Consider the following 266,692-nt stretch of genomic DNA (forward strand, 5'->3'; position numbering starts at 1 on the left):
TTTGTACGGTTTGCTTACGTAACTATTCCCATATCGTATTCGCTTCGGGTACGTAACTCTTCGCGCAGCCCTACACTCTTAAGAATGAACTTCACCGCATAGCACGCTCCTAGCCAACCATCATCTCGCCTTTTTGTGACACTTATGCTGCTCATAATTGTCACAAAAAAGGCGTACGCCTCCCGTTTTCGACAAATCAGGGCAGATAACGATATCATTCGAGATGATGGTTGGCTTGGAGCGTGCTATGCGGTGAAGTTCATTTTTAAGAGTGTAGACGCACAAGCATTCCGCGTCGTTCTTCACATGGACGCAATTACAATTATTCGTGCGATTATACGCGCAATATACAAGAACTTACGCACACAATAAAACGCGTCTCTTTGCAAGACGCGTGGCTGCAATGAACGACTAGACATGCGGGGGGCATAACGTTTGTGCAGATGAACACGCATCTCGCCGTCAAGCCCCAGCAGTATAGCACTTGTTGGAATCGTGATAGAATTGTAGGCTTAACGTCGTAACGACCGGCGAGATCGGCGTAACTCATGCTCCTATCTCGCGCAAGCCTTCAAGTATAGGCTGCCCAACGGAGCGTATATCTCGAGAGCACACGCTCAGTGCCCGCAAATCCTCGCCTGCCATCCGCCATTAGGGCAGCTTAGCCCGTTGCTCCTCATATGCGGGATTTGCCTGCCCAGTGTTGCCACCATGCATCAAGGATCTGGCGTTTATGTGACGCAAGGTTATTATGCTCTTCCTGGTGGAACCAGGGCTCAATGTATGCGCCGTTGGCAGATGGGCCGCCGCACATAAATCTCAACTCTGTTATCTCGGCTGACCACGAGGTAGCGCTCTTCGAAGAGGACGGGGAATCGGCCAATGAAACTGTTTCTTTTTTTTTCTTTCTTTTTTTTTCTTTTTCATCTTATTGCAACGCGGGGTGTTTTAACAAAAATGACAAGAAATCTATTACATAGAATAAGGAATACTGTATCGTAGCGTGCTATTAGAACACTATCGGGAAAATGTGGAATCTTGAAGTCGAGTACGGTTAACACAATCCATAAAAATTTACAACTCTGAAACTTTTATTGATTACCGTCCAAGCTTTTATGCAGTGGACTGCATTGCATCAAGTATGTGTGAAATGCAGTCCGCTGCATGAAAGCTTGTGCGCAAATAAAGAGAATGTTTCAGTGTTTTTACCAACAAGAGTCGTTCAAGGGTGACCGACGCTTTCATTTCTTTAAATACAATGGAAAACTCTGCAAGTACCGAACTACGTTAAGTTTTCCCAACAATTCTCCAACAATAAATAGATTCCCCCCCCCCCGCCCCGTTTCAATCCGAATCCACCATTTTTCTCCAAAATGGTGGCACCCAGTCGATAAGGGTGAGGTATAAGTACTGGATGGATGTCATAATAGACAACTGTATTTCGACCTGTGATTGGCTAGATACCTCAAAAAGTGGGTGGAGCCTCAAGTATATGCAGGTCCCGTTAATGGCCAGACTGCCTTTTAATATACGAAGACTGAGCGGTACATTCTTAAAAACAAAGCTTCACCACACAGCACGCTGAAGGGCAACCATGCATTGTACGGAGTGAGACCTCTATCGCTCTTGATTTTTGGAATGCACAGGGCGTACGCCTTTTTGTGACAATGAACATCTCTGCATAATTGTCACAAAAAGGCGTACACCTCCAGTTTTCAACAAATTAGGAGAGAGAACGGTGACATTCTGGATAATGGTTGGCTAGCTGCGTGCTATGTGGTGAAATTTTATTTTTAAGAGTGTAGCTAAAAATCCGCTCTCTAATGATGATTGACACAAAGAGGCGTACGCCCCCCTCTACCTTCAAATCAGAAACATCATTCCTGGAAATGATTGGCGCACAACGTGCTATACATGCATTCTTAGAAACGAACTTCGCCGTATAGCACGCTCCTAGCCAACCATGATCTCGAATGATATCGTTATCTGCCCTGATTTGTTGAAAACGGGAGGCGTACGCCTTTTTGTGACAATTATGAACAGCGTAAGTGTCACAAAAAGGCGTACGCCTCCCGTTTTCAACAGATCGGGGCAGATAACGATATCATTCGAGACGATGGTTAGCTAGGAGCGTGCTACGCGGTGAAGTTTATTTTTAAGAGTGTGCGGTAAAGTTCCGTTTTTAGAGTCGGTTAACTATCATTCTGAAGCACATCGTATATCTATCCCAATTTCTTAAAAACGTTGGGCTTACTTTGCATCTCTGTTAATGGTCACAGAAACGCGTTCGCAACGCCTTCCACTAACAAGAGACCCCCATTTTGTGCACAGATCGGCCTTCAAAGTGCTATGCGGTGAAGTTCTGCTTCTTACAGTGCGTACAATTCCACTACGCTAAAAAACGTCGCTCCCAGTCTCCACTGAAATCAATGCACATCTCTTCAAAGGAACGAGGAGTAAATATAGTTCTCGTGCCAGCAGCAGAGGCGAGCGCAATAGAGAAACCTGTCGTCTGCAAAGCACCTCACCGTGAAGGAAACTCTCAACAGACCAAACAGACGAATAGGTCTCTTTGTACCGAACTCACCTCACTCTCAATTCGAAGCTTCCTTATCGAACCCTTCTCTATGCTTGGAAAAAGGACGCGGCGGTCCCTTTGTTGCTGCGCATTCGTTGCGGAACAGATTTGTGCGCGTGTATGTATTATGCTTCAGTGAACGCTCGAGTCGAGAAAGAGAGAGTGCTTTTGGAATAATAACGAGACACCCATGTTTGACGTCTGCCCAGAATAAAGATGACGGAGTCGCGCGATCGTGCGCTTTTCCTCGTCTGCCGACAAATTGGAATTTTATTACATCAGCCCCACGTTTTACACATGAGTGCCCGCGAAGTGGATGAGAAGGAACCTTCGTCTTGAAAGGTTGAATAACTCAGCCTTTTTCTTTATTTTTTTTTCCCGCGTACTCCGCGCATATTTTGCTCTTTTTCTTCCTGTATCGCTTCCGGACGCCGCTCCTTTTCGCGCTGTCGTCTGCTTCCCATTTGTACTTGTTTTTCTTGTCGTCTGCTTTGCTATTCATCACTTTTTTCTGTGTGGTGGCAGCTCGGCCGGTTCCCACTTTGCATCCGACGATGGTTCTTTTTCTGTTAGGAGAGAGTGGTTCATTTGGTAAACATGAAATTCACGATCGATGTCCCTTTTAGTGCTAGGAAAGTGGGAGGCCAAGAAGTTGTCTCGTTTCGAGAATGAAGCCTCATCTGCGATCGCTCACCACCAGAGGGAGCTCGGACAGCTGTTTTCTTTTGAGACTCGTGGTCGAGCAAGACGGTCCGTTCCATCCTGTCGCCGGACAGCAGGCTCTACTCCTTCACGGACTTTGCGATGAAAGAAGCAATGATGGTCGCCGATAGAACGCTGCTACGCGCATTAGACGATAGGCTCTAGATGTCTAGGTAACGCTTATTTGAAGTACGCGTGCTTTGTATTACTTGCGCCGACTGTACTCGAGTTTATAAACCTTTATTTCTGTCTCGTAAACACGGCGTTTCATCTGAGACTTTCGAGCTTTTCTTTTCACTTAAAGTATGTATTCTCGTGTTGTGCTTCATCTGCCACATGATTCATGAAGTTCCTTTCACACCCTCGCTTACAGATTGATAAGGAAAACCACGTATCATGGTCTATATTGTGTCGACTTCCTTAAAAGGCGCATTAAAGTGCAACGATTTATGCTCGCCGAAAGAGAGGTGCCGTTACTTTGAGAGAGACACAAAAGGAACGAGGGACATCCGCTGAATGGCGCGTGCTTTATGACAACAACAAGGACAATAAATGAAGGAGAAGTGATGATGACATGGTGCTTTATGAGCGGAAAAGACAGAAGACGTAATTTAAGCTTTCCCGCTCCCTCTCCAGAAGCGTGACAATGCGGAGATACCCCTGATTGGTTGCCTCAAACGATGTCGCACGATGATTGGAAAAAAGGTCGTTTGAGGAGACAATGAGATCGCCAGACTTCTTGAACGTTGTCGCGGAGGGGACAGGCAAAGCCTTTCTTTCCCTCGAACGAAAACTATAGATCACGAACGAAGAAACCGATGAACCCCGTTGCTTTTGCGTTGGTGTCAAGGTAACGCCATCTTTCATTGCGCGAGCGGAAATTTTTGCACTTGATTGCCCATTTAGGAATGATCCTTGACACCACTGGCCGCAACCTGACCCTTGCTTTATTCTAGTTGATTGAGTTAGTTTCGATTAGCTTGACCGTACCTTATATTTCAGAAACTCAAAACATGACTCCGCCGCGAAGGCGTTACCACTGAGCCCGGAGCACAAAACATTTGACACGATGTCTTTCGTAGCGCTGGTAGGTTTTCCACTCTGAAGGTCTGTTCTTAGGTACAACGTTCTGCTCCATAGCGCTGTAAAAGAGTGCCTAAAACACAGCGCTGTTTCCTGCCTTCGCGTTCGCACTTGGACAGTTGAAAGTTCAGCGCTCTCCCCATCTCCCTTTCAAGTCACGAGTGGCAAAGAGATGCACCGGATTTCCGTGGTGGCCATAACCCAGCAAAACCATCACACAGCTTCCGCAACGGCATAGCAAAAGTAGCCACTTTATTCGCCACTGGCGCCAAAAATAGCGTTGAAGAAAAGTTGGCAGGAGCTGAACATCGGCAAGCGCTGTCTTCCATGGCTTCTTAGCGGTGCTAGGAACAAAAAAACAGCGCTGTTTCCCAGCGCTACATAGAACAAAGCGCTCTATCTGAGCGCTAACCGCTACACTCTAAAAACAGAGCTTCACCGCATAGCACGCTCCTAAACACCCATCAGAGTGGACTGACAACGCTCTTGTCTTCCTTGTTTTGCTGAAAAAGGGGAGGGGGGCGTACGTCATTTTGTGGGAATTATTAACTGCATAGTGCCACAAAGATGGCGTACGCCCTTCCTGTTTCAGCAAATCAGGGGGAAAGAATGGTGTTTTTTCTAGGAGCGTCCTATGTGGTGAAGTTCATTTTTAACAGTGTAGATCAGGGCATCGCCACATAGCACGCTGAAGACAAACCATTGCAGATGTTGGACTCAGGCAAGAGACAACCGGTTGGTTTGGTGGCAGGAGCCCAACTGATTTTATTCTACGCGGGTTATGCCCGCAGGTGAAACTGGATGACGATGGTGGCAGCGCTGGGGCTGCTACACAGAGAATGACGCCGTATTTTACCCCTATGTATTTTAACTCTACCTATCCCCCCCGTTATTCGTTCCAGCGGCGGCATGGCCCCACACAATATAGTCAGGTGACAAAGGCACTTACTCAATTTCTGCGGACCTGTGGCCTTCTGGATGAACTGTGACCAGTTTCGTGTTTGTTTCCCTCTTTGTTTGTTTTCTTTTCCTTTTTCTTTGTTTGTTGTTCTTTTTATTTGTCTTTATTTTCCCCTTTCCTTTCTGGGAATAGCCAGCCGCCATAGCGGTGGCTAACCTTTCCCTCCTATTTTTTATATAATAAACATATCCTCCCCCCCCTCTCCATAGCGGCATGGCCAAGCGGGTTAAGGCGCCCCGCTCGTCGGTGGTAGCCAAGGTCGTGCTGAACACTGGGAGGTGGTGGGTTCGAATCCTGCTACCGGCTGAACTGTCCGGAGGTTTTCCCCTGGGTTTTCCGAAGACTTTCCAGAATAATGTCGGCACAGTTCCCCCTGAAGCCGGCCCAGGATACACACTAACCCCCTTTCCCCCTCTCCTTCCTGCTGTCATCTCTCCATCTGTCCACATATGTACGCCCCTCATAGCCACAGTTGCTTCGCGGCGCTAACACGGAACAAAGAAAAGTTATCCGTCCTAATGTGCGGAAAGCGTGGGGGCGTACGCCTTTTTGTTTGTGTTACAAAAAGGCGTGTACACCTTCTGCCTTCAACAACTCTGGCGAGAGAACGATGTCATTCGGGACGAATGGTTGGCTACACCCTTCAAAGCACAACTTCACCGCATAACACGCTCTTATCAGGGATTATGGTTGGCTAGGAACATGCTATCAGTGAAGCTCTGCTTTTAGAGTTCTCTTAGAAGTCGGCCCAGGACGCACATTCCCCCATGAAGTCAGTCGTGACGTTGCCCACCTCTGTGAGGCCGACAACGGCAAGCCCTCTCGCCATCACCACCCCCACCCCCACCACCACCTGCTTTTAGAGTAGCCCGTGAGATTAAAGGGGAGTTGAGATATCGGCATAGTTCCCAGTGAAGGTAAATATAATAATAAATAAAAAATAAAAGCCGAGTGACCAGAACTCTCCTAATCCTCGCACGCGCCATTTGTGTTCGTACTCTGACCAAGGTAAAAAAAAAAAAAAAAGAGGGGGGAAGGGGTGTCACTTTGCCGATATCCGTGAAGATCTATACTTCACGGAATAAACCCTCCCGGATATATATACACGGAATTGCGTTAGAAACGTGGCCGATTTGAAGATCCCCTTTAAAAAGGGCACGTCACAATCGTTTCACTCGTCGCCCTTTCCCTTCTGCACGTTCACCTCTTCCCCATCAACGAAGGGCAACTACCCAATCGAAAAAGGGCAACTTCCCTTTCTCTCTCTCTCTCTCTAGAGCGCCCTCTAGGCACCAAATGAAATGACCAAAAAGAAAGAGAAATGAAGAAGAGTTGGTGGTTGTCCGCGTAATTGGCAGATTTACAATAAGCGGTCGGGTGCCGCAGTGATTGATTGGTCCCTGAAAATTGGACAGGGTTTCTTCTCTCTTCTGCCGCGCAGCTCAGGTCCGAGGAAAGCCCGGGATTTCTCGCGAGGGTTCGATTGTTCTTCAGTTGCGGCTCCAAGACGCTCCGTATAGTGAGGAACGCTTTCCCTCTATTGTGACCGTATTCCGTTTGTATCAAAACAAGCTGGGTGCCGGGCTCCGTGCTGCCATCGCGCGTGGCAGGATTACCGTGTCAGTTGAGAGTTTACATTCTAAGGGGGAAAAAAAAAGGTGCAGAAAGGGAGAGAAATTGGAGCTTCTACACTCTAACAACACAACGTCACCGCGTAGCACGCTGTGCGCCAACCACTGCCACGAATGATAGGGTTATCGCTACTGATTCGAGGGGAGACGCTTTTTTTTTGGGGGGGGGGGGCAATTATCATATATCCAAATTGCTACAAAAAAACGTGCGCCACCTCTCGCCTCGAATCAGAAGTGACGCAAACGGCCTAGGGAACGATGTCTGGAAAGTAGAGGCAAGCTCCGAGTCAACACGGTGTAGCAGCGAGGCGCGAGCCCCACCAGAAAGCCACTGTGCCTCAGTCAGTTGGCGACACAAAACAGTCAACGTGGCCCTAGCGTCGGACTTGGTGAAATAGATGAGTCGTGACGCACGCTTCTGATGCGATCTGCGTGCCGCAGCATCAGCCGCATCATGCCCAGGTATGCCGCAGTGTCCTGGAATCCATTGAAATAACATGTGTCCAGCAGCCACCGCCTCTGCGTGTAGTTTTACAACATCAGCAACTACAGGGTTGACAGCACTGGTAGTTCCTGCAGAAACAAGGGCCTGGGAATCCGTGATAATAACCCATCTGGTGCGTGCATGAACCTTTTTTTTTTACTTTGTATTAAACATATCCCTCCCCCCCTCGCCGACGCATTATATTCCATAGCATGAGCAGAGCGTACAGTTCAGCTGCTGTCGACGATGTCGCATGGGATAGTCGCACTCCACTTTCAACACCACAGGCAGGTATGACGAAGGCACTCGTCGATCTAGTCGTTGTAGTGGAGCCATCTGTGTATACTACCACTCGGTCTTGGATGTTATGTACTAAGTCGCCAGTCATCTGCCGCTGGACACAGATAGGCACATATTTCTTCACAGAGAGATTCGGAACCGTCAGCTTCACTCTCGGGATCGCCATACTCCAGACAGGAAGCGGTGACTTGAGCGCCTATGTCGGGGTATATAGTACCACGGTATGGTTGGAGAGCTTCTGAGTAAGAGGAGCACGACCTCTGACGCATTTCCTGAATTAGGTAGTGGCGATTATGCCGCGTAGACCAACGGGCGAAATGCCGAAGCGACTCTTGCATCCGAGGGGCTGCCAGCAATTGTTCCCTGGCCTCAGCAATCGCCAGCTTGTTTAATGTGGATGTGGGGACACCTAAGCATACTTTGACGCTTTTGGCCAGTACACTCTCGAGGACAGACTCTGTAGTGCTACACAAGCCATGTAAAACCGGGACATGATACGCCAATAGTCGGCTGGCTCAGAGTTGCCATCCTTGGACCCCGGGCGAACCGCCCTGTCAAGTGCACGCAGAGGAAGGCTTGTACATGAAGAACGTTGCGCTTGCACCTGAGCATCAGGCGGACGACTGCCATATTGGTCATTGATTGGTCTGGACCTTCCAGCAAACACTGAAGCATAAGGCCTCTGATTCCTAGAGCAAGACTCTTGCGTGTGGCACTTCCGAGAGGCGGACCCCTGCTGCGACCCGGGCCCAACAGGCTTCGCATAGTCAGGGTACGCAAACTTTAGGGAACGGGTCGTTCCAGTGGATTGTTTCTTTAACCGGGCGTGACAGTTGCCTCCCTGGCGACCTTGCAAGCTCCATAGAAGGCAGTGTGAGAGCCACCTCGGTTCCCTACGAGATGTACACGCCTTATAAGTATGCGTCTCGGAGCATACCTTGCATCGTTGACTTCCACGACAGCCGCGAGCGTAGTGGCCGAAACGCTGGCAATTGAAACATTCCACGGCGTCGAGACTGGGAGGTACCCGGGTTCGAATCCCGGTGCCGGCTGTGCTGTCTGGGGTTTTTCCTGGGTTTTCCTCAGACGCTTTCAGACATATGTCGGCACAGTTCCCTTAGAAGTCGGCCCAGGACGCACATTCCCCCAGGGCGCGAGTCGTGACGTTGCCCACATATGTGAGGCCGACAACGGCAAGCCCTATCACCACCACCACCACGGCAGGTGCATGGCAGGATGACAAGTAAAGCCCAGGGGCACACCCCTGTGGTGGGGGACGACCCGGTGCGGAGCACAGCGTAATTCTAACTTTCGCAAGTGGCCCTAAACCCTAACCGCGCGCTTGTGGAGCGCATGGCCTTCGCCGTCGGAACTTTGACGTCTATACGCCGAGACAACATAAGAGCTACAGTCACAAAGGTATATCTGCGCTAGTGAAGAATGATGTAGCCCGTTCATTGCGAGCGGGGTATGCACAAAATCAGATGGCGGACGTTAGAGAGACTGGGAAGTCGGTTCACACGCTTTTTTTTGAGGCGAATGTTTTACGCGTTATGCTCCAAGCACGTTGTCTCCGACTAGTGCTTTCGCAACGCGAACCGTTCAGAATCAACAGCTTGAAGTATGCGAGCACACAAAACGTTGCGACACACAAGCGTGACCGTGCCCGTCTAATCCAATCACGGACGTCTTTAGATATGTGGGCGGAGCTGACCTGTCGGAGTTAACGTGTTCCGAAGTGTAGACTTTGCTGAAAAGCGGTTGGTCTGGCCAGCAGAATATCACCTATACCCCATCGATCCAAAGCACGTAGATCCATCAGACGTGGAATGAGCGCTGTACCCCCTGGCGCTCCTGATCTGCGCGGTCCTGGTTTCGACTCATTCGCACAGTAAAATTTAGCGGTGGATATTTCAGCGTATACGTGCTCTTTTATGATTTCTAAAAAAGCAGAATGGCTTTCAATGAGGAATGCATTCCGTTCTGCTATTTCACCTTTGCCCGAAAGCCCCTAATTAGAGAAGTAATAAATGAATTGTAGGTAATTATTCATCTAACACGTTACATACTCTCTTCGGGAGAATGTCCCACGAGAGAATGTCGAACCGCATAGCCCGCTGAAGACCAACCATATTGCACATAATTAGGGCCTGACTTTTTAGGGTTAAACCCGTATCCGCCCGATATTTACCCCCCGAACGCAATCTGTAAAATTCGGGTTTAACCCGAATCTACCCGAAAACATCCGGGTCGCGTGGCACACTCATAAGCGTGCATTAAAATAAAGTTTGATAACATTGCTAAACATTAGTTCCATGTTAAGACAAATTTTTATTAAACAAAAAAAAATCACCCGAATACACCCGAATTCCTGACGACAGAATATGTCGTAACGGGATTTAACCCGAATACACCTGAATTTTCAAATGAAAAATATCGCTCGATATTTACCCCCCGAATTTGGCCAAAAATAAAACCCGAAAAAGTCAGGCCCTACACATAATGATACCTTTATCACTGTTGAGTTGTGGAAAACGCTGGGTGTACGCCCTTTCGTGACATAAGTTTCACAAAGAGGCGTCCGCCTTTCGTTTTCAACAAATGAACAGTGATAGAGTGTTATAGGCCTGTGGTAGGTCTTCGCTGTGCTATGCGGTGAAGTTCTGTTTTGAGAGTGTGGCCGTATAACCCACCTGCGACAAACTGTAATACGCTGTTTTCGACGCCTTTTTAAAAAAAATCAATCGAATAAAAAAAAAACACCCTATATACATCCTCAATGCCTAACAAATTCCACGAGGCAACAAACTCTGTCTCGCATTGCGGGTTACCGCGTACACTAACTGACGAAAGACAGCAACGTTTCCAATAAGCGGCTGAGCCAGTAAAGGATGCGTGGACTGGGTCTTTCTTTCCAAGATAGAAGGGGGCAAATCCTGGGCGTACTTGAGCCCCAGATGAAGCAGGTGTCTGAGCATCTTCGAGACACATTCCCTCTCTTCGGTGATTAGGACTCGCCTTTTGTTCCTCCTATTTCTTTTTCCGCTCTCCACGCGGTCCCCATGTTTTTCTTTCTTTCTGTCTTTCTTTCTTTCTTTCTGCGCTTCTCTCTGCCTGTGCACTATCCCTCAGCATCCCCGGAAAGTTGGAGCGAAAAAGATGCGGACCGCTTTCGTGGATTTCCTTCTTTTTTTCTTTTTCTGTCTGGCAGCGCCATTCGATAACGATCTTTCTTTGCTTTGGGGAGGTGAGAGGTTCGCGTTCCTTTTTACTCCTTTTCTCTTTTGTCACCGTGAACCTGTCAGTCAATAAAATATGATACATTTTGCACGCACTCTAAAAGCGGAACTTTACCGCATGACACGCTCGATGAGAATCGCTGGGCAGGGGCGCATACCGATAGGAGTTCCGTAGGACCAATGGTTTGAGAAGCAATACTGCCTCGCGTCCATTTTCGCCGTATTCCAAGACACGTGGCAGTGGCACAGTCGCAGACCGCGTTAACAAAAAGGTGCTCTCACCCCCGCAAGAAGAAGACGAGCAGGCTCCCATTTGACCCCCGTCCACCGCGTTTATGGGGAAGGAATCTTCCCGGGAACTGCACCGGACTGAGACTAACGAGAACTGAGTATTATTCGCCTCTCCAGCTGGCTGCTCGCCACCTAGCGGACCCCAGCAGAAGCACTGAATGAGTGATAGTAACAGCAGACGACAGGTGCATTTCGCGTTGACCCGAAACTACCGCAATTTCCCTTCGTGTGGGACGGAGTTTCCCGGCTTACAGAACTCAAACAGCAACAGCACTGCTCTGTTCCGCAAATCTACTACTGAGATGAATATTCAATGTTGAGAAGGGCAAGAGGAAAAATGTACTATCACAGGAGCGGCGTCAACGAAAACAACGAAGACAGCAGGAAACCACGGGCGATTTATGTTATTTGGACAGTTTTTTAAGCGTGTCTCGTGGAAGAAGGCATGAAGCAGGACGATTTATTCATAGGCAATCATTCTTTTCTACGCCATCTTGAGGACGACGCGAGCGCCTCTATAGGTAGTTGGAGAGGCGATCTCCGCAGTTCGCACTTCGAGAGCTTATAGAATAAAGCGCACGATAAAACGATTCATGCTTGTCCGTTTGTGTGAAGGCCTTAGCAGGTTTGACTCCTATCGCTCGATACTCATTGAGGATGCTCAGATGTACCTCTTCACTTGCCTTCATTTTAAACTCTTATTGTATTTCTCGACAGGACGTAACGTTTTACGTTCACAGACCTTCCGATCCTATTGAATGGAGAACCACGTCCATTATTTCAGTTCCGGTTACGCAGGAAGTAGTACCGATTTGATTCCTAATTTTGAATCGGTCGAAGATTCGAAAGCCGGGAAAGAAAATGTCGGTCCTGTGGTACAAGGCAAACGGTAAAACTTTCTGCTACGCAAGCAACCACAATTGCAAACGTTCCTCGATATCTTATAGTGCTTGGTTGCTTCCAAAGAATATTGAGTAATATATGCACGGGGAGACCCCCAATGCTTTCCGTATACAGCCTATTCAAACGCATGCACCATGACGTTGTCAGCTTCAGCTGTATCAATAATATTTTGCATCCTCAGCCTGCTCGTATGAAGAGTGGAGTGCATAAATTAAACAACATATCCTATGGAGGAGCAATCCCACAACGTAAAAGAACAAAGAAAGAGAGACAGAGAGCATTGTGTTGGGCAAGGAGGAACGATCTTGCTCTTTCCACAAAGCTTACGACACTTGATTTGATTCAAATGAAAGTAAGATGAAAGAAGGTGAACGTTTTAAGTTTGTACCACGGAAACTCCTCACCTCAGCCTCCAAGCATAAAATTATAGGTTGCTCCATTTTGATTTAAAAAATCCAACTTTTTTTTTAAATTACTGTTTCGACTGATGACGAAAGGCAATGCGAATAATGATTGTACATCCAGATGAATACGTAACATTTTTTCTGGTTGAGATAGACCACGTGACAGGCATAGCGCGGAACTCCAACATTCCAACAGAAAAATATAACTATTTGTTTTTCCTAAAAATTGGAATTCACTGAGTGGCAACATGGTGTGTTCAAAAAAGTTTGAAACAGTCCTATAGGACCAGGTTGCGTCTTTGTTTAAACAGTTTTGTCTTTGAAGTATCTTTTCTATTTAGAACACACGCATCCTATTCGTAATACCGCGCTGTGTGCTAGGAATATATCCTGCATCCAGCTCCTGTTGCACGCTTGTTTTCTGTAAGGATGTTCTCTTGTTTTCCCACTCCCGTAACCACCCTATAGTGCAAACGGTATATAAATAAATCGATGAAAGCTTGAGCGCCGGGAATTTTTTTTTTTTCCTGAAAAGCTTTTATTCATCTGTGACACCTAAGTAAACGTTGGTTTATTTAGGTGTCACAGATGACAAACAATCGCTGCCTATCCACACGCGAGTGGCATACCTCTGGCGTCGGAACGAACTTTTCCCTCTTATTTGCTTTTTTCTTTTCTTTTTTTTACGTTTTAGGCTTGCAAGCAAGTGCTAAACTTTAGCCGTTCTTGTTAGAAACCTGTGGATATTTTAACATTCACAGTTAGCAACCTCGACTATCAACGCTTTTAAACCACGACTATGTTGACACATGCGCGCGCAGATGAAAATGCTGTTTCACCCATCATCAGCAACTGTTTCTCGATATACTGTTTCACCTCACTCCCAACACGTTCCACCAACGTGACCACGGAGCACCACTGCACGGACCGTATACGGTGACTCTGCACAGCGCCTTCCAAAGAGTTTATTCTGCTATTGCTGTAAACAAGATTTCCAACAGCTGGAGCGCAGTGCTTTTCCTTGTTTTCTTCTAAATGTTCCAACGTTACTCGCCACCATCGAACACATAACGCCTTAGTGTTTTGGCGAAAATGGTTCGAAATGTCTTGCCTTGCATTGCCGTTCGAGACAAGCAACACAACGTAATTGCTCAATGTTTCTTCTGGAAGAGCTCTCTCATTCCTCTGAAGACAACTTCGTTCCACACACACTGTTAGGGCAGCAAAGCACGCTTTACAGGCACCGGTTTGCCTTGCCTTACGCATCGTAGAACGTGAAGAAAAAAACAATGTGCAAGTTTCCGGCGATGCAGAATCACGTACAACTCCGACTCGTCTGTATGTCTGTCTGACCTTGTCGAGCCACCTCCTACTGATTGCGTTTTGTTTTTCATTTTTGTTGATATTTGTATCGCGTTTGTAGTTCTCTTCACCCTTACCCTTTTCTCTTGTACCATGTGACTTGGTTTTTTGATATATGCTTCACCACTTGTAACAGGTCCTCAAACCTGAAGAAGTGCAGCCTACTGCACGAAAGTCTTGTTTTTAATGTATATAGTAAACAGCTGATGCTCTTAACCGTCTTTGTTATTTTTGCCTTACGCACTAAGAAAATTGGGTGTGAAAAGGTGGTAACTTCTATAGTTAGCACCTAGATCAACAGAGCGTCTGGTAAAGCGTGTAAAAGGGTGGTAAAAGCAATTATCATATGTCCAAATTGCTACAAAAAGGCGTACGCCCCCCCCCCCCCCTCGCTCTCACCGAATTAGAAGTGGTAACCCTATCATTCATGGCGGCAGAGGGCGTGGTAGCAGGTAGAACTTTGCGACCTTTTACGCACAACATATGCGACAAATATTACCTCCTAAAAGGTATAACTGCACCACCCTTTTTTCTGACAGTGTAGAGATCGATCAGATTTTCCATACCGATCAGCAAGCCACGTCGCATGGGGACGGTTTCGCTGCTGTCAAATTTTTGTGTAAATCTTCCGAAAAAAACTGTGATTTCGGTTGGAATAGTGTGCGATGGCCATTGGCTTCCAAATTCATCGAGAAAAACGTTACCTCTGCTTGGCTAATTTTCGAGTTCTATTAGCAAAATTAGCTTAATTAATGTGTGACGCGAATGTGTGTGTTTGTATTCCAAGTAGTTTCATAATTTTCTGAAGTTAAACCTTTTTTTTTTAGAAATTTAATGACACTTTCTCACCGGACACCCTGTATATATATATTTGCTCAATATTGGCCCCGGAAGAGGTCCCTCTTCTTCCTTGGAAGGCAGCTTCCTTCCACATACACTTTAAGAGCAAGAAAGCACGCTTTACAGGCACCTATACTGGCCTTACACTCTAAGCAAATGATGGTGGTGGTGGTGATGATGATGAAAGGGCTCGCCGTTGTCGCCGCGCTGGGGAATGTGCGTCCTGGGCCGACTTCTAAGGGAACTGTGCTAAGCAAATGAACTTCGCCGCATAGCTCGCTCCTAGCCAATCATCACCTCGAATGATATCCTTATCTGCCCTGATTTAATGAAAACGGGAGGGGTACGCCTTTTTTTTGTGACGCTTACGCTGTTCATAATTGTCACAAAAGAGACGCCTCGTGTTTTCAACCACCACCACCACCACCGCATTTCTAAGAGTGTACACTCTTAAAACTGAACTTCACCGCATTGCACGCTCTGCGCCAACCATTGCCACGAATGATAGGGTTATCGCTTCTGATTCGAGGAGAGAGGGAGGCGTACGCCTTTTTGTGTCAATTATCATTTATCCAAATTGACACAAAAAGGCGTACGCCTCCCTCTCTCCTCGAATCAGAAGCGATAACCCTATCATTCGGGGCAATGGTTGGCGCAGAGCGTGCTATGCGGTGAAGTTCATTTTTAAGAGTGTAGGAGGCCTGTCCGCGTTGTTGCGCTCCTTGAGAAGGAAAGGGAATGCGGATGAATACCGTTACTTTTCTGTTGGTTTCAAGGAAACGACATGTTTCATTTGGATAGGAGCAACTTTTTGCGCGTTAGCGTCCCGTTTAATTTTCGCAATGAATCGGAGGAAAGTGGAACCGAGAAGCGTTTTCAATTCACATTTAAGCGTCCAATACGTACTGCGGCACATTTCGCCATGGAAAATATACCGCTTGAGTAAGTGAGACAAAAAAAGAGTGGAGGGAGAAAGAGAGAACAATGGGGGAGAGAGAATATGGGGAAGGTGAAAGGGAAGAGCACCAGGAGTAAAAACACTCATTCAGCGAAGTAGCAAGCTGTTTGTTCCGTCTGGACTGTTCGTGTTACAGTGTACACATGGGAAACGGGACATGGGGCCAAGGAAAGTACTACTGCTACCACAATGGAGTTGGACCCGCTTCGAATTCCTTCGACAGTATGAGCGAATTTGCCGCGACTGCTCCGTGTGATGCCTCCCGCGGTAAAACGCCAGCAAAACGCTGCCGGTATCACCTCGCATCCGCGAGTTAGAGATGACCAGCCGAGCCGGTTAAGTACTGGTAAGATATTTATAAAAAACGAGGAATAGCCGAGCCAAGCTATATACAAAGAGGGACAACACGAACACACAAGCCGCTCGAGGGCCGGGAGCCCAGGAAACAATATAATTCAAATACCCCACACTGTGAAAAGCTTCACCGCATAGCACGATGACGGCCAACCATTGTACACTCTTCGGAATGAACTTCACCGCATAGCACGCTCCTAGCCAACCATTATCTCGAATGATATCGTTATGTGCTCTGATTTGTTGAAAACGGGAGGCGTACGCCTTTTTTGTGACAATTATGAACAGCATAAGTGTCACAAAAAAGGCGTACGCCTCCCGTTTTCAACAAATCGGGGCAGATAACGATATCATTCGTGATGATGGTTGGCTAGGAGCGTGCTACGCGGTGAAGTTCATTTTTAAGAGTGTACTTAGTGTTACCTCTATCACTCTTGAGTTGTGGAAAGCGCGGAGCGCACGCCTTTTTCTGACAATTAACAATCCTGCATAAGTGTCACAAAAAGGCGTACGCCTCCCATTTTAGACAAATCAGGGAAGACAGCGATGTTACTCTGGATGATGGTTGGCTAGGAGTGTGCTATGTGGTATTTTTAACCACCACCACAACCATCATTTGTAAGAGCGCTGGGAAAAAGAAAGGAGCTGACGTCAGGATTTCGAACCCGGGCCCTCCTGGTCAGGGACGATATCGTTACACCACGCCGGCATGGGTTTCTCCGAGTTCCAGCACAAGCGGAGTCGTACCAGCATGGTCTCGAGGACAAGCGGGAAGGGGAATCAACCACGCTCTTTCCATTCTCTCTTAAACCTTTCACACTCACTCTCAGTCGCTTACATTCACCTTACACTCTTAAAAATGAGGGGGGGGGGGTCGAGGTAGCTTGCCGTTGTTGGCCGCACTCAAGTGGGCATCGTCACGACTATAGACAAAAAAAGGAAAGTGGGAGAGGGGAGTTGAGGACTTCAAAGTGATGCAGAGGGCAGGATGACCGATACTGATGGGGCGGAAGCACAATGTAGGTGAGAGGTGCACTAGAGTGGTCTTTCCGCTAGGCCCGTTCCTTGAAGAAAGTGCACGAGGCCGCGGGTTTTTGAAAGTTGTTCCGCACAAGAACCTTCGGGGAAGAGGACGTCCGTCAGTATGCCAGGCTTGGCGTGGGGAAGATGAGTTTCTCGCATAGTATGGTATGCACGGCATTCTGTCACGATATGCGCGATAGTCTCCGGATGATTACAGTGTCCACAACTGGAGTCCTCCCTGGAGCCGATATTGAACAATTTCGAGTTCGTGAACGATCGATGGAGCATTGTCTGCATAACACGGGGAAGATCTTTTGTGGGAAGAGAGCGTCGGTGATTCTGCATGATGTCCTGTATGCCAGGATGACGCACCTCAACTAGCTGTTTGACGACCATGTGCCTGTCAGTGTTGGCCGGGACTGGTAAGGATGGGCTGCAGCTGTGGTGTGGTGAGGAAGGTAGCTGGTCCGCCCGTTCGTTGCCTCTGATGCCGACATGAGACGGGATCCATTGGAACGTAAGCTCACCTCCGGTTACCCTATGCTGGGCACACGACCTCCTTATACATCGGGCTAGGATGCTGCCACACATGGGGTTCATCACGTTGTTGAAGGCACTTCTGGAGTCCGTAAGCAAAACGGCCTTAGCTATTGCGGTGACTCGAACCGCAGCAGCTGCGTGTAACAAGGCCAGGAGTTCGGCCGTCGTAGATGAGATTGGGTAACGAACTGATTTCCCTTGCCAGGCCTTGTTGATTGACGGGATGTAGTACGCGCTGGTAGCGCTCTCGGAACGGTGGTCAATGGAGCCATCCGTGAACACCAGAGTATGTGTGTGATAGACGTCGCTTATCAGGTTCTCAGCCGCCATCCTGGCCACCAGGGGGCTACGCTCTTAAAAATGAACTTCACCGCATAGCACGCTACTAGCCAACCATCATCTCGAATGATATCGTTATCTGCCCTGATTGGTTGAAAACAGGAGGCGTACGCCTTTTTTGTGACACTTACGCTGTTCATAATTGTCACAGAAAAGGCGTACGCCTCCCGTTTTCAACAAGTCAGAGTAGACAACGATATCATTCGTGACAATGGTTGGCGCAGAGCGTGCTATGCACTGAAGTTCATTTTTAAGAGTGTAGCTTCATTACGATACGGCGTAATTTATCGTGCGTAGACACTACTTTCGCTTTCGCGCTATCGTGTTCTGCATAAGTCCTCCAATGACAGCTCCTGTTTCGCCCTGCAGATCGCATCTTGATGGAACCACCACGAACCACACACTACACACGACGCACGCGAACGTAGCAATACTGTAACGTGACCCCCCCACCCCCCACCAGGCACTCTGACTCCCTCAGGGGTGCTTAACTTTCTTGAGCAGCGCGGGGATTTGAATGCCACCAGATTGGCTCACAAACCCCGCATTGTCATCATCATGAGGCTGAGCAAAGTGGTGGAGGGAAGCATTGTTCCTTTTTTGTTCTTTTTGTTTTCTGTGGGGGGTTCCTCGCCGCGCTGCCATATGTGGATAGTGACTCAACCACTCCATAACTCAGGGGAGGGTGGAAGCTGCCTCGTTTCTGCAAGGGGACGAAGGGAGAAAAAAAAAAGTGTTCATGACGGCCAAGGACGGTGTCACGCCACACAATAGCTGAGACTTTCCGTAAGGGAATTTACGTACATTGGTATTTTAATGCGTTCTACATCCTCAGGTGTCAGAAGTACGTCGATGCTCGAAGGGCATTAGAGACAAGCCTCTCTCGTTTGGACTCCCGAGCCTTCGACATCACGAAACTATTAGGTCCTCCGTCGTCCGACAAGGCGCTAAGGGCACTTGAAGACTTTTTGCATGCAACCGGGCTTATGGACATCCTATGACACGGTGAATGTGTGATGTGTCCTGTGTGTGCCCCCGGTGATTCCGCCACTTTACTCTAACTTGGGCGCAGCTCTTGAACTTTTGACCTACATGTTGAACTCCATTATCATCTCTGTTCGTCTCTGGACATCATCCTTTTGCGTTTTCATCATCTCATCATCGGATTGAACTTTCTGTATTAAGTGTACTGGGGTAGCCAGTTTGACTTCGTCGAAACTCACATCCCCATTTTTTTCTTTATTCACATCACATCACATCACATCACATCAATGCCGCGCACTCCGATGTTGATCCAATAAACCGGAATGTATTATTTCTGCGGAGTTATCAATACGGAAATTTGGTCAAGTTGGCTCGAATATGTGAAAAGAACGAGGAAGAGGGAGAGTGAAAAAGATGACAATTGGGCATGATCGCCAAAGTCGTGCTTTCTGGGGTTCTCCCTCGGTTTTCCGAAGACTTTTCCAGGCGAATGTCGGTACAGTTCCCTCTGAAGTCGGCCCAGGACGCATACCCCCCCCCCCCCCCACGTTTTCCTCTCTTTCGTGCCGTCCTCGTTCCACCTGTTCGTAACGGTATGTCGCTCATAGCCACAGTCGGTCCGCGGCGCTTACCCGAAAGAAACAACAACAACAAAAAAAAAAAAACGATACGTCCAACATACCGTTCCGAACGGCATCGTTGTCCCCTCCGATTTGTTGGTTGAAAAACTGGTGGCGTACGCCCGTTCGTGACACCAAATTATGTGAATACACGAACTGAAAGTATCCTTCAGTGCAATGACTAAGCTTTTGCGTGTCGTGGCGTGCTCTTCCTGGGTTTTCCTCGGATCATTTAAGACAAATGTCGGCACAGTTCCCTGTGAAGTCGGCCCAAGACGCAAGATCCAATACCGCAACATGCCGCCAGGGAGGGTTTGGCTTCCTGAACTGCGGCGCGTGAAACGTGCGAAAGAACGCACTACACATGCGCAGATTCGGCACGGTGACGTATGGACCTGCGCAACCTCCTTTTCATTGTTATTATTATTATTTTTTTTTTTTTTTTCAGTAGACAGAACACAGAGACACTTCGTCAGTGGTGAAGATGGTGATAGAAAGAGAAGCTTCGATGCAAACAAGAAAAATATTGCGGAAAACCGTCAGCATATTCCGTCTCATTGAACAGTAAAGTGCTATACGTTCATGAATAGCGAAGCTCTTTACAAAGCCAAAGCTCCCTCCCCTCATGCAATATTTCAAGCAAGTAATCGCATCAACTCTGATTACAAGCGACGCTAGTTACATTACACTGTGAGAGAAAGAGACCACAACACATCCTCGTCGAAAACGATTAAAAAAAAAAGAGCGTGTGTGTGTGTCTGTGTGCGATGCAAAAAGTAATCTGGGCGAGGGTGGACATCTGATCGAAGCTGGCACGTTAGCAGAAGGGAGAGCCCATTGTCGCATGAGCCCCGAATATTGCTATAATTGAAGGAAGGTAAAAGCGTGCAGGCTCAGGCCGGGATTAGGCTTGGATTGAGTACGGATTAAGCCTAATCCCCAGATGACTGAGCGAGTGGGAGAGCGCCCTTAATGGTATTACTCTGTAGTTCGGATTCTCCGGATCGGAAAATTAAAAGCAGTTGTGGTTCCCGCTTTGGCGAAATACGATTAGGGGCATACACGGTACGTTGAGTGGATCCTTCGTTATTTGTTCCGGGAGAAAAACTCAACGGGTCGGACGGGTTTTTACGAGTGGCGGTGTTGCTTCGCGACACGCAGAGAAAGGAGACGGAGCGCAAATTCTGTTCACGGTGCTGGAAGTCTTTCTGGTGCTCCTAACTGCTGCAAGGAAACCTCCGAAAGAGGAACACAGACTGTATTTTGCGGTGTATAGGAACAATATGAAATCGGTGTCGCTTTCGAAGGGTGCTCGGCGGATCACCAGCTTCTGCTAGGCTCTTTATGTATTTTTTATTTTTTATTTAGGATGTACTGTTGGTCCACAAGTAGACCGTTACAGGTGGCTGGACTGCAAAACAGGTTCTAAAGTTGCAAGAAAATGATACATATCAACTCGGTTCACAAAGGCGACCGGAAGGTCGTTCCATTCACGTATTGTACGTGGATAAAACGAGTACTTAAAGTCATCCGTACGAGGTAATACGATGTCCTTTAAATATCGATTATGCTCGTGTCTAGAAATGTGACAATCCGGAATCAAACGCGAAGAAAGCGGGGTTCTTGTCACCAACTGGAACAAATATTTAAGGCTTACTTTACTTACTACATTAAAAGTGGTAATAGTTAGTGGTAATAATATAACGTACGTTCCGCGAAATGAAAGTGGCACGAAATATACCTGGCGATGGCAGCCAAAAAACACCAGCACACTGAAATTTGCGACGCATACGATTCGTGGATTCCAAGTGTCTCGATGTACGCAGTTTATTGCAGCTCTCTCACTTTGTACTTTATTTCCTTTCGTCTTCTCGCGTTTTCATCTGTATAGTTACCAATGTGGCTGTACATATAAGCGTCTACACATACCCACATGCCTTATGCATTCTAATCTTGAAGCTATACTTACATAAGTTTACGAGTATAGTTAGTGTATAACATTGTGTAGCTATTGCAATGTTGTTGTATAGCGTGTATTGCATTGGTGGTGGTGGTGGTGGTGAAAGAAGTGCACTGAAGTAGATGCACAGCAGCGCAGCCAGATAATCGGTGATGTTCCTAAATTTTCTTTTAACAAAATTTACTTAACACACCTTGGCAACATTGCTACACTTGGAAAAGCATCGACGGCGATTTGGAGGGAAAAAAATCTACATGGCAGAACTTTTATGTCCATACCCCAGTATGGAGATGGACATCTCAGCCAACACCACCACGATACAGGAAGCCTGCGGGGTCGTCGACGTGACGTAACAATTGAGAGTCAGCCAATCAGGATCGTGTTTTCAACGGTCGTATCCAATCACGAACGTGCTTTCAGCGTTCGTGGCCATGGAGAAGAACCACTGTCGTCTGCGAGTTGTGATTGAACGTCCCCGCGTACTAAATGGGAAAATCTGGAAATAAAGCGCAAAACGGCCTCGAGCCCTTCTCAAAACTGATTTTCTGGAAAGCGTTTTGCACTTTTTGTCTAAATATTTAGGTCTGCAGGTTCCAGGTGAGCTGCAATCATTTGCGAGTTCTCTGAATTCGCAGAACGGTGAATCGCAGTAGCAGACGAATTCTGACTTTATTGAATCGCAGTAGCAGACGAATTTCGATTCTATATATGCCCACGTAGCGAAGGAGGGAGAGGAGGTAATCAATGAGCAGGCTTTCTGTATCTAGGTGGTGTTGTCTCAGCGCAGCCAGAGTGACGTCAGGCAACTCCCACAGCGCTGCCCGCGGGAAGCCCTCTGTTCATAACACGGCAGGCTACGGTTGGACAGAACGAGTCTCTACAATAAAGTTTCTGAGAAACACATTTATCCGGTTTCATTCCTTAAAAGGTAACTGTAGAGGAACTTAATGACCTTAAAGAGGTTGCGACAGGTCATCCCAGGTTATCCCAGATAAACGTAAAAAACGGTGCTTGGCACCGATGTGAACCTGCATTGGAGTTTTCACAGCGAAGAGGGTAATAGAAACGGAGGAAATGGGCACCACGATATTGAAACTCATGCGGCTCTGACATCACAGACCTCACCGCCGTCAGTGAGGCAGCGCACGAGAGGTCACGTGCTTACGGCTTTCTCGCTTGCCTTTAAATGCGAGAGAGAAGAGCTGCTTCCTCACATTGAAGAGCAAGGGATAAAGCCTCTTTCTTCTATTTTTCTTGATGTCACTTCGCCGCTATACGGCTCGATCCGTCTTTTTTGTTTTTTCGGGATCAGCAACGGCATCAACGCGGCAAAAGGAATATACCTCGACATTGCGTCGAACATATATCCTTCCTAATTAAAAAATTAATTCGTTGAAATTAATGAGAACAATGAACCAGAGAGGCGTTAGTGTGGCCATTCGGCCTAGAATGCATCACTATGGTCACCTTCAACTTCACAAGGAAACGCGAATTTGCGTGCTTAAATAATTAAAAAATTGCGTGATGTCGTGTTCTGAAAACACGGATATCATCTTACGAAGCAATCGGGGATTCCCCTTGATTTTCCTTGTTTCCAGAAAGTAAATTTCGACATTGGGGATTTCGCGACTGGGAATATCGAGGTCCTTCCATTCTAGAAGGTTCAACGTACCGGCGGGTAAAGCCACGAATTATCATAATAACCACGTGCAATAACTCTCGTGGAGCATATAGTAGCCTTCGAAGGAAACACATACACTCTTAAAAATGAACTTCACCGCATAGCAAGCTCCTATAGCCAACCATCATCGCGAATGATATCGTTATCTGCCCTGATTTGTTGAAAATGGGAGGCGTACGCCTTTTCTGTGACAATTATGAACAGCATAAGTGTCACAAAAAAGGCGTACGCCTCCCGTTTTCAACAAATCAGGGCAGATAACGATATCATTCGAGATGATGGTTGGCTAGGAGCGTGCTATGCGGTGAAGTTCATTTTTAAGAGTGTAGGAACAGCTTTCGCGGGCACATCGTGACCCAACCTGCAAACCCTCCTCCACACATGGTCACGTGACAAGCCATGCATGGCGAATCAAATGGCCGACGTCATACGCCCGACGGATTGGCGCGATGACGATGAGTACGTGCTTTCGCACGCCATTTACGGATTCCGATACCTCCCATCCGGTGGGAATCACGTGTCCCTCCTTTGTGGAGCATCGGTGAAGCATGTACGTGCGCCGTACTGTGGGAACATCCGTGACTTGGACCAGAGCTTGACGGTACCACGAAACGAGATTATGGCCGCCTCCAAACTCAATTTCGTTGACACGCAACGCTTGAAACGCCCATCTATAATCGCGAATCTAATAGTATTATGCTGACGTGGAATCGTTCTGCGGACAGATGCCCGCAGCCCTAGGGGCAAATATATCGGGGCATTCGATCGCTAGCGACCTACGCTGATTGGCTGGACCAGTTGAAAGCAGAAACGCTGCAAACCACCTGCAAACCAAATAAAATAAGCCGTGCTAGCCATGTCACGTCGAGACTGGGAGGTACCCGAGTTCGAATCCCGGTGCCGGCTGTGCTGTCTGGGGTTTTTCCTGGGTTTTCCTCAGACGCTTTCAGACATATGTCGGCACAGTTCCCCTAGAAGTCGGCCCAGGACGCACATTTCCCCAGGGCGTCAGTCGTGACGTTGCCCACATACGTGAGGCCGACAACGGCAAGCCCTTTCACCATCACCACCACCACCAAATAAAATACCCTATGCTGATAGCAGCTTTTTAGCCGCTTTTCGGCCAACTCCCCCTTGTAATTTTTCTTTCTGTGGTGCAACTGACAATAAATGATTGATGCATTGTTGAAAAAAAAAAAGGTAAAACATTTCTTGCTCAATATAAAGAAGACATTATTAGTTACCTCGTGAATCATTACACAATCAAAAACGGCGGCTTCGCTGGATTTTCTGCTGTTCTATAACATAACACTATAGGCTTTCTAAACCAGAAAAAGAAGAAGAAAAAAAAAAGAAACTGTTCTGCAGTCCCCTTTAAGCTGCATGTGCATAATATTGGAGTTTTGTAACCAAAACAAAAAGTGGGAAATGTATGAGTGAACCGGCTGAATTCCAGTCGGAGTCGTGAACCTCGATATTCCCGGTTGCGAAATCCCCGAACTGGAAATAGCCGTTCTCGAAGTAAGGAAAATCAAAGAAAATGCTCGGCTGCTTCGTAAGGATAGTATATGCCGTGTTTAAAAATACGGTATCACTATACACTACCATCCAAATTCACGGGTTTTCTATGTCCGTCCGAGTCGTTTTAACGAACGGAAGCCAAATTTTAGCGGCCGTTAGGCTTAGCGGGGCAGACACGACGGAACGGTGAGTTTATTATTAGGCTAGTCCAAGTTTGGTGGTTGCATTTTTCTGTCCAGGTTAGTCACAGTTCGCCGTTGGCAATTTCCCGCGCGCGACTGTACATTTTATAGTCAAATAACGTATATTTCCACTAGTTTGTTTCGCAGCGGGGATTTCGATCACTTTATTTCGAGGTACACCCCTTACTTGTCGGGGTTCTTACACAGCACCTGTCACGACACGGGTAACACTTTGTATCATCGTTGTGATCTGGAAGCACATATCACGCTAGCGAAAAGATTCATAAAATTTTACAAAGCGGAAATCGCGGTTCCTTTCTCTCACAAATTACGGACGACGCAGCCGGTGAATCCCGTTACTTTTGTATTGGTGTAAAGGTAACGGCACTTTCTTTCATTCCACCGAGAGAAGGGGATTGTGAACCTCGGTACAAAGTTATGACCGATAAATATTAAAGGCGGTTGTTTGCATTTATGTGATTCGAAGTTTTATAGCAGAAAAAAGAAAAGAAAGAAGATATAATAAGCACCGCGCGAATACCGAAACTGACTACTTTATTTGAATGATCATGAGAGGGGAGTTTCATCGCCAGGTGTCACTACTCTACCCCATTGTTGTAGGCAATTCACGGAGAGAACCAAACCCCAACAGTGTCCAAAAACTGTGGAAGTGCTCCTATAGGGAAGAATGCTGGCCATGGACGAATCAATTTCGACATAGTGACATAGTAAGACGTTGAGAGTCCAGCTGATTTATAGACACGAAGCTATATCTGCTGCACCTTGAGGCGGACATCAGTGGGCTCATCAACGACCCTACACTCTAAAAACAGAACTTCACCGCATAGCATCGCTAGACGGCAAACCACTGCTACAGTGCCCTAGAAGAGTATAGTGGAAAGAGCGGAACCGGTTTCAGCCCGATAGGGTTGTTGGGCTGGGCCAGAGGGCGCTCCTGATTACGGCAATCAGCGCCACTTGTGGCGATAGTGCTAAGTTTTCCAAAGTAGCGTGTTCTCTGATCACGCACACGGTATGTGCTGTGTCAAAATGACCAAGCTGTGTTTCGATTTTTATAAGGCAAAAGAGACCGGGGATTGTTTCTCCATCAAGTCCGAAGAAGGAAAACCGTCAATAGCGGCGCGTTTTTGGCGCATGGCAGAATATTATCGGACAGGCTCGAAACACGAGTAAAATGCCGGTGCTCCCCAGATGCCGTAGATATACTAGCTCTGAGCGAAACCTAACTGAAGAATAAAGCATGAATGCATACAGTTGGATATCTCTGGTTTCAAATGTTTTACTCTGGTTTACGAAGAAGGTGTGAGAGCCGGTGGAGTAATGATTTATAAAATTAACGGAGCGAGCACTATGCATACTTGTCAGTAGCCAGTAGTTGGGTCTTTTTATGAGCGTTACACTCCCTCCTCGCTTACTCGAAACTATGCTACGACTTATCACATATATATCCGTGACTGTTTCGAAAGAGAAGAATATGGGAGTCAGACCAGAACAGTCATCAGAACAAAAATTTGAATGTCTTTGTGGCTGAGATTATTGACTTTGAGGCACTAACTTAACGAGAGACATGTCTCGAGTGCAATACAACTTTCATAATCCAATGACGAATTGCAATGATTCCCGGTGCATCCTGCACAGGTCTGATCATTTTGGGATTTACATGCGCTCGTGACATCTCATACTTCTCGTATGCTTCCCACACACTCGCTGCCTAGGAATTTGTTCCACCTATATCTGTAGAATATGTAACTAAGAATTTAAAAAAAAATGAATGCGTAATCCACATTACTCATGATTTTCACATAGTACTATGCGTCCCCAGATATAGGTCTACGCATGGGTCTACGTCTACGACAGAATGGCGTAAACGCAGACGAGCTGATGGACGAAATTCATTATATATAAAAAAAAAAAAAAAAAACTGAGCGTGGAGCAGGAAGCAGATACAAAAGACCGAACAGCTCAAGTTTATAAGCTTGCAGAATCACACAGATCTCAGCTTGAGTTTGAATGCAAACAATAACAGAAAAACAGATATGATACAGGTACGCCCGGTGTTCTTTCTGCAGTTCCGTACGTTTTATAAATGTAACGTGGTCCAGGCTTTTATTTTTCCCGTTCCACGGGCTGTACATTCTCAGATATTGCACAGAAGCAGGTGGAGGGTCGTGCACAGCGCATGTAATCACATTCGTCGCCCGACGAGTCTACTTTGAAACTTTGCCTCCCCGTACCACCAGGGGAGAAACGCGGCGCTAGTGTCGCGTTGCCAAACTCCAGGCGAACGTCCCTATAGTTGAGGAAGGACGAGCGGACGGCCGCTGCTGGATCTCCTGGCGCTGCTGTCGAATTCCCGAGGAGAAACTGTGAAGCGCCTATGTCCGCTGCAGCGTTTTTGCTGTTTTTGCGTGATGCTTTGGTGACTCCGAAAGAAGGCGATGTGTGACGCATCAAAATAGTGAAGCTTCCTGTAAATTTTGCCGGTATTTGAGCGTGCTAGTCCTCGATGGAGAACAAGAAAAAGAAGTTAGAGACACATTGCTTCGCGCCCCGTTGCAAGACTGGCTACCCGGGCAGCTTTCTGTCTAGCTTAAAACAGCTGTGGGCTTAAGGGTCACCATTGCCAGCACGCTATCCTTGATGGACTACTTAACAAGGCACGTCGGGTATAAGTTCATCGTGACATCACGAAGTCAAGATCCGCTTGACAACATTTTTGGCATCGTGAGGCAATCTTCAGGCTGTCACATCCAACTCCACAACAGTTTTTGATAACTGTTTCTTGCCTTAGCTTTTATAGTATGGCAAAATCTGTTGCAAATGGAAATGCGGAGCCTGGTGTGTTAGATGCTCTGCTCAGTACAAACGGCATAGAGGAATACAAATGCGTAAAGCAGACTCTGATAGACAAGTTCATTGGAGATGGTGACCTCAGCAGCGCCGAACTTGTAATTGAAAAGTCAACAGACCATGTCGCATATCCTCAAGAAGCGACCAGAGACTAATTTTTTATATAGCTGGCTATGTTGCCACAAAATTCCTGTCTAAATCAAGGTGTGACATGTGTAGAAAGTTGTTGCTTAGCGACAAGAATGATGTACAGAACCTGCAGGCAGCTCAGCTGACTCAGCTGAAAGATAAGGGGGGCCTGTTGTATCCATCAGGCTTTTATGCTTAGGTTCGTGGAAAATTTGGAAAACGTGTTTACCAGCTGCTTCAGTACACAGGAACTTCACCATGAACGCATTATGGACGTCATTGCATTTCTTCATAGAACTCGACAGGATGCCATTGGTTGCACTGAACATAGCAAGCAACTGAGTGCTGAAGTTATGGCATTTTATGTCACCACTAGGCTTCATTTTTTTTGTTAAGTCGCTGAATCGAGCCAAAGCACAGAAACGCGACTGTGCAAAATATCTGAAGCTCAGTCGCTGCACATAACTTGTCATTTTTACCTGCCAGTAATTAATTTTGTACTTCACATTATGTGCATCCAATGTTGCATTTAATTGCAGTTTCATTGTTTTTTTATATATTCATACTCTGTGGTCGTTATAATCTTGTGTCTTGTACTTATCAGCCAACTTTACATCGTCATAGCCTGCGATCGTTCCATACCTGAAAGCATAAACCTGTCTCCCTCATTGCGTGTGCTTCCTGTTTTATGTGGCAGATGCCGGTAGACTGTGTCGTTTAGTAAAAGTTTTTGAAAGACATAACAAGGAATAATTCACAGAGAGACACGCACACACAAATAACAATCCTAGGAAGTGCGATAACCCAATACGCCGGCGCCAGTTTCTGCTCGGGGTAACTACGCCAGCGCCCCACAGCGGCATCCGCCTCAAGAGCCTCACAGAGGGAGCGTCGCATTTTCCACTACAATCTTCTAGGGCACTGTACCACTGCGCAGAATATGTTACCTTTACCACCCTTGACTCGTGGAAAGCGCTGGGCGTACCCCTTAATTCTTGGGACACCTAACATAACATCACAAGTGTCGCGAAGAGGCGTACGCTCCAGTTTTCAACAGATACCGAAGTGATAAATGCATCATTCTGTGCAACGGTTGGCCTTCAGTGTGCGCTGCGGTGAAGGTATGGTGTTAGTGCGTAGAGCAGGAATACCGAACTCATTCGTGTCCGCGGGCCGCATTGAGCCATGGAGGAACTACGCGCGGGCCACAGACTTTGGGGGTAGCCTGTTTCCGATATGCACTCTAAGAAAAAAAAAAAAAAAGGAGTAAAACGGGGAGTAATTGCAGCTTCTACTCCCCTGGTCTGCAATTACTCCCCATTTTAGTCCCCTAACCCGACATTTACTCCCCAGGACTGCAAATCGTCATCAAACTTCGCGCATGGTCTCCTGAATGCAAGAGTCTACGTAAGTATGTGCCCTTGGTCAATTTGAGCGGCATAAGGCTGCGTAACTCAGACGACGTGGCAATATTCCAACCACACAGAGTAAGAAACAGTGAGCGCATCTTTCTCCGCAAATAGGCGATTTCAGATATTGCCCTTGTGCTCCGCACGGGGGCCCTCCGTCGCCCAAGTCACGCGCATCGCGCAATGCGTTGTGGGAAATAGTTTGCATTCGTGCTTGCCTGCCTGTTGCTCGAAGGAAGGAGGGAAAACCGAAACCGTTTGCGCTCTTCTTCTTCTGTCTGAGTCATGAAAACTAAATCCCAAGGTGCAGTGGGGCATCCGCAACACGGCGCTCTCTGGCGGGCCATCCATGCAATTTCTGAAAATACGTACAGGTCTGGCTTTTTGCTTTCGTGCAAGCCACTGGCCTCCTCGAAGAGCTCGAAGCAGAACTCCGACCTGTCTTAACCTTCGCGCTCTCCATTAGTTCATCCTCTCATATTAACCTCTTTCAGACTTGTACGTATTTGGAGTATTGTATTTAAAATACTGTATTTTAAATACAATTTGAGGTATTTTGGTACTCTACTCAATACTTTTTGTTTTGTGTATTTGTACTCTATTTAAAATACATTTTATGGTATTTTCTACTCAATACTCTAATTACATATTTTGGATCTCCCTCTCAAACTCTGTGTGTCTGGTCTTCCCATTATCTTGTTCGTGCAGTGGAAATTTCCTGAGTCCTCGGACTTGACCCGGATAGTGACTTTAGACCCGGACATTCGCCCTTCTTGGAAGTCTCCATTTAGAGATCTTGCCCACTGTGTGCTAATCTTTGGCCAGTGAGGGTTCTATTATGTCATGTATTATGTGTGCCCTGACGTGGTGACGCCGAATTCTGACCTCGCCGAGCAGGGACCTGCTAGTTTGCTTTGTTCTGGGTCACATATACTTAGTGGAGTTATGTGGTATCTCTTTGTAATCATTTTGAGACTTGTGATTAGGTGACTCCTATCACACAGCGGCGGCTAGCGTAGTGCGCGGGGTTTAGGTGATTCATGTGACATAGGGGCGACTTGCCGCATTGACCAGTGACCGGTGACTTTTTGCATTCAATGATAAATAGTATCTTAATTGTATTTCAAATACTTTTTGAAGTATTTTGTACTCTATCTTAATTACTTTAATTTCCATGTATTTATACTCTATCTTAATTACTTTAATTTTCATGTATTTATACTCTATCTTAATTACATTCTAACGTTAGTATTTATTATCTTATCTTAAATACATTTTTGAGTATCTTGTACATGTCTGACCTCTGTGAAGTGGGATAGGGTCCTGTGGCTACCACGGGCAAACATCCCATGTCATCATCACTTCTCCGTCATTTATTCTTGTTCCGAAATTTTGGCAGGGTTCTAGTACTAGGGTACCAGTAATATTAATCATGTAAATATCAGACGCGGGGACAGGTTTAGAGAGTCATCAGCGAAGACGACGAAAGAAACAGAGCCAGACAGGGAACGTCAAACATTTAACCTTTTATCGCATGATTAAAGGTAGAAGGTTTGAGGTTCCCTGGCTGTCTTTGTGTTACTTCTGTCGTCTCCACTGTCGTCATGTGCCAACCGGCTCCGCTCGACTGTTACAGGTCACTGGCAACAGTTTTCTATCTCTATAATGGCGAATTCGTGTGGTCATTTCGTTGCAACTTTTTTTGGCCACATCTTGAGCAGTCACGGTCGCTTTGCCAAGGCGAAACAATCTCGCATGTTCGCGTGGCGCTTTCGGAGCGCCCGGAATTTGCCAGCTAGCACTTTTGTGGCACGGACGACAGAGCAGTGGGTTGGCAAACTATATCCGGTGTTGTCACATTCGCCGCACTGCATGGGCCGGCGAGGCCCCGCGTTGGCCGGCACGTCGAAGTTCACATGGGTTCGCTGACCACGAAATCCGAAGACGAGCGACTGCGGTGCCCCTACCGGGATCCAAGCGGCTAAAATTACAGTCACTATATAAGCTGTAGCTAAAACCATTACAATCCCCGGAACTCATGTTCGGTTGACAACGGTCATGTGATCCAGCGCGGTCAATAGATCTCTACCCGAGAAACGTCACCATGACGTTGGTAGACACACTAAAACCGAAACAAATCGGAAGGTGAGGGCTGGGTTCCACGAATGGGCACTTGTTCGCTGCCTCCTATTGAAAGAAAAGCAGGACCGAAGGTTGCGTCCCTTTCAGAGACCACCGTAATCGCCTCAAGACCGTGGCTTGCGGGCGCGACCTTCTTCGCCTCCCTAGCCTCGAGCGTAGTTCAACTCTACCAAATTGGTGGCGCTGTCGAGCACTATGACATCATTCGTCTACAAACAGGGAGAGGTCTATTTTCGAGCGCCTGGTCGTGTTGCCGTGAAACGACCACCCGAATTCGCCATAAGTACCGCAAGAGTGCAAGAGTACAGCGACCCAATGATATAACGCCACGGCCGTTCATGAAGCTTGGGCCGAATATTTTTCAATTCGTTGCTCCGGGGCCACGCGGGCCGCGTGGCAACCCCACAGGCGGGCCACGTGCGGTCCGCTACTTTGGCTGCTTCTACGCTGTAGAGGATGTGGAAAAAGGGAGGCCGACATGAAACAAAGTGTAATCGTGATGTACGAGCAGAACAGAATATCTTTCAACGGGTATCGAGAGAGCGGTCAGTCACTGAGTATTTTCTTACCTCTTGGAAGTTGCGATGCCGAATCTATAATCCGGATCCGCCCCGACAACATCGAATATCCTCTGGACGTACGTAAAGTGTCCTAACAAATTCGTACGTCCGATAGATATCCCTCAGATATCCATCGGACGTACGAAGCCGTTTAGACATTATTGGTACATCCTGGGGATATTCGATGTTGTTGGGGCGATATTACATAGATGCGCAGCCGTGACGTACACCTGCAACGGCAACACTTTTTTCATTTGAGGCTGCTTTAGGCTGCGTTCCAATACCTCGCGCCCGCGAAGCCACCTGAGTAGACCCCTTTGCTTGTCACTATTGGAACAGGCTTGCCCAGCCGAGGCGCCTGTGGCGCCATCTCGTTGTTCACGCAAGAAATGCGTACGGCGCAAGCGCAGCAGGTACTAGCGTTTCCCGCTGTCAGCCATTCCGGTATAACTAGACTGCATCGATGCGCACTAGGCGGTAGCCGACTGAATAGCGGACTTAGCGAGATTTGGAACGAGACTTAACATGGCGGCACTTCCGGTTAGACCGCTAGGCTAGGCTAGGCAGTAATGACCGCACCATGCGCATCGCGAGCCACCGCCAGTTCGTCGACGACACTCGGCGGAGCGCGGTGCGGCGGCAAGCGGCAATGCGAGACTACGTAAGCCGCTGTCGGAGGAATAGAGCAATGCAAGCGAGGTCTGCACGGCGTGGGCTCCGGTGGACTCTCATTTCCCAACATGGCGTCGCCCATTCAGCTTTTGATCGAAACTAGAAAGGAACATCCGTGCCTATAAGTAATAAACGACGGGTGGACTCTAGAGACAAGCAAAATAATTATATATTCGATTGATCTGTCCAGGTTTTGTTTTTTATTGTCTTGTTGTATTGTATACCTTGTGGCCTTACCTAACTCCTGACCTATGCTTTGCTGACATTTAGACACTTTTCACGAAGGAACCTTTAACCGGGATTTTCCCTCTTGTTCCTTCAGCTCTATGATAATTGTGTGTATTGTTTGAATGAATGAAATAAATGATTGAAAAAGAAGGGGAACAGCTGGGAAGACTTTCTGATTACATTCACTGTACATGTTTGGGGGTATCAATAGCACTACAGCACTACAAACATAAGAGTGCTAACGATGGGAACACGGTTAGCCTTTAGTCGGGTACAGATGCGATTTCTTTCCCACTACGAAATGTGAAAATCTGCGGTGGTGCTTTCGTTGCGCTGCGCCGAATCGCGTCGGGCTATGATCCCGGTAGGTTGAGGAAGCGTGGTGTAGCGAACACTGGCTGTCGGCGCGCAACGCGGGCGGAGATGGGCGAAGACTACGTCGGACTCTAGGCCAGCCTTTAGGCAGTCTACCAGGAACCACCGCGCACAACTATTTTCTCTCTGTGGCGTCCGGTTCGACTTCCTTGCGTGACGTCAGCAGACGTGGGGGAGCAGCCGTAAGCTCTCATTGGCCACTGCAAATTCGTCTGCTATAGTGCTACGGCGCTTCGGCCGCGCGTCACCAGGGGGCTTAATCGCTTCATCGTCGTTACGGTCGCTACAAGCTAACGAGTGGCGGGAAATTCAAAAAGGTGGGCACGTGACACATTGCGCGTGACGTGTACCACGGCCTTCACGTATCGCGTGAAGAGCGCCGTGCACGTGTTTTATCACGTGCTCACCTTTTTAAATTTCCCTCCCACCTTTTTGAATTTCCCGCCACTCGTTAGCTTGTAACGACCGTAACGACGATGAAGCGATTAAGCCCCCAGGCCGGTTCTACTATCGACTGGCACAGCATACGACACGAGGTGAAGCCGACTTTGTTCGCAGGCTCCAGTGGACAGCAGGACAGAGGCCTCACGAGCGCGCTCCATGCAGGCTGCTTCGTCACGAGCACCCCTTACTTGTTATAACAAAACGCAACAAAAAAAAAAAAGAAGGAAAGAAAGAAGAAAAAGAAGAGGAGAAAAAAAGAATTTCACTACTCCTTTAAAACACTCGACCTCAGCAACGCCACACATATAATGCCTAATCTCTAAATGACGTGGCATAGGTGTTACTCCATCATTTCAGTGTGCGTAGCCATGGATACGAGTTGCCATCAGCTTCAGCCATCAGCAGCCAATAGTAGCCACAAGCTTTCTTTGAAATCGACTGCGACGATCTGCTAAAGCAGACGTTTCCTAAACTCTTCAAGGACAAGCGCCCATATGTCTCACTGTGCATCTTCTACAGTCGTACTGCCTTTCGGCATCACCTTGGCATAGCAGCTCATTGAGACATTCACAATTGCAAAATTTCGGGCCGTTTATATAGCATTTCCACGCCTCAATTGAACATCCTACAAGCAATAAATAAAGCTGGCACTCCTGCATTTCTAAACAAATGCCGTATTCATTCTGTCACACAATATACCTCCTTGCAACTGCAATGTTGTATAAACCCCACGAAACACAGTATAATAGGTATAAAATGGCACAAACATTTTGAGACAAAGCAAAAAAGAAGAAAAGAAATGTACATTCGTCTGAGATTCAACCATAAAATATATAAGCAGTGTAAACGGGAATAGCTAGCTGCCAAAAACACATTTATGCATTTTACAGGTAATCTCATGTTCCCGTCATATTGTGAAATACAGGGGGAAGCATTCACAGTGAGAAAGACTACTTATGTGAAACATGCGTGCTGTAAATAAGTGAACGTACAACTAGGGCAGCTCTTTGGGTGAATTGTTTGGGAAAAATTTTTGGTATCATAGTGCCCAAAACCTTGAGGCCGACTAGCATCGGTGAGAATTACCCTTGGCTCACCAGCATCATATGCTTATAATTAGAGCCTGAAGTTTTAGGGTTTTACCCGATTCTTCCACGAATTTGCACCCCGAATTGAAGGCTGCCTCTTTAGGGTGAAACCCGATTTTTACCCGGCAAATTGCCCTCACTGAGATGTCTGTAGGAATGCACTTACTTACTTGTTTTTGCAGAAAAATGCAGTTACATCACTGTTTGTACCAAACCGCTACAGTTAGTTTGAATAACTGAGCCCGATTTCTCCCCGAATTTAGCGTACTGGAAGTTTGTTCACCCGAATTTGCATGAATTTAGTGCACACGTTTATTTACCCGATTTTTACCCCCCGAATGTAGGAAAAAATATTTCCCGAAAACTTCAGGCTCTACTTATAATTGACTAGCTTTTGCAAAGAGGAAAACAGATTATGCGATAAAAGTGAAATGTCATTTAGGAAATGGCACTTGACAGCAGCATTCACCTGAACAAAAGCATTGCACATGCTTACCAAACTGACAACAGTAATAACAAAATTGCACTTCTGGCATATAACCCTGCCATGACAAAACTCTTTCTCGCAGTGTACTCCCTCTACGTTTGAGTCACTACAAAAGGCTCGTAACAACTTAAAATACACAGAAATAGTACAGCCAAAAATTGGTCCAGAACAGTACGGCACTTCTGAAAGCAGAGACAAGACAGAGGGTTAACTTTCCTAGTTATTCAATGCTTCAAGTTTTCAATGTTACTCAATTTCTCAAGAAAGGCGCTCCACCAAAGTGTCAACAGTACCATTTAAGCACGCAAGCTCGAAGATCCTTGCCAGGCTAAAAGCTTTTCCCAGTCCGCTAATAATTACAGAGATGGCATCTCAACCAACGGCTTTTAACAGGGGCACATAATGCACTTTTGCTGCGAGATGCTGAAAAAAATTGTTGCATGACTTCCGAGACAAACACACAAATATTGCCAATGTCATTTCAGCAGGAAACACATCTAAGTAGCAATTCGACAACGTACATAGCCTCGGATGGAAGTGTCCCTCTTAGGATTCAAGGAAAAAGTAAGATGCATTGCTGGCACGCTAACATTTTGTCCGTTGTTCCTGTTTTTTTTTTGCAGGCCCACTACCTTTAGATAAATGCCAAGGATGCAGTCACGAAGCATTATGTTACGCTATGATAACACTACCATGGAATTTCACAGTGTGAACTACTTCCTGTGTTCTATGTCTACACTTGTCATTGCTTTCAAACAGAAAAATATGCCCGGTATGTCAGCAGGGAATGTGCCTCTTCTAGCAGAGATCATGCCTGGCAGAGATCATGCCTGGTCATTTTGCTCCCCGAAATATATGTATATACTTCCAGGCAAATGTCCTCACATTCATAACAGGAAACACACTCAAAACTTTCACCTCAGTTCTAAAAAAAAAAGACACAGGGAAATGCGTAATCTTTGAACTATCATGCATCAGTATGCACATACATGCATGAATATATGTGAATTTAACTTAAATCATCTGACAAATGCACATTCACACAAAATGGCGTACAGAAGCATCCTGAGCTAGAAGCAGACAGTCTGCCACTGAAAGAAAAACATGCCTCTTCTTATGTATCACACAGGATACAAACCCAGTTAGTTGCTCGCTCTGAGCATAGATTGCATCAGCTGATTGCGTCAGCTGCTTCGAGTCATCATGTTCGCCTAGCTATTGCGCATGAAGTCTACACGTATAAATAGATTCGAGTTACATACATTCCATACACACATTAGCACGCATTCTCCATGGTAACATAACATGATGAGCATTCCTCATATGCTAAACATGGTAAACAGGATGGTGTGCATGAAGCTGCCTTGTATTGCGCACGAAAAATTGAAGTTTGTGAATTTGTGCGAATATACCATTTTCACGTGATGCAATACGCTTCAGGTCGCATAAATGGATTATGGTATGTACAAACATAAAATGCATAGCATATGCCAAAATGTCAGCCGAGGCTGATGACGAAAGGCCCTCTGAAATGTATTGCTACAGGTAACAGAGCATACCATTAGCCTTCCACTGCAATGTCTAACGTTCCTCATCTGTGAACAGCAGCACATCTATACAAGCTGTCAATGAAAACTTACGCATCATAAGTAGAGCCTGATGTTTTAGGGTTTAACACTATTTGAGTTTAACCCCAAATTTGCACACTGAATCGAAGGTTACCTCTCTAGGGCGAAACCCCATTTTTACCCGGCAAATTGCCCTCGATGAGACCTCTCTAGCAATGCACACTAACTTGTTTGGCAGGAAATGCAGTTCGTTGCACTGCAAATACACTGTTTGTACCAAACCAGTACGGCTGGTTTGAGAAACTGAGCCCAATTTCTCCCCGAATTTAAAATACTGAACGTTTTTCCCAACAAAATTTGCATGAATTTAGAGCGCATGTTTATTTACCAGATTTTTACACCCCGAATTTAGAAAAACATATTTCCCGAAAACTTCAGGCTCTAATCATAAGCGTGTAGACCCGTGTGATTGTAAGCCTGTAAGCCTGCCGAGTACCTACACAAGCCAGACTACACAACATCAAACTTGTTAAGTGCTGGATAAACATGTAGTACTTATTTGTGTGATTGCACGAAAAGTCTTTCCCAAAATATTGGGGCACTCAGGAAGGGGACAGGGGGGATTGCACTGTAATAGTTCGTGTCCAATTCACGTCCGTACGGTGCGCAAAATAATGTGTCTAATGTCATGATTTTCATTTGTTAGTGCGAGTATCGTTGTTCGTTGATAGAACTCATTCGATAATTGCAATCTCTCGCGGTCGGCAGGGTTTCTAAGCATTACAGGAAGGCCACACTTTAAACGCTAAGCCAGCAAAATGGCACGCACTTCAACTACACCGCTACGTGACTTTCAGGAACAAGTATAATGACTTCATTACTTTTTTTTTTTTTTTCGGGCATTAGGCAAAGCGTTGCAGCACAAAATATTGATGCGAACTATGGAGGACAATTTTTAGAAGTATTTCCACCCTAAAGGAACCGCAGAACTTCCCAAACACCCCATATACACTTTCTGCCGAAAACGTCTCGAGACGTCAGCGAAAAAAATTGTTTTTCATAGTCCCTTTAAGGTCTCATCAAAGATTACCATCTAACTGACGAACCCTGAAATTTTCAAACAAACATATCAGTTTCTAACAAAAGTACTTTTACCTACGTACGGCGGAGGCTACCTTGCCGCCTGAAATCGCAATACCCGAGCCCCTGCGTGCCCGTATCTCGGACACCGACCTCCCGTTCACGACGGCTCTTTCGCTCGCCCTCGACACCACCGACGTCCCCCGGACGACTCTCGTGGACGCCCTCTCGTGGGACGTCCCGTCCGCCCTGACCGACGAGCTACGGCTGACCGCCGCGCCCCGGCTCCTCAGCTGTTCCGGCAAAGCAGACGACGCGGACGTGGCTCTCCTCCTCCCGCCTCCGACGCGTTCCACGCCGGCCGGACGAGTGTACAGCGGCGTGGAGTCCTGCTCGTACTGCTTGCGGATCTTGCGCGCGAGTTCTCGCTCGAGCAGCTCGGCTTCGTGGAGGCAGTGGCTCACCAGATTGGACTCGGCGTCGATCTCCGCGACAAAGTCTATCACGGTTCCGGCCCTCTCTTCCTCGGGCGACCCTCCGGTGCTGGAAGAGTCTTCGAGGTTTGCGGCGTTGTTGTTCGTCTCTTGCGGAGGCCGTGCCTGCGGAGGGCGGGGGTCGGCTTTTATCGTGAACGGGGGAACGCGCACCACTTGGCCACTGCGAGGGCGAGGGGGGAGGTTCGAGGAACGGCCCGTGTCGATCTTGGGCTGGATGCGACGCAAGCTTTGCTGGTATGGAGAACTGGTAGCAGGAGGGTCTGCTTGCGCAGAAGAGCATGGGGTAGAACAGCTGGCAGACGACTTGGGACGTGCACCTTCGTGTTGAACAGGAATATTATCGATCAGTGAGACATGTCTTATGATGAACGTGCAGTAATGCAGCTTGCTCTGTTAAACTAAAATGAACAGGTATACAATCAAACTCCTTTATAAAGAACACTTTTTTAGCGAAAATACCATTACAGCAAATTTTTTTTGCGGTCCCGCTGGAGCCCTATAGGTCCAATAATGGACATCTTTTTTAACGAAAATACCTTTACTTCAATTTTTTTTGCTGTCCCCTGAGTTTCGTTGTAAATGTGTTTGACTGTATTCTTTGAGCCTTTTCAGCATCTGAGGTTGCTTTACAGAATGTATGTCATGATTGGCAAACTTCACGGATAAAGCAAACCTGGAAGCTTGAAATTAAAAAAAAAAAGAAGAATTGGAAGAGCTCCACAAACAGTCGATGAAAGTGTCTACCGTTCCTGCGCTGTTTTTGTGTGCGGTAAAGAAATACCTTTAGTAACCACAGAAACGTAGAAAATACAGCAAACCAGCGAAGAGAAGTGCCTCAGGACAAGAACCGCAGATATTTTGACTAGAAACTGTTCTTTTCTCCTTTCTTTTCTCGCAGTCCTCATCATTGGCATGTTATTTAAATAGTTAGAGATGATGAGTTAGGGAGCATTGTACGTCAACAACTTGGTGGATAGGAAAAATCCATCCAGACCTCTTAGACAGGGGTGAACAAACTATCCATAAGGTGTGGGATGCTGAAGGAGATTACAGTAATCCCTCGTTACAACGAAGTCGCTTTATTTGAATTATCGCTTTATTCGAAGTTCCCGTGTGTCCAGACTCTGCATTTTACGAAGCGCAAGCCGGCCCGTATGCCCTCAGCTCCCGCATGAACTTAAGGTCTGTTCGATTAGACTTGCACTCCCTGAACCAGTTCTGGGTGGTGCAGGGCCAGTTCTGAACTAGCGCAGCACTAGGCCAGCTCCAGTTCAACGGTGCAACACTAGTGCCACCACGAAACGAATATCGAAGTGCAGCGCTAGTGCAGGCCTTCTGCTGTCAGCGAGTCTTAACACCGCTACGGAATGTGTGTGACATTTCACTCATATGTGCATTGCTGCTTTTTAATTTCGAACACAATGAACTGTTCAACAATTGTGCAAACAGCCATGGAACCTGTGGATTGTGACAGTGAGGACGAAGAATTCGACAACCTGGTAACCATGATAGTGTTGAATCTTCTGCGAACTGCCAGGAACCGTATACCAATGAACTGTAGTGAATCGTTATTTTGACTTCTAATTCAAACGTCTCTTCCGGCTCTCTCGGGATACGTTCGAGAGTTTACACGAACTATTATCTGCCTTGTGTCGTCTGCTGCCATTGCCGCCATTACTCTGCACTACCGTTGAACTGACCCCTGCAGGAGTGCAGAGTTTCTTCGCACTAGGGCTACACTCGGCGTGCACTGGTTTGAAACGAACGAAACAGTGCAGCGGGCGCTCGGCTGCACCGCCGGAACTGGTTCAGGCAGTGCAGGCCTAATCGAACGTATCTTTAGTCGCGGACTCGCGGAGCGGTGGAGACGCTGGGCAGCGTTCTCTGCAAGCGTCCTTTCCCTCGTAGAAAAGAGATGAAAGGCGAAAGTTTCGCACCTTCTTCTCTTTTCTGCACAGAAAGGGTAGCACGCGCATTCCACTTCGCTCGATCGGCGTCTTGCTCTCCGCGCAGTTTCCGCGTTTTCCAATGACTCCACCGAAGATCCTACGGAAGTGTATTACGCTCAGGCAAAAAGTCGCGCTAATTAGAGACGTTGAAAAAGCTACTATGGCTTTCGTGGTAGAAGCTAGCAGCAGCTAAGATCGCAAATTGCGTCGTGCACGCCGGATTTTCCAGGGGTCGTGTGCACGACGAACAAGAACGCGCCCCAGACAGAGGACTGCGACGATCTCTACAGGCGAGTGCATGAGCTCGTCAGACAGGAGGTGGACGACTCTCCACCATTGCTGCATGGCTGCCTCGGCATCAACCGAAGGTAACAGACTTTCTTATGGAAAAGTGAATAAATGGCGACGTCTATCTTCATTTTGAGGAACACGCTCTGTTTTTCTTCCATCAAGCAGGTAGGTGGATTTGTATTTCGAGTTTTCGGTTAAGCTGTGCTTCCTCTCAGTGCGTAGTTTTTCTGCGTCCCCGACGGGTACGCATCAACGAGGTTACGCTGTATTCTATTTTACGTGAAGCTTACAAATAAATCGAATCCTTCGCATATCCCTTGTTCAGTTGCAGAAAAATCCCGTAGATGTCATGTTTTTCGCACCTGCAAAGTTAGAAATTCTGGTTTGCTGAGAAACAAATTTTTCCACCGCAGATACCTAGGGGCTTCAACGATGCCAGTGATGAGGACCGTGCACAGAAGTACAGGCCCTGTTCGATATTATGGGCGGCCCTCATTGTGAAGCACTACCCTTAACTTCAGCCATGTACTATAACTAGAGCCTGAAGTTTTCGGGAATTTTTTTTCCTCTAAATTCGGGGAGTAAAAATCGGGTAAATAAACATGTTCTCTAAATCCACGCAAATTTGAATGGAAAAACTTCCAGTACGCTAAATTCGGGGGGGAAATAGGGTTCAGTCACTCAAACTAACTGAACTGGTTCGGTACAAACGGTGATGTAACTGCGTTTGCCACCAAACAAGTTAGTGCGCAGCCCTACAGACTGAGGGCAATTTGCTGGGTAAAAATTGCGTTTCACCCTAAAGAGGCAGCCTTCAACTTGGGGTGCAAATTAGGGAAAGAATCGTGTTAAACCCTAAGACTTCAGGCTCTAGCCGTAACACGCGTTGCAGTACGATAAATACAGAAACCTCACCAAGATCGCCTCCTGCAGATGCCGACACGGAACGTATTCTTGCCTGCGCTCCCATCCTTATTCCTCTCCCACTCTCGAATATTTTCTTCTTTTCCCTTTGACCGGCAGCTGACTGCTCACGCCCAGAGTCCGACGATGACTCCTTGTAGCTCTCCAAACTTTCAGACATGATTCCACTCTGCTGCATCTTATTCTCTTTGATGCGTTTCACATCTTGGCCACCAGGTGCCTTGTCAGTCCCGTTGCCCGCCACTGGGGGTCTTGCGCTGCCGTCTACGCACGCCTCCGTTGCTTGCTGCTTGTCTGTCGTTTCACCCTCTGACGTGCGGGGTGATGAGCCCTTCTTGGATGAACGAAGTTTCCGCGTCGGCGTGGGGCTCTCTGGTGGGTCTGCATCGGACTTCCTTCTCGATTTCTAAAGGGGAGGGACAGAACTCTTACTGTACCTACAGTGAAACCCGCGTATAACGATACTGACGGTAATCGCGAATTCCATCGTTATACGGGGTACATCGTTAAACGAGGGCTGACCTAAATAGCGCATCCCTCGAAAGAAAGAAAAAAAAGAACAGACGCAAAGAAAAAACGCGAAGCTGTGTGACATCGCACTGGCTTGGGAAAACAGCGACCAGAACTCGTGGAGAGAATCAGGGAACATATCGGACATCTTCTGGCAACACTACACGTCACCATTCCGCAAGTCTGCTTCACCTAGCGCCTGCGTGCTTTAGGAGAAGCTTGCTTTAGAACGCTCGCGCGACTCGCGGGTTTAATTATTTTGATACGAATTTCGGATGATACTAATTCTTTCCGCTACCCCGTGAGATTTGTATAATCGAGATTGTACTGTATCTTAACGCGGTGAAAATCGCCGCGAGGTTACGTGCACAAGACAGCGTCCCACATCATTATACGAGTACTCGGAACCGCGACCTCCATCGCTGTACGCGGGCGTTTCCCCATAGAAACAACGTATATTTTGACGGTAAAATCATGAACCATCGTTTTACGAGGGATATCGTTATACGCGATATCGCTATCCACGGGTTTTACTGTATTAGGCGTGTAATAATTTCTAGGAAATTTTTGTGAAAAAGACAATAAAGATGCTATATAAATGCTGCACATGGTTAGGGCCCTGTGTCCCAGAGTTTAACCCGGTGAAACCCGTTTCTACCCCAACTCCCACCCAATTTGTACCGGCTCGGGTGACCGTCACTCTGGGTAAGACTGGGTAAGACCAGAAATCACTGAAGCGCAATCTCTGCCACATATATGTGGGACCTTGTGTTTTCGGCTTTTATGTTTTTTGAAAACTGGGGGGTAAAAATTGAATTGGGTTTCCGGATAGCAGGGTAAAGTCAGCTAATATAGAATAGAATCAGGCGATAGTGGAAGCTTGAGAACAAATTATTGCCCTTGAATCTGTAATTTAATCTCTGATCTCTGTCCCTACAGATCTCTACAGAGATCATAGATTAACACACATGGATTAACACACATGGAACACAACAGAGATTAACACTGATGGCCACACTATTCACAACATTAAAGGACATCTGCCATTACTCACACCAACCTGCTGTATTTGCTAGACAACTAGCTTATTTCGTTCTTCTATGGCATCTACTTTGGTCTATATCACAGTGTCATCAGCATAGAGTTTGATAGATGTACCACTGTTACATATATCACTCCAGTCATTTACATATAGCAGAAACAATAGGGAGGCCTATGACGCAGCCCTGAGGAACTCCTGAAGAACCCGGTAATGTCTGGGATGTACCGTCTGGCAGCTGAATATATTGGGAACAGCCAGTCAGATGGGCCTCGAGCCATTTAACGAGTTGGACATTGTGAAACAAATTGTTTATAAATCCAGAAATATTCGGTCAGTCTGTCCATTACGGTCGACGACAGAGGACAAATGGTGTGTTAATTCTATTAGCTGGGAAGCAGTAGATAGACCTTTTGGAAAACCATGCTGTTTTGGAGAGAGGATAATGTTTCTTTCGAGAAATGTCTTAATATGCGTGCATAATATATAGGGTGTCTCACCTAAAGTGATAAAAAATTGTAATGGCAACGTGGCCAGAGGATTGTGGGACTTTGGCAATTACCTTCTGGAAACTTTTGCCGCCATTTAGGAAGGCTTTGGACAGTTTTTAATTGAGGGAAATTTATTCTTTCTATCGAGCTTTGAAAATTGCCAAGCAAACCTCACTTTTTTTTAGAGAGAAATATGAAGCCCCTCATGGATAACCACAGACCCAACAGAAACTATGCACAATATTGCAACAGAAATAATAGAAAAAAATCAGTAAAAATTCTAATTTAGCCCCGCCTGCTTGATTGTCACAAAGAATCGCGCATGGAAGTTGTGGAGATAGGAGGAAGTATTCCCACCTCTTGTTTTACCTTTCTTTTGCCCTGCTGGTGACAACCGTCTTATCACAAAGAAGGCAAAACAAATGCAGGCGGGGACACTTTCTCTTTCAGACGCACATTTCGCGTGCCCTTCTTTGCGACAATCAAGCAGGAGGGGCCGAAGCGGAATTTTTACTGATTTGTTTCAACTATTTCTGTTGCGATACTGTGCATAGTTTTTGTTGGGTTGTAAAAAAAAAGTGAGGTTCGCTTGTCAATTTTCGAAGTTCATTCGAAAAAATAAATAAATTTCCTTGAGTTAAAGTTGTCCAAAGCCTTCCTCAGTGGTGGCGAAAGTTTCCAGAAGGTAATTGCCGGAAGTCCCACAATCCTCCGACGAGCACGTCGCCAGTTAGAATTTTTTATCACTTCAGGTGAAACAACCTGTATGTTCCAAGGTTTCACAACAGGTACTGAGATATTGGTCTGTAATTAGAAACCATGCGTGAATCACCTGACTTATAAACAGGAATAATTTTACCAATTTTCAGTCCAATTGAAGTGCTCCAGTAGACAATGATTTCCTAAAGATGATAGATAAATATGTAGCATTTAAGAAATGAATTTGGTAAATTGTCTGGACCCTCAGATTTTTGTGCATCTAGTTTCAGCAGTAGATTAAAAATGCCTTTCTCTGTCATATCAGGGCTATGCAGATAAAGAACAGGGCTAGAAGAGCACGAAACAGGGAGTGATTCATCGTCTGTAGTAAACACAGAATGATGGTATACAATTTTTCTTTGGAGACAGGTATGGCCAAAATGTCTGGGGCTTTTTTCTCATAAAATTAACGAGAGTGGTGTCATAAAACTTGTACCGCTTGTGTTAGTACTGCAGCACAGACAATTTCGTAAAGCGAACTTCACTTCACGCATGGAAGCATAAGGTGAAGCCCACTTTCGGGGTGCTGTTGTTCACATTCAGGGAATAGTCGAATATTCAGCATACCGAATGTTGAATATTCGGATTCGTGAATCAAATAGTTCGAGCATTTCATATATTTGATTCGAATTCGAAAACTTGAATATTCGCAGACACCTACTTTTAACACAAAACCGTTTTTTTACACCTTCATTTGTACCTGCCATTTTTGTACCTGACAAAATGCAGTCCACTGCAGCTCAGCACTGTCTTACGTACTGGTTGTGCAAGTGTAGTTCTTGAAAAGTTCGGTAGCATTAAAATATCTGGTAAATACCAGTAAATACCGGTGCAAATGTTAGTGCAAAACTTTATGGGCAAATATACAATCAACCCACAGCCAAGAAAGCAGCATCCTGTGCATCAAATGCTCCCCTTATTAACATACAGGTGATAAGTTATTACGTCCTAGTTGAAACGCAGAAACCAGTATAGTTACTCACCCTTCGCAAGCTAGACAGCCTAGGAGGTGGTGCTATTGGCTTCTCAAACTCAAAGACAATGACAGCCGCTAAAAAGGAACAGAATAGAAAAATTCACACTAGCACGAAAAAACAATCATTGAATATTTCTTACAACCTACCATCCTTGATTTTCTTTTGCAGCTGTGCCGACAAAGAAGCCCAACCTTTGCAGTGTGCCACTCGATTTGCATTGTGTATTAGAAACCGTTCGCACTGCCTCTGGATTTTATGAAGAAGGTCTATGAAGTTCTGCAACAGCATGCCACAGGACATTAAAATGGGCACAACCACCTTCAACCTCCATGAGATTTTTCATCCATTATTAGGATGCTATCATTATTAAGAGTAGGCAGTGCCACAAGGAATCGTTCAATTTGCATAAAAGATGTATCAACTGTTCGATTTCCATGTTCTTGGGAGATCAGCTAGGCTAGATCGTCTGTATGAGGCCCTAGAAACCTTCCTACAGAGAAAATGGTTAAAATTTGGGCTGTACGATATTTCATACTTTGAAAGCGATGAAAACCTCCGTGTCAGGAAACAAACAAACAGATGACACAACGTATAAACGAAACACACAAACAGCTCGAGTCCTGCTACAAACTCATGTGAAGGTCGACATGACGTATCGGTGAGCTCGAACATGCTGCACATTAGCGCACTCGCCAGATAACATCACACCTGCTATGTTTACAAGTGTGATGCTATCCGCTGAGTGCACTAACCTGCGGCACGATCGCGTTCCATCGCGCCACGTTCGGCAATGTGGCTTCACCTAATGCATACGTGCTTTAGGAGATGCTCACTTTAGAAAGAGAATGGAAGGCACGTGCTAGGCCTTTTGAATCATCTCGCCCATTTCGGTAGCATTGGCCAAAAACGAAGAGAAAAAATCGCTACGAAAGACCTCTTTCACTGACAGTAATGGAAAATGAATAGACACCGTCTATTTTCTTGCCTAAATTTTTATTTTGGTGTAATTCTTTTGATACAAATTTCGGATGATACGAATGTTTTCCGCTGCCCCGTGAGATCCGTATCATCGAGATTCCGCTGCATTATTCACCTGACGGCCCATCTTTTAACACATTTTGCGCACGTTTTTCAAGTCGTCTCGTTAATACATCGTGTAATTTGTACATCCCCACCTTTGCGTCATTTTTTGGCAAAAAAAAAGTGCGCAAATTACGCGAGTAAATACATAACGGTAACTGGTATTTGGTTGTCCTTTCGCTATTTCGCCATTCGGATAATTCGGACATTGGTCGCAGGCCCCATGAGATTCGAATTAATGAGGTGTTACTGTAATCAGCAAGCTCGAAAGAGCTCTGCCAAGAGGAAGCTCATGAAGATTAGCTTGTCGGATTTTGCGATTTCTACAGAAGTAGGAGGAAAGGGCTATGTACGCGATTTTGGTTAGGTAAGCTCGGGGATGTGGTGTGAAGACAACGAAGACAGGCAATGGTGTGAGTGGCAATCAGCGGTAGTATGCACTGTGTGCTCATAATTAAAGGAGCTCTGCTTTCTTCTGTTGCCTGCCACCAGGAGCCCTAATAGATGTTGGCTTTAAGATTATGTCACAAATAATTGGCCATGAACTTCACCCAAACATTTTCTACGATGATGCTGAACAGTAAGAAGAACCCAAGTATGTCGCAGTAGCACCATTTACTTCTCATTTGGGAGCGACTGCAAAATCAAGTTGATATCATTTTCTTACCTGTGTCCACTCACACTCAGGCCCGTCCTCCGGCAAAATCTCACCAATGCGAATGTAAGCGAGACATGCCACATCAGGTGTCAACAGTTCCACGGATGAGAGAATAGTGTCTTCCAGTGCCGTCACATTCCAACTTTGTCCCTAGTAGCAAAACAAAAGGGAGCAGGTGAACAACTTCTGCATTGTAACTTTCACTTCTGCCACTATTTCACGTAGCACCTATGCACGGAGGCTTGGTAACGACAAAAACTCTAAATCGTCGCGCCAATGACGGAGCAGGGGATTTGTCTTTACACCATTTTTCTCGGGACAGTTCCGGAACAGCAAAGCCATGGTTGTGCAACCCAAGTTGCACAGCCGACCACTCCACAAGCGATTTCTTTATTCAATTTACAGTGAAACCCGCGCATAACGATATTGAGAGTAATCGCGAATTCCATCGTTATACGGGGTACATCGTTAAACGAGGGCTGACCTAAATAGCGCGTCCCCGAAAAGTCGCGCGCCACCCCGCGTGTAGCAAAAGAAAAAGAAACAGATGCTAAAAAAACGCGAAGCTGTGTAACATCGCACTGGCTTGGGAAAACAGCGACCAGAACCCGTGGAGGGAACCAGGGAGCATATCAGGACAACTTCTGGCAACACTACACGTCACCATTCCGCAAGTCGGCTTCACCTAACGCCTGCGTGCTTTAGGAGAAGCTCGCTTTAGAACACTGTCGCGCGACTCGCGGGTGGAAAGCACGTGCTAGGCCTTTTTGAATCATCTCGCGAATTTCAGCAGCATTGACCAAATACGGAGACACAAAAGCGTTACCACCTACCTCTTTCACTGACAGTATTGGAAAATGAACAGTCACTGTTTATTTTCTTGATTCAATTTTTATTTCGGTTAAATTCTTTTGATGTGAATTTCGGATGATACGAATTTTTTCCGCTACTCCGTGAGATTTGTATAATCGAGATTCTGCTGTATCTTATCGCGGTGAAAATCGCCGCGAGGTTACGCGTACGGGACAGTGTCCAACATCGTTACACGAGTACTCGGAACCGCGGTCTCCATCGCTGTACGCGGGTCGTTTCCCCATAGAAACAATGTACATTTTGACGGTAAAATCATGAACCATCGTTTTACGAGGGATATCGTTATACGCGACATCGCTATCCGCGGGTTTCACTGTATTTATTTATTATTCAAGCAAGCTTTATTCTTAATAGATACGAGAGACTGAGTTCGGTGTCAGATCTTTACTACAAAGCGGATTTGGAGAATTTGGTCAATAGACGTAAAATTGCAAGACTCGAGACTTTATTTCTTATCCTCAAAAATAAGCTTGATATTAATAGGGAACGGTACATTATGTTTCACGAAAAGAGATCTATTCGTAGTGTCCACGCTCTGCATTTAAAGCCATACCAATGTAGAATAGACGCGTTTAAATTATCTTTTTTTTTCCCAGGACGGTAGAGGAATGGAATAGCCTACCGTAGGAGGTTGTCACAGCGAAGACTGTAGTTCAGTTTCTGTCGTTGCTGTCAGGGCAGTTGGCATAGATGTATAATTCTGTCATTTGTTCGGTTTTGTTGTCTTTTCCCATTCCTACTTAGGCTTCCAGGAGGAAGTCAGTAGTATTTCAAATAAATAAATAAATAAATTTCTCCTGCAACTCCAGGCACTACCTGTCAATCACGTGGCTCCTCCTTCCAAGCGCGTCCAATCAGAACGACCGTCTGCCATGCACAACTTCCATGACGAAACTTTGTGTCAGTTGTTGCACCGGCAGTACGCGGGACGATGTCACCGATAAGAAATTATGGAAGTCGCAGCGGATTGAAGTCTCAACGGGTGGAAGTTGCAGTGCGATTGGACGAAAATTAAATGGACGGTCACCTCCCATTTAACAGCGTGAGAGAAACAAGCACGTTTCCCCACATTATGTGGCAATGCGCGACATTATACCTAGGGCCTGACTTTTTAGGGTTAAACCCGTATCCGCCCGATATTTACCCCCCGAACGAAATCTGTAAAATTCGGGTTTAACCCGAATCTACCCGAAAACATCCGGGTCGCGTGGCACACTCATAAGCGTGCATTAAAATAAAGTTTGATAACATTGCTAAACATTAGCTCCATGTTAAGACAAATTTTTATTAAACAAATAAAAATCACCCGAATGCACCCGAATTCCTGACGACAGAATATGCCGTAACGGGATTTAACCCGAATACACCCGAATTTTCAAATGACCCGAAAAAGTCAGGCCCTAATTATACCTAGGGCCTGACTTTTTCGGGTTTTATTTTTGGCCAAATTCGGGGGGTAAATATCGGGTGATATTTTTCATTTGAAAATTCGGGTGTATTCGGGTTAAATCCCGTTACGGCATATTCTGTCGTCAGGAATTCGGGTGCATTCGGGTGATTTTTATTTGTTTAATAAAAATTTGTCTTATCATGGAGCTAATGTTTAGCAATGTTATCAAACTTTATTTTAATGCACGCTTATGAGTGTGCCACGCGACCCGGATGTTTTCGGGTAGATTCGGGTTAAACCCGAATTTTACAGATTTCGCTCGGGGGGTAAATATCGGGCGGATACGGGTTTAACCCTAAAAAGTCAGGCCCTAATTATACCTTGCCTAGGGCGAGAAAGCCGTCGCTCTTCAGTACTTGATCGAATTCTCGAGCCATCAGAGCAACGCATTCGTGGAGCAGCTGGTTCACAAGCGCCAGGATGGGCTCTGCCCAGCGCACACGGGGCATTGTTACCGAAAGTCGCTCGCAGTTGAGGGCCACTTCAATAGCTGTTTGCGAATTCTGTAATGGATGCACAAAATGTTTAATTTGTAGTCCTCTCTTCACACTGCAAGTCAGGAAACTTTCGTAGCACAGTTCTAGGTACGCATGCACGTGACAATATGTGGAATATACGGTAATTCTCAAAACTTTTTTGTGACATCAATCAAGAAGGACCATAAAAGGCAAATGCAGTAAAGGGTGAACCGCATGGCACGAAAAACTGGCCAAAAACTGGCCGAACCGAAATCGGGACCGAACTTTTTTCTGTGCATCACCGCATGCTACCGAAATGCACCCCGAATTTCGGCCGAAGACTTCTGGCCTTGGGGAACATCGCCTTTCAACCATCCAGGTCAATGAGATAATCCCTGTATTCATAGGGGTAGAAGTCGCACACACGGCAACAGTAAGCCCGATTGTTACGTCATCGTTGCTATGGTTCTCCTTCCGGCTGAATAGCCATTGGATGCTCCTACTTTTTCGGTTGGCGTCACTTCCCATTTCAGAGGAGAAATCTGGCTTGGCCAGATCCGGCCGAATTCGGCACGGAATTCTGTTCTCCGAAAAAAGTTCGGTCCCGAATTCGGTTCGGAAAGAATTCGGATGCTTTTCGGGCCATGCGGTTCACGCTTAAAACTGTGTTTATTCGATATCGGATATCTCGAAACATCGGTTAAATCTAAAGTTCCCCGTGTCGCGGAATTATCTCCTACACATGCCATGCATTTGTCACTGCATATCTCGAAGGGTTTTCAAGACAAAGTTTGGATATCAAGATACATACTTTAAGCATACTAACGAGCTGTGTGTACAGGGTGTTACCCTATAAAAGTCTACTCGTGCCGCCATGTCATATTCGCCAATTACTCAATGCAGGTGGCACATTGTGCGATCTTTGTGTAAAGCTCATAAGGACATTTAACCTTGGTAAATTTCGAAGTGATTGGGCACCGCAGCACGAAGTTATAACTCAAAACGTGCAATTCCCATAGTCAAAACAAACAAGATGGCGGCGTTGAGAAGAGCACTTGACATGCTGCTCCCCACACGACAACGTGTCGCATATCCTCCCAGCCGGATGGAGCTGCAGTTTTCATTTCAGTTTCGTGTAACTGTCGTATTTTGCTCAGAAGTAAGCAACGTGAGGAACGAAAAATGCCGACGCATACTCAGCAGACGACACCCAAAAGGGATGTCGTCTGCTAACTGAGAGGCGCCATCTTGGCTGTTTTGACTACGGGAACCTCACGTTTTCCGCTATAACTTTGCGTTACGGTGCTCGATCACATCGATATTTACCATGATGGAATGTCCTTATGAGTTTTATACGTAGGCAACACATTGTACCTCCTGCATTGAGTAATTGGCGAGCACGGCATGCCGGCGCGGGTAGACTTTTATAGGGTAACACCCTGTATTTGGCTGTATACTAAGAAGAGACGTACTCACCAGTCCTTGCAGTGTTGCGCGATAGCATAGCTGATGGATCTGCTCAGGAGCAGAAGCAAATGCCCTGTGAGGCCACACGCGCACAAAGTGCCGCCCTATCCACTGAACTGCTCGTCCCTGCAGTTCCTGCAGGCCACATGAGGGTGCCATCTGCAGGCACTCTGTCACTCCTACAATGCACTGGTTGCATGGCTGAAGGAGGAAGCAAGGATTCAGTTAGAATGTCAATCTCAGCTTCGTCGAGCACTGCCAGGATTTTGTTGTCCATTGAGCATGCATAGAGCCTGAAGTTTTAGGGTTTTTACCCTATTCTTCCCCGAATTTGCACCCCGAATTGAAGGTTGCCTCTTTAGGGTGAAACCCGGTTTTTACCAGGCAAATTGCCCTCTCTGGGATGTCTGTAGGAACGCACCAACTTACTTGTTTGGCAGAAAAATGCAGTTACATCACCGTTTGTACCAAACTGCTACAGTTAGTTTGAATAACTGAGCCAGATTTCTCCTTTAGCGTAATGGAAGTTTTTTCACCCGAATTCGCATGAATTTAGTGCACATGTTTATATACCCGATTTTTACCCCCCAAATTTAGAAAAAAATATTTCCCGAAAACTTCGGGCTCTAAGCATGCAACAGCACAATAAGTGGTGATTAAAAGATTGAAAAACCGGGAGACACGGGACACGTCGGCGAACACGAAGAAGTTCTCAAACACAGTATACGGTTTAATAACATGAAGCCTCAAAAATACCCAACAATTCCCAGAGGGCAAAGAGAGAGAGAGAAGGAAAGGTCTTTTTACACAGTTCCCGCGTTGCGTTATCTCCGCAGCCGCTTTCAGAAGTCTTTTCAATTTATCCTTTTCCTTGGACAAAACCACGGTTTGGTTGAAAACAGGCTGACAGTTAGTGCACTGGCGAAGATGCTCAATGAGCTTGCTAGAGGTATGGATCTTTTGTAAGCTTAGCTGGTGTTCTCGAAGGCGTTCGTCCAAGCAGCGTCCAGTCTGTCCCACATGACAAAAACCACAATTTAAAGGAATAGAATGAACCACAGTACGTGTGCATGATACAACTGCAGACTTAAGCATGAACCGTATGGTCCGAAAAGCGTCCGAATTCTTTCCGAACCGAATTCGGGACTGAACTTTTTTCGGAGAACAGAATTCCGTGCCGAATTCAGCCCGATCTGGCCAAGCCAGATTTCTCCTCCAAAATGGGAAGTGACGCCAACCAAAAAAGTAGAAGCATCCAATGGCTATCCAGCCGGAAGGAGAACCATAGCAATCCTCAATGTCCTCCTACCAAGCTGCTCCCTTCCATAGTCCTTCCCCATAGTGATTATAGCTGCCGAATTTTCGGCACCTGTTCTTGGCGCAAACTATTAAAAATGTCAAAAGTACCCGAACTTCACAAGACATACAAATGCCAAAAAAACACACGCCAAATCTACCCAGGAAAAAATGACAAAAATGTGGAACCCTAGTTGCACCGGCCTGTGTGGAAAAATTAGCGACATACAGTTTTTCAACACTGTGCCACATCATGTTTGAATGTTGTCCTGAATGCCCTAATACACATGTTTTATTTTGGTCTGGTCCAATCAAGTGAAGATTGCTTTCAGCATTAGCTCTAAGTCGATTTGTTATGACAGAGGTTGACACAATCGATGAATCAGCACATACCTTGTGAAAGAAGTGGCAGTAGTTCATACGAATGTGAGACAACACCACAGCCTTCAAGCTGCCCAACGCTAAAAAGTCCGCGAGTAAAGCTACTTCGGCAACATGCACGTCTTTGGGTAGAACTGATGCTCCCCCGTAGATGTGCTGCAGAGCGAACTGCACGGCGGCGTGAGTGAACCTAGGAGAAGAATGAAATTGCTTAGATTACGATAAAAAAGATGAAGCAGACGTAGAAAGTCATTGGGATCAAGGATCTTCCTAGAACCCCCCCCCCCACCTTAACACTCCACCAAAATATACCTCCCAAAAAGATTAGAGAACCCCAGAAAGCCAGCAGATACATGTGTAACATCCCACCCCCACCCCCTACAGGACTCCATCACCCCCTCGATGAAAAATACGATGCAAATTCCTGATGGTGATGACCCCACAGCATGCCATCGAGTGTGGTAAGATTGATATAGCAAAAACAAGGGCAAGGTTTCAGTGTGTTAAAGGGGCACTAAAATGCGAAAATGCTAAAATGGAAGTCTGTGTTTCAATTGGGACAGTTCAAACAAAATTAGTTCACATAACGCTACCGTTCAGAAGAAAAACGCAATGAAAACACAGACATACAGATGACCTTGAACCTGTACATTGAGTACAAGTCGTTTCCTGTTTCTTAGGCCCACTTGAACCCGTCCCTGATCCTAGGCTGGCTCATTGTTGCCAGCAATATTGCACTCAGTCAAGAACAATGGTGATGGAAGCATATACGAAGAGGGGAGTCAAGTCCTGTAGATCACATAAACAAAATACAGAAACCGACACTGAAGATTTTTGTTTAGGTTTAATTTGGTACCTGAGGAAGCGTGGACCTCCACGCGAAAGCTTGTACAAATTAAACTTAAACAAAAATCTTCAGTGTCGGCTTCTGTATTTTGTTTAAACAATGGTGATGCAGAGAAAAGTCACTATCGTGGCTCTCCATCCAAGATCTGAGAGGCCCAGTGTCCTCTTTTGCTATGATGTCAACCCGATCATAATCCTCTAAGAGAGCGTTGAATTGAAACCCACACGAGGCTATGCTCATTGAGTTCACAGGTTGCCCGACATCCTCCTAGAGAAAAAAACTCCCACATAATAGTGCGCACCGGTAGATAATGCGCAGTGCCCTTTTGCAAAACTTTTCTCAGTGCATGACACGTGCATCACATACATTACCATTACCGAAACATACGGTAGTAAAAAAGTGTCCGTAAAGCTGCACTTACCCTTCTAAATTGACACATTCACATTTTTTGTCCTCCTCAGAACTATCCTTGAACAGCGAGTGAAAAAAGTCACTTCTGGAAGCTAGTATGCACCTAGAAAAGATGAGACTGATGATAAAACTCTTCTGCATGAACCCTTGAATTCCCACTACAAACCAAGACACACATCTTCAGAATTCTATCTAGTTGATGCTGTTATGATGCCTGATTATAATGTCTATTTTATGTCATTATAATGGAACCCTGTCTCACATACCAAATTCTCCCAAAATATTGTTTCCGAATGTGATGCAGAAGTACTGCAAAATTAATTTGATTTTATGTAGTATGACATTAAAGTGCATGCAATACTATGCCCCCCCCCCCCCCCCCCCCCCAATCTGGCAACACTGCTCTTCCAAGTTCAATCTCCGTCTCCTCACTTCAGCTGCTGATACTCTTCAGATGTTGGGAGGAGAGCAGCAGAGACTGAGAAAGTGCGCACACTGTTCCTAAAAGGCAGTGTCAAGAGCTTATAGTGATATCAACTGCCTCTAGGGGAATACAAAACCCAAAACGTTAGAGCTGTGCGAATATTCGAAATTTCGAGTACGCATCGCATCAAACCAAATATCTGATGCTATTCGAACGCTATTCGCAATCTATTTTCAGTGTTCGAAATTTTTGAACATTTTTCGAATACAACTGATGCGAGGTATCGCCATTCTGCACATGGGCTTCACCTCATTGCATGCAAGCGTTAGGTGAAGCCCACTTCACGTTACCGCCACTGTTTTCTTGGTTCCGTACTGCAAGTCAGCTTCACATCGTTACATTCGAAGCCCACTTCACACTGCTTACAGTATTCTGTCACTAAAGTTTACAACTGTGAGCTCATGGTCAACATTGTACTCTGGACTTTCACGTCTCACTGGGCTTTCGTATGGACTCTGTCCGTGCAACAAGTGTCCGACATACAACCTGCACTTCGACTTCGTGGAAGTCGGCATTAACACTGTCAGGTACAGTTATTGTGAGGGTGCGTGCCCTGCCCACACGAGATGGTGGAAGCACAGAGTATGCAGTGCTATGTGGCACGTTTTAACAGATACACATTTCAAGAGTGAGTGACAGCAGACGAACGCACAAAGGTGACATTGAGCTCATTCATTTTCCCGCCTACTCTATAATTCGACCCAAAGATAACTCAATAAAATTTTGCGCTCCAGTCAGGGTCAAATTAACGGAAGTCTACTGTGTCGTGTAACCACGTACACGATTTTGTAGCAATGTGTGCATACATCCGAATAAAATATTATCCGAGTGTAGCAATAAACACTGTGAAGCGTATGCAATGTAACGTCATGTGGTGCTTGTGACTACAAATCGTGGGGAATGCATGTTTGATCAATATGTCTGCCTCTACCCAAAAGGCCGCTTCCTGGACAGAAGACAAAGTACAGTAACCCGATTCCACCCCAATTTCAGATTTCAAAATAGCAGCAGATTTTCCCCTCCCAAATCCGAGAAGGCCGTTTAATCTGAAATAGTCACACCTTATTTATATATCAAGAACGACGCAACCATGATACAGACTATCCTTGCGTTTGCTGACCAAGAGCGAGGGATGCTCCGCCTCCTGGATGTCGGCCAATAGGAGAACACACTACTCTCGCCTAAGAGATCGTGCAGCGGTACTGTTGTTTCATGTGTCGTAAAGCTTCTGCCATGGTGCACCAATCAAACCAACGGCTTCGCTGTCCACCACCATGGGAACGACATCAATGGACCAGTCAACGGATGGTGAAGTCGTTGGTTAAATAGGTTAGATCGGTGCGCCACTGCAGAAGCCTTGCGGCACGTGAAACAATGGTAACGATGCGCCATCTCTTAGGCGAGAGCAGAGGAGTTCTCCTATTGGCCGACATCCAGGAGGCGGAGCATTCCCTCACTCTTGTTCAGCAAACGCAAAGATAGTCCCGATAAATCCCTTTAATGCGCAAAATAGAAACACCCACCTGTGAGCCCCAAACTGTTTGCCTTCGACTTGAATCACCACATCGGACTCGATTTCACTCGTCAACATTTGCAGCAAGTCATCACCGAGCTTGCAGCAGGCCCCTGGTGCCTCCAGGCCTATTTTTCCTTCACGTAACTGCCTTTCCAACCCAGAAAGTCCGCTTACATCTGAAACTTCTGAGTATACCGTGTCTGTATCATCGTCCCCTTCACAAGGTGATGGAGGAAGCTGCGTGTACGTTCCCTCTGGCTGCGCGGCTTCTTCTGGAACTTTCTGCGGTCTTCTTGGCGGAGACTTAATTTCGACCGAATACGTCAACGAGCATTCTTCCGTCCTCGTCGTTGCGGCTACTTTTAAAGGCTTGTCGCATTCCTGCACGTTTCTGTTCGGCGAGTCCTCTGCCTCGTCGCTGTCTCGGTCGAGGGAGTCCTTGTCGTCTTCGTTTGGCTCTGTCCTGCGGAAGGTCATGGCGTCTATGTCCTGCGGCAGAGTCGACGATTTAACGTCGACGTTCGGGGCACGCTTCGGAGGTGGCTGCGTCGTTTTTTTCCGCCGCATGATGGGGCTCATGGGCAGCAGACACACGTCCGAGACGAGGTCTTGCTGTCTCGAGGAATGCTCCGGTGTTCTCTTGGGAGAGGATGTTGAGACGTTGAGGCGAGCCGTTTCTTCAGCGGCTACGCGAGAAACTGAAGGATGTTCACACGCGTACTCCTCGGACACGACTAAGATTTCTTCCCGTTCGAAATGTTCCCAAGAGCGGTGTTCCACGAGTTCCCGCCGCGTTCGGCCCGGTTCTGTCCGATAGTTGTGGTACGCTTCCTGCGCGCAGACGACACTCTCACTGTGTTCATCATTGATGTCAATGAACATAGACAAAGACAGAGTTCTCGGAACTCTTTCGTCCCCTCTCGTGTCTTTCCTCTCGCTCTCGTCGCCCCCGTCCTGAGATTCTTGCCTCTTACAGAGAGAGTTAAAGTCGACGTACATGTAACACGACTGCGGTCTCCTCGACCTCTCAGCACTGCCGTCCTCCACGCTGTTGGGTCTTCCTATGGGTGTCCTTGCACGTCTGCTCGCGCACGAAACTTCCTCCGGCGATGCCTCGGGTTCTTGAGTGTCGATGTACATGTACACGGACGGCGGGCTAGACTTGCGGCGTTCCTTCTTCTCGTCCTGCGCCTTCGCCTTGTTGATGTCGATGTAAAACGGGAACATGGTGCCCGAAGGGTGTCGTCTGTGGTCGGCGTTCGCGGTGTGCTTGTTTTCCTGCGCAACCTCGCTGTTAACAACCGGATCGAGGCTGTCGTAAGCCGCCGTCTCCTCCTGCAGCACGACCGACGCCTGCTGCGACAGGAAGCCGGAGTCTCCCATGCAGCGGCCCTCGCCTTCGCCTGCCCTCTCCCACACGCCGTGTTCCTGGTCGTCTGTTCTTACGACACACTGATACGATACCGGCATCGGTGCCGCAGACTTTTCGTGCAGGAAAAACGCCTTCATCGTTGTAGCACCCTCACTCCCCCCTTGCACTTTTACGGTCTCTACGCCTTCCGCTTCGAAGTTGTCGACCACGTCGTCCTGCTCACCGTCGTGGTCAACAACAACTTTGTCGCTCCCCCATTGGTCGAGGGCTGCTTCCAGAGGCATCTGGCACTGCAGGTCAAAGGTGCCGCTCCGCACCATACTGCTGCTCATACTGGGTGAGGTGTCTTCTCTAAGTGCGGAAGAAGAATCGACGTGTGAACACTCGTCCGCATTCACTTCGTGCAGGCTGTCCGTTAGTTCTTCGCTGTGGCTGTTCAACGGCACTTCGACGGGCATTTGTTCGTCGCTTCCGTTGCAGGAACGGAAGTTTTCGGGAGAGTCGTCGGCACAAGGTTGAGAGAAGGAACCAGTCTGTGACCCACCGGGTTCGGATGGAGAAGGATTACCTTCGTCGTCCATGTCGTCGGACCTGTTGGTTGCGTCTTGGGGAGCGTCTGTGTCATCGTCACCGCTTGGGGAGGTATTGCGCAGCCGGAGCATCCTCAGGGCATCGTGTTCCAGCCGACGAATGTCGTCGTCTGAGTACACGCTTCTACAAATAGAGAAATGAGGCCATGCAAGATCAGAAGACTAGTGCACAAGGTTATTTGCGTACGACGCATAGTAAAAACCCTCATGGTGAACTGATGGGCATGAACGACACAACCCGAAAGTGGGCTTCACCTGACACTTCCATGCATGAGGTGAAGCCTCCTTTACAAAACTGCCCTTGCTGCAGGGCCAACACAGGCGGGACAGTGTTTAGTTTAAGATAGTTATCCAAAGTTAGTTTTGTAGACGTCGTCTGTGGAAGGGGCGGCGCCCCTCCCACATGCAGTTTAGCGGTGCCGACGAAGGACTTTGATTTGATGTCTGTGAGGTTGCCTGTGAGGTTGGCAAAAAGTTAGGACTCCTGAATAATGACTACAGCCCATGAACAAGAAGGGTGTGTTAAAGATGTCCTTTACGTCTAAAATTTCAGTAGTGCAACTTCCTAGGGCGAGTGCAAAGAAACTAAAGGGTGTTCATGGCAAAGCTGAGGCAGGATGCCAATTCGTTTATTTCACAAATGGCCTGTGGTTGTCTGAAGCAATTACAGCCTCATCCGTATAACATGCTACTGCCTGACATAAAATTTTGAAATGAAGGTGACCACTCCAGTAGTCGAGTAAGTGTAGGCTCACCTAAAAAGCAGGAAGCACTCATGTAAAATTAAAGAGTAAGGGCTTTAAACAGAAGAATTGCAGGTCTCTCTTGTGACAGTTAATGCGAGAAAAATTACTCTAAAGCCATGGGCTACAAAATGAAAACTTAGTGCGAAAGTCACATAATGTAAATTTTGTACGAATATTCGATATTCGATTCGGTATTCGGAATTTTTTTCTCCCTTCCATTCGATATTCGATTCGTCCTTAAAATATTCGGATTCGCACACCTCTAATAATAAGGCAATATTTGACGTCCAACTCATTGTGTTACACAATAATGAGGAACAACAGCCCACTGGAGTCACTAGAACCTTAATGCACAATGTGGTATGTGTGTATGTGGTGCATCTTTTTAACCATATGCACTTAATAATCTGTGTGTTGCCTGACACTCTAACAGTGGCGTAGATTGAGGGGGGATTTTAGGGGTTCAGACCCCACCCTAAAGTCATACCTTTGGTAGTGTATTTGGGGGAGAAAGAGGGCTCTCACATACAAAGTTCCGGAACAGCAGCTCCCAAAATACTTATCCGGCTACATTATCACACTCTAGGAAGACTTGTGGTTGACGTTACGTAAGGAACAAAACAGAAAATGTGCCTTCTGTAAACAACCAATTCGCACAACTCTAGACATGTGTCCACTTCTACTAGCACGTGAAAAACTTATACAGGGTGTTTATTTTTATCCTTTACAGAATTTCATTAAAAAAAGCTACGAGAGCAGCATAGATGTCGTTTTTGCAATTGAGTTATACGGCCAGGCGAACATCCTCTCAAAGGAAGTATGCAAATATAAGATAACCAATTCAGAGATACGAAGGCAAAAAATAGGTGATGTCAAGTTGCCGGTGGTGAGTAAATCAAAGGTGATATTAGGAGCAACTTATTTATTTGCACGTGGTACACAAGATTCTTGTGCAAGAGACTGCATTTCTTCGGGTTACAAAACTATGAACAGAGTACAGGCACATATGAGGGTGTTCCAGTCAAACCGGGATTTCTGTCTCCTGAGTGTACAAATGGCTCGCACTACTTCTTCTTCGTCATTTTCACGCGCGACAGGCCTCCGCATTCACCACGTGGTGGCCAAAAGTTTGTGCAAAACAGAAGACACGTGCTGGACAAGATGGCTGACAACGAGGTGAGCGCGCACACCGAATAGCGAATTGTCATGAAGTTTCTCGTGAATGAAGGCGTAAAGTCATCTGAAATTCACAGATGAATTCAGGCTCAACATGCCCGCGATACACTTAGCCGCAGCAAAGCGTTTGAGTGGTGCAAATAGTTCCAAGACGGTCGTACATTAGTGCAGGACGATCCCGGCCGGGGCGGCTCAGAGCCCAGTGTCAGAGTTCCTGAGAACATCCAACTTGTGGAGTGCCTGATCCTCAAGGACCGACGGATAACATGTCTCGAACTGGCTCGAAAGACAGACCTTTCTGTGGGAACGTTCAACACTATCATTCATGAGCACCTCCAGTTTCGGAGAGTTAGTGCCCGTTGGGTCCCGAGGCAGCTCTCTGTGTTTGACTTGCAGAGAAGACTGGAAATCTCCCAAGAGCTAACGTACCGTTTCGACACTGAAGGGCAGCCGTTCCTTGATCGGATCATCACATGCGATGAAACGTGGGAGCGCCACTTCACTCCCGAGTATAAACGCGCATCAAAACAGTGGAAGCATCCGGGCGCTCGCCAGCTCCCAATAAGTTCTGTAGCCCCCCCCCCCGTCTGCAGGTAAGGTCACGGGCACGGTTTTCTGGAACAAGGCTGGCGTTATTTATGTTGATTTTCTGCCCAGTGGTACCACCATCAATAGCGCGTGGCAACTAAGAATGTAGGAAGCACAGTGCTCACTTCACATCAGATGGCAACGCGATTTGGAGCAATGGAGGCAATTGGAGTAGGTGCTGATCTGCTGGCCAGATAAACCGCTTTCAACCCCAGATAAGCCCCTGTCTGCGTAGATGTTGCACTCGAGGCGTGCTTTTTCGGTTTCGGCTCATTTGCATACCGAAATTCAGCTATAGATATTTCACGGCACGCACTCTTAGCTGGATTTTTAAAATACACAATTACTTTCAATAAGGATTGCCTCCCTTTCTGCTATCTCACTTTTGCCAAAATTTCCCTAATTAAAGACTTAATTAATGGATTTCAGGTAAATAGTCACCTTGTAATTACACACCCTATTCCAGAGGATGTCCGCCTGTCTGTCTAACTCAACTGCAAAAACGACATCTGACCTGTTCTCGTAGCTTTTTTATAAAAATTCTGTAAAGTGTAAACATAAACGACTATCCTTGCGTTGGCTGACCAAGAGTGAGGGAGGCTCCGCCTCCTAGATGCTGGCCAATAGGAGGATGCACAGGGCAGGCACTTCCCAAGTCTCTGCTCTTACCTAAGAGGCGGCTCAGCGTTACCGTTGTTTCGTGTGTCGCAAGGCTTCTGCCATGGCACAACAATCTAACCAACGGCTTTGCCGTCCATCAACATGGGAACAAGGACAATCGGCAGTTGCGCGTACGCCGGTTAACGGACGGCAAAGCAGTTGGTCAGATTGGTGCACCATAACAGAAGCGCTGCGACACGCAAAATAATGGTAACGCTGCGTCATCTCTTAGGCGAGAGCAGAGGCTTGGGAAGTGCCTGCCCTCCGTGTCCTCCTATTAGCCTGCATCCAGGAGGCGGAACCTCCCTCGCTCTTGGTCAGCTAACGCAAGGATGGTCACATAAACCCCTCGTATTCTAAGATAATGATGCAGCAAGCGAAGGAGGCAGGACAAGCTTATTCAGAGTCCAGAATGATCAGGTATGAGGGCCCGTGCTCGCATCAGGGGAATATCCCTCAACCTCTTCGAAGGCGCTTTGTAAGAATACTGCCTGGCTCAGTAAATGAATGTACTCATGGCTGCGACAGGGCGTAGAGTTTTAATGCGAAGGACGTGGGTGATTATGAGGAAGGATCGCCGTGTGTGGCCACGGTAGAAGTGTCTCCGACCTGGCAATTCCACATTACGCAAAATGTGTTCGCTGAATGGTTTCCTGACACCACACAATTAGTTTTACAAAATTGCCCCGAAAAAGCAGCCACGAGCCCTGTAACGTGACCTTGGAAGCCTGGCCTAGATTCGCAACATAATGTCGTATGTGTGACGTGGAACCGATGCGGAGACGAGGGCACATTTCTCACTGAAGATTTGCCTGGTACGGACACAGGGGACAACTTGTGGAGGACTGTCCATGTCACAGACGTCAGCATGAATCGGGCGCTCTGAAGGAGTCGAACGGTTTCTAGAAGGACTGCAAATCAAGTACCTTGGTCGGTGTGCAGCTATATCCTCGTGCAAGAGCACACGTTATCTATTCTGCAATATGCCGCAAGTAAAAAAAAACAAAGGAGTGTGCCTTCACTGCTAATAGTTGCCTTAAAACTGAGTTAGAACCAACTTGGTTTAATTTCAAGTTTTGGAGAAATTATTCAAATTACAAGCTACACAAACCTGCATGTAACTGAAGATGTGGAGAAAGTACTCAAGACGTACATGCTGACCATCTCACATGCAGGCTCAGTACTTGCCCGTATACAGGGCAGCCATGATTTCATTAAAAGAATTATGGAACAACCTTAAAAGGGGCCAGACACACTGCAGCCACAGACTGATCTTGACATTAGAATTATGTTTCAGTGCAAGTTACATGTAGATATGTTGCACAAAACCCCAGCCAGCAGAGTGCGCTTGCTTTTGAGATGAATGAGAAAAACAAACAGGCATGGAGGCATCCGGTGTCCGATTTACTGTGACACACCTTTGTGAACATCACCAGGGTGCACGAATGAGAAAACTGTCATCACGTACGATAAGGCGCTGATGGTGATGATGATAGGAGAAAGACCAACACGAACGTCGGAATGTCGAAACGTTCTTCGATTCGCGGACCGCTTTGTTTGTGCGTGTTTCTTCCCCCCAATTTGTTCGCTCCCCCTTGGTACCCGAAACCCTTTGCTGTGCCCCTGACATGCAGGTCGCCCACAGTGAGTTACTAAGCCTGACATGTACTGCAAAATATAGTGGCAGACCCAAATTCACATTCATTGTACCTGCATCTTGAAATCGTAAGTGCTAATTAATCATCCTAAGGATGCTAATGCATTCATACACTTCACAGAATGTCGGTAAAGCAAACACTAACACACACACACAAAAAGAGGTAGAGAAGCAAGAACAAACAATTTTACAGATGCAATAGCAACTGACGCATACTATGCCGTCCCATACTACAGAAGTACTTCTTTCATGCGGAATTATTTTTCACGTTCACCCCCAAAATTCCAAACATACACGAGAACATGTCAATTTATGTAACACATAGCATGTTCTACGTTAAGTGCTGAAGATGACCCCTGTTTTCTGCAGTGGGAAACCCTTTCCACAGGAGAGAAGTAACAACGTGCAAATGTTCCATTAGTACGCAGCTTCGATCAGAACAGCATTGGCTCACGGCCGCACATGACCAGACCTATACAATTGACATCTCTGAAGCACAGCCTTTGAATAATCCCTCAGGTCAGGATACTCATGCAGAAACTTATTTAGGGTCCGGAAGTGTCATGAAGGGGTGCCAATGTCGATTGGGGTGGGGACACCATCTTCCGTTAGCAGACGACAGAGCAATAGGGCTACACGTGTTCAGTCGCCAAGTGTGGAAAGCATACTTGCCAACCTGACGAACTCAAAATTCGGGAGACAGTACCGGGTGGGGCTGCGACGCATTATCGTTGCTTCCGTCAACCGCAATTGCGAAGACGCGTCGTCTCAGGCAACATTGCATTTTGCGCGGCCGCAGTCATTTTACCGATGATGGCAGTGGTCTTCGTCCGTCCACACCAGTGGCGCTTTGCTTCGTCACATCTTGGGAGCATCTTCCGGAACAGCGGTCAAACGCGGGCGCTTACGCTCCTCGGCTCAACCAGAAAACCCGTGTAAAGGCACTTAGCACGTATGAGGAACACGTGCAGGTATTTCTTCTGTTTGGAGAGCGCCATCAGAGGATACGGAACCATCGTAGGAGACTGGACTAACGATAGGACGATATAGCACGTCTTTTGGAGAAACACGGGCACAATGAAACACGCGACCTGCCGCGACCTCCAGCCATGGATGGTCATGCCGCGGAACACGTACGTGTTACGGTTTGTCAAAGCCCAAGGTCCCAATTTCCGGGAGATTGGAGGGCGCATCCGTACAATCGGGAGACTGAACGAAATTCGGGAGTCTCCCGGATAATCCGGGAGAGTTGGCAGGTATGGGAAAGTCAATACGACAGCACCGAGAGTTCCTCTGCCTCATTTTTTGTTCATTTGTAATTTGTTCAGTTCATTTGTTCAGTTTGTTCATTCAGTTCATTTGTAATTGCATACCAGCATACTAGACAGAACGTGTAACTGGTTTAACTGGTGTAACTGGTTGCAACATAGGGAGATACACCTGCAATGTTAAGGCATCGCTTTTCCGTTTTCCATCAGACCCCACCGAAAGAGAACAGAGGAAACACGGGCAATCCCATGCGTGGAGACCGAGAGCTGCAAGTTTGCCTCCCTAAACATGAGGGTGCGCGCACTGCAATTAGATGCCACGAACGTCATCAAGACGGAAGCCCTCATCACGTTACGTTTCGTTGCTTCGTAGCTGTGTCTTGCTTTGTTAGCAAAACTTTATCCAGCGTTCTTGGCACATGCGATCAAAAACACAAAGACACTGACACACAGACAAACACTGATCATAGTTAGACCCTGAAGTTTTCGGGTTTTATATTTTTCCAAATTCGGGGGGTAGAAATCGGGTAAATAAATTGATGTCGAAAATTCGTGCAAATTCGGGCAGAAAAATTACCATCAGACTGACTTCGGGGAAAAATCGGGCATTGTTGTAGAATAAACGTTCACTGTACCGTTTATCCAGAGTGCCAGAAGTAAGGGGCCAGTCACATATTTTGTGAGTAACTAGTATGTCGATGCCTTGAGGTGCCTAGCCTAGGTGCAGTTTTGCAGGTAGAAATCGGGTTTAACCCTAGATAGGTGAACCTCAATTCGGGGTGCAAATTCGAGGAAAAATCGGGTTTAACCCTAAAACTTCAGGCTCTAATCATAGTTTATTGAGGTACAAAGCTTGTTCCTTAATAAATCTATGTTCGCCTTCAGTGTTTATTGTCTTTGTGTCCTTCAACTACGCTCTTGACTGCTCTTCTTCGTCTACATGGAAATGCTATGAAGTAAAGTCCTACATGTTAAGCGCTTACCCGCGGTAGTATATGTACTGAATCAGAGCACAGCTCTGGGTGTGTTCTCGCTTCTTGTCTAGTGTCTCTTTTTGGAACTTCTTGCATCGTTTTTTCGGACGTTCCGTTTGCAGGGTGTCTACCAAACTGCAGCCTTCAAATTCCCTGACTTTTCCAGGTTTTCACTGACTATTTCAAGCGGATTCCCTGACAAAAACAAAAGGGAACTTGGTGCCTGCTCATACGTTTTGATACCAGATCCAACATAAAACAGACCATTTATTAGGTATTAGTGAGGCTACCCTACTTTTCTGCATCAGAGCTTGTCACACTGGTGAACTGCTACTCGCAGTAACGTTGCTGTGGCATCACCTCTCAACCACTGGTCGGCACTCGCGATTCGCCGCGCATCATCACGGCATTTGTCTGCGATTTTCCCCGACTTCAGCTGCTTTTTAGCCAAATTCCCTGACAATTCCAGTCACATCAAAATTCCCTGACTATTCCCTATTTTCCAGGTTGGTAGACACCCTGGTTTGGCTTGAATGAATTAATAAAATTTTATTTACACCAAACGGTGCGGGGTAACTATGGCAAAAAAAGCCAGGAAGGCTTGACAAAATTTGGCTTTGCCAGGTTAAACTGCTTCGCCAAATTTTGGCGCCCATTTTAAGCCGTCTGCCATCTGAGGCTTTTGTATACCCTTGCCCACTTTCTCCCTCTCTCTTTTTTGTGAGTTGAACGTGTATAAAGTCTCGCTGTACCGTGTATTTTGTTGTCTGAAGAAGTGCAGACTACTGCACGAAAGTCTCATAATTAAATTATTCGTGCTCTATCCGGTTAATCGTCAGAGAGAGCATTCCGAGACTGTGTCTAAAGTGATACAAATTCCTATCCAAACAGTATACATGAAGTAGGAGAAAGGCTGTACCTGAGGAATGCCGTGCAAAACTCTGGGTCCAAAGGCACCGAGAATGAGTCTTGAGCTTCGAGCACATGCGAGTTACAGAGCTCTTTCCAGAAGGCTGGGACCCTGACAATAAGGACCGCTTTGTGGGCCTTCAGGACGCAGCTCTTTGCAGTACTTGGATCGTGGCACTCGATCGCAATATCGCAGTACAAGCTTTGCTCAAAGAGACTGCAAACCAAAAACAGATCATGTCAGTTCCTTTTTTTTAAGCAAGGACAAAAAGAAAGTGGATGGAAGACTTAAAGAATATGTGTGACTTACTCTATCATATGATTCTGCAACTGGGCCCTTAGCTTTGCCCTTAATTTTTCTTGTTCCTTGCCACACTTCAAAAGGAAACCGGGACTTGGGTGCACAGGACTCCATGCTTGGCTGGCCATGGGCGCATTTCACTTTTTTCCTTTCAAGCTAATCGTAAACACACACGCACAAAAGAGAGTATAGTGTAAGTTGTCAAAAGCAGAATACGCCGAACGCGAAATGTACATGTGTACTAAAAGGTCATTTCACCCGCGCTAGGAACCTGCACTGAATGCCAAATGACCATATCCACTTGGAATATGGAGTAGCCTATAGCACACCAGTGCCTAGTCTGCACTGTAATGTAGCTGTTTACTGCAATTCAATGCACTTGCGTGTTCGTGTCTGCGTGTTCTACAAAATAAAAATTAGAATACAAAAAAAAATCTTACCGTACATCCAGCAGCAATGCCGAGTCAGCTGGCGCAGGTGAATCCGTCCCCGACATCTCTGCCGAAAGACGACGTTTATGCATCTTCTACGTCTCGTACGTTTTCTAAATTTGGCAATTTCCGCCGCCCATCCTTGCGACAGCTAAAAACGGATGAGGATCAACCTTGGTGGGGGAGGCCCGATAAACGTGGAAGTCGCACATTAAAGCACCGCGACGAAGCCTACCTCACAGGAAAGCGTCGAACCGTCCCTTCTCGGATTCCTTCTTGTACGATTAAGCTGTTAAGCCCGAGCTTCGATGACCGTCTTTGATCCTACTCCAGTGTGTGTGCGAGCGACACATACCGAAGCAAACATGTTACATAATTCTGAAATGTCCCATTCAGCAGCGCAGCGAGCACACATGGAAGCTGCATGAGCTGCGCATGTCAGACATAAACATCGCGATAGCGTTCAGAACGATGCTTCTTGCTTCTCAGTTTAACACTTCTGGTAAAAGTCACGTTACGCAAAGTGCTGACACACAAACAATGTTAATTTTACATAATGGTAAAGTTGACACGAAGTGAGTAAGGTTTCATCGTACGAAAGTACAACAAACACGAATTATCCCACGATATTTGACGCTGTGGCGACGCGCGCTGCATCTACCGTTAGTTTCCTGAACCAATGAACACGGAGGCAGCAGAGTGCACTGACCGCGGCAGGCGGCGGTACTCTGGGGCGCGCTTATGAGCGACAGTTTGATGAAAGCTTCGTGGGTGAAGCATTTGATAGTTTGATGGCAAGAAAATTAAGGAATTCGAAGCGGACACGAGAGTACATTGTCAACCCGAGCGGTGCTAGGGGTGTGCGGGGCCTGTTTCGTACGATTAAGTGCATACTTGATATTACAAAAAAAGTATATATATATATACATAAAAAGTAGTCCCTGGTTGAGGGCTTCGTTCGCGGGGCCTAATGCGGGCGCATTACTCGCCCCCCCCCCCCCCCCGGCCCTGTTGTCAACCTCGACCCTGTTGTTGGGTACGGCCTTGTGGCCTTAGCATGTAAAGAGGGAAGTGTTGCATTGCATACGTAGTGAACAAGCGGATCCAAGGGGGGGGGGGGGACGGTCACCCCCTCAAACGTCAGTTTATACATTGGACTTCACTCTCCCCCACTACGCACTCCGAAAAAGAAACCGCCCTCCCCCCTAAACCGAGAGTGTGTACATCCAACGTAGTCGCACCGGGGGTGGATCCAGATCCTTGGTTTGGGATGAGAGGGGGGGGGGGGTTGTCGGAGCGCGCAGTGGGGGAAGGAAGAGAGGGAAATCCCAGGTATAAACTCGTTGTTTTGGGGGCCGATCGTCCCCCCCCCCCTCCCCCGCCTCTGGATCAGCCACAGAGTCCCGCTGCATTCTGTATAAGGGCTTCGTGGTTTCGGGTTTCATGGTTTTTGAATGCGTCGCTGGCAAAAATCGGGAAATTTTCAGGACCCGTTAAACAGGGTAAAATCAGGTGATATCAGGTAAAAGAAAAAGAGCTCTTCATTAATTTTAGACGAACACAAAATGCGGTGCATTGCTGGGCATTCATACTGCACTGAGTTCTCTTTCCCAAGCTAGTTTTCGGGGGTTTTCGGCCAAAGCGACGACGACGGAAATCGTGGATAAAGACCGGCTTTACCCTGACTCACAAGACCTTACGTATTTATACTACTAATAAGAAAATTTTAAAAAGAAGCGGGACAAAGGCAATTATATCGTTCTTGTTTGTGTTGCTGAATCTTTCAATGTTGGGAAATACTGTTGACATGGTTGCTGTTGTCCACGTGATATAAAGGGAGTTCATTTTTACTCTTCATGAAAAACATATGAACGCTACACAGAAACCGTACGTAGATTATACGGCCGACCTGTCAGACATGCTGTGGGAAAGTTATCAAATTAACCTTTTATCAGATGCTTTCAAGGAAATGCGAGATATCAGAATTGGAGCCAGTAATCCACCCTCTTTCCATAAATGACCTCAAAGCAGCACGCTCCATGAAATATAAATCGCTAGATTTTGCCGTGCAAAAAAGTCGAAACCATAACTACGCTCTTGTGCCGATTATGCCACAGATACACACTCTTAAAAATGAACTTCACCGCATAGCACGCTCCTAGCCAACCATTATCTCGAATGATATCGTTATCTGTCCTGATTTGTTGAAAACGGGCGGCGTACGCCTTTTCTGTGACAATTATGAACAGCATAAGTGTCACAAAATAGGCGTACGCCTCCCGTTTTCAACAAATCAGGGCAGATAACGGTATCACTCGAGATGATTGTTGGCTACACTCTTAAAAATGAACTTCACCACATAGCATGCTCCTAGCCAACCATCATCCCGAATGACAACGTTCTCGCCCCTGATTTGTTGAAAACGGGAGGCGGAGCCTATTCTGTGCCGCGCATAATGAGTACAAAATAGGTTCCGCCTCCCATTTTCAGCAAATCTAGGGCGAGAACGTTGTCATTCGGGACGATGGTTGGCTAGGAGCATGCTATATGGTGAAGTTCATTTGTAAGAGTGTATGTATAGGGTGTTTCACCTACACTCTTAAAAATGAACTTCACCGCAGAGCACGCACCTAGCCAATCATAATCTCGAATGATATCGTTATCTGCCCCGATCTGTTGAAAACGGGAGACGTGCGCCTTTTTTGTGACACTTTTGCTGTTCATAAATGTCACAGAAAAGTCGTACGCCTCCCGTTTTCAACAAATCGGGGCAGATCACGATATCATTCGAGATGATGGTTGGCTAAGAGCGTGCTATGCGGTGAAGCTCATTTTTAAGAGTGTAGTGAACTACTAGTTAAACTACCTGATTGTAGTTAAAAAGTAGTTATCAACTACTTGCAGAAATGTAGTGGCAACTACTATAGATAAACTACTAGTTTGAGTAGTTAACTACAGTAGTTAGGTTACTGCAGACGCCAACTACTTCCAATTTTGCCGCAAGCTTTACGGTTCGATTGTGCGTCAGACTTACCTTGAGCTACTTGTTTGATGAGAACGGAGGTGCAGAGGCTATTGTGAAGAACGGAGGTGCAGAGCTATTGTGACGTGCATGTGTACTAAATCTGCACTTTTAATGCTTGTCTAGTGAATCCTCATTTGCTGTGAAATAATTCTGCAACTTTGTTTATCGCGTAGGCACAGAAAGAATCCCGCCGCAAGCTTTGTATTTGGACTATCGTAGCGGTCTGCGTAATATCTTGGTTACCGTCCCGGTGTGCACATAACCGCATAGGATGCACATACGTGATCGATCATCTGGCTAAGCGAAAATATTTTATGGTCAACAGAGCGCAATTGGTCGGTGCAGGACATTTCGGTGTGGACAATTTGGTTTACATTGAGAAGAACATGCTTTATGTATTTTTGTGCACTATTATAGATTTAAGACATGACCTGCACGTGGTCTGTCGTTGCTTTTAAACTTTTGGGGCATATTCTTCCTTAATATTTTGCGCCCCACGTAGTCGGTGGTGTACAGATATTCATGTTTTTATTACTTTTTTCAAGAGTAGATGAATAATTCCTTTGTCACTTCGTAGTGAGTATTATCTCGAAGGGGGCATCTTCAAGGTACGGGTATTATGCAATTTGACTTCCATTTGTTGAGGACGTGCGGTTACTTCTTTTGTGGAAGCATATGATTAGACGTTATTCCCGTTGTATTCCAAAGCGTTACGAAGTCCCGGTGTTCAGAAGGGAATATAGCAGTTCCTGTGTTCCCGTTTGGATAAAAACTCAGCACCTTCCCGTGGCTCTTCAAGTTTGCATAAATAGAACAAAAGTCTTCAAGCATGAAATAAGCCATTTTATCGCATGATGGCCGTCCCACGAGTGATTCATTATGTTAAAAATAAACAAGCAAAAAATTGTTGATTATTAAAATTAAATTTATGACTAGCGCATCTTACTTTAGCAATACTTTCCACAACCGCCTCTTCGCCATACCTATGAAACATAAGTGCATATAACCCATGAAAGCACTGCTTTTACTGTTGGAAAGACGACCAGTTTATGGCTAGCGAGTGGAGAGGCACCACGGTAATCTTATATGGCTACTTGGGCATTGAAAATACGCGGTCATTAGCGATGGAAAATTATGTACGAGTACAAGGGAATAACGTCTAATCAAATGCTTCCACCAAAGATGTAACCGGCACGTCCTCAAAAAATGTTATTCAAATTGCATAATATCCATACCTTGAAGATGCCCCCTTCGCGATAACACTCACTACAAAAAAAGCAATTCTTCATCTACTCTCGAAGAAAGAAAGAAAAAACTGAATATCCGTACAGCACCGACCAGAACGTGGCGCGCAAAATATTAAAAAAGATAATGTCCCAAAAGTTTAAAAGCCACGACAGACGACGAAGACGAACACATGCAGATCAGGTCTTAAATCTATAATAGTGCACCGTTCTTCTCTACCTAAACCAAATTTCTTGACAGCACGACTTCCAATGCCAACCGCCCTCTTCCCATTGTTTTATTACGATATGTCGACATTGTGACAGCCATTGCCGGGACCATCTTTCCGGGACCCCGCAGCAACGTTCTGCACCAAAATGTCCGTGCGCTTGAATGTCCGTGCGCCAAAACGCCCGTGCACCGAAATGTCCGTCCACCGAAATATCCGTGCATCGATGTGTTCGTGCACCGAAACGTCCGTGCACCGCAATGTCCGTGTACCGCAATGTCCGTGCACCGCAATGTCCGTGCACCGAAATGTCCTGCACCCAAATGTCCAGATCCCGTACGTACCTTCATAGAGGAAGCTTTCACTCCATAGAAAATATTTTCGGCAGCAAATTGTCAGCGCATAATTAGGGTTCCTCGTTTTCGGTTTTAAACGAAAAACACCGAAAAACATACGCCGGATAAATTTTCCCTCATTCGGTTTTAACCGAAAACAACCGAATACGAAGGGTCATTCCGGGACATGACAGAGATAAATAGCTGTACTTGCCCAGCAGGTTGTTGACGCAGATCACAGAACCGTACAGAAAGACGGCGTTTGTGAAAAATGTCCCTTTACTTTTTCGTTAGCCGCAAAACGCCGCCGCAGCGAACGACGCCATGTAGAATTAGCGTCGTGCGGAAATTATATTGTGATTTCTATTCGCCGACAATTGTCGGGCAACCCATGTACGCGCCAGGAAAAACATCGAAAAATGCAGATTTCGTGATAATCAATAAACATCGAAAAACATACGCCGAATTCGCTGTAAAATAAAACCCCACACATAATACACAAGAGACAGGCATTGGATATTACGACAGTATGTGCGTTAAGCGACATAGGTACAGGAGCATATTTTAAATATCATTATCACAGCTTGTGACTCATATTTAGGTGTACATATTTAGGTGACTACAAGGGATTTGTGTTGATGGACAACCGTTAAGTAATTATAGATGTAGTTAAAACACATTGCAGTAGTTAAAGAAGTAGCTTTAACTGTACTCCACTGAAGTAGTCGAACTACTAGTTGAACTACTCCATCGCGAAGTAGTTAGTAGTTATAGCTAAACTACTGTAGATGTAGTTAGTCGCCATCACTGCGCATGACGTCAGCCAAAAAGATTACGTTACCCACTCACTCTCTTACGTCATACATGTGTTACACTTCTATTCCATTACATTTCTATTACATTCTAATCCATTACACTTCTTTTCGCCTACTATTGCATTTTTACTTTTTTTACTATTATTTTTATTTTGAATGCATTATTTAGTGCCATCTTTTCCTTCATGTTTTCTATTTCGCTTCCTCACTAGGCACCTGCCTCACCTCACTGCAATCATTTCCCCACTTTCTTTCTTCGCTTGTCTTCCTTTCTCATATTATAGATAATTGATAGGCGTTTAGACATCCACGTAGATGGATGACATCGGCATCACGAACCCGTTGATGAATGCACGATCTAATTATGTTATATAGTTTCACTCTACTTTACTCACTGGCTCACTCAACGCACACATTAATTTCGTACGTAACTAGGTACGTGCACCATTACCTAATTAGGTGTGCGTAACACAAGTCCGACGTCGAAATGAAATTCTAGAATCTCCCGAAGGAGGTTGCTGCGCCAGATAGCAATGATCACCTTTGCAGCACTCGTAAATATACCGAGAGAAGATAAGATTCCGGCTATTACAGCCGCTAGTTTTCGCAGCTCTCATTCGGGGTACATCGCAGTATGTAGGGCAGTCTCAGAGCCGGCAATCCTTTCCAGCATACCGGGAAAACATAGTTCAAGGTAATATTGACCACTATCCACGTGGCGAATTTCTCCATTCATCATCATCAATATATTTGTTAATGTTGTTGTCCATTTTTGATTTTCAGAACGCAGCGATCCACATCTTGTTATTGGCTTCACAGCATAAAGCCGGGTGCATGTACGTTACCAAAGTCCTCTGTTCCATTTAGTGTTGAGAAGGTACTGGGGAGCTGGCCAAGCGCAGAAAGTTGGGCTAGTTGGTGAGACAGCATACTGCAGATGTGTCAGTCAACCATCTCTAACACTTTCTGATAAAGAACTTGCCTTCCTAAGTACCTAATTACGTCCTTACTATCTACTGGCTGCCGTGCGTCTATCAGCACGGTTTGAGACTTATAACCCGGCACGTGTCGCCTACCGGTTGTGTTTTAAAAGCATTCTTTTGCCTGCAATACATATTAGTTGCGAGTGACGCTTGTGTTTGTGTGCTTCCTTCAGTCCCTGTCTTCCGCGTCCCAACATCTGCAGTAAGCTGGCCAAGGCAGCACCAGCAACCTGCGCTGTGCGCACTCACGACCTATAATACCTCAAGGACATACGTGCTGATATAATCTTTTAATTAATTCAGTGCTTCCACACTTCAAGCGTCCTGGAACAGCTAGTCGCACCATGGCGACCTACGTTTCCATTTTTTTTCTTTCTATTTCTATTCTATCCTATTCTAAGTCGTCTGTTCTTGCAGCTTATAGCAATGGACGTCAGCAGCGTCATTGGCGACTACGGCCGATTCCAGCGGGGAGTCTACCTGTATTCCCTTCTTCGAGGAATTCCCCTTGGACTTCATATCTTAGTTTCCAGTTTCTTTCAGTATCCAGTTTCAGTTTCAGTTTCAGTTTCGGTTTCCAGTTTCCTTCAACGTCCTGGAACAGCTGGTCGCACCAGGGCGACCTACGTTTCCATTTTTTTCTTTCTATTTCTATTCTATTCTATTCTAAGTCGTCTGTTCTTGCAGCTTATAGCGATGGATGTCAGCAGCGTCATTGGCGACTACGGCCGATTCCAGCGGGGAGTCTACCTGTATTCCCTTCTTCGAGGAATTCCTCTTGGACTTCATATCTTAGTTTCCAGTTTCTTTCTACCGAATGTGGACCACTGGTGCGCCCGGCCCGACGGAGCTCTACAAAACCTCACTAAAGACGAGTGGAAGATCCTGGCCATACCGAGACAGCGGTTGATCGAAGACGGTGAAATCGTGTCCGGGTTCAGCGGCTGCTCCATGCGTACTGTCCTGGAGACGGACCACAACGTGACGGTGGACACAAACAGTACGCAAGGATGCTACGGGTGGGAGTATGGCGATAGCTTCTACAGGTCTTCCGTCGTAGAAGAGGTGAGAGGGACGCGGGTTCCTCTGGTTTGAAGTGAGTTTGCCTATAGGTTTCGTGCGTGACGTAGAAAGTGTCCGTTTTAAGTGGGATCTGGTGTGCGAAGATGCCTGGCTACGGTCCCTGGTGCAGAGTGTCATGATGTGGGGAATGCTGGCAGGTTCTGTGGCGTGCTCGTTCATCGGCGACAAGTAAGATATACTTCTATTCATATACAAGCTCCTCTGTATTAAACGCCACCCTGCTTATCGCATATACCTGAAGGAAATAACCGAATTAAGTACGCATAAAATGGAGTTTTAAATGTTTAAAAACGGTGGTCTGGGGAGCTCGTTGTACCTCTGTATACAGCAACAAACCAATAGGAGGTCCTACAGAGCATACGAAGAAAGCGTACTTCACAAAATTGTAAACAGTCCTGCCAAAATACCAGAATGTTGGCGCAAAAATGTAAGCAGTGCCGGAGTCATAACCGTCAGCTAAATTTTCCTACAAAAGAAAACAGCTCCTATAACCATGAAGAGAGTATTAGTAGTATTTATCCAGTGTTCTTAATAATGTATTAACACGTGCTGTATTGTGTCTAAATTTTGTATCACCCACGTAATGACTGTCACGGTCCTTTGGGTTTCTGAATAATAATAATAGTAACAGTAGCAATAATAAATAAATAAATAAATAAATAAATAAATAAATAAATAAAACATTTCTCCATAAAACAACAGCGGGGTTACTGTATGAGGGGGTTGCGAGGGACAGGCCTTAGTGTTCTTTTTTCCATACCACGACACACAACGCATGAGATGTGTGTCACGTGACAGTTACTATTCGCGTATCCCATAGATTCTTTTCGTCATCGACGAAGGCCACGGCTACTGCGTTCGACGTTTCGCGCAGGACGTCCAGTCCAAGCGGTATCGATTGTGCTTCCCGTGTCCACCAGTAATGCGCTCAAAGTCTCAAGTACAGTACGGGGTTGACCATAGGTGGACAACCAACCTCCGTCAAAATCAAAGCATGGTAGACTAGGTAGGGAACCTACCTCTATTAGCGAATTGGTCCCTGGCCCCAGCCGGCTGCTCGATAGCGCGCCGTTACCTCTGCCTGCGATATAGATTACGCGTCAACATGCGCGTACAAATATATATATATATATATATATATATATATATAAATGAAGAAAAATAGCATACGCTCTTTGGCTGCACGTTGAACATATGTTTATAAGTCCCAAACGTCGCCACACCAGCATTGGACAGCTGTTTCGGCCTTATTGGGCCTTCATCAGCAATGCGTAGGTGGGCGACGTTTGAGCGAGTGGCATATATATATATATATATATATATATATATATATATATATATATATATGTAATACACACAAAAAAAGTACAAGTCGAAAAATATTTATTAATGCAAATTTTATGCCAATGCAGTGCTGGGAATTGCGTCACTTGTAGCGACAATCAGATATGAAGGAGAAAAACACAACCGAAAAGCCTTCACACCTGAAAAAGAGACAGGACTTCCCACACGAGGGGGGGAAAGGTTACATGCCTTACCCACAAAATATACACGGGATTACCCGAAAGCCCATGCCCGGCCCGGCCTTCGCGTTTTTCGTGCGGGCCTGGGCTGGGCTCGGGTTTCAGCCACCGTGCCTGGGCCGGGTACGGGCTTGGCAACGCCGGCCATGGTCGAGCATGTACGCGGACATATTTTACGAGACTGGACAGCAGAATTTTCATGTCACGTTTTTTTTGCCATTGGGTACGGGGTATCATGGTATTCTCACCTGAGAACTATCACTTTTTTTTATATATGTGATCATGCTTATTTCGTGTAATGGGTCTGGATTTCGCACGTGCGCTCACACACATTTGGGGACGATTGGTGTGGCGGGCGCGCTGAGATGTTTGCCGACAAGACGAAGGGAGTTGGACGATTTGGGCAACAGAAGGAGCGTCCTTCGCTTCACCCGAGGCCCCGAGAACACATAGAGCAGAGGCGGCCTGGGACCAGGCTTGAGTATGGAAACAATCGGTTACGGGCTGGGTCCGGGCCTGAAAATTAGGCCCGTGCAGTGCTCTATCTCGGGGTACTTGAATATAACGTGCGAGGACTTTGTGGCGGTCCGTGGACGACGACGGCGACGCCCCTTTGCTACCGCTCGCTAATGCACCAGACAATCAGTTCTACCGGCACCGTCCTAGCGTGAGGCCACGCACATCTGCCTGCTGGGACATTCCATCATCGCCGGTCAGTCCTTTAAGTTCCCATGAGCCCACAGGCGGCGCTTACTGTGCAGCAGGTGGCGCTTTATTTTTGAAGCGTGATGTGGGCAAGCTTAAGCTTGTCTCACCCTATAGTTGGCAATACAAGGTCAGGACTCATGTAGAGGAACACCAGCTCCTCTACGTTTGGTGACCCGAACAACGAACACCATGTTCGGCGTAATTCGGCTATTCATCATCCTAAATTTTTCGGCAAACCAGCAACGAACCACCTTCTAGCAAGCAAGTCGCACCGGGACCACTGTTCCACCGGGGAACCCGCAGGGAGACCACAGCAAGCTCAGTTTACGGCCTCCACCTGCTTCATGATGGTCTTTCCCGGCATTTCTCTGGCGACAACTAGCGGTCACGCTCTTGTACCGGCCACGATATGCTGTCGTCCACTAAGGAACAATCACCCAACAAAACTCAACGCACTCACTCAGCAACAATCAACGCTCAGTAACGATCACTCAACGCAAGCGGCAGCCACTCAACACAATCAGCAACCACTCAAGCACTCAACCACTCAGCACTCACACCTCATCTCTGGAACCCGCCAGGATCGCAGCGCTCTTGTTTGCGCCATCCCCCTGCTGCTGCATCAACTGCCACAATCACAAGCCGTGTGTCCAGTGTGTCATCCACGAGTCGTCCTCATTCTCCTCTACATGATATCGATGCGGACCTCAACCGTGTGGACCTCAAAGCGTGTCTTTGAATGGTACGGCCGATAACAAGGTCGACGGGGCAGTACCGCTTGCGGTGCTGTTCCGGGAAAGAATTTTTCTTTCGCCATAGGCCTCTATAAATATGCTCTAGTCTCCCTTCAAATCCGCGTATTGATCTTTCGCGATGGAAAGAGGCGAAAGCGAGTCGACCCTTCATATTTGGAGAAGGGCCCCTTGATAACGCGGTCCGCCCCTGGGTGGGCCGTGTCTTTGAATGGTAGGGACGATAACAAGGTCGACGGGGCAGTACCGCTTGGGGTGCTGTTCCGGGAAAGATTTTTTCTTTCACCGTAGGCCTCTATAAATATGCTCTGGTCCCCCTTCAAATCCGCGTATTGATCTTTCGTGGTGGAGGGAGGCGAAAGCGAGTCGACCCTTCATATTTGGAGAAGGGCCCCTTGATAACGCGGTCCGCCCCTGGGTGGGCCTTGTCTTTGAATGGTACGGCCGATAACAAGGTCGACGGGGCAGTACCGCTTGCGGTGCTGTTCCGGGAAAGAATTTTTCTTTCACCGTAGGCCTCTATAAATATGCTCTGGTCTCCCTTCAAATCCGCGTATTGATCTTTCGTGGTGGAGGGAGGCGAAAGCGAGTCGACCCTTCATATTTGGAGAAGGGCCCCTTGATAACGCGGTCCGCCCCTGGGTGGGCCTTGTCTTTGAATGGTACGGCCGATAACAAGGTCGACGGGGCAGTACCGCTTGCGGTGCTGTTCCGGGAAAGAATTTTTCTTTCACCGTAGGCCTCTATAAATATGCTCTGGTCTCCCTTCAAATCCGCGTATTGATCTTTCGCGGTGGAGGGAGGCGAAAGCGAGTCGACCCTTCATATTTGGAGAAGGGCTCCTTGACAACGCGGTCCGCCCCGGCCCAGACAACCAGATACATCCAGCAAATATCCGTAAGATATCTCGCCCGGGACGTTTGGATATCCAGTGGAGTTTGGCACAGATCCGTTTTACATCCATGCGATATCCCAGCGACTAGCATTTCTGCCATGTTTGTAGATCCACTGAAAGTCCCTGCGACGTTTGTCACGGATATTTGGATATATACGGGAGATTACGAATATCGTACATATTTTGCTTTTAACAATTTTGTGCCTCACATATTTAGTGTTTGTAGAGTGCGTAGAGACCACTGCAACTGTGTACCAGCAAATAATATTTATTGTGTGTTTTAACCCATTTGATACTATTGGGAACAAAAACATTACCTTAGCCTAACAGGATTCATCACAGTACAGCAACACCGTGGGACACGCCAGCCTAAGTGCCGAACTCTGCCCGCCTCAATTGGACCACTTGGGAAAACCCGGAGTAACCTCTATTTGCGAGCTGGATGGAACATATACCTTTAATTACCGAAATTACAAATCGTACAAACATATATTACAAACATATACTGAAATACAAATCGTTACACACACGTTCGTTAGGGGTAGCGTGGCGTAAACCATTTGTAACGGTGACGAGGATGTAACTTCGCAATTCCTGTGTTTCTGCATCAACCCACAGTATACCCAACAACATTTCTGACATCCCTTCCTATCAACTACTGTGTTTTTAATTCAGGTTACCGTCTCTATAAGGACAAACAAATATTTCCTGGATCTCCCATAGACATCCCTAGGATCTGCAGGCTGCTTGTCATGGGACATTCAAACATCCAGAGCGTGATATCCTTCCAACATACCAGGGATACCTGTTGTTTACTAGAGTAAGCCCAAAACGCAATGAAATTGTGCGATATCCCATAGATATCCTATGGATGTCGAGATATTCGTGACGTTCGCGACCTTGTAGGGATGTCCCAGGGATATTAATGGCTTGCTGGGGGGTGGGCCGTGTCTTTGAATGGTACGGCCGATAACAAGGTCGACGGGGCAGTACCGCTTGCGGTGCTGTTCCGGGAAAGAATTTTTCTTTCCCCGTAGGCCTCTATAAATATGCTCTGGTCTCCCTTCAAATCCGCGTATTGATCTTTCGCGGTGGAGGGAGGCGAAAGCGAGTCGACCCTTCATATTTGGAGAAGGGCCCCTTGATAACGCGGTCCGCCCCTGGGTGGGCCGTGTCTTTGAATGGTACGGCCGATAACAAGGTCGACGGGGCAGTACCGCTTGCGGTGCTGTTCCCGGAAAGAATTTTTCTTTCACCGTATGCCTCTATAAATATGCTCTGGTCTCCCTTCAAATCCGCGTATTGATCTTTCGTGGTTGAAGGGAGTGGAAGAGCTCCGGTCCTTCATATTTTCATATTTGGAGAATATTTAGAGATCCCTGATTTAGGGATTTAGCCATTTATAGGGAGAGTTTGGCCATTTTGTGATCTTTTGCCGCCTCATGGGTGGGCCTATTTTGATGTCAGAGTCGTCGTTGCGCCGGCTAAAATTCAAGCCCGAATTCAAGCAGAATCCGCGTATCAGCCATTTTGATGCCGTCCGCCAGCTGGTCGACAGCTTTGTTGTCGCAATGAATGTAATCTACACGAATAACTGGCTTATGAGTTATGACTCACGGCCGCCTGTGATAAGGGGGGGGGGGCTTTGTTGCCAAACTGAAATAGTTCAAGGACGAAGCGCTTTCGAAGGACGATGTACGCACGTGTCTTCCCTTCTTGCAACGTAAAAAAAAAGGAAAAAAAAGAAAACGATCAGCTGCCGATGGGACAACATTAGAGCACGGCGAGGGAGGTCGTTTAGACGTGACGTCGCATGACGCGCTTCAACTTAGGATCCTCCTTGTGGCCAAACTCTCCCCAGGAAACGGGTGTGGCACGGGTCCATGTGGGACATCGTTTCGATTTCTGCACCAGTAGGTCCCCTAGCGGTACCTGAACACAACTCTACTGCGTCCGCCATGTTGCTCTATTCTGATGCACAGAGGCCTCTCTCTGTTATTGTTAAAGCTGAGTATGATTATGGTAACCTAGAATGGCCTTCTAGCCCGCCATAGCATGATTTTAAGCGCCTTTGAAGTCATGTGACATACAGGCGTCCCACTAGACACTGTTGTCATACATAACGTAAGGCGGGTAACGCGTTCCGTGCAAGGAATGTTGCGTGGAGGGCTTCACAGAATAATGCTTTACAGAAATCGAACAAACAGGGGCAAATATGCCTATTTGACGTTGAAGGACGTTGTGCAACACAGTGTTTTCACAGGACAAAGAGAGCCGTCCCCTTTTAACAAACTGTTGTGGCGTGTTGTGTTTCAGGGTCGGACGCAGGCCCCCAATAATAGCGTCATTCATTCTGACGCTAGTGACTGGAGTCATCATCGGGATAGCTCCTTCGTTTGGCGTTTTTCTGGTGGGACGGGCCATCTGCGGCTTCGGCTTCGGCTTGGGCCAAGGAAGCACCTTCTGCCTTTGTACGTTGGATTGGATTGGATTCGATCTATATAATATGGAGCCCTTGCGTGCATTCAGCCAACGCCACACAGAAGGGGTGCTAAATGACGCCTCTTCCTCCTTCGCTATGTGGACACGTAAAGTCATTGACAGAATGGCGTAAATGCAGGCTAGCTGGTGGATAAACTCCATGATATAGGCAAGCCTTGCTCGTTTTGAGCCTTCGTGTTTGTGTTTGTTGACGTGTCTTGCCCATCGCTCAGGCTTGCCTATCATGGAATGACACATAAAGTCAGAATTCGTATGTTAACACGATTCACCATTCTGCGATCTCAAGAACTAGCAGATGATTGCATCTAATATACCCAAAACGGCCTGATACAGGATCCACATCGCGTGCAATCGTGATTAGGCAGCGATTGTCATCGTTCTCATGGTCAGTTCTCACTTGGCGACGCCCGACGCGACGTCGCGAGCGGGCGGCGGAAGTAGACGTGCATTTCCGGCGTTGGAAGAGGAGAGACGTCGAGCCAAAAAAATTGCCATGCCGGTCTCGTTCACGACGTCGGCGAGAGGTGGCGAGAACGATACACTGGCGACCAATAGGGTGACAGAGAAAGGCCACGCCTCTTCAGTTTTCGTCTGCTTTGGGCGACGGAATGCCACTCTGGTGGGAACATGAAAATCATGCGCCTTGGCGGGGCGGCGGAAATGCGCCTCTACTTCCGCCGCCCGTTTGCGACGTCGCGTCGAGCGTCGCCAAGTGAGAACTGGCCCTCGGGTGCGGGCAAAGCGAGTCCCGGCGACAGAGATCAACAACACAGACAGGTGTCTCCCGTTCGCGAACATGATTACACATTTCGAGGAGGGTTGGGGCAGGCGCAGTGGCTTCCTTTCACTTTATCGTCTTCTCTCTACTCGCACCAGGTCCCCCAAGGTCGCCATTTTCCCATGTATTTGTTCCTATCCCGATGCGTGCAATGCCGGAGGCCGCCCTTAGATACCCCATTGTTACCAGACGTTGGCTTGCGTGGATTGTAGCGCGCTAAAGATCCAGTTCAAGCACAATCCAAGCCAGGCCAAGTCACCGAAGGAGAAATGGACGACTGCAGCGCCTGCGGCGCCTGGTACGACAGGTACGCTATGTGATGCACGCAGCCGTGCACTAGATCCTTCCGATCGCTCAACACGTTTAAAAACGGGACCAAAAAGTGAAACACGACAGAGAAAGTTGTTATACGCGTCTTATTTGGACATATAAAGACTAGATTCATTCGCAGAAACAACAAAAACATTTTGCCGCTAAACTTAGCGGGCTGAAGTGATCCGGAACGGCAACAGCGGGGTATCTAGTGGCGGCCTTCTTCGTTGCACGCTTTTCCGAGGTGAGTTTGGGGGACCTGACTCGCACTGCCGGTTCCGCGCTGGTAAGATGGCGGTGATGGCAGCGGTCCATAACGAAGAAAACAACATGGACAAACGCTCAAACAGCTGAAATAGAATTTGCATTAATGTGGATATATTTCAAGTAGACATCCTGGACCAATATGTTTTCTTTTAATTTGAAACTTCAGTAGGTATTGTGCAAAGCTTGTAGCGGCATCGCCATCATCATCCCCCGCGCGCCTTGATCATTGGTGCGCGGAGGACACAGGGGTGACACAAACCCGCCATTGTTGTAACTACCCTCAAGCGGGTGCTTTTGGCAAAACTGCCATCTTGTCCTGGTCGCACGTCATAGAAAACGTCATTTTGAGGTCATGTGACTTTATTTACATGTCGTTTTGCCGCTTACTGACATATTTTCGCCGTCATAGCACCAAGAGATGACCGTATTTTGCCAGCGTAAACTATGTGGTGCTTCTTCCGCAACATGGTAGCCCATTTCACCTTAGTTTAAGTACATCGCATCGGCTCGGTAAGTCTTAACGCGCGGTCATCATCACATCTTTGGAAGTCGTCAACAATACGAGGCTTTATGTGTAAAACTGCGCGTTTTATTGCGAGATTATCGGATAAAAATAATTACCGTGATCGAAAAACATCCAAAACGTCGTCCAGAAACAACAACCGCATTGTTTACAAACGGTTTGGCTGCCGATCGCGGGCGCCGCCATCTTTAAGGTCATGTGCGCCTTGACGTTTGCTGTGACGTGCGACCAGGACCTGTCCAGGATGCATTGCGTTCGCCCAGCACGCTTTCGTCTACGGAGCAATACATTGGATGCCACCCCTGTGGCGGAGGATGATGATGGCGATGTCGCTACAAGCTTCCACCAGACGGCGTCAAATGAAAACCTGGATTACGAACGTGAAGTGCGGACGGCGCCGCGTGTCCAGCGGGATTGCGTCGACCATGATTGCGGACCGATCTATAGATCCTGTGCGACAGTGCGTTTTGGGTATAACTTCGCAAATTTGCACGTGTAGACTAAAAGTAAACATACCTTGCAGAAAATTAGCCTTAAAGGAGCGTGGAAGTCAGCCCCAAAATATATTTTCATTTGTGCCTGTGGCGTCTTCTGCAACGTATTGGATGAGATCCTGCGAAAGAACGATGAGCACGCGCAAGGCTCACACCGAAGGGCGCGTGAGGCTCCGACACGTGACCAGTGACGTCCAACGGCACAGCAGAAACACGTATAAGAGGCGCATGAGCCGGGAAGGAAAAAACCAGGTCCCCCAAGGTCGCCATTTTCCCATGTATTTGTTCCTATCCCGGTGCGTGCAATGCAGGAGGCCGCCCTTAGATACCCCACTGTTACCAGACGTTGGCTTGCGTTTGATTGTAGCGCGCTAAAGATCCAGTTGAAGCACAATCCAAGCCAGGCCAAGTCACCGAAGGAGAAATGGACGACTGCGCCCGCGGCGCCTCGTACGACAGGTACGCTATGCGATGCACGCAGCCGTGCACTAGATCCTTCCGATCGCTCAACACGTTTAAAAACGGAACCAAAAAGTGAAACACGACACAGAAAGTTGTTATACGCGTATTATTTGGACATATAAATACTAGATTCATTCGCAGAAACAACAAAAACATTTTGCCGCTAAACTTAGCGCGCTGAAATGATCCGGAACGGCAACAGTGGGGTATCTAGTGGCGGCCTTCTTCGTTCCACGCTTTTGTGTGGTGAGTTTGGGGGACCTGGAAAAAACAAGCAAAAAAAGAAAAAGAAAAAGCACCGAGCAGTTTCCACGTCACGCGAGACTCGTGTCTCTCGTCTGCGACTGTCTTTTGTCAAATTTATTGCGCAGTGGCAGTGACAGTACACCGCAGAGCGAAAATATTTTGCGTGGTGGCTTCCGGTGGACAGCCACAGGTGAAGCGGGGTTTCGAGCCACGTTAAATGTCACTTCCAAGCTCCTTTTTGGAAAAATATACTTGGGACCCGTTTTGCGCTTCATCTTGTTTTCTCATTTATTATACGTGGGGTCCTTTACTATACTCGCAAACGGCAGTGGCTGCGAATGCGGCTGACGGTGACTCGCTTCCACGGCTACGACAGCTGAAAGGATGTTCGTGATTAGCTACGACTGTTGAAAACACGATTGGCTTACTTTTACCTGTTAGTCAAGTCGACGAGTAAGCAAGTTTTCTCTATCTAGGTGGTGTTAGTTCAACTGAGTTCCAGCACGTAAGAGCATTCGTTACACAAGTTGTGCAGTGCGGTGTCCTCTGGGAAACAAGGTGCGTGGGTCGAGTCCTCATCTGACCCGGGCTTCATGTTACGTGGCCGTGAGGGCTTCATTTATGCCGAGAATAAAGAAGAAAAATCGTTTAATGATGTGGCGAACTTTTCGAAAGTCCGAGGCTCCAGTAATCCGGGAATCCACTCGTTCGCGCGGTTCGACGAATTTTCGAGTTGCTGGTCACATTCACAGATTCGACAAGGTTTGCTTTTGTAATGGACTTCTACCCGAAAGCGTCATCTCGACGTTCGCAGACAGACTGAAACCGAAACAGATCAGAAGGGGAAAGCTGGGTTCCACGAATGGGCGCTTGTTCGCTGCCTTCTATTGAAAGAAAAGGTGCATCGTAATCCTCTCAAGATCGTGTATGGATAGAAATCCAGTGAACCGGTAGAGAAGTACGAAGGAACTTGCCCCAGGACAGGAGCCGCCGGCGGCTCCTGTCCTGAGGAAATTCCCTTCGTACTCAAGATCGTGGTTTTCCTGCGCGACATTGTTCGCCCCATAGCTGTTCGCCCCATACCAAACCAGTGGCACTGTCGAACGCTACGACGTCATTCGTTTACAAACAGGGAGAGATTTACTGAAGGTTACAAATCCTGTCATTGATATAGCTTTTTAACTGACACAATTGATTTGAATTCGAATGCAGCTAAAGTACAGCACGCACAAGGAAATGTAGAGATGCCTGTTCGTGCAACGTCGTGTGTAGCTCCACGACAGCTCGCTGCACTCTTAAAAAAATGAACTTCAGCGCATAGCACAGTAAAGGCTAAAGGCCAACAATTGCACAGAATGACACCTTTATCACTCCCGATCTGTGGGAATCGCGGTTGGCCTCTACCGTGCCATGTGGTGACGTCCTGTTCTGTTGTCACGTCGAGACTGCAGGATGTACCAGAGTTCGAATCCTGGTGCCGGCTGTGCTGTGAGAGGTTTTTCATGGGTTTTCCTCAGACGCTTTCAGACATATGTCGGCACGCTTCCCTCAGAAGTCGACCCAGGACGATCCGCCCTGCGATAGTCGTGACATTGCACGCCCAAGCGTGGTCCGCTACTGCAAGCAGTCATACATCATCACCACCAACACAACGACTCCCACTGTTTCGTCTGTTAGTGCCTAAAAATCCGCCCTTAATTATCATATACCCAGGTTGACGCCAAAAAGTGCCCGCCCTAGTCTCTCTTTGAATCAGAAGCGATACCCCTAAGCACTTCTGGTAGCGGTTGGCGCAGTGTGCGCTATGCGGTGCAGTTCTGTTTTTACTGTGTGAGCTCCTATACTGTGAGGTACGCTGCTCTAGTGAAACGAATTTTTGCGTACCCATGCGAAGACTCGTTTGTCACTAGTTTTCTTTCTCGCTGCAAGCTTTCCTTACTCCCGTTAATCGTTGGCACAAATAACAAACATATCTTCACCACACAGCACGCTGGAGGCCAATGCACAGAATGATACGGTTATCATCCCTTATTTCTGGAAAACGCGGAGCGTGCGCGTTTTTGCGATAATTGACATGGTTGTACGCGCGTGACAAAACGGCGTAGCCACCCGTTTTCAGTACGGTAGCGGTGTCAAGGATCCGGCCCTGCTGGGCGACGTCCGCTGAGCTTGCAAGCAGCCAAGAAGTCAACACCCAGGATGGGGAAATCGACAGCGACGATCAGGAAAATCGATGGAAAGGGTCGACGAAGCCCTTTGTTGAGGATCAGCGATCGCTCGGCTTAGATGCGAATACCGGTGTTATTGACGGCTCGAAGGTGGTACAAGGAAGGCCGGAGGCGCTCGCACTTAGAAGCGGACAAAACGCTCACTTTCGCACCCTTGTCAACGAGAAGCTTGCGTCTTGAGGTCTTGTCAATGATGTAAAACAAGCGGCTTGTCGAAGAACGGAGGCCAGCCGTCCAGGAGCAGGGGCAGGGGAGGGGGGCAGGAGTATCGGCGGGCGCGCGTTCCGAAGCGGTAATGGTACCTACCAACCAGGTACCAGGTACCTACCAGGAGCAGCTCTTGCATTAACTGGGGATCGAATTTTGCTCACGGTCGCCCAGGATATCCTGCATGTGCCACAGTAGTTGGCTTGGGCGCCGATCCCCGACTTCTTCCGCCGAAATCAATTGCTAGAGTCACTTGCGCTCAGATGCCATCGTCCAGTCGAGGATGGCGGCTTTCACTGAGTCATCAGGGTCGCGCTACGGAGGAATGTCGACAAGCTCACTGGTAACCTGTTGCGGTAAACCACTCACGACGTGCCAGTATCGAGTCAGTTGAGTCGAGATGTCAGCGAAGTCAAATTGGGACTCGACCTGGAGTAATCACACAGTCGGGTTGGCTGCCCAGAAGGTCGGCAGGCGCACAGTGTAGTCGCCTATCGTTGAGCGCAAAGGGGCGGCGGCGGCATATGTGCCAACCGATGACAGGGAACTGGTGGGGGGGGGGGGGGTTCCGGATGGGTAGGCGGCGAAGCCATCACGTTCGGGTCACCAACTTGTAGGCGAGCGTCACGGAACACGACTACACTCTCAAGCAGTGCGCTGTACGAAAGGTTTATTTTGGATGGAACGATGGTCAAGGAAAATGCGTGGCACGAGCCAGGTGCCAATCTTCGTCTGCGCTGCTGTTGATGCACTTGCATACAAGTGCATCATTTGCGCAATGGTGATGGTGATAGTGAAGGGACTCCCCGTTGTCGGTCTCACAGAGGTGGGCAACGTCAGGACTGACGCCCTTGGGAATGTAAGTCCTGGGCCGACTTCTAAGGGAACTCTGCCGACATATGTCTGAAAGCGTTTGCAGAAAACCAAGGAAAAATCCCAGACAGCGCAGCCGGCACCGGGATTCTAACCTGGGTACCTCCCAGCCTCGATGTGACGTGGCCAGCACGCTAACCACTGAGCCACGCGAGCTGGTTTCTGAGCGATGGTTGGTTTTCACCGTTGGTGTGGTTGGAGTGTTCAACAAATCAGGAGAGAGATCGATGTCACTCTCGAGACAAAACACATTTAAGGCAAAGCAGGCAGAAGCTCATTATAAACGACACTCCACTCCCTTACAAAGGGTGGAGCGTATGCCCCATTTCTGTGGCAATTAACGTAAATGAAACGTGTCACATAACGCGTACACGCCCCATTTTCAAGTAATCAAGAGAGTATTATGTATCGCCCAATAATGAGTTTTAGTGTATCGTACGCTGTCGCCTTTGCGTACGTAAAGGACAACGTTGGTGGTCCTGTGCACGCGCAAAACAGAAGCAGAGCTTCGCGCATTGCGCAGAACCACTAGGGTACCCCTTACGTACGCAAAGACGATAGTGTACGACACCACCAAAACTATCTAATAACGACTTTTGTGTGTCCTACGCTTTCGCCTTGGCGTACGTAAGGGATAGTGTTTGCGCTTCCGCGCATGCGCAAAACAAAAAAGACAGCTTCACGCATTGCGCAGAAAAAAACGCCATTTCTAACGCACACAAAGACGATAGCGTACGATGTACTACAACTCTCTGTTGTCGAGTTGTGTGATGCTCGATCGATAAACGTTCTGTTCAGTGATGGAAGTGATCGGCCCAAAGCAGCGCACGACGACTGCCCTGGCGTTCAGCATGGGATTCGCGGTGGGTGTCCTACTACTTCCTGGTTTTGCGTGGGTCTTCCAGGAGTGGCGCCACCTGCAGCTCGCCATCACAGCTCCTCTCATCATCTTCCTCATAGCGTCCTGGTAGGGATATATGTGTTTCGTAATATATACATGAGAGGTGGGGAAATTACTTCTATTTTGTAATGTGTTACCACATTAGAAGGAAACGTGATAGTTACCCGTCGTTCTAGTATCTGCCGTATACCAGTTCCCGCCGTAATCCCATAAGGCGACAATTAACTCGCCCATGGTGCTGTTCCCTTGGTGCTATAGTTACCATCCCACAGTGTATAGGGTGCGCGCAGGTCAAGTATGTCCACGTTTGCGTACGTAACGCGATGCTCGCCTATCAGACGAGCTTCCTGTGAAGAACGACAACGCATTTATATTATCAAAACCAACAAATACGGCGGTAATGCGTTATCATTAAAACTTGAAAACCCTTTGCGGGCTGCCCTAAGCAACCCTAACGCAGGACAGCATCTGCAGCCAAACGAGCCTTTCGGGCTTATCCTCCGATTCAGCTTGGCGGCGCCGTCTCGCAGCCTCAGCCTTCTTTCGCTGGAGCTCCTCCGCACAGCTTTCGTAACCCACGGCGCGCTCACGCAGACAGGACTGAACCTGTCGCACCACAGTTGTACTGCCAAGTAGTGATGTGTCGTTAAGTAGTGATGCGATGTGATATGAACAGTTAATACTGAACGAATCATGAGGATAAACTGAACTCGTTCGTGTGTAAATTCGGAGCATAAAAAACGCGGACATCATGAAGGACGGAAAACCGAGAATAATTCGCTGATGTGATGTACCAATCGAGGACCTTTCTTTTTTACGAGTATCGATAACACCTACAAGCCGCGTACTGTGTGAATGAGCGGGAGACGCCATTATTTAAATAAAAATTCAAATGTGTTTCGAAAAAAAATAACTTCTAAAGCAAGGCGCCGTCGGCACTAAAATGGGTACTACGCCTTTTGAGACCTTCAGTGGACACACTTTAGACAAAGATCTGCCACCAAAGCGGGTCATTTGGGGAAGTAATTAATTGGTTTCGGTTTACATATTTTTGTCACGGCTGGTCGCGGTGAAGTACGAAAGGGCGCTCTTCCACTCCCGTGTCCACCAATGAATTACGTCCTATTGGCAAGTGCTTGTCATTACGGCGATAAAGACGCACTGTCTGGTCCATTCAATAATATGACAGCAATCCTGTTTACGAAAACAAGAAGCTATATCAAACCCTCGCGCGCGGCTGTTCTCTGTCTTGCCGCTCCCTCGACACCAATGCAAGCGGATGAACACGAATTTGAGCTCAGGATAGTTCAGCGAAAGAGCGCATTCCTGCACTGCGCCGCGCCGGAAATTTGTAAACTAATACCCTAGTTAGACAGCATTTCAAATGTCAATTGCGAGAAATGGCCTTAGGCCTCTCAAATGAACTTTGTTCGGGGGCGCCTGCCAGACAGGCGGGAAAGGAGTGCTCCTCAACTGACTGCCCTCACCGGCTCCCTTTTTCGGTTTCGTTTTCCCTGTCTGCTGTGGAAAGTTGAAGTTGGTCTGTGCGCCACAAATCAAGATGCAGAAGCCATATGCACTTCTCTAAATAGGATCTAAGTTTCAGTTTCAGGATCACAGTTTCACTCCATTATCCGCATTTTATAGGTTTTCCTACATTCAGCTGCGACGGTAGCGAGGGTACAATGGCATAACACTGTTGTGGAGATTGCTCCTTTCTGCACCTCGAATGTCGTTGGGGGCCTCCTTTCGCGTTGATGGTCATTTCTTAGAAAGGTCCTTTGAGCTGCCGTCTGACACGGCTGTCAGAGGTCATTTTTTGCAAATGAAAATTCCCCGAAGTCCTTCGAGCATGCCGTCTGACAGGGGTATAAAACCAGTTACAGTCATGTCTCGCTTATCCGGAGTTCAGATATCCGGAAAACTCGTTATCCGGTCTACACTGTCGGGAACGAACCTGCTACCATTGGATTTTCTCTCGGTTATCCGGAATTCGTTATCCGTATCCGGACAGCAAGTACGGGGAACAATTTACCGGGTCCTGTGGGTAATTCTGATTCGCATATCCGTAAAAGTGTCAACGTCCTCTGTCCCTGCTCCCCGGCATGTGCTGTGCTCGCATTATTCCGGAAAAGGGTCACATCTCACGGGGACATTCTGTACTCGCTGTTTGACTCCCCTTTCTACAGACGTCACTTCCTTTTGATGTGAGCGCCCACACGGCAGAGATGGTAGACGATAAGCGGAAGAGGTGCCAGGCACCCACAGGGGGCAAGAAATCCACATGTAAGGGTCAATGTCCAAGCCGTCCCACAACATCGCCTTCTCGTCTGGCATATGCCAAAGGCATTTGCAAAAAGACAAAAACGTGTGCGCGGACAAACTTTCTGTGACATTGCCCTTCTTTGAACCGCAGGGTGACCCAGCGGGTGCCCTGGCTGTTTCTGTCACAAAATTCTGTCACACGCGTGCTTACTATTTCAAGCAGCTCACATCGCATTAATTTTTGAAGTAACGATCTTGGCCTTGTTTCCTTTTCTGGGCTAGAAAGTGGTCTCCCAAATTTTTCGGGCTTCCCCTGAAATTTGCTTGGTTCGGTTATCTGGAAATTCGTTATCCGGACGAAAAGGGACGACTCCCGAGGTGTCCGGATAATCGAGACATGACTGTAATTACAAAAAAACAATCACTAAAAGTCGAAGCTATTATTTTACTGGTTCGGCACTGTCTCAATGTGACCATTGCGACGGCACAGTTACAAAACTCCTGGCGAAGTAAAACGAAAACGTAAGAATGTTCATTTAATTAACGAGCGCATGCAAATGAGAAACTGAGCGGCCAGTTTGTGGCCTGTATATTAAGAATGCTAAAGGAAAAAAAGAAAGAAAGAAAGGTTTCGCGACAGGTGGCACCGTTTCCGAACTATTCAGCCGGGGGATGAAACACGCATGTGTACTTTGTAGGAACACAGAAGTGCGCAGTTCTCTTGTTAGGAGCAGAATGAAGCGCGTGCTCCCTTGGATTGCTTCGTTACTGTCTCCCTACACCTTACATGCTTCATCTGTGCACACTCTCTATATCAACAACAACTTAATTTAAATGACGATCAGTGGGGACACTCTGTATATGTGTTGTATTACTCGACTCGTTCGTTGCAATGGTTGCAGCAGAATGCGCTAAACGGTCAAACTGTATCTCTAGAATACGCCTGAGATATAATGTGATTGGACGTAGGTTCCTTCCTGAGTCTCCCCGATGGCTGGTGGCCACAGGAAGAATGGATGAAGCTCGTGCTGTCATTCTACGGGCGGCGAGAGTGAACGGTATACACATCGAAGACATTGATGCTTCCCTGACTCAGTTACGCAAGAAGATACTTCAGGTCAGTTCTTCCTGGCTCGGGACGTGCTTTCTCGCTGGCACGGCATTTGCTCTTTCTCGCTCTCCCGGCTGTCTTGAGGCGTCCCTCAAGACAGCCGATTGGGATAGATGTACGTAAAGTGATTTCGTGAAGGTTAAGTGATGGAGCTTCATATGGCAAAGTTATAATCAGGAACGTACGAATTCCAACGCTCAAGATAGTGGTATACGTGTTGTGACGAGCAGTTGAGGCGATGTTCCATATAGTCGGCTACAGACTTTGCAGCCGCTTCGGTGTTGGGCGCCATGTCGCAGTGTCGGGAACTGTTCTTTGCAACACCACCATTTTGTTTGTATTTGAACGCAGAATGCTCGCATGTCGCGTTACAACTTTGCGCGCAACCACTCTTTGACATTTATGAAGACTGAATCTTCTCTCGGAGCTCCATATGTGTTAACAAAACACTGTTACGTCTACACTGGATAATGCACGTTTTTCACAATGGCCTATGCGCATGCGTATGACCTTGAGGTCCCGGAGAGGCTTATGTCCGTCTTCACTAGATGGCGCACAATGGGGTGGTGGTGGTGGTGGTGGTGGTGATAGGGCTTGCCGTTGTCGGCCTCATGTATGTGGGCAACGTCACGACTCACGCCCTGGGGGAATGTGCGTCTTGGGCCGACTTCTAAGGGAACTGTGCCGACATATTGGGGACACAATGAGGACGACAGAAGCTCTGGACAGAAGTGGGGACCAGTGGGGAAATCGCGCGAATGGCGCGAGCTTCACGGCCACAGGGGTGACACAAACCCACCATTGTTGTAACTACCCTCAAGCGGGTGCTTCTGGCAAAACTGCCATCTTGCCCTGATCGCACGTCATAGAAAACGTCATTTTGAAGCAATGTGACTTTGTTTACATGTCGTTTTGCCGCTTACCAACATATTTCCGTCGTCATAACGCCAAAAGATGGTCGTTTTTTTTTGCCAGCGTGAACTATGCGGTGCTTCTTCCGCAACATGGTAGCCCATTTCTCCTGAGTTTAAGTACATTGCATCGGCTCAGTGAGTCGTCATCACATCTTTGGGAGTCGTCAACAGTACGAGGCCTTATGTGCAAAACTGCGCGTTTTATTGCGAGATTATCGGGTAAAAATAATTACTGTGATCGAAAGACATGCAAAACGTTGCGCAGAAACAACAACGCATTGTTTACAAACGGTTTGCCCGTCGATCACGGGCGCCGCCATCTTTAAGGTCACGTGTGCTTTGACGTTTCCTGTGACGTGCGACCAGGACCTGTCCAGGATGCATTGCGTTCGTCTAGCACGCTTTCGTCTACGGAGCAATACATTGGATGCCATCCCTGTGTTCACAGCCCCACTCCGGACAGGTTTTGGTCCTTTGTGCTATCCACGTGGGTTTGTCATGACGCCCGCCGAGCATGGTCCGTTGGACAGCCGCTAGGTTACGACGCGTATGTGGAAAAGGTGCATTGACGAGCACTGTTACGTACCCACGCTCTTGACGCGGGGCAAGGCTAAAAGATGGCAAGGCTGCATAAGGCACCTTAATAGGTGACTGGTAATAGGTGAGGTGGGTTGTAAAGTCAGCTGCGGAGAACTCCAGTGCTGCTTTGCGGGTCTGGTCCTAATCCCGGCGGAATCGAAAAGGAGTGAACGCTTGCGTTGCGCACTCCGATGGTTGATTTTTCTGTATTTCCGTGCTGTAATTACACGCAAGAGGGCTTCCACGTTTTTCCGCTACATTGGAACCCAATCAGGCAGCTACACGTGGGCTCTGGCGACAAACCGAAACGACGAGAATGTTTCGCATGCCGCTCGTCGGGGTAGGTAAGCATCGCTTTTTGTGCTGCTCGTTTCTAAAGACATACAACATAGGATTACATCTTACATCTTGCATTTCCTTCCGTTTTTCACTGCAATCCGGGAACGATCACGAATTGACGGCCGAAGTTGGCACGGTGAGCGTCACGTTACGGTGCCTGTTTCGACATGAAATCAACATGCACCTAGCCTTCCCATCTAACATTCTTTTGAGACTTAATTTCTTGTGCTCGCGTCCACCACCGCAGCCATCGCGTAGCGTCGTCTGTTTGCTTAGAACCCGAAGTCTTGCTTTCCCATCATGGAGTGATATTAAACGGTAGGAACAACTTATTTATTTACACATGGTAAACAAGACTTTCGTGCACGAGTCTGCACTTCTTCAGGTTACAAAAATATAAACATGGTACAGGCACATATATACAGTTGAAGGGGGAGTTCTGGCATGAGAGGGTAACAGGTTGATGGAAAGGAATTTCCATCAACCTGTTACCCTCTCATGCCAGAACTCCCCCTTCAACTGTATATATGTGCCTGTACCATGTTTATATTTTTGTAACCTGAAGAAGTGCAGACTCGTGCACGAAAGTCTTGTTTACCATGTGTAAATAAATAAGTTGTTCCTACCGTTTAATATCACTCTTTGATTTTCTCACCACCGGCAACTTGACATCGCCTATTTTTTCCCATCATGCTTAGAAATTGCTGGTCACCTATTACGGTGATCGTAGGCTACGTATAGGCTACGTATAGTCTACGTATAGGCTACGTATAGTCTACGTATAGGCTCGTAGGTTCGTATAGGCTACGTGTAGGCTACGTATAGGCTACGTATAGGCTACGCATAGGCTACGTATAGGCTACGTATAGGCTCGTAGGCTCGTATAGGCTACGGTGTAGCGGCGTTATAAGGACGCGCGACCAGGGGGGACGTTCAGCCAGAACTTGTGAAATGTTGATTAAGTGATATGCATAAGCCCGTATGAAGGTGTATCCTTCGTGTGAAATAGGGATCTATATCTCGAGTTGTGTTCAACCAATAACGTCTTATTAGTATGGAGTGACTTCTTCGGGTTAAATGCCTTTCTCAGATTCGGGGGGTAAAAATCGGGCGATATTTTTAACTATGTAATTCGTAGAGAAATCGGGCGATAAATGTGCCTTCGGGTGTTACATAACCTAGCATTTGATAACCCATTTCTTCATTCATTCTCTCATTCTTTCTCCAAACAAGGATCAGTCCAGCGAAGACAGCAGATGCGTGGACCTCTTGACCACGTCCAAGATACGAAGATACACAGCCATACTTCTTTTTGCATCGTAAGGAGGCTCTAACTAATAAGCATGTATTACTATTACGCAAACATGGTGAATACAAATTACTTTTGGTGTGCACCAACTGATAGCAGTCACATTCGGTGTGCCGAATATGGGACGCCGTGTCATAATTGGTACTACTACTACTAATAATAATAATAATTCTTTCACCAAGCGTAGGCTTCAGTAAAAGCAGTGCCAGCCGCCACTTCAGGCTAGAGAAAGCAGGTGTAGTACATCACACAGAAGCTAAAACAGAATATGGAAATTCATGATGAAATGAGCCTGAGCAATAAACCTCTACCCGAGAAACATCATCATGACGTTGGTAGACACACTAAAACCGAAACAAATCGGAAGGGGAGGGTTGGGTTCCACGAATGGACACTTGTTCGCTGCCTCCTATTGAAAGAAAAGTAGGACCGAAGGTCGCGTCCCTTTCAGAGACAATATTAATCCCCTTAAGACAGTGGCTTTCGAGCGAGACCTTGTTCGCCTCCAGCTTCGAGCGTAGTTCAACTCTACCAAATTGGTGGCGCTGTCGAATACCATGACGTCATTTGAATACAAACAGGGAGAGGTCTATGGGCAACACGAAATGGGCTCACTGTAACCACAGAGCCGTGCCCATCATCCCCTCCATCTAGTTCTAGTTCGGTAGGCGCTTCTACTTGTTTGCATTGGTGTCACCCTTGGCCCGCCAGCAATGGCGTCATGACATCACACAGTTGTCGCTCCTGTATGCACTGGACTTGTCATTATCATTCAGCATGCCAAAGGGCTTTCCTCGCATATTTACGTTATTTGTGGGGCAACCCAACACCGCATTCAGCACTGTGTTCTTTGCAAGGCTACTTTACAGCAACACGGTGCTGTGTTCAGCTTGCCACTCCCGAGCTACTGCCATGATTTGTTGAACACGGGAGGCGTACGCAATTTTTGTGACAGTTATGCTGTTCATAACCGTCACAAAAATGGTGTACTCCTCTGGTTTTTAACAAATGAGGGCAGATAACGGTATCACTCGAGATTATGGTTGGCTAGGGTGACTTCTGCGGTGAAGTTCATTTTTAAGAGTGTGGTTCATAATGTCAGTGAGGAGACCATAGAAAGACGAAACTTGGCAACACGATTTTGGACCTGTACCAGAGGAACGTCATCATGGCGTTGGTAGACGCAGTGGAACCAAAACAAATCGGAAGGGGAGGGCTCATTTCTAAGAGTGCAGCTAGTCTGCGCCCTTTCACTGTCATCCTGTGACCATCGCGTGGAAGCATTCCATGTCATCGTCGCTTTTCCATCATTTATTGTGTTGTTGTTCGTTTTGTATATGCCGACTTGTCCGAGGTACCCATAGCCAGTGGCGTAGCCACGGGGGGGCTAGGGGGGGCTCGAGCCCCCCCTACCTGCCACGGACCGACCCACGGAAATCGTGCAAATCCGAGGAGAAAATAATATATATATGAGGGGGGGGGGGGGAGTGACAGTGTGACGATCGCGAAAGTTCTTACAGTCCATGGCGTCTAAGCAGCACTCTTGAATGGTTTTCAAAGTATGAGCTTTTCAAAATCCTTCCAATCTCGTGACACCACCTCATTGGACATGACAGCCTATACATGTAATCGTATTGTGCACGTCCAAATCAATTATTTTCGTTCTGTTTTTTTTAACCGCATTTTGCGGCGTGCACGAGTATGTGTATGTTGTCGCGCCCAGGATTAGCGGCGGGGGGGGGGGGGGGAGTAGGGCGAGTTTTCGTACCGTGCCCCCCCCTACCTTGGAGGTCTGGCTACGCCACTGCCCATAGCTCATGCTTGTTTCATCATGAATGTCATCCACCAGCCGGCCTGCGTTTGTGCTATTTTGCCAGTACGTTGTGTCAGAACAAGTTTTCAGCTTACTTAAGAGGTAACTATGTTTTTATTTTGGCAACTGCTCCTGAATGAGGTATGTTGGCTCTACACGCTTTATTTGTTACGTCGCTGAAGACTATAATTCTTCCTTCTTGTTTTTAGCCTGTGCGATTTATATAATTGAACTTGTTGTATTTGTGTGACCGTGTAAGCGCGTATCTCTCGCCTTTATAACCGTTTTCGTGGCATTATTCGCTGTAGTTATAGTTAACAGTAAATCTATGTCTCACTGATATCCTTGTGCACTCATTATGGTGGAGTCTTCACTAGAAACTCATCCCCATTGGCTCCTCCACTTATATGTACAGCGTTTCCATTTTCGTTCGTTGCATATTTTTATTAAAAAACGTACGAGACCAACATACACATCGTAAACAAGAGATAAACTGATGTTCTGAGGCTGGAACACCATAGAGGGGACAGATACACACAAAGCCTCAAATTGCCTAAGAAATCAACGAAGAAAGATGAAAGTCACTGAAAAGGTTAGCCAGCTGTAGGGATCGAACCCACATCTGGGCATCTGGGTGAGTGGCTGGTTTGTCGTCCCTTCAGATGACGCACCCCGAAAGTCGCTGGAGAGGCGTGTTAGCTTAGCTCAATTGGTAGAGCCCTGGACCGGCAATCCAGAAGATGTGGGTTCGATCCCTACAGCTGGCAAACCTTTTCAGTGACTTTCATCTTACATCGTAAAAAAACGACAATTTGCCGAGGCAGGCTACTAACATGGACGACAAAAAACACGTAACACTCCAACGTGTTTACAGTTGCGTCCCAGGGCCAAGCATCTTCTCAATGAGAGTGTGGAGCTACAAGATGACTAATTACCTATAAGTCATTCAATAACTCCTGAATTGGGGGATTTTGGGGCAAAAGCGATATAGCAGAATTGGAGACAATCCTCGTTGAAAGTCATTCCGTTGTTGAAACAAATACTCAAACGCGCGCGTACGTCGAAATATTTACTGCCTAATTACGTAATTTTCCTATGCATATGAGCGGAAACAAAAAGCACCCCGATCGGGAGCGCAGAGAGGACAGCGCTCACATCACGTGCTTTGAAGTGATGGAGATGTTTGGAATAGGTACTCATCTGGGGCTGGGCAGATAAACGTTTTCGTGCCAGATAAACCTCCGTCGTCGAAGGTCATGTCTTCCTGTGGCGTGCATTTAGGCTGATTGGCACAGCAAAATTTGGATATGAATATGTAGCGGGCCGCACCAACTGCAATGGCATCACCGCTCGTTCGCTTTGTCGCCCTAATAAATGCACGGCGCACGGGCCGCTCGGCCAGTTGTTCCAGTGGATTATTCTGAAAGCAGGCTTGCATCGCTTGCCACAAGGCCAAGATCACGCGTCACACCAAGACCAGCAGTTTCAGCAGTTTCAGACCTAGTCGGTCGATTACCCCCGTGCCACGACCATCGCTACCTTCTTGCTATCGTGGACAGCTGCACCTAGGGCCGGAAGCGGTTCCACATCCCGATGCGAGTGCAAATACCGTTTTCACACGCCCTCCTCTCCGCCTGTATCGCACGGTACGGCTGCCCGCTCGCATTACTACCGACCAGGGCCGGCAGTTCCAGAGTGCCCTCTTCAAGCGACTCATGGTACTCCTCGGCGTTCACCATCTGCGGACCACAGCGTAACACCCTGCTGCAAAAGGTCTGGCTGAGAGGTTTCACCGTCAGCTGAAGGCCGTTTTCATTGCTCGCCAGGCCGGGATTCATTGTGTGACCATCTCCCCCAGTCTTGCTGGGCGTTCGCTCAGCCCCGAAGTACGACCTTGCCTGCTCCGCCGCAGAGTTTGTTTTCGGCATGACCCTGCGTTTGCCCGCTGACTTCTGGTCCTCCGGACAACCTGAGCAGCCTATTCCCCCGGCCGATTATGTCCAATGCCTCCAACGCTTCTTCCGTGAGTTTGCTCCGACGCTTTCGCGCCAGCCCACCTCCGCCCCGATTTTCTTTCCCCATGACCTCCAGTCCCGCACGCATGCCTTCCTGCGTCGTTACACCGTTCGCATGTAGTAGGAAGCTGTAGTCCCTTGACCACTTACTGCGACGGCCCCTTCCGTGCGCTGTCCCGGTCTGACAAGACCATTACCCTCGGCATTGCGGGACACGAACAGGTGGCGTGTTAGACCGTGTGAAGCCCGCTTACATGGTGTCCGACACTCCTGCACAACTTCTTTGCTCCACTGTACGACCTCTGCCCCCGGAGCCCAAGCTCCATCGTACTGTCTCCTGGGCCAGCACCCTCGACCTGTCTAACTTTCGCCCCAGGCAGTCGAAGGGAAGGCGGAGCCCTGTAGCGAGCCGCAATGCCATCTGCAATGCCATCAGCGCTCGTTCGCTCGGCCAGTTGTTCCCGTGGATTATGCTGAACCCAGTCTCTTTCCAGGAACATGCTACCTACAAATATTCACGTCTTCGTCTCAGGATTTTGAATAGATAACTGTTTTCAACGAGCACTGGATCCCATTCTTCTATCTCGCTCTTGCGAGAAACTCTCAAATTCAAGCCTTAATTAACGAATTTCGGAAAATTAGACACCTTCCGGTTACAAAATTCTTTTGGATAGGATGTCTGCATGGCCGTACAACCTGCTTGCAGGAAACGATGGCCTGACTGACTTCAAAAAGAAAATTGGCGATGTTCGTCCCAAATATCTCGGCTCTGGCTACTCCGAAACGACATCTACGCTGCTCTCATAGATTTTGTATGGCAAATCTGTAACGGCTAAAAATTAAACAGCCTGTACATACTGAGTACGCGGATAGCTAACAGGAATCAATTTGATTTCGTTTGATAACGCAGGTTCACAACTGGGATCGGCTTCTATGGACTTCAGCTGTCGATGACTCGTCTGGGCGGCGACCCGTACTTGAATTTCGTGATCGCCGCAGGAGTGGAATTTCCGGTCGGAATTGCTTGCTACGTCATTATTCGTTTCTTTCGTCGTCGTCGGGCGACGCTGGCCACTTACTGGGTGTCAGGGATATGCTGTGTCGGTATATTCCTGGCAGGGCACGGTGTGTACTTTCGCACTTGTTCACAAATTCAGAATTATACCCTGTCAGACGGACTAATTTAGTGGCACCTTCTACCAGTGACACTTGCACTTATAGAGTCATTCGTGCGTTGTCACACGACATCTTCTAGTGACACTCAGCCGAAAGTGCACTAACGATATAGTGAGTTTTCCAAACTCACTTCACGTCTCTTCGGCTGTCCGAGTGTGTAGCCTCGACGGCAGACTTTGTAGGGCAGGTATTAATATTGAGAAAAAGCGAGGGGCCCTAACACCACAATATTCTTAAACAAGTATTTTCAACAGCGTGTTTATGTGATTTTAGTGCAGTGTGACATTGTGCCGAAAAAAAAAACTTGTCATTACTCTCGTTAACAGCCTGTGAGAACTTCGCGGCCTCAGCGACCGGGCGGCGGCCAGTTTTAATGAGTTAGCATTAGGAGTGTCAAAATGGAAAAAGTCTGTGCGTCCGTGTGTGAGATGGCGAAGCCTCACCGAGGCAGGGGTATAAATGGGCATGTAGAGAGGTTATAAGTGGATAAATGCAAATGGAGGTAAATGATTTGAAATTGAAGTAGTCGCATGTAATTAAGAGAAAGATGTAAGAGTAACTGGATGTAATTAGAGGTAATTGAAGGTAATTAAAGCAAGAAAGTTGAGGATAAAGGTAATGAATGTAATGTATATGTAATTAAGAGAAATATTAAAGGAAATTAAAGATTACTGAAGGTAACCGCAGGTTACCGTTTTAATTGGTAATTGCAGGGTAACTGAAAGTCATTGAGGCTAATTAAAGGCTAATTAGATGGACTTGCATGTAGTAATCGAAAGTGTCGAACCGGAACTGAAATATAGACAGGAGGTGGGCAACCGGAAGTCAGGTTAGAGCGGAAGTGGATACGGGAAGTCAAGTATAGATGGGAAGTGAACAACCCATAAGTCGGATTTAGACAGGAAGTGGACAACCGGATGTTGGGTTAGTCAAGTACGAACCAGAAAAGGCGCTGCTAACGCATTTCTTTCGCATTTACCGTTAAATCGCCACTAAATTTTTTGTTTTGTTTTGGGGCACATGCATGTTTGAGGCCAATTTGTTTAATGTTGGAAGAAGATCTGCAGGAGGCGTTTCTAAATAAAAGAGAAAAAAAACATTCTAGGTGTAATGCGCACGCCTAAAAGATTTGCCGCCGGTTATTCTTATCTATCGTAATAGCCATCATATATCTTAAGTGACAGGTACTTAAGCCGTGTAGCAAGCGCGCAATAAAGTGACATTCGCTTGGTTGGAGTGCACGTCACGAAAATGACACTACATCAGCGCGTGCGACAGAGGTAGTAATTTATATTCGTGTGGAACTCTGTACACGACGTGAAACAATTCTCTCACTCTTGGAGGAATGTTCACGACGCGAACATTATCTCCCTAATATACCGAGCATAGTCGTATTCCGATGCGATCGAGCCTTCGCAAATTATTATGCAGCGAAACTTTGGCGCTGCAACGGAGGAATGCTTCCATATCTCCCTCAGTCCGAACACAAACACATCTTATCGTAGAAAACGGCGCGTGCGCCTCTTCACAGGACAGTGCGAGGCGCACCCGTTTCCACGGTAACTGCATGCTCATCCGCAGGGGAATTCCGTGCTTGGCGTACGCTTGTAAACGCTATTACGAAAGCAACGTGATCCGGAGACGAGCATGATTTTGTGAATGGAGTACGTGAGGTACAATACTAAAATCAGTGCACTAATTACATGCGGTTACACATCGTTTCTAAAAATCATCCTCTTTTATGGATATTTGTATGATGCAGTTTTTTTGCCCGGAAATATATTTGGTCTGAACGGAATCATATATATGCCACAACTTCAATTTTACTCACAAGAGCGGAAACACAAGTGCGGGCTTTTGCAAATAATTGTTGGTGCGGTGCTTTAGTAATAGCTTTACGTCGCCGCTGTTGTTACGTGACTCTGGATTCATACTGCTTGTTCCCTTTTCAACCGTTCAAATTCACTTGGAGTTGAGGGAATTTCCGAGGATTTTCGCACATTTAATTGCGTGGTAAAGTACCGGCAAAACACCGCTGGTACGCTAGATGCTAGGTAGATGCTAGACAGTACCAACAGTGTTTTGCCGGTATTATATCGCACAATTAAATGTGCGAAAACAGTCGGAAATTCACTCAGCTCCTCAAGCGAATTTGAGCGGAGCGCATTACTCATTAAAATGTCGAAGCCACAACTGGGCAGACAAGCAACCTCCTGTTCTCCTTGACGTTCGCGAGGCCGTAAATCCAAACCTCGCTTGTTCGTCGCCTGATACTGATCTCGGTAACGGTACCTTTTTTCGACTGCGTGTCCACATCTTCACCTTTCCTCCAGACAAGACTCTCGACCCATCCGACTATACGTCCGACTCGAGCGCCTCAAGCGAGCTTTCGCCGGCCTAAAAGTGATAAAAGTGCCGCGACATACCTATACGTCTGCCACATGTCTCCCCGCATTCACGCAACGCATCGCTCGTCTTTCGACACACCAGCGGGGTGACATAGACCGGCTTTCCCCATTAACCGTAATTAATTAGTTTAGTTTTAATTAATTAGTAGTAGTTAATTAGTCTCCCATTAACCGCTCTGGGCTGGCAACCGGCTTCGCTCCTGGCCCGGACAACAATCGTGCTCCTGCTTTCGTCGCCGTGCTCATCGTCCATCTACACTCAAGTCTTCTTGGAAGGAAGAGGGGGGAGGGCGGCGAGTGCTGTTTTGTCTTCTTCTCGGCTGCCTTCCTTGCTACCACAAAGCGTTCATGTCACACCAACCAACCATCTCATCAACCCGTCCATTTCATGTCTCATACTAACAAGTGTGCCCTGCTGTGTAGTGAGCCACAGATCCATTAGTTATGTTCCACACTCATAATCGCACATGTATTTGTTGTTGTCGTTAGAGCTCCCTACAATACACCCATATGGTCTGCTAGAAAAAGACGACATGATACCATTTGGCTTGTCCTGTACAGCCATTAGTCATAAGGTGCACGGGTCAATTTGCCCTTTTGCTTTCCACGGCCCCATCCGTCCATGTTTTTGCTGTTCTACCTGGTAATAATACAGGGCCACAAGACGCACACAAGAGCTGGCAACTGATCTAGAAAGCGTTGTACACTAGCCGAAGAGACGTTGTTTCCTCTGGCGCCGAACAGAAGACTATACATCCTACAACTCTCTTGCAGACATGCTCTGGCTTCGGCTGTCATTTGCAATGGTTGGCAAGTTCGCAGCTTCAACAGCGTTCACAATCATCTGGATATTCGCTGCCGAGGTATTCCCTACTGTTCTTCGCACCGTTGGTGTCGGAGCATGCATGATGGCTACGAGGGTAGGAGCCGCAGTGGCACCCTTCCTGGTAGAACTGGTAAGCTTCATCACCATTTGTGCAGGACATGCAATATCTTTCACTAACCCCCGGTGCCGGATTTAAGGGGAGGAGGAAGACGGGGCATATGCTCCGGGGCCCCTACCAGAAGGGCCCTCCTCTCACTGCGAGTATCACTTATTTCCCCTGTAAACGGCTCTAGGTTCGCACCAAAACCACGTATGCAGGGAGAACTTTCGTGCACTTAAAAAATACTACGTCAGTCGAAAGATTCGTACGGTTTATGCATCATGGACATAAAGCTGATGACAGGTTCAAAGCTTTGAGGACACATACACACACTCACATAAACAAAAGGTCTTGCAAGCAGTGCTAGGACAATGCTGCGTCCGCGGGTGGGAAGTACGAAGGTTTTCAAGCATTAGTGCGGCTGACAAATCCTCCTGCGACGTGGGTTCCTGTTTCAGCGCTCCCTCTGAATCTGGTGGCAATTAAAACCAACAGTTGGGTGCTGCCCTGCTGCTGTAGCCTTTTTGTATTTCCTCGAGCAGTATACGAGTTCTTCACAGAATCCACGCAAAGACGACGGTGATGAACTACCTCATCACAACGGTTCCCGGCGACTGCTCAGAAAAGCAGCCCGTTCTAGTTCGGGAAAGTCACCGCCATACGATGATCCTGCAGAGCGGACCCTGGGGGAGCCTTTATCAGGGGTTATTGTTTTCCTTAAAAGCGCTGGAAATGATTGCTAACTGCTAACTAGATGGCGGGAATTTATGCCACGTTTTGGGACAGTGTTTTGGACAGAGTGAATAAGACCGCTCGTTATCGTTCCTCGGTCCTTACACTACATTTTTGGCGCCGAAACCCGAGAAGCGTAGCCTCACTCCTTGACGGAAAGATTCCAGTAATGGGAAAATTGTATAGTAATCGACTGTCCTCAGCCAGAACATGAGCCGAGCATGCGCTGTGCATTGTCATGCATATGGTCCAATATACAGTCGACCCCGTTTATCCGGACGGTGCCGTTCCCGGCGAAATCGTCCGGATACCGGGGCATCCGGATAAATGAAACGACCGAATAGAAACGTCCTACAGAGCAAGGTTTAATTGGTTTAATTTAATTTAAAACACAGAAATCTCGTCAATGACAGCTGTTACACAGTGGTGTAGGCACTCGATTCCTGCAAACTTTTGCTAATTGCATGGAGTTGAGCCACGCTGTTGCGCTGCTCGAAGAATGTCAGTGCGGACGCAAAGTGTCAATGTCGGAGCCTTGTTTCTCACTGATGTCATCGGCACCGTCTTGCTGCACATCATCGGAGGCAACAGCAGCAATCCCACCGTCATCACTCATAGCTGCACACGCGTCATCATCCTTATCAACGTCAACATAGTCAGAAATCGCAGCATCATGTACGGCAGTCGCAGTGAGCCTCTGCATCAGGGATCGCAGCTCAGCTATGGGAATGTCTTCATCCGCCAACGGGCCGTAAGCAGCAGGCCCTCGGGTTGGAGTTTTCCCCTCTAGAACCAAACAGTTGCTCCAGATATTTCCAAATGACTGGACTGGTCAACGTGACCCAACGCACACAAAGAGGAAAGGGGGTCATCGTCCACAGTTGTCTCCCCTACGGAGGAATGTAGGTCCCTGACGTGTAACGGGAACAACCCCAACACAGCGAAAAGGGTGACGAAGCGGGGTCAGCGTCTCCTCTTACTCACCGTAGTCCGGATAACTGAAGCTGGATTACAATAATTTTCGACTTTCGTTCCCTGGAATTCTTGTCCGAGTCCGGAAGCTGAAGTCCGGATAAACGAGAACAAAATACATGGAGGAAAATCCGTTCTCGTGCCTTTTGTCCGGATACCACGGGATCCGGATAAACGGGGGTCGACTGTATTATAATCGCCTATTTGCTGCTTTCACGACGAACTCCATGCATTCTAACGTGGTCTCGTGGGAAAAACTGGCGTGTAACTGCGTGCCCTTGCCTGGGGGGGGGGGGGGGGGGTAACGTTGTGTAGATGTGTAGAACTAATGTGGAACGGATTTGTTATCCCCAAACAACATCCCCGTAGATGGCAAGATCGAAAGTGTGCTTCCTTCGATGTACGATTTGACATCTGTATGCACTGTATTCCTATTTCAGAGGTCTTACACTGTGGAGGCGGTTCCCATGACTCTCCTGGCCTGCTTCTTACTTCTTGCCGGCTTCCTAGTGATACTCTTGCCTGAAACATTCCGTGTCGTGTTGCCAGATACTGTGAAAGAAACCGAAAAGCTGGGAAAACAAAGGTAAAAAAGCATCAGCTAGTTCGCGCGACCCATGTATCCAGTGAGGGTGGTGCTATAGATCTTCCACAGTTGAAAAAACCTGAGCTTGGGCACTAGGAAGAAAGACAGACACACATAGGCTTCTTCATTCTTCTTCAATTATGGAATTGATCCACCAGCTTGCCTGCGCTTGCTCTATTGTAAGCGGCATAGATATCGTTGTTCGAAGAAAAGTACACGCAAGAAAGGTCACTCAATCGCAAGGTCAACTTGCTAGTCCCTTAAAGAAAGCTATATCCGGGAAGATGATATTAATGACGAAAGTATGAAAATTTCCGCCCAAGAATTTGTGTTTCTGCTTCCGTTCTTGAGCGCCAATTTCACGAGCGCGGGCTGCATATCTTCGGTGGCTGTGATGTAATGTGCATAATTTTCGCAAAAACAAGGCAATAGTGTCAATACTTTTATTCAGGGAACTACACAGAAGGTCACCGTATGGCACGCTTAAGGGCGAGCGCTGCACAGAGTGATACAAATAATAATAATAATAATAATAATAATAATTGGGGGGTTTACGTCGCGAGACAACTGAGGCCATGAGTGATGCCGCATCGGTCGGTCTGTGGATTTCTTTTGACCACCTGAGGGTTCTTCAACGTGCGATGAAAGCTCACCACACGGCACCCCGTATTTCACGTCCCCCGCTGAAGACGGCATTTCTAAGCAACTTGTACCCTGCCAAATTCAGAGCCTGAGAGATAGGAAACCGCTCTGCCTTTGTTGAGGAGAAAACGTCGACTATGATCTGTGCGCACTTGTGACGGTGGGCCAGGGTTGCATTCATGCCTCTGGGTTTATTGACGAAAGGTTCCGTGTACAACAGTAGGACGCTGAGACGCAATGGCGGTGTCACAGTGTTCTGAACAGCGAGGGGCAATTAGGTGAAGCTCTATTAGCAGTATAGCTAGAAAAACACTATTTCGGGAGGTGTTCCACGGTGTAGGGGATGACTTCGCTCTCGTTTTCTCTCTACCTAAGATAGGATTCCGAGGATAGTGGGGGTGGGGAGTGGGGGGGGGGGGTTCGGACTTCCGGAACTCTCCTCTGTCTTCGTCCTTGAAGTCTCTTTGTGTTTTGAGAATGTAGGTGATGGTAGGATACAGCCCTCCTCACTGCCTCGTGTTTTCTGCGTTATCCTCCCCCGAGCAACATCATACCATAACAGCAGATGTAGGAGAAAATGGTCAAGAGATTGAAACTTTGTATCTTCCTCTGTTTTGTTTATTTGCAACACTCTAGGATGGTACCAGCGCAGTGCCTGCACACATGATATCTCAAAAATAGGGTCTTGCAGCCGCCATTGCCGCAGGCAAAACCGCCCCATTTTCTCCCCATTCATTCCGGTGCACTCAAATTTTCGCTGCATCACGTTGCTTCGGTACAGGCTGAGTGCTCTGGCTGGCAGTTCTTCATCAAGTGCACCAACAATATATAACGAAACGATTGTTTTGCATTTCAGGGAGCGAGAAAGTGATCCAGCAAGTAGCACCGTTCTTCTGAAAGCTGCGAAGCATAGTGAAATACGAGTGTAGCGTCCCGTAAAAGAAAGGAAATTACTGCGTCGAGAGATTGGAGCGATGGTTTGAGTGGTCACCACCTATGTCAGACGAAACAATATTCTTCGCTCAGGGCACACCAGCAAAACAGCCTTCAAAGCACAAATAAATACGAACTGCTTACTAACTGGAACTTGTGGGTGATTTGTTTTACACTCCTTTACACACCTGTTTACACACCTTTAGTAAACGGTAAAAAATAGCAATATTTTACCTTCTAGTTCAGATGTTACAAAGTAGCTTTTGAGCAGTACCTCTTATAAACGTTACTAGGACACCTGTACATAGAGGTTATTGTATCCTCCCCGCCACACAGACGTGAAGGGTACAGAGCGGGCATCTCTAAGCAGCAAATACACAGGAACATGAGCCAACAAGACACCTGCTTTCATGAGAGCAGATGTCTCGTTGGTTTGTGTTCCTGTCTCTGTGTATTTGCTGCTTTGAGGTCCCCGCTGAGTACCAAAAACTACCCCACTTCCCAAGTCTTTTCAGTGAAAGTTGCAATTTGGCCAGCCGTGATTGGTTCTACATGTAGACGACTGCCTCCTCATGGACGGTACGCACTATAATATGCTGTAAACATCAGCTCTCATCAGTGCATAACACGAACAACATTTGCAACATAGAGCCATGATCACTGCATGCACACCTTCACATGCACAACAAACAAAAAGGAAGAAATAATCGCAAGTGGAAAATATTAATTGTTTACTTCTCAAACCTGACACTGCAGCAAGGACTAAATCTGCTCCCGTGGATCAGTGGTTAGCGTGCTGGTCATGTCACGTCGAGACTCGGAGGTACTCGGGTTCGAATCCCGGTGCCGGCTGTGCTGTCTGGAGTTTTTCCTGGGTTTTCCTCGGACGCTGTCAGACATATGTCGGCACAGTTCCCTTAAGGCGGTGTCACACTGGGCCGACAACCGACAGAATCAGTCGGTTGACATCAAAAGACATCGTGTCCGCGAACCAGTCACACTGCAAATACAAAAGACGGCCGACAGAGAAAACCGTATGTCGGCCGTCGCCGAATGCCGCTGTCGGCGGCGACCCCTCCTGACAAACAAGCTTGGCACACTGAGGCTGCGTAGAGAGTTGCAACACATGTTTAGTTGTGAAGGTGAGAGTTTATGCACGATGTCCTACAAACTTAGCGCATTAGAGTCCTGCTGCGCTTGCGCCGTACGCATTTCTTGCGTGAGCAACGAGATGGCGCCACAGGCAAGCCTGTTCCAATAGTGACAAGCAAAGGGGTCTACTCAGCTGCCTAGTCACGCGGCTCCGCGGGCGCGAGATATTGGAACGCAGCCTGAATGACAGCGACAACCGATAAGCTACGTTGTCCCTTCTTTCAACATGACGTCCTGCAGTAAGCCTTTCGGCAAAAGTACGGCGAATTCTCGTTGTTTATAGTTTATAATCATTGTCGCAAGCCTCGGGGCAAACACAGACGCAACTAGGGCTGCGTTCCAATACCCCGGTTATGTCGACTGCCTAGCGGTCTAACCGGAAGTGCCATCATGTTAAGTCTCGTTCCAAATCTCGCCAAGTCCGCTATTCAGTCAGCTACCGCCTAGTGCGCATCGATGCACTCTAGTTATACGCCTGACCATCTGACAGCCGGGATGGAGACGCGCGTTGACGGTACCAGCGCGCCCGCTGTTTCTGCTGGCTTTAAACGTAAAGTTGCACATAGTTGTATGTTTTTTAAAACTGCGTAGAGAGTTGGAACAGATGTATAGTTGTGAAGGTGACAGTTTATGCACGATGTCCTACAAACTTAGCGCATTACAGTCCTGCTGCGCTTGCGCCGTACGCATTTCTTGTGTGAGCAACGCGATGGCTCCACAGGCGCCTCGGCTAGGCAAGCCTGTTCCAATAGTGACAAGCAAAGGGGTCTACTCAGCTGCCTAGTCAGGCGGCTTCGCGGGCGCGAGGTATTGGAACGTAGCCTGTATCTCGTTTCTTGTCGCTGTGCCTCCCCTGCTTGAGTTGGCCTTGGACGGCCTTGCAATGCGCTTTCCGTGGCGTATTGGGCCTTTCGTGATTGCGTCAGCTGAAGTGGGATATTGTGCGCGCGTCATATGTGTTGCGTGCCTTCATGGACCCCTACTCTGTTTTGTGATTCGTCAACGGTGCTCCGAGTAGTGACTTCATAACTCTTCGAACTCGCGGCCTCGTGCGCTTTCTTCAAGAAACGGGCCTAGCGGAGAGACCACTCTAGTGCACCTCTCACCTACAGTGTGCTTCCGTCCCATCAGTATCGGTCATCCTGCCTCTACATCACTTTGAAGTCCTCAACTCTCCTCTCCCACTTTCTTTTTTTGGCTATAGTCGTGACGATGCCCACTTGAGTGCAGCCAACAACGGCAAGCTACCTCGACACCCCCCCATAACTCTTCGATGTACGCTTCGCAACCCCAGCCGACTAGGGACCCCAAGGTTGAACCTCTGGACAATCGGACTCCGCAACCACAAGTTCCATTTGTTTTACCCGCACTGAGTGTATATTCTGAGCGTAAGTTTCATTTCTTCTGTCTTATTGTTCTCGTTCAACTGTTTCTCCAAGCTAAGTTTGTTACAATATTTCATGTTCCCGCACAACTGGTAGAGCGCTTGTAATAAATGATGCTACCGAAACAATTGTGTGACTGGATTACTCAATGATCGGGTGACCAGCAAGTTCCGTTCGTAAGCTATGCAAGTTTCATGCACGAAAGTTTGTAAAATGTTTGCTTGTTGTTAAATAAATGCAAATGCTTCTACCGTTTAATGCAGTTTCTGAATCGTCCACAGCACATTAAATCAACCTTCCTAGAAAAAGAAAAAAGCTTTTCGTGCAGTATGTGTCTGCTGCCGGCGATATATTTTGAGCAGCGATCAAACCGCTGACGACACGTCGTCAAGCACTGTCTGTCTGCCGAGAATATGAGGCATTCCCAACTCAGAGATTATTTTTACTTATCTCAATCGAGTGAACAATTGAAACAAATACGACACAATTAATACATCATGCATACATAATGTCCAACTCATAGAATATCAGTCGAACCTGAAACAAAACAATAATTAATTCAGACAAATCATTTCTAAGCAAGCAGCGTGAATACACCGTAGAATCTGTACAGAAACTTGTCATTTTCAATGAATAAACATGATCAACTAGTGGATTCAAGCGATAAAGTGTGATGAAGCCCGACGACTCCCAACACCAACATCGAGTTAGGGAGGGACGGGCTCTAGTATGACCTTGTACATAGAATCATTGAAAGCGCACATTTTTTCTTACTCATCACATCTTTTTGTAAATCAATTTCCATAATTCTCATGGCATGTGGATATTAATATAATCCTAAAAAAATGTAATCAATAAAATGAGCATAGATATGATTTTAATTAAGTGTAGACGTGCACTTGAAAACAGAAGGGACAATTGTTCTACATTGAAAAGATGGACAGATTTTGTACTCGCTACCATTAGTCACGCGAGGACATGATAAAACACTGCTTCGAAAAGGAAGAGCGGCGAAACGATTCTATTATCGCTGCATTTCAATACGTCCTAGATATGGTCGAATTCGGAGATATGGTACAAACTACAGAACTGAAGATGCAAGAATTTATATGCCGAATCTACAATACTCATAACATCAACGTTGCGCATCAGATTGCAACGTTGCACATCAACGTTGGAAGGGCCACTGGGATTGATGGCGGAGTTTTTGAGATTTGCTAACGAAGAATTGAAATACACTAGACCAGATGAATCATTGCAATGGGCATTCCGTTCACCAAGAAAGCAGTCAGATCAAATTATCATATACAAGCGGTCTATATCGCACGGTTCATTACGGATTTGTTGAAATTACACATATCTGAGATGGAAAGTACATAAAATATTATCACGTGATATGTTCCGCTACCACGGCAACGCAATTATTTTATTATACCAGTCAGTGATGTCGAATGAACAGCATATTGTTGTGCAAGGTCTGATGTATCATCATTTATTGAAACTCAACAAACATATCAATTGCGGTGGACCACCGGACGATTTTCATCTAATATTCTATTGTACACCATTCAAGAATCTTCATACAAAGAAAGGAAACATCAATAAGAGGCTGTGCAAGTTCGTCGCGACAAAGTGCAAGTTGTTGAAGCAATACAAACACGAAGCGACAACACATCACCTGCGTTAATCAACGCTGGATTCAAGCGCCCAATAATCAGAATAAACTACTTGATGTCTTCGGAATTCATGAATCAAGACAACAAACGAAAACTTCAGAGTTTGGAATAGAATTGTAATTTATCGGAATAAACAAGCATATAATTGAAATAATAATTGTATTCTTTCTCATTATTATAATAAATTCTACGCATCGCAACGAAAACAGCTTATGATTAGATTGAAGATTGCTAAGGAAACGAATATTCCACAATGTGTGTAAGAATTCTCACATGGAATCAGCACTGGCAATCACAGAGATTTTACACGACCACACTCTGTTTAAGTTCAACACCCGAAGGAAAAAATTGTAGAAGATTCGCTAATTGTAATTTAGAGGCATGATACATCAGTCTTCAGTGTTCGCATCACATCAGTGTTCGCATTTGCAGAACTTTAAGCTCCGAATCCACAGCATGGCCTGAAAGGGCTCGGCTATATGTGATGAGCTACTTTGGCGCAAATTTTTCGCCTTCGCACGTTTATTAATGAAGTTAAATATCTGGAGGTACTAGCATGCCTCCGTTTACATGGTATAAGTTCAATAAAGAGTAAATAGCAGTGATGGCCAGTAGTGAACTACGTCCTGTGTACTTTATGTGTGTACATATGTGTACTTTAAGGTGTGATCATTCATGTAAAGTAATGCCCATAACGCGTCGCACTTGTTATTTTTTTGTATTCTTATTTTCCCCATACTATTGCTGCTTGGAATGACCTTCCCCAGTCCCTCGTCTCAGTCTCTGACGCTGTTGTATTTCGTAGCAGGTTGTCTACATACTTTGGATTTTGATCTGGTTGTTGTGTTTGGTTTTTGACCTTGCCGCCACTACCGCTAGTTCTTGCTCATATGTACATTTAGCATGTTCTTGTATGTTCATGTGTGAGTTTGTTTCCCCTCATGTGACGCCCCGCGAGGCCACTTGAGGTACAATCATAAATAAATAAATAAACATGTACACTCTTAAAAATGAACTTCAGCGCATAGCACGCTCCTACACTCTTAGAAATGAACTTCACCACATAGCACGCTCCTAGCCAACCATCACCCCGAATGACAACGCTCTCGCCGTAGATTTGTTGAAAACGGGAGGAGGAGTCTATTTTGTGCCGTGCATAATGGCACAAAATAGGCTCCTCCTCCCGTTTTCAACAAATTAGGGGCGAGAACGTTGTCATTCAGGATGATGGTTGGCTAGGAGCGTGCTATGTGGTGAAGTTCATTTCTAAGAGTGTAGCCAAGCATCATCTCGAATGATGTCGTTATCTGCCCTGATTTGTTGAAAACGGGAGGCATACGCCTTTTTTGTGACACTTATGCTGTTCATAATTGTCACAGAAATTGTCAGAAAAGGCGTACGCCTCCCGTTTTCAACAAATCAGGCCAGATCACGATATCATTGAACATAGCAGGAGGAGGCAAGCTAGCTGGTGTTGAATTGATATTAACATTGCCTTGAGTTTGAGGGGAAAAACACAGGACGAACACAGGACGAGATGTGTTCGTCCTGTGTTTTTCCCCTCAAACTCAAGGCAATGTTAATATCACGATATCATTCGAGATGATGGTTGGCTAAGAGCGTGCTATGCGGTGAAGTTCATTTTTAAGAGGCCGACAACGGCAAGCCCTTTCACCATCACCACCACCACCTCATTTTTAAGAGTGTAGTTAAACTACTAGTTAAACTACCTGATTTTTGTTAAAAAGTAGTTATCAACTACTTGCAGAAATGTAGTGGCGACTACTAGTTAAACTGCTAATTTGAGTAGTTAACTATACAGTAGTTAGGTTACTGCAGGCACCAACTACTTCTGATTTTGCCCCAAGCTTTGCGGCACGATTGTGCGTCAGACTTACCTTGAGCTACTTGTTTGATGAGAACGGAGGCGCAGAGCTATTGTGCCATGCATGTGTACTAAATCTGCACTTTTAATGCTTGTGTAGTGAAGCCTCATTTGCTGTGAAATAATTCTGCAACTTTGTTTATCGCGTAGGCACAGAAAGAATCCCGCCGCAAGCTTTGTATTTGGACTATCGTAGCGGTCTGCGTAATATCTTGGTTACCGTCCTGGTGTGCACATAACCGCATAGGATGGATATACGTGATCGATCGGTCGCGCAATCGGTCGGTGCAGGACATTTCGGTGCGGACAATTTGGTTTACATTGACAGGAACATGCTTTATGTATTTTTTGTGCACTATTATAGATTTAAGACATGATCTGCACGTGGCCTGTCTTGGCTTTTAAACTTTTGGGACATTTTCTTCCTTAATATTTTGCGCCCCACGTTCTAGTCGGTGGTGTACAGAAATTCATTATTTTATTTCTTTTTTCTGAATATAGTCCAATTGCCGGGAGTAGACATCTTTACTAGTTTCAACCGCACCGGCTTTCAACAAACATAACAAAATACAGTTAACGTTTCGGGTCCCATTCGGGACCCATCATCAGAATGACGCTGTCCTGGTCGTCACCGGGTATTTACGTAGAAGAGGAGCGTAGCATTCTGGGAGGGGGCCTGGTTGTCGATTGATAGCTTCTTTTGTTTTCTTTATGTGCCATGGCTCCAGCTGTCTCCTCACCCCCCATTTGTTCTTTTTCGCCAGAATGAATGGGTTGTCCAGGTCTAACACGTGTCCTGTTTTGCGCGCGTGTTCACACAGTTCTGTTGGGTTTGTTGCTGATTTCCCGATATCTTTCTTGTGTTGCTTCATTCTTGTTCGTGTCTTCCTTCCTGTTTCTCCGATGTACACGGCAGGGCAATCTTGACAAGATACCTTGTATACAACGCCTCGTTCTTCTTCCGGTGGTGTTCTGTCCTTGGGGTGGCTCAGTACGTTCCTCAGTGTTGTCGTGGGCTTAAATGCAGTTTTAATGTTCACCTGGGAGAGCACCCGTCTAATTGGTTCTGACACACCCTTCAGGTAGGGGATGGTAACGTACATGGGTCTTTCTTGACTACTTTCCGCCTGTGCCGGGCGTGTATTCATCATTCGGTGGTATGTATCACAGATAAATTGCTCGGGGTATGCCCTTCTTCGTAGATCCGCTTTGGCCTTTGTTATTTCTTCATGTCTTGTCTGATGATCTGAAGGGATCTCCATGGCACGTGAAAGCAGGGAACGAACAACCGATCGCTTGTGTTCAAGAGGGTGCCCCGAACCATAATGCAGGACCTGACCTGTGTCGCACGGTTTTCTGTAAACCAAGGTCTTCAAGTTTCCGCACGGGTCTCTTTGCACGAGGACATCCAAGAAGGCGATCTTTTTCTCTTTCTCCTCCTCGCACGTGAACTGGATGTTAGGATGAATGCTGTTCAGCTTGTCAAAGAATGTGTTGGTGAAATTCTTCTTAATAATCACAAATGTGTCGTCAACATAACGTCTGTAAAAGGTGATGAATTGTCCTGCGTCCTCTAAGGCCTTGTCTTCAACAAACTCCATGACTAAGTTGGCAATGGTCGTTGAAATTGGGCTGCCCATGGGGCATCCGTCGGTTTGTTTAAAGAACCTGTTCTTGAATTTGAAGAAAGTTTGTCCGAGGCATAACTTTAAAAGTTCTAAAATGTCTTCAACTGAAAGATCAGTGCGGTCTTCTAAGTCAACGTCAGCTCTCAGCTTCGTTCGAACTACGGACAGAGCTACGTCAATGGGCACGTTTGTAAACAGGGAGATGACATCAAAAGACATCATGACGTCGCCATCGTCTATGCAGATGTCACGGATGAGCTCACAAAATTCCGCAGAGTTCTTCACCGACCGGTCGTTCTTGTACATTAAAGGTGCCAACAGTTCAGCCAGGAATTTAGACACGTTATAGGACGGTGCACCTATGAAGGACACAATGGGGCGCAGAGGACAATTGTTCTTGTGAACTTTCGGTAGGCCATATATCTTCGGTGTCGCTCCGTCGGAGGTGAAAAGTTTCCAGCGCAGACTGTCCGTAATTAGTTTCTTAGTTCTGAGTTTCCTGAGCGGGGCAACAATCTTTCTCTCAGATGCAGCTGTTGGGTCACCCGATAGTTCGCTGAAATGGGAGCGGTCTTGAAGGATGGACTCCATCTTGCTGTCGTAATCGTCACGATTCAGTATCACAGTCGCTTTGCCTTTATCGGCGGGCAAAATAACAATTGTATCGTCGTTGCGAAGGTCTTTTAGAGCATTCTGTTCAGCTTTTGTGATGTTTTTAGGCGGAAGGTTTGCGTTCTGTAGTATTCCGATTACTTTGTTCCTCGCCGCTATGGCTGCTGTTTTATCTTTGACTTGCCGCAGTCTGTCTTCTACTTCCGACACAATCTCGCTAACAGGTATGCTTCGTGGAATGATGGCGTAGTTCATACCTTTAGTTAGCACGGAGGTGTGGTCGTCGTCCAGTCGTTTGGAAGAGAGGTTGATCACAGTTGTACTGTCGTCCAGCCCGGAATATTTCGAGCAAAGCACACTAAGCTTGTGCTGGTGTGCTGCTGATCGCCGTTTGTGTTCAAATAGCTCCGCTTCCTTACGTGCGATGATGATCCTGCTGAAGTCGTCGATATCCAAAAACCGTTGAATGTTCCTTTCAGCGGCGTGAAGTTGTTTCCTCGTCTTGAAGATGATTTCTTTGTTTTCTTGAGTGCGGGCCCTCAGGCAATTCCTTTCGTAAGATTTGGCCAGGCGTCGTCCGTATGCTGTGTCCACCAGAGGTTTGCAACGGAGAGCAGGAGGGACCACATGCTGGTTCAGACACACTTGATTGAAGCGAAGATGGCACTGGAATCTGATCACTTTGGTCGCTAGGTTAAGGTATTGACGAGCAGCGGCCAGGGCAGCGTCTCCGTACGTATCTCGAACGTATCTGAATATAGTCCAATTGCCGGGAGTAGACATCTTTACTAGTTTCAACCGCACCGGCTTTCAACAAACATAACAAAATACAGTTAACGTTTCGGGTCCCATTCGGGACCCATCATCAGAATGGCACATAAAGAAAACAAAAGAAGTTATCAATCGACAACCAGGCCCCCTCCCAGAATGCTACGCTCCTCTTCTACGTAAATACCCGGTGACGACCAGGACAGCGTCATTCTGATGATGGGTCCCGAATGGGACCCGAAACGTTAACTGTATTTTGTTATGTTTGTTGAAAGCCGGTGCGGTTGAAACTAGTAAAGATTTCTTTTTTCAAGAGTAGGTGAAGAATTCCTTTGTCATTTTGTAGTGAGTATTATCTTGAAGGGGGCATCTTCAAGGTACGGATATTATGCAATTTGACTTCTATTTGTTGAGGACGTGCGGTTACATCTTTTGCGGAAGCATATGATTAGACGCTATTCCCCGTGTATTCCAAAGCGTTACCAAGTTAACATGTCCCCGTGTTCAGAAGGGAATATAGCAGTTCCTGTGTTCCTGTTTGGAGAAAAACTCTGCCCCGTCCCGTGGCTCTTCAAGTTTGCATAAATGGAACAAAGGTCTTCAAGCATGAAATAAGTCGTTTTATCGCATTATGGCCATCCCACGAGTGATTCGTTGTGATGAACTATGTTAAAAATAAACGAGCAAAAAAGTGTTGATTATTAAAACTAAATTTATGACTAGCGAATCTCACTTTAGCAATACTTTCCACAACCGCCTCTTCGACATACCTATGAGGCATAAGTGCATTACCTATGAAAGCACTGTTTTTACCGTTGAAAAGACGACCAGTTTATGGCTAGCGAGTGGAGGGGTACCACAGTAATTTTATATGGTTATTTAGGCCTTGAAAATACGCGGCCATTAGCGTGGAAAAATTATGTACGAATACAAGGGGAATAACGTCTAACCAAATGCTTCCACCAAAGATGTAACCGGCACGTCCGCAACAAATGGAATTCAAATTGCATAATATCCATACCTTGAAGATGCCCCCTTCTCACTATAAAATTAAAAAGAATTAAATTCATTCCCATTGTTAAAAGATTTAAAAGAATTAAATTCCCCATTAAAATAATTAAATTCCCCATGTTCTGGTAAATTCTTCATCTACTCTTGAAAAAAAGAAATAAAAAACTGAATATCTGTACAGCACCGACCAGAACACGGGGTGCAAAATATTAAAAAAGAAAATGCCCCAAAAGTTTAAAAGCCACGACAGACCACGGACACATGCAGATGAGGTCTTAGAACTATAATAGTGCACAAAAAATACATAATGCACGTTCTTCTCTATGTGAACCAAGTTTCTTGACAACACTGCTTCCGATGCCAACCGCCCTCTTCCCATTGTTTTATTATGATATGTCGACATCGTGACAGCGATTCCCGGGACCATTTTTCCGGGACCCCGCAGCAACGTTTTGCACCAAAATGTCGGTGCGACTGAATGTCAGTGCGCCGATACGCCCGTGCACCGAAATGTCCGTCCACCGAAATATCCGTGCACCGATCTGTCCGTGCACCGAAACGTCCGTGCATCGAAATGTTCGTGCACCGAAATGTCCGTGCACTGAAATGTCCGTACACCGAAATGTCCACACCGAAATGTCCAGATCCCGTACGTACCTTTATAGCGGAAGCTTTCACTCCGTAGAAAATATTTCCGCAACAAGTCGTCAGCGTATAGACATAATATACAAGAGACAGGCAGCGGATTTTACGGCAGTATGTGCATTAAGCGACATAGGTACAAGAGTATATTTTAAATATCATTATCACTGCTTGTGACTCAGGTTGTGACTGACTGTGATTTAGGTGTACTACAAGGGATTGGTGTTGATGGACAACGTTAAGTAATTATATAGATGTAGTTAAAATACATTGCAGTAGTTAAAGAAGTAGGTTTAACTATACTCCACTGAAAAGTAGTTGAACTACTAGTTAAACTACTCCATCGCAAAGTAGTTAGTAGTTATAGTTAAACTACTGTAGAAGTAGTTAGTGGACATCACTTCACATCACGTCAGCCCAAAACATTACGTTACCCACTCACTCTCTTACGTCATACATGTGTTACACTTCTATGCCATTACATTTCTATTACATTCTAATCCATTACACTTTTTTTTGCCTACTATTGCATTTTTACTTTTTTTACAATTATTTTTATTTTTAATGCATTATTTAGTGCCAGCTTTGCCTTCCTGTTTTCTATTTCGCTACCTCACTAGTACGCTGCAAACCTTTCCCCACTTTCTTTCTTCGGCTTGGCTTCCTTTCTTACATTACGGCTAATTGATAAGCCTTTAGACATCGACGTATAGATGGATGACACTGGCACCACATTGGAACACGTTGGAACACGACACTGGAACACGTTGATGGATACACGATCTAATTATGTTATATAGTTTCACTCTATTTCACTCACCGGCTCACTCAACGCACCCATTAATTACGTACGTAACTAAGTAAGTACACCATTACCTCATTGGATGTACTGCTTGCGACACGGTTGTCCGAAATCAGCACCCCGTGGTTTATCCCATCTCAAATCTCGAGGTGTTGCAAGATCATTTATGTCGAGTAAGAAACACGTGCAGCATATGGTCCATCTTTGAATACAATACTGGAACAACATTTTCGATGGCAATCAAGGAAATATGAGCTGCAGAACTACTGACAGACGGTTTCATACAACCGTGTCACGAGCAGTACGTAACACAAGTCCGATGTCGAAATGAAATTCTAGAATCTCCCGAAGGAGGTTGCTGCGCCAGATAGCAATTATGATCACCTTTGCCGCACTCGTAAATTAACCGAGAGAAGATAAGATTCCGGCTATACAGCCGCTAATTTTCGCAGCTCTCATTCGGGATACATCGCAGTATGTAGGGCAGTCTCAGAGCCGGCAATCCTTTCCAGCATACAGGCAAAACATAGTTCAAGGTAATATCCACGTGGTGAATTTCTCCATTCATCATCATCACTATATTTGTTGCTGTTAATGTTGTTGTCCATTTTTGATTTTCAGAACGCAGCGATTCACATCTTGTTAGGGTTCGCAGCATAAAGTCATGTGCATGTATGTTACCAAAGTCGTCTGTTCCATTTAGTGTTGAAAAGTTACTGGGGAGCTGTCCAAGGCAGCACCAGCAACCTGCGCTGTGTGCACTCACGACCTACCTCAAGGACATACGTGCTGATATAATATTTCAGTGCTTCCACACGTCAAGCGTCCTGGAACAGCTAGTCGCACCATGGCGACCTACGTTTCCATTTTTTTTCTTTCTATTTCTATTCTATCCTATTTTAAGTCGTCTGTTCTTGCAGCTTATAGCAATGGATGTCAGCAGCGTCATTGGCGACTACGGCCGATTCCAGCGGGGAGTCTACCTGTATTCCCTTCTTCGAGGAATTCCCCTTGGACTTCATATCTTAGTTTCCAGTTTCTTTCTGCCGAATGTGGACCACTGGTGCGCTCGACCCCACGGAGCTTTACAAAACCTCACTACAGACGAGTGGAAGGTCCTGGCCATACCGAGACAGCGGTTGATCGAAGACGGTGAAATCGTGTCCGGGTTCAGCGGCTGCTCCATGCGTACTGTCCTGGAGACGGACCACAACGTGACGGTGGACACAAACAGCACGCAAGGATGCTACAGGTGGGAGTATGGCGATAGCTTCTACAGGTCTTCCGTCGTAGAAGAGGTGAGAAGGACGCAGGTTCCTCTGGTTTGAAGTGAGTGTGCCTAAGTTTCGTGCGTGATGTAGAAAGTGTCCGTTTTAAGTGGGATCTGGTGTGTGAAGATGCCTGGCTACGGTCCCTGGTGCAGAGTGTCATGATGTGGGGAATGCTGGCAGGTTCTGTTGCGTGCTCGTTCATCGGCGACAAGTAAGATATATTTATATTCATACACAAGCTCCTCCGTATTAAACGCCACCCTGCTGATCGCATATACCTGAAGGAAATAACCGAATTAAGTATGCATAAAATGGAGTTTTAGATGTTTAAAAAGCAGTGGTCTGGGGAGTTCGTTATACCTCTGCATACAGCAACAAACCACTACGAGACCCTACAGAGCATACGAAGAAAGCGTACTTCACAAAATTGTAAATACTCGTGCCAAAATACCAGAATGTTGGCGCCAAAATGTAAGCAGTGCCGGGGTCATAACAGTTTGCTAAATTTTCCTACAAAAGAAAACAGAGCTCTCTCCTATAACCATGAAGAGAGTATTAGTAGTATTTATTCAGCGTTCTTAATAATGTATTAACACGTACTGTATTGTGTCTAAATTTTGTATCACCCACGTAACGACTGTCACGGTCCTTTGGGTTTCTGAATAATAATAATAATAGTAACAACAATAATAATAAATAAATAAATAAATAAATAAATAAATAAATAAACATTTCTCCATAAAACAACAGCGGGGTTACTATATGAGGTAGTCGCGAGGGACAGGCAACAAATCCCAGTGTTTTGTTTTCCATACCACGGCACACAACACATGAGGTGCGTGTCATGTGGCAGTTGATTGATTGATTGATTTTAAAAGAAAAAATGGAGATGGTAGTCTCGAGCCACTCGGGACTGGCTACTCCAGGACGCGTTATTAATAAAAGAAAGGGAAACTACACTAACCTCGACGCGGCAGTTACTATTCGCGTATCCCATAGATTCTTTTCGTCATCGAAGAAGGCCACGGCTACTGCGTTCGACGTTTCGCGCTCGATGTCCAGTCCAAGGGGCATCGATTGTGCTTCCCGTGTCCCCCAGGAATGCGCTCAAAGTCTCAAGTATAGTACGGGATTGACCATAGGTGGACAACCACCCTCCGTCAAAGTCAAAGCATGGTATAGACTAGGTAGGGAACCTACCTCTATTAGCGAATTGGTCCCTGGCCCCAGCCGGCTGCTCGATAGCGCGCCGTTACCTCTGCCTGCGATATAGATTACGCGTGAACATGGGAGTACAAAAAAATATATATACACACAAAAAAAGTACAAGTCAAAACATATTTATTAATGGAAATTTTATGCCAATGCAGTGCTGGGAATTGCGTCACTTGTAACGACAATCGGATATGAAGGAGAAAAACACACTCGAAAGCCCCTCCAATCACACAAACACATCGAGCACGTTACGCTATGGCATTCAACAACAACATTAGAAAAGGTAATGGAGGGATGATCGAATTTTGTACATATTCCCAGAATTGCGGGACACCCCATCTTAAAGTTGGCTTGACTTGCGTACTCGCCGTCCTCCATTGAAGCAATGTATATTCCATCCGTTTCTTTTAAATATTCGTTGGCCCTGAGCGTGTGAAACAAGTGTCCACACTCTACATCTCTTGTAGCATGCTTCTTTATTTTGACGGTTCTTCTCACGAGTTACCCCAGCATTCTTGTTAATTTTTTCACTAAGTAGACTAAAGGCCAGGCGAGTTGAGAACTTGGTGAAGGTGAAGAAGGTGAAGAGAAAGTTCTCTAGACAGAATTTCATCTGAGGGCGAAGATTTCCTTTCTCCGCAACACATACCCAGTAAACCAGAAATATTCCAGAGACGACCATAAGGGTCGCACACGTCACATATATCCAAGAGGTCCACCAGACGTCATCTGAATGTCCACAATGTGACGTTGAAAATAGTCTGACATTGTATATTCCAAGGACATCTGCAGAATGTAACAAGAATTTCCCCAGCGCGCGATACTTTGCGCACATGTCTGGGACACGTGATGCTTACTGGAATGACGTAAGCAAAGAGAAACATTTTGGTTTTACAATCGCAATGGTTTTTAATCGCATCCTGCAAGATACTTTGAATTAAAAACAAAATATTTGTGAGGAAGGGACGCCAAAATACGAGAGGTTATACTCCAGCTTTGTTGTCAGACAAACGAATTAATTCCAAAGACATCTCCACCGCTACAAGCATAAGTCACCCCGCTGTACAACTACTGCACGTATTCCAACAACTGTCGTTTCAGTATATGCTCCGTCAACAGCTTTCCTTTATTATCGTTATTAATCCTTTTGTCGTATATTTTAACCTTATACCATGACATTTAATCACTTTGCCATCCGAATTAATCCTCCTTTCATTATTTTTAATCTCATTTCACATAATTTAATCAATTTCTCGTGGAATTTAATCCGACTGACTATGTGTGGGCTACGTGACTTTTTTTGTATTTGGGACAATTCCCATGTGTACGGGTATTGCACGTGCTTTTCATTTATAATGTGGGTTTCTGCACCATAATGCGATACTGTGGGACGGTGAATCTGGATTACGGTATTGTGGGACTATTCCCATGCCTACGAGTTTTATCCATGGTTTTCATTAAAAACCGCGCGCTTCTGCACTGTAATGGGATACTGTGGGACTGCCAATCTGGATTGCGATATTGTAGGGCTATTTCATGTCTACGGATATTACTCATGCTATTATTAAAAACGTGGGTTTCTGACTTGTAGTGGGATACTGTGGGACTGTCGAGCTTGGTTACGATATCCTGGGACTATAACTAAGCAAGTCTATGGGTATTCCCCGCACTTTGAATGAAAAGCATGAGTAATACCCGTAGACATGGGAATAATCCCGCAATATCGCAATCCAGATTGACAGTTCAAACAGTCCAATCCAGATTCAGCGCAGAAACCTGAGTTTTTAATGGAAACCATAGGTAAAACCCGTAGACATGGGAATAGCTTCACAACATCGGAATCCAAATAGAGAGTCCCACGGTACCCATTAGAGTGCAAAACCCCGCGTTTTTAATGAAAAGGATGGGTAATACCCGTAGACGTCGGTACAGACCCACAATGTCGTAATCCAGATAGACAGTCGCGCGGTATCCCATTACGGTACAGAAACCCGTGCTTTTAATGAAAACCATGGGTAAAATAGGTAGACTTCAATACTCATTCTGGTCAGGAAACTCTGCTCGAATACAATAGACTAGGTCACTTAGGGACAATTGCTCCCGCTTGGGGCGATGGCGTCGTTCGGGGGGGAGACACCCTCGTGGGGCGGACGACGTTTCCGCAGCACTGCGTGTTTTCAAGGAATATTTGATGAGCTACTTTTTAAAGTTCATTTCGTGTTCATAGCAGAAATAATTAATTCTCGAAACGATTCATGATTTGAGCTGATACATTCCAGTTCAATGAATCAAAAATTTACGGATTTGCTGCGTATATTGCAACTTTCGTTGTTGTCTTTCTTTGACACGAAAAATTTTACTTTTGCTCTCACTCGGGGCTCTCCATGGTGGTCGAGAAACACATTATTGCATTTTGTTGCACAGTCCCTCAACCCAGTGATATATTGTAAGCTAATGACGCTTTCCGTAGTTATTGCGTGAGGGTGAAACTTTCCAAACGCGTGATCCTCTTGTTTTCCTCGTAGCAGTTTGTTGTAAATTGAACAGAGATAAAATGACGAGGTGATTCGATTTCACCGCAGACAGATAAGACTTTAGAAGAAGTACGTATATAAATCCTGTATTCTAATCATCTAAAATGATCTCTGGCGGTATGACGAGAGCCGAGGGATACACATGCTATAAATCGTATGCCTCGATCGTTTTCGGAGAGAAAATAGCTTATATTGTTTTTTTGATGTGGTGCAGTGCCATGCACGAGGTTTAACGTACAGTAGAGAGAGCAATTTTTACACACTTTGGGAATAGATGATGGGAAAACTCGTTGTGAGAGATCACAACAAAACGAGCAGGTACAATGATTGGTGCCTCCTGAATGTAGTTTGGACGAATACTCTGTACGGAGGAAACGATATGATCCTTTGCCGATTCCAACAGGATTCAAGCCGGGTTATTAAATTAGCACGATATAATTTGCTCTTGCTGAAGCGTGGCCTGATAGCGCTTTCAAACTATAGAATTTGGCTGACAAGATACAGATGTGAAACTCAACGGCTACACTATCATCGCGTGCTGTAGATAGCCTCGGCATATGAGTCAGGTCACATGCAGGACATTTCACTGGACAAACTATTTAAAATGTGGAATGGGACTTTACGTGGGAGGTCAGAAGGAAATTTTGGGATTTCCCAAAAACTACGTTTACAGGAACAACACGGTGGTATCTGATAACAAAAAAATAAAAAAGTAAATAAATAAATAAAAATGAAAAGAGACAAGCAGGGGGATGGAGACAAAATCTCTCGTGTTAGCCCTTCTCTTCAAATTCAGGATGAAGACAAGGAAACTGTATATATTTAGCACTATACACGGTCATGAATGGACTCTTGAGTCTAGAGTCTGTAGTTTATGGTCCGCAGAAGCTTCTGACGCCTTGAAGAAGCATTACGGAAAGAGAGAGAGAAAAGAAAAGGAAAAATGAATAGATAAAAAGAGAAAAACATATATATTGGTTCCAGGTGTACGGCTACTATGATAAAGAATACTTATTGCTAGCATTGATTTTATGGACATTAAAAATACTTGTGATATCCAGGGTGTGTGTAGATAAACCTAACCGGCATTTGCGCGCTGATCTTGTTGTCTACTCAACTGACGAACTTCCAGTGGCGCACGATGGTGCATTTATGCGTGCGAAATCTACGCGAAAATCGTGGAAGCCATGCTCGGCGTAAAAATAAACAGTGCGACGAGAACTTCAGATTTCGTGCATTAGAATAGGGCGGCCATGGCAGTGCATGGTAGTGCATGGCGGTCTCAGGAGAGTTATGTGCAGGTACCGCTAGGGGCACAACCGGTGATCATCCATCAGAGCCATTTATAGGGAGAGTTTGACCGTTTTCTGATCTTTTGCCGCCTCATGGGTGGAGCCTATTTTGACGTCAGAGTGGTCGTTGCACCGCCCAAAAAGCCTGAATTCAAGCAGAATCCGCTTATCAGTCATTTTGATGCTGTCCGCAAGCTGGTCGACAGCTTTGTTGTCGCGATGAATGACCGGCTTATGTGACCCACGGCAGGCTGTAGGGTTGCCACCTTTCGTAGTGAAAAATACCGGCTGAGGGAGAGGAGGTGGAATAGAGAGAAAGGAGAAAATGTTTGCGGGAAAGGGAAAGTGGGTGAGGGGTAGAGAGTATACTGAGAGAGAGAGAGAAAGAAAGAACGAGCGTAATACTCGTTCGAGACACAATGATAATAATAATGAATAACTAAGAAAACGACTGGGTGACTCCGGAATGGGTCCGTGCTCCAGATTTATTCAAGCTGTAGTGGAATGTTGGAAGGAAAACCCCGTAAAAGTCCCTATAAAAGGTGTCGAGCCACAAATACCGGCAAAAGGCTGCCGGTATCACCTTCCTACCGGCAACCGGCAGAGCAAGCAAATATCCGGCCGTGCCGGTATAATACCGGCCTGGTGGCAACCCTAGCAGCCTGTGATAACGGGGGGGCTTTGTTGCCAAACTGAAAGAGTTGGAGGACGAAGCGCTTTCGAAGCACGATGTCCGCACGTGTCTTCCCTCCTTGCAACGTAAAAAAAGAGAAAAGAAAAGAAAACGATCAGCTGACGACGGGACAACATCGGCGAGGGAGGTCGTTTAGACGTGACGTCGCATGACCCGCTTCAACTTAGGCTCCTCCTAGTGGTCAAGCTCTCCCCTGGAAACGCGTCTGCCACGGGTTCATGTGGGATAGAGTCACTAAATAAGCTACGCTTAGCTAGCGTAGCTTATTTAGTGACTCTAGATTTAGTGACTAAAGAAGCGTAGCTTATTTAGTGACTCTAATGTGGGACATCGTTTTGATTTCTGCACCAATAGCTCCCCTGGACGTACCTGAACACAACTCTCCTGCGTCCGCCATGTTGCCCTATTCTGGTGCACAGAGGCCTCTCTCTGTTATTTTTAAAGCTGAGTATGATTATGGTAATCTAGAATGCCCTCTAGCCCGCAATAGTATGATTTTAAGCGCATTTGGAGTCATGTGACATACGGGCGTCCCATGGAGGATTGGAGGAAGGATGTCCTCCATAACGTACGGCGCGTAGCGCGTTCTGTGCAAGAAATGTTGCGTGGAGGACTTCACAGAATAATGCTTTACAAAAATCAAACAGAGTTGGCAAATATGCCTGCTTGACGTTGAGGGACGTTGTGCAACACAGTGTTTTCACAGGACAAACAGAGCCGTCCCCTGTTAACAAACTGTTGTGGCATGTTATGTTTCAGGGTCGGACGCAGGCCCCCAATAATAGCATCATTCATTCTGACGCTAGTGACTGGAGTCATCATCGGGATAGCTCCTTCGTTTGGCGTTTTTCTGGTGGGACGGGCCATCTGCGGCTTCGGCTTCGGCTTGGGCCAAGGAAGCACCTTCTGCCTTTGTACGTTGGATTGGATTGGATTCGATCTATATATAATAATATGGAGCCCTTGCGTGCGTTCAGCCAACGCCACACAGAAGGCCTGCTTAATGCCTCCTCTCCCTGCTTCGCTACGTGGACACATAAAGTCAGGATTCGTCTGCTACCGCGATTCACCGTTCTGCGATCTCAAGAACTAGGAGATGATTGCATCTAACTTCGCATATTTGCAAGTGTAGACTAAAAGAAAACATACCTTTCAGAAAATTAACCTTATAGAAGCATGGAAGTCACCCCCCCCCCCACAATTTTTTCCCCTGTGTCGTCTTCTGCAACGTATAAAATGAGCTCCTGCGAAAGAACGATGAGTGCGTGATACCTACAGAGCATGCGCAAGGCTGTGTTCTACACACCTTAAAAAATAATAATCTCTTCACGTGCAAAGAGCGCATCGGCGAACGAGAAGACGTCATGACGTATCACGTGCTCCGGCACGTGACCAGTGACGTCCAAAGGCACAGCAGGAGCACGTATAAGAGGCGCGTGAGCCGAGAAGAAAAAAAAGAAGAAGAAAGCACTGAACAGTTTCTACGTCACGCGAGGCTCGTGTCTCTCGTCCGCGACTACTTTCTCGGACTGTCTCTTGTAAATTTTATTGCGCAGTGACAATAAACCGCAGAGCGAAAAAAATTTAGCATGGTGACTCCTGGTGGACAGCTTTATAAATGAAGCAGGGTGTCGAGCCACGTTAAATGTCACTTCCAAAATCCTCTAAAGAAAAATATACTTAGGACCGTTTTGCGCTTCATCTTGTTTTCTCATTTAGTATACGCGGGGACCTTTACTATGCTCGCAAACGACAGTGGCTGCGAATGCGGCTCATAGTGGCCCGGCTTCCTGGCTACGACAGCTGAGACGATGCTCGTGGTTAGCTACGACTGTTGAAAACACGATTGGCTGACTTTTACTTGTTACGTCAGGCCGACGCGTAAACAGGCTTTCTCTATCGAGGTGGTGTCGGTTCAGCTCAGTTCCAGCACGTTACACAAGTTGTGCAGCGCGGTGTCCTCTGGGAGACAAGGTGCGTGGGTCGAATCCCCATCTTACCCGGGCTTCAGGTTATGTGGGCGTGAGGGCTTCATTTTATACCAAGAACAATGATGAAAAATCGTTTAGTGATGTGGCGAACTTTTCGCGAGTCTGAGGTTCGCAGGGAATCCACTCGTTCGCGCAGTTCGACGAATATTCGAATTTCTGGACACATTCACAGATTCGCCAAGGTTTGCTTTTGTAACGGACCTCTATCCGAGAGACGTCATCATGACGTTGGTAGACAGACTGAAACCGAAACAGATCAGAAGGGGAAAGCTGGGTTCCACGAATGGGCACTTGTTCGCTGCCTCCTATTGAAAGAAAAGTAGGACCGAAGGTCGCGTCCCTTTCAGGGATCATCGTAATACTCTCAAAACAGTGGTTTTCTTGCGCGACCTTGTTCGCCCCATAGCTTCGAGCATAGTTCAACTCTACCAAACCGATGGCGCTGTCGAACACTATGAGGTCATTTGTTTACAAACAGGGAAAGGTCTATGGAAGGTTACAAATCCTGTCATTGATATAGCTTTTAAACTGACAGAATTGATTTGAAATGAAATGCAGCGAAGGTACAGCTCGCACAAGGAAATGAAGATACCTGTCCGTGCGACGTAATCGTTGTGTAGCTCCACGACAGCTCGCTGCACTCTTAAAAATGAACTTCCACGCATAGCACGGAAAAGGCTAAAGGCCAACCATTGCACAGAATGATACCTTTATTACTCCCGATTTGTGGGAAACGTGGTTGGCCTTCACCGTGCGATGTGGTGAAGTTCTGTTCTGTTGTCACATCGAGACTGGGAACCAGCGGATTCAAATCCCAGTACCGGCTGCGCTGTGCGGGGTATTTCCTGCACTCTTAGAAATGAACTTCACCGCATAGTACGCTTCTAGCCAACCATCATCTCGAATGATATCGTTATCTGCCCTGATTTGTTGAAAACGGGAGGCGCACGCCTTTTTTGTGATAATTATGAACAGCATAAGTGTCACAAAAAAGGTGTACGCCTCCCGTTTTCAACAAATCAGGGGAGGTAACGATATCATTCGAGATGATGGTTGGCTAGGAGCGTGCTATGCGGTGAAGTTCATTTTTAAGAGTGTGGGTTTTCCTCAGACAGACATATGTCGGCACAGTACCCGTAGAAGTCGGCCCAGGACGCACATTTCCCCAGGTGCGTCAGTCGTGACGTTGCCCACATCTGGCCCACCATGGCCCACTACTGCAAGCAGTTATACATCACCACCACCAACACCACGACTCCTATACTGTTCCCTCTGTTGGTGACTAAAAATCCGCCCTTAATTATCATGTACCCAGGTTGACGCAAAAAAGTTCCCGGCCCAGTCTATCTCTGAATCAGAAGCGATATCCCTATCACTCCTGGCAACGGTTGGGGTAGAGCGTGCTATGCGGTGCAGTTCTGTTTCTACTGTGTGAGTTTCTATACTGTGAGGTACGCTGCTCTAGTCAAACGTATTTTTGCAGCGACTTACATTTATTTTCATGCGAAGACTTGTCTGTCACTAGTATGCTTTCTCGCTGCAAGGTTTTCTTACTCCCGTTAACCGTTGGCACAAATAACTAAAACAGATCTTCACGACACAGCACGCTTGAGGCCAATGCACAGAGTGATACGGTTATCATTCATTGCTGCTGGAAAACGCGGAGCGTGCGCGTTTTTGTGATAATTGACATGGTTGCATGCGCGTGACCAAACGGCGTAGCCACCCTTTTCAGTGCGGTTGTGGCGTCAAGGATCCGGCCCTGGGCGACGTCGGCGCCGAGCTTGTATGCAGCCAAGAAGTCAGCATCCAGGATGGGGTCATCGATAGCGACGAGCAGGAAAATCCATGGAAAGGGTCGACGAAGCCCTTTGTTGAGGATCAGCGATCGCTCGGCGTAGATGCGAATACTGGTGTTATTGACGGCTCGAAGGTGGTACAAGGAAGGCCGGAGGTGCTCGCACCTAGAAACGGGCAAAACGCTCACTTTCGCAGCCGTGTCAACGAGAAACGTGCGTCCGGAGGTCTTATCAATGATGTAAGACAAGTGGCTTGTCGAAGAACGAGAGGCCAGCCGTCCAGGAGCAGGGGCTTTAGTATCGGCGGGCGCGTGCTCCGAAGGGGTAATGGTACCAACAAGGGCCGGAGTCATCAGGTGCCGCGCCGGTGGATGGTGACCGGGTGCGATCCCGTGCGTAGGAAGGTGATCGGGACTGATGGCGAGGACGCCGGGACAGAGGGTGAAATTGCCGAGAAGTCCGTAGAGCAGCTACCATTTCGGTGAGGTCCGCGACGTCCGCTTGCAAACGAGCGAGCGTATCAGACTTAGAGGTAGACTCGTGAGGACGGCTCATTGGGAGTGTGATAGGAAAGTTCGGCGGCGAGAAGGCGCACGGCGATGGAGCAGCGACCTCCCTGATGCGGTCGGCGTGCGCTGCGAGCTCCTTAAGAGGCACGGCCCAAGCTGCTGCCTTGGTCATTTGTACGTTGCCAGGGGGACGTTGCAGGAGCAGCTATTGCATTGACTGGGGATCGAATTTTGCTCGCGGTCGCCCAGGGGATCCTGCATGTGCCACAGTAGTTGGCTTGGGCGCCGGTCCCCGAGTTCTTCCGCCGAAATCAATTGCTAGAGTCACTTGCGCTCAGATGCCATCGTCCAGTCGAGGATGGCGGCTTTCAATGAGTCATCAGGGTCGCGCTACGGAGGAATGTAGACAAGCTCACTAGCAACCTGTTGCGGTAAACCACTCACGGCGTGCCAGTATCGAGTCAGTTGAGTCGAGATGTCAGCGAAGTCAAATTGGGACTCGACCTGGAGTAATCATACAGTCGGGTTGGCTGCCCAGAAGGTCGGCAGGCGCACAGCGTAGTCGCCTATCGTTGAGCACAAAGGGGCGGCGGCTGCAGATGTGCCAGCCGATGACAGGGAACTGATGGGTAGGCGGGGTTCCGGATGGGTAGGCGGCGAAGCCACCACGTTTGGGTCACCAGCTTGTAGGCGAGCGTCACGGAACGCGGCTACACTCTCAAGCAGTGCGCTGTACGAAAGGTTTATTTTGGATGGAACGATGGTCAAGGAATGGGCGTGGCACGAGCCAGGTGCCAATCTTCGTCTGCGCTGCTGTTGATGCACTTGTATACAAGTGCATCATTTGCGCAATGGTGATGGTGATAGTGAAGGGACTCCCCGTTGTCGGTCTCACAGAGGTGGGCAACGTCAGGACTGACGCCCTTGGGAATGTACGTCCTGGGCCGACTCTAAGGGAACTATGCCGACATATGTCTGAAAGCGTTTGCAGAAAACCAAGGAAAAATCCCAGACAGCAGAGCCGACACCGGGATTCTAACCCGGGTACCTCCCAGCCTTGATGTGACGTGGCTAGCACGCTAACCACTGAGCCACGCGAGCTGGTTTCTGAGCGATAGTTGGCCTTCACCGTGCTTTCCGTGCATTCAAGTTAGAGTGTTCAACAAATCAGCGGAAAGATCGATGTCACACATTTAAGGCAAAGCAGGCAGAAGCTCATTATGAACGGCACTCCACTCCCTTACAAAGGGTGGAGCGTATGCCCCCTTTCCCTGGCAGATGACGTAAATGCATCGTGTCACATAACTCGTACACGCCCCATTTTCAAGTAAACAAGAGAAAAACGTATTATGTATCGCTCAATAATGACTTTTTGTGTGTCCTACGCTTTCGCTTTGGCGTACGTAAGGCATAGTGTTTCCGGTTCTACGCATGCGCAAAACAAAAAAAGAGAGCATCTCGCATTGCGCAGAACCACTACGGTACCCCTTACGTACGCAAAGACGATAGTGTACGACACCACCAAAACTATCTAATAACAACTTTTGTGTGTCCTACGCTTTCGCCTGGGCGTACGTAAGGGATACTGTTTGCGCTTCTGCGCATGCGCAAAACAAAAAAAGAGAGCTTCACGCATTGCGCAGAAAAAAACGCCATTTCTAACGCACACAAAGGTGATAGCGTACGATGTACTACAACTCTCTGTTGTCGAGTTGTGTGATGCTCGATCGATAAACGTTCTGTTCAGTGATGGAAGTGATCGGCCCAAAGCAGCGCACGACGACTGCCCTGGCGTTCAGCATGGGATTCGCGGTGGGTTGCCTACTACTTCCTGGTTTTGCGTGGGTCTTCCAGGAGTGGCGCCACCTGCAGCTCGCCATCACAGCACCTCTCATCATCTTCCTCATAGCGTCCTGGTAGGGATAGATGTGTTTCGTCATATATACATTAGAGGTGGGGAAATTACTTCTATTTTGTTATGCGTTACCACATTAGAAGGAAAAGTGATAGTTACCCTGCGTTCTAGTATCTGCCGTATACCAGTTCCCGCCGTAATCCCATAAGGCAACAATCAATTCGCCCATGGTGCTGTTCCCTTGGTGCTATGGTTACCATCCCACAGTGTATAGGGTGCGCGCAGGTCAAGTATGTCCACGTTTGTTCGGAATGTGTTCGGAATGCTTCGGAAAAAAAAAGTAACTTCTAAAGCAAGGCGCTGTCGGCACTAAAATGGGTACTACGCCTTTTGAGACCTTCAGTGGACACCATTTTAGAAAAAGATCTGCCACCAAAGCGGGTCATTTGAGGAAGTAATTAATTGGTTTCGGTTTACATATTTTTGTCACTGCTGGTCGCGGTGAAGCACGAAAGGGCGCTCTTCCACTCCCGTGTCCACCAATGAATTACGTTCTATTGGCAAGTGCTTGTCATTATGGCGATAGAGACGCACTGTCTGGTCCATTCAACAATCCTGTTTACGAAAACAAGAAGTTATATCAAACCCTGGCTCGCGGCTGTTCCCTATCTTGCCGCTCCCCCGCCACCAATGCAAGCGGATGAACACGAATTTGAGCTCAGGATAGTTCAGCGAAAGAGCGCATTCCTGCACTGCGCCGCGCCGGAAATTTGTAAACTAAAACCAGTTAATTACTAAAAAAAAATCACTAAAAGTCGAAGCTATTATTTTACTGGTTCGGCACTACCTCAATGTGACCATTGCGACGGCACAAGTACAAAATCCTGGCGAAGTAAAACGAAAACGTAAGAATGTTCATTTAATAAACGAGCGCATGCAAATGAGGAACTGAGCGGCCAGTTTGTGGCCTGTACATTAAAGTGTTTGGGACACTTTCATGTGGTTCATTACATCATGGACGCGTTGTACTGCATGCCAGAATACTGATGAAAAAAGAATTATTCTTCTACGTGCCGTACATAGCGGGATACAAGCCCTCGAACACACTCTCGAGCAAAGCGCAGACGTCAGAGAGCTCAGAGTTGCGCCCATTCCCTATTGGCAGCCGTAAGCACGTGACCTCTCGTGCGCTGCCCCACTGAAGGCGTCGAGAGCTGTGATGTCAGAGCCGCATCAGTTCAGTGCCCATTTTATCGGCTTCTATTACTGTCTTCGCTGAGAAACTTTCATTGCACGTTCACATCGGTGCAAAGAAGTGTCTGTTAAGTTTATCTGGGATAACTTGGGATGATATGTCGCAATCCCTTTAAGGATGCTAAAGGAAAAGAAAAAAAAAGGAGAGTTTTCCCGACAGGTGGCGCCGTTTCCGAATTATTCAGCCGGGGGATTTTCGCGAAACACCCTGTGTACTTTGTAGGAATACAAAAGAGCGCCCTTCCCTTGTTAGGAATCGTATGAAGCTCGTGCTCCCTTGGATTGCTTCTTGACTGTCTCCCTACACCTTACATACTTTACCCGTGCACACCCTCTATACCAACAACAACTTTATTTCAATGATGATGAGTGAGAACACTCTATATGTTTTCTGTGTGTATTACTGGACTCGTTCGTTGCAATGGTTGCAGCAGAATGCGCTAGACGGTCAAGTTCTGTCTGTAGCATACGCATGAAATATGATGTGCTTGACCCTAGGTTCCTTCCTGAGTCTCCCCGATGGCTGGTGGCCACAGGAAGAATGGATGAAGCTCGTGCTGTCATTCTACGGGCGGCGAGAGTGAACGGTATACACATCGAAGACATTGATGCTTCCCTGACTCAGTTACGCAAGAAGATACTTCAGGTCAGTTCTTCCTGGCTCGGGACGTGCTTTCTCGCTGGCACGGCATTTGCTCTTTCTCGCTCTCCCGGCTGTCTTAAGGCGTCCCTCAAGACAGCCGATTGGGATAGATGTACGTAAAGTGATTTCGTGAAGGTTAAGTGATGGAGCTTCATATGGCAAAGTTATAATCAGAAACGTACGAATTCCAACGCTCAAGATAGTGGTACGTGTTGTGACGAGCAGTTGAGGCGATGTTCCATATAGTCGGCTACAGACTTTGCAGCCGCTTCGGTGTTGTGCGCCATGTCGCAGTGTCGGGAACTGTTCTTCGCAACACCACCATTTTGTTTGTATTTGAACGCAGAATGCTCGCATGTCGCGTTACAACTTTGCGCGCAACCACTCTTTGACATTTATGAAGACTGAATCTTCTTCGGAGCTCCATGTGTTAGCAAAACACTGTTACGTCTACACTGGATAATGCACGTGTTTCACAATGGCCTATGCGCATGCGTATGACCTTGAGGTCCCGGAGAGGCTTATGTCCGTCTTCACTAGATGGCGCACAATGGGGTGGTGGTGGTGGTGGCGGTGGTGATAGGGCTTGCCGTTGTCGGCCTCACGTATGTGGGCAACGTCACGACTCACGCCCTGGGGGAATGTGCGTCTTGGGCCGACTTCTAAGGGAACTGTGCCGACATATTGGGGACACAATGAGGACGACAGACGCTCTGGACAGAAGTGGGGACCAGTGGGGAAATCGCACGAATGGCGCGAGCTTCACGGCCACAGGGGTGACACAAACCCACCATTGTTGTAACTACCCTCAAGCGGGTGCTTCTGGCAAAACAGCCATCTTGTCCTGATCGCACGTCATATAAAACGTCGCTTTGAGGCCATGTGACTTTGTTTACATGTCGTTTTGCCGCTTACCGACATATTTCCATCGTCATAACGCCAAAAGATGGTCGTTTTTTTGCCAGCGTGAACTATGCGGTGCTTCTTCCGCAACATGGTAGCCCATTTCTCCTTAGTTTAAGTACATTGCATCGGCTCAGTGAGTCGTCATCACATCTTTGGGAGTCGTCAACAGTACGGGGCCTTATGTGCAAAACTGCGCGTTTTATTGCGAGATTATCGGGTAAAAATAATTACTGTGATCGAAAGACATCCAAAACGTTGCGCAGAAACAACAACGCATTGTTTACAAACGGTTTGCCCGCCGATCACGGGCGCCGCCATCTTTAAGGTCACGTGTGCTTTGACGTTTCCTGTGACGTGCGACCAGGACCTGTCCAGGATGCATTGCGTTCGTCCAGCACGCTTTCGTCTACGGAGCAATACATTGGATGTCATCCCTGTGTTCACGGCCCCACTCCGGATCGGTTTTGGTCCTTTGTGCTATCCACGTGGATTTGTCTTGACGCGCGCCGAGCATGGTCCGTTGGAAAGCCGCCGCTAGGATACGACGCGCATGTGAAAAAGGTGCATTGACGAGCACTGTTACGTACCCACGCTCTTGACGCGCGGCAAGGCTAACAGATGCGCAAGGCCGCATAAGGCACCTTAATAGGTGAGGTGGGTTGTAAAGTCAGCTGCGGAGAACTCCAGTGCTGCTTTGCGGGTCTGGTCCTAATCCAGGCGGAATCCAAAAGGAGTGAACGCTTGCGTTGTGCACTCCGATGGTTGGTTTTTCTGTATTTCCGTGCTGTAATTACACGTAAGAATTCCACGTTTCTCCGCTACATTGTAACCCCATCAGGCAGCTATACACGTGGGCTCTGGCAACAAACCGAAACGACGAGAATGTTTCGCATGCCGCTCGTCGGGGTAGGTAAGCATCGCTTTCTGTGCTGCTCGTTTCTAAAGACATACCAACATAGGATTACACCTTACATCTTGCATTTCCTTCAGTTTTTCACTGCAATATCCGTGAACGATCGCGAATTGACGGCCGAAGTTGGCACGGTGAGCGTCACGTTACGGTGCCTGTTTCGACATGAAATCAACATGCACCTAGCCTTCCCATCTAACATTCTTTTGAAACTTAATTTCTTGTGCTCGCGTCCACCACCGCAGCCATCGTGCAGCAGCGTCGTCTGTTCGCTTAGAACCCGAAGTCTTGCCTTCCCAGTTCCCATCATGCTTACAAATTGCCGGTCACCTATTACGGTGGTCCTAAGGAGGCTACGGTGTAGGGGCGTTATAAGGGCGCGCGACCAGGGGGAACGTACAGCCAGAACTGGAGAAATTGATTAACTGATATAACTGATATGCATTAGCCCGTATCTTTCGTGTGAAATAGGGATCTATATCTCGAGTTGTGTTCAACCAATAACGTCTTATTAGTTGGGAGTGACTTTTTCGGCTTAAATGCCTTTCTCAGATTCGGGGGGTAAAAATCGGGCGCTATTTTTAAATATGTAATTCGTGGAGAAATCGGGTGATAATTGTGCCTTCGGGTGTTACATAACCTAGCATTTGATAACCCATTTCTTCATTCATTCTCTCATTCTTTCTCCAAACAAGGATCAGTCCAGCGAAGACAGCAGATGCGTGGACCTGTTGACCACGTCCAAGATACGAAGATACACAGCCATACTTCTTTTTGCATCGTAAGGAGGCTCTAACTAATAAGCACGTATTACTATTACGCAAACATGGTGAATACGAATTACTTTTGGTGTGCACCAACTGATAGCATTCACATTCGGTGTGCCGAATATGGGACGCCGTGTCATAATTGGTACTACTACTTCTGCTACTAATAATTCTTTCACCAAGCATAGGCTTCAGTAAAAGCAGTGCCAGCCGCCACTTCAGGCTAGAGAAAGCAGGTGTGGTAGATCACCCAGAATCTAAAACAGACTATGGGAATTCATGATGAAACGTTCCTGAGCAATAAACCTCTACCCGAGAAACGTCATCATGACGTTGGTAGGCAAACTGAAAGAGAAACAAATCGGAAGGGGAGGGTTGGGTTCCACGAATGGACACTTGTTCGCTGCCTCGTACTGAAAGAAAAGTAGGACCGAAGGTCGCGCCCATTTCAGGGACAATATTAATCCCCTTAAGACCGTGGCTTTCGAGAGGGACCTTGTTCACCTCTAGCTTCGAGCGGAGTTCAACTCTACCAAATTGGTGGCTCTGTCGAATACCATGACGTCATTTGATTACAAACAGGGAGAGGTCTAGAGGCAACACGAAATGGGCTCACCGTGACCATAGAACCGTGCCCAACATCCTCTCCATCCTCTCTCTCTAGTTCTAGTTCGGTAGGCGCTTCTACTTGTCTGCATGGGTGTCACCCTTGGCCCGCCAGCAATGGTGTCATGACATCACACACTTGTCGCTCCTGAATGCACTGGACTAGTCATTATCATTCAGTATGCCGAAGAGCTTTCCTCGCAGATTTACGTTATCCGTGAGGCGACCCTACGTCGCATTCAGCACTGTGTTCTTTGCATGGTTACAGCAACACGGTGCCGTGTTCAGCTTGCCACAACGCAGATACTGTTTCTCAGTATCTCATATGATCGAGTACTGCGACCGATACACATTCTTAAAAATGAACTTCACCGCAGAAGCCACCCTAGCCAACCGTCATCTCCAATGATATCGTTATCGGCCATGATTTGTTGAAAACGGGACAATTTTTTCTGACATTTATGCTGTTCATAATCGTCACAATAATGATGTACTCCTCCCGTTTTCAACAAATCAGGGCAGATAACGATATCACTCGAGATTATGGTTGGCTAGGGTGGCTTCTGTGGTGAAGCTCATTTTTAAGAGTATGGTTCATAATGACAGTGAGGTACCCGAGAACAGAGGAAACTTGACACGATTTTAGACCTCTACCCAAGAAACGTCATCATGACGTTGGTAGACAGAGTGAAACCCAAACAAATCCTGCCTATTTGTTTTGGTCCAAACAAACAAACCGGTGTGTTAGACCGTGTGAAGCCCGCTTACATTGTGTCCGACACTCCTGCACAACTTCCTTGTTCCACTGTGTGACCTCTGCCCCCGGAGCCCAAGCTCCGTCGTACTCTCTCCTGGGCCAGCTCCCTCGACCTGTCTTTAACTCCCGCCTCAGGCAGTCGAAGAGGAAGGGGAGCCCTGTAGTGAGCCGCAATGCCATCTGCAATGCCATCAGCGCTCATTCCCTTAGGCTTAGGCCAGTTCTTCCCGTGGATTATTCTGAAGCCAGTCTCTTTCCAGGAACATGCTTCCTACAAACATTACGCGTCTTCGTCTCAGGATTTTGAAAAGATAAAACTGTTTTCACCGAACATTGGATCCCATTCTTCTATATCGCTTTTACGAGAAATTCGCAAATTCGAGCGCTAATTAACGAATTTCGGATAATTAGACGCGTTCCGGTTACAAAATCCTTTCGATAGGATGTCTGCCTTGCCGTAGAACCTGCTGAACTATGGTTTGATTGATTTGAAAAAGAAAAAGTGGCGATTTAGTGCCAAATATCTCTGTTCTGGCTACTCCGAAACGATATCTACGCTGCTGTGATTGCTTTTGTGTGGCAAATCTGTAACGACTAAAAAGTAAACAGCCTGTACATACTGAGTACGCGGATAGTTAACAGGAATCAATTTGATTTCGTTTGATAACGCAGGTTCACAACGGGGATCGGCTTCTATGGACTTCAGCTGTCGATGACTCGTCTGGGCGGCGACCCATACTTGAATTTCGTAATCGCTGCGGGAGTGGAATTTCCGGTCGGAATTGCTTGCTACGTCATTATCCGTTTCTTTCGTCGTCGTCGGGCGACGCTGGCCACTTACTGGGTGTCAGGGATATGCTGTGTCGGTATATTCCTGGCAGGGCACGGTGTGTACTTTTGCACTTGTTCACGAATTCAGAATTATACCCTCTCAGACGGACTAATTTAGTGGCACCTTCTACCAGTGAGACTTGCACTTATAGTGTCATTCGTGTGTTGTCGCATGACATCTTCTAGTGACACTCAGCCGAAAGTGCACTAACGATATAGTGAGTTCCCCAAACTCACTTCACTTCTCTTCGGCTGTCCGAGTGTGTAGCCTCGACGGCAGACTTTGTAGTGCAGGTAGTAATATTGAGAAAAAGCGAGGGTCCCTAACACCACAATATTCTTAAACAAGTATTTTGAACAGCGTGTTTATGTGATTTTAGTGCAGTGTGACATTGTGCCGGAAAAAAAACTTGTCATTACTCTCGTTAACAGCCTGTGAGAACTTCGCGGCCTCAGCGACCGGACGGCGGCCAGTTCTAATGCGTTAGCATTAGGAGTGTCAAAATGGAAAAAGTGTGTGCGTCCGTGTGTGAGATGGCGAAGCCTCACCGAGGCAGGGGTATAAATTGGCATGTAGAGAGGTTATAAGTGGATAAATGCAAATGGTAGTAAATGATTTGAAATTGAAGTAGTCGCATGTAATTAAGAGAAAGAGGTAAGAGTAACTGGATGTAATTAGAGGTAATTGAAGGTAATTAAAGCAAAAAAGTTGAGGTTAAAAAAGGTAATGAATGTAATGTATATGTAATTAAGAGAAATATTAAAGGAAATTAAAGATTACTGAAGGTAAGCGCAGGTTACCGTGGGTAATTGGTAATTGCAGGGTAACTGAAAGTCATTGAGGCTAATTAAGGGCTAATTAAATGGACTTGCATGTAGTAATCGAAAGTGTCGAACCGGAACTCAAATATAGACAGGAGGTGGACAACCGGAAGTCAGGTTAGAGCGGAAGTGGATACGGGAAGTCAAGTATAGATGGGAAGTGAGCAACCCATAAGTCGGATTTAGACAGGAATTGGACAACCGGATGTTGGGTTAGTCAAGTACGAACCAGAAAAGGCGCCGCTAACGCATTTCTTTCGCATTTACCGTTAAACCGCCACTAAATTTTTTGTTTTGTTTTGGGGCACATGCATGTTTGAGGCCAATCTGTTTAATGTTGGAAGAAGATCTGCAGGAGGCGTTTCTAAATAAAAGAAGAAAAAAAAACATTCTAGGTGTAATGCGCACGCCTAAAAGACTTGCCGCCGGTTATTCTTATCTATCGTAATAGCCATCATATATCTTAAGTGACAGGTACTTAAGCCGTGTAGCAAGCGCGCAATAAAGTGACATTCGCTTGGTTGGAGTGCACTTCACCAAAATGACACTAAATCAGCGCGTGCGACAGGCGTATTAATTTATATTCGTGTGAAACTCTGTACACGACGTGAAACAATTCTCTCATTCTTGGAGGAATGCTCACGACGCGAGCATTTTTCTCTCTAATATACTTGCAAAGTCGTATTCCGATGCGATCGAGCCTTCGCAAATTATTATGCAGCGAAACTTTGGCGCTGCAACGGAGGAATGCTTCCATGACTCCCTCAGTCCCAGCACAAACACATCTTATCGTAGAAAACGGCGCGTGCGCCTCTTCACAGGACAGTGCGAGGCGCACCCGTTTCCACGGTAACTGCATGCTCATCCGCAGGGGAATTCCGTGCTTGGCGTACGCTTGTAAGCGCTATTACGAAAGCAACGTGATCCGGAGACGAGCATGATTTTGTGAATGGAGTACGTGAGGTACAATACTAAAATCAGTGCACTAATTACATGCGGTTACACATCGTTTCTAAAAATCATCCTCTTTTATGGATATTTGTATGATGCAGTTTTTTTGCCCGGAAATATATTTGGTCTGAACGGAATCATATATATGCCACAACTTCAATTTTACTCACAAGAGCGGAAACACAAGTGCGGGCTTTTGCAAATAATTGTTGGTGCGGTGCTTTAGTAATAGCTTTACGTCGCCGCTGTTGTTACGTGACTCTGGATTCATACTGCTTGTTCCCTTTTCAACCGTTCAAATTCACTTGGAGTTGAGGGAATTTCCGAGGATTTTCGCACATTTAATTGCGTGGTAAAGTACCGGCAAAACACCGCTGGTACGCTAGATGCTAGGTAGATGCTAGACAGTACCAACAGTGTTTTGCCGGTATTATATCGCACAATTAAATGTGCGAAAACAGTCGGAAATTCACTCAGCTCCTCAAGCGAATTTGAGCGGAGCGCATTACTCATTAAAATGTCGAAGCCACAACTGGGCAGACAAGCAACCTCCTGTTCTCCTTGACGTTCGCGAGGCCGTAAATCCAAACCTCGCTTGTTCGTCGCCTGATACTGATCTCGGTAACGGTACCTTTTTTCGACTGCGTGTCCACATCTTCACCTTTCCTCCAGACAAGACTCTCGACCCATCCGACTATACGTCCGACTCGAGCGCCTCAAGCGAGCTTTCGCCGGCCTAAAAGTGATAAAAGTGCCGCGACATACCTATACGTCTGCCACATGTCTCCCCGCATTCACGCAACGCATCGCTCGTCTTTCGACACACCAGCGGGGTGACATAGACCGGCTTTCCCCATTAACCGTAATTAATTAGTTTAGTTTTAATTAATTAGTAGTAGTTAATTAGTCTCCCATTAACCGCTCTGGGCTGGCAACCGGCTTCGCTCCTGGCCCGGACAACAATCGTGCTCCTGGTTTCGTCGCCGTTCTCATCGTCCATCTACACTCAAGTCTTTTTCGAAGGAAGAGGGGGAGGGCGTCGAGTGCTGTCTTGTCTTCTTTTCGGCTGCCTTCCTTGCTACCACAAAGCGTTCATGTCACACCAACCAACCCAACCCGTCCATTTCATGTCTCATACTAACAAGTGTGCCCTGCTGTGTAGTGAGCCACAAATCCAGTAGTTATGTTCCGCACCCATAATCGCACATGTATTTGTTGTTGTCGTTAGAGGTCCCTACAATACACCCATATAGTCTGCTAGAAAGAGATGACATGGCACAATTTCGCTTGTCCTGTACAGCCATTAGTCATAAGGTACACGGTTGAATTTGCCCTTTTGCTCTTCACGCCCCCATCCGTCCATGTTTTTGCTGTTCTACCTGGTAATAATACAGGGCCACAAGGCGCACACAACAGGTGGCAACTGATCTAAAAAGTGTTATACACTAGCAGACAAGAACGTTGTTTCCTCTGGCACCGAACACAAGACTATATCCTAGAACTCTCTTGCAGACATGCTCTGGCTTCGGCTGTCATTTGCAATGGTCGGCAAGTTCGCAGCTTCGACAGCGTTCACAATCATCTGGATATTCGCTGCCGAGGTATTCCCTACTGTTCTTCGCACCGTTGGTGTCGGAGCATGCATGATGGCTACGAGCGTAGGAGCCGCAGTGGCACCCTTCCTGGTAGAACTGGTAAGCTTCATCACCATTTGTGCAGGACATGCAATATCTTTCACTAACCCCCGGTGCCGGATTTAAGGGGAGGGGGAAGACAGGGCATATGCTCCGGGGCCCCCACCAGAAAGGGCCCTCCTCTCACTGCAAGTATCACTTATTTCTCCTGTAAACGGTACAGCTCAGGTTCTCAGCAAACGTATGCGGGAAGAACTTTCGTGCACTTGGGGAAAATGCTACGCTAGTTGGAAGATCCGTTCGGTTTATGCCTGATCACGGGCATAAGGCTGATAACAGGTTCAAAGCTTTAAGGACACATACACACACTCACATAAACAAAAGGTCTTGCAAGCAGTGCTAGGACAATGCTGCGTCCGCGGATGGGAAGTACGAAGGTCTTCAAGCATTAGTGCGGCTGACAAATCCTCCTGCGACGTGGGTTCCTGTTTCAGCGCTCCCTCTGAATCTGGTGGCAAAACTAACTGCTGGGTGCTGCCCTGCTGCTGTAGCCTCTTTTGTAGTTCCTCGAGCAGTATACGAATTCTTTACAGCATCCACGCAAAGACGACGGTGATGAACTACCTCATCACAACGGTTCCCGGCGACTGCTCAGAAAAGCAGCCCGTTCCAGTTCGGGAAAGTCACCACCATACGATGATCCTGCAGAGCGGACGCTGGGGAAGCCTTTATCACGGGCTACTGCTGTCGTTAAAAGCGATGGAAATGATTGCTAACCGCCGATAAAACGATTGAATTACGCTTTAAAGCCGGTGGTATAATGGATACAATGTCTAGGTGACTAGTCTAGACTAGATGGCGCAAATTTATGCCGCGTTTTGGGACAGTGTTTTAGACAGAGTGAGCAAGACTACTCGTTATCGTTCCTCGGTCCTTACACTACATTTTTGGCGCCGAAACCCGGGAAGCGTAGCCTCACTCATTGACGGAAGGATTCCAGGAATGGGAAAATAGTATAGTAATGGTTCCGACTGTCCTCAGCCAGAACGTGAGCCGAGCATGCGCTGTGCATTCTCATGCGTATGGTCCATTGTATTATAATCGCCTATTTGCTGCTTTCACGAGGAACTCCATGCATTCTAACGTGGTCTCGTGGGCAAACTGGCGTGTAACTGCGTGCCCTTGCCTGGGGGGGGGGGGGGTAACGTTGGGTGGATATCTAACCAATGTAGAAGGAATTTCTTATCCCCAACAACATCCCCGTAGATGTCACGATCGAAAGTGTGCTTCCTTCGATGTATCATTTGACATCTGTATGCATTGTATTCCTATTTCAGAGGTCTTACACTGTGGAGGCGGTTCCCATGACTCTCTTGGCCTGCTTCTTACTTCTTGCCGGCTTCCTAGTGATACTCTTGCCTGAAACATTCCGTGTCGTGCTGCCAGACACTGTGAAAGAAACTGAAAAGCTGGGAAAACAAAGGTAAAAAAGCATCAGCTAGTTCGCGCGACCCATGTATCCAGGAGGGTGGTGCCATAGATATTCCATAGTCGAAAAAGTCTGAGATTGGGCACTAGGAAGAACGACAGACACACATAGGCTTCTTCATTCTTCTTCAACTATGAAATTTATCCACCAGCTTGCCCGTGCTTGCTCTATTGTGAGCGGCATAGATATCTTTGTTCGAAGAAAAGTACACGCAAGAAAGGTCACTCAACCGAAAGGTCAACTTGCTAGTCCCTTAAAGAAAGCTATCGGGGAAGGTGATATTAATGACGAAAGTATGAAAATTTCCGCCCAAGAATTTGTATTTCAGCTTCCGTTCTTGAGCGCCAATTTCACGAGCGCGGGCTGTCTTCGGTGGCTGTGATGTAATTTGCATAATTTTCGCAAAAACAAGGCAATAGTGTCAATACTATTATTTAGGGTAACTATAGGTAGGCTCGTTACACAGAACGTCACCATATGGTACTCCGATGCACTCAAATTTTCGCAGCATCACGTTGCTTCGGTACAGGCTGAGCGTTCTGGCTGGCAGTTCTTCATCAAGTGCACCAACAATATAACGAAACGATTGTTTTGCATTTCAGGGAGCAAGAAAGCGATCCAGCAAGTAGCACCGTTCTTCTGAAAGCTGCGAAGCATAGTGAAATACGAGTGTAGCGTCCCGTAAAAGAAAAGAAATTACTGCGTCGAGAGATTGGAGCGACGGTTTGAGAGGTCGCCATGCTATGTCAGACGAAACAATATTCTTCGCTCAGGGCACGCCAGCAAAACAGCCTTCAAAGCACAAATAAATACTAACTGCTGACTAACTGGAACTTGTGGGTGATTTTTTTTTACACTCTTAAACTGGTACCCTTTAGTAAACTGTAAGTAATAGCAATATTTTCACTTCTAGTTCAGATGTTACAAAGTAGCTTTTGAGTAGTACGTTTTATAAACTTTGCTAGGACACCTGTACGTAGAGGATAATAGTGAGTTTTAGTATACCGTTGATAAGGTTATCGTGCCTATCGGAACCAATCGCAGTTGTGCGTGACTCAGAATCTTATCAACTGAATGGTTCCTGTTGATATACGGTTCGACGCAAGTCACCTTATCAACGGTCTGCTAAAACTCTCTATTGTCTCCTCCCCGCCACACAGACATGAAGGTTACAGAGCGGGCATCTCTAAGCAGCATTTACACAGGAACATAAGCCAACAAGACACCTGCTTTCATGAGAGCAGATGTCTCGATGGTTTGTGTTCCTGTCTCTGTGTATTTGCTGCTTTGAAATGCCCGCTCAGTACCAACAACTACCCCACCTACCAAGTCTTTTCAGTGAAACTTGCAATTTGGCCAGCCGTGGTTTGTTCTACATATATAGACGACTGCCTCCTCATGGACGGTACGCACAAAAATATGCTGTAAATCAGCTCTCATCAGTGCGTAACACAAACTACATTTGCAACATACAGCCATGATCACTGCATGCACACCTTCACATGCACAACAAACGAAAAGGAAGAAATAATCGCAATTGGACAATATTAATTGTTTTCTTGTCAAACCTGACACTGCAGCAAGGATTGAAACTGCTCCCGTGGCTCAGTGGTTAGCGTGCTAGTCATGTCACGTCGAGATTGGGAGGTACTCGGGTTCGAATCTCGGTGCCGGCAGTGCTGTCTGGGGTTTTTTCTGAGTTTTCCTCGGACGCTTTCAGACATATGTCGGCACAGTTCCCTTAAGGCGGTGTCACATTGGGCCGACAACCGAGAGAATCAGTCGGCTGACATCCAAAGACATCGTGTCCGCGAACCAGTCACTCTGCAAATACAAAAGACGGCCGACACAGACATCCGTATGTCGGCCGTCGCCGAATGCCGCTGTCGGCGGCCCCTCCTGACAAACAAGCCTGGCACACTGAATGACAGCGACAACCGACAAGCTGCGTTGTCCCTTCTTTCAACATGGCGTCCTGCAATATGCATTTTGGCAAAGGTACGGCGAATTCTCGTTGTTTATAGTTGACAATCATTGTCGACCAGCTCCGGTGGCGCAGCGGTAACGCGTGCGCTTGGAGACTGGGAGGTCCGCGGTTCGAATCCGCGGGCCGGCTGTGCCGTCTGGGGTTTTTCCTGGGTTTCCCTCAGATGTGTAATAGGCGTATGCCGGCACAGTTCCCCTGAAGTCGGCCCATGGACGCAGCTATCCTCCCCCCAAGCGGATTCCGCTCGGTCTTCCACTTCACCCTTTCCTCTCCTCCTCTCCACCACCTTTCCCTTCCCGAGAAACATGCCGCCTAATCAGGCAGGCAGACCTCTCGGGTTCCTCCCAACGACACTCCTCCTCCTCCTCCTCCACAATCATTGTCGCAAGCCTCGGGGCAAACACAGACGCAAGTGTATCTCGTTTCTTGTCGCTGTGCCTCCCCTGCTTGAGTTGGCCTTGGACGGCCTTGCAATGCGCTTTCCGTGGCGTATTGGGCCCTTCGTCAGCTGAAGTGGGATTGTGCGCGCGTCATATGTGCCTTCATGGACCCCTACTCTGTTTTGTGATTCGCCAACGGGGCTCCGAGTAGTGACTTCATAACTCTTCGCCCTTTCAACATCACCACCACCACCACCATAACTCTTCGATGTACGTTTCGCAACCCCAGCCGACCAGGGACCCCAAGGTTGAACCTCTGGACAATCGGACTCTGCAACCGCACGTTCCATTTGTTTTACCCGCAAGTGTATATTGTGATCGCAAGTTCTATTTCTTCCGTCTTATTGTTCTCGTTCAACTGTGTCTCGAAGCTGAGTTTGTTACAATATTTCATGTTCCCGCACAACTGGTAGAGTGCTTGTAATAAATTATGCTACCGAAACAATTGTGTGACTGGATTACTCAATGATCGGGTGACCAGGTCCCGTGCGTAAGCTATGCAAGTTTCATGCACGGAAGCTTGTAAAATATTTGCTTGTTTTTAACTAAATGCAAATGCTTCTACCTCTTAATGCCGTTTCTGAATCATCCACAGTACATTAAATCAATTTTCCTAGAAAAAGAAAAAGAAAAAGAAGCTTTTCGTGCAGTATGTGTCCGCTGTCGGCAATATATTTTGAGCAACGATCAAACCGCTGACGACACGTCGTCAAACACTGTCTGCCTGCCGATTTTGCCATCCAAATCTTACTGAAGCGATACTCTGTTGACTTGCGTCTGTCGGCGCAGTGTGACAGCTGTGACCTTTACAAAGTCTGTGACCTTTACAAAGTCAGATGCCAAGAGCCTTCTTCGTAAAAGTACAGAAAGAAGATCGCGCACAATTTGGAAACAATCAATGAGACCAAAGGACTACCTTGCATTCATCGACCCTGAAGCAGACAGCATAATTCCAAATGGAATTGAACGATCAGTCAAAACAGCCATACATCGCACACGACTTGGAGCGCTGTACACAGGAACTACAAGGCGCCAGCTAAGGCTCTGCGACTCAGACCTTTGCAAACGATGCAAAGTCCCAGAGGATACACACCACATAATCATGCACTGCCCAGAATATAGCCAAGCCAGACTTAAACTCCAACAGACTCTAGCGGCACTGGACAACAGGCCTTTCTCCTTTTGCAAGATTACCGGAAGATGGCCCACAAGGCACCAACAATCCAAAGCACTGAAAGCGCTCTGCGTTTTCTTAAAAGACAGCGGTATAAAAGACCGCTTCTAAATTCCATCACTCCCAATTATTATATTTTAACGCGTAAGAACTGGAGCTGCAGGCGCCCTTACGGCAGCCACCTAGCTCCAATACATCACAATCCAGTTAACTTATCATATATCATATGTGACAGCTGTGCTTTGCAATACAACGTATGGTGACAATGTCTGTCTTCCCGTTTCGTTGTCACCTTCGATGCACTGCGACCAACGAAAGAAGATGCTCATCGTGAATTCGCATGCATTAATGTGAGCGTCGCTCGCTTCTTGGAGTAGACTGTGTGTGTGTGTTTTGAAAGTTCGTGTCTTGAGAGTTGCAGTCAACGAACGCAACGCTTTTGGCTCGGTACGCACGTGGATATTTGTGTCAGACTTTTGAGTCAATATGATGTACCAAACAAATGTGTATTTGTCAAAAACTTGCCTAGTTGTTTTGGATTACGGAATAACGAGCGTACCAGTAAACCAGTAAATAAAACCAGTAAAAGTAACAGCCGATGGTAGCCAGGACCAGCCGAAAGGCGAGCCAAACGGAGTGACTCCTGAGTCCTGACTGGCCGAATGCTAAATATCATTTCAAGTTAATTTTCGTTGGTTGCTTCATCAGGGTTGCCTGAATTATCTCATACTATGGGCTGTATGGGGAGCTATGGGGAGCTGGCTAGACTGCCCATCAAAAACGAAACTATAGGGAACTTGTAGTGAACATTCGGTACCGGGTAGACCTGGGTAAACTGGCGCGCCTTTCGAAAACCACACAAAACGCGCATTGAAACAAGTGTGCCAGTTTGCTTGCTTTCATATGATGTCATGATGGGCCACCCGATCATGTTCTGTCCTGAAGCGATTATCTATTGGAATGTTGTTCCCGGTGGTAGGGTGGCCTCAGTTTCGTTTCCAACTTCCCCGAAAAAGAGGAGACGCGGTTGTATAGTGACGTCAGTACTTGGTCTGACCCATCCCTGCCCGACCTTCGGAGGAGAGTTGAATCGAGTTAACTCTCTGGTTACTCGACCTTAATTTCTAACGAAGGTATGCTGACGTCATCGTGATACTGAACCCGGTTTTGAGACACCGCATCGAGTAGAATGCTACTCCCGAGTAGTTTTATGAACGCACGCCCACCACCGCCGTGTAGTGTCGACTGCCGAAATTCAGCACACCTGCTTGTCTCTCCTCCCACCAGAGCGCAGCACCCACTGCGTTGCTCTGACCAAGCTAGGGCAGAGCCGTATATAGAGAGAGCTTGGCCATCTGTTGTTCTTTTGCCGCTCCACGGGAGGAGCCTGTTTTCACGTCAGAGACGCCGCTGCACCGCCCAAAATCCCGAATCCAAGCGAAACCTGCTTATCAGCCAGCAGATAGGCGCCATTTTGGTGCAGTCCACCGGCTAGTCGGCAGGTGCTTTTGTCGCGCTCAATGTGATCTACCACAATCGTCGGCTTATGACGCACAGGCGCCTGTGGTAAGGGAGGGGGGGGGGGGGCTCTTTGTTACTAAACTGAAAGGATTCATGGGCGAAGGGCTCTGGAAGGGCGCGATATGCACGCGTCTTCCCCCTTGCGTCGTGAATAACTCCTTGCATCAACATGGCGTCGGTGACCGGTTGACGACTGAAGGACAATAGAGCGCATCGAAGCAACACCACCAGGATACCGAAAGCCTGCGCGCTCGTCGGCTTGACGTAAAAATTAAGAGTCAGCCAATTAGGCTCTTGATTCCACCGGCCGTAGCCAAGCACGAACGTGCTTCCAGCGGTCGTGACCATGGAGAAGAACCACCGTCGTCGGCGAGTTGTGATTGAACGTCCCCGCGTACAAAATCGGAAAACTTGGAAATAAAGTGCAAACCGGTCTCAGTCTCTCTCAAAACTGATTTTCGGTGAATCGTTTTGCACTGTTTGTCTACAGGGTTAGTCTAGCAAACGTCACACATTTTGATCGCATCGTAAAAATAGAAGACGGGGTTTATCCTACACCAAACTTTGTAGACTGGTAGCCATTTGTCTGAAGTTTTGTTGGAATTTTTTGTGAGCATTATGGTCCTGTAGAAGAAAAATTAAAAATCAAGCAAAATTTCAGTCTATGCATTTTCTATGGCCTATCTCGCTCAAAAGCCGCCATTATCTGCTGTGTGCGCTTCATTTTCATTTCACCACACACAGGTGGCACCAGCGTACAGAACAAGACTAGAACAAGAGGATTGGTGCATAACGTCAGAATCGGCATGTGACATCGTTGTAGGCAGCGCTACCTGTGTGAAGTGATCTGGATGTGAAGCAGACACAGAAAAAATGGCGGTGTTTGCGTGAGATGGGCCATCGAAAATGCATGGGGCGAGATTTTGCTTTATTTTTAATGTCCTTTCTACATGACCATAGCGCCTACAAAAAATTCGAATGAAACTTCAGGTAAATGGCTGTCAGTCTGCAAAGCCTAGGATGAATCAAACCTAGTCTTCTATTTTTACAGTGCGATCGAAATGTGTAACGTTTGCTAGAATAACCCTGTAAATATTTAGGTCTGCAGATTTCAGGTGAGCTGCAATCATTTACGGGTTTTTGAATTCGCAGAACGGTGAATCGCAGTTGCAGACGAATTCCGACTATATGTGTCCACGTAGTGAAGGAGGGAGAGGGGGCAATGCGTAGGCTTTCTCTATCTAGGTGGTGTTGATCGAGGTCGGTCGTTCAGCGGTGACGTCGTACGACGCGGTTCAAGTTAGGCTCCTCCTAATGGCCAAACTCTCTCTCTATTAACGGCTCTGAGCTAGGGTAGAAGTGTGTGCCACCGGGTAGCCTCAAACATCGCGCCGCTGACACCGGTTCTGGCCGTCAACGCTCCGATGTCGGGGAACGAAGTTTTAACTTTTCCGAACACGACCGGGAAAAGGCATAAATCAGCCATCATGACTTGATTTCTTTTTCGTATTTCTGGGGCAATAATATTCCGACCTTTTATTGCGTGTAACAAACGTGATCATGGTGACCGTGACATGATCTTCGGCTCGCATATACGTAGTCTGCGGCATGGTGTGATCAGTGGTGGGGCCGCAGACTTTACGCGCAAAAAATGGAAAATCGGACACCACGAAGTGTTTTTACAAACGCGCAGAACAATGTGGGCAGTCCAAGTATGTTATGGTGACATCTCCTGTGCATAGTTATCATAGGAGAATGCGCGCTCAACTCTGATAATTCCCCTCCCTTTCGAGTGTCATTCCTCCTCCTGTTTAAAGGTACTCAAAAGCACAGTCGGCTTTCTTACAGGCGGAAGTGTCGTTAGGCTAAGCCCTCTTTAAGTTGTATGTATCAAATTTTAATCGCACTTTCATGCCCGCGAGAACAAAATTGTTTATATAACAGACGCATTCACTTTAGGTTCCAAACACGGTCCCCCAATTGTGAAACTGCAGTGGAATTTTTTCTTTTTTTATAGCGGATAGCTTTTGATGTATAAGTCTGTGAAATCACGACGGAGCACGAATTCTACTTCTCGCCCATTGAGTACAATGTGTAAGATTTCAAACGCCGTGGGAACAAAAGCCTTTATAGATATACGGATAATTCTTTTTCGGCATAATTTCTTGTATTTAGATCTCACTGGATCCAGTGTGGGACAAGTGAAAACTGTCGACGTTTTCCGCCATACTGAAATTATACGCTTCTTATGCATTGCGTTGTATTGTTGACTCAATGACATGAGCCACAGAAGATTGTGTACTCATCTTCCTAAACTTTCCCTAACCATTTATCCCGCTTGTTACCCCACTTGTTATTCGTATCTTGCCCATTTCTATCCTTGAGTCAACAACTGAGGCAAGTTCTAAAACAATGCCACATTGCTATCGCACTGAAGTGCAGCATCCCATCGTATACTCTCGAGGAGTGCGTAATGGGCGTAATGCATGCGAAGCATTTTTTAAAGCCTTAAGCTTTCTTTTTTTTTTTTTTTTTTGACAGCGAATCTTGGGCATGCTTAAGGCCGGTATAGCCGCTGTGAAGAAAGATGGTGTTTCATGTTCTCGTGACCTCGTTCCCGTTTTGTCTACTTTCGCCATCTTGTAGCAATAAACGGTTAGACCGTTGCCCTGACTGGACGTCCTCTCTTCTTGTCTCCACAATTTGGTGCCGAAACCGGGGTACCCCGTTCTGCGGAGCAAGAAATACTGAGCGGACTTTTGGGCAGCATTCTGACTCTTCATGGAGAACTTGGAGCGCTTGAAGAAACAGCGTACCGCGGCCAGAACGACGGCGACGCGAATTATATCGGACCTGACGTCCCTCTCGGCAGCGACTCCGTTACTGAGGAATCAGTTGGCAGCTAAGCTCACCTTTATGGAAACAAAGGCGGGGGCGTTGGCGCAGCTATAGATGAGGGAATTCATACTCTACACGATGAAGATCTGTTGGAAGAAGACTGCGCAGCCTGTGATCGGTACCTGGAAGTAATCACGACGAATACAGTACTGGTCCTTACACTGTTGTCCGCGTCGTCGTCCATTTCGACACCGGCTGAGAGTAGGGACGGTCCTCACTCGTCATCACACCGCGTTCCCCATTTGGCTCGTACAGGGGATGGCATCACCTTGTCGAAGCTGCGCATTGACACCTTAAGTGGTGAACTGTGTAAGTGGCAGAGTTTTTGGGATCAATTCCGCGCCAGCATACATGACAATACTCGGCTCTCAAACGTCAGCAAGATGAAGCACCTCGCATCCCTTCTCAGTGGAGCGGCGGCTAGAGCCATCGAAGGGTTGAGTATCATCGATCAGAATTATACGGCAGCGGTTGACGTCTTGAAGTCACGATTTGGGCGGAGCGAGCTTCGTGTCAATGATAACCTCGTCTCTTTGTTTGACCTGAAGCCAGTAACGTCTATGTAAGACGTCAAAGGTTTACGATCACTGCACGAAGCTGTCACTGCCCGGGTACGGAATTTGCAAGGCTTAGGGGTTCCACAGACCCAGTATGAAATACCTGTTCAAAGAGCTATCGTGAGTAAGGTACCACATGAGTTCGAGTTGGAGTACTAACAAATAAAGGGAAGGGATGCCATCACGGCTGTCCCTTCGGATGCCTCCGGAACCAGTGGAGTCAACAGCGTGGATGGTTCCGCAACGCCCGAAAATTTATCAAGTCTTCTTCAATTTCTGGAGAAGGAAATTGAATGTCGTGAGCGACTTCGACAGGACACATTAGTCAAGGACTACGGCTTTCGCTTGAAAACCCAGGACGACCGCAGTGGTTTCAAGCGTGCGTCTTCAATTCCAGCGTCTGCGGCGTCTTTAACGGCAACTGCGAGGGAATCTCATTGCATTCTATGTCATTCAAAGCAGCATGCCCTTGAGGGTTGCACTACTAGCATCAGTCCCGACGAAATTAGGCAGATTCTGCGTCGAGAAGGTCGGTATTTCCTCTGGAAAACGCTCGCACTTGTCCAAAGACTACCGTGTCTGTTGGAGGCTGCGTTGTCAACGGTGCAACAGCTGGCATCTTCCGCAGTTACGCCCGGGCTCTTCGGGGATTATTCAGAACCCTGCTTCGTTACTTGCATCTGCTGAGGACGTCGTCACGTCCTTGTCTACTTCTTCACAAGCTTGTGAGCGACCCTCTTGGTCTGATGTCCTTCTGCAGACCGCAAAAGTATGGAGGACCACGTGGTCAGAAGAAGCTTATCAGAGTCCTACTTGATGAAGGGGGTCAACGTACTGTGTATGCTTCTTACGCAGAAGTGCTCTCTGCCTGCTTTGTTGTCTTTTCTGTTGGCCTTCCTTGTTGGTCCATGCCCTCCCCCTGATATAATGCCCCTTATAGGGCGCCTTCAGGTGCAATAAAATGAAAATAAAATGAACGTAGTTTTATCCGTATTAACATCTCCAAGGACATGGAATGTCAACCTGTACGCTCCGAAGATCTGCGCATTCATACGCTTGGTAACGTTGTGATCTCTATAGGACTCAGTATCGTTGTGTACGAGTGCTACTGCGAAGTCAGTTTTCTTCTCGAAGTGTTGTCATAAATATGATCGAATACTATAAGATCTGTTCAGCCACCCTTCCGTCTCTGCCTTGCGATGTGACTCAACGACTGAAGGACATGGGTTTTGAGCTCACTGGGGAACCTCTGTCGACGCCTGCCGAAGCCTCGCATTTCATTGACTCTGACTACTATTGGCAAGTAGTGACTGGGAAGACAGTTCGGCTGTCGGATCACTTGGTCGCAGCAGAGACTCTCTTTGGTTGGGCTGTTCACTGGGTTCAGGCTAGAGACGACCGCAAGGGACGTAATATCAGAGTAATGAAGATTGGCGTGGAACCGGATGTCGAGGTTAATACTGACAGGATATATTCGCAACTACAGGCCTTTGGGACCTCGGGCATCTAGGCATTACTGACCAGTGTTCAACGTCCACTTGCTTCAATGACGCCATTCTTCAAGCGTTGAGCTCGTCAGCATGCCTACAGGACGGGCGATATGCGGTCCACCTCCACTAGAACCTGGAGAGGCGTCACATGCTGGGCGATAACAAGCTACTCGCGTTCCGACGGTTGAGTTACGCCACGAAGACGCTGCTACCGGATCCCAGTTTGATGGAAGAGTACGACACTACGATTCGTCAATATCTGCTTAATGGACATGCTGAGCGCGGGAACCCCGCTGGAGGTCCTATACAGTCAAACCTCGCTTTACGAACACCCTTCGTTTCTCAAAAAATCGTTCGTAAATCGAGGTATTCGTAAATCGGTAAATCGCAAAACAAAACCACGGGAAATTGATTTGAATAAGTTTTATTTTTGAAAATACTGCGTAATTGTGCTTTGCACCATACTTTCTGCAGGGTCTATCCTGCTTAGAAGAGATGACAGAAGTCTGACACTTGACTCATGCACCCGGTCCTCAAAGTACCGTATCGCGCGGGGATGAGACTGTTTCCAACGGCAAATATCACGCTTGTCACCGCCTGTCAGGACTGAACGCTTTCTTGGAACGGCAAGATGTTTCCATCTCGGAGACCTGGTCCAAACTCACAACCATTCGGCTGTAAACGCCCGAATTATTCTTTCAGGAAATGGTGAATCATGTTTGTGGAACGTAGTGGCGTTGGGACATTGTATGCTTGACCTTGGCAGCATGCACTGAGGAACTTTCATTACCCTCCGGGTCCATTGGCCTGTCCTCTGTACGTTCATAACGCCTGTTCGTATATCGAGATCAGAATGGCTTGGCTACTTTGGGTCCGTTCCCTCATAATCCGTTCATAGTTCGGATATCGAGGGTCCGTATATCGAGGGTTCATAAAACGAGGTCCGACTGTATATTACATGCCTCATCATGCTGTCATACGAAGAGACCGGGAGACGACGAAAGTACGCATTGTATTCGACGCTTCGTCAAAGTCATCTGGTGCACCCTCTTTAAATGAAGCTCTTCACACTGTACCCAACTTGAACCCGGATGTTCTAGATTTGCTCCTTCAGTTCAGGGCATATCAAATAGCTCTTACAGCTGATGTTGAAAAAGCATTTTTACAGATCGTACTCGATCCACAGGATCGCGATTCTCTGCGCTTTCTTTGGTACGCCACTGCGCCGAAGGCAGACGAGGCTTTGCCTCCTATTGAGACTTGCAGAATTATGCGGGTACCGTTCGGCGCAAAGTCCAGCCTGTTTTTGTTGGCCGCCACTATCCGACATCATTTGCAATCTGCGGTCTCACGGTATCCTCGAACGTCTTCTCTTCTATCAAGTCACTTTAATGTTGATGACCTGGTTGTCGGCGTGGATTCCGTTGACAAAGCAAACTGTGAATCGCGTGACATACTTGTTGAAGCAGGTATGAGGCTATTCAAATGGACCAGTAACGACAGTGCCCCGTGGAGTTTCGTGATGTCGAAAGCTCGGGAGTCCACTTCCTGGTTGGTAAACGTATTACAGCCCTTCCCTACGAGCCTGCAATCGAGTTGCGTTCGACGTCAAACCAGCTGAGGCGACGATGGAAGTACCGCGAGCGCTTGATGGAGTCGTTTTGGACTAGATGGACCAAGGAATATATCCTCTATACCTGAGATCCGCGAACACACGCAGGCCACTTTCATCGTGCTGCGTCAAGACGGGAGACGTCGTTCTCATAGCCAAGGAGAATGCGCCCCAGGTCTCTTGGCCGCATTGAGAGGACAAGAGAAAGCGCCGATGGCCGCATCCGAGCTTGCCAGGTCTGGATATCAGGAGGGAAAGTTATCTGGAGACCAATTCAACTGCTACACAAGTTAGAGGCAAACGAAGATTAATTGCCAGGATCTCTCATATGCTTCATCGACATCGTCAATTCAGGGGTGGGAGTGTGAAGAAAGATGGTGTTTCATGTTCTCGTCACCTCGTTCTCGTTTTTTCTGCTTTCGCCATCTTGTAGCAATAAACAGTTTAATCGTTGCCCTGACTGGACGTCTTCGCTTCTTGTCTCCCCACAGCCGCCTTGCGTAGAAAGAGTAGCATCTATAGTCGCTTGTTTTATGAACCCACAGATCGGCCTGGAAACCTCATAATTCGCAAAGTACTGTATCGGCCTAGCGGCAACAACGTACGCGATACTGTACTGCTCCTGCGCGTCGTCGTCACCTGAAGGCGAATTTTATGGTCTCGTTAGACATCCGAGCCCTATAAATTGTGAGTCGTAAACCAACTCTGAGGCCCTTAATACAACCGTTACCACGGTGTTGTTGCGTTCCTCCCCCTCCCTCATTTTGTCATATCACTTCCGCCTTCATTTCCCGGTTCGGACACATGTTTTACGCACCTAACGCACGTGCCATGCTTGCAACGTGCGCTGCGTTGCAAGGGTAAATATATGCTTAAAAATCACGTACACTAAAACAATGAAAATAAATAACAGAATATCATACATATCACAATTGCTATGTGAACTAGTTCTTTTTTTTTCATAACTGATTTATATTACACAATCCACTGCTTACAATATTTATTTTGCTACATCTTACAACTTCGAAGCGTAACATGCAGTATATTGTTCCACCTATAGAAAATGCCTCGCGTACCGTGAATTGCAAAGCGACGATGACACTTAAGAAGTGTCTTCGCACAGTTATGAATAACGAGGACTGTGCACCCGTAGAGATGCAAAATTTCCGGAAATTTTGAATCGCTCGAAAAAAAAAAAAGATATTTTCTTCGTTTTTTTTCCCGAAAAATTGGAAGAAATGCAAACAAACGCGGTTACTGCTGAGCTAGAAATGAGCTAGAAACTTTAGTAGTCTTCACCCTCTAGGCATAAATGCAGAGCAGAGCATCCCATGAGACTATTGTCTACTCAGCGATAGGTAATTGGAACAATTAAACCGTCCACTCCGACCAGAACTCCGACATTATGTGAATGCGATGGCGATCGCTTGGAGCAGCCAGACGGCCGGAGCTCTAAGTTGGTGGTTGTTGGCGGATTAGAGGCACCTAAGGCAGTGTTGGCGAGTTGGAACGTATCAAAGGCAAGAAAAGTTACATTTTTCGATTTTGTCGCCTGGGAATTTTGGGCTATTTTTCCGGAGACGAGGAAAAAACCCCGAAAGAAACTGCCTTTCCCCCAAAATTTCAGTTTTTTTTTTTTTTTACGGGGGCTTCGCATCTCTATGCACCTGGGAAGTGATGAACGTTTGTTTTCTGTGCTTGTGAACAACACTGCTGGCGTCACTCTTGGTGAACAAAATGTAACACATCTTTACGTGACGATGTGGTATACAGCGCGCATAAGTATGCCGACTTTACCGATCAGCATTTTGGCAATCTCGAGTGCAGTGCACGGCCTCGTATATTATAACGTCCATGTCGTGGAGGAGGTGGTGGTGGTGCTCGCTGTCAGAGCCGTAGCGAGGCAAAGTTTGCGCCCAGGGCAGGGTAAATCTAAAGCGCCCCCCCCCTCTCCCACTGCGGTCAGAAGCCCTATAAACAAAGAAATGAAACGCTTGTTTGCGCTGCAGAGATAGTAAATTCAAAATTTCTTCGTTCCCGCTTTATCTTGTCCAAGCAACCTGCTAGAGCCCGGAGCCGTTTATTAGGAGAGTTTGGTCATTGGGAGAAGCCTGTCTCAAAGCGCGCCATTTTACGTCACACGATGGGCGGCGCCAAGGCCAGTGGCGCCATTTTGGAGCAGCGGCACAGCCTTGAAGTCCCCCCGTGCCGCCGCGGCTCACCTTTCATCCTGGCCACGTGGGCGGAGCGATGACGGCTCTGACGTCACTGCGGCTCCCCATCTCCGCGCGGCAAAAGATCAAAGAATGGCCAAACTCTCCTCATAAACGGCTCTGCTAGGGCCTGCCGTTCGGCGCCCTCTCGGGCGAGGGCGCCCGGGGCGGCTGCCCCTCTCGCAGCCCCGTCGCTACGGCTCTGCTCGCCGTTGTCGGCCTCACACAGCTGGGCAACGTCACGATTAACGCTCTGAGGGAACGTGCGTCCTGTGGTGGCTTCTATAAGGAAACTCTGCCGACATATATCTGGCAGCGTCTGAGGAAATAACGTCCACGTCATAATCAGCAACCCCTATGAAGAACCCATCGGTACGATTCGATAGGAGCGTCTACGGACCCTCTGAGCCAGTACGATTTGGAGCCGCGATTTATTTACTTTGGACGTGGTTTTCCTACATGCCAGCGACATTATTTTGCCTGCGTTGTTACCTACGTCTAATAAAATACGCCATTTCGTACCCAATTTACGAAAAAAAAAAAATCGATGCCGGAGTCAGGTTTCGAGCTCCTCTTCTTGCTTCTTCTTCTTCTTTCTCGTCCAGCGCCATCCGCTGGAAGAAACCGCGTGAGATATTTGTGGATGTCGTGTTCAATCGGGCGCCTAATTGGGAATCTCCTGTTCCCGGTGGGTCGCGCGAGAAAAATGATGCTGTGATGTGGGCAACCTGAAGACTAAAATGTCGCATTATAAGGCGCGATATGTTGGAGACCCAGTCATACATGACGCAGCGATAACTTGTTGCTCTCATCACGACGGGTAATGCTTGCCTCTATCGGGTGACGTTCTCAAAAGTGGGGATAACGCAAGGGGGTGCAAACCCACTAAGGGGGTACTAAGGGGATACTAATCTGTTTTTTTTTTAGCTGGGTGGTGTCTCCTTCAATGCGATATTTAATTTGTAAAAGCGACATAAAATAAATCACTGTAATCATTTGCTCGCTGCCAAACGCGTGCGAAATGCGATTGCATTGCGGGAGACGAAGGGTGATCTCTCCGCAGTGACCGCACACGATTTCTGTGATACGGCTACACAAACTGCTAATATTGTTTACATATATCTGTCGACGTGATAATATTGGATGCAACTGTGCAATATGGTCTATATAGAGCCGTCGACCACACAACATAGTTTTGCACCAAAGTAACTGATGCAAGCGATGAGGAGTTGCGAGCTTGACACTAGTGAAACCAAGATCTCCATGTTATTTTTAATCCAACCAACCAATGTTGAATGCAAATGGGCAACGTGATCTATACATGTAACTGTAGACTAACAAATATTGGCTGAAAACTGCTAACATTGTTTGCATCTATACGTCGACCAAATAATATTGGGTGCAACTGGGCAATATGGTGTCCGTCGAGCAAATAAATGTGGATGAGACAGTTGGAAACATCATCTACATATTGCCGTCGACTAAACAATATTAGATGCAGCTGGGCAATATGATCTAGCCGTAGAACAAATATTTTGAATGAAAATTGGCAACATGCGTTACATGCTATATATAGCCGTAGGCCAAATAATATTGGATGCAAGTGGGCAATATAATGTACATATATAGCTGTCGACTAAATAACATTGGATAAAAGTTGGAAATATGATCTACATATTGCCGTCGACCAAATATTGGACGCAACAGGGCAATGTGGTTTACATGTCCTCGTAGAACAAATAATATTCCAAGACACACACAAATTGGGCCCATATTGGCTGAGCGTTTGTGATACGAGTCCAATATGGGACCCGTGTGCTCCCTGGGATTTTCCCTGCGCTTTCCTCAGACACTTTCAGACATATGTCGGCGCAGTTCCTTTAGAAGTCGGCCCAGGACGCACATTCCCCCAGGACGTCAGTCGTGAAGTTGCCCACCCTTGTGAGGGCGACAACGGCGAGCCCTTTCACAACCGCCACCACCACCACTACCACCACCACCTATATGGGACCTGTTTTGCCATGACCTTCATCGTATTGTCCCAAACTTAGCAGTATGTTTGAGCCGATATGGGAAAAATGTTGGCAATATGAGCCCCAGATTGCCCATGTGCACCTCGTATTGGTTCTACCCCATATTGGCGTGTTGAGTATACTTGTACAATACGCCCAAGCACCACGGCAAGATAGGACGTTGAAGCTTGTACAATGCCCTATTCAATACCTCGCTTGACCCAAGAGACACCGGGTCTCCTCTCTACCCTATAATCTGCCTGCGTATCTGTGTGCTGTGGTTTTGCCTACCGTTCTGATGTATTACTGACTCCACTGACTATCGACCCTATTTAGCATCGTTCCTCACCTCATCATCAGGACATATCTCACCCTGCCCCATTATGCCTTGGGGTAGTGGGCCGCACCTTACGTAGCGAATTTCCTCATTCATTATCATGAATTTATTTGTTGTTGTTGTTGTTGACCCAAGAACTTCCGCCGGACGATGCACATGCAGTGTTCGGAACAGTCAACGTCTGTCAATCCCACTGTAACATGCACCATAACTCAACTGATTCTGAGGATCGTCCACAGCGTTGGTGGTGGATGTGTTAATGGCTTACAACCTTGTCTACGAAGCTGGTTCTCCAATAACCCATTGGAGAACCAGCTTCTCCAGAACAGAACAGTTCTCCAATGGGCTATTGGAGAACCAGCTTCGTAGACAAGGTTGTTGTCCAAGAACCAGCCCATTGCAGTGTCGAAGGGAATGGACAAGCAGACAGCGCCGTAGAAACAGTTCTCTCGTCTCAGAGACGGGCGCGTATTGCGCTGCTGAGAAGGGATCATCGTTCCGTACTTCGACGCCTCGTGACTCCCCTGGCTACCCGCCAATGGACCGCTGACATTCTCCCCCCAGCCATGCTGAGCAAAGTTGATCCAGCACTCGCTTTCCACATGCCCCGACATACCTCTCGTCAAGATGCCGCATTAGTTTGTAGCGGGCCGTGGACAATGACGAAGATGGCCACGCGCCTGAAGCACCTGCCTCAGTTCCACCGGCGCGGCCATGGAGATAGGCCACCGTCATCGCCTCTCCGTGGCATACCATCATCGCCGGTCGGGGCTCATGTAGAGGAAGACCATCGTCCTCTATATTTGGTGACCCGAACGTGATGTAGAGGACGATGGTCTTCCTCTACATGAGCCCCGACCGGCGATGATGGTATGCCACGGAGAGGCGATGACGGTGGCCTATCTCCATGGCCGCGCCGGTGGAACTGTGGAAGTTTGCTAGTGCGCCTCGATGTGGCTTCGACAGATTAGTGGCGTTACCGGTTGAGACATCTTGACTCTCCCCAATGCAGTCACTGCGGTGCTGTAGAAGATCTAGAGCACATTCTTCTCCATTGCCCACACTACCAACCTTCCCGAACCGTATACTCTCCGGATCCCTTAACGAGCTAGGCTGTCCCCCCCCCTCTCTCTCTCACAGAATTGCTTGGTCCCTGGCCACATCCAGTCCACCAACGCTCTGCCCTCAAAGCTCTCTTCACCTTTCTGGATACCATATAGGACATTGATCCTTATTGTGAAGGGACTCATTATTTCATTCCCCGCATCACCACCAGCAATGGGGTAGAGTATCGCCCCTGAAATAAAGTTGTTGTTGTTGTTGAACTCAACTAATATAGCTAGTGCAGGTGACGCAGACAGCCATCATCCCGCTTCGCGATGCCAATCGGTCGTATAGCTGTGGAATAAGGCGAAACGACTGAGAACGTGTGGTCGTCTAAGCGAAATCGGGAGTCCTACATCTCGTCATGCGCATGCGCGATACGCGGTTCGGTCGTTCCATTCGAGCGAAAATGTCGGTGATTATAGCCTCTAACGACAGTGGGAGCTGCTGGTCACGCAAAAGACACAATATCTGATAGAAAGGACCCAAGCAGCACATCATCTTGGTCCAATATTGGACCAATATTGGCAATGTCGACACAACACTGGACCAAGATTAGACCAATATTGGGGCAAGATGTTGTGCTTCTTGGGGAATACCCGTTCTGTAACGCTAGGTGCCTTGAAGTTGCTGCAGACACAGTGCGGGACTGCTGAGACGTATGTCCGTCACCGCCACGAAAGCGTTTCGCTCCTTTGTACTCTAGGGGCGGGTTTTGTGAGTTTTTTGGGACATATAGTACGGAGATCCCAGTGAATGCTTCTAGTGTTGTTCCCGGGAACATTTTTTTCTAAAATCTTTGGGACTACCTGGACACTGCATATGTTCTTACGGGATGTAGTATTGTTTTTGTAACGCGACACAACGTGTTAGACATGCATGAAAAAATAAAAAAATAAAAAAAGCGAAATAAGTAATATCAGTTTTAGTGGTGAACATTATACCGGATAGTGCATTATTATTACACGAACTCATCATGTGTATTATCACAGAAGCACTCGCACAATTCCGGGGACCAATATTGGAAACCCATATGGGGCCGATATTGGCGAACTCGACAGCCCACATTGGGTCGATATTAGTGTGTTGCCTGGGATATAGTCCACTTTCAAGTGGAATATAACTTTCAAGCGCGACGAAAGTAATATGGGCTGTGGAACTGCTGAGAGGTGATTCGAGACAACCGCGTCACGAGCAATGCCTTGATTGGGCCTATATTGAACTTCCCATTTACCCAATATGGGACGTGTCTGAGGCCAACATTGGGATGATACCTGGGCAATATGAGGTGTACACTGGCAATACTGGAGCTGAATATCGGCTGCCCATATTAGGCCTTGCTTCGGCACGGTTGCACTTGTAAAATTGGGCCAACATTGGGAATCCGACATAGCCTATATTTGCCGAACCTGGGACCCATATTGCGGTGCTTTCTGGGTACCACGCTTGTTTTTTTTTTTTTTTTTTTGCTACTACCTGTCCATTTTGCCCATTTGCAATATTAATACACGAGATCATCGACGCCTTTCCGATTTTCCCCCATCAATTATAATTAATTTATTTGTTGTTGATGTTGTTTCCGATTTTTCGATGGCTCGTCCTTGGAGGATTTTAACGAGAGTGCTCTCAACAGAGACGAAGAGCGGGCTCTCTTTTTGATCCCATCCACCGCGTATACACGGATTTGAAGGGAGACCAGAGCAGAGCAGGAAGGAGAGGAAGGGAATCATCATAAAAAAATCGTTATTCAAAGAAAGTTGTTGTTGTTGACGCAACGACGTTGTTGTTGAATCGCATTCCTTTTGCACTGGTGTCAAGGTAACCGTGTCTTCCATTTCGCGATAAGATTTTTTTTGCAACTTAGTGGCCTTTTAAAAGAAAACGAAAGAGAAAAGATGCATGGACAAAAGCTTTTCCAGCTAAACTCATCAATTAAAAAAAGAACTCTTCCGCGAGGAGTAAGAGAGTTTTTTTTTCTCTTTCTCTCTCTCTCTTCCTTCTTTTTCTCTGTTTTAGAATGATGATTTTTTATTTTCTCAATTTCGTATTGATTTCGCAGTGCACAGAGGCGCAACCATCCTGTTGTTGGCTGGGAGGCAGAAGAACCCAGACAACGAAATAGGAATTCTTGCCATTAGAGCGCCTTCAAAAATTCAGAACAAGCTGCACTATAGAAGCATCATACTCTTCCGCTGATATGGACTCTGCTGCTGAGGAGCTTTCGCCCGTACAAAGCGGCTGTGCGTCTTTCTTTCGAGCGTCGTCATATCTGCTTCCGGAACATGATGGGTTTATGTCACGGTAAGCAGTGCCAGGTTTCCTTGGAATGTTATGTTGGCGTCAATCGCGCTTCTGCCGCTCGCTGCCCATTTATCTGAGTTGCTAGTTCGATTGAGTGGGCGTGTGTATCTGAAAGGTGATCATCCGCGGCAGCGGTAAGGCTTGAATTACTGATGACTAGAGGTGACAAAGAATGAAGTCGAGAAATGCAATACACACTCTTAAAAATGAACTTCACCTCATAGCACGCTCCTAGCCAACCATTATCTCGAATGATATCGTTATCTGCCCCGATTTGTTGAAAACGGGGGGCGTACGCCATTTCTGTGACATTTGTGCTCTTCATAATTGTCACAGAAAAGGCGTACGCCCCGTGTTTTCAACAAATCAGGGCAGATAACGATATCATTCGAGATAATGGTTGGCTAGGAGCGTGCAATGCGGTGAAGTTCATTTTTAAGAGTGCATGCCCTTTTGCACCGCTTCCGGTTTGTTGCCAAAACGACATGCCGGTTTCGCAGCAAACACGGTCTGCGCCAACCACTATATGCCGATTTGATACAGTTATCGATTCTGATTTGAGGAGAGAGCGAGGGCCGTATACGCCTTTTTATGGCAATTCAAATTGCCACAGAGAGGCGTACGCCACCCGTTTTCAACAAATCAGGAACGTGAAAGCTATCATTCTGCATGGTGGCTGGTTCCGAGCACGCTTAGTCGCGGAAGGACCGGAAGTCTTCGTGACACCGAAATTCCCTTTGTTCACACCTGTGGCAGATCACAATCACTGCAAAATCGCGATTGCGCGAGGTGCGCATCCTGTGTGAGTGCGTTTGGGGTAGTACAGGGTGGGACAAAAGTTTACGGAACACGCGAGCACGTATTTTTTCATCGGTGCGACACCCTAGCGGCTGGCGGAAGCGGATGAGTTCACCTTCACTCCGTTCTATCGCTACCAGCTATGTGAGGCTAGTCCTACACTCTTAAAAATGAACTTCACAGCATTGCATGCTCCTAGCCAACCATCATCTCAAATGATATCGTTATCAGCCTTGATTTGTTGGAAACGGGAGGCGGACGCCTTTTTTGTGACAATTATGAACAGCATAAGTGTCACAAAAATGGCGTACGCCTCCCGTTTTCAACAAATCAGGGCAGATAACGATATCACTCGTGATGATGGTTGGCAAGGAGCGTGCTATGCGGTGAAGTTCATTTTTAAGAGTGTATGTGCAACGGGTGTGGTGTACTTGCCAACGTAGAACACATACTCCTCCGCTGCCGGACCTATATCAACGAGAGGCGTACACTGTAGTCACAGCTTGCCACCCTTGGCTGCCGCCTTCAACTTGTCGCCCTTCAACTTGTCGACCATCCTCGGCCCTTGGGACACCGCAGCCCACTCCAGGGCGGCCTTACGTCATGTGGTTGACTTCTTTGAGGCGACAGGCCTAAAGGACTCATTATAACCCCAGCAGCGCTCTCGCCCACCATCACGATCATGTTCAGCATCGCCATCGCCGCTCCGATCATTCCCGTCATCTCTCATCGTCATCACTCATATTAGACCCCCTAGCTATGGGGTAGCGTTCCACTCCTAAAATAGAAAACCTCCCCACTTCATCATCAGAATATATATGTGGTTGTTGTTGTGGCATCGCGAAAAGAAGAAGGTGGTTACATTGCAGTAGTATTTGAAGAGCGCTAGTTAGAGCATCCCTCCTGGCGATGAAACGCCAGACGGCAGTCTCGGCGGATACTCGAGGGGGAATATCGTTCTCAATGACGGTTGGCTATCATGTTATGCGGTACAGTTATGTTTTAACAGTGCACACGGTCAGGGGTACTGTAAACCAGTAGAGGTTAAATCTCGAAAACCTCTCTCTCTTCTATTCGGTAGCCTGAGCTCTCAGTGCTCTTAGGTCACAATTTTCATGGAAGATATACTAATCTTTTTTTTTTAGAAAATGTAACTTGAAAATTACAGGCAACGCTCTGTCCAAGTGATGAGAAACAGGGCATAGTTGGTCAAGTACGTTGGGAAAACTACATCGGATGCGGACAACGCTGGGCCAAAACGAAGCAAGTTTGCTACGTATCGGCTGTACACAGCCGCCGGAAGCAGCACATCAGATGAAAAAAAAAAAAATTTCGATTTGACGAATTGGGGATTATTTTCCACCAGACGTCGCACCGAACAGCTTCACCGCAATTTCACTGGCCAATTCAAACACTTGGTGTTCGCAGTAACGTGCAACTTTTCATATTGAGCTTACAAGCAACCAACTGTTACTTCACGCCGTCATCGTAAACCGCCGGTCTGCCACCCGGTAGCTTTAAAACAAAACTACAGAACGTTAATATCACCTCGTATCTCTTTCAAAGGCGTCTTGTGATGCCGCGACACTTTCTCTTAAATCCTCGAGGTGCCTTTAAAAACATCGGGACTGCGACGGCGAACGAAAAAATACCTGCCGAAGCTGCTGCTTTTCTCTTTCTTTTTGTTCTTTTATCTTTTCGCGGGTAATGAATGTGAGACATCGTTTAGCGTACATCGCGTTACAGACGACGACGACGACGACGTGAGCGCCTAATTGGAAAGTTTGATGTTGATTATGTGAAGCGTAAGCGATGCAGACAAGATAAAAGTAAAGCGCACCTGAGAAAGACACACGATCGTAAGGGTGCGATGCAGTAGCAGATGGAGTCTTGTCTCGCGAAGGACGCGAAGACGGGGAAAGGGCGAAACGAGCGTAGCTCGCTTCCTGGATTTGAAACTCGCAGCGCACATAAAGAAGACAAAAAAGAAAAAAAAGAGAGAAAAAGTTGGCCTTATCGAGTGACTTGCTGAAAGTTTTGTACAATGCTGGACAAAAGTTTACGAAACACCCTTCGGCACATTCTTTCCACAGCGTGGCACGCTACAGCAAATGGGGCCGTGCGGACTTACCAGACATGTGCCTAGGTAACCCAGTCATCTGTTTGTAAGTCCGTATGGTGCGTACCATTCGCTGCTAACGCGTCAGTCTGAGGAATAGATGCACCAGAGCGTGTTCCGTAAACTTTTGCCGAGCGCTGTCCGTATACGGCAAGATGGCATAATACGCAGGTCATCTGGTGGACGAACTCCATCCTGCACAAGTCCTGAACCTTGGCAACGTGGAGGCACACACATACACGACACTTATAAGTCCAAACGAGTCACCAGGCGACGGCTCTGTCCGTGATGGGGCTTCGTATGTATTGTACATTGCGGTGCATGTTGTGGACTTGTATCACCGCGTATCAGTGGAGGAGACTGAGGAAGAGAAAGCACGCCCCAAAAAAGATGTCGCTGAAGAACTTCCACGAGTATTCGAACGACGCTTGAGCAAATGATGAAAGTTCACCTTCAGAAAACGCGAACCCGGGCGGTGAAAGTGTAACTGACATATTCCTGTGGATTGCGGACAGGCGCCGTCATGATCTGAGTGCGACAGCGTCGCTTGTGGAAGAAAATTGAAACATCGGTCGTCCCCAATAGCGTTGCAGTTTCGCCAGTAAGACCTATACATATAATTTATACCATATACGGGGTGATACGCGTAAAGTGATGAAAAATTCTAACTTGCGGCGTACTCGCGGGAGAATTGTGGGGCTTTCGACAATTACCTTCTAGAAACCCTTGCCACCATTGAGGAAGGCTTTGGACAATTTTTAATCGCGGAAAATTTATTTTTGTCAATTAAACTTTGAAAATTGCCAAACAAGCCGCACTTTATTTACAGAAATATGAAGTCCTCCGCGGATAACCGCAGACTCAACAAAAACAATGCACAGTACTGCAACAGAAATAGTCGAAAAAAAAATTGTGAAATTTACGCTTATACCAGCATCAAGGTCAAAGCGGGGAAAGGAAGGTAAAACAAGGGGCGGGAACGCTTCCTCCTCTCCCCGCATGTTACTTGCGCTCTTCTTTGAGACAGTCCAGCTGGCGGGGCTAAAGCGGATTTCTTACTTCTTTTTTCCGACTATTTCTGTTGCGATACTGTGCATAGTTTCTGTTTGGTCCGTGGTTATCCATGGATGATTTCATATTTCTGTAAGAAAAGTGAGGTTCGCGTGGCAATTTTCAAAGTTAAATTGATAAAAAATAATTTCCTTCAATTAAAAATTGTCCAAAGCCTATAGGCCGGAGTCACACTGGTCGTACACGTCCTCCAAACATGTACAACGACATGTCTTCAAACGTGTACGACGTATGTATAATTCTCGGTCACACCGATTATACAATTCTTGTTTGACGACATCGTTTGGTACAAACGCTTGTATGATTATACATCGTCTCGAACATGTGTTGTTCAATCATGGGTCACACTGGTTATACAACTTAAATGGAGGAACAGTGGGAGTGGCTTAAATCCTGACGTATGGCACACGTCAGTGTCACAGTAACCAACCGAGGGGTTTATGTGCTTTACATTCGCATGCATTGCTATTCAAAAGGTACGAAGACGACGAAGACATGGCTGCACTTGCTGATTTTCGATTGTCTCATGTTCCATGTGCGCAGGCAAAGAGCGGCAGGCGATGTCGTTGACAATGATTTGTGCGAACTAAAACCCGTCGTGGCGAACACGCCCGTTTATCCAACTTGTCCATCACTGTTTTTCGGCAGTGCCCAAATACTTCGTCGTCTGTTTAACAGCATGTTGTCAAACATAGTCAGAGCGCTTGCTTGTATGACGACACGGTCACACTGGTTATAAATACATATTTTTAAAACATATTTTGCCGGTGTATAAGCAGTGTGACCAGCACTGTATGATCATACATGTTTAGGGGATGCTTGTTATAGACGTTCGTCATATACATGTATGACGGGATGTTCGTGTATAATGTATAACCACACTCTTAGAAATGAACTTCACCGCATATCACGCTCCTAGCCAATCATAATCTCGAATGATATCGTTATCTTCCCTGATTTGCTGAAAACGGGAGGCGTACGCCTTTTCCCCACGTTTTCAACAAATCAGGGACGAGAACTTTCTCATTCGGGATTATGGTTGGCTAGGTGCGTGCTATGTGGTGAAACTCATTTTTAAGAGTGCAGAGTGACTCCGGCAAAAGTTTCCCGAAGGTAATTGCCGAAACTCCCACAATCCTCCGGCGAGTACGTGGCCAGTTCGAATTTTTTATCACTTTAAGTGAAACACCCTGTATATGTATATATACACATAAAAATAGCCGGAGATCTATATAAGCTGCCATAAGCAATATGTACTTGATCGTACAATCGCAGCCGCGGACGGCTGATTCGTCCTAAGCGGGGCCCAGGCGCGGCGCAGGGAAAGGACACGATCTTGAATCGGCACAAATACTGTGTCTCGGCCACGCATCAATGTTCCACTGTGTTTGAGACACCTGTGGAGACCGCAGTGCAGGCTAGAATGTGCGTATACAAATAAATAATAGATGAAGTTCTATGGCTGCAAGTGGGGGATGTGTTTTATACCTTGATCGTTCCATCCCAGGCGCGGACGGCCGTTTTGTATTGCCAACTGTAGGATGGGACAAGCGTAAGCTTGCCCACATCACGGTTCAAAAATAGTACTGCCCTCGCCCTAAAAACGAGGAGCACGACGGCCGTTTCGTCCTACTTGAGACTCATCGGCGCGGCCCAGGGAAGTGCACGATCTTAGGTCGGCACAAGCAGTGTGTGTCGGCGAGACATCATTGTCCCATGGTGTCGGAGACACCTGTGGAGGCCACAGTGCAAGCCAGCATGCACATATAAAAAGGAAAAATGGCCTAAGCTCTGTGTCTGCACGTTGAACATGTTTATAAGTTGATTGTGTACTCCCAGCCCAGGACAGCTGTTTCATTCTTGAAACTCGATGTTAACAGTGCCTTGAGTTTGAGGGAAAACGCAGGACGTACACAGGACGAGACGAACACATAGACTCACGAACCAGCAATAACGCGACAGGGTAAAAAGGTGTAAATTTTTTCATATGAACTCAACTCAACTCAAGCTGTACAATTCGGCGTCCCGACGTAAGTAAATATGATGCGCGTAACACGAACCACTTAACGGTTGACGGTAGGGTCAATAACTGCACAAAGGAACATGTGTGCTTCTGTACTGCATTTTTATATGATTTTTTCAGTTACTGTTATATTGTTGCTTTTTATCAACATTTTTGTAGATTGCGTTGCTTTGGAACACCATTCCATTCTCTGCAAGCAAACACGTTCCTTCGTGCAGTTATTGACGCTACCGTCGGCCGTTAAGAGGTTCGTATTACGCGCATCATATTCACTTACGCCGAGACGCCGAAGCGTAAACCTTCTTTTTACCCTGTCTCTCTTGCACTTTGTGTATTAAAGCTTCATTGCTGGTTCGTGAGTCTATGTGTTCGTCTCGTCCTGCGTTCGTCCTGCGTTTTCCCTCAAACTCAAGGCAATGTTAACATCAAGTCAACACCAGCTAGCTTTCCTGCTCCTCCGATGTTCTTGGAACTCGTCAGCCCGGCGCGTGGAAGTGACACCATCTCGGGTCGGCGCTAACCAGCGAGACATCAGTGCTCTACGGTGGCTTCGGCAGACGGGTTCCAGTTGTTGCCTATCAGGGACACATTATGCAGGTCCCAGGTAGGCACCTCCCTCTGTTTGAACAAATCAGGACACAGAATGATATCATTCGAAATGGTGATTGGTTAGGAGCATGCTATGTGGTGAAGTTCTGCTTTAACAGTATGGAGGAAGGGAGTTGCCTCAGGACAGAAGCCGCCGATATTTCGAACAGAGACTGTTCTTCTTCTGGGCACCGTCCTCATCATTGGCATGGTATTTAAAGGGTTAGGTGTGACGTGTTTAAAGGTTCATGCGAATTGTGGGTCAACAGCCCGGAGGGAAGAAAGGTCCGTACGGGTTTTTACGGCGGGAGTGAATGGCTGCTTTGTTAGAGTGTGGAGGGGATTATGTGAACGTAGTGATCTAGGCTACAGACCGGTTGCAGAAAAATGGAAGGTTCACGAACACGTGGACGAAACGGGACAACAGGCAAGAATTCGCAAGCATAGCGAAAGATAAGGAGGTTAGTGGTTACGTGGGGAAAATTCCAGAACGAGCAAATTTTTTTTTTAAATATATATTTGTAATACAAAGTTGTGGCATGCAATAAAGAGAGCAGAAAGCTGTGGCCAATGATAATGGAAGTAGATGGGAAAAGCATATTTTATTTGTGAAGTGTTTCTAGGGTGCCTTGTGATTTGTTGATACCGGACGGGTGAAGAGCGTTGAACTTGTATATGAGATAAGACTCCCTATCACGTCTGTCACGTGTGGATCTAAACCCGGTTTCTAGAATATATAGTTTAATGTATAGTTTAACAGTATGTGTGGTGAAATCCTCTGTGGTGTTTTTGCACTCGAAAAACAGAACTTCACCGCATAGCACGTTCTGCACCAACCATTGCCACGAACGATGGGGTCATCGCTTCTGATTCGAAAGAGGGAGTGGGGCGTACGCCTTTTTTTGTGTCAATTTGGATATACGATAATTGACACAAAATGGCGTACGCCTCTCTGTCTCTTCGAGTCAGAAGCGATGACCCTATCACTCGAAGCGATGGTTGGCGCAAACCGTGCTATGCGGTGAAGTTCTGTTTTAGAGCGTAGAATGTGTGTTTTTTTTTGTTCCCTGTTAGCGCCGCGAAGCGACTGTGGCTATGAGCGTCGTACAGATGTGGATATATGGAGGGAGGACAGCAGGAAGGAGTGGGTGACAGGGGAGTTAGTGTGCGTCCTGGGCCGACTTCAGGGGGAACTGTGCAGACATTGGCCTGGAACGCCTTCGGAAAGCCCAGGGAAAACCTTAGACAGCGCAGCGGATGGTAGGATTCGAACCCAGTACCTCCCAGTCTCCAGCACGACCTTGGCAACTACCAACGAGCGGGACGCCTTAACTAGAGATGCGAAGCCCCGGAAAAAAACCCGGAAATTTTGAGGAAAAAACAGTTTTTTTTTCAGGTTTTTCTTCGTCTCCGGAAAAAATGCCCCAAATCTCCAGGCGACAAAACTCAAAAATGTAAATTTTTCGTGCATTCGATGCGTTCCAACCCGCCATCAGTGCCTTAGGTGCCTCTAATCCGCCGACAACCACCAACTTAGAGCTCCGTCTGGCCGCTCCAAGCGATCGCCATCGCATGTACATAATGTCGGAGTTCTGGTCGGAGTGGACGGGTTGTTCCAATTACCTATCGCTGAGTAGACAGCAGTCTCATGGGATGCTCTGCTCTGCATTTATGCCTAGAAGGTGAAGACTACTGAAGTTTCTATAGCTCATTGTATGCGGTGGCTTAGCCGGCAATGCTTCGATTCAGCAGTAACCGCGTTTGTTTCCATTCGTTCCAATTTTTCGGGGAAAACAAAAACTTTTTTTTAATTTTTTCGAGCGATTCAAAATTATCGGAAATTTTTCATCTCTAGCCTTAACCCGCTCGGCCATGCCGCTGGTACTGTATACAGAGAACCCTCGTTAATATGACCCCCGATAATCTGACATACGCGCTTTACGACCATACTCCTGGGGAACAATTTAGTGAAACCTCTGCAAATCCCCCCCGTTAATACGACAATTCCGCATTATGACCAAAATTTTCGGGAACGACCACGGTCATAATAACGAGGGTTCACTGGTAGAATGTGGGTCGCGCCCTCTCCACAAACACCAAACGATAACTGGCAGTGGCGGGGCACACATAGGGTTGCCACCTTTCGTAGTGAAAAATACCGGCTGAGGGAGAGGAGGTGGAATAGAGGGAAAGGAGGAAATGTTCGCGGGAAAGGGAAAGTAAGTGAAGGGTGGACCGTATACAGAGAGAGAGAGAGAGAAAGAACGAGCGTACTGGCTCAAGACAACAATGATAACAATAATGAATAACTAAGAAAACGACTGGTGACTACGGAGTTGGATCTGTGTTCCAGATTTATTCAAGCTGCAGTGGAATGTTTAAAGGAAAACCCCGTAAAAACCCCTATGAAAGGTGTTGAGCCACAAATACCGGCAAAAGGCTGCCGGTATCACCTTCCTACCGGCAACCGGCAGAGAGAGCAAATAACCGGCCGTGCCGGTATAATACCGGCCTGGTGGCAACCCTAGGCACACAGCGTGTTATGAAGTACTGTCTTTACCGTGCAGTGCGCGTATTATGCAACTGAGAGGCTTCAGAAGAGGTGCAGGACACAAAAAATGCACCCGTCTCTTCGGCCTGGTGGGCCATCAATTAAGCAGCTCGTCCGTATTGATTTTCCACTATAGACCTCTGGCTGCGAGTGCGAATCCATGTCGCGGTCTCGACCGAGACAAAAAGGCGGCCTTCATTGTGTGGCTCTCGTGGGAGTGTGCCCTTCTTGCCCCATTTCCTAGGCCCGTTCCGGAGTTCTTTGACGCCACATATACGACGCTTTAAATATCTCGTTAGGGCCCCGACTGTCACGCGCTCTTTATCTCTCTCGGGCGACGACTAAATGGTAGGTGTCTTCATTCTCTTTCGGAAGCCTCTTTTGCTTTTGGTTCCTTTTTTTTTTTTTTTTTTGGTTGGCCTTTTTATATAGGGCGGTTGCTCAGCGTGGAGTACAGTTAGGAAACGCTTATTTCGGGAGATAAAAGCGTGCTTCCCCGCGTGAAGGAGGTGTTTTTGTTTTTCTCGCAGCAGGCAAACGAATGCAGCCTTTCTTTCTGTAGATTTTTAGACGCCATACACTCTCAAGACAGACCTTCACCAACCATAGGCGTCTGCCTACGATTTGAGAAGAGCGCAGGGCGTACGCCGTCTGAATTTTTTATTTATTTTTTGTTGTTGTTGCAGTTAACATAATCGTAAAAGTACCACAAGTGTCATAAGTAAAGAGCGGATTTTTAGTAACTAACGGGGGGCGCTCCTGGCCGCGTAGCAGCAGAGCCGTATATTAAAAGGGAGTCTGGCCATTGGGAGGAGTCACAAAAAGAGGCACATTTTCGCTCCTCTGATTGGTTTGCTTTTTACCAAGGGGGTCGCCATGACACCATACTGCCACCCAAATTGGCGACGAAAACAAACACAGTGAAGCGGGGATTTCGTGACAAAAAATATTTCACAGGCTAACCTGATTTTACGCTGCAAATGTACATCCTAATATAAGTTTCTCGGAAATCAGCTTCAACTTATGCGCATCCAACGATATCTCACTGAAAATAATAGGTTTTGTCGCCGGTGTTATAGGCCTAGTGAACACGGCGATCACAACGAAATCATAACAAAAACGGCGCTATGCTGTACAATATTATATTTAATTGCTGTATTTCATGGATATAAACATTCTTGCCTCTTATATTCCAACTATTCATGTAGATTTGTTCAAAAATCATACCGAGAACAGAGTGTGTCCCAGCAGGTGGTTCTGTCGGCAGCGGTACAACGATGGAAGCAGAGGACAATTCCCGACGTGCCTTACGCTCCCTAGGTGGCACTCATCAAATTTGCACAAACAATCCACTACTTTTGCAGATTGCGAGAGTTATCCATTCCAATCCACTTGCCACCCAAAATGGTGCTGCCCATGTTGGATAAGGGGGCAAATAGTGAAGATAGGCTGATTGATAGCGCCCCATATTTCAGGACTTCATTTGTCGGAAATCTGCAAAAGTGGGTGGAGCTTCAGGTATAGGCATGACCCATTAATGGCCAGACTCCATTTTAATATACGGCTCTGCATAGCAGCTGTATGCCAATCACCATCCCGGATGATATCGCTCTGTGTCCCGATTAGCTGATGAAGCTATAGCCCGCATATTTTTATGTATAAACTTTCCTTCCAACCCGAAGATAAAGCGATATGGCTCTGGTTGGTTGGACGATAGGGTGGTTGGCCTAGAGCGTTTTATGCGATGAAGGGCGCTACCTGTTATGGCCTAAAAATCCGCTCTCTGACCATAACTGTCAGTAGATGTGGGCAAGCATGGCGGGCCTGTCCCGCACTCGTCCTCTACTATAGATCTGGAGTAGCTTGGTCCCCCGCGGTGAGCGGGTTCATATATTTTTCTTCTATCATCATCATCATCATCATTATCATCATCGTAGAACAGAAAAGGGGGAGGATATACTTTTATTAGAGGGAACAGAACTTCACGCGCGCCACGCTCCTATAGCCAACCTTCATCACGAATGACATCGCTCGGTCTCCTGATTTGCTGAAAATGGGGGCGTACGCCTTTTTTGTGACGCTTTTTGTCACGTCGAGACTGGGAGGTACCCGGGTTCGAATCCCGGTGCCGGCTGTGCTGTCTGGGGTTTTTCCTGGGTTTTCCTCAGACGCTTTCAGACATATATCGGCACAGTTCCCTTAGAAGTCGGCCCAGGACGCATATTCCCCCAGGGCGTCAGTCGTGACGTTGCCCACCTACGTGAGGCCGACAACGGCAAGCCCTATCACCATCACCACCACCACCACCACCTTGGGAGGCTTACGTCATACATAATTGTGACAAAAAAGGCGTACACCCTCCCATACGCCTTTCTGGTTCAACAAATCAGCACACAGAACGATGTCATTCGGGGTAACGTTTGGTAAGGTGCGTGCTGCGCGGTGAAGTTCTGCTCTATACGGGTTCATCCTGCAGTTGGCAATACAAGTGTCACAAAACAGGCATACTCCTTTCGTTTTCAAAAAATCAGGGGGGGAGAGCAACGCCATTTGGGGTGTGGTTGGCTGAGTGTGTTAAGCGATGAAGTTCTGTTTTAATGGTGTACGCCCTTTTGTGGCAATTCGGTTATATGGACTCTTAAAAATGAACTTCACCATATAGCACGCTCCTAGCCAACCATCATCCCGAGTGACAACGTTCTCGCCCTAGATTTGTTGAAAACGGGAGGCGGAGTTTATTTTGTGTCTATTATGCGCGGCACAGAATAGGCTCCGCCTCCGGTTTTCAACAAATCAGGGGCGAGAACGTTGTCATTTCGGGATGATGGTTGGCTAGGAGCGTGCTATGTGGTGAAGTTCCTTTCTAAGAGCCCTCCTCCACCACCACCACCTCCTTTCTAAGAGTGTGTGTGCTAACTGCCACAAAAAGGCGCACGCCTCACTCTTGCCTCAAATCCTGTATCGTTTAGCGATGTGCACTCAAAGAACAGAGCCTCTCAATCCCCATTTTTTTCTTTCAATCATCATCATCATCATCATCAACAGAGCCTCTGCGCATGGCACGCTTCTGGACAACCACCACCCAGTAATGACAACGTTCTCTCATTTTATTTGATGAAAGGGGGGAGGGGCGTACGCCATTTTTGTAGAAATTGTAAACCGCACAATAACACAAAGATGGCGTACACACGTTTTCAGCAAGTCAGGATAAAGAACGATATGTCACTGGGGATGACGGTTGGCTACACTCTTAAAAATGAACTTCACTGCATAGCACGCTCCTAGCCAACCATAATCTCGAATGATATCGTTATCTGCCCTGATTTGTTGAAAACGGGAGGCGTACGCCTTTTCTGTGACACTTATGCTGTTCACAATTGTCACAAAAAAGGCGTACGCCTCCCGTTTTCAGCAAATCACGGCAGATAACGGTATCATTAGAGATTATGGTTGGCTAGGAGCGTGCTTTGCGGTGAAGTTCATTTGTAAGAGTGTAGGACCGTGCTGTGTCCAAGTTCATTTTTAAGAGCTACGGTATGCATGGGTGATGTTGTGTTTTTAGAATGCACAATTATTGCTCAGTTTTCTGTTTGTATCCTGTTTTCTTTACTTTCGCCCTTGTGTATAAATTAGCGACTCAATAATGCGAATACAAACACGGTAACGTGGCATCCAGCCGGGGGCGGTGACGTCTACCTTCCTACCCCCGTATTCCAGTGGCCTTCAGTGTAATGGGGCGAACATCTGCCCCTGCACCGGTTAGGCGATTACGATAGAGAAGAAGGAAAGAGGGGTAGTGTAGGCCGTAATTGGTGAATCGATACGTGAGTGCTCCTTCCAGAGATCCCGCTGAGATGAGGCAGAGATGCCCTTTTAAAGAGGACTGCGCCACCACGTACCGTAATCTCTCAGAAGGCCAAGAAGATAATGGAAAAGGCAACACATCCATACACTCTGCCGATAGTGGAGAAGTAGAAGAACAGATGTAAGAGCAAGAAAAAAAGGTAGAGAAAGAGATAGCTTTTGTGAATAAAGGTGCAACAGACAGTACGGTAAACTTTATCTACACTCTTAAAAATGAGTTTTACCACATACACTGTTAAAACAGAACTTCACCGCATAGCACGCTCCTAACCAACCATCATACCGAATGATATCATTCTGTGTCATGATTTGTTCAAAACAGGGGGGAGGCGCCTATCTGGGACAAGATAATCTGTCCCAGATAGGCGCCTCCCGCCTGTTTTAAACAAATCATGACACAGAACGATATCATTCGGTATGATGGTTGGTTAGGAGCGTGCTATGTGGTGAAGTTCTGTTTTAACAGTGTAGCACGCTCCTATAGCCAACCATCATCCCGAATAACAACGTTATCGGCCCTGATTTCTTGAACTCGTGGGGCGGAGCCTATTTTGTGACACTTATGCTGCTCATAATTGTGACAAAAAAAGGCGTACGCCTCCCGTTTTCAGCAAATCACGGAAGATAATGATATCATTCGAGATTATGGTTGGCTATAGGAGCGTGCTATGCGGTGAAGTTCATTTATAATAGTGTACTACCGACTATAGCCACCTGAGAATCAATCTTTCTTCTTCCAGATTTGTTGAACATCGAAGACGTACAGTTTTCTATAGCAACCGTACATGAACTGATGCAGAAAAAAAAGAGAGAAAAAAAAATACTGAACAAAATAAGTGATTCTAAGACCCGTACGATTCATATTTTTAAACGAGAACGATATCATTGTGAACGACGATTGCTTCTCAGCGTGACGTGTGGTCACGATTTTTGCGTTCTTTCTTAGTTTCGTTTTCAGTTTTGTTAGACAGTATTACTTTTTCCTTCGTCCCTCCCTCTGCCCTCTCTCCAACTGTACACCTGTGCGCACCGTTCATGGTCAGAGTTGCTTCGACAAAACAGAGAAAAGCACGCATACAACAAAGTGAGACCGACATTTCCCTACAACCCCATCCTCCGGGGGGGGGGGGGGGGGGGGGGCGCACGCCCTTACCGGTAGTATAATAGTAACATGCACAGTTGGAGTGGATCTAGACGGATATATACACTTTTTTTATTAACAAATCAACGGTAGGTTGATATATATACAGGGTGTTTCAGTTAAATCCCCGAGCTAAATAATTCGCGAACCGGTGCACCAATCGAATAACTTTCTTTTTTACAAGTATCTGTCCAATACCGCCTACAAGATGCGCACCGCGTGAATGAGCGGGAGGCGCTCATTATTTAAATAAAAATGCAAATGAGTTTCGTAAAAAAGCGTAACTTCTAAAGCAAGGCGCTGTCGGTATTAAAATGGGTACTACCCCTTTTGGGACCTTCAGTGGACACCTTTCAGAGAAAAATCTGCCACCGAAGCGGGTCATTTGTTGCAGTAATTAATTGGTTTCGGTTTATGTATTTTTGTCGCGGCTGGTCGCGGCGAAGCGCAAAAGGACGTAATTCATTGGTGTAATTCATTGGTGTAATTCATTGGTGTAAGGACGTAATTCATTGATGGATAAGGGAGTGAAAGAGCGTCTTTTTGCGCTTCGCCGCGACCAGCCGCGACAAAAATACGTAAACCGAAACCAATTAATTACTGCAACAAATGACCCGCTTCGGTGGCAGATTTTTCTCTGAAAGGTGTCCACTGAAGGTCCAAAAGGGGTAGTACCCATTTTAATACCGACAGCGCCCTGCTTTAGAAGTTACGCTTTTTTACGAAACTCATTTGCATTTTTATTTAAATAATGAGCGCCTCCCGCTGATTCACGCGGTGCGCATCTTGTAGGCGGTATTGGACAGATACTTGTAAAAAAGAAAGTTATTAGATTGGTGCACCGGTTCGCGAATTATTTAGCCCGGGGATTTAACTGAAACACCCTGTATATATATAACGAGATTTTTTTACATTAACCCAGACGTGTGCCCGTTACAAAAAAAAGTAACTAAATACCGTTACCCGTTACTTCAGAAAAAATTAACTAAATACGCTACTCGTTACCAACATAGAAAAGTAACGAGTTCTCGTTACTCACAGGTAACGAGTTACTTTTACGTTACCGCCGCATAGTTAAAGGAGCCAACAAACATGCCGTCACTTGTCTTCAACTCCTTATTAATGAGGAATTGCACTTCAACAGAAGCTGATCGCCACACGTGGCAACGTGATTAGTGACTCTTCGTTTTGCCTTGTTCCCCCTCTGTGTCGCGTCTTGGGTATATGGTCTGGGTTATTGTAATAAACCTTTTGCTGAGTCAGAGAATTTGTCGTCCGTCCTTCGTGTTCCGTCTCTCTCGGCCACTTACCATGATTCTATATCAGCTTGCCTGGATCTTCTCCCTTATTTCCTAAGTGGGGGTGATCGGAGATTATGAAAACACAAGAAAATACACCGGTTTTCGTGCCACCGATCACCAACTGTTCACAAAAACAGACGAGGGGCTGCGTCATAATTAAGGCCGCTCAGAAGCTTAGCAAAGACAAGAAAAGGCTAGAAGTCGAAACGCGTTTTTTGTAGCCATAGCACAATTGGTGCCCATTCTTGGGAAGGTGTGATAATCGGAGATTACGGAAACAAGAGAAAAGACAACAACACAAAAGAAGAAGAAGTGTTTGCGCCGAACGAACGTAATTTTTTCTGGTCCGTAGATCCAATTAATTACCGGCTCATTTTCGATTTTTCGCACATCGTAGACGATTCAGTCATCGCAGCTTGGCGTCTGCGTTCTGTTTGGCGTCCGGGATGGCTGAGCCACCGGCAACGCCGGTCACCCCAGAGGTTACCACCCCAGCGCTGGAACCCCCACGTCTCAAGAAAGACTCGCAAAGGTGTAAGCGCCCCAGAGAGGATTTGGAGGACGACAATCCTTCTTCTGAGGACACGATTGTTTGATTGTTTGTCAGGCTGAGCTAACTCACTCACTGAAAGCCCAGTGCAAAGCCAGTGAAGTATAAAATGAAAAAAATAGCCGGAGCTCTTTGGCTGCACGTAAAGCATATGTTTGTAACTCAAACGTCGCCATGCCAGTACTGGACAGCTGTTTCGGCCTTGTTGGGCCTCATCAACAGTACGCAGGCAGGCAACGTTTGAGTGGATGGCGTCAGAAGGTCACGTAACACGTGATTCCTCCCGTCAGGGTGAGATAACTCACTCACTGAAAGCCCAGTGCAAAGCCAGTGAAGTATAAAATGAAAAAAATATTTTTTTCATTCCAATGTCGCTCTCAATGGTAAATAATGCTGCCATGGCCACAGTGAAAAGAATTACAGTACAATGATGTACGAAATAAGTAACTAAAAATCATAGGCTGGCATCCTCGTGCTATGGTGGAGTATAGTCATGTGTTGATGTCATGGAGTTATGAGGACTGGGACGAGGTAAGCTAGGGATGCACCTTCGAGATCCAATATTGCGCTTTGTTTCCATGCTCTCGTGCTGTATTTAGAGCGTTACAGGGAATGGAGTCATCAAAATACAGAAAAAAAAAAATGAAAAGTCACTCACACGTCATCGCACAACGGGAATAGCCATTACCTGAATTCAATACCGGATGATAAATTCGTTTCCTTTTCTGTTTCCGGTAATGGAGGACCGTGGTATGCGTTTCCGTTTCCCTTATCGTTACCATCTCCAATTTCGGTAATATACAGTTTCTGTTTCCGTTACCATTACCGTTACCGCTTTTAACACTGTTAACACTGTATGGAGGTGACTGGCAAGACGACTCAACAGTGCGTGAAAAAAAAATATTTAAATGTTGTTCTCCTCAAGGTCACGTTGCCCCTGCAAACACTTTCCATCGTTGAGACCCGGTGATCCGTATAGTGTCGAACACTGGACACACCGCACCCTTTTAAAATACCGTAGTAAAATCTGAGAGAAAGAAATGGGAAACATAAGGGGGAAGACGACATCATTTATTAGAGCGAAGCCTCGCTGTGTCGGTTGAGCGCGCGCCTACCCTGCAGAAATGGTCGTTTGTTATCTCGCCGACACAACGTATAAAAAAAAAAAAGGGAAGACTCGACGATGCCGTACACAGTACAAGATTACAGTGATACGACTTGCCCCGATAACATGGTCTCCTCATGGAAATGGATTAACGGCAGCTCTCGCTTGGTCGGCACTTTTGGAGAGCATTGTGTGAGAAAGTGCTCTCCTTGTAGCGGGCAAGGTCGACCGGCCGGAAGGGCACGCTCTTTTCTCATTTATCACGGCGATGCTTCTAATATCGGCAATCAATAAAGAGTTTGCAGGAGCAACGCCGGAAAGAAAATATCGGCGGGGGTCGATACCCGCGTTTGATAATATACGCCGCACAACGCAAGAAATGGGAATATCCGTAATATATCTCCGAGAGCACATTTTTGGATTGTATGGTCGACGTTTTCACGCCGTTTGCGACCGAGGGGACATAATCGGGAGTCGATGCTCGTAACGGTATTACCGTTTTTGTTTCTCTGAAGCCTGAAGTGACTGTTAGTCTAAAGTTGGCGATATTTTATCGCTACCTATATACTGTAAACGTATTTTTATTCGCGATGTATTAATTTTCGCGAATTTCGCGACCGCTAAAAAATCGCGAAAAATTGTACTCGCGAACAAAGCTTGACGTTTATCCCGCGAAAGGAAACAGCCCTGGAATCGCGAAATTAAGTAATCGCGAATAACTTCGCAAATGACTGAATGCGCGATTCGCGAAAATTAATACATCGCGAATAAAAATACGTTTACAGTATATACTCAAAAGACATTCAACTTCGCCACTTCACGGCACCACACGTTATAGGCAGGGTTCACACTTTTCGGTATTTTCATTCGGCGATGGTCGGGGGGACGTCCGCTTGAGTTTTCAATTTCCGGAGAATTTGGATATTCGAAGATACATCCGAAAAACTCAAAATGTTCTAGAAATTGAGGGCTTCAGTGGGCGCCTCCCGATTTTTGCCGAATGAAAACACGGAAAAGTCGGAACCCTACACTCTTAAAAATGAACTTCATCGCATAGCACGCTCCTAGCCAACCACCATCCCGAATGACAACGTTCTCGCCCCTGATTTCTTGAAAACGGGAGGAGGAGCCTATTTTGGCCATTATGCACGGCACAAAATAGGCTCCTCCTCCCGTTTTCAACAAATCAGGGGCGAGAACGTTGTCATTCTGGATGGTGGTTGGCTAGGAGCGTGCTATGTGGTGAAGTTCATTTTTAAGGGCCTATCGCCATCACCACCACCACCATCATTTTTAAGGGTGTACCGTAATTTCACGCGTATAAGCCGCACCGCAGATAAGCCGCAGGACGCGTTTTTTGGGTCGTTTTGAAAATTTTCTGGCAAATAAGCCGCACCGGCAGATAAGCCGCGGGCAATACGAGACGACTGGTTTGTGCGACAAAGGAGACCATAGAGAAGGCCATAAACCCTGTGGTCCATACTCCGGGATCGGCACAGTGTACAACAGAGGAGGTCAGTTCTGGAGTTCTACCAAGATCGGATTGTGCCCTTGTCGGGTGTTTTTCGTGGACTGATGGGTCAGTGATCTTCCAGAAGACGTGAATCACTGTCACCACTTTCCTTAAAGCTGCTTGGGGGAATGCACCAGGAAGATCAATCTACTCGAATGTGGACCCGTCGCTGTTACGCACTGTTCGTGCATCGGCAGGGCAGTGCTGTTCCAGAGACACTGTCGGCCATTTCGTTAAAATCGGCGTATGGGGAAAATACCAGGAAAAAATAGTCATCAGATAAGCCGCACCGGTGGATAAGCCGCAGGGCGCCCGTGAGAAAAAAAAATCGCGCATAAGCCGCGGATAATACGCGTGAAAATACGGTAGTTATATGGTTCTTAGCAGGGTTGCGGAGTTGCCACTACGGGGTTGGAATGATACCGGAATCATTCCAGATTTATCAGAGCCTGGAATGGAATTGGAATGAAATGGCGGAAACTGTCCTAGGAATGGAATGGAATTAGGCTTTTTTTTTTTTTCACAGGCGGAATGGAATTGGAACGGACTGGTCTGGGTGCCACACGGTCAAGGGCGAAATAACCTTTTTTTTTTGCTTTTTCCGTGATGGGTAATGTCAATCTCCTCTATAACACTGCTGGGCTACCCAGCACCGTTACCGGTCCCTTTTCTTTTATTGATGGAATTAAAGGAATGGAATGCCAAGCCATTCCAGGAGTGGGAATTGGCCATACCTTTCCATTATGCACGGCACAAAATAGGCTCCTCCTCCCGTTTTCAACAAATCAGGGGAGAGAACGTTGTCATTCGGGATGATGGTTGGCTAGGAGCGTGCTATGTGGTGAAGTTCATTTCTAAGAGTGTATGTCTGCTCACACTCAATTTCAATTTATTTATTTTTGAGTTGCCCGTGAACAGCCGGTATCTGCCCTGGGTATAAACCTGCACTCTTAAAAATGAATTTCACCGCATAACATGCTCCTAGCCAACCACCATCTCGAATGATATCGTTATCTGCTCTGATTTGTTGAGAATGGGAGGCGTACGCCTTTTTGTGACACTTATGCTGTTCATAATTGTCACAAAAAGGCGTACGCCTCCCGTTTTCATCAAATCAGGGCAGATAACGATATCATTCGAGATGATGGTTGGCTAGGAGCTTGCTATGCAGTGAAGTTCATTTTTAAGAGTGTGTGGTCATTAGCCACTGCACTCTTAGAAATGAACTTCACCACATAGCACGCTCCAAGCCAACCATCATCCAGTGTGACATCGTTCTCTCACATGATTTGTTGAACACGGGAGGCGTACACCTTTTTGTGAAAATTAACATTCCTGCATAAGTGTCACAAAAAGGCGTACGCCTAGCGTTTTCAACAAATCGAATCAGGGAACGGTGTCATTCGGGATGATGGTTGGATGTGAGCGTGCTATGTGGTGAAGTTCATTTTTAAGAGGTACCCGGGTTCGAATCCCGGTGCCGGCTGTGCTGTCTGGGGTTTTTCCTGGGTTTTCCTCAGACGCTTTCAGACATATGTCGGCACAGTTCCCTTAGAAGTCGGCCCAGGACGCACATTCCCCCAGGGCGTCAGTCGTGACGTTGCCCACATACGTGAGGCCGACAACGGCAAGCCCTTTCACCATCACCACCACCACCACCACCATCATTTTTAAGAGTGTATACTTCTAGAGGAGGTGGAGGGGATACCGAAGGTCATCCTGCCCATAAAAGAAGTTGACCTCATGAAGGCGTTGCTTCAACACAAACCGCGTAACATATGATAAAGATCGCACTCTTCTTCTTTGCCACTTATCCTGATACGGCTCTGATTGAACCCGCAGGGCGTGCAAGCTGTCCCTACACTCCACATGATCCCATATACCCGCAATGCCGAAGTCTCCAGTGCTGCCCAAACCAGCTCCCACCCACCCGCTCCACTCCGAACTTCCTTCTCTCCCCAAGGGACAACACAGGGAGACCTCCCTCGTGTTTAGTTTGGTGTCTCATTACGGAGTCCCTCCCGTCATCAGGATAGGGCCGAAAGTCGAGAAATTGTGCCCGATAATAGCCCTGCCTTTCGCTTGTGTATATATTCCCAACGGATGGCCACTATTGGCGATAAGGGTCGACCAACTTGATGGCGCTGGGAGCAAGTCGCCAATACAGCTGTCTCTGCGTGTCTATCGGAATGCCTGTTTATTCTATTTCTGCTGCGGAGGGGAGAGAAAACAGCGGCTGTGGCGTAATTGATTTAACTGCGCGATCGTAGTGCTGAGCTCCAGCCATGCCTATAGGTGGCATGTATGGGGCTAGTCTGGCGTTACTTCGCTTATTTTTGATATGCAATCGAAACGTAAAAGTTCACCGAATAACGCGCTCGTACACTGTTAAAACAGGGGCGGGGGGGGGGGGGGGGTCGAGGCAGCTTGCCGTTGCTGGCCGCACTGAAGTGGGCATCGTCACGCTATAGCAAAAAAAAAGAAAAAGGAAAGACCACTCTAGCGCACCTCTCATCTATAGGGCGTGATGTGATGTGATGTGAATAAGAAAAAAAAAAATGGGGATGTGAGTTTCGACGAAGTCAAACTGTCTACCCCAGTACACTTAATACAGAAAGTTCAAACAGATGATGAGATGATGAAAACACAAAGGGATGATGTCCACAGAAGAACAGAGATGATAATGGAGTTCAACATGTAGTTCAAAAGTTCAAGAGCTGCGCCCAAGTGAGAGTAAAATGTCGGAATCGCCGGGGGCACACACGAGACACATCACACATTCAGCGTGTCATAGGATGTCCATAAGCCCGGTTGCATGCGAAAAGTCTTCAAGTGCCCTTAGCGCCTTGTCGGACGAAGGAGGACCTAACAGTTTCGTGATGTCGAAGGCTCGGGAGTCCACACGAGAGAGGCTTGTCTCTAATGCCCTTCGAGCATCAACGTATTTCTGACACCTGAGAAGGATGTGTTCTACATCCTCTACAACGCCACACTCACTACAGTTTGGAGAGTCTCGCGTGGGGAAGATGAGTTTCCCGCATAGTGTGGTATGCACGGCATTCTGTCAGGATATGTGCGATAGTTAAAACAGGACTTCACCACATAGCACGCTCCCAGCCAACCACCGTTCCGAACGATATCATTCTGTATCCTGATTTGTTGAAAATGGGAGGAGGCGTTCTATGTGGAACACATAATGCATGCCCCAGATAGGAGACTCCTCCTGATGTACACATATCAGGACAGAGAGCGTGCTCTGTGGTGTAGTTTTGTTTTAGCAGTGTAGCCGACTATCAACCCGCATATCATCGTTCTTTTTTGTTTCTTTTCTTTTCGTTCAGCGCGTATGACCGTTATTTTGACACTTTTGTAGTGACATTAGGGTCATTCCAGCTCAAACGTCCCAATCGCGTGGCTCGACCATCGCCGATTTTCGTGAAAAAAATATATGTCCTTCTCACTGACGTACATACGTTCTGTGTGAAATATTTCTTTCGGGATCCGCACGGAATCGCCGCTAGGAGGCTTCGAACTTCCGCTCCGAACCCAAAACCGTAATGCGTTTAAACAGGCGCAGAGGGTGAACGGCTTTACATATCTGAAAAATTCAAACGGGACGCGTTTCCGAAAAGTTCAAACTAGTTATCGTCAGTTTTCCAGCCGCCGCGAGTGGAGAAATAGCGAGCTACGCTTCCGCGAAAGAAGCGTAAAATCGAACGAATTCAACATGTTTTAAGAAAACACCGCGAGCGGAAATTGCTAAGTTATAGTTTTTTATTTGTAGGGGCCTACCAGTACATTCCACCGAAAAAGTTTGACGCCAGAAAATTCTACTGTTAGGCTGTAAAAAAATGCGAAAGTCGGTAGTTTTAGGAAAAATTTAAAACTTCGCCGAAGAAAAAGTGCCATTGGCGGACGCGCTAAAGGATCGAAATTTCCGCACAAAGCTAGCATAGTTTCCTAGTTACAAGTACAAAAAAATTCTCCAGGGTGGTTTTTGTTATACGACCGCGACGAATTTTTAAGCTCACCCTGGTGCGCCTCTCGCGACGCGACGCACGGGATGGACTTTTTTGCGGCGCCCTCCTCATCCCACACAAAAGTCAGCGCAGAAACACTGGCCCTGACAAATTTCAAACCATTACTCAACTCTGATGCACGATTAAGCATTTATGACACTGACAATGGTCCTGGCCAGGGAATAATAACAAAGCAAGCAAGGTTTCCCCAACACCCATTTGCGGCCCTCATAAAAGGGGCTTTGCTGGCTAACCCGTTCCAAAGCTGCGGACTGCTTTCTCTGTTAACCCTCTCGTACGAAACTGAGCATGTTGCCGATTCCTGTTTCTTTTTATTCATTTATTTATTTCACGTTGCGCCTCTTTTTAACTGGTGTCTCGCCCAGTACCTCAAGTGAAGCGTTTAAATTGGAAAGAGTCATCATCATCAGGGTTGGCCGAAGACAAAGAACTTTCGATTTGAACATTCGCAGTAGACCCCTCGTCTTTCAAGGGCAAGCACTTCTTGTAGCACGTTGGACAAAAGCGATCGCAAGGCACCATGTCCCGCGACGTCAGTCTACGGGCCAAGGTGACTGAGATGTACTTTGTTCCCTTTACGTTCTTCTGGTGGGAAGAAAAGTGGTCAGCACAAAGTTCTTGACGCGAGGGTACTTGCGAAAATACAGGTCGTAATGGTACTTGCATATGCTGGTGATAGTTTTGACGTCAGGTTGTGACCTTTGATATAATGAGCTGTTCGTCTTCCTGAAGCTCCGAAAAATTGAGGAATGGTCTTTCCTGGTCTGCTATGTATATACTTGTAAGGTCCAAACGTACAGGAATGCCGTACGTCACGTTCCTCAAGCTCGGAATAAGTGCTTCATGCTTGATGTCCCTGACGTAGGTAACCACTAGAGGGCGCTACGAGCGACGCCTCACCACTAGGGGCCGCTGCTGTCGCATTCCGCGGATGACGTCATTGCTCCTTCGGGGAGCATGGTGAGAGATAGCGGGAGGCATTGGATGGCGATGCGAAATAGAGCGCCCCCTTGTGCAAGGCTGTGGTGGCGCTACGGGCGACAGGACAGACGCACAGACGCTCTCGGTGGCGGCTCTCCACGGCGTTGTTATGGTCTCGTGACCGTGATACGCGGCGTCGGCGGCAAAAGGGTTTTGGGTCCAGCGTTGAGTCTTTGAGCGAGTTTATATTAATCTCATTCCGTTTATTGTTTAACTGATGGTTGTTGTTTGAGAGCTCAATTGCTATGCTGTGATATTGGGGTGTACGACACGCATATACGGCATACAACAATAAATACGCATAAACAAAAGGACGTGCACGATAAATTACGCCACATTATTATGGCTTCCCGTGTTGCTACACTTTGCATTATAAAGGCGCTTTCGCGGACCAGTCCGTTCACAAACAGCCGTGTGCATCCCGTCGTGTATATATTAGACTTGGATACTTTCCTTTTAATTGCCTAATAACGCTTTTGCGACTCGAGCGCGTATATTAGCAGGCTCCAGACTCGCGCAATATTATTTTGGTGATGGTGCATACGTTCAGACAAGAGTGGAGGAAAGTTCTTCCCCCCTATTTGCTTTATGTATTTATTCACTTCAGTATATCATTCTCACATACTAGTTTAAATTTAATTAGCGATTAGTAATACTGCAGTATAAACAATTTAGCACACTACAGTGCTGTAAGATATATTGTAAGCATCTTATGGCTGCAGAATCACTGAGTGGATATCTGTAAAATTTTAGTGCCTTCTTTTCTGTGGTGGTCACTGTCACTAATAGGGATTCAGTTAAGTGTTGTGGCAATTCCAATGTAAACAGTCATCTGCTATATTGGAAAGTGAGTGATTATGGTCAAACAAGTCAAAATAAACATGATACCTTCTACAATACCATCTATGGTTCCTAAATGTCAGTATGACAAGGTATGAAGAAATGTTAACGTAGTGCATGCTATTCAAAGCAAGTTCTTGCACATCCCCCTTCCCCCCATCTACAAACACCCAGAAAACAAAAAAAAATGGATTTGGGTTTGCCTCTGGTAACATAATTTAACCACACAAATGCAGATATGTGCAGTCAAACACATTTGCAATAAGGAAAGCATGAAGATTATTGCAGTTGCAACGGTCATGTCAGTAGGTCATGTACATCTAGGTATTTTTCAAATTTCTCAAACATTTCCATGTCTTTTATATTCAACATGCTGGACATCTAGTGTGCAACACCTGATATTGAATCAAAATCTGAGCCAGTATTGGGTCATGAACACACCGGTGTAACATGAGCAACAGAAAGGCAGACCACTTGTCAACAAGTTGCAAACCGCTGTTCCATCTTGCACATTTGTCATGCTCATCTAGGTATTTTTGAAATTTCTCAAACATTTCCATATCTTTTATATTCAACGTGCTGGACATCTAGTGGCATCCAGCACGTCTAGATGTCTAGATGTCCAGCACGTTTAATATAAAAGATATGGAAATGTTTGAGAAATTTCAAAAACATGTGATCTGCCTTATTGTTGCTCATGTTACACCGGTGTGTTCATGACCCCACACTGGCTCAGATTTTGATTCGATATCAGGTGTTGCACACTAGATGTCCAGCACGTTGAATATAAAAGATATGGAAATGTTTGAGAAATCTGAAAAATACCTAGATGAGCCTGACAAATGTGCAAGATGGAACAGCGGTTTGCAACTTGTTGACATGCCGTCTACCTTATTGTTGCTCATGTTACACAGGTGTGTTCATGACCCCATACTGGCTCAGATTTTGATTCAATATCAGGTGTTGCACACTAGATGTCCAGCACGTTGAATATAAAAGATATGGAAATGTTTGAGAAATTTCAAAAATACCTAGATGAGCATGACAAATGTGCAAGATGGAACAGCGGTTTGCAACTTGTTGACAAGTGGTCTGCCTTTCTGTTGCTCATGTTACACCGGTGTGTTCATGACCCAATACTGGCTCAGATTTTGATTCAATATCAGGTGTTGCACACTAGATGTCCAGCATGTTGAATATAAAAGACATGGAAATGTTTGAGAAATTTGAAAAATACCTAGATGTACATGACCTACTGACATGACCGTTGCAACTGCAATAATCTTCATGCTTTCCTTATTGCAAATGTGTTTGACTGCACATATCTGCATTTGTGTGGTTAAATTATGTTACCAGAGGCAAACCCAAATCCATTTTTTTTTGTTTTCTGGGTGTTTGTAGATGGGGGAAGGGGGATGTGCAAGAACTTGCTTTGAATAGCATGCACTACGTTAACATTTCTTCATACCTTGTCATACTGACATTTAGGAACCATAGATGGTATTGTAGAAGGTATCATGTTTATTTTGACTTGTTTGACCATAATCACTCACTTTCCAATATAGCAGATGACTGTTTACATTGGAATTGCCACAACACTTAACTGAATCCCTATTAGTGACAGTGACCACCACAGAAAAGAAGGCACTAAAATTTTACAGATATCCACTCAGTGATTCTGCAGCCATAAGATGCTTACAATATATCTTACAGCACTGTAGTGTGCTAAATTGTTTATACTGCAGTATTACTAATCGCTAATTAAATTTAAACTAGTATGTGAGAATGATATACTGAAGTGAATAAATACATAAAGCAAATAGGGGGGAAGAACTTTCCTCCACTCTTGTCTGAACGTATGCACCGTCACCAAAATAATATTGCGCGAGTCTGGAGCCTGCTAATATACGCGCTCGAGTCGCAAAAGCGTTATTAGGCAATTAAAAGGAAAGTATCCAAGTCTAATATATACACGACGGGATGCACACGGCTGTTTGTGAACGGACTGGTCCGCGAAAGCGCCTTTATAATGCAAAGTGTAGCAACACGGGAAGCCATAATAATGTGGCGTAATTTATCGTGCACGTCCTTTTGTTTATGCGTATTTATTGTTGTATGCCGTATATGCGTGTCGTACACCCCAATATCACAGCATAGCAATTGAGCTCTCAAACAACAACCATCAGTTAAACAATAAACGGAATGAGATTAATATAAACTCGCTCAAAGACTCAACGCTGGACCCAAAACCCTTTTGCCGCCGACGCCGCGTATCACGGTCACGAGACCATAACAACGCCGTGGAGAGCCGCCACCGAGAGCGTCTGTGCGTCTGTCCTGTCGCCCGTAGCGCCACCACAGCCTTGCACAAGGGGGCGCTCTATTTCGCATCGCCATCCAATGCCTCCCGCTATCTCTCACCATGCTCCCCGAAGGAGCAATGACGTCATCCGCGGAATGCGACAGCAGCGGCCCCTAGTGGTGAGGCGTCGCTCGTAGCGCCCTCTAGTGGTGTACCCTACACAATGGGTAATCCTTCTATTCATCGGAGATAATCCGTCTATTGGGGGCTGCATTGGAAACAACACCCCTGTTATTTGACTTGGGGCTAAGAAAATAAATAAAGAAAAAGAAACGGAAATTGGCGACGTGCTCATTTTCTTATGAGAGGATTAACAGAGATAGCGCTGCGCAGCTTTGGAACGGGCGGTTAGCCGTCGGAGCCCCTTTTATGAGGGCCGCAAATGGGTGTTGGGGAAACCTTGCTTGCTTTGTTATTATTCCCTGGCCAGGACCATCGTCAGTGTCATAAATGCTTAATCGTGCATCAGAGTTGAGTAACGGCTTCAAATTTGTCAAGGCCAGTGTTTCTGCGCTGACTTTTGTTGAAAATAGACCAGAAGCCAGGAGTCATGTTTAATAAAAAGAAGGATAGCACTGGCTTACATAACAAACAAAGTAACAAAATTTGTCTGGACGTTTCGACGTCTATGCAGACGTCATCATCGGGAAAGAAACAACAGCGCGCGTGGAGCATGCGATAAAGAAACCAGCACACATTCAATTTCGACAATGTCACCACTCTGGCACGTGAACAAAGATGGGGAGTGAGAAGATTCCTTGAGTCATGGCACATACACCATGAGAAGAATTCCTGTAACAACCACAAGGGGCCACTGCCAGATTGTTATAAGACCTAAGGACTCGCGCGCTGTTGTTTCTTTGCTGATGATGACGTCTGCATAGACGTCGAAACGTCCAGACAAATTGTGTTACTTTGTTTGTTATGTAAGCCAGTGCTGACTTTTGTGCGCGAAGAAGGAGGGCACCGCAAGGAAGTCCATCCCGTGCGTCGCGTCGCGAGAGGCGCACCAGGGTGAACTTAAAAATTCGCCGCGGTCGCATAACAAAAAACACCGTGGAGAATTTTTTTTGTACTTATAACTGGGAAACTATGCTACATTTGTGCGGAAACTTCGTTCCTTTAGCTCGTCCGCCAGTGCCACTTTTTCTTCGGCGAAGTTTTCGATTTTTTCCTAAAACTACCGACTTTCGCATTTTTTTTACAGCCTAACAGTTTAATTTTCTGGCGTCAAACTTTTTCGGTGGAATGTACTGGTAGGCCCCTACAAATAAAAAATATAGCTTAGCAATTTCCACTCGTGGTGTTTTCTTTAAAAAATGTTGAATTCGTTCGATTTTACGCTTCTTTCGTGGAAGCGTATAGCTCGCTATTTCTCCACTCGCGGCGACTGAAAATCTGATGATAACTAGCTTGAACTTTTCGGAAACGCGTCCCGTTTGAATTTTTCAGATAGGTATGGCCGTTCACCCTCTGCTCCTGTTCAAGCGCATTACGGTTTTGGATTCGGAGCGGAAGTTCGAAGCCCCCTAGCGGCGATTCCGTGCGGATCCCGAAAGAAATATTTCACACAGAACGTATGTACGTCAGTGAGAAGGACATATATTTTTTTCACGAAAATCGGCTATGGTCGAGCCATGCGTTTGGGACGTTTGAGCTTGGAATGACCCATTACCTATTACAAAAAGGCGCACGCCCAGCGCTTTCCACAAATAGGGAGTGAATGGGGACCCATTTTGGGGTTTTCAGCGCCACTACGTCATCGATAGCACGCTATGATAGTTAACTTCATGGCATTATGTTTGCATGGGCATCCAGTACTCACAATGTTACTTGCCCCAAAACGTCGTCTGCTTTGCACTTTCCACAAATGCTGATTGATCATCGAATGATGCTGTGACCTTCAGTGTCCCTTCAGACGCTTTCAGACATATGTCGGCACAGTTCCCCTAGAAGTCGGCCCAGGACGCACATTTCCCCAGGGCGTCAGTCGTGACGTTGCCCACATACGTGAGGCCGACAACGGCCAGCCCTTTCACCACAACCACCACCACCACCCTTCATGAGGGATATTTAGCACACTGTCTAAAAGGAGAACTTCAACTTATTACGCGCTCATGTCCATTCATCACTTAGAATGTTACCTGTCGCAAAAAAAAAAAAAAAAAAAAGAGGCGACGCTCGGCTCTTCTCACCAATAAGGAAATCTGGTGTTGTGTCGGTATCGTTCGGCCCACTGGCGATTGTGAAATTATTTGACATTTCTGATCCTTTGGCATTGTTGCTGCCGTGGTTGCACGATTTCAGCGTACCGCAGAAACAGCAGCGCGACCATGTTTCTTTCTTTTTTTTCTCTCTCTCGTTCCTCGCGACTCATAGTCCCCGACTGCACCTACTGCCTCCCATCGAAGATGCCAAGGCCGTTAGAGTCCGTCATCCATCGCCTGCAACTCAACGTCCCGTTCGCAGCAGCATTCCTTCAGAACATATGGGTCGTTGGAACGCCGAACTATTCAACCTGCCGAACTGCGGAGAACACGGAGCACGTGCTGGTCGTCTGCCGACGCTTCGACTCTAGTCGGCGAACACCCAAGAACGCCCTCGCTAAGCTTGACAGCCAACCTTTTAGTGTTGAGAAAGTACTGGGGAGCTGGCCAACGCGGCACCAGCAATCTCCGCTGTGTGCACTGGCGAACTACCTCAAGGACATACTAGAGTCACTAAATAGGGAGCAGAGTAGCGACACTGAGCCACGCCGGTGAGCGAGGCCGCCATCTTGGGTCCTGCGCGGCTGCGTCGCCTAGCAATAGGACGACAATATATCTCCCTGGAAGGGACTCAACATGGATGGCGCGTTCTAGAAGGAGAAACCACGTGACACGATCGTTCCAATCGCGGACACCGAGCAGTGGCTCCGGCGCGGAAAAGGAACGCGATACTCTGTACCCCTATTTAGCGACTCTAGGACATACGTGAGGAAGTAATCTTTTAAATCATTCAGTGCTTTCACACGTCAAGCGTCCTGGAACAACTGGTCGCACCGGTGCAACCTAGGTTTCAATTTTTTTCTTTCTATTCGACCTTTGGGGACTCGACTTGGGGACCCGACAGACTCGGGCCTTTGGTACGACTGGAAGGGTGCTTCAATTCCATGGCCTACGCAGAGGTCATCAAGAGGATGCTGCAACCCTATGCTCTGGACGGGCCGTTCCCGGATGGGTGCTACCGTTTCCAGCACGATGGCATCTCCGTCCACCGTAGTGTCTAACGTGTCTAAAGTGTCTAACGCTTTCTCGACGACTTCAGCGTAATGCAGCTGACATGGCCTGTACAGAGCCCGGACTTAATCATCCAAAACGTCTGGGGCATCCTGAAGAATAGGATGAGAAGATACGGACGCCTACAAGGAGCAAGGACGCACTCTGGGAATTTATAGAAACAGAGTGGTCCTTTCTACGTGAAGACGTGGACCTTGTCCGTCGGCTATACTCTTCCCTTCCTGTGCGCATGGCCTCAGTTATTGCTGCGAAAGGTGGGCCGACAAAGTATTGAGACAGCATCGTCTCCCCCGCCTCTTTTTTTTATGTGTGTGTTCAAGGGTACACGCTCTTTTCTTCTGTTTTTGTCTAATAAAAAAGAAAAAAGCTAGGCACTGTAGCTCGTTGTTACCTGAATTCACCTTAGCGCCCTGTTATCTCTTCGATAGCGGAGAGACTTCCTTCCCGCGATAGTCAGTCGTGCTCGGTGCAGTAGACCGAAAACGAAACCCTTTTGGCGTTCGTTACACTCAAAAGCAAAGTTACCACTACTACCACGGTGGGTCGCCACAAGCGCACTGTTCCATTCCTGTGAACGAGTGGACTCGCCCGCTTCCGCTCGCCGCTAGGGTGTCTCTGCCCAGAGAAAATACGCCGCTCGCGCGTTCCGTAAACTTTTGTCCAGCACTGTACATGTCGAAAAAGACACAGCTGAAGTGGTTCGAGATCGCTATGGCTTGTGGTTCCGTTTTTTTTTTTTTTTTTCAGGTTTAAAAGTCCGACAATCCGGCACCCGCGCGCGACGATTCCAGCGCCCTCCGGCGTACATTAACCTTGAGATTAGCGCTTGGAAACCATCCTTGGGCCACGTCAAACAAGAGGAAGATATTTCACCTGTTTCACGGCACACCTCTCAGAGTGCACTGCAATCGTCGCGCGCGGGCGCCGATTTATGGGGAGCGCTCTGTGGTGCGCGCTGCTTTTGAAACCAATTTTTAAATCCGGGAAAAAACGATACCACAAGCCATAGCAACCTCGAACCCCTTCAGTTGCGTCTTTTCCGACATGTACTACAACTTCCTCATTGACATCTCAGAGCTAAAGCCGATAATTAAAAAGTTAGAAAATTAATTACCGCTAATTAATTGGCAAGGGGCGGTGAAAAAATATTTTTGGATAGACCACACAACTGCCAAGCACCTACAGCTGGTTCCATTAGTGTAGAGCACTCCATTTTCTCTTTAGCCCCTGGCCCTTTTTCGGTGGGACACCCTGTATATGTCTGAAAGAGTCTGACGAAAACCCCAGATAGCACAGCCGGCACCGGGATTCGAACCCGGGTACCTCACAAACCTCCAAAAACAGAGGGGGGATGGCAAGATAGGTTCGGCAAAAACAGAACTTCACCGCATAGCAGGCTGAGGACCAACCATTTTTCAGGGTTGGAGTTGAAAAGCACGTTGGAATAAACGTTTGCTGCTGGCACATTGCACAGAATATCATGGCACAGATACCTTATCACTGTTGGTTTGTTAGAAACGGGAGGCGTACGCCTTTTCGGGACACGTAGGTATATAGCTATATGTCAAGCGACCTACAGAGGCGTATGATAGTACGTATATGATAGGCACAATGGCGTTCGTAATTACCGTAATTTCACGCGTATAGGCCGCACCGCAGATAAGCCGCAGGACGCGTTTTTTGGGACGTTTTGAAAATTTTCTGGCAGATAAGCCGCACCCGCAGATAAGCCGCGGGCAATACGAGACGACTGATTTGTGCGACAAAGGAGACCATAGAGAAGGCCATAAACCCTGTGGTCCATACTCCGGGATCGGCACAGTGTACAACAGAGGAGGTCAGTTCTGGAGTTCTACCAAGATCGGATTGTGCCCTTGTCGGGTGTTTTTCGTCGACTGATGGGTCAGTGATCTTCCAGAAGACGTGAATCACTGTCACCACTTTCCTTAAATCTGCTTGGGGGAATGCACCAGGAAGATCAATCTACTCGAATGTGTACCCTGTTACGCACTGTTCGTGCATCGGCAGGGCAGTGCTGTTCCAGAGACACTGTCGGCCCTTTTGTTAAAATCGGCGTATGGGGAAAATACCAGGAAAAAATAGTCATCAGATAAGCCGCACCGGTGGATAAGCCGTAGGGCGCCCGTGAGAAAAAAAAATCGCGCATAAGCCGCGGCTAATACGCGTGAAAATACGGTAGCTGTACAGAACAATGGCATGGGATTGATGGCCTTCATCAGGTGTTGCTCTAGTTTACGGAGTTGTCATTTCGTAGCACGCACAGAAAGGTCAGAAAGTCAAAGCTTACGACTGTGAGCGTAACTTCCGAAATTGCATTACCTCAAACGGCGATAGAAACGGAATTTACTCAGGAATAGGTACACACTTTAGCGGGAGCTTTAAATTAATTAAAGACTTATTCGAAGCTTAAGGGGCGGAAAATGAGCACACCCGCATCGGCCTTAAATTATATTTAGATGAGACCATTTTATCCGCGGGGCTCTACGGGCTGAACTATCTAAATGTAGAAGTTCATTCTTGCAGGCAACATTGATCAAGACTCCGAGAAATTAATATTGACGTAATCCAGCCTTGAAGAAGTCCACATAATTAAACGAACAATGTTCGTTTCTATAGAAATATATATATATAGGAAACTTCGGAGCTCTATAAATTATTAAAGATCCGTCGAGGTGGAATTGGATATATCGCTATTATATGCAAAACCGGTTCCGCCTGCTTTTAAAGCGCCATCAAAGTCGTTCGCACATCTATTGCTACACTGTTAAAACAGGTGGTGGTGGTGGTGGTGGCGATAGGGCTTGCCGTTGTCGGCCTCACGTATGTGGGCAACGTCACGACTGACGCCATGGGGGAGTGTGCGTCCTGGGCCGACTTCTAAGGGAACTGTTAAAACAGAACTTCACCACGTAGCACGCTCCTAACCAACCATCATACTGAATGATATCATTTTGTGTCATGATTTGTTCAAAACAGGGGGGAGGCGCCTATCTGGGACAAGATAATCTGTCCCAGATAGGCGCCTCCCGCCTGTTTTGAACAAATCATGACACAGAATGATATCATTCGGTATGACGGTTGGTTAGGAGCGTGCTATGTGGTGAAGTTCTGTTTTAACAGTGTACGTACGCATATAATGATGTGATGTTGGTTATGCTAATTTCAGCTTCGACGAGGGAATAACACTACAGTCTAAAAATAGAACTTCACCGCATAGTACGCTGTGCTCCAACCATTGCCAGGAATGATAAGGTTATCGCTTCTGATTCGAAGAGAGAGAGAGAGAGAGAGGGGGGGGTACGCCTTTTTGTGGCAATTTTCATATATCCAAATTGCCACAAAAAGGCGTACGCCCACCACTCTCTTCGAATCAGGGGGCTTAATCGCTTCATCGTCTTTACTGTCGTTATGAGCTAACGAGCGGCGGCAAGTTCAAAAAGGCGGGCGGGAAACTCAAAAAGATGTTTACGTGACACATTGCGCGTGACGTATCCCACGCCCTTCACGTATCGCGCGAAGAGCTCCGTGCACGTGTTTTATCACGTGCCCTTCTTGACGAGTGCCCGCCTTTCGTTTGCTCCTAACGCGTGCAAGTGATTAAGCCCCCAGAAGCGATATAAGCATATCATTCGCGGCAATGGTTGGCGTACAGCGTGCTATGCGGTGAAGTTCTGTTTTTAGAGTGCAGCTGTGGAGTAGCGCATGTGCAGAGGACACACAACCGCCGCCGCCATCTTCGCAGGTTTGAGATTCATAAGCAGTCTTTGTGTCAAGGTTGTAGTCGAGGGGGGGTTAGAAGACTGTCGTATTGCTCGTGCATCCCTAAAAATGAACTTCACCGCATAGCACGCTCCTAGCCAACCATGATCTCGAATGATATCGTTATCTGCCCTGATTTGTTGAAAACAGGGGGCGTACGCCTTTTTTGTGACACTTATGCTGTTCATAATTGTCACAAAAAAGGCCCATAACTTAAAAACCTGCGACTAGGGGACAAAAAAAACGAAAAACAACAACAAACAAACAACAAACAAAAAAGGCGTACGCCTCCCGTTTTCAACAAATCAGGGCAGATAACGATATCGCTCGAGATGATGGTTTGCTAGGAGCGTGCTATGCGGTGAAATTCATTTCTAAGAGTATGTACAAATACAACCTGTAAGCAAAATAAAGATAATGTGGTAACCGATCTGAGTGCGTGCAGACACGTACGAGACGCTATAAGAATATATTTAATGTACACAATACCGAAAACCAGCTCCTGTGTTATCGTGGTTGGGATACGATCGCTTTCCACGTCGAGACTGGGAGTTGACGCGTGATCGAATCCCCGCTCCAGCTGTGCTGTCTGAGGTTTCCTCTATAGGTTTCACGGCAGACTTTACAGACCAGTGTCGGCACAGTTCCCGCTGAAGTCGGCCCAGGACGCATATTAACCCCCCTGTCCAATATCCATCTATATTCACGTCTGTACGCCGCTCATAGACGCAGTTGCTTCGCGGCGCCAACACGAAATTAAAAACAAAAGGATACAAAAAAAACACACGAAAACACGAGGTAAACGTACTTAAAAGGTGCACTTTACTGTCCCTTTAAGGTATAGTACGAATACTTAAATAGGTAAAATTAATAATAAAAACAATAATAAATAACAATAAAAATTGCTTAAATACTTAAATTGGAAAACGAAGAAAACTGTTTGCAAAGTAGAAAATTCCTCAAACTAGAGATATGGGAAGAATCCAGAATTTTTTCGAATCCGAATCCGAATTCCAAGGAAGGTTCTGCGAATCCACGAATCAATCTCGAATCCATTTTCAAAAAAGAGCTTTAAAAGTCAGCAGGAAAAGAAAAAAAAAAAAAAACACCTCTACTGAAAAGCGCTTCGAAGCAAAATTTGCTATGATACATTTGTGTAATGGAAAACCAATTAAATATTTTCAAATATTTCATTTTTTTTCTTCATTTTCATTTATTGTACCACAAGCGGTACAGGGAGCGGCCAAAAAGCAGCAACATGTGCTGCTTGACGAGGGCACAGCCCCGGTGAACACTCGTGGCAGCAGAGACAGAGCATATACACCCGAAAAGGAAAAAAGAAAAAGTGAATTACACAACACTATAAAATCACAAATTACATACAACTATTGGATGTAACGAAGTATCAATTTAAACTGAGATCGACTAACAAAAAGGTCCCTTCTTAAACGTATTCTTATGCTTCTTAAATGTAATTTATTTAACAAGTTGTTCATCCACTACAGGAAATACATAAAACTCTGTAGTCTGAATTCTTTCCATAAAACTAGGAAACAATCAAAATCAAAACCGCGTTAGTTTTAAACTTGTAATACAAGAGTTCCTGCCTGAACTCTTTCGGTCCAGAGCAGTGTAAAAACAAAACAAAACAAAGAACCGCAGCTGAAAATTTTAAATTCATGCAGATTTTTGTTCAGAAACACCAGCATTCTCACCCGCTTAGGACCTAGCCTACTGCGTTTTTTTATCACCTACGACACCCGATGTTCTGAAGAGTCTTCTTGACATAACTGTGGATGGGGGTGCGATCAGGAACTTTTTCGAAAGTTTCCTCAAATCGGGATATTTTTGGTACCAATCAATTTGAAAGCCAATCAGGCTTCCGGCGGACTCCAGAGGCACCAATTTTAACAAGAAACAAAGAAATGTGGTTGGTGGATTTGAAAGATTCTATTCGCCGTTTTGGACATCGGGATTAGGATTCGAGAATTAGGAAATAAAGGACAAAATAACAAAAGCTGAAAGAAGGATGGATAGATTAACGATTAACATGATTTAAACAAGAAAGATGAGGGTAATGTTTGAGGGTGAGAGGTGCACTCTTAAAAATGAACTTCACCGCATAGCACGCTCCTGGCCAACCATAATCTCGAATGATATTGCTACCTGCCCTGATTTGTTGAAAACGGGAGGCGTACGCCTTTTTTGTGACAATTATGAACAGCATAAGTGTCACAAAAGAGGCGTACGCCTCTTGTTTTCAACAAATCAGGGCAGATAACGATATCATTCGAGATGATGGTTGGCTAGGAGCGTGCTATGCGGTGAAGTTCATTTTTAAGAGTGTGGGGTGGGGCACTGACGGATGAGGTGACAAGAATTTGTCCAAAATTTGTAAAAAAAATTGTCGAAAATTGTCCAAAGCCTTCCTCAATGGTGGCAACAGTTTCCAGAAGGTAATTGCCGAAAGTCCCACAATCATCAGGCGAGTACATCGCCAGTTAGAGTTTTTTATCATTTTAGGTGAAACACCTCGTATATTACGCAACAATTACTATATTTGCGGATTATGATATTTGGAAAATATTGCACACGCAATTGCATACACTTGCAGTTCACTTACCACGCAGCCAGATAGCTTCACTTGGCTGAATGTCAACGCCAGAGCATCCGTCCTGAGTTTGCTTTGGAAAAGTATTCCAGAGGGCATTGCGAGCTCTTCCCTGGGGAGGCAGCACACGATAAAGGGATTAGGAGTGCAGCGCAGAGTGTTAAATCACGCCACGGGGGTGGAATAGGGATCCTTTTCGATCCACAGCGCCGAGATTAGTGCACAATCTGTCCCACACCACCGGGTCGAGAGAAATCGGATTTTTGGTCGGATCGAATGCTCTCCCCAATCACTGTTTCTCCTTTGCTGTTTTGCTGCATTGTTTCTTTTTGTCGGTAGCTAACGATAGGCTATGTATGGGACTAAAGCAGCGTTTCGGCGATACACCGTCGTAAAGAGCCACGGTTGTGCTCAACCTTTAAAAGCGATATAAAAAACCCTGCGCTCGGAAACAAACATAAAGACGACATAACACACATCGCAGACTGACGAACAAGATTTTATGGGCCAGACCTGCTTCTCAGATAACTTCAGCCAGCCACGCCCTCTTGTGCAAGGCTCGCGTGGCTCAGTGGTTATCGTGCTGGCCATGTCACGTCGAGACTGGGAGGTACCCGGGTTCGAATCCCGGTGCTGGCTGTGCCGTTTGGGGTTTTTCGTGGGTTTTCCTCAGAGGCTTTCAGACATATGTCGGCACAGTTCCCTTAGAAGTCGGCCCAGGACGCACATTCCCCCGGGGCGTCAGTCGTGACGTTGCCCACCTCTGTGAGGCCGACACCGGCGAGTCCCTTCACCAGCACCACTACCACCTGTGCAAGATTACTCCTTGACACCCTCAAGCCTGCTTAGTGCCTTTATCTTTTCCAAAGCACGGGACTTATCAAGACGCCCTCCTGTTATCAACTTTCATAAATTCCTGGGCTAGAGCAGTTAGCAGCGGTGAAGGCACACTCACGCACCTGCTCCCCGCATCTTTTATCTGTATTGCTTCATGATATAATAATACACCGACCTTATTACTCTTTTATGAAATGTTGGTCTCACGGAAATGAGCAACACACCCTTGACAATTTTTTTTAATGTTCCATCAAGTTGCCATAACTCCTGTTAACCGAATACTGATGTTTCTTTAAAGGGGGTGGGAACTCCAATCTGCATGTATTTAGTTTCGGGTGTAATAGGTGTAATATTGTTCTTCTACGCTTCGTAATTATATTTACAATTTATTGTTGAATACTTCGCCTTCATAACGTGTGCAGCTTTAATAAAAGAACGTACTCTCTTTCGTGTAAGGGCAAGTAGACGCCCACCGCCGTCCAGGTACCCCTACCCATCGTTACGTCATCTGAAGAATTGTAGCGCCCAATATCGGACGCCAACGCGGAAGTACACTCTTAAAAATGAACTTCACCACATAGCACGCTCCTAGCCAACCATCATCCCGAATGACAACGTTCTCGCCCTAGATTTGTTGAAAACGGGAGGAGGAGCCTATTTTGTGCCGTGCATAATGGCACAAAATAGGCTCCTCCTCCCGTTTTCAACAAATCAGGGGCGAGAACGTTGTCATTCGGGATGATGGTTGGCTAGGAGTGTGCTATGTGGTGAAGTTCATTTCTAAGAGTGTACACATAACGTTCTGCTTTACCCTCTTCAAGATAAACTTCACCACATGGCACGCTCCTAGCCAACCACCGTCCCGAGTGACAACGTTCACGTCTCTGGTTTGTTGAAAACGGGAGGTGTAGCCCATTTTGTAGCCGTGCATTATACTCCGCCTCTCGTTATCAACAAATCATGGTCGAGAACGTTGTCATTCGGGAAGATGGTTGGCTAGGAGCGTGCTATGTACTGAAGATACGTATCAGACGCTTTCAGACATATGTCGGCACAGTTCCCTTAGAAGTCGGCCCAGGACGCACATTCCCCCAGGGCGTGAGTCGTGACGTTGCCCACATACGTGAGGCCGACAACGGCAAGCCCTCTCACCACCACCACCACCACCACCTACGTATCAGATTCACCTATACAAAAGGTGTCACAAACAACAAGTTGAAATCGCCGTTTGAAATCAGTTTGGCACAGTTCATAGCTCCATTAACCGGACATTAATGTACCGGGACGTTTGCCCAGTACATTCACACCCGCATCCAAACGGAATAAGATACACAACCCCAACTCCACAATAAAAAAAAAAAAAAACGATTTTCATCGTTGGCCCATGGCGCCGGATTTCGTGATGGCTCCCGGCCCGGGGGTTTTTACCGCTTTTAAAGTAAAACTACCGAACAGCTCAATTTCTAACCGTTTTCGTTGTGCTCACGTTGTCTAGAACGAAGAAGAAGACAATAAGAAGTCTAATGTTGAATTCCAATGGCAGAGATGGAGCAGAAGTGGCAGACTCCGCAATGGAGCGGCTTGATCTGGCCTATAGAGCAAGTGATCCAAATCTGTGACACTTGCGCCCAACCCAACTTGGAGTTTAGCCCCGACCAATCGCCCTTGGTGGATGACTGCCAGAGACCGAGGAGGAAGAAGGAGAAGATACTCATGTTCCACTGCAACTGCATGTTTTGAGACATGAAGGTCATCCTAATCTCCCAGCGTTTCCCTGGTAATCTCTGAGTCTTCGCTTCCTTCAAGATGCAAAATCGCCAACGCGTACGACGCGAAATATCAGTCACCTGCGGAAACGCATTGCGAAGCGGCCATGTTAGCGAAGAAGCGACAGGAAATGGGAAGCGCGAGCGACAAGGGATATGTCACGGAGAGTTCCGGTTGAATCTGCCTATTTTGGCGGAGCAGACTGGGTTGCTCCTCGGAGCGACCTTGGCTTGAAGACCTTGGCTTGAAGGCCGCTCCAAAGGTATCATTGGAAGACTTCCAGCACTGTTAGCAACCTGCCAGTAGAACAGACTTGCACCCGCCGGAGCAGGAAATCTTCGATAAAAGATGAAAGTCACTGAAAAGGTTAGCCAGCTGTAGGACTCGAACCCACATCTTCTGGATTACCGGTCCAGGGCTTACCGGTACCGGTTCAGAAATCTTGCTCCGCGGAAGCGCTCCGGATCTGCCATTGGAATTCAACACAAGGAATGACACACTCTTTCGGAATGAAACTTTAATCAGAGCCGTCGCCAGGCGAGTTTGCGCCCAGGGCAGGGCAAATCTGAAGCCCCCCCCCCCCCCCTGCCCTACCCAGTAAAACTTCGTTGGTGTGAGCGAAGTTGTTGGTTCGATGTTTTCTTCTGATCCCACTGCTTGCCGTAACCAGTTGTTGCGTTTGATGATGAAATCGGGCAACGTCTCAGTCACTCCACGACGGGTTTATTAACACGATGATATTTACAAGACACAGTCAAGACGTTCGTCCTGAGACGTCCGTTCGCCTCGGAGTCCCGTTCGCCAAGTCCCTCTCTTTGTTTCAACCCTGCCGCTCATGGCGTTGTTTTCCAGTCCCCAATGCCGCCCTTCCCTTTGCACGACTTAAGTTACACGCTTGACGAAAATAATACAAAAACAATACACCTCGTCCAAACGTTAACTCGGCTGACCAAACCATCCCCGAACCCTGAGATTTATAGCTTCCTGTTTGCTACACAGAACCATTGGAAGAACCCCTCACGGTAACCCGATCCCCCGTGTTTTCGCTCCAGACTCTAGGAGCACTATCCAGACACCATACATGCTAGGAACGAGGGTGGCATCTTCAAAGTGTCCGGCCGTGTTCTCCGAAAGCGCGGGGACACATAGAGGTAAAAATATAAAAGAAACCCGGCATTTCTGTCGCGCAGCAAGTTCCATCTTTACATACCCCATCTCTCGTTGCCGTCAGAAACCCTGTAAACCCTTATTTGCACTGCCGAGATCGTAGATTCAAATTATCTTCGTTCTCGCTTTATACCGTGTATTCACACGAGCGACATTCCCCCAGAAGCGGAAGATGCGAAAAGCGTCGTAGCTTTCTGCTGTCACGCGAGCGCGAGCGCTCAACGTCGCGTCTTCACGTACGCTGCTAACCGTGGGGAATATCCTGCTACACAGCCACAAGACGTTCCGTAGCAGACGACAGGAAAACACGCTGACGGTGTCGTCTGCTAAGTGTCGTCTGCTAAATGCGCAGTACGCCACTACCGATATGCCGCACCGTGTGAATGCTCAACATCACACGGGACGGAACTTCGGCCCTGTGAGAAGGTGTTGTCGCTTTTTCTTCCACTAGAATCTTCCATGAGGATGTCGCTCGTGTGAATACACGAATACTGTCAAAACTAGAGATGGGACGAATCCAAAATTTTTCGAATCCGAATCCGAATCCGAATCCAAGGAAGGTTGCTATGAATCCACGAATCTTGCGAATCTCGAATCTTGCGAATCCTTTCTTGAAAAAGAGTTTAAGAAGCCGGGGGAAAAAAAAGCACTTCTAGTGAAAAATGTTTCGAAGCAGAATATGATACCTTCGTTTAATGAAAAACTAATTAAATGATGCTTCAGTTTCAGGAGAAAATATACCCATATAGTTCTTCTTAACCGTAATTCATTTAACGTGTTGTTCGTACACTCCAAGAAATCCATAAATTCTCGAGTCTGAATTATTTCCATAAAACTAAGCAACAATCAAAAGCAAAACCAGGCTGCTTTTTAAACTTGTAATGTAACAGTTCCTGCCTGAACTCTTTCAATCCAGAGCAATGTGCACAAACAAAGCAGAAAGCACCCGTCGGTCAATGAGGCTTTCGGCGGACTCAGGAGGCGCCAGCTTGAAAAAGAAACAAACAAACGTGATTGGTGGATTCGAAAGATTCGATTCGCCATTTTGGGCACCGGGATTAGGATTCGCGAATCTCGAATCCCTGCCTAGGATTCGAGGATTCCTGGATTCGCGGATTCAGTTGGCACATCCCTAGTCAAAACCACGACTTAGTACTATACGAGAGACCTGGACATCCGCAATGCTCCCAGCACCGGGGTAGTAGTTCTGGCAATCGCCGCTTGGCTATGGGATTCGGCGCTAGCTCGCACTTTATTCGTTACCACGTGACTTGTCGAAACTGCGGCGATGTATGGTAGGCTGTGTTGACAACGACGAAGCAGTATAAGAGAGAGAATAGCGCGTGCTTAGCAACAGACTGTGTATCCCTGTGTAGCAGACTAAAGACGGTGGCAAGGGTGGACATAGAGTGATTCCCTCTCCCCAATAATGCTATGTGGCGCTTGCGGCGGTCACTAACGTAACTAACCCATGACCCGTCTCTCCCATAGGGGATCGCCAGCTGTCCAGGTCTCTAGTATAGAGTAGGTCGTGGTCAAAATCAACCTGCCGCTCGGCGCCCTCCCTGGTCAGGGCGCCCTCTCGCACCCCCCTCGCTACGGCTCTGACTTTAACATTTGCAAGCTTTCGTGCAGAACCTGCACTTCATCAGTTGAAAACACAAATAACGTTCAGCACAAACGGGCTATTATATATATATATATAGACTCACACACGTCTTGTTTACCGGCCTCTTTTTTTATGTTAAGTATCCCCCCCCCCCCCAACGTGCGACGACACACTTGACAGGACCTCAGGCACACAATTCATGACCTGCACTCTCTGTCCGCAAGAACAAAGGCAATGCCGCACATCGTCTTCACTTTCCGCCACCGTCTTTGCGGCTCAGATTGGCTGTGTTTTCTGGTGACAAGTTAACAATCTCCCGTCACTTGACAAACTCGAACACTCGTTCGAATTGTCATCTTAGTATATAACAGCTTTCTTTGTATATACTCACACGCACAGCGGCGAACTCGTGGCGTGCCTGACAGGTTCGGTGGGAAAAAGGTAATCATATACAATCTTGTGTTAGTGGACAAGTGATGAAACATACCGAAATTACAAACCACCAACATAGAGTGAGCGCAGTTTTCTCAGCATAATTGGCAACAAAAGGAGGAAAAAACGGTTGGGTAGCGTTTTTTTTTTTCGATACAATACATTACAAAGGGAGAGAGCTCAGTTGGTGTGAGTGATATAGCTGGAGCACAGGTGAGAGTAAACGGATTAGATAGCAGAAACGGTAGCATTAACTGGAGTGGTATTATATGTGTATCCTTCTGCATTACCTGGTAAAGCGTGCCTCTATATAGACATTAAGACCACGAGGTGCTAAACAGTTAAATTTAGCAATCAAGAAGGACTCTCGATTTTTGCGTTCAGAGTCATTCATGAAGCCAGATTAAAAAAAAAAAACTTTTATATCTGCGTTAAAATCATGATCACGAAGATTGAAGTGTGCAGATACAGGGGTTGGACGGGGTTATGAATTATATTACCCTCGTGCCCGTAAAATCTTTCTGGCATATAGAATTCGAGGATTCGCCAACGTACTGAAGTTCAGATTGCTCACAGAAGATCATATAACGTATATTAAAAGAATTGCAGTTAAAAGAGTTTCTTATTTTCAAATTACTATCGCCTGCATATAGCTATACGGACTGATGTAGAAGGAAAAACAAATGTACAAGTTTGCCATCTCATTCTCATTACTAGACCTGGAGTATAGCTTGTCTCGCAGTGAGCGGGCTCACATCTCCATTTTTTTTTTCATTCTATCACCATCTTCATCATCATCATAATTCTGCTGCAAGGGCCGCATCCCGGAGATTGTTTCTGTACACCTGGACAAACAAGCAATTTCTGTATATTGCACTGAAGCCGAAATGCCACAGAAAGTGCGTGATTGAACACGTATTTTAATTTACTATCTGTGTGCAGTGTGCGGGATATTAATATCGCGCTTGAGAATTGATATGCAGTTGCTGAGGCCTTTGGAATACCGAGTAGCAAAAACTATATGCTGGAGCATTCAGCGTTTGTGGCTGGTCTGAGAAACGAATTTCTCTCTCTCTCTCTCTAGCCTTTTGAACAGCGATCGGAAATTAGCGACTGTGGGTAGCCTTGTTTTAAAAAAATCGGTTGACATCTCGCGAGCGTGTCTAAAGAAATCGTCATGATCAGAAGAGACTCGTTTTAATCGCAACTACTGACCGTAAGAAATGTTTTTCTTCTGTGCGTGGGGATGGTAGCTGTTGAAATATAGGTATTGCCGCCTGTCTTTGGGCTTCTTTCTTTTGGGGAATGGGAGGGGGGAATCTTCCTGGAAACAGCACCCCAAGCGATGCTGTCCCGACGACCGTTTGATAGGCCACGTTCAAAGCTTGTGGTGTATTATCATCAAGCAAGAGAGCTACCTATGGAAGAAGCCTCTTTTACGCAAACTCTATCCTACATACCAGCTTACATACCAGCGTGTGTATTGACATGTATTGTCATCGAGCAGGAGAGCTACCTATGGAGGTAGGCACCTTTGCACGAACAGGAACACTAGTATCACACTATGCTGAAAGGCAGGATAACAACGCTCCTAAGGGAGATTGCTGTTTGTACGGGCCATACCATGCGAATAATCCATGATATACGGGAATGTGATGACGGAGGACAGTACATAGTCGAGCAAACTGAATAGAACAGAATGTGCCACTCACCCTCATCATGGCGGAAGATGCGAGTGTGTATTGTCATTAAGCAGGAAAGATACCTATGGAGGTTGTCCCCTTTGGACAGACACAAACTTTACGTTACAGTCCTACAAGCTAGATAACAACACTCTCTAGGAGAGTTTGCTTTTCGTACTGACCATACCAAGCGAACAATCCAAACACGGGAGAGCCGCTGCGGAGTGCAGTACGGTCCTAGCGAGCTGGCTAGAACATGATTTGCCACTCACCCTGAACGTGACGGAAAAGACGAGTAGACGTCAGCTAGCGGCGAGAGCACTCCACAAGACCATACAGTGCTTGCTCACGGAAAATGTGGCTACGAAGCCCTGCCCTGACAGCCTGAAATATAGCTGCGTCTCCGAAGTCTGGGCCACCGAAAGCCAGCCGGCAACGACGGATCCAAATTTGAAAGTTGATCTCGGTAATTAATAAAGCCAATTGTTTACGCTGAACGCGCGGAACAGGCAACGGTTCCAGTAACTGTACGGTGGCCCAGGCGACAGTCGACAGCTGAAATATCTGGGTTACTCTGCGCCACAGCAAAAGAGGAACACGACAACGCCTGAAACAGTGCTCTGCGGTTTCACATATCCCGCAAGACGGGCAACCGTCAAAGCGAGAGATGTGAAAACGGTGTAGTCGCTCGCGAAGAGGAAGAACATCGTGGGCCAAGTTCCACTGAAGACTGGCGCGGCGGGCATCTAGCCAGTCCGTAGTGATTCGACGCCAAGACAGCTTCGTCGGCACCGAAGGAACTGGGGGACCAGACTCCAACTCCCGGATAGCTGTATAAAAATCGCTGACAGCCCATAGTTGGATGTCAGCGTCCGGAAGCTGGAGTCGCAAACGCCGTACAACATCAACACAGGCACTGTATTGATGAGGCAGGACTTCGGACCTAGGCCTAAACCTAGGGCTCTCAACGAACCACCTGGTAGCACATCCCAGAGAGTACTGAACTAATGCGCACGCTGGGTGTTCGGGAGTGTGCAATGCCTCGAAATAAACGCGCGACTGAAGTGCAAGGCACTTGTCGAGCACCACCGGCAAGGCTAAGCCGCCCCGGTCACGTGTACGGTGCAAGCGGGACCGCGCGACCCACTCCACCGAACCGCCCCAGAGGAAACGGAACGCGTGCCTAGTGATGGCAGTACGAATTAGTGGTGGCGGCGTGGCAACGACTCCTAGAAACCACAAGCGACTGTAGTACCAGGCCACTAGCAGATCAGCGCGAAAAGTGATGGGTAAATCAACAAACTTAAGCTGCCGCAGGACTGCTCTGCAACGATTAAACACTCGTGGCCAATTTACGGTAGATATGCCAGTGCAATCAAAAGTCACGCCAAGAATTTTGACTTCTATATATATATATATGTATTGGCATCATCGTGGAAGACCAGCATTTTGACTTCTGGCCTCAGAGTGTATTGGCATCAAATGGAAGGCCGGCCAGGCTTCCTGCATACGAGACATCGATCACGGCAGGCCAGGCTTCCTGCAGCATCTGGCCTCAGCCTTCTATGGAGATTGATTGTGTGCGTATTGTCATTATATGCCGCTTAAATCTGGTTATCGATTAGAGGACTAGTTTTGCTGGTGTCTGGAGTCCAAGTAGATGGCTTCTTAAAAACACGTCACTATTGCAGATGGGCGTACCGTGGAAACACGTCTTTCGGCACAGACTCTCCAATTCGTTTAGTTTTTCTTTTAAATTCCACGCTAGTGCCGTGAAACAACTGTGGCTATGAGAGACGTACAGACGTGGACAGATGGAGAGAGGACAGCAGGAAGGAGTGGGGGAGAGGGGGTTAGTATGTGTCCTTGGCCGACTTCAGGGGGAACTGTGCCGACAATCGTCACGAAAGTCTTCGGAAAACCCAAGGAAAACTTCAGACAGCAGAGCTGGTGACAGGATTCGAACCCGTGTCCCCTCCCGGTCTCGGCGTGGAAAGCGATCATCCTAAACCACTGTGCCACGGGAGCTGGTAATTCGTTTAATATTCCGAGTTCATCCATAAGGGGGCTCGATGAGAACTAAGGCCTTTAGATAGGTTCTGGTTGATTGAGCTCAACGTTGGGAAAATTGAATACCGACTGCGAAAGTACGGAAGAGGGCGTCGCACACGCATAGAGGGCGCGGCTTGTTTGTTGCATTTAACTGAATGGAGCTCATTAAGTCTTTTAATAGCAAATGATGTTAATTCGCACGGATCTAGTTCACGAGACTGGGTGCTAGTAGACCTTGTATTGGCAACTGTAGGATGGGACAAGCGTAAGCTTGCCCACATCACGCTTCAAAAATAAAGCGCCACATGTGGTTAGACCTCGTATTGCCAACTGTGGTTAGACCTTGTATCGCCAACTGTGGTTAGACCTCGTATTGCCAACTGTAGGATGGGACCTGTGGACTGGGGACTGGGGACTGGGAAGGACTATGGTTAGACCTCTTTAGAAAAGCAAGCGCCACCTGTGGCACGCGAGGGCTCATGGGGCTTCGAGCATTACTACACGACCAGAAGCGGAGGTACACTCTTAGAAATGAACTTCACCGCATAGCACGCTCTTAGCCAACCATCGTCCCGAATGACAACGTTCTCGCCTCTGATTTGTTGAAAACGGGAGGCGGAGCCTATTCTGTGCCGTGCATAATGGCACAAAATAGGCTCCGCCTCCCGTTTTCAACAAATCAGGGGCGAGAACGTTGTCATTCGGGATGATGGTTGGCTAGGAGCGTGCTATGTGGTGAAGTTCATTTTTAAGAGTGTAGAAGAAGAACAACAACAACATCCCCGGTGTGCGCAGCAGCGGCGTCAGCCGAGATAAACCATAACCGAAGCAGAGGACAGAACAGTGTCCCTCAAAGCAAAGTTCCCATGCTGCTTTGCGCCGCGCGAATCTTTTTAAAATCGGCTATTGACGTGTAGCTAATTATCACCATGCTTTACGACGTGAGACATCTCATAGTGTGCAATCTTGGTTAATCGAAGAGAGGCACGTTTTAACGCATTTTGCCAATACTACCAGACTGGATTGCGTATTTTTTTCGTTCATCGCCCAGCCAATGAAGGACTTCAGAAAGGGGTAACTTATTTATCTACTTATCTGCAGTTTTCAGTATCGGCGACATTTGGAGTTGGAGTCGGAATTACGAAAGAAAAATATGGAGGTGGTGGGTTCTACAAAACACAGAAGCCGCCTACTCGAAAACACTTAAGTTTTGGATAGTTTAGTATACTTTTTTTCCGCAAAGTATATACATGACAGGAGAGAAATCGATGCAAATCTCATCTAACGTTATATCGAACTTTCTAACCGAGCGGGCTCTTCAAATATTTATGAAGCACGCTCACGACAATCGCCGGATTTTCCGGACGCTTTAGTATTACGTACGTCATCTGTTTTGCTTTCATTTTTATTCCATTTTATTTTTCGTCATTTCTGTGTGACGCGTTAGTCCCATGTTATTCGTTTACGCTGTCGTTTATGTGTCTATACGATACTGCGTTGTGCGATAAATGCCATAGCGCTTTTTTTTCCTATGTCTTTTTATTTGTTTTTGTTTGTGCCTTTCGTTCTCGCCTTGTCGGCATACAGCGCAGAAATTTAACGACACCTCGGTTGTTCCGCGTGTTATTTAATAAACGCATTTCACTTCGCGCAGGTGTTATGCTGCAGAAAAATCGCGCCGTCGAAGGCCCATTCGGCAACGAGATGCCTAGAGAAGGGTGTGGTATAGCGTCAAAGTAGCGGCATTGTATTTGCGCTGTTTTTATTTGGTTTTTACTAGAGATGGGACGAATCCAGAATTTTGCGAATCCAAATCCGCATCCAAGGAAGGTTCTGCGAATCCACGAATCTTACGGATGTCGAATCTCGCATCATGCTTGACTGAAAAACACCAAAAATGGAAGATATGGTCGTCCTTCTCGCTTTATAACGCCACAGCTGATCATCACATAAAAAAACGAGTTTTTGGCTTAGCTTGCCCAAAGAACAAGCTTTTCAACGGTACCAACATATTTCACGTAAGTTGCCGAGAAGCCGTGTAACCTTTGACTGAAAATGACACTTTTCGGGTGATGAGTGGGACCGTAGCCTTAAAAACAGTTCAAAAAGCCAAGAAAAAAAAAACTTCTACTGGGGAGTGTTTTGAAGCAAAATATGATACATTTTTTAACGAAAACAAATGAATTAAATAATCGTTCAGTTTCGTTAGAAAGTATATACCCATATAGTCATTAATTTATTTAACATATTGTTCGTCGACTACGAGAGATACATAAATTCTCGCGTCTGAATTATTTCCATAAAGCTAAAGCAACAATCAAAAGCAAAAACCATATTACTTTTTAACTTGTAATGGAACAGTTCTTGCCTGAACGCTTTCAGTTCAGAGCAATGTAAACAAAGAAACAAGAAAAACACCCGTCGGCCAGTCAGGCTTTTGACAGCTGACTCCGGAGGTGCCAGTGTGAGAAAGAAAGGAGCAAACATGGTCGGTGGATTCGAAAGATTCGATTCCCCCTTTTTTTGGGCACTGGGATTCGGGTTCCCGAATCTCGAATCCGTGTCTGGGATTCGTGGATTCGGTTGGCACATCCCTAGTTTGTACCCCCTTCCTATTTTGATAACATTATCTTCGCAGAAAAGGCAAAGCGAAATACCTGCCTACCCGCTTCGATAAGTGAATTCCTCGAAGTGCCCTAAGCCATCCCATTGTTCTTAACATATTTCATTGTTAAAAACGATAAAACCCTCACTGCAGGGAAATACGATGCCGGAACGCAAAGAAGGCACAAGGACACGGCACTAAACTGTCAACCAAAGAGTTTTTATTTCGTATTTATTCCGTCATTATTTTCTGTTCCGTCCTCGTCTTTCCCTGCACTGAAGGTTTTATCGTTTTTTAAACTATGAATCACCAACCGGCCCAAGTTTGAACCCTTTCTCATCTTTCATACTCCGCTTAATTGACGGGTTTCTGCAATGGTGTTTACAATCTCCTGTCATGCAGTCCTCTGGGCTTCTCTTGTAAATCAGAGAGGGAGACTCGATAATTATGCTCTTCCAAGATTGGGTTTCTGAGAAAAGTTGCAGTTTCTCATTTATGGTACAATTTTCCGTACGTCGGCGCTTTGGACCCAGCGATGCCCTGTTGAGCGTGGGTACGGTAGCAGACGAGCACTGTTGTTAGTCTTCTGCTTTCTTCTTTGGAAGCATCAACGCAGATGGTTATTAACTCTTTAGTTCTATTACGGTCGTAGTTACCGCTGCGCCACTAAACCTTGAATTATAATCTATTCCACAGGGACACCTTGACATGCGGCATAATAATAATAAAACATGTTTTCAAACAACATTTTAAGGGATGCTACTGTGTTCGTTCGCAGCCGGAGGTATGTTTCCCCGGCAACGTCGCAATCGGTTTTTCTCGTAATAATGATTGGAATATATTTTTCTCGACATTTTTTTGTGATGATGATGATGATATTTATTCAATATTATTGGCGCAAAAGCAACTCAGGCTATAATGCGCCAGAACCACTGCAAAACTGGCAATGGTAATGGCAATATATAACTTTCTGAGAGACGTTGGCTATCTATCTGCGGTTTATTTTTAGCAAGTCATGTCTTGTTTAGATCTCAATTTACCAAGTATATTTTGTTAGTATAATCGTCTGATTTTTAAGTAGTCACATTTTTTTGTGTGTCTCATATGTGATCCACATAGTTTTAATTCGTCTTCTTATCGACGATGGACCTTGTATACCACGCAAGACGCACCTTTTGCGAAGTTAACGTTTTCTAAACCTGACCGTAGATGAATGGAGAGCTGACGACGAACGCTCATGACGTTGCTCCGCCACTCGGCAAACTTTCCTATTACGTCATGTCCGGTGTCTGAGGCCGACAACGGCGAGCTCTTTCAGTAGCATCACCACCACCACCACCACCACCACCACCACCAGTGGGGTCCGAGGGGTTCACCGAAGCGCAATGGAAAGCCCCACGAAAGGACAGTGCAACTTCAGGCACTTTGCTCTTCATGCAAATCACGTCCTCAGCTTTGGCTCCTAACCCCGTAAGGACACCCTAAGACTATGTTATATTCCTAAAGTTTTATGCAAACGGCCCCCGGTTGACAAGTTAGGGTGGATTGAAACCAGGGTGTCAAACCGTACCCGAACCGTTATTTTTACCCGGAAACGAACCCGAACCGAAATTTCCACGACACTGTTGAACCCGAACCGGAGCAGAACCCGAAAAAATAATAGCGGTAACCGGTTCGCAACGAAACGGTTCGGACATAAAAGAAGCCAGCATAAGAGTTCAATATGCCTCTCAGTCTCCGAACGATAAGACACTGGTCCCCATATCGTGGATTTCGCAAATTTTCACTTAGCGCAATCAAACAAGGAGGTATAGTAAGTATGCTTTCGGCATCTTTTTTAGCACTTTGAAGCGCAGTTGTCCTTGTGAGCGCCGCGGCTGCCGCCCCACGCACGCGCGGCGTTGTCTGCCCTTCAGACAGGAGCCTCCACGAAGACGCTTTCAAACGCCGGGTTTCCCAAGCAAACGACGCAGCCGTCCTCTGCTAGTCTCAAGCGGTGAATCACCCCAGGCCATAGTCATGATTTAGTAGTACATAGTAGTAGTAGTAGTAGTAGTAGTCCTCTGCTAGCAACTGCCGTTTTTGTGAAAGGCTTGTAATCGTCCACCGAATGAAGCAGGAATGGAGTAGGCCATTTGTGTAGCTCTATAAGGCGAACATGGTGATTAAGCAAGCTCCCAACATTTGCATTTACATGTGAGAAGTAAAAATTAAACGAGTGAGAAACATGAGAAGTGGATGAGGAGCGCACGCAGAACGGTGCCTGTATGATTGGTGGTGGTTTTAAAAATAAATGTAGTTCCGCTTACTGGTTGTGAAATCGTGCTGTGACCCATTGTCTTTGTGTTGTGGATTAACTGGTACACTGCTGTGAGCTCGGACAGAGCAAGGTACCCAGACTTATAGTTTCTACATGCTTCAGCACGGTTTCAGATCGATTCACACTGCGAATACAGTGTGCCAGATTAGTACTATCGCCTATGTAAAATACTGTCTATCTTATTTGGTTTGCTTTAAGTGGTTCTTGCTGGCAGTGTACGTGTGAAAAAAGTGACTTTGGGAGTCAGTAGCAGGACTACACCGCTTCATCAGCGTGGACGCTATTAATTGCTAGTGTTCATCCACTTCTCTTTTCTTTTGCTCAAGGGAGTACCCGGTCACTAAAAGCATCAGTGCAGACAATAGCAAGCTAATACCCGCGCATTTCCGTATAAAAGCAGTTTTATGGGAGATATAAAACGGAAGCGTTGCACCGGTTCGCGAACCGATCCGGGGCTTCGAACCGGTACTCTTTTTTTTTTTTTTTTCTTTGCGGTTCGACATGCACCTTGGTTGAAACGTGAAATTACCGCCACGGCCATCAGTCTATGACGTAGAATTTAATGTCTTTCCCATCATTTATGTGCCTGACACTTGCGAAAGTTTATGTCGTCTTGGCGTTACCATGAGTGTATAGGGTTAAATTAATTAAATCAATGTAAGCAGTTTAGCTGTCGAAATATTAACTAACCAATTCAATTAGACAAGTTACGTACCTGAGTTCCACCTCTCCCTAGTATTTGCGACATCAACACCAACACCAACCAACGTACCTGAATTAAATCCTACGCCCAAAACATCGTGGACCTCTCAAGAGGAGAGGTCTCCCAACAAGACCACCTCAATTTTCTTTTCGCTCGACGGGATTCTGCGTGATATTGCTTCACATGTTCATGAGCACCAAGGTCCTCATGCGAGATGCGCACATCGAGGCATTGGAGAGCAGGTAAGGCTCCATCAAGGTGATTTACAGTATTTCAAGCTAGCAGGGATTACTAAGCAATTGACCCTCATTCCTCACTTACAGGGACTGCATTCCAACAATTGGAGGGGATAGAGGATGCATCTCCCCTTCTGAAATACGTACATCCTGTCATTATGTGCACTACAAGTTTCCTTGCCTCAATGCTGTTTCTCGGTCATGTATCTAAGATATCAGAGCCTCACTTCTACATTATCTATGTGCCACATGATTGCATAAAATTGCATTTTTCTTTTACTGCGCAGGCCGGTTCTGTCTTTTTCAGGTATTCTAATAATGCTATCTTTCATGTCAGGCTGTGCCCAGGAGCTTATTGACGCTGTGCTCGATCTCTGTGTATGGTGACTGTTGATGAGACCCTTGCCAGGAAGAGGAGGCTACTCAAGCTCACCACAAGGCATGCAGTGAATGAGTCACACTGACAACCCTGCAAAGCATTAACTTCAAGTGGCCAACATAAGGGGTTCAGTGAATGTGTATAAGCAGTCTCATACCTAGGATTTTTGGATTTTTGTGTCTCATTCGCCATTAATCGGTGACTTCTGTAGAAACGTAGGGATGGGGAAACAAGCACGAGTTTTCTGTGCACACGATAAACGGTACTCCAGGTTCTTCAGCCATTTCAACTATAGGAAGTGTCAGGGAAGGATTAAATGGGGCGGTTCGTTACATCATGGGTTAATGTATTCCACACCATTATACAGATGCATTTTTTTTTCGTGTCATACTTCGCGAGATAAAAGCCCTCGAGCAGATGCCCGGCTAAAACGCAGATGTCGCAGACCTCAGAGCTACAGCCAATCCCATTGCTAGTCGTAGTGGCTGTGGACGTCAGAGCTGCATGGATTTAGGTATTCACGGTACCTATTTTCTACACTTCTATTCTCGTCTTGGTTGTCAAACACACATTGGTACAAGAAGCTTTACGGTTATGTGCGATGGTGGTGTCGCAAACCCTCTCAGTGATTTGTGGGGAATGGTCTCATTTTGCCAATAAGACTGACCACGAACACCTCAACTGCACTGGGGTTTTGTCCATCTTGTAGTTGTGCATCCATGCTTGGTATTATGCAGGTCAGTCGGGCTGTTCTATTATCTCTGTGTATGGAATAAAATTATGGTATGTTCGATATTACGTGTAAAATTGCAGTATATGTGTGATTTGTGAAAATGTGCATTGATACTATTGAAGTAACCTGGCCGCTAAAAGCAAGATCTAGATCCAGATGTAATAATGATGTAGCCTGATGATCTGTGCAAGCAACTCATCATCATCATCATCATCATCTGATTTCTTTCTTTCTTTTAGCGGTTGACTAATGTGTTGTCGCATGGCTGCATTGGTCATTCCATGAATCAGCGGAAGTGAGGTGCAAAGACATCCCTGATAATTACACTACTACGTCTACTGTGCAGTATATTATGCCTTTATTTGTTTCCTTCTTTCGTTTTGTCCTGCTCTTGAGCTCTCAAAGGCCATGCTTGCCCTCATGTAAGTATGTTGTTTGTTCTTGTACCCGATGTCTTACTCCCTGTGTATAAGCCCTTGGGCTCGCGTTATGTTTCTCTTCTGATACCCCTGCTTTTGTATTTATGTTCTTTTGATTTTTATCTGTGTTTGCATCCTTTCCATCAACCTGTTACCCTCTCATGCCAGAACTCCCCCTTCAACTGTATATATGTGCCTGTACCATGTTTATATTTTTGTAACCTGAAGAAGAGCAGTCTCGTGCACGAAAGTCTTGTTTACCATGTGTAAATAAATAAGTTGTTCCTACCGTTTAATATCACTCTTTGATTTACTCACCACCGGCAACTTGACATCGCCTATTTTTTCTGCCTTGGTATCTTCTCTCGACAATGTATAATTTCGGGAAATACGTTCATCAGGAATCTGCCGCTAAAGTTGTCATTCACGCTTAATTATTACGTACGTACCTACAGTGTGTATACGATACTATGGCGTGCCAAATACAACTCGTTTACACGATTACTGTTCCTGGAACGTCCAACGCAGAGCATTCGAGAGTGAGATATGTTAGACAAGGACCAGTGAACCCTACTGTTCTGTTCGCTGACTGCGGACCGAGTGGTTGAAGCCGAATGGGCAGGCGCGCGCATTCGGTCAGTCAGCCGTTTATTTCGTCCTCTTTAGGGGCAAAAACGAAACCAACCAAGTGTCAGCTGGGTTGAACATCGTCAACCAACATACTCCCCCTCAAACCAGCTGACAGGACGTTACAAGAAACACTAGTATTACCCGAAAAAAACCGAAAAGCACTCTGATGGCGCGGCTAGCTGCCCTAGGGCTCAGGGAGGTCACGCTGCCAACGCTACTGGGCCCTCTGCAACGCCCCATTCAGTGGCGCGTCGGAAGGGAACTCGTACGCTTCCTTACTGACACAGGGCTCGCGCTGAGCCTGTGACTGCGCCCCTTCTTTCGCTCTTTTCGATTTGTCTTTCCCTTTTCTTCTTTCTTTTTATTTTTCCTTTTTTTCCTTTTCCTTTTGTAAGCGGGAATAGCAAGTCGGCTGCTGGAACCAGGCTAACCTTTCCCCTCTTTCGTGTTTTTTTCCCTGTTTTGTTTTGCAATAAACCTATATCCCCCCCCCCCCCCGAAAAGCACGGAAGGAAAAAAGGAAGAGTCTGTGAGGTAAAGCCCGAAACCTTGGGCGCAGAAGGCATTTTTGGCGCGCAGTACAGGTTTAGTGAGGGAGCCGGCAATCATGACGTCGGTTGGGATGAATGACAAACTGAACTGCTTGCTCTCGATCTCGTTCTGGGCGTAGAGGTACTTCAACTCAGGGGCGGATTTAAGGGGGGGGCGGACGCCCCCCTCATACGGTCGTGTTCCCTATGAAAAAACCCTATCTCCTGTACGATGCTGCGCCGCAAAGCACGACATTTCCTTAAGACCGCCCCCCTCCCCCCATGACAGACCCTTAAATCCACCCCTGCTTCGACTGTATGTGCTTGGTCCTCTGGTGATATACGGGATTCTCTGCCAGTTTGATGGCGGACTGATTGTCGCAGAAAAGTTGCATCTGTCCGCCGCACCTTTGAAGGGTCAGTTCGCCTAAGAACATCTTCAACCACTTCTCTTCTTTCATACGACAGATATGTGCGCAATGCATGACTTCGCAAACAGCAAGTGATGCAGCGGTGGTCAGCCGTAAGGATACGAGAGTTACTTTATCGAAGATAACTACAATTCCAACAAACGTATATTTTGTATGTAGGCGTTGCGCAGCTCGGTTGACAATGCGTGACATACATGGTGCTCTTCGCAAGTTAGCCGCAGGCAGGCAACGCGAAAACATAATTGCACGAATCCTAACTGCACAGGTGGTATCAACAGTGTGTTTTTTGTACTGGCAAACGATCCCACAAATAAAAAAAAAACACCGCAATAAAGAAGCCTACGTCGATCGAGCAGACGTTCCCTCCCACCATCGCCTCTCTACATTCCCGCATGCTTTGTACAGAGGGGGGGATGTCTTGAAGAACATTGATATCACTTACGTCAGCGGTATAGATCGCCCGAATCACTGTCGTCATAAAATTGGCGGCCCCCATGTCTGTTTCGGAATGGTTAATATACGATTATTTAAAATATGGGGTCGTTTTCTGGAAATGAAGGGTGGTTTCAGATACAGCTCGATATGGGCTTCCAGAATGTCGTTACAGTTTCAAAACGTCAAGGTACCCCTGGAGCTGACCTTAAAGAACGATAGACAACTCCGCATACTACAAATTCACAATTGTCAAAATGAATTTATTTCTTATGCCTCGCTGTGACTAGTGCACTCTTAGAAATGAACTTCTCCGCATAGCACGCTCCTAGCGAACTATCATCTCGAATGATATCGTTATCTGTTTGTATCTGCTCTGATCTGTATCTGATTTGTTGAAAACGGGATGCGTACGCCTTTTTTGTGACAATTATGGACAGCATAATTGTCACAAAAAACGCCATGAAAAAACGGCTAGGAAGCAAGCGAGCTGGTGAAGATGATGCATAATGTAAAACCCCGAGACTAGGGAACACGAAAGGACAGACACAAACACGAAGTCTCAAAAAGAGAGACTTCGTGTTTGTGCCTGTCCTTTCGTGTTCCCTAGTCTCGGGGTTTTACATTATACAAGAAAGGCGTTCATTTTTAAGAGTGTGGATCAGGATGTTACTCATTAAAGTTACAAAAACGCTGCCGACTTAACGCCTAAACGCCATATACTTAGCTTGTTGCGCTGCATCTGTTTCTCAATTCTTAGAGAACATTTACTTTCCGTTATGCATCGAACCGATATGCACCCTTACACCGCTTGGAACCGCTATCTTCCTCCTCTGCTTCTGGAGCTGCGCTCGAACGAACCAAAATGCATGAACCTGCACCAAACCCACTTCCCCACAAAATTCCGGTTCAACACCATGGCTGTAATAATGTGACAGGGTTGCTAAATAGCATCGATCATTCCTCAAACCCGAATGCCTGATGAATAACGTACGAGAGCACCTAATCAGGACGATTATCTCTCGCGAAAATATGTTCCCACGTGACCAAACTGATGAAATCGTGGAGCTGATCGGGTGAAATCATTTCATTCTGAGTTGAATAATGAAGAGGGCATCCCACGACCAACGCCGTTTCGCGTCGCTTTGACCTATCGCCTTTGAAGTACATATTAAATTCGGCAGTGAGAGACGGACGGCGTAATTCCCGTGACGCATATTCCCTGGAAATAGCGCTGCAGAATACCGCCCCTTATTGTGCGAGTGTGTCCTTGCACGCGTTCGTCGCAGAAGTTATTACTATACTGTCAAAATTGACAGTGTGATCGCAAAGAGAACGGAACTGTCTGAAGTTAGACATGCTATTTGTCATGTACACACGTTACAATAGGTGCAGTCGCTGTGAACTCCGAGCTTCGCCACATTACACACTCTTCAACTGTCATCCAATGGGCGACATTGTTCTCTTTCCTGATTCGTTGAAAGTAGAGCGTTACTCATTTTTAAGAGCTCTGCTGCTCCGGTTGGGTTTAGGCGACTTACATATATTTCCGAAGTGATGGCTCGCGTAGCCTTTTTGCAAGCTTCGGAGTATTGAATGAGGCTGATGTGAAGTGGCGATACAGGTGAAATCAGAGTGGATAAGGTAGCTTTCAGATTCGGGAATTACAAATTTTCGGGGTAGTTCCCTTTTTTTTTTTCGCCGATATTTCGAACAGTGATTGCTTTTTTTTGTTCTGGGCCAGAAGCAGCATTGTACGTATAGCGGCAATACTAATAGTGCCGCTACGGTATTCGTTAGTTTTTTCAGTAGCGCAGTAACGATCAAGCTACATTTACATTGGTAACGGCAAAAGTAGTTCCGTTGCAAATATGGGTAGCGGCCATGGAGGAAAGAAACACAGGAGCGGCCGTTTCGAGCAGATTTCCGTGGCACCCCTCTGGCGATCGCTCCTGTCAAAACCGCCATTACTTCCTGTCCACCACGTGATCCTCTCTAAAGTTTCGGTTTGGCAACCCTTTGTTGCTCTCGCTGCTTTTCGTGCTTGTACGCTTTTCCAAAGCCATTTACTCTTAAAATGTGAGCACCACTGCGGAAACAACGTTTTCTTAACGTGTTCGAACCACGGTTGCGGCTGTCGTTCAACAGAAACCAGCTCTGTCATGGAAATAACGTTTCCTGTAAACACGCACTTGTCCGGCTGTTTCGGAATACAGGCGTACCCCTGTCTGTGAGAGAGTCATCTTGAACCCTTCCCTTGCAAGCTGGCGCTGTGCTACAGCTGCAGATTCAATTGATTTCCTCCATCGTTGTACAAACTTGATTACTGGCATGCTTTACCACTGCAACACCATGCAACACACAACACGCGGCCACGTCGTCACACAAACGTCGCTACCGCGAATGATGTTTCTAGTCCTGTGTGGTTGTCCTGCAGAATCTTACCGGTCTTGTAGTAAAAGGGTAAACCAAGAGTAAACCTCCGAACACACACAAATAAAGATGGACGCGCGGCCTTCATCACAATGCAGATATCTGAACTGCAAGACAACCACGACTCCCGTCGTCTGCTTTGGGAGCTGGCCTGCGCATGCTCTTGGGGTCACGTGAGCGGTCACATGGGAGACAGGAGCATCCCAGCATGCAGTGCGAAGCTGGCACGCCCGTCCCTATGGCAAAGAATTGGAAGGGCCGCTCCTGTGTTTCCTTCCTCCATGGTAGCGGCGGACTCAAGGCCTGTTCCGACGTATAGCAGCGCGCTAGTATAGCGCTACAAATCATCACGCAAAAACAGAACTCACTGTTATCGCACGGTTCACACTTGCAAAACGGCGCTAGCGCTATAATTTAGCGGAAGTTCGGTGGTCGCTTCCAGTTTCTTCCATCATGGCGCTTCCGGAGTTCGACATCATGCAAACGAGCCAGTTCGATCAACTGACTGAACGAAAACTTACCAGACATGTTGGATGACAGACTCGCCGGTTCCAATGCGGTCTCCATGCCGTGAAATGCGGAAGCAAAACAACTTCCCGACTTCCGCGACGTCATCACTGAAGGGCCTTCTCATTGGCCACACGAATATAGTGCTAATATTAGCCCTGAAAAACCTGACACGAGCTCAACTCCAGCAAGCGCTAATTTTTAGCGGTTTGGAGCACTGCGAGGAGGAAAATATTGCGCTATTTTCTAGCGCTATATAGCAAATCGCTATATGTTGGAACAGGCCTTCATTCTCCACTATCGCTACTTTCCATCGTAAAGACGGGGAACGGATAAAAAGCGAGATAACTGTGGCGGAAGATTCTCTCCTTGTTATTTCTTTTATTTGCTCGTTAATCATGCGGACTGGTGTGACGATTTGCAGGCTCGTCGCAATGAAAGCTCTTGCTGCTGCTGCGCATGCTGCACGCGCGGCTGCTCCGAGGAAGATTACTTCGTCCGCCCGAAGGTTTATTCCATATTTATTCACAGATTTTTCTCGGTCAACCGCGAGCAACCCTGTGGTTTTTCGTAGTCAAACGTTTTGTATGAGAAGCCGTCGTGTAGCTGGAAGAACGGAACCAAGGGGAAGGCAATAACAGTAGCCAAACACGAGAAAATATTATGCAATTCATTTGATCTTATTACGACCTTGTTGCCCGACATTGAAGGCTCGATGAGTGGTCGCTTATGTGCGACGTACTTAGCAGGGAAGAAAACTACAAAACGTGCATTTGTTCCAGTATGCGGATTCTACCCGGCCGCTCTCATATTTGTCACTGCGGGTACCGAGAGCCAAGGTCAATGTTGTAACAGTTTTTTTTTATCATAAGTATAACAATGCCACAGTTATTTGTTGAATGATTTCCATAGTAGCAGTTCGATCTTACTTCATAATGCCCATTTAGGATTCTCCCCGCGCGCTAAACACAAGTGATATCGATTGTATGAATAGGTATATGAAACACGTGGAATATATCGAATGTATGAATGTATATAATGTAATATGTATGACATGGGTGTTTTTAAATGTGGAATTTCAAGCTTTCATGCCATTTCATCTGACCTTATGACAGGCTTGACTTTTGTCTTTCACATACGTGATAATTGGAGCACACGCATTCAAGGGAAAATGCTATCACCATACCCGAACGTTCTTTGTAAAACGCGTGTGCTTTGTGGGGTATGAAGCAGGTGTGCAACAGCGTGTTTCAGAATATACCTGCCGGTGGAACCTAAAACTTAGTTTATATGTAGTTATTATCTGACCAGTAGCACTCCACACAAAGTCAGATCCACTACACATCTTTGGTCACTTCATAACATATTTTATAGCACCGTTTAATGACGAATGACGAATCATAACTGGACCATCTCCCATGCAGACTCGCACGACCTGAATAACCGCTGTTAAACGACGCACTCGAGCAACGTGACGCCAGCCTATAGGCAGGCAGACAGCTCGTCTACCCAACCGCAACTCCCCCCCCCCTCACCTTCTCCCTCCTATAGACCCTTTTCACAGACCTCATTCCGTCCACCATACTTTTGTGTTCGCACGTGCTCGCACCACAGTTAATGCTGGTAGCGTGCACGCGCCATGCACAAAAGTATGGCTGCCACAAGCAGGGGGAAAGGCTATGCCGTCTGCGACAGTGACGTCAGATGAAAAGAGTCAATACGACGAACAAATTAGTGCGAATGTCATCAATACTTATAGGAGAGTCATTTCAGCTCAATCGTCCCAGTCACGTGGCTCGACCATCGCGGAATTCCGAGAAAAACGTTTATAATGTTGCCATTGATGGGAACATGAACCACACAAAGTATTTTTTCCCGGAAGCGCGTTGAATGGCCGCTAGGGGGAGGGGGGGTCGAGGTAGCTTGCTGTTGATGGCCGCACTCAAGTGGGCATCGTCACGACTATAGCAAAAAAAAAAAAAAAAAAAGTGTGAAAGTTGACTGGTATTCATGCGCGATCCAGCCTTTATACATAGAGATCAGTGGTCTGGACAGACGAAGAACCGAAGACGTCTTGCGCTTCACATTTTGATTCCCAAAGCGAACTTTCGCACTTCACCACACACACACTTGTTGCTTTTCCTCGCCGTCTATTCCATCGCACGTTTCTTCCTTCTCCCTCTGTGCCGAGAATACTGATTCAGCAGACATGCCTTAAGCCTTTCGGCGGCAGAAAACACATTTTGGGCGGTCGTTTAAGGGCCCTCCGTGACCGGGTGTCTCATCTCTCGTTCGACGTCCGCTCTAATTCCGTGAGACTCGACCGCCTGTCCTCGCAAACGCTATGTGTTACTCTTTTACAGGCGATCTCCTCCCCTGGTTACGGAACTATACAGGCTGACCACACAGCTGACGTGTCGTTAAAGAGGCTGAATTGATGACGTCAGGTAAGGATATACCCTGCTCCAAGGTATACAGAGGAAAAAAAAAAGATTATCTGCTACGTTTGGTATAGGTGACAAGGTAAACACTCGAAGAAAGTTCGGCATTGAGCCTTGAATTCAGTGAAAGGAGAGCATCCGTCATTTCTAGTGGTTCTCGTAAGCACGTGCCCTGCTAGAAACTGTTTTTACACATTTCAGCGTGTATTTTGAGGTGTTTCGACGTGAAAACGTCTGTAAGGTCGGCTTGGTAGCCCGGTGAAAATTTATGATGCAACGAAATAATGCCGAATTTCATGACACGATAACTCGGCGAGTAATAAACCGATAGCGACCAACCGGGTAAATACAGACAGCTTATTCGTGTAAGATTTTAGCTAACGAGGTCACTGCGACGGCTGATGTAATAGGTACGTTCGATTATGCCTGCACTCCCTGAACCAGTTCCGGGCGGTGCAGGGCCAATTCTGAACTAGCGCAGCACTAGGCCAGCTCCAGTTCAACGGTGCAACACTAGTGCCGCCGCGAAACGAATATATAAGTGCAGCGCTAGTGCAGGCCTTCTGCTCTTCGCGAGTCTTAACACCGCTACGGATTGTAAGAACGCATGTGACATTTCAATCACATGTGCCTTGCTGCCTTTTAATTTTGAACACAATGAATTGTTTACCAATAAATGTGCAAACACCCATGGAACTTGGATTCTGCCAGCGAGGACGAAGAATTCGACGACCTGGTAACCGTGATAGCGTTTAATCTTCTGCGAACTGACAGGAACCGTGTACCAATGTACACCGAAACTGTAGAGAATCGTTATTTCGACTTGGAATTCAAATGTCTCTTCCGGCTCTCTCGGGATACGTTCGATAATTTACATTAACTTTTATTTGCCTTGTGTCGTCTGCTGCCATTGCTGCCATTACTCTGCAATACCGTTGAACTGACCCCAGTGGGAGTGCAGAGTTTCCTTACACTAGGGCTACACTTAACGTGCACTGGTTTGAAACGAACGAGACGGTGCAGGGGGCGCTCGGCTGCACTGGCGAAACGAACAGGCGAGTGCAGCACCACCGGAACTGGTTCAGGCAGTGCAGGCCTAATCGAACGTACCTAATCTCTCGGTGCTGCCTGCGCGCACGAGAGGGACGGAAATATGGGGGTACGCGTACCTTGCTGGCAGTCTACCTCGCGAACGCATGAAGTTAGGACGCCGTTCGAAGTATCGTTGGAAAGCGCTTGAGAGGTTCTGCCTGGACATTAAGCGATATATGCATCAACGACAATAACCAACATTTTATAAACTTGCAACTTCGAAATATAAAAATTGTGCCAGAATGTCGGCATACGTGAAACGAAAACATAAGCAGAATCGATGGAAACGGCAACCAGAAGAAAGGGCGGCTGGAGAGGAACCCCAACGCCTCCCAGAGTCCAGCACCAATCGAATGAGAGAGGTACGGGAGCGCCGACGAAGATTAGCGGCGGAGGGAAATAGGCGATCTTAAAAAGATGCTCGCGCCACCAAGCGCGCGACGCAAAGCAGCATGGGAACTTTGAGGGACATTGCTCTGTCGTCTGCTTCGGTTATCGTTTACCGAGGCTGACGTTGCTGCTGCGCATACCGGGAATGTTGTTGTTCTTCCTCTACCTCCACCTCTGGCCGTCTCATAATGCTGTAAGGCGCTCGAAGTATCCCATGAGCTCTTGCGTGTCACAGGTGGCGCTTGCTTTTCTAAAAAGGTCTATTCGACTGCCGGCGCGCACAGCGAGCGCTTACCCTTTACTACCGGGGGAACTACGACCTCTGCGAGTGTAAAAGTGACCTACGATGGAGTGCATCCAGAGGGTGACCCAGCACCGTGGAAGAGCAAGAGCCAGCCAGAGAACCCCAGACGCAGCGGCGATGCGCGGCGGCGCGCGCCGACTTAAAGCACGACCATCTGTATAATACAGATGGTCGTGGCTGGTATAATACAGTAGTATAGAGATGGTCGTGGCTCAAAGGGAGACTCCGCCTCAAAAACGTGTTAAGGTAACAGTGCGACATCAGTCCGTACCGTATGACATTTCAGTGAATACAATTTCTCATCCCCAAATGGCACAGATAATTGGAATGTAGTATTCCTTTTAGTGATTAAGCGCAACGCCACGGAAAAGTAGACCAGCAACACTGGGCTTCATCTCACCGGCATTCTTCGGTACGTCTTTCTGTAGGTTTTGTTTTTTACCGCTGGCGATTATTTCAGAATGAAGTCGAGGAAACAGATGACTGGACATTCATGTGGCACGAAGAAGTTACAAAGCGCGTAATGAAAAAGAAGCCGGTGGCGCACACGTGACTACTGGTGACGTCACGCTTGGTACAGGGGGTAGGAGTGGAAACCTTCAGAAGTTTCGGTTTCGCTCTGAACTTCCCAGCTCTTTTGACAACTAACGAGTCCCCGGCTGCCTTATATTATTATTTTTTTTTTTGAAACAGACACAATTTGTTTTAACTCCCTGGGGAAAAAATTGGGAGTAGATTTGGGAGTGTTCCCTGACTCCAATGAAAAGTGTAACAAATAGAATTTCGAAAAGGCGTTTCCTAAATGCCCATCAGAAACAGCGTTTTAAATGGAATACAGACTCCCTCGAAATAATGCTTTCTGTAGAATGCGCCCTTTAAAGGAGCATTAAAGTGCTATCTAACATGGCCAAAAACTGCTGTCATCTTGTAAAGCAGTATGTGAAAAGCATTCCCACAAAATATTTCTGTCCAAAGTTGTTTCACCACGGTGCAATTAATTTGGAAAATCGCTGCCGCGGTGACAGGTTGGAGCGCTCCAACTGCAGACCACACCCACTCTACTGTGGCGTTGGTGGTACATAGCCCCTCATTCGTTCGTCGGAAAAACCGTCTGCTACGAACATTGCGAGCTGTTTCTTGTTGACTTCTATTCTTTATATGATTTATATCACGTTTTCTAAAAAAAAAACAAAAAAAACAAAGCATATATGCAGCCTGAGAAAATAAGATTACGACTACAAGAGTAATATATCCGTGGCTTCTGTGAAATCTCAGAATTCACAGTAGCAGAAAGCAAGCGATGGGGGCGGTATTGTGGCGCCACCTGTTAGCCACTGATTCAACTGCGCGGTGAAAACGGGAACGAACGGCACGATCGGAACGATCAGACGAGGAACGCGTTTCATGATGGTGATGATGATGACGGTAGGATAAAAAATGGAGATGCGAGCCCGCTCACCGCGGCACAAGCTACTCCACATTTAGTAGAGAGAGAAAAAAAGGAAAAAGAAAGCGTCTAAAAAGACGATAGCTCTGCTATGCTCTTAACGAAGGTGTTGAGTGAGCGCTGTGCACCCTGACGATGAATCGCAGGCCATTCGCCCAGCACTTTCACGACGTGTGAAAGGGTCGGCTACCAAGACGGTCCAAGGAATCTCTGAAGTTGCAAACGGGCAGTGTACGTGAAACCGCGCACATTCGAGAAGAATATGTTCCGAATCTTCACACACACACACCACATGTTGAACACAACGACGAAGGTTGAGCGCCTATCTTGAACGGAAATGCGTTGGCCAATGGAACATTGAGTGGAAGTCCGTGAAGCAAACTTTCGAGCGGCCGGGACATCCGCGGAGGGTTTCCGCGGAAGACAGGTTCGGGTCAATTCTGCGCAGCAGCGACGTCGGCTCTGCAAAACTCGACCACTGGCTCCGAACTGAACCACAGTCTGAGAAAAAAAAGGAGTTGAAAGGGAGTTAACCTAAGTTATACCTAAAAGTCAAAGTTATAAAGTCAAAGACATGTGCAAGATACTCAAAAATGTATTTAAGATAAGATAATAAATACTGACGTTAGAATGTAATTAAGATAGAGTATAAATACATGGAAATTAAAGTAATTAAGATAGATTACGAAATACTTAAAAAAGTATTTGAAATACAATTAAGATACTAAATATTTATCCTTGAACGCAAAAAGTCACCAGTCACTGGTCAATGCGGCGAGTCGCCACAATGTGACACGAATCACCTAAAACCCGCGTACTATGCAAGCCGTCCCTGTGTGATAGGAGTCATCTAAACACAAGTCCCAAAAAGATGACAAAGAGATATCATATAACTCCACTAAATATATGTGACCCAGAACAAATCAACCTTTTAGCGGTCCCTGCTCGGCGAGGTCAGAATTCGCCGTTTTAACAATTCAGAGCACACATAATACAACCCTCACCCGCCCAGGATTAGTACATACGGGGCAAGATCTCTAAATGGAGACTTTCAAGAAGGGCCAATGTCCGGGTCAAGTCCGAGGGATTCAGGGAATTTTCCCTGAACAAGCAAGATAATGGAAAGACGTGACACAGAAAGTTTGAGAGGGAGATCCAAAATATGTAATTAGGGTATTGAGTAGAAAATACCATAAAATGTATTTTAAATAGAGTACAAATACACAAAACAAAAAGTATTGAGTAGAGTACCAAAATACCGCAAACTGTATTTAAAATACAGTATTTTAAATACAATACTCCAAATACGTACAAGTCTGGGTATCACACACCCTGCACGTTATTGGCTCGCTTACAAGTCGCCGCGCCGCTGCATTTTTTCTGTTTACATGAATTTCTTCATCCTTTACTCCCGTTACTTAAGTATTACTCCCCAAGGGAGTGTTACAGAGACGCGTCGGAAAAGTCAATATACATTTCCACACTGATGTTTTTTTTTTTACCCTTGCTTACAGCAGTATATAATAAAGATATTCCATGTACCATCACTTGAATGTTTCAGTCAATTCTTGCTCTTAAGTATAAAAAAATGCATTATTGTTTAATTGTTTTAAGCAGTAGTACTAGTGAAAGGTATTATTAACTCCCTAATAGAGTAAATCTAACCCTACCAAGGGGTTTACTTCACACCCGCATGCATGTTGTATGTGGAGACCGGTATGGGTGTAAATTAAACACCTCGCCCCTGGGCGTCTATTTTACTCCATGGGCCCTAGGCGTTGCTTTCACTCTCGAAAGGGAGTGGTTGCTTGCAGTGTGGGAGTTTGGGCATTTTACCCCCGAAAAGGAGCTTATTTCACTCCTTTTTTTTTTCTCAGTGTGCACGCTTAATGAGGCAATGCATCTTTTGCGTGGGACCGCGTTGGTGAGCATCGCGTGCTCCTGTGTCAGCAGCATCATTCCCAGCAATGCCGATGTGACCGGGGATCCACTGGAGCTCGACGGAGGGACGCGTTTGCTCGAGCCTTAGACGTCGTTACAACCAGGGATCGGAACCGAAACTGAACCCGAACCGAAAACCGGAAAAAAACGTTATTTTCTGACGAACCCGAACCGAACCGAACCCGAACGAGTTTTTTGCTTGTCCTGAGCCGAACCGGAACTGAACCGAAAAAAATTGATACGGTTACCGGTTCGGGAATCGGTTCAGAGGTGAATTAATTGTACTACTGACCGACCTTTTTTTTGCTCACCTGAACGGTTATCTCACACCTTTCTCTTACAATCGTGTACGGTGAGCGTAAGCTTGCTTGCATGTAGCAAAATTACTGCCCGTGGACCGGTTAAACCGATGCCGAAAAAAGTAACTGTTCTAATCCCTGTAAATGCCCCGACCGCTGACAGATTTTTTTTTTGTCTGTGTATGTGCGGGGGGTGGGGGGGGTTCTCCCTGAGCTGAACCCGAACCGAACCGAACCGATATACCTGAACCGGTTCACGCTGATAATTTCGGTTCAGCGGAGCTAAACCCGAACCGAACCAATATGCCTGAACCCGAACCCGAACCGGACCGAAAAAAATACCGGTTCCGATCCCTGGTTACAACATGATATATTGATACTCCGCAAAGCGACTAACGCAAGAACTCTAACGCCATCAATTTCCAAAGCGAACTTCCTTGCAATTGTTTTTTTTTCTTTTTTCTTTTCAGCCTAAAGTTATCGCAACTCCCGCTTTGTTCACTCCCTGTATATATCATCCTATCGCTTCCAATTATTAAGACTAAGCATAACGAGAACGACACGCATGATTGATTCATTGGTGGCCGCACACGGCTCTCATTGGCTGAACCCATCTTTCGCCATTTGTCCTGATTTATGTCTCGACGGGTAAGTTTCCCCGCTTCATTGTTCTCGTCCATTTTTACCACGCAGAAAAAATATGGCAGTCGCATCTTAGGTTTCCCGAGCATTACTCTTTACCTGTCACGCGAACAGGAGCTCCCATGCAACCTGACAGCGTGTTGATGAATGTGAAGACGCACAATAGATTATCTTTTTGCTTCGTAGTCTTCCGAGACACCGAGCACCGAAAAGACCTACACATTCTAGAGACAGACGAGGTGGTAGTAGTCGGCCACTCTATGAACAGTAACGTCACCGTTGTCGGAGGGGGAATCGTGCGTTCTAGGCTAACTTCACAGGAAACTGTGCCGGCCTTTGTCTTAGAGCGTGTGAGTAAGGGTCGATTCACACGATGCAACTTTAGTCGCGTGCAACCAGGTTGCGCCACCAAGCTGTGCCGTGTAGCTTTAACCGTGCCAACGCCGCCTTTCCTCCTCGCCCTCGCGCGGAGCGGGCATTTTGACTCCCAACTTGCTACGCGCTGACCATTGCCTGCTGTGCATTTTGCGCGTTCGAGCGGCCATCCGGCACATGTACCGTATTTTCACGCGTATTAGCCGCGGCTTATGCGCGATTTTTTTTTCTCACGGGCGCCCTGCGGCTTATCCACCGGTGCGGCTTATCTGATGACTAGTTTTTCCTGGTATTTTCCCCATACGCCGATTTTAGCGAAAGGGCCGACAGTGTCTCTGGAACAGCACTGCCCTGCCGATGCACGAACAGTGCGTAACAGGGACGGGTCCACATTCGAGTAGATTGATCTTCCTGGTGCATTCCCCCAAGCAGCTTTAAGGAAAGTGGTGACAGTGATTCACGTCTTCTGGAAGACGTGGAAGATTCACGTCTTCTGGAAGATCACTGACCCATCAGCCCACGAAAAACACCCGACAAGTGCACAATCCGATCTTGGTAGAACTCCAGAACTGACCTCCTCTGTTGTACACTGTGCCGAACCCGGAGTATGGACCACAGGGTTTATGGCCTTCTCTATGGTCTCCTTTGTCGCACAAATCAGTCGTCTCGTATTGCCCGCGGCTTATCTGCGGGTGCGGCTTATCTGCCAGAAAATTTTCAAAACGTCCCAAAAAACGCGTCCTGCGGCTTATCTGCGGTGCGGCTTATACGCGTGAAATTACGGTACACGCAAGTGATTGCATTTCTTCTGTACCTTAGCGTCATTGTATGTTTTGGGAACAAATATCGCAGCACATCCCTCCGGAATTTTAAATCCAGCGTGCAACAAGCGTGTCAGAACTGCTTCTATTACTGCTGAAATCGGTCGTTCCACGAGTCATTTCCTCGGGTACCAGTGTTCCGTCCCATTTTTTCTGCGTGTACCACGTTCGGGTCACAGGTTCTTTTGCATTGGAATTTACGCATGAAAGTGCTCCTTCTTTCTTTTCTCTATTTCTTTGAGAACCACCGCTAGGGCTCAGTTCATCTCCGTATTGTTGGTATGAGGTCGTTGATCTGTCGGCTAAAGAGCTAGGTCGCGAACCAGCGTTCGCTCCTGTTTGAGCAGTTCCTATTTGATTGAGCAAATGCATTCGGTTGGTGGACGAAGTGTGCGTGGAGATCTACAATCCGCGTTGCTCGCATGATACGTCGTGCAGCAAAATGCCAGGGTGTTGTGTGCCCAAGTGTGCCAACCACTCTCGGAAAGGTGCGCGTTTGTATCGCTTCCCATGCAGCATCAAAAAAGCGGAAAGATGTTTGGCTCGCGCAAGTAAAGAGAGCAGAACGAGAACCAACAAGGAGCTCGTATGTGGGCGATGTATAAGCAAGCACCAATGCAAAGAACAAAGGAAAAGAAAAAGAAGAAAAGGAAAGGAGAACGAAAACGGAGAAAAAGGGGAAAGAAAATAAAACGAAAAGGGGAAGACAAAGATGAAAAGAAACGAAAAGGAAAAGGAGAAAAGAATAGGGGAAGACAAAGAAGAAGAGAAAAGGAAAATACAAAGAAGAAAAGGAAAGGAAGAACACAAAACTAAAACTGAAAAATCACACACGATGTGTCTGTTATTGCAGCGGCAGTACGCGAGACGATGAAATTGTCAGTGACCAGCGCAAACTATGCAAGATTATCAATGTCGCAACGGACTGAAGTCGTAACGAGCAGGAAGTCGCAGTACGATACGTCGAAAATGATGACAATGATGTTTTTTCACGCCATCTGGCGAGCTCGGTGACCAGTACGGCATCCCGAATGGCTCGCCGTATCGAAAGGGACCTATTTCGTGCAACTTCGGTTGCGCGCAACTGTAGCAGGAACCGAGTTGCAGCAAAAAGGTTGCATCGTGTGAATCGACTCTTAGGGTCGTCACACGGACGGCGCAACCTGCGTTCGGATTCGAACTGTCGTAGCAGTAGTATAGCAAGACGATAAGCAGGAGGATGCGGAGACGGATAAAAGGAACTTTCGTTTTTTGGAGTGAACGAGCCCACAAATTCTAGCACTCCAAATTCGTGAAATTTAGTGACCGCGAATGTGTGCCCTGTGTTAGATCCGCGAAGAAAATTGAGGCCGCCATATTAAAGAGGTCTACAGCATCCGTGACGATTTAATCCACTCGCCCGTTCATTTCGCAACGGCATCGCCCATGAGTCTCCCTGCCCACGACCATGAGTCTTGTCGCTGCCAAGGACGACGGAAACGAAAATAGGCTGCACAGCTATTTGCCTCATATTGCGATGTGTACCAAAACAGTCCGGAATTCGACTTAGATTTGCGTATATTAGTTGAAACGCCGCCACAATCGCGATATAAAATTCGGCCGTGGAGCACACTGAGCCCCTGGTGAGCGTCGCCGCGCCGCCGTAGCAGACCACGGAAGTGACGCACGTTGGCTCTCCTGTTGGAGTTCCTGACTTTCATTTCGCTTCATTTCATTTGGTGTTTCGGCGTACGTCTAATTCCTGCTACGGGGAAAGGACGAAGACGAAGAAGCATGTACGAACACATCTCTCATAGGATATATTGTCTTCAGACTTCCACGAGATCTCCGAATCAAACATCTTCAGGCGTTATTCAGAATTCGCCGTGTTTGTACCGTGCAGCCGCACATGGAGCGCGAGAGATATTTGACGTCACGCGCTCCTCAGATTTTCCCGCAATGCTTGGCGCGCTCCATGGGCGATCGTGTCGAGTGGGCGGCCCAGCGCTCTCGTAATCGTCAGAAATATGGCCATCCGCACAGCGTACTGGCAAAATACTAGTGGCACCATAATTTTACATAATATTTACACCTTGTTCGGTCCCGTTTTTGCAATGGACAAATTTCGTTTCCGTTGTCCTTACCTCTCTCTACCGCTATCTCTATACCGCTTCGTTTATTTCGCGCAAAAAGCTCCTCCTTCGCTTCAGTAATTTGTCAGCGTCATTCCAGCGGCGCAGGCTGGGGTATACCGGAGTATAGACGTAAATATAAAGATAGATGCTAGCTTACAAGAAGAACGATCTGTTCTCATCAAGTAGGTATTACCATGTATCTTCGTACAACATGACCCGTGGGAGAAACAAACCATATACCCTGACATCTCCTATACTTGTTAGTGCAGGAAAAAAAAATCTGTCTTTTCTGTCCTCTACAAGCCACGGTGAGAGGCTTATAGGTGCCCTGATCAAGAGTAACCAATGCTGGATTTCTACCTGAGGGAAAGAGGGATGCAGAAGAGTAATGGCAAAAGGGCAAGGGTGCAGCCCAGCTGGTACATTGGCGAAAAAAATGGAACCCGAGAAAGGGACAGAGGAGGGACGACACGACACGTTCTCGAACGTGTCGTTCCATTTTTCCGCGATGCAGAAGAGATTGAGGCACCGCCCGCGCCACCAGCTCCGGTGGCGCAGCGGTAACGCGTGCGCTTGGAGACTGGGAGGTCCGCGGTTCGAATCCGCGGGCCGGCTGTGCCGTCTGGGGTTTTTCCTGGGTTTCCCTCAGATGTGTAATAGGCGTATGCCGGCACAGTTCCCCTGAAGTCGGCCCATGGACGCAGCCATCCTCCCCCCGAGCGGATTCCGCTCGGTCTTCCACTTCACCCTTTCCTCTCCTCCTCTCCACCACCTTTCCCTTCCCGAGAAACATGCCGCCTAATCAGGCAGGCAGACCTCTCGGGTTCCTCCCAACGACACTCCTCCTCCTCCGCCCGCGCCGGCGATGTCAGCTGTCCCAGCAAAGTTGGTGCGTGTTAAATCAAGACGCTAATCGCTTTCCTGAGATTTTGTGAGCGTATAGCATATTGAGAACAACAACAACAACAACTACACAAATGACGATGGGACGAGGTGATTCACCGCAACAATTGCGGTACCATACGTCAGTACATGTGGGATAGTATATGAGGGGGATGACGATGAAAAAGATGAGGCGTACACACTCGCACACACACACACACACACACATGACACACGCGAATGAGGTATCACACACGCGGGTGTGTCTTCACTGATGGGGATAGTATTTCATCCGGACGGTCACCGGAGATGTAGTGCTGTGAAGATGACATCTTAAGGGTTGGTCGCAGTAGTTATCACACGATGTACGTATGTGCATTTAATGAATTCGCAATGGATGTTCAAAAGCTGACCATGACGCGTAATGCAAAGTAGGGGAAAAGGAAGCGTTATCGCAGGATTTCAAAATCATTATTTTATTTATTATTAGGTTAGTAACTATATACTTCATCATAGTCAGCTTTTGTAATGAGCGTGTTACAGTTTCTACCCCCGTGCAAGGGTTCATTGGGAGTAACAGTGCTTTAAATGAAATAAAAGCCATCTCTGGAATTTGTGATTTAACTAGTCTAGCCATACCCTACCAGCGGTAGTAAAAACGTGTAACTTCAATTTGGCAACTACAACAGTTTAACTACTATAATTTAACTAGCAATTAACTACTCAATTTAACTACATTGATACCTACAATGGCCGTTTCGCGCTTTACCTATGCTTTATACTTAAGCGCGTAGAGACCGCACCAAGACACTTTTTTTTTCTTCGTGTTAGCGCCGCGAAGCAACTGTGGCTATATGAGCGGCGTACAGACGTGGATAGATGGAGAGAGGACAGCAGAAAGGAGTGGGGGACAGTGGGGTTAGTATGCGTCCTGGGCCGACTTCAGGGGGAACTGTGCCGACATTCGTCTGGAGAGTCTTCGGAAAACCCAGGGAAAACCTCAGACAGCCACAGCCGGTGACAGGATTCGAACCCGTGTCACCTCCCAGTCTCGGCGTGGAAAGCGATCATCCTAACCACTATGCCACACGGGAGCTGGTGTGAGCTCGTAATACAGGCTCAAAGGTGACGGTGACGCCTAAGGCATATATAGTAGGGGAAAATTTGCGAGGACTACTTCCTTATTAGTTCTACGCTGTAACTACTTCGGGCGATTGTAGTTTAACTGATAATCATGTCAACGCCGCAGGCCTGCACTCACTCGCTTGCTTACAACTTTAGAGGAATGTCGGCACAGTCGCCCGTGAAGCCGGCCCAGGACGAACACTAAGCCCCCTCCCGTCTCCAACACCTTCTTCCTGTCCTCTCTTTATCTGGCCACGTCTGGACGCCGCTCATATTCACAACTGCCCCCACTCCCACCGCCCATACGCAATCACAAAGGCATATTCCAATCATAAAACAGAATTTCACCACGTAGCACCCCGGAGGCCAATCATTGCACGTATAATCATGCGCGGCATTTGGCTTTTTTATGACACATAACTAACCCGTCCCCCTCCCCCCACACTATTTACAAAAAATGAAAAATAATAATGATCCACACAGGATTTCCTCCCCCCCCCCCCGGCTTGGGTTGCACCAGACTTGTACGTATTTGGAGTATTGTATTTAAAATACTGTATTTTAAATACAATTTGTGGTATTTTGGTACTCTACTCAATACTTTTTGTTTTGTGTATTTGTACTCTATTTAAAATACATTTTATGGTATTTTCTACTCAATACTCTAATTACATATTTTGGATCTCCCTCTCAAACTTTCTGTGTCTCGTCTTTCCATTATCTTGCTTGTTCAGTGGAAATTCCCCGAGTCCCTCGGACTTGACCCGGACATTAGCCCTTCTTGGAGGTCTCCATTTAGAGATCTTGCCCCGTGTGTACTAATCGTTGGCGAGTGAGGGTTCTAATATGTGTGCCCTGACGTGGTGACGCCGAATTCTGACCTCGCCCAGCAGGCACCTGCTAGAAGTTTGCTTTGTTCTGGGTCACATACTTAGTGGAGTTATGTGGTATCTCTTTGTCATCTTTTTGGGACTTATGTTTAGATGACTCCTATCACACAGTGGCGGCTTGCGTAGTGCGCGGGGTTTAGGTGATTCATGTCACATAGCGGCGACTAGCCGCATTGACGAGTGACCGGTGACTTTTTGTGTTCAAGGATAAATAGTATCTTAATTGTATTTCAAATACTTTTTGAAGTATTTTGTACTCTATCTTAATTACTTTAATTTTCATGTATTTATACTCTATCTTAATTACATTCTAACGTTAATATTTATTATCTTATCTTAAATACATTTTTGGGTATCTTGTACATGTCTGGGTTGCACAGGTAGCACCAGTGTGCCAGCAGTGAGAGCAAGCAAGCCAAACGTTGCCGTGACAACACTAAACTGTTTGAGTTGTTTGTGAAGCTCAGCGAAGAAGAGCGAAAGAAAGCTTCTCCTTAAACGTACATCGACGGGGCGACCGCACACAAGCATCCCATCTCACGCATAGAGAACCGAAGGTATATACGGGCGAGCGGTTGTTGCGTTTTCCGAAAGGACGTCGAATCAAACTTTAGAGAAAGAATAAAAAATGCGTATACTGCGGGAGTGTCGTATTCTTTGTTCGGCACAGAGCAACAAAGGGAGGTACAGACAGGATCACCGCACAGCAAACTCACGTCGGGAAACGAAGAAGAAATCTGACAAGAGCAGAAGCGATGTTGAAAAAGAAGACTGGGTTTTAGAATAAAGTTTTCGAGGCCGCATTCATATTCGAGAGATCGTATTTACAAAAAAAGAAGGGAAAAGGGAAAAGGCAAAGAGATTGATTGCGTGGGTGCATTCCCAGGAAGAAGCCACTTTGAAGATGCGAGACATCTCTTTCCTCCCCCCCCCCCCGGTCTTCAGCAGACATTAAAATGCTACTACAAGTAAATAGTGACAAAAAGAAGCCATATTTCCTTTTCGCCGCTATCTAAGGTTCTGTTGAAGGAAGGCAAGGGGTAAAGAAAGAGATAGAGAAGAAAAAAAAAGCTAAACGAAAAAGTGAGTTGAAGAAGGGAAGATGTAATCCTAATATGTCACGTTTCGGCTGCTTGAAGCAGTTTGCGGCCGGCAAAGCGTGCAAGATATGACGTTTATTTAAGCTATAGAAGAGGCTTATACTCGTAATTTATAACGTTATTGTTCGTTTTTCGTAGATACAAGAGTTCTTTTTCTTTTCTTTTTTTTTTTATTGTGAGTAATATAGGTAGGGACAGACTTGTACACACTACCGAAAAAAAAAACGAACTAAATACATTACCCGTTACCAAAGCAGCAAAAGGAACGCGTTCCCGTTACTCGACAGTAACGAGCTACTCTCGTGCTACCATGCTACTACAGAGCCACAACCATGTCAGAGTCAACATTGACACATGCTTTATTTGGTCCGACTATTTAAAAATAACAAAGACGGTTAAGAGCATCAACTGTTTACTATATACATAAAAACAAGACTTTCGTGCAGTAGGCTGCACTTCTTCAGGTTGCACTTCTTCACCTGAAGAAGTGCAGCCTACTGCGCGAAAGTCTTGTTTTTATGTATATAGTAAACAGTTGATGCTCTTAACCGTCTTTGTTATTTTTGATTCTGCATCGCCGGAAACTTGTACATTGTTTTTTCTTCACGTTCTACGATGTCCGACTATTTACATGGAATTCGCTTTGAAGAATAGTTGGTACTCGACATGGGCATCGGTTACTTTTGGTGCGGTTACTCGTGAGAGCCTCTGTGACAAGACCGAAAAATTGCTGTGGAGAGGTATGGCTGCATCGACTATACAGTCACAATATTTTGCACAGCGCCGGTAGCGTACATACGACGCTGGCTCCACCTGCGTGGTGCAAGGAGCGGATATAGTTCTGAAAGGGGACACATATTGCGTAGACAAAGATTGGACTTCAGAAATGCGGTTGAGCTACAAGTTCAATTTCAGCTCGCCCTTCAAAGTTCTCTGCGCTATCTGCACAGGGTTCCTTTCATGACGAGACCATTTAGTTGCTGGCCAATGGTGTTAGAAACTATTGTTCGCCTTGCAACTCCGAAGCGTGAGATACAACAAAGGACATCGTTGTAGTACATACTTAGAATGTATTTAGCGAAACATAGACTTAAAAGAACTTGCAATTTCCCGAGCATCCCATAAAATGTTAGCGCAAAACGGGTTTTCTTCTCGAGGGACATGAATGCAAGAAAGTTTTCCTTATTCAAGTGAGATTTTTTTTTTTTTTACAACGCGTGAGGCTGAAGTTACATGAACACCTCTCATCCGCATTCCGTCTTATCTCGTATTTCTTCTTGACAGTATACTAGGCTTGTGTTCCTGGTGCCTTCCTGCCTTGGGTTTCTGCACAGCTCGCACAAAGGGGCCTGAGGTTATCATTGGTGTTCCATTCGGTGACGTAGCGGCGCCGTAGTCGAGCAGAGCGATGACCAGGGTCGCGTACACACTAAATTTCAAAACACCCTTTTTGGTGTAATTCGGCGGTATCATAACTGACTCCCTTTTTGGTGTATATCAATACCCCCTGGAAAAGTTACACCCCTCAGATAAGGTGTATTCCTTACACCCAAATTGGTGTATTTCAATGGTATCATAACTGACTTCCTTTTTGGTGTAATCCTACACCCAGTGGAATCTGTACACCCTTCTGGAAAGGGTGTAAATGGAGTGCATCATGTGTCGTATATGAGACACGGCGAAATGAAGTCCGCGAACGCGTCTGAGGAATGTCTGAAGATGCCATGGCTGGGCTTTGGAATCCCAGGAATCTAATTCCAGCAACCACTGTAAGCCAAACTGATACAGATACATAAATGATACGGATGATACAGATGAATACATATAAATAAATAAAATGAAATAAAATATCGTAAAATATAATAAAAATAAAATAAATAAATACAGATATTAGTACAAATTTTGTTCACTTGAACATACAGTTCTTCATGGTTTCCTGTTTGTTAGTGCAGTATGTACCCTTGTATTCGTTATGCAAATGCTCTCTTCCTCTGTTCTGTGAATACACAACTTTTGCTCTGCCAATCCTTTATCGTAATTCTTTTTTGCTGAATATGCACTGCACTTGCTTACCACACTGTATTGGGCTGACATCTGACATAATGTCCACAAAAACATTGGGCAGAACAAGTTTTTTTACTTTATGGTATTAGCGAATGATGAAGTCATGTCGTAAATATTAGGTACTGACAGCACAAGAAGGTAATTCGTTATTCGCCACATATCCATTCATTGCCTTTTCTTCAGAAAATGTCAAACTGGAACACATGTTTCACCCACTGTGGATGTCCCCCAAATAAAAGTCTCATTAGTATATATGTTGTTCATTTACACCATATTTACACCGAAATGTGATAACACGTTGGAAAGAGGGTGTTTCGAAACACTAACACCCCATTAACACCACTTCTGGTGACTGTTTTTTTCCATAGAAGGTGTAATAGGGGAGTATATGCAATGTTACACCCTAATTACACCTCAAACACACCTAAAAAGGTGTTCTGAAATTTACAGTGTAGCTGGCCACACCGTCGCCACGCCACGCCGCTGGTGAGATGATGGCAGCACATGCATGACTGACACAAACCCGCCATTGTTGTAACGGCCCTCACGCAGGTGCTTTTCTCAAAACCACCATAGAAAACGTCATTTTGAAGTCACGTGACTTTGTTTACATGTCGTTTTAGCGCTTGCCGACATGTTCCCGTCGGCATAAAAGCAAGAGATGAACGTATTTTGCCAGCGTAAACTATACGGTGCCTCTTCACCGCCACCCATTCCTCCTAAGTTCTACTGCAACGCATCCGCTCAGTGCGTCTTTAGGCGGGGTCGTCATCACATCTTTGGAAGTGGTCAACAGTACGAGGCCTAATGTACAAAACTGCGCGTTTTAGTGCTGGAGTGCCGGATGAAAATACTTACCGGAGTGGAAAGACGTCCAAAACCACGCACAGAAACAGCGAACGCGTTGTTTTGGCCGTGAACCACGAGCGCGGCACATCTTGAAGGTCACGAGGGAGCGTCGAAAGGCGGTGTAATCGGTAACGGTACATATTGAAAAAGCAGCAAAGGACAAGGACGGTAAAGCGGTAACCGCATATTAACGAATTCTCGACGGAAAACAGGCCACCGTCACCGTATTTCGGGTGAGCCGACGCGAGCAATGGGAACTTCACCGATTTCTCGCCGACAGCGGTTGACAGAAAAATCCGGCGAAGAGCGGAAGCGGCCGCTCGACGGCAGCCAATAGGACCGCTCCACTCGCTATCATTCCACGAGCGGACGTGGAGGAGGAGGAGTGTCGTTGGGAGGAACCCGAGAGGTCTGCCTGCCTGATTAGGCGGCATGTTTCTCGGGAAGGGAAAGATGGTGGAGAGGAGGAAAGGGTGAAGTGGAAGACCGAGCGGAATCCGCTCGGGGGGAGGATAGCTGCGTCCATGGGCCGACTTCAGGGGAACTGTGCCGGCATACGCCTATTACACATCTGAGGGAAACCCAGGAAAAACCCCAGACGGCACAGCCGGCCCGCGGATTCGAACCGCGGACCTCCCAGTCTCCAAGCGCACGCGTTACCGCTGCGCCACCGGAGCTGGTACGAGCGGACGTGGCGGTCCAATGGCGGGCATTTCGGATGCCCGTATGGCTAACCTGGGAACTGGGAAGCATCCTGTCGCCCGCCCGCTGCGGTCTGAGTGCGCTTTTGTAGCGCTTGCTTCGCGAATATGCTTTAACCGCAGGAACTTCTTCTGTGTGCCACTATAACTTTTCTATGTGTAGCAAAATATTTATCAGTTAATTTGAAGTCAAAATTTAACACGGAGTAACGAAACGCCCACTAGGGCGCCACCGTCCGCCGAAAGTGGGAATCTGTGCATGCGGTTCGTCCCGCCGTTTTTGCGTCGAGACGTCGTGCCGGTGGGAATGTTGGCCGTTTTTCCGTCGAGAAATCGTCGTATGCGGTTACCGCTTGACCACACATATTCGATGACACCATAATAGAAGGCGCTTACAAAGCCTGCGTTGCTAGAAAAGTTTGAGAGATCTTCTTGATTACCACGTCAAAAGAAGATCACTTTGTGAGCACGCCTTCTTTGGCCCCCTTATCTGCCGAAACTGAGTACTTTGGAAAGTAACCAAATCACAACTATAGCTTGTGTTGCGTATCTAGATTCAGTTGCTCTCTTCCTTTGTGATAAGGTTGCTTTTCCTTTTCTGCTTCCTTGTATATCTAGTTTTTGTTTACCAACTTGGTTGTATTTAAGCCTGCATGTGAAGTAACATTCCGTTCGTGTGGTTCCTGTCATTGTCCCTTGCTCCTATTCCTTTTTCAATATGTTTAAGGTCACGTGTGCGCTGACGTTTCTTGTGAGGTGTGACCAGGGCCTGTCCACAATGCATAGCGTTTACCCAGCACGCATTCGTCTGTGGACACATAGATATATAGGAGGATAGATACATAGATGGATTTCGATACATTGGAGGGCACCCCTGTGAGTCACAACCCTCCTGCTCGGGGTTGCCAGATTAGGCTATTACAATGCAACTTTGGCTACTTTCGGTTTCATTTGACTCTTTAAAATTCTATTTGGCTATACGGCTACTTTTGGCTACCTTACCCGGTCTTCCTTAGGATTACAGCGAAATAGAAACAAAGGAGAGATGCGCGTCTTTTCAAGCACGTCTTCGTGATTTCCTTATATACCTATCGTTCAGCAGCAATACACTGACCGAATCTGGTACAGTCAACAGTTAACTATTCTGTGCTTTTTTTCTTTTTCTCTGGCCCCATCACTCTGGAAGTTCTGGTCTTTAGTGTGTGCCTGGCACAAGGTGACACAACAAAAAAAAAAAAAAATGTTTGCGGAACGATGCTATCGGAGACCTATCACGGATTAACGCTGTACTTGGTCGTGCCGATGAATCCAACAAATCGACCCAAGCAGCACAATGTACTGAAGGTCGAGTGCAATAAGGGTGGACAGGCAGGTGGAAGGCCTTGAAGAGACTCGTGAAACTAAAGGACATTGATAAGACACATACCGTCCACCCCTATTGCACTCGACTTTCAGTACATTGTGCTGCTTGGGGAGATGAACGCGCAGTCGTTCAGTAGTGAAAGCCCCCATCACTTTCCCAACGCGCAATAGGGCATGCAGCGTACCGCCTCAGCAGCGGTGAATCGCCCACCCCATCATCATCCAATGTATGTGTGTGTGTATGTGTGAGTGTGTGTGTGTAAGTGTTCATTACTGAGTTTTAGTATACCTTGGATAAGGTTATCGTGCCTATTGGAACCAATCGCAGTCGTGCGTGACTCAGAATCTTACCCACTGATTGGTTCCGGTTGATACGGTTCGACGCAAGCCACGTCCGCTAAAACTCTCCGTTGTCTAGCGTATCCCGATCGCACACGCTACATATCGCAAAATTTTGTTGACAATCAACTGGTAATACCTTTTCTTCTTATTTTTTCCAACAAGCTCGTTTATCTAGCGTATCCCGGCCACAGGCTACATTTCACAACATTTTGTTGACGATCACCTAGTAATACTTTTTCTTCTCTTCTTTTTTTTTTTTTTTTCAACAAGGTTAACTCACACTGTTAAAACGACACTCCACGCTGTTTGCAAACCACCATCACAAGTGACATCGTACTATACCTCCTGATTACTTTTTAAAAAAAGGGGGCGTGGGCAGCACCTATATAGTTACCGTACACTCTTAAAAATGAACTTCACCACATAGCACGCTCCTAGCCAATCATCACCCCGAATGACAACGTTCTCGCCTTAGATTTGTTGAAAACGGGAGGAGGAGCCTATTTTGTGCCGTAGTATTGTCATTGACTTGGACGTTTATGGTTTACTGGGCATGGGAACTTAAAGGGCCTTAGGGCATTACGGGACGGCCAGAGACGGATGTAGAAGAACAACATTCCCGGTGTAGGGCGCACCTATGGGGTGAGACACCCTAGGTGTGAGCAGCGTCGGCGTCAGCTGGGGTAAACCACAACCGAAGCTGCAGAAGCAGACGATGGAGCAGTGTCCCTCAAGGTTCTCATGATGTTCTGCGCAGCGCGTACCTTTGTAAAATCGTTTATTTTATTGGACAACATCGCAGTATGATGTGTATTGTAATCAAGCAGGAGAGCTACCTATCGAGGTACGTGTACACTGTATTGTCATCAAGCGGTAGAGCTGTAAGACAAGAAGAGCTAGTAGAAGACAAGGACAAAGGTAGAACTAAACAGGACCAACTGCAGCTTACTATACTCTTCCTTCCACGTCGACTTCTATACCTTTGTCCTTGTCTTCTTGCTGCTATTTGGCATCATCAACCTATACCACCTATACCCCGGATTGCTCCTATTGTCAATTTTTTTCTGCCGGGAGTGGGCACTCTCGCACGACAATGGCGTCGTCGTAAGGTGACTTCTGATAAAGGGCCGCGCAATGCTCACGCATTGCTTCCTGAATGTCACCTGGATCAAATAGAATTGAGCCGTCAGCTGACCGGAGGTCAGTGTTTCCTAAGTCCGGACTTCCTGCCACATAGCGCTTGAGTAGCACACGGGATCAATATGCCTCCCGATACCAGCGCACCACATTGCGTTGCGCCAGGACTGCATTTGGAGAGAGGCTAGGCGCCTCCGCACATCCTCGATATAGGACGCAGATTCAGGACTGCGTGAGTCAGGGTGGCGAAGAACCTGCCTGAGTGCGTCTCTACACTGCCGGTGTTCACGCGCCCGCTGTCTGCCCCAGCGCGGAAAACGGTGATGGTGGTGGTGGTGGTGGTGGTGGTGGTGATAGGGCTTGCCGTTGTCGGCCTCACGTATGTGGGCAACGTCACGACTGACGCCCTGGGGACTGACGGTGTGCGGCATCCAGCTTCAAAGCCTCCCAGTGACCAGGCCCAAAATCGGGCGCGGAACAAACATCCGCAAGCCAATTTTTTACGTCGTCTTTAATTTCGGAGTCATTGAGCAAAGCGTTCAGGCCCCAGCAACTCGAGCCAGAGCGAAAATAGATCATATTGCCAAATTGATAACAATACAATCTATTGTTGAGTTCCAATGGCAGATTCGGAGCGCCTTTTTGTTGCTTGAGCAAGTTTTGTTGCTCCGCCAAGAGCAAGTGGTGGTGGTGGTGATAGGGCTTGCCGTTGTTGGCCTCACGTATGTGGGCAACGTCACGACTCACGCCCTGGAGGAAATGTGCGTCCTGGGCCGACTTCTAGGGGAACTGTGCCGACATATGTCTGAAAGCGTCTGAGGAAAACCCAGGAAAAACCCCAGACAGCACAGCCGGCACCGGGATTCGAACCCGGGTACCTCCCAGTCTCGACGTGACATGGCCAGCACGCTAACCACTGAGCCACGGGAGCTGGTCGACGAGAGCAAGTCTGTTCGAATGGCAGATTGAGAACCGTTCTGGAGTCTTCCAATGGGAGCTTCGGAGCGGCATTCGAGCCAAGGTCACTCCAGGGAACAACCCAGACTGCTCCGCCAAAATAGGCAGATTCAACCGGAACTCTACGTGACGTGTCACTTGTAGCTCGTGCTTCCTATTTCCTGTCTCTATTTCGCCAACATGGCTGCTTTGCAACGCGTCTTCGCCGTGACTATTATTTCGCGTCGTACGTTGGCGATTTTGTTTCATGAAGGAAGCGAGAATCAGACATTACCAGGGCAACGTTAGGAGATTAGGAGGACCTTGATGTTGCAAAACATGGCGTTATAATGGAACATGAGCATCTTGAAAGATGAAAGTCACTGAAAAGGTTAGCCAGCTGTAGGGATCGAACCCACATCTTCTGGATTGCCGATGATGATGCCGATTGCAGATGACGCACCCCGAAAGTCGCTGGAGAGGCGTGTTAGCTTAGCTCAATTGGTAGAGCCCTGGACCGGCAATCCAGAAGATGTGGGTTCGATCCCTACAGCTGGCTAACCTTTTCAGTGACTTTCATCTTTCATCGTTGATTTCTTAGGCAATTTGAGGCTTTGTTTGTATCTGTCCCTTCTATGTTGTTCCAGCCTCAGAACATCAGTTTATCTCATGAGCATCTTCTTCTTCTTCCTCCGTCTCTGGCCGCCATCCACCAAGGGAGGTTACCCAGCGCTAACTCCAAGTTGTGCGGAAGTGTTCCAGTCGCAGATTCGGATCACTTGCTCTAGGCCAGATCAAGCCGCTCCACTGCGGAGCCTGCCACTTGCTCCGACTCTACCATTGGAATTCAACATATATTGTATTGTTGACTCGATGACATGAGCCACAGAAGATTGTGTACTCATCTTCCATAACTCAAGTCAATCGATAACTTGTATTGTCATCAAGCAGGGAGCTAGCAGTCAATCGAGAATTCATATATGTATTGGCGTCATCGTGGAAGACCACCCAATCGAGAATTCAAGTGTGTATTGTCATCAAGCAAGATAACTACCTATGGAGGTAGCCTCTTTTACACAAACTCTATCTTACACTCTCTCTTACTCTCTCTCTGTATTGGCATCAGAGCGGAAGAGTGTCCCAGTCGGAAGAGAGAGTGTATTGGCATCAAATGGAAGGCCGGCCACAGGGGCCACAGTCGTAAGTCCCAGTAGTGTATACCAAATGCGAATGAATTGAACAACTATTTCGAAGCCCTTTTCCACTAGGTGACCCAGCCGATGCAGTTCAAAGTTTGCGGTGTGTGTGGTTGTTTTACAATGCAGCAGTGAACTACCAGTCTCACTGTACGCAGAGCTTCCTCTCGATCTCTTGTATCTTCTCCTCTTGTCCTCCTCACGTCATGGATATCTGGATCCTTGTGACGAAAAGTGTTTGGCATCATGCTAAAGATCGTGCGGGTCATTCTCATTGTTAGTTGTGAAGCATCCATTAATCAGTAACCATGTTCCAGCCAACAATTAATCCCAAACGAGATAATTATATGCCGACTTGTCGAAAATTGAAAGTGTAACGTCTTCTTATAGCACTTATACAGTTAGGTGGTCTCCTTCAAATCCTATTGTACGTTACGCTCACTCTGTGAAATAGGATTTCCCTTGAGCATGTTATGTCGTGAAGCTCTGTTTTAAGGGCGTAAAAATGAAGACGTTATTACCTTTGGATTAGCGCTAAACGGAACACTGAAGTGAAGCCCACCGAGGTTTATGCTCGCCGATTGAAACCGTGGACTCGCGCGAGCGATATCTTTGCGGAAATCTGTAGTGGAAGGAAAAGCGAAAATGCTGCACACGGAGCCCAACTTCCGTCCCGTGTTATGTTGAGCTAACACTGTGCGTTCACATATCGGAAGTGGCGTACTGCGTATTTAGCAGACGACACTTAGCAGACGACATTTAGCAGGTGACACAGTCGCCGTTTGCTCTCTTTCGTCTGCTATGGAATGTCTTGTGGCTTTGTCGCAGGATATTCCCAGGGTTATTAGTGTACGTCAAGGCACGACGCTGAACGCTCACGCTCACGTGACAGCAGAAAGCTATGACGTTTCTCCCATCTTCCGCTGGAGTATTCTGGGGAATGTCGCTCGTGTGAATGCACGGGAAGATGGCGTTACCTTGACACCAACACAAAAGGAGCGGGATTCACCCGGTGCGCCTTTCTCGTCATTTATGAGCGAAGGAAACCACTCCTCACTCCTTCTGCGTCTCCGTCTCAGGAAGGCCGACAATGCGGAGCGTGCTCTCATTGGCCTCCTCAAACGATTTTTCTCTAATCATCGAGGGGCATCTTTTGAGGAGGCCAATCTGAAGCCTCTCCGCGTTGTTGCGCCCCTTCAGGAGGATAAAGAACGAGAGCGAAAGGGCGAATAGCGATTTCTGTCGCTAATAAAACACGGAACGAAGCAACCGGTGAATCCCGTTCCTTTTGTGTTGTTTTCAAGGTAACGGTTTCTCATTTCGTGAGGAGAAGTTCTTGCACTGTACACGGCGAACACAAAATCTCGGCAATTGTACACAAAAATTTCGACAGTTTTTATTTTATTTATACATACTTCGAGCGCAAGGCCCAAGCAGGAGGGGCCAAGCCCAATTTGAACCAACAAGACAACAAAAGTGGTGCAGTGAAAGAGCATTGGGAACAAATTTTCCAAAAATTTAACTATACCCACTTTGCCATACAATAATACACGACAAAAGATCAGTTCAAGTTCACTGACAAACTTCCCGAATTGAAAACTTGGGATGGAAGCGAGTTTCATCCCTCTATGGTTCTAGAAAAAAAAAAAAACTTGTTTTGTAGACACAGGTCCTCGCAAAAACTGGGGTAAGCAACCTCACGTGCTGGCTCTGACGAGCACGCCTATAGTTGAGAGGGGCTTCACACAATCTGGCAACCTCAATTTTATTTTTCCTGATAAACAATTAGCAAGAAACGATAACCGAAGTATTTTTCTGCGCGCCTGTAAAGTAGGCATATTATATACTGCTGCATCATACAAGATGGTGAATCAGATCTTCTGTATTTTCCAAAAATAAAACGCACAGCCTTCCTCTGTACCCTTTCGAGCTGCGTAATATTTTTTTCATTTTTTTTTTCAAACTGGAATCCCAAACGAGTGCCGCATATTCCAGCTTTGACCTAATCCAAGAATAATAAGTTAAAATTTTGGTACTTGCTGGGGCCCCATTCAACCTTCTTCTGATAGCCCACAACTTCTTCAAGGCTGAAGAGCATATACTTCTGCTACGTGGGTGGACCAACTAAGGACACTAGAAAGAGTAATGCCGAAATATTTGTATTTTGGTACTTGGTTTATCACACAATCATTAAAGAAATAGGTAAAAATACTAGGCGTCCTCTTCCTGGTAACCCTCAACAAAACTGTCTTTTCGTTGTTATTTTCCATTCCCCATTGGCAACACCATTTGGAAATCGCTGTAACAGCATTCTGAAATAAAGTATGATCTGCCCATGTGGAAATGTCCTTATAGATTATACAGTCATCCGCGAAAAGCTTTATAGAAACACCGCTAGGAATTACATTTACTAAATCGTTCATAGAAATTAAGAATAATAAGGGACCCAAAACGCTTCCCTGTGGAACTCCGGAAGTAACCTTACATACTTTTGACCGACCATTATTAACTTCAACAAGTTGGCGACGATCCTTTAAATACGAAGAGCGTACGGAAGACCAGTTTCCTCAAGATTACGCAATAGTTTTCCATGTGGGACCTTGTCAAAGGCTCTACGATAATCAAAAAGTAGGATGTCAGTTTGCCCCGTCCTACCAAGAACACTACACTGTTAAAAAAGACCGTAAATTTACGGAAAAGCGCCCACGGAACCAGAGCTTCTCTTTTTCATTGCTGCTCCAATTCCGTAGCGGCACATGAACCGTTGCTATCCCGTCGTCTTTGCCAGGAATGAGTAGAGCAATATCGCTGAAAATGAAATATTTTGTTCAGACCACGTCACGATTATACTAGCAGAAATGTGGAAGACGATACATGTCTTCAGCGAAGCACATATTTACAGTTTTTAAACGATCCAACACTGATATCGCGATATTCGGGCGTAACTTTTTGCTCGGATGAATGTGGCAGGCTCAAGGACGCCGGCGTCTCGCCGTCAGCGAGTGCGCAGCGCGGAGCAATACAGCATTGTCACCTGAGCCGCTAACTGGAAGCGCGCGAAATTATTTCCTCGTAGACGCATGAGACGCTCCGTGAAGTTTTAAGTGTTTAGAAGTGCATCTAGTGTTTGGTCTTTGGCCGACTGTACCCCCGCAAAGCACAGGTGAGTTGAAACTCTGTTTCGTTGTTCCACTACTATACCAAGTCAAATAAGCACCACTTGTATGCATGGTTGAAAAAATTGTTTCGTTGCAGACGCATTTCAGCAACGGTGTGCAACAGCAGGAGAGCAGTGTCTGTGTGTGTCACTGTGTGTGGATCATGAGTAGAAACGTAAAGAGTTGCCTAACCTTTAGTTATTCAGGGGGAGGCTACTGAAATAATTTGTGTTTTGCTGTGATCTCGCACTAAAAATTGATAAATGTTGTGACTCTATCTTCCCCCTTGGAGCTGGAGTAAACAGAATTCCTCTGTTGTGGAAGGTTCACCTGAAGGTGTCCCAATCTCCAAAGTGGATATCATTCCGATATGGCCTGTTATACTTTCCATTGAAATCTGTTGCATTTGCACTATAGGAAGGCCTCCTGTCTGCAAAATTGCAATCCTCTACAGTTTACAATTCATCAAAGAGGTCACATTTCACAGTCTTTCCAGACAAATGTACCTTTACTAGTCAAAGCGACGTCAAAATTTTCACCAGTAACAGTTTCCTGCTCGCACAGCTGAAGGCTGTACATAAATGTATCCCTTTTTTGCACTCTCTTGGTAGGTGGTATACGGGTGCACTTTGTTCCTGCAGAAATTTTCATCTCGTCGAGCTCTTTTCGACCATCTGCTATCACATGAAGATTTTGCAAGTGGTGTTCCTTGCACCATAGAGGAACCTAATGCTGCTTCTAAGAACTATAGAACCAATTCCTCCAGGTGTCATCCTGACGAAATGCCAACACATTCAACACAAAAAGTATTGTCTCAAAAGTTTTGCTCTCTGACTTCTTGCAGCCAGCAGTGTGGACAGTGAGGAAGCACATATTGCACGCTGAAAACATCACCTCATTATAGATGCATTGTGCACTGTGAGTTGACAGTCCCTTCTTGTGTGCTTCGACAGTCACTATCCATGGGACTCAACATACAACAGGACACTACCTTGTGGTCTCCAGAGACGAGTACAACCTGTGCTATGGGAAACTGGTACACATCTTTGTGGAAACTGGCCCGGAGGTGATGCCAATTTTTCTCTTTCGCATAACGCCATCAACCTTCCTACAAGACCTCATGCTATACCATCTTGAATCTCAGGTACAAGTGAATATTGTTGTGTGCGACCCTCAGGATTAATGGACAGTCATCCATATTCAGCTTATGAAGTAATAAACTCTATTGTTGTCTCCCCCAGAATATCACTGCTCAACCATGGTTATGGAGGTATATATAGTCTGTTTAACCAAATTTTTGCCAAATATATACAATACTTCTGGTTTCGCTTACTAACTTCTAGTTTTCTGACACAGAAAGTTCCATATGAGAGGTACATATATTTCCCTATGCGTGCTACAGTGATTGCTACATATGTGTGTGGTTTTCAAAGCTTGCTCAATGCTGCTGCTTTTTCTCTTTCTTTTTTTTACTAGGCGTTTCTGAAGATCAGGAGTAGAGATCACAAAACGAAAAACTTGGTGTCAGTAACATGTCTTGAGGAGCTAATCAGAGTTGCTGTGGGTCATCGAATTTGTCAGGAAGGCGACATACAGGTATGCCACTTTTGTTATAACGTTTATAGTGCTCGTATGAGCTTCAATTGCATTGTTGTTCTAAAAATCTTTGTAACACCAGTTATTTGTTTCTAGGTGTATTTAGTGGATGAGTTATCACTTTGCTGTATGGTTGCTGGTGCTGAGAAATGCCTCGATGACATTTTCATTGTTAAAAATGGACTATGGAAACAAGGTATAGTGCATACATCTCCAGATGCCACTTTGCCCTCTTGCTTGGGGCTTTAAGTGCCATTTTTTGTTTTGCTTTCCTGTTTAGATCAGTCAACATGTGTGAGTGCACCTTCACCAATCCCACAAATGCCTCTGCTCTCACGAATTTATTACCCTTGGGAGAGCCTCAGCAAGACAGTACTTGATGCATTGGAAACAGACAATGTTCTGCTTCCCTCTCAACGACAGGAAGTGGCACACATGGCAGCGTCATGGCCCTGCATATCCATTAAAGGTGGGAGGCACTCCTGATATTTATTCACAGGTATATTTGCTGTTTGCATGGCTTACCTGGATAGAGTACAGCAGATATAAAAAAAAATGTTGTGACATGCATTGAAATGTTGTAGGAGAGCATATCACATACAGGTAAAATATAGCATTTTGAAAATCACGTCATGTAGTAGTAGTATCTGCGGGCCTGTCTCGCAAGAACCCTCCTTATATTATACTACATATTTACTCGGCTGGTACGATACATACTGCAGTAAATACAGCAGGCGATGTAACACATACGTATAGCAGAGGCCATATCAACTGCTAACCTTTCAGAGACATTCATATGCTTCACATATGGTGATGTCTCTGCCATGCTGAACTATGCTGATAAGCATGTTTCACGGATGAAAAAAAAATCCTATCTATGTGCTCAGAAATTTGTTGTGCCACTTGCAGTGGTGGACGTGTAGTGTTCTTCATAAACTTATTTGGAATAGTTGATAGAGAAATGGAGTGTTTGTCCTGATCATTACACCATGTGAAACTAAGAATATTTCATGCAATTATTTTGAATACTCATAAGGAAATTTTATTAACTGGTTGTGATTTTAGGCACCTGGTTGGTATCATTGAGAACGAAGGGAGCCAGCAGGCATAAAAAAATCAAGAGGGCTACATACATAAATGTGTGAGGCAGTGAGGGCAGCAGATGAACATAGCAAGAAGTGGGAACATGTAAGTTGTAAATGCTTCCTACGAGCATATTACATTTCTTTATTCATCAAATAATTTAATTTGTCGTGGAAGTATTATGACTAAGGAGGCTCAGTAATACTTTCTTTTCTTTTCAGCTCATGTGATACATAGCGGTCAAATGTTCCGCCACCAAAGTCATGCACAAGTTATTTGTAGTCTTTCCAGTAATTTCCAAAATAAAGGGTTATTATTGAAAAGCTATCCTCTCTGGACACACAAAACATGAGAATTGAACATTTAACAATGAAACAAAATCTCTGGACATCTCACATTCATCATAAGGACTGCAAAGGAAAACGACAGGAAACCAGCTAGCATCATGGCCGACAGCATTTATCCCTGTTTTAAAGCGGAATCATCGTTTCATTACTGGACAGCGCCCCGTCATTATAATTAGTGAATTGCTGCCGTAATGAAGAGGCACATCACGAGTACAGTTTCCTATACTTACTGATATATAGCAGTACCTTGCCCAAACGGCACTTCGGTGATGATGTACTATTTACTGAGTGGTAGCCGTTGGCAGTTCACAACAGACTCAACACCGTTTTTCTCAGTTACGGATGCATTCCTGTACATTCGCCGTCTACCATCAGAGCCGTTACGGAAGACTACGGGCACTTGGCTGGCATCAACGGATAGCAGCATTCGTTCCCGTTTTGAAACGGAATATTTTCTTACAGTGTAGTAAGATCACGAACCACTGAGATCAACTGAGTTAGCGTTGACATAGATTTCCTAAAACCATGTTGGTGTTCAGAAATATACCCACGATCATTCAAAAATGTCCGTATGTACCCACCAATAATGTGCTCCAATAATTTAGAACAGGTACTAGTGATAGACACTGGCCGATAATTATTGACGAACAATGGATCGCACTTCTTGTCTATTGGGACTACACGAGCAATTCTCCAATCATCTGGGATGTCACCCGTGAGTACCGACATATTGAAAAGGTTCGACAAAAATAGAGATATCTGCAGTGCATAGCGGCTCAAAAATTCGTTTAGTATACCATCCGGCCCAGTAGCCTTTTTAGTATTAATGTTCAATAACATGTTCAAGACACCCTCTCTAGACACCGTAAAATCCACCCCGGATCTCCTACCGGCGACTGGATACGATATACTTCAGGGCTAGCAAAGACACTTTGAAAATAATTCTCGAAATTTGCGGCAACGCGACACGGATCAGAAACTATATATCACCAGAAACTTTTAGTTTTAGCTCGTCATATTTACCTTGTTTTAAGTAACGCCAAAACATTTGAGGTTCCTGCTTCAAAAATTCATCCAATCTGTATGTGAAGAAATGTTCTCTGGCACTCTTAACCTTTATAGCAACGTTTGTTTTCAGCGCGTTAAATTCCGGTGTACACGTTCTATACGATTTTCTCAGCCTTTTAATTTTACGTTTCATATTAATAATCTCCCGCATTATCCAGGGGGTTGATCTCCATTTATGGACATTTTTTTTTTGACGGAACAAAGTTGTCAGTACAATACTTAATAGTATCGCAAAAATCTTTCAATCTTTCTTTCTTTCAATCATCATCATCATCATCATCGCAAAAATGTTTATAAGAACCTTGAACGTTAGTGTACTGTGCGATATCATTTGTGACACTCAATTAATGCACTATATTCGACGCCAAGCACACTTTTCTACGTTCATCTCGAGTTCCTTTCAATGGGACCAACCGTGTACTATCTTTTTTCATAGTTTCGTCGCTTTATTTTATTTATTATTCATTATTATTTTTTATTTTTCGTTTTACGAGACGCAGCCTGCAGAATGTGTTACCCAACACGGGAAGCCAGCTAGCTCAGGAAGGCATTGTCTGAACGTCGGAAGCTCACGATGATGAACGCCATGGCACGTGCAGCCAGATTGCGCTGGGGAAACACCGCTGTCTGAGGGCACTCCGCCAAGTGCAAGGCCAAATTGCGGTAGAAGGCAAAAAGCACGAGGAGCACGGCGACCCCCTGGGATTTCACGTCGTCCTTTCGCGCGAAGGATGTGTGTGCAACTGCTGTGTTCCGCTTTGAAAGCGATCACCGGTGCAGGAGGCGGATTATATAAGCCGAGCAGACACCCTTTCATCATCAGTTCTCCTGGGCGTTAGAGGTTCAGATCTCCATCATGGTTTCCAGAGCAACGATCTGCATTTTCATTGTGCTTGCTGGTAAGTGGTTAGTTTCTGTATTTCAGTTCGTCTTCGGACAACCCTAAAAATAAACGGAGCTTCGCCATGTAAGTTATATCCGACCTGGAACAATTATGTCAACTCGGTCACTTCAAGATCACTTAAATATGTCTGTTTGGTAGTTTGAAGCGTAATTTATATCTTTCGTCTCAGGCAACTGAGTACATCGCTTATATTACCACTCTTCGTCCTGAATTCGAACACGCGCCGCCTGTCGTTACGCATCACGAATGTATGCTTGGACAGAAAAGTAGAATCTGTTCAAAACAAGGCTTCCCGTTCTACGACACAAGAATATTCCAGTAAATCAGTGTCACTCACATTAGACCGTCACTTTCCCTGACGCTCTTATCTATCAGAAGAAAAATTACGAGCTTATCGTTCTTCTGCAAACTCTGTTCTCCAGTTTCACCAACTCTATGCTGTCCACAAGCCGCTTCAACAACATTTCGGTTCTTTCACTCACACGAAATTCGTACATGTTCAGTCCATACTTCCAGCCCCGATTTCTCCACTCGCCTCATCTACATTGTTTATCGTTTGTGTCGCTTTGTTGCCTTTCACACTTGGAGTACATACATGCTCTATTATATTCGCTCATTATCTCCAGCTCCAAACCTCACTGTAGTGGCCGGTTCGAACTGTTAGGGTAAATGAATGAAATTAATGAAATACGCTCGTAGTCAGCAGTCATCCCGTATGGCCCTCCTCTGCTTCGTAGAAATCGAAAAGTTTACGCCTTTTTGTGACACTTGTTTGGCTTTGTTAATTGTCACAGAAAAAAAAAGTGCATCGAGCATGTTATGCGGTTATGTTCTGTTTTAAGAATGTGCGCAATAAAACGAAAAAAAAAAAACGATTTCTTTGAGTTTACATCGAAACACTAGTATGCGGTTCACGACCAAAATGCAACCCCGTAATACTTCTGTTGAAAGCCGGAGGGTGGACCAAGACGAAACACTTGACGACATCGCGTTACGAAAATGCCTGTACACTTTCTATGCCAACTGCAGGGTGGGAAAGAATGCAATGCTTACCCACACGACACTTAAAAAATATGGCCTTTACTATTGTCCGCACTTGTATGTATTACCTGCATACTTCTATAGAGGTTTCGAGGACTTGTAGGCGTCAAGACTCCTATTTATACCTGAAGGATAGACTTGTATTGTGGACTAATCAAATGAGTCACAACAATAGTGACTACCTTTTGTATCGCCAACTGGAGGTCAAGTTGACTCTCCTAGATCGTGTTAGTGGAGTGATCTGGAAAGTCTAGTCCACACCCTTGTCCATTTGATTGTAATTGCCAACGTGCAGATGTGAAATACATGCTATGCAAGACACTCAGACCAGGGGAGCCGCAGTTTCACGAACGGTGTGACACTGCGACATTGGAACATATTACGCTCACATTGGATTTTGTTTTTCTTCCATAGTAGCTGCCGCTGTATGCAACGCCCAGTTTGTAAGTATCATCCTATTTTCTTCGTTTGCTTAATTCAGTGCCCTGGCAAGCTTATAACCAAACAAACTTAACAAAATCACATACACAACATTTTCATAAACGACAAACAGGCCGTTTAATTGCGAGAAGTTGATGGAAATGTTATGATAAGCTTCACTGTCAGGAGAGAAATCTTGCATTGGTGAGCGGATGGTGAGAAGAGACTCTTGGCCCTCTCGCTGGTGAGGTAATTGCTTGGGCCGCGGTCAAGTTCAGCTCACCAACGCCATATATGCCACCACGGCGCCGAGGACGTGTTTATTGGAGTGATGTAGGCGATGGTTGATTGTTAGTCAAATGTGGTTAAGCTTTGTACACATTGTGCAGATTGTACAGATTGTACTTTGTACAGACGTCTACACCGTGCTAACATATTTTGGTGTCATCACGGGTGTGTTACGGAGCTTTCTTTCTTATTTTGACACGTTATTCTTTAACGTAGAGAGCCGGAGGAGGAGGACGACGTCCCCACTTTAACTTCAGGCCGGAACCTCCAAGGGTGAGCTGCTTCTTTCACGTTGTTTTTTATGCATTCTTAAAATAGAACTTCATCGCATGACGCGATCCTATAGCCATCCATCTTCCCCAAAGACGTTCTATCATCCCCAGATTTGTTGAAAACGGGAGGCGTACGCATGGATGTGACATTGATGCGGTCATCATATTTGTCACAAAAGGGCGTACGCCTGGCCATTTCCACAAATCACGACTGATAGAAGTGTCATACTGTGTGTATGTTTACGCAGGGATAGAAATAATGTGTTCCTAAAAGATAACTTCCCCAGAGAATAATAGGGTTGAGGCCAATCATTGCAGAGAATGATACCGTTATCTCCCATTACTTGTGCGCCCTAAAAACAGAGCTCCACCGCATAGCACAATGCGCGCCAACTGATATAGTGTCATCGCTCGTGATTGGAGGACAGAGGGCGGCGTACGGCTTTTTGTGGCGATTTTCATATATCCAAATTGCCACAAAAAGGCGTACGCCCCCCTCTGTTTTCGAATCAGAAGCGATAACCCTATCATTCGTGGCAATGGTAGGCGCACAGCGCGCGATGCGGTGAAGTTCTGTTTTTAGAGTGTAGGAAGAGCGGGGCGAACGTTGCTTTTTTTTTTTTTTTTGCAATGTTCAGAACCGCATATGAGTCAGAAAAAATGGGTACGAGGCTTCCCGTTTTCAGTAAATCAGGGGAGAGAAGGACGCCATTCGGGATAACGGTTGACTTGGATCGTGATAACGCTCTGTTTTAGGAATGTAGTAGATATTAGTGAGTTTTAGTACACCGTTGATAAGGTTATCGTGCCTATCGAAACCAATCGCAGTTGTGCGTGACTCAGAATCTTATCCACTGATTGGTTCCGGTTGATACGGTTCGACGCAAGTCACCTTATCAACGGTCCGCAAAAGCTCTCTACTTTCACTGCTTATTTCGCCCTTAAAGGGACAATAAAATCGAAAAATTTCTGCTCGCGGATATAAAAGTTGCCGTTACCTTGAGGGCGACACGAAAGGCACGCATTCCCCTGTTGCGTCGGTCGCGATTTTGTGATCGAAAGAAACAGCGAGTAACGCTTTTCCTCACCTCTAATATTGAAGAAGACCCACAATGCAGGGAGGCCTCTTATTGGTCTCCTCAAACGACTATCCCGCTACGATTGGACAAATCGTTTGATGAGACCAGTGAGAGCCGCTGAGCACTGTCGGCATTCCTGAAAAGGAGAGAGAAGTATAGGGGAGCGTTAATTGTGTTACTTCTACCGCGAACGCAGCAACGAATGAATGACGTTCATTTTGTGTTGGTATCAACGTAACGTCATCTTCCCATACTGCGTTTTCTTTCTACTTTTTCCACTTTAGTGGTCCTCATTTCCTAACGGTTATTTCCTTCATTGACACTTGTAGCACCGCGTTGACGTCTTTGGCTCTGCCTCTGGAAACAACCGCAGAAACTTCAACGCCAACGTGGGCGTAAGAGGAGAATACGATCTGCATCGCTTTAAGAACGGAGGCACCATCACTGGTCACGTGGAAGGGTCCCAGTCCTTCGGTCGCTTCGACGGACATTCCTACAAGGGAAAACCACAGGGAGGAGTTGGCATCAGCGCTAACATCCCATTCTAAACCTGGAGCGATCTCTTTTGGAGAGCAACTGGTACTGCTGTAGAAGATTACGAGTTCCTATACGTTCGTGTGATATTTCATTAAGTTCCTTACGTGATGAAACGTGTAAACTAGTCTGAAGGTAGAGTTCCTTTCTGCGTTACAGGCCATTTGTAAACAATGTGTTGTCTGTGGGCATCGTGAAACTTTGTAAACAGTACGGAAATAAAATACGCAGTCAATAATAATGGTATCGACATGGTATATATGCGTAGATTACGTATTACACGCACTTTTGACGCGGAACTTTACCAGATAACACGGAGAAGGCATTGCAGAAGGCATTGCAATGAATGACTGCATTCCCGGTTCTGATTCGCGGAAAATTGGAGGCGTACGCCTTTTCGTGACAATTTGGGTACGGCTAAATTACCACGAGAAGTCAGTTCTCAAATGAGAAGTCATAACTCTATCGTCAATGTACGAGGGGTGTTCATGTCAAACCGGGACTTTCTGTCTCCTGAGTGTACAAATGGCTCGCGCTACTTCTTTTTCGTCATTTTCACACGCGACAGGCCTCCGCGTTCACCACGTGGTGGTCCAAAGTTTGTGCAAAACAGAAGGCACGTGCTGGACACGATGGCCGACAACGAGGTGAGCGCGCACATCGAACAGCAAATTGTCATGAAGTTTCTCTTGAATGAAGGCGTAATGTCATCTGAAATTGACAGAAGACTTCAGGCTCAGTATGGTCACGACACACTTAGCCGCAGCAAAGAGTTTGAGTGGTGCAAACGGTTCCAAGACGGCAGTACATCAGTGCAGGACGATCCTGAGATCATCCAACCTGTGGAGCGCCTGGTCTTCAAGGACCGACGGATAACATGTCTCGAACTGGCTCCAAAGACGGACCTTTCTGTGGAACACTGAACACTCTCATTCTATCTTTCATGAACTCCTAGTTTCGGCCCGGTTTCTAGTTTCGCCCTACTTTCGGTAAGTTAGTGCCCGTTGGATCCCGAGGCAGCTCACCGTTTTTGACCGGCAGAGAAGACTGGAAATCTCCCAAGAGCTAAGGTACCGTTTCGACACTGACGGACAGCCGTTCCTTGATCGGATCATCACGTGCGATGAAACGTGGGTGCACCATTTCATTCCTGAGTCTAAACTCGCATAAAAACAGTGGAAGCATCCGGGCTCGCAAGCTCCCAAGAAGTTCCGAAGAACCCCTTCTGCGGGTAGGGTCATGGCCACGGTTTTCTGAGACAAGGCTGACGTTGTTCATGTTGATTTTCTGCCCACTGGTACCACAATGAATAGTGCATATTACTGTCAGGCTCTCAGGGATGTGCATAAGGCGCTGAAGCAAAAGCGGCCGGGCCTCACCACAAAGTGAGTCCTCCCCCTACAGGACAATGCACGCCAGCATACCGCGCATCTCACGACACGCACCTTGCAGTAACTTGGCTGGGAGTTGCTGCCACATTCCCCTTACAGTCCAGACCTCGCCCCCCGCGATTTCCATCTCTTCGGGCCACTGAAGGCGTTCCTTGGGGGCCACCACTCCAGCTGCGACGACGAGGTCAAGAATGCGGTCCGGTCATGGCTGCTACGCGCCCGTAAGGATTTCTACGCTGCTGGAATCCAAGCCCTCGTGGAACGCTATAGGACAAGTGCATTAGTGCAGCTGGAGATTATGTTGAAAAATAAAACGAATTTCTCGCCTTTAAGTTCATTTTACTTTTGCGAAAAATGAAAAGTCCCGGTTTGACTTGGAAGCCCCTCGTACATTCCTGACTTGTGGAAAAACCTTGATGTACGCCTTTCTGTGATGATCAACATATTTCGTTGAATTTTCATCGCCGTATTCACAACACTCATCAACGTACGTATTCACACTGAATTTAATTTCAGTAACGCTTGGTGCCTGAAATGCCCAGTGGCAGTAGTTTATCCAGAACCGCAAGCTCGGAGGGGAGGGGGGGTGCAAAAAAAATTGGGGTACAGTAATATTGTAACATCAGTACATAGGAAAAATTTGGTGGGTGATGCCAAACAACTGGGGGTGTTGGGGGTCGGGGTTTTGGATAAATCACTGCAGCGGTCATTTTTGTGTGGTTTGTCGAGAGAATGTCAGCTGCGGCAATGAACAGGCGTTCCACGGAAGCACTAGAAGGAACAGACATCTTGTAGTACATACGTGTTTAGCTGCCACAAACGGCATGCTTGGAGCCTTCTAATCCAGTGGGCAGAAAAGGCAGTCAATATGCTCATACCTTTAGGTGCCTCTTTAATTTCGAGTGCGATATGCCGAAGATACTCAGGCACTTTGTTTTCGGACGACAAAGACGGCACGACGTCGCTTTTGATCGAAACTGGAAAGGAACATCCGTGCCTATACAATAAACGACGGATGGACTACAGTGACAAGCAAAAGAAGGAGAGCAACTGGGATGACGTGAGACTTTCTTTTTAATTCAGTGTTCATGTTTGGGGGTATCAAATGTATTACAGTAATACCAACATAACAGTGCCAACGATGGGAACACGGATTGTCTTTAGTCAGATTCCAGCACGCGGATACAGATATGACTGCTTTCCCACTACTAAATGTGAAAATCTCCGGTGCTGTTTTCGTTGGGCTACGCCGAATCGCGTCGGACTATGATCCCGGCAGGATGAGAAAGTGTGGCGTAGCGAACGCTGGCTGTCGGCGCGCAGCGCGGGCAGCCATGGACGAAGACTACGTCGAATTCTAAGGGCCAGTTCTCACTTGGCGACGCCCGACGCGGCGTCGTGAGCGAGCTGCGGAAGTAGAGGCGCATATCCGCCGCCCCGTGAGCGCGCACGATTTTTATGTTCCCACCACAGTGGCATTCTGTCGTCCAAAGCAGACGAAAGATCAGGAGGCGTGGCTTTTCTGTGTCACCTAATTGGTCGCCATCTGTCGTTCTCGGCAGCTCTCGCCGACGTCGTGAAAGAAACTCGGTCTGGCTTTTTTTTTTGCTCGACGTCTCTCCTCTCCCGACTCCGGAAATACGCGTGTATTTCCGCCGCCCGCTCACGACGCCGCGTCGCCAAGTGAGAACTGGCCCTAAACCAGCCTTTAGGTGGCCATGTAGATTGTGCCGTTGTTACGTACGCAACCTTCTGTGAGCCTTTGACCGTTGCATGCACAGATATTAATCTTTGACCTACAGTGTCAGCAAGCTAGAGTAGATTTTAGAGGACGTATTATGCCCCAAAATTTTATGTCGATACTACGATTCGGTCCGTTTCTCTGCCAATAAATCGTGAAAATCAGAAAACCGCCGCTGCCTCGTCGGCTATACCTGTATTTCAGCTCCTGTCCGTCATATGGCGCAACGGTTGAACGCGGCGTTGCAGAGTACGACTGTTCAGTTCCACTTGTTCATTTTGTTTCGACGTCGTCTGCAACGCCGCGTTCGACTACTTCGCCATCTGACGGAAAGATGCTGAAACACAGGTATAGCCGTTTAGGCAGCGGCGTTTTTTTTTTTTTTTTTTAATTTTCACGATTTATCCGCGGAGAAACAGACCAAGCGGCAGTATCGACATAAAATTTTGGGGCATAATACGTCCTCTAACATCTACTTTAGCTTTCCGACACTGTTCTTATTTGTTTTATCTTCGTTACGAACCCCGATGTTTATCTTGGCGAACCCTGTACATAAGCCTAGTCAGTTCGTGGGAAACGTTAAGGGGAACAAGTCTGCATGAATGGTCTTCCGCTCAGATGCCAGTACATGTGCTAAGAGGCACCTACCTGCATCGGTAGTTCTCCTGCTTGATGACAACGCACGCTTGTTCTCTATAATTATTTACTTGTACATGCATGTCTGCTTTAGTAGACCGCGTCTTATTGGAATACGGCCAAACGGTCGTGGGGCAGTATTGCCTGCAGTACTGCTCCTGGAAAGATTTGGGTGTTGTTTCCAATGCAGCCGCCAATAGACGGATTATCTCCGATGAATAGAAGGATTAGCCATTGTGTAGGGTACACCACTAGAGGGCGCTACGAGCGATGCTTCACCACTGGGGGCCGCTGCTGTCGCATTCCGCGTATAACGTCATTGCTCCTTCGGGGAGCATGGTGAGAGATAGCGGGAGGCATGGGATGGCGGTAGGAAATAGAGTGCCCTTGTGCAAGGCTGTGGGGGCGCTGCGAGCGATAGGACCGCTACTCTCGGCGGCGGCTCTCCACAGCGTTGTTATGGCCTCGTGACCGCGATACGCGGCGTCGGCGGCAAAGGGTTTTGGGTCCAGCGTTATGTACCAGCCTTTGAGCGAGTTTATATTAATCTCACTCCGTTTATTGTTCAACTGATGGCTGTTGTTTGAGAGCTCAATTGCTATGCTGTGAGATTGGTGTGTACGGCAAGCATACGGCATACGACGATATAGATAAATTAATATAAACAAAAGGACGTGTACGATAAATTACGCCACATTATTCTTCCCGTGTTGCTACACTTTACATTATAAACGCACTTTCGCGAACCAGTCCGTTCACAAACAGCCGTGTGCATCCCGTCGTGTATATAGACTTAGATACTTTTCTTTTAATTGCCTAATAACGCTTTTGCGACTCGAGCGCGTATGTTAGAAGGCTCCAGACTTGCGCAATATTATTTTGGTGATGGTGCATATGTTCAGACTAGAGTCACTAAATAAGCTACGCTTATTTAGTGACTCTAGTTCAGACGAGAGTGGAGGAAAGTTGTTCCCTATTTGCATGGAGGTAAGAAACTAAGGAGATGCCCTAAGCGCCTCTCCCAATGCAAGCGAGCGTGCTGTGACCCGCGCATGGCATTGTGGTTAGTTGCCCACACACGTGACCCATAAACATCACGGCAAGACGTCATAAAACATGGCGTCCTCCATGTCCGCGGCGTATCTTACCTGAATACAGAGACGAGCTGCGGCCGAATAACTTGTTTCCGCTTTCATAACATATTTGGAGTTCGAAGTTATCACACCCGTTGAAACACAAGATAGATCATCTCAGTGTGGAAGCAATGGATCACTAAATCGCTAGAAGATATACGTACGTCATCGTGACATTGCCTGGCTTCTCTTCTGTTTTGCTATTTTGCTGCGATTTATCACGCGGCAAATGTTGAAACAACCCATAACCTTCAAAGTATTGTGCGAATGGACTCCTTGAAGGTAAGGCGTTTGCTGAAGATGAAGTTTGCTAAACTTCAAAGCCTCCGCGCAGACCGCCATAACGCCGAAACATGTGGGGATCACGTGACCGGGCAACTAGATGGGCGTGGTATTGCCAGGAGCGACCGCTAGAGGGGTCCCACGGCCTTCCGATCTTTTAGCCCTCTCCTTAGTTTCTTACCTCCATGCCTATTTGCGACAGCAGATGTACGCGCGCCGCGCCTGGTGACGTCATGGGAGGAGCTCCCGTGCGGAATCTTTCTTGGTGGCACGCCAAATACGAGGGCGAGTCTGAACTTGCCGGTGTAGAAGGCGCGCATGGGCTGGATTCAAGTACACAATGCAAGAAATGCTATGGTGAGCAGCAAAGAAGACCCAAAACACACAAATAAAAATAAATTCCAAATCGAAAACTTTAATGCCTCCAAATTTAAAAAAAAAAAGGAAAAGAAAAACAATTCCTTGGTGGATCCATTGAAAAAAAAGGGTGGAGGCCCGATAAAACAAGTGAAGGGGACCCGCGTCAGTGTTTTCCCAAACGCCGTTCCGTAATGGGGATTCCGATCGCCTAATGGTGGTGGTGGTAGATCGCCTAATGCTAACGCATCTCCAATGGATCCACCACCGGATCTTTTCTCTGCGCATTTTTAAAAGAGAGCGGTATCGTCAACCGCGCTATTAAGCCGTTCTCATGTTGATGTGAAATATGCGAGAATGAAGGAAACAGTGAACGCTCATGTCACAGCGTCTGACGTCCAAGACACGTCTTCACACTTACGCTGAAGCTTAAAAGAAATCGCCCTTAGTGGATATCGGCCACTGCTCCGAGGACGACGACGACGAATAATTTTTTGCTTTGTCTTGTGCCATTCCGCTCGAGGCAACGACAGCCAATACCGAAACATCGCGTGCAGACCTTCGCATTGTAGAAGCAGCTTTGAGTCGTTGCCCTCGTAGTCAGAATCCCCCATGTCGGACGACGCTTTTTTGTGGAGGAAAGGAGTTGCAGCGTATGCGTTGTATTTCTTATGGCTGTATCAGCAGCCATAGCAGTTGCGATCACCACCCTCCTGGTTCTGGGACAAAGCGAGGCAGACACAACTACCACCTTCTGTTGCCCCAGCCTCTTGCGCCTCCTGTGGGGGTCTTACAACATGAGTGTGAACCCTTGCTCTGACTTTTACCAGTACACCTGCTACAACTGGGACATCACCCAGCAGTCGTCATTTCTCGAAAATATCCTTCTGCACGAAGTCACGATTCCCACATTCACGCGCAGTAAGACTCCTGCTGGTCGAGCCATCGCCGGGTTTTACATCGACTGTTTGCGAGAAGCCTACCGCCAAGATGAGACGATACGCCCCGCGATAGAGGCCGTCGTAGAAGCCCTCAAGCTCCCAGAAAGAGCGACACCGAGTGACAGACTGGCGTCCCTGCTTCAGCTTACCCTTCTCTATGGGCTGAAGCCCGGAGTATCAATTGTGATGAGCGGCATCATTGTTCTGGAGGAAAACTACTCATTGAGGTGGACAGAACCTGGAAAATTGACACTTAGGCAGAAAGGATTGGACGCTTTCAATATTGCCACCGGGAATGTCATCCACCTGAATAGCCTTTTCCAGCTCGCGGACAAAGCATTCGAAGACGGAAGTGTAGAGCAATATAATTCCAGTAACGCTGTCTTGCAGGAGATACTGCCGAATGTGCCAGCAGATGACTGGTCGAAGTTGTGGTATGCCTGCTCTTCCTACGATTTACCGCCCATTCTTGCCCACAGTAGCGTAACGAAGCTGAAGAGATACTTCGACGTCATCATCGACAGTCCTCAACCAGCTGCTCTAGCGTTGCTTATCGTAGAGGCCAGCGCGGAGCTGTGGACGTCATTCCTGGAGGACATCAGGCTTTCAGCGCCTAGTGCCGTATGTCATCGAAAGGCAACTCGCTTGGATCTTCTTTGGGACGTGACTATCGCTCAAACATTCAGAGACCCCCGCGGGGAAAACTTCCTCGAGAACATGTACGAGACCATTTTCAACGTGACACGACGCTTCGTCATACGAAGTTTTTCGCCCGAAGACTCGGCCGTCGTGCAAGATGCTCTTCCCAAGGTGTTCTACCTGTCTTCGGACTTCTACTTCGATAACATCACTCCTCCAGTCGCCGTCTCTGGCTTCTCCAAGAGACAGCTCGCCATACGGCGATATGAGAACGACATGCGTCTCTTCCACCAGAGACTGCACCTTCCACGCTACGCATTTGGTACGTTCAGGAAAATGCGAATAGCCAAGTCGCCGCCGTACGACATACTAGTTCCGCCGATACTCAATCGTCGTCTGAATTTTACGATTGGGGCGGACCCTCTGGTAAACATGGCGGTAGTTGGAGTGAGCTTTGCAAACGAGCTGAGTAGGATTGTGAATGCTATCCATTACAGCAACAGAACGCGGAATGTTCTGAAGGGACTTTCGTTTATGCCAGCGTTATAGAAAGGATTACGGGCCCATCCTCAGACACTGCATTGCATCCGTGGTGAAGCTGACAAAGGGTGAGACCTGGAACAAACCTATGGACGCCTGGAACATGACCAGAGGGAAGATCTTCTACATGAGTTACGTTTTTCACAACTGGTGTGGCAAAGCTAATCGAGACCCACAGTGTCCCAATATTTTGAGTAAAATCCTGGGCGGAGTGTCAGACTTCAACGAGGTATTTGGATGCCCACCGCTTATCGTCGATCCCCTCAACAATACGGCGGAGCATCAATAGCTCCCTACTATATATAGTTAATATACAGTTAATACACTTATCTGCTTTGTGTCTGCTTGTAGGAAGCAAACCTCCGGTTTATTTACTTATAGTCAACCGTCCTCCCGAATGACATCGTTTTTCTCTTCTGCTTCGTTGAAAATGAGATGCTTGCACCTTTTTGTGGCACTTATATGTTAATCGTCACAAAAGGGCGTACGCCCCGTACTTTCCACAAATCGCGAGTGATAACGGTATCACTCTGTGCAATGAGGGTAATGAAGTGTATACACTCTTAGAAATGAACTTCACCACATAGCAAGCACCTAGCCAATCATCACCCCGAATGACAACGTTCTCTCCCCTGATTTGCTGAAAACGGGAGGAGGAGCCTATTTTGTGCCATTATGCACGGCACAAAATAGGCTCCTCCTCCCGTTTTCAGCAAATCAGGGGCGAGAACGTTGTCATTCGGGGTGATGATTGGCTAGGTGCTTGCTATGTGGTGGAGTTCATTTTTAAGAGTGTACGGTCGCAAGCATTTGTGTGTTGATGGGGGGGGGGGGGGTACAAAAATTTGGCTGTCATTATTATAGTTTCAACGGTGTAGCTGAACTAGTAAACTTTATTGTCTTCAGTGACCGCACTCTTAAAAATGAACTTCGCCGCATAGCACGCTCCTAGCCAGCCATCATCTCGAATGATATCGTTATCTGCCCTGATTTGTTGAAAACGGGAGGCGTACGCCTTTTTCGTGACACGTATGATGTTCATAATTGTCACAGAAAAGGCGTACGCCTCCCGTTTTCAACAAATCAGGGCAGATAACGATATCATTTGAGATGATGGTTGGCTAGGAGCGTGCTATGCGGTGAAGTTCATTTTTAAGAGTGATGCGTGTGACTTTTCAGTTTTAGTTTTGTGGTCTTCCTTTCCTTTCCTTTTCTTCTTTGTCTTTAACTTTATTTTTCTCTTCTTCTTTGTTTTCCCTTTTCTTTCCTTCTTTTCCTTTTCGTTTCTTTCCTTCTTCTTTTCGTCTTCCCGTTTTCTCCCTTTTTC

At 46.7% G+C, this 266,692-nt stretch overlaps 4 protein-coding genes and 1 non-coding gene across 8 annotated transcripts; 4 read left to right on the forward strand and 1 right to left on the reverse strand.

Moving 5' to 3' along the window:
* Nucleotides 1-34,347: 34,347 nt before the first annotated feature.
* Nucleotides 34,348-67,662, reverse strand: LOC135368161 (uncharacterized). Its single transcript, XM_064601281.1, has 14 exons — nucleotides 67,259-67,662; nucleotides 67,033-67,174; nucleotides 66,602-66,748; nucleotides 66,302-66,508; nucleotides 56,359-58,437; nucleotides 54,362-54,454; nucleotides 53,106-53,283; nucleotides 51,426-51,617; nucleotides 49,812-49,994; nucleotides 47,178-47,318; nucleotides 45,577-45,706; nucleotides 45,437-45,504; nucleotides 41,646-42,060; nucleotides 34,348-38,807 (listed from the first exon to the last, which is right to left on the reverse strand). Exons 3-14 carry the CDS (start codon nucleotides 66,718-66,720, stop codon nucleotides 38,065-38,067), a joined length of 4,548 nt encoding a protein of 1,515 aa, XP_064457351.1. The 5' UTR covers nucleotides 66,721-66,748; nucleotides 67,033-67,174; nucleotides 67,259-67,662; the 3' UTR covers nucleotides 34,348-38,064.
* A 5,585-nt stretch (nucleotides 67,663-73,247) lies between these two features.
* On the forward strand, nucleotides 73,248-144,226 carry LOC135368162 (organic cation transporter protein-like). Its single transcript, XM_064601282.1, has 17 exons — nucleotides 73,248-73,345; nucleotides 73,435-73,487; nucleotides 74,322-74,699; nucleotides 74,782-74,885; nucleotides 80,912-81,066; nucleotides 88,286-88,454; nucleotides 91,623-91,770; nucleotides 119,590-119,967; nucleotides 120,048-120,151; nucleotides 126,435-126,589; nucleotides 131,722-131,890; nucleotides 133,582-133,729; nucleotides 136,238-136,323; nucleotides 138,345-138,559; nucleotides 141,789-141,970; nucleotides 143,248-143,393; nucleotides 144,002-144,226. The coding sequence occupies exons 3-17, from the start codon at nucleotides 74,331-74,333 to the stop codon at nucleotides 144,072-144,074; spliced, it is 2,601 nt and encodes an 866-aa protein (XP_064457352.1). The 5' UTR covers nucleotides 73,248-73,345; nucleotides 73,435-73,487; nucleotides 74,322-74,330; the 3' UTR covers nucleotides 144,075-144,226.
* On the forward strand, nucleotides 97,413-97,485 carry Trnaa-ggc (transfer RNA alanine (anticodon GGC)). Its single transcript has one exon. It is a non-coding gene; the product is annotated as a tRNA-Ala (tRNA).
* A 104,735-nt stretch (nucleotides 144,227-248,961) lies between the features above and the next one.
* On the forward strand, nucleotides 248,962-252,076 carry LOC135369336 (uncharacterized). 3 transcript variants are annotated; one of them, XM_064602930.1, is made up of 7 exons: nucleotides 250,148-250,217; nucleotides 250,315-250,343; nucleotides 250,550-250,669; nucleotides 250,766-250,865; nucleotides 250,950-251,138; nucleotides 251,735-251,857; nucleotides 251,974-252,076. In XM_064602930.1, the coding sequence occupies exons 2-6, from the start codon at nucleotides 250,332-250,334 to the stop codon at nucleotides 251,812-251,814; spliced, it is 501 nt and encodes a 166-aa protein (XP_064459000.1). In that variant the 5' UTR covers nucleotides 250,148-250,217; nucleotides 250,315-250,331; the 3' UTR covers nucleotides 251,815-251,857; nucleotides 251,974-252,076. The 3 variants fall into 3 exon arrangements, 1 of the variants encoding a protein (XP_064459000.1); XR_010415082.1 differs by lacking the exons at nucleotides 250,148-250,217; nucleotides 250,315-250,343 and adding an exon at nucleotides 248,962-250,139; XR_010415083.1 differs by lacking the exons at nucleotides 250,148-250,217; nucleotides 250,315-250,343 and adding an exon at nucleotides 250,413-250,446.
* Nucleotides 252,077-253,797: 1,721 nt separating this feature from the next.
* LOC135369337 (uncharacterized) lies at nucleotides 253,798-257,951 on the forward strand. 2 transcript variants are annotated; one of them, XM_064602932.1, is made up of 4 exons: nucleotides 253,798-254,066; nucleotides 255,530-255,555; nucleotides 256,037-256,093; nucleotides 257,501-257,951. In XM_064602932.1, exons 1-4 carry the CDS (start codon nucleotides 254,024-254,026, stop codon nucleotides 257,717-257,719), a joined length of 345 nt encoding a protein of 114 aa, XP_064459002.1. In that variant the 5' UTR covers nucleotides 253,798-254,023; the 3' UTR covers nucleotides 257,720-257,951. The 2 variants fall into 2 exon arrangements, with proteins under 2 accessions (XP_064459002.1, XP_064459001.1); XM_064602931.1 differs by having other exon boundaries at nucleotides 253,804-254,066; nucleotides 255,527-255,555.
* Nucleotides 257,952-266,692: the final 8,741 nt, after the last annotated feature.

This window comes from Ornithodoros turicata, chromosome 9 (genome assembly GCF_037126465.1).
Source record: "Ornithodoros turicata isolate Travis chromosome 9, ASM3712646v1, whole genome shotgun sequence".
Taxonomy (NCBI): Eukaryota; Metazoa; Arthropoda; class Arachnida; order Ixodida; family Argasidae; genus Ornithodoros; species Ornithodoros turicata.

Coding starts and splice junctions, on each gene's coding strand:
- LOC135368161 (XM_064601281.1), bottom strand. CDS start 66,720: ATGGCCAGCCAAGCATGGAGTCCTGTGCACCCAAGTCCCGGTTTCCTT. Junction 58,438..66,301: donor TTTTGCACGGCATTCCTCAG/GTACAGCCTTTC, acceptor CTCTATTTGTAG/AAGCGTGTACTCAGACGACG. Junction 45,707..47,177: donor CTGAGTGTGAGTGGACACAG/GTAAGAAAATGA, acceptor ATGCTGTTGCAG/AACTTCATAGACCTTCTTCA.
- LOC135368162 (XM_064601282.1), top strand. CDS start 74,331: ATGGATGTCAGCAGCGTCATTGGCGACTACGGCCGATTCCAGCGGGGA. Junction 126,590..131,721: donor AGGAAGCACCTTCTGCCTTT/GTACGTTGGATT, acceptor CGTTCTGTTCAG/TGATGGAAGTGATCGGCCCA. Junction 138,560..141,788: donor TATATTCCTGGCAGGGCACG/GTGTGTACTTTT, acceptor ACTCTCTTGCAG/ACATGCTCTGGCTTCGGCTG.
- LOC135369336 (XM_064602930.1), top strand. Junction 250,670..250,765: donor GTCAGGAAGGCGACATACAG/GTATGCCACTTT, acceptor ATTTGTTTCTAG/GTGTATTTAGTGGATGAGTT. Junction 250,866..250,949: donor AAATGGACTATGGAAACAAG/GTATAGTGCATA, acceptor TTTCCTGTTTAG/ATCAGTCAACATGTGTGAGT.
- LOC135369337 (XM_064602931.1), top strand. CDS start 254,024: ATGGTTTCCAGAGCAACGATCTGCATTTTCATTGTGCTTGCTG. Junction 255,556..256,036: donor CTGTATGCAACGCCCAGTTT/GTAAGTATCATC, acceptor TCTTTAACGTAG/AGAGCCGGAGGAGGAGGACG. Junction 256,094..257,500: donor TCAGGCCGGAACCTCCAAGG/GTGAGCTGCTTC, acceptor TGACACTTGTAG/CACCGCGTTGACGTCTTTGG.